The sequence below is a fragment of the Saccopteryx bilineata genome, chromosome 1 (genome assembly GCF_036850765.1).
Source record: "Saccopteryx bilineata isolate mSacBil1 chromosome 1, mSacBil1_pri_phased_curated, whole genome shotgun sequence".
Classification (NCBI taxonomy): domain Eukaryota; kingdom Metazoa; phylum Chordata; class Mammalia; order Chiroptera; family Emballonuridae; genus Saccopteryx; species Saccopteryx bilineata.
In genome coordinates this window covers 112,059,349-112,262,616 of record NC_089490.1, presented here as the reverse complement: position 1 = coordinate 112,262,616, position 203,268 = coordinate 112,059,349, and the positions used below count along the sequence as shown (strand labels likewise).

General features: G+C 39.3%; 1 protein-coding gene, 1 non-coding gene and 1 pseudogene across 3 annotated transcripts; 1 reads left to right on the top strand and 2 right to left on the bottom strand.

The window, feature by feature from the left end:
* The first annotated feature begins 45,103 nt into the window (after positions 1-45,103).
* LRP6 (LDL receptor related protein 6) lies at positions 45,104-201,128 on the top strand. Of its 2 annotated transcripts, XM_066264372.1 has the most exons (23): positions 45,104-45,437; positions 75,189-75,582; positions 116,542-116,739; positions 137,395-137,591; positions 139,337-139,468; positions 143,446-143,842; positions 144,920-145,091; positions 162,356-162,572; positions 163,286-163,575; positions 165,049-165,275; positions 167,221-167,405; positions 168,031-168,357; positions 175,961-176,163; positions 177,152-177,363; positions 178,632-178,822; positions 185,504-185,713; positions 188,227-188,352; positions 189,868-190,104; positions 190,564-190,674; positions 194,672-194,902; positions 196,117-196,253; positions 197,284-197,381; positions 200,506-201,128. In XM_066264372.1, the coding sequence occupies exons 1-23, from the start codon at positions 45,383-45,385 to the stop codon at positions 200,798-200,800; spliced, it is 4,842 nt and encodes a 1,613-aa protein (XP_066120469.1). In that variant the 5' UTR covers positions 45,104-45,382; the 3' UTR covers positions 200,801-201,128. The 2 variants fall into 2 exon arrangements, with proteins under 2 accessions (XP_066120469.1, XP_066120479.1); XM_066264382.1 differs by lacking the exon at positions 75,189-75,582.
* On the bottom strand, positions 133,697-134,425 carry LOC136320998 (small ribosomal subunit protein uS5 pseudogene; annotated as a pseudogene).
* TRNAG-ACC (transfer RNA glycine (anticodon ACC)) lies at positions 183,696-183,771 on the bottom strand. The gene has a single exon. It is a non-coding gene; the product is annotated as a tRNA-Gly (tRNA).
* Positions 201,129-203,268: the final 2,140 nt, after the last annotated feature.

The following is a 203,268-nucleotide window of genomic DNA, read 5'->3' as shown; positions in this document are numbered from 1 at the left end:
GCCAAATCTACTTTGGACCTAGTCTAGTTAACTTAAATAATAATAATAATAATATAGGCATTTTGTAAACTTTACTAAGTTTAAAATGTAACCATATTATTTATAAATCCTTATCTAAACTTAGCCAACCCTCATTTTTTGGTTTTATTTGGAATAATATTAGAAATAATATGTAGATTGCACTTAAAATTCTTATCCAGTGATGATTAGCGTGTTATAACTTTCATTGATTAGTTATTGAACTGTCTGAGAAATGCTTTTAATATACAGAGTTTGCCAGACAAGTTATAGTGGGTAACTAAGAAGCCAGGAGGCCACCTAGGTTAGTTTGTCACCTTACCTATCTGGACTTCCAAGTTGCTTATCTGCAAAACAAGAGGTTTTGGTCCCTTCCTGGTGCTAAAATGGAATTCAGGTGAGCACTTTATACAACACTAGAGGGCAGTAGATGGTTAATAAGTATAACAAGGGGGACAAATGCAGGAGAAGACTGAAAGAGGCTTTTCTCCTCTTTCCTCCTCACTTCTTCCTTCTCCCATCCCCTCTTCTGGGGCCCCTCCCTCTTCCCTCTGGGTTATACTAAAGCTCATAAAGCTCATTAGGAGGAAATCTGGTCTATTGAACATGTTACTTTTCATAATTTTCCAACTTAACAGCTTGACATAAATCTCCAAGGGGTTTTACATAAGCTTTAAATAGGTTGAATAAATAAAACCTTGAATCAGTTTAATTTAACAAGTATTTCTTGAATAGCCACCTGTAGGCCAGTATCAGATTAGTAACTAAATACCTCAGAATTTTAAAACATCTCCCCTTTTTGTCAGCGGAATTGAACTGTGGAAAGTAGGTTTTCTGTGGATATTTGTAATTGCTTTCTTCTGTTCCTCTTGGAGCTCCCTGTCCACCTTGCTGCATGCAGTTTTTCTCGAGACGGAAACTCAATGGGGAGCCCAGACTGGAGGTTGGAGTGGTAGTCCGGATAAGAGGTGCATGGGCCCAATCTCTGGCAGTGACTGTGGGGAGGGATGTGGACTGCAGGTGAAACATTGGACATAAGTCCAGCTTCTAAGAGGTGGAGTAGCTGTTCTCACATTGCTGTCTCTGCTGCAAGCGGGGATCAGAGGGGAAGGAAGCTTGCATTTGCTTTCTTTTAAATAACTAACTGTGACTAGCCTAGCCAACCTTTTAGACAAAGGTGCTCTGATTTAGGAGCTCTCTGCTTTGGTTGGTGGGCAAGGAAGACGACAGCTTAGTACAAGTGAGAAGATTACAGTGGTTCCCTGCTCAAAAATATCCTCCCATATTTCACTTGAAGAACAGAGCCTATGGCTCATGCCCTCTGGATGAATACTGCTACATTCTTGTTTCTTCATTATCCATGGCCTGAGTGAGGCCTCCTCGAAACTCTTTGGTTCCCAGATTGTGGTGGGCGCTGCAGGGTAGCCACGCATCAGCCACCCCCAGCACCACTTTTGCCTTATTTGTTCTAGGTGGGAAGTGTCAGACTCCTTCCCAGGCCCTCTTATATAAATAGCTAGGGGTGGGCCTGTGACCCGTTTCTAGCTGAAAGGAAACCTACTGGGGGCTTCTAGGAAAGATTCTCCTCCTTAATTAGTGAGGGTTACACAAGTAAGAAAGCCCTTTTTTCTGCCAACCCCTTCCTGCTTGGAATGCTGGTCATGTAAGGTGTAAAGACTTGATCGCATGGGGCCTTTCTGCCACCATGAGGGGAGAAGTCACTAACAAGCTAAGCATGGCAAGGTGGGATACGAGAAGAATCTGGTCATTGATGACTTAGTTAAGCAACATCACCAACATAGTAACTGCCTGGTTGCAATCTTGCTCCGTGATAATAAATCTCTAAGTGGTTTTGTACCACAGTTAGTCAAATATTCTATTCTATTGATAATGATAGCACACACCTACAAGGTACTTATGCTATGTGCCATGCACACTTCCACTTTACGTATACAAACTCATTTCTACAACAACCTCATGAAGAATTCTTATACTTATTTTGCAGATGAGCAAACTGAGAGGCACAGAGATGTTTAAGTGACTTGCTTGAGGCCACATGCCCAGATAATCTGGCTCCAGAGTTCCCATTCTTTGCATTCTTGTAACTGGAATGATACACAGTATAGCAAAACAAACAAACAAACAAAAAAACCAAAAAAAAAAAAAGAGGTTTGCAGTAGATCAGACATATTCTAGCCAACAACTTTTAAATTTGGTTGAATTGAACATGATACCTTGAGTCCAAAGCATGGAAATTAAGAGACCAATGGTCTCTTTATGGGGTAGGCTTCCTATACTTTTTCAGCTTCTGACATCCTGTCTTTTTGTTTGGTCACTGACCACCTGTGCCAAAGTTAATGGCCACTCATTAGTCAAAGGCACACCATCCTCTCCTCCTTTCTCCCTCAGCCTCCACATGCAGTGTTTACCAAATATTATTGATTCCCTTTCAAAAATGCCTTTCAAAGTCAACCCTCCCCACTGTCACCTCCTGTTTAGTCTCCCTACCCTGTTTGTCCTTACTCCCAAGTTACACATTCCCCCCTGCATGCCACCTCCAGTTGCTTTAAAAGCATAACACACAATGCACCATGCATGACACCTCTGTGCCCCATTACCTGCAAGGACAATTATCCATTGAGTGTTACTCCCCACGCCAGAGCCCCAACCCAACTGTCCTCCCATCTACCTTTCCTCCCACAAAACCTGGGCTCTAGCTCTACACCTCTATTTTCCGTTTCTTGAATGTGCCAGGTACCTTCATAAGCTGTTCTATTCCCTCCGCTTGTAAATGCCCTTCTTCTTGTTCACCTGGCCAATTTCCACTCACCTTTCAAGACTCAGCTCAAACATCACCTCTACCACTGTCTTCCCAGAGTGTCCCAGGAGAGGTATAATTCCTCCTGGATTTCTGGCATGGCTCTTGATTTGCACCATTAGCAAGATACTTCCATGGTATCTTCCAACATATCAGCTTATGTGTTACAGCGCCAGACAGTGATATGTTAGAAAGCAATGTTTCTCTGATTCTCTCATACTTGATAGTGTGCCTGGCACATAGTAGACACTCCGTAAGTGATCACAAGTGAATTTTAAAACCTGTTTCTTGAAGTTCATTCCTTTCAGCAATGAGCAGTAACATGATCGCCTGTACATGCAACAGCTTCTATATCATGAAGAGAAAATCCACTTAAGACCCCCACTTATATGCAATTTTTAAGAGAATGGGATCCAATCCAAGAGCACAGTGATGAAGTATATATACTTAACTAAGTCCATGTGCTGAGGAACCAGTGATAAGTATTTTGATTTTGTTTATTTCTCTCCTTAGAGTTGAGGTAGCACAGTTTACTTAGCTTATAGAGAGGGTGAAGCTAACAGAATGTTTTTTGCTTGTGTTCTTGTTTTAGGTTATTTTTTAAGATAATGTTTAGAGCACTCTTATAGCCTAAGTAAGGCTCAGGTTCTAAATTGTCCCTGAAACATGATGTTGGTTAGCCAGGGTCAAAACTGAAACCTAGAGCTCCATCCTTTTGATTCCGTGTTCTTCCTACCACACTGTGCTGCTCTGAGCAGGGTTTGTGTCTGTGGAAATAGTGTACCTGGTAACACACACATTTAGACATTGGTAGTGGGGGGGTTGTCCAGTTTTGATTTTCAATTTCATTGTATGTAATGTAATTTATAATGTTTTTTTTTTTTTTTTTCATTTTTCTGAAGCTGGAAACAGGGAGAGACAGTCAGACAGACTCCCGCATGCGCCCAACCGGGATCCACCCGGCACGCCCACCAGGGGCGACGCTCTGCCCACCAGGGGGCGATGCTCTGCCCCTCCGGGGCGTCGCCATGTTGCGACCAGAGCCACTCTAGCGCCTGAGGCAGCGGCCACAGAGCCATCCCCAGCGCCCGGGCCATCTTTGCTCCAATGGAGCCTTGGCTGCAGGAGGGGAAGAGAGAGACAGAGAGGAAGGCGCGGCGGAGGGGTGGAGAAGCAAATGGGTGCTTCTCCTGTGTGCCCTGGCCGGGAATCGAACCCGGGTCCTCCGCACGCTAGGCCGACGCTCTACCGCTGAGCCAACCGGCCAGGGCCTATAATGTATTTTTAAAAATATTTTCTATTGATTTTAGAAAGAGGAAGAGTGAAACATCCATCTGTTCTACTTCTTTTTTTTTTTTTTACAGAAACAAGAGAGTCAGAGAGAGGGATAGACAGGAACGGAGAGATGAGAAGCATCAATCATTAGTTTTTCATTGCTCATTGCAACACCTTAATTGTTCATTGATTGCCTTCTCATATGTGCTTTGACCACAGACCTTCAGCAGACTGAGTAACCCCTTGCTTGAGCCAGCGACCTTGGGCTCAAGCTGGTGAGCTTTTGCTCAAACCAGATGAGCCCTCGGTCAAGCTGGCGACCTCGGGGTCTTGAACCTGGGTCTTCCACATCCCAGTCCAACGCTCTATCCACTGCGCCACCGCCCAGTCAGGCTGTTCTACTTCTTTATGCATTCACTGGGGTTAACTTAAAAAAATTTTTTTTTTTTTTTTTACAGAAATGGGGGGGGGACAGATAGGGACAGAGAGGAAGGGAGAGAGATGAGAAGCATCAATTCTAGGTTGCAGCACTTTAGTTGTTCACTAATTGCTTTCTCATATGTGCCTTGACTGGGGGCTACAGCAGAGTGAGTGACCTTTTGCTCAAGCCAGTAACCTTGGGCTCAAGCCAGCGACCTTGAGCTTCAAGCCAGCAACCTTTGGGCTCAAGCTAGTGACCGTGGGGTCATGTCTATTATCCCACACTCAAGCCAGCAACCCCACACTCAAGCTGGTGAACCCGTTTTCAAGCTGGATGAGCCTGCTCTCACACCAGCATCCTTGGGGTCTCGAACCTGGGTCCTCCGCATCCCAGTCTGACGCTCTGTCCACTACACCACTGCCTGGTCAGGCTGGGGTTGACTCTTGTATGTGCCCTGACAAGGCAACTGTGGCATATCAGGACAACGCTCTAACCAACTGAGATATCTGACCAAGGTATAGTGTCTTTAGTAAATGTTTGTTTTTCATATATTTAAATGAGAAACATCCATTTACATTTATTTTATTTTATTTTTTTTTAAATTTTTTATTTATTCATTTTAGAGAGGAAAGGGAAAGACAGAGAGAGAGAGAGGAGAGAGACAGAGAGAGAGAGAAGGGGGGAGGAGCTGGAAGCATCAACTCCCATATGTGCCTTGACCAGGCAAGCCCAGGGTTTCGAACCGGCAACCTCAGCATTTCCAGGTCGACGCTTTATCCACTGCGCCACCACAGGTCAGGCCCATTTACATTTAAATAATAGAAAATGAGGACATAAGACTTATCAATGACTAAATTCTGTTTTAATGATCATATGCAAATACTGTTCTTATCAAGGGCCACCAGAATTATCTATGCAACTGTGTACTTGTCATCTTTTCATGTAGATAGTTTGTCAGCAATAATGAAAGTGCCTGGAAGAGTAGTAGCAATTCGTCTTTTATTTTTTTTTAAGTTTTCTATCCCCATCATTTCCTTTATTTTATTTATTTATTTTTAAATTTTTTATTGATTTGAGAGAGAAAGAGGAAGGGGAGGGAGAGAAACAAAGAGAAGTATCAAACGTTGTTGCACTTAGTTGGGCACTCACTGATTTCTTCTTGTACATATCTTAAGGATCAAAACCGTGACCTTGGTGTGCTGGGATGATGCTTTATCCACTGATCACCCGGCCAGGGACACTTTTATATTTCCTTTAAATAGCTAGTATCATTTATTGTTTGCCACCTGTAGCTAACATGCAAGAAAGAATAAGAAAAATACAGCTCCGGGAATTGAAGGACTTGCCCAACCTTGTCCCTGCCTCTCCATCCTTGCTTTTTCTGTGGTGACAGCTCCCCTGGCCCATGCATTGTGTAGATCAGCAGTAAACATCTGTTAGATTTAATATCTTCTAGACGGCTAAGCTCTAAGGTTTTGGACTTTCTTTCATGGGATGAAAAGAAGCCCAAATGCAGCTAGACAAGAATTATAAAAGGGAGGAGTGCTGGGCCCTTCATTGGTCTGGTCAATGCCATCCCACATTCTTTTCGTTCTTCCCTCTCTTCCCAAAACCACCCTCAGCATCTCAGACTCTGAGACTTGTTTTCCTCCAGCATCCCCTCTGCCTTCAGGGGCTTGGCTCCAGCAGGAAACGCGGAGACACAGGAAGGGGCACACTCAGAGACCTGGCTTGCTCTCACGGTCACTGGGAGCCACTCACTCGTACCATCAGAGGGAAAGAGGAAGCCCTGACCAGTTCTCACAGCACTTACCTGATTACACATGCTTACAGGTCTTTTTTGTGTGCATGTGCATAATAAGTTTTAAAAACAACCCAAAAGACAAAATGTTTGTTGTTGTTTCTTTTGGAATTTTTAAAATTCATTTTAGCGGGGGGGGGGGAGGGAGTGAGAGAGAGCAGGAGGAGCAGGAAGCATCAACTCCCATATGTGCCTTGACCAGGCAAGCCCAGGGTTTCAAACTGGCAACCTCAGCATTCCAGATCGATGTTTTATCCACTTTGCCACTACAGGTCAGGCCAAAAATGACAAAATCTAAAAGGAAAATATAGAAGAAATAGAATTTGGAGATTTTTTTTTTTTTTTTTTTTTTTGCGAGAGAGGGAGGGGGGAGGGAGAGAGAGGATAAGAAGTATCAACTCGTTGTTGCTTTCACTTTGTTGTGTGTTGATTGCTTTCACCTGTGCCTTGACCAGGGTGAGCCAGGGTTGCCTTGTTCAAGCCAGCGACCTTTGGGCTCAAGCTGGTGGACTTTGGGATCTTGTGGACAATCCTGTGCTCGAGCCAGTGACCCCGTGCTGACGAGCCCACGCTCACAGCCGGTGACCTTGGGGCTTCAAACCAGTGACCACAGCCTTCTGGATTGATGCTTTATCCACTGCACCACCCCAGGCTAATGCATAAATGTGTATAAGTGAGTGAGTGAGGGTGAGTAGGTAATGAGAGGGAACTGGGTAGATGAACCATCAGCCAGCAAATGGATGCTATTGTTTAATATTTGATGAACCTATATATGGTGCTAAATTAATTAGCCTTAGCCAGTGTCCCTTAACAAGCCACTAGGGTGTTCCATGCTGGGCTAATCAGGAACAGGGGCACACAGGCCAAGTGCTGCTATCATGCCGCGTGCTTTTTTTGGATGCCCAAGTTAGAGATGAATCTGGACAGCAGCAGTTTTGCAGACAGCAAGGAGCTACGAAGAATCATTCTATATTTTTAAAAGGTATTTTTTACTGATTGATCTAGAGAGACAGAGAGAGGAGGGAGTGAGAGAGAGGAATATTACTTTTTTTGTTGTTGTTGCTCCACTTAGTTGTGCATTCACTGGTTGCATCCTGTATGTGCCCTGACCCAACTGAGCCCGCAACCTTGGCATTTCGGGACAATGCTCCAAATGACTGAGCTAACCATCCAGGGCCGAGAAGAACTACTCTTCCCCACCTGCCCCTGCCTCCCAGACAGGCATTCCCATCCTCAGGTCAGGTTCTGCACGTCTCAGTTTTTCTTCACATCCCAGTCAACACCGTCAGCCATCTAAGGCTTGGCCTCTTATCTTTTTTTTTTTTTTTAAAGAAAAAGCTTTTACATTGGGAGGACTTTGTCCAGCATGGGCACTGGTGACATTCACCCTCCCCTCCCCCTACCCAGCCACAAAAACAGAACATACCTCTGGCTGGATTTCTGACCTCCCCTCCTCCCCTCTGCAGTGGAGAGGGAAAGGGAACAGCTCAGAGAAAAACAAGTATCAAGGGTGGATGGTGTGTGCTGAACTTTAAAATGTTAAATTACGGTGAAAAATATTTTGGAAAAGAAACCATCTTCAAAATTGTGCTACATAGTGAAGTTAATGGAGCCCATATGTCGTCTACTAAAACTTAGAAAAACAAACTAAAAACAATACTTTAGCGCCTGCCAGGCTGAAATGGGATCTACTCCTTAATATTCACTCAACCCAGAGTAAAATGCTTTAAAATGGTAATGGTTCCAGAGTGCAGCTGAGCTCAGTGGATAAACAACAGGCCCCGAACACAGGGGGCTTGTTCTGTTCCCAGCTCGGGGCAAATCACTTAATCTCCTTCTCAATTTTCTCAGCTCTGAAATGGGGATGTCGGGATTTCACAAGGTGTTTACAGGGCATACTGAAATGATTGTAAAACACTTTACAAATGTTTAGTAGCTGATGCTTTTTTCATCACTTGGCTCTATCCTCCATTATTCATTCAGTGGTGTGGAAATAAACGAAGACAAGTCAGAGAAGCACAGAGGCTGTTTATTCAGAGCTGGCTTTAGTAAGGGAGTCAGCCACTATCAGTTGCATTTGGCAGAGTCTCAAGCCAAGCAGAGGAGTTGGGAAGCTTTGGGGGGAAGGGTAGGCTTCAGGTACACCCTGATTGGAGGTTGCTGGCATGGATAAAGTGGAGGCGGGCTAACTAGAAGCTGGCATCTTGTATGGTTGTTTTGGGGAGCATATTTGGCTTTCTCAGGTCAGTCCTGGATGGAAAGGAGACGGAAGTCCTGAGTTGGGAGCCAAGTGGTTAGACTTCTTCAGCAGATTGTGGCAGAGGTTGTGGGTCAGAGTTCCCTTGTGATATATGGGTTGGCCATTGTCTGTTTGGGTATTCAGTCTCTTGTTGAAAACTAAAAGTGGGGATGAGTCCTGCCTAAGTTGTCTGGGGAGTAGCTTGTACTTTTTATACCTTTGAATCTCATTTACAAGCAGTGAATTTAGAAGACAGACTACTGAACCAAGAATTTTTACCCTCCAAAATCAATGGGCCTACTGCTGGACTAGCAATCAGGACATAACCCAACCCATTCCCCCACTGCCACCCCCTGCCCACCCCCCGTTTCAGTTTCCTCACAAATAGGTTGAGAATTCCTATCTGTCTAGGCTGAGAATTCCTACCTGTCTAGCTTACCTCATCCTTTGTTTTTGAGGATAAGTAGCTTAATGTTTAGAAAAGAACCCTGTAAAGCAGGTATTTTAGAAGTGTGAGAAGGGAGACAGTAGCATAAGCCTTTGAACTTCCTTCTGCCTAGTGAACCGGAGTTTTTAAAATGTTCTGAGTGTGTGGGGGAGGGGCTGGCTGGCTCCCCCCACCCCCACCCCTGCATTCTCCATCTTCCCACCTGTACTTCCATTAAGGCTGCCTTGTTCCCACGCCTCTGTTCCTCTATTTTCCATTTCAGTGAAAGGCACCACTAGAAACTTGACAATTTCTTTAGGCCCCTGCAGTAAAGTTGCAGACTTGACTTCCACCTCTCACTGATTGACCTGTTTATTCAAAAATAATGGGCTTCTTATTATTTTTTTTAATTTTTATTTTATTTATTCATTTTTAGAGAGGGGAGAGAGAGAGACAGAGAAGGAGAGAGAGACAGAGAGAGAGAGAGAGAAGGGGGGAGGAGCTGGAAGCATCAACTCCCATATGTGCCTTGACCAGGCAAGCCCAGGGTTTCGAACTGGCGACCTCAGCATTTCCAGGTCGACGCTTTATCCACTGCGCCACCACAGGTCAGGCTGTTATTTTTGAGTGAAGAAAGAAATACTTTTAAATTTCTCATTTTTAACTTCTAATGCAGTAAGTCATGATAGCTGTAATGCTATAAACAAATTCTCTTCAACAATAGTTAAGGATGCAAGGGGTCCTGAGACTAAAAACTCCATTAGCCACTTCTTTAGATAATCTTACCTTTTGTCCCAGTAATTCTACATCTATGATCCCATTCCAAGAACAATGAATTACAGAAAACTAAAGCAAGATATATCTACTGAAGCCCATTTATGAATAGGATCAACCTAAGTCTCTGAATAGGAGTCATTAAATAATTCACAGTACAGTCATAACGTAGACTATAATATAGTTAGTGAACATATTTCCAAAGAATTTTAATGACTATGGAAAACTAATTTTCAACAAATGTGCCACGAATACACAATGAGGAAAGGATGGCTCTTCAGTAAATGGTTTTGCAAAACTGGATATTTACATGCAAAGAAATAAAATTGGATCTTCATCTTACATCATACACAAAAATCAATTCAAAATGGATTAAACAATTAAATTTAAGAGTGAAAATCATAAAACTCCTAGAAGAAAAAACCACAAGGAAAAAAGTTCTTTGATGTTGATTTTTGCAATGATTTTTTTAGATATGATACCAAAAGCACAGTAAACAAAGCAAAAATAAATAAGTAGGACTACATCAAACTAAAAGCTCTGTGCAGCAAAAGAAATGATCAACAGAATGAAAAGGCAATGTATGAAATGGGAGAAAATATTTGTATTTCATGTTTGCAAAAATATTTGTCATTTGATAAGGAATTAAGATCTGAAATATATAAGAACTCTTACAACTCAAAAGCAAAAAGACCAAATAACCCAATTTAAAAACGGGCAAAGAGGGCCCTGGCCGGTTGGCTCAGTGGTAGAGCGTCGGCCTGGCGTGCAGGATTCCCGGGTTCGATTCCCAGCCAGGGCACACAGGAGAAGCGCCCATCTGCTTCTCCACCCCTCCCCCTCTCCTTCCTCTCTGTCTCTCTCTTCCCCTCCCACAGCCAAGGCTCCATTGGAGCAAAGTTTGCCCGGGCGCTGAGGATGGCTCTGTGGCCTCTGCTCTGGTTGCAACAGAGCAACGCCCCAGATGGGCAGAGCATCGCCCCCTGGTGGGCATGCCTGGTGGATCCCTGTCGAGTGCATGCGGGAGTCTGTCTGACTGCCTCCCCATTTACAACTTCAGAAAAATACAGGAAAAAAAAAGGCAAATGACCTGAATAGACAACTTTTGCGAAGAAGGCATATAAATGGCTAACAGTTACATTAACAGGTGCTCAACATCACTCATCATCACGGAACTAAAAATCAAAACCACAATGATCTATCAACTCATATCTGTTAGGGTGGTTATTAGCAAAAAGACAGGAGATAACAGATGCTGACAAGGAAGTAGAGAAAAGGAAACCCTTGTACATCGTTGTTGGAAATGTAAAATGGTACAGCCATTATGAAACCCAATATGGAGGCTCCTCAAAAAACTTAAAGTAGCCCTAGCTGGATAGCTCAGTTGGTTAGAGCATCGTCCTAAAGCACAGAAGTTGCTGGTTTGATCCCCGGTTAGAGCACATACAGGAACAGATTGATGTTCCTGTCTCTTTCTCACTCTCTCCCTTTCTCTAAAAAAATTTAAAAACGGAACTATCAGTCTACCAGTCCCACTTCTAGGTATCTATCAAAAGGTAAATGAAATCACTATCTTGAAGAGCTATCTGCATTCTCATGTTCATTGCGGCATTATTTACAGAAGCCAAGATTTGGAAACAGATGTAAGTGTCCATCCATAGATGAATGGATAAACAAAAGGCAGTCTCTCTCTCTCTCTCTCTAATAAAATATTGTATAGCTGTAAAAAGAAGGTAATCTTGCTATTTTCAAGCATATGGATGAAACTGGAAGGCCTTTCGCTAAGTAAAATAAGCCAGATAGAGAAAGACAAATACTGTATGGTATCACTTATATGTAAAAACTGAAAAAAAAGGTCAAACTCATAGAAACGGAAGAATGATTGTAGCCAGGAGCTGAAGGAGGGAGGGGGGAGATGTATTCAAAGGGTAAACTTTTGCCCTGGCCGGTTGGCTCAGCGGTAGAGCATCGGCCTGGTGTGCGGGAGACTCGGGTTCGATTCCCGGCCAGGGCACACAGGAGAAGCGCCAATCTGCTTCTCCAAACTCCCCCCCCTTCCTCTCTGTTTCTCTCTTCCCCTCCCGCAGCCAAGGCTCCATTGGAGCAAAGATGGCCCTGGCGCTGGGGATGGCTCCTTGGCCTCTGCCCCAGGCGCTAGAGTGGCTCTGGTCACGGCAGAGCGATGCCCCGGAGGGGCAGAGCATCGCCCCCTGGTGGGCAGAGCGTCGCCCCTGGTGGGCGTGCCGGGTGGATCCCGGTCGGGCGCATGCGGGAGTCTGTCTGACTGTCTCTCCCCGTTTCCAGCTTCAGAAAAATACAAAAAAAAAAAAAAAAGGGTAAACTTTTAGGTGTAAGATGAGTAAGTTCTGAAGCTCTAAAGTACAGGACAGTGAATATAATTAATAATACTGTATACTTGAAATTTGCTAAGAGTAAATTTTAGCATTCTCTCACATACACAAAGGTGATGGATGTGGTAATAAACTTGATTGTGGTAATCATTTCACAATGTATATGCAAAGCAAATTATCACATTCATCACATTGTACATTTTATTTTTATTTTATTTTATTTTTTACTTTTTTATTATTAATTTTTAGAGAGGAGAGAGAGAGAGAGAGAAGGGGGAGGGAGGAGCAGGAAGCATCAATTCCCATATGTGCCTTGACCAGACAAGCCCAGGGTTTTGAACCGGCGACCTCAGCATTTCTAGGTCGACACTTTATACACTGCGCCACCACAGGTCAGGCCTGTATATTTTAAATATATTACAGTTTTATTTTTCAGTTATACCACAGTAAAGCTGGAAAAAAAGATTGTAATCATATGGGGAATAACTAGCAGGAGAATATTGAATAAAATATGAGACCATATTAAGTAGAATCACAATTTTGTATATATGCGTGTTTAGGTGTATGTAAAAGCTTAAAGAAAATTTATCAAGTACACCAAACTGTTCACAGTAACCATCCATATTTGTGTTTTTGGACTTTTGCTGATTTTGTTTCTATTTATCTGCATTTTACATGTTACCTATAAAAAACTCAAATGTCACTTTTATAATTAGAAAAACAACTTATTTTTTAAAACACATAACAGCACATTTATATTTTTTACACAACAGTCCAGCTCTCCCAAAGGACAAGAATCCAAAATTTACTTTTTTTTTTTTTTTTGAGAAGAATTTACTACAGCATGTGTGTGCAAACTTATATAACCACTGCTTAAATATTCAATCATGAGTCTGAAAATTCCTCTGCTTCATAAAACACAGAGCCCAAACTACAACCAGGTTAGGGCAGAAATCAGGCACACCTGTGGGAACAGTCAGAGGCTACTGGTCAGGACACAGGTACCTGGCTAAGGACATAAGCTTTGGCAAATATGCCAAGACTGAAAGGTAAATCTACGTGTGAAAAGGCAGATGGACTGTCATTGCTATAAAGCAACTCACAGTAGATTCCGAGGGCCAGCTCCAGCTGGAGTGGGGCGGGCAATCGGCAGGTGATTGGAAGAGGCCAAAGAGGGCTTCGGCAACAGGAAGACTCACCAGAAGGGCCTCAGGCTCCAATCCCAAGTTCTGGAATTGTGGATGAACTGAGGCAGTTAAGGAACCAGAACATTGTAATACAGTTCAGTTTGTCAATTCCAGAGCTCGTGGATTCTTATCCACACACCAAAAAGTGGGAAACCTGGGTTTCAGAGAAGCACCTGAAAAACCTACTTTGGTGCCTGACCAGGTAGTGGCGCAGTGGATAGAGTGTTGGCCTGGGATGCTGAGGACCTGGGTTTGAAACCCTGAGGTCACCGGTTTGAGCACAGGGTCACTGGCTTGAGCCTGGAATCATAGACATGACCCCATAGTCTCTGACTTGAGTCCAAATGTCATTGACTTGAAGTCCAAGGTCGCTGCTTTGAAGCCCAAGGTCGCTGATTTGAAGCCCAATATCATTGACTTAAACAAGGGGTCACTGGCTCATCTGGAGTCACTGGCTCCCCCAGGGTCAAGGCACAAATGAGAAAGTGATCAGTGAACAACTAAGGGTGCTGCAACTATGAGTTGATGCTTCTCATCTCTCTCCCTTTCTGTTTGTCTGTCCATGTCTGTTCTGTCCATCTCTCTCTCAATCTCTATCTCACACGTGTGCATTAAAAAACAAAAACCAAAACCAAAAAACCAAAAACCACACCAAAACAAAAAACCTAGCTCGCACATACTCAGGTCAGCCAAATGACTTGGTGCTAAGTTCTACCTCACAGAGTTAGGGTGGGAATTAAGTAAATTACCGGTAAAATATGGCAGATAAAGTATTCAGCACAGAGCCTACACAGTAGAAATAGATCGAAGTCACTATTTAGTATTGTTATTATTTTCTCTCATTAATAAGGAGTTGGGTATACATAGGTAAGAATCAATGTTCCTCAGGGACATTTTGGCTGATGAACCAAGTCTAAGAATTCCTCAGTCAAGACCCAGACACATCCCTCCAGACCTGCAGGAACCGAGGGCCAGGGGAACGCATAATGACATGCTGGTTATTTGATCTTCAGGTAAGGCTTTCTCACCCGGAGTGGCAACATCTTCTCTGTACCACACCTACATATGCAGCCTGTAAAAATGAGGCTTTACTGCTTTTATTGGTTTGTCTCTGATGGAGGAGGGAGCCAAAGAAGAGGTCACTTTCTTCTCTTACGCCTTAAATCATAATGTTAACAAACACCATACATTTTATTATTAAGAAACCATTACACACATGGATTATGAATCATCTCTTAATCCAATTGGCTATACATTACCTAATACATTTGAAACTTGCAGGGGGATTTTAAGTGTTTACCTTCAAATTTCCAATATTATAAGGTATTAACCTTAACAGAAAAAAAAAAGAGGGGGGGGAATTTCCTGCCCAATTTTTATGCCCTTTACTCAAAGCTAAGAAAATATGCCCACGCCTTCTGCTGCTATCTGTATTGGATCCTGTGTCCCAGCCTTGTTTACTTATAGGTTCAAGCAGCTCAACTCCACCCAGGTCCTGAACTAAAATAAGACTTAGGCAGCTAGTAATTGCTGTTTAGGCCCAGTGTATGAATGTAAGCCCTAGGCACAATTATACCAACTATAGTAATTATTTTTCATTTTTTCCTGCCCGGCATCCCTCCCTGCCTCTTCTCGTAACAGTATCCTATTTCTTCGGTGGGCGTGACAAAACACTCACGATGAGAATTTCACAGTGCTCTGCTTCCCTCACATGGGCCGGGCCCTGTGTTTCTGAACTGAAGACTTGTCAGACTCCCAACATATGATTGGATAGTTAAGCAGGGGCTGTACTGACCACTCCTTGAAATTCCAATTGAGTTGGAGCCAGGGCAACAGTATTTTTTTTAAAATGTCTATTTCCCTGGATAGCTCAGTTGGGAGAGCGTCGTCCCAAAGCACAGAGGTTGCCGGGTCAATTCCCGGTCTGGGCACATACAGAAACAGATCCATATTCCTGTCTCTCTTTTCCTTCCCTCTCTTGCTAAAATCAATCAATAAAAAATTTTTAAATGTATCTATTCATCTTTTCTCTTTTTCTTAAGTTAAATGTATTAGGGTAACTGGTTAATGACATTATACAAATTTCAGGTGTACAACTTGATACTTTTTAAAGTTCCCCTGGTGGTCCCCGTGCGCAGACAGGCTGACAACTGATGGAGCAAGTCTGAGAGCTCCTGCTCCTCACCGGCTCCAGGACTCTAGCCCCCTGAACTTTCTCCAGCTTCCCAGCTCTTGAACTTTTATCTGCCTGATCCATGTTATAAAGTGGATATTTGTGTGGTAACATGAATACAGAGTCGGTGGGTCATTTGTGACATTTTTATTATTCTCAGACCCAGCAGCAGGGTTTGTGTTATCCTAAGCAGACTCTACAGTTTCCAAGTGTGACACATTTGAGTCTACAGAAAGGTTATCCTGCCAGTCTTGTGAGAAAAAGACTAGTGATGAGCAGCAGCCAAGGCAGTTTGGAGGCTGTTTCTAGGGGGCAGTGGGCATACACTGGTAAAACTACTCTAAGTGAAGACAGACGTGTGGCCCAATGAGATGGAGACGAACCTTGTAATTCGGTGAAAGGACAATTTTGTGCTATCTGGGTACCAGAAGTTTGATTCTGATACTCACATAGAACTCATATAGTCCAAGTTATAGGTGTATCTATATCTCTAAGACATATGTTTAAAATTATTTAATCAATTTTTGCTACTCTTTGTCCATAATAAATTATACTTGCTCACACACACACACACACACACACACACAATTATTTAAATCAAGACTTTGCAGATAACAGACAAATGGATTTGTCTGAAAAGTCTGAGTCCACATACTGGAATGCAAAGTATGGGCAGTTGACCTTCACAGGGGGATGAGCCTAACAAACTATAATGTAATACTTTCTGTGGGACATCACTCAGTTGCTCCCTGGAAATTACTGCTTAAACACTTCATGCTCACTGTTGCATCAAGTACAGTGCTCTAAGTTCCATGGCCTGAAGTTAGTCTTGCACCTGCTTTCCAGGTTAGTGACAAAGACACCTGTTGTAAACCCAGTCTGAGTTAATATTAGCCAATGATCTCTGGCCAAGCTACAGTTTTTACTGGTGAAAGCTAAAGCTACTACTGTGACAGTTTTCCTCATTTCCCTCATCCATTTAACAAGCAGTGACTGGACAACTTCTGGGTGTAAGGCATTGTGTTAGGAGCAGAGATTTCAAAAGCAATTAATATACAAACAATTACAATAAATTGTGTCATGAATGACTCCAGAAGTACAGACAAAGAAGGGTGGAGAAACAAAGTTTTCTTGAGAAATTTAAGGTCTTTTTTTTTTTTAAATAGGGGAAGTTACATTTGAGTTGGGTCTTAAAGAGTATATGGGCATTTCCCTAAAGGAAAAGTGAAAAATGGTAGTCCAGATAGAAAGAATAGTATGTACAAAAGCATATGAGTAAAAAAGCATGGCAACTTTGAGAACAGTGGGAAACGCGGCATCACCAGGGTGACAGGTTCGTGGGACTAGCATTGTGCACGGGACTAGCATTGTGCATGGGACTGGCATTGTGCACGGGACTAGCATTGTGCATGGGACTAGCATTGTGCATGGGACTAGCATTGTGCACGGGATTAGCATTGTGCACGGTACTAGCATGGTGCACGGGACTAGCATTGTGCACAGGACTAGCATTGTGCACAGTACTAGCATTGTGCACGGGATTAGCATTGTGCATGGGACTAGCATTGTGCACGGGACTAGCATTGTGCATGGGACTAGCATGAGAAGGGCTTTTGTAAGCCTCTCTTGAGAGTCCAGATTTAACCCTTTGACTGCACAAAATAAAGTTATAGTTTCCATGCATGCCATATTTCTGTTTCAGAAGAAACTCTGCCCGTGGAGTGAGAAAAAGGCTAGAAGTGAGACAGGAGAGGTAGCTTCGCCGCTCCTTCTAGAACAGTTGGTTCTCAAAAAGGGGAGATTTTTGCCCCCAGGGGATGTTTGGCAGTGTCTGGAGACACGTTTTTACTTCATGGTGGGATAGGTGGTGGTGGTGGTAGTATCTAGTTTAGAGACCAAGGATGCTACCCACATCCTAAAGTGTACAGGACTACCCTCCCCAGCCCCAACAAAGAGTTATCCAGCCCCAAATGACCATACAGTTGGCCCTCTGTATCTGCAAGTTTTACACCCATGGATTCAACCAACCACAGATTGAAATTTTGTGTGTGTGTGTGTGTGTGTGTGTGTGTGACAGAAACAGAGAGAGAGACAGAGATAGGGACAGACAGACAGGAAGGGAGAGAGATGAGAAGCATCAATTCTTCGTTGTGTCACATTAGTTGTTCATTGATTGCTTCTCATATGTGCCTTGACCGGGGGGCTACAGCAGACCGAGTGACCCCTTGCTCAAGCCAGCAACCTTTGGGCTCAAGCCAGTGACCATGGGGTCATATCTATGATCTCACGCTTAAGCCAGCGACCCTGCGCTCAAGCTGGTGACCCTGTGCTCAAGCTGGATGAGCCCGCGCTGAAGCTGGCAAACTCCAGGTTTTGAACCTGGGCCCTCTGCGGCCCAGTCTAATGCTTTATCCACTGCACCACCTCCTGGTCAGGCTAAAAATATTGAGATAAAAAAGTAACATTCTTGCTTCCATGTACTATGTAGCAAGGCCTATGATGGTTGTGTCTGTTCTGAACATGTACATACTTTTTTTCCTGTCATTACTCCTTGAAACAATATACCTGTATCAGCTATCTACATAGCGTTTACATTTTCTTAGGTAGCATAAGTAATCTAGAGATGATTCACAGGGTACAGGACAGTGTGGGTAGTTTAAATGAGAATGCTATACCACTTTATATAAGGGACTTGAGTGTCTGTAGAATTTTTGTCATTCTGGGGGTCCTGGAACAAATATCTGTGGAAACTGAAGGATTACTGCAGTGCCAAAGTCAAGAAATCCTGTTCTGGGGTTTAGTGGACAGTTTCTGTTTTTGGTTGCTCAAAGTCCATCCCCTCTTCTTCTTTCTTCGAAGAAAAGCACCTTGATTTTTATTCAGATGTTCAACTTCCTCTCTAAAACCCATGTGCTTCAGAGGAAGCGGACCCCCCCCCCCCACCTCCTGAGGTGGGCTCTGATTGGTATGAACCAATCAGTTTATCCCATCTGTGTATTAACTTGGGTAGAGGCCAAGCCATGGCAATAAAGAATCCCCAAAACAGTGCTTTAAATAAGTTGGAAATTCACTTCTAACTCTCATGAAAGTCAGCACTCAGAGGTCCAGGGCCAGCTGGGTAGTTCTGCTCTACCCCCCATTAAGGAACACAGACTACTTTTATTTTGTTGTACCACCATCTCTTGAGGCACAGTCCTCACACGGTGGAGACTGGCTCAGCTCCGTGTCCACATTCCAGTCTGCAGGAATTGCAAAGAGAGAGTTTGCTGCTAGCAGTGTTTTGTCTTGAAGGGACCGATCTAGAAGTTACACGGATCCCTTTCCCTCCCATCCCATTGACCTGTACTTAGCCACATGGTCATGGCTGGTGGAAAGAGAAACTAGCGCGTGGCCATGTTCTCAGCTAAAACGAGGGGAAAGTGGTGGTTTTTGAGCTAAAAGGAAGTGGGAAGTGTGGAAACTGAAGAGTAATTAGCATCCCTGTCACACCAAAGTTGATTAAGTGTCTGGTCCATGATTTAATATAGGCCCATGAGATAGGATAAATAAATGAAAAAGACATTTTCTGTGAACTTCTGGGAAAGAAGCTAGTAACATTCAAATAAACCTAAAAATAACTGGCAGTGCCCTGATGCTTTTCCTTAACCTAATTAGATTTCTTTCTCCAGTTCAGTCTCTACACTGCCCTATTTCCATCAGTGGAAATCACTGTCTCAGACTTCTAATCATAATGAATTGAATACTTGACATTCTCTTTCTCTCCTTTGCCTTCCCGGCCCCTGTAACTACTCACTCATGAACTCCATGCTACCCTTTCTTAGGTATCTCCTTGTTCCCCACACATCTTACCACTGTTATTACCATGGCCTGCAACACCCCACCAGACCTGGTCTCTGTCTAACCCTCTGAGTGTTTTCCTATCACCTTCCCCTTCGCTTACTGTCCTCCATCGACACTGTCCTGGTGCTTGAACAGGCCAAACATGCTGCCCGCAGTGTTTGCACCAGCCTTTTCCTCAGCAGGGGTGCTGGCGCCCCAGGGGCTCCAGTGCTCTACCCTCCCTTCATTTGGCTCTCTGCACTGGTGTTACTTCCCCAAAAGGAACGTTTGTCATCGCTCTGTCTGAATTTTAAATATTATTCACCATCATTCTCTATCTCCTTCCTCTGCCTTTTTCCCTCTTCATAGCACTTATCACTAGACTTGTATTTGCTTCAGATCTTTTGAAAATAAAGGATACAGTTTAAGGCTCCATCTTCCATCTTCCCCAATATTTCGTTTCCCTCCTTTACCAGGAGAAGCTACTATCATCGTTTTCATCTCTCTAACTTCACGTATGCTATCATGTTTCTGTACTTCACCTACATATAGGTCTGTACAAACAATCGCTTTTCCCATTTTAAGTATTTCTATACAGTTATATTGTGTGGCTCTCTCTGTAACACATATACACATGCACCTACAACCATACACACTGCTCACAAAAATTAAGGGATGTTTTAAAATGAATATGAAGCGATTAAAAAAAGAAGCATTTGATTTTTTTTTAAACAAGAACATCAGAAAAGCAACGACAAGTCAAAGAAAGTTGTTTGATTATGCAAATGAGATGCAAAACCAACTCTTATTTCATTGGTGAAAATGCATTACACAAAAGACTGAAAGTGGAGTTATCTGTACATTCCCCGATCCCCTAATTTTTGTGAGCAGTGTATATCCAGTTTAATCATTTTAATGGCTACATCATATTCTAATAAATGAATATACTTCAGTTTATCTTGCCCCTTATTTTTTTTATTTTTATTTTTTCCATTTTTCTGAAGCTGGAAACAGGGAGAGACAGTCAGACAGACTCCCGCATGCGCCCGACCGGGATCCACCCGGCACGCCCACCAGGGGCGATGCTCTGCCCACCAGGGGGCGATGCTCTGCCCATCCTGGGCGTCACCATGTTGCGACCAGAGCCACTCTAGCGCCTGGGGCAGAGGCCACAGAGCCATCCCCAGCGCCCGGGCCATCTTTGCTCCAATGGAGCCTTGGCTGCGGGAGGGGAAGAGAGAGACAGAAAGGAAAGTGTGGCAGAGGGGTGGAGAAGCAAATGGGCGCTTCTCCTGTGTGCCCTGGCCGGGAATCGAACCCGGGTCCTCCGCACGCTAGGCCGACGCTCTACCGCTGAGCCAACCGGCCAGGGCTATCTTGCCCCTTATTGATGATCATTCAGGTTTCTCCCCAAGCAAGACACTATTTGTGCTGGTGCTTTTGTCCACATGTGGAAAAGTTTCAATTGTAAACCTAAAAGCAGACGTGTGGGTCCAGGGGTCTGAGGGACGTTCTCTATTTGGCCCTCAGATCCACTCTCTCCTCCACTCCGCTCTGGTGGGTAAACTTTCTGGACTGCATCACTGAATTCCTTTCTTTCTGGCTCTTGTAAGAATAAGCCAGTGAGAGGAGAGGGGTGGGGGTGGAGGAGAGAGAGATCAGCGCTGTTTGTGCTCTTGGCTTTCATCCTGCTGGGTCTCAGAGGGTTGGCTGCATTCCTCTCTCTCCCTAAGGCTGCTGCTCCCTGGATTCTGAGGATCTGGTAGCCACTTCTTTTTTTATCCTTGCAGAGGCAGCAATGATGTTCCCCAAGATCCCTTGCTATCGCTACCCTTGTTGCTTGTTTTCATGAACCCTACCTGTGTTTTTGTAAATAGCCCTTTTATTAAATTTTCCTCAATGACACAGGGTGGGAGCACTCTGTGCTTCTTGGAAGATTCTGACCAGTGCACATGACATGTACATTTTCAACTTCACTAAGTGCTCATCAGTCAAAATAGCCTTCCAATCTTGACTTCTCCCGGTGAACTTGTAGATGAAATCATAGATATTTTGTAATGCTCCTGAAGTAAGACTTCTTTACTTTCCACCATCTGAAATCGCTGCTCCAGTCAAATTGGCCTAGTCCCTGGTCCCTGGATATGCTTTTGCTAGGTCTTCCTTGAATAGAATATCATTCTCCTCTCCATTTCCCCCTTTTCATGTCGTGATCTTCTGAGCCCTTACACTTTCTCCTTCTCCAAACTTCCTATGAGTAACTTTTCCTTGCTTCATGAAATCAAACTGCTCAAGGAGCTAATGCCTATGAACTCCTAACAGTTACTGTTCCCACCTCTCATTTGGCATTCAGCTTCTCAAAAGTCTTTTGTGTAGTTATTTTCCACTATTAACTCATTTTTCATATGCCTATGTCTATAATGTCTTCAACAACACTACACTTCTCTTTTTTTTTTTACAGAGACAGAGAGAGAGTCAGAGAGAGGGATAGATAGGGACAGACAGGAACGGAGAGAGATGAGAAGCATCAATCATCAGTTTTTCGTTGTGGCAGTTTAGTTGTTCATTGATTGCTTTCTCATATGTGCCTTGACCGTGGACCTTCAGCAGACCGAGTAACCCCTTGCTGGAGCCAGCGACCTTTGGGCTCAAGCTGGTGAGCTTTTGCTCAAACTAGATGAGCCCGCACTCAAGCTGGCGACCTCGGGGTCTCGAATCTGGGTCTTCAACATCCCGGTCCTACGCTCTATCCACTGCGCCACTGCCTGGTCAGGCTAGTTAATATTTTTAATGAATCAATAAATGAGCCTTCGTCAGATAGCTCAGTTGGTTAGAGCATCATCCCAAAGAGCAGAGGTTGCTGGTTCAATCCCTGGTCAGAGCACATACAGGAACAGATCTATGTTTCTGCCTCTCCCTTCCGAAAATCAGTAAAATAAAAACATTTTAAAAAGGAAAAATAAAATTTAAAAATAAATAAATGGCCTGACCTGTGGTGGCGCAATGGATAAAGCGTCGACCTGGAAATGCTGAGGTTGCCGGTTCGAAACCCTGGGTTTGCCCGGTCAAGGCACATATGGGAGTTGATGCTTCCAGCTCCTCCCCCCTGTCTCTCTCTCCTCTCTCTCTCTCTCTCCCTCTCTCTCTCCTCTCTAAAATGAATAAATAAAAAAAATTAAAAAAAATAAATAAATGAATTTCTTGCTTTAATATCAATAATAAAAAATGATATGTAATAACATGTACTCTAATGACCTGACATCCTCTCAGCAGCTGTAAATAGTTGTCATTTTTTATGCCAGTTTCATCACTTTCTAGGTCAAATGTGTCCTGCTAAACGGCCTGTGTGTCTAAATTCTGAGATGTATACATTTTGGTAGTGAATTAATTAATGCCAATAAATTTACTGTAGATATAAAACTACATTAAAATAGAAATATCCACAGGCAAGTGAAATAAAAGACAGGATAAACAAATGGGACTATATCAAACTAAAAAGCTTCTGCACAGCTAAAGACAATAAAAAGAGAATAAAAAGACAAATTACACAATGGGAGAACATATTCGACAATACGTCTGATAAGGGGTTAATAACCAAAATTTATAAAGAACTTGTAAAACTCAATACCAGGAAGACAAACAATCCAATCAAAAAATGGGCGAAAGAAATGAATAGACACTTTTCCAAAGAGGACATACAGATGGCCAATAGGCATACGAAAAAATTCTCAACATCACTAATCATTAGAGAAATGCAAATTAAAACCACAATGAGATAACACCTCACACCAGTCAGAATGGCACTCATCAACAAAACAACACAGAATAAGTGCTGGTGAAGATATGGAGAAAAGGGAACCCTCCTGCACTGCTGGTGGGAATGCAGACTGGTGCAGCCTCTGTGGAAAATAGTAAGGAGATTCCTCAAGAAATTAAAAATCAAACTGCCTTTTGACTCAGCTATACCAGTGTTAGGAATATACCCCAAGAACACCATAGCACTGTTTGAAAAGAAGAAATGCACCCCCATGTTTATGGCAGCATTGTTCACAATAGCGAAGATCTGGAAACAGCCCAACTGTCCGTCAGTGGACGAGTGGATTAAATAGCTTTGGTACATATATACTATGGAATACTACTCAGCCATAAGAAATGATGACATCGGTCTGGCCAGGTGGTGGTCCAGTGGATAGAGCGTCGGACTGGGATGCGGAAGGACCCGGGTTTGAGACCCCGAGTTTGCCAGCTTGAGCGCGGGCTTATCTGGTTTGAGCAAAAAAGCTCACCAGCTTGGACCCAAGGTCACTGGCTCGAGCAATGGGTTACTCAGTCTGCTGAAGGCCCAAGGTCAAGGCACATATGAGAAAGCAATCAATGAACGGTGTCGCAATGCGCAACGAAAAACTAATGATTGATGCTTCTTATCTCTCCATTCCTGTCTGTCTGTCCCTGTCTACCCCTCTGTCTCTGTAAAAAAAAAAAAAAGAAAAAAAAAGAAAAAAAAAAAAGAAATGATGACATCGGATCATTTACAACAACATGGATGGACCTTGATAACATTATACTGAGTGAAATAAGTAAATCAGAAAAAACTAAGAACTATATGATTCCATACATAGGTGGGACATAAAAATGAGACTCAGAGACATGGATAAGAGTGTGGGGGTTACAGGGTGGGGGGAGGAGAGGGAGGGGGTTGAGGGAGGGGAGGGGCACAAAGAAAACCAGTTAGAAGGTGATGGAAGACAATTGGACTTTGGGTGATGGGAATGCAGCATAATCAAATGTCAAAATAACCTAGAGATGTTTTCTTTTCTTTTTTTTTTTTTTTACAAAGACAGAGAGAGAGTCAGAGAGAGGGATAGATAGGGACAGACAGGTACGGAGAGAGATGAGAAGCATCAATCATCAGTTTTTCGTGGCAACACCTTAGTTGTTCATTGATTGCTTCTCATATGTGCCTTGACCGTGGGGCTACAGCAGACCAAGTAACCCTTTGCTTGAGCCAGCGACCTTGTGTCCAAGCTGGTGAGTTTTGCTCAAACCAGATGAGCCCGTGCTCAAGCTGGCAATCTTGGGGTCTCGAACCTGGGTCTTCCACATCCCAGTCCGATGCTCTATCCACTGCGCCACCGCCTGGTCAGGCTAGAGATGTTTTCTCTGAACATATGTACCCTGATTTATCAATGTCACCTCATTAAAATTAATAAAAAAACTAGTAAAAAAATAGAAATATTTATATTCCCATTAGTAAAATTTTTCTTAGCAGTGAAAACAACAATGATGATACTTAACCAAGTTAGTTTATAGGGATCAAGGGCCTGCCATTCTCCGCCCACTCCAATGTGAAAATCTGAGGTTCCTTTATCGACTTTGAAGTATCTGTTAACATCTGCAGACATCCTAAGGGGACTTGGCACTAAATAAATAGATCTACACTATTTTTGACTCCCCTGGGGAAAACAACCAAGAAGAAATTAGGTTTCTCTATATGAAAACAGAAAGAGAAATATTTTTTAGGAGTCAATCTAAACAAAAAAATTAGTTCCCAACCTCCTTCATGGCCACCCTAAACAGAACAATAACAACAGTCACCAATCTCTGTCTAATATATACCCAGAGTACAACATATCCTGGGTATGATGGCCTTCAACATTTTTTTCTTTAACATTTAAGCTTTTTTGAAAAATGAATATGTGAGCAGCACCTCAACTGCATTTGTAAGCAGACACTCAGAGTAGTATGTAGATACTAGAGGGGTGTTTGCAGCCAGGGTGCATTAAACTGCATGTAACAGATGCCTCACTAAAACAGCTTAGCTCCTTGCTACTCAAAGTATGGTCCTGGGGTCAATAACACAGGCATCACTGGGGAGTCTGACAGAAATGCAGAATCTAGGCTCACCACCGGCCTATGAGTCAGAACAGTGTGCTTTAACAAGACCCTTAGGTGACTCATACGCCCATGAAACTTTTAGAAGCATTAGCTTGGGCTAAATAGGGATTTATTACTCCACCTAGCAGCAAGTCTGAAGATAGGTAATTCTGAAGTTGGTTAATTCAGTTGCAAAATAATGTTGTTGATAACTTCTGTGCTCTCCAACTTTCTGCTTTGACATCTTCCATGGGCTGGCTTTGGGCCTCAGATGTAGCCCTTCATTGGAATAAAATTGTTGCCATAGCTCCAAATATCACATCGTCATGTAAACTTTATTCAAAGCAGGAAAAGTAATATCTCCTTGTGCTTCTTTTTTTCCAAAGAAGAAAAATAATTCCCAGGACAGGACCCCCCCCCAAACCTCTCCTTTTGTCTCATTGGTCAGAACAGAACCATAGACTTATTTTTATACTAATTACCTTTTGTGGGCAAATGGATTATGGTAGTCATACCTTGTCAGCAGTTTCAGTTACCCATGATCAACCTTGGTCTGAAAATATTAAATAGAAAATTCCAAAAATAAACAATTTATACGTTTTAAATTAGGTGCCATTCTGAAATCTTGCACCATCTTCTCTGTTCTGCCTTAGAGGTGAATCTTCCCTTTGTCCAGCATGTGTATGCTGTATACACTTCTCATCCATTAAAACACTTAGTAGCCTTCTCAGTTATCAGATTGACTGTTACAGTTTCATAGTGCTGATGTTGAAGTTACCCTTATTTTACTTAATAATGGCCCCACAGCTCAAGAGTAGTGAGGCTGGTGATTAAGACATGCCAAAAGAATTTGTAAAGTGCTTCCTTTCAGTGAAAAGGTGAAAGTTTTTTGTTGTTTTTTGTTTGTTTGTTTGTTTTTGGCAAGAGAGACAGAGACAGAGAGAGGGACAGACAGACAGGAAGGGAGAGAGATGAGAAGCATCAATTTCTCATTGTGGCACCTTAGTTCATTGATTGCTTTCTCATATGTGCCTTGACCAGGGGGCTATAGTAGAGCAAGTGACCCCTTGCTCAAGCCAGCGACCTTGGGCTCAAACCATGGGGTCATGCTCCAGCCAGAGACATCATGCTCAAGTTAGTGAGCCTGTGCTTAAACCGGATGAGCCTGTGCTCAAACCAGTGACCTCAGGGTTTCAAACCTGGGTCCTCTGTGTCCCAGTCCGACTCTCCATCCACTGTGCCACTGCCCAGGCAGGCTGAAAGTTTACATCTTTTTTTTTAAGTTTATTTTGATTTTAATTATTTTTATTTATTCATTCATTTTAGAGAAGAGAGAGAGACAGAGACACAGAGAGAGAGAAAGAATGTGGGAGGAGCAGGAAGCATCAACTCTCATATGTGCCCAGGGTTTTAAACCAGTAACCTCAGCGTTCCAGGTCAATGCTTGATCCACTGTGCCACCACAGGTCAGGCTGAAAGTTTTCATCTTAATAGGGCATTCTATCATCTCACACCATCACAAGGAGAGTGAATACAATACAATAAGATATTTTACTCATGAGAAAGACCACATTCACATAACTTTTATCACAGCATTTTGTTATAATCGTCTTATTTTATTGTTATTAGTTGTAGTTAATCTCTTACTGTGCATTTATAAATTCATAAATAAGTTAAATTCATCATGTGTATGTATGTATAGGAAAAAAGTATACATAGGGTTCAGTACTATCTGTGGTTTCAGGCATGCACGAGGGTTCCTAGAATGTATCCCACATGGATAAGAGGGAACTACTGTAATATGTTGGCTTACATCAATCATGGTTCACCTGGATGCCTGAGCCAAAATGAGGTTATGTTAGCAAGAAGTATTAATTTCCACTGGGTTAGTATTATTCAAGAATATTATAAGGGAAAGTAGTATTAGTAAGGAGAAGCAACATGAGTTAATGAAAGAATGAGGACATATGGAAAATGTTTTAAACATAGAGCTTTTTCTTGTAAATATTGAAAACAGGTGATCAAAAGTATCAAATCTGTGTCACAAAATAAGTTTGACAGACAGTGACTAGATCTGGTAGATCATAAAGTTACAAATACTCTTTATGGAGAGTAAAGTGTAGACAAAGGTAGAAGAAATATTACGGAATGTTAAAGAGACTAAAAGGAGCCCTGGCCAGGTGGCTCAGTTGGTTGGAGTGTTGTCTTGACACACTAAAGTTGCAGGTTCAGTCTCTGGTCAGGGCACATACAAAAATCAACTAATGATGGCATGAATAAGTGGAACAACAACTAGATGTTTCTTTCTCTCTCTCCCCCTTCCTCTCTCTAAAAATTAATCAATAAAAAAGAAAGAGCCTGAATAGGCGGTGGCGCAGTGGACAGAGCGTCAGACTGGGATTCGGAGGACTCAGGTTCGAGACCCCGAGGTCGCCAGCTTGAGCATGGGCTCATCTGGTTTGAGCAAAAAGCTCACCAGCTTGGACCCAAGGTTGCTGGCTTGAGCAAGGGGTTACTCGGTTTGCTGTAGCCCCATGGTCAAGGCACATATGAGAAAGCAATCAATGAACAACTAAAGTGCCACAAAGAAAAACTGATGATTGATGCTTCTCATCTTGCTCCGTTCCTGTCTGTCTGTCTCTATCTATCCCTCTTTCTGACTCTCTCTCTGTCTCTATAAAAAAAAAAGAGAGAGAGAGAGAATGACTGGTGAGGAAATGAAAGTAGTCAATATAAACAATTATAAAAAGTTTGCAAACGAAAGAGAGATATAGAGTAATGGTTAAGGATAGCTCTATCGAGGGAAAGTATTTTTTTTCTCCGCCCCATCCCTTGTCCCCCACAGCACAGATCTAAGAATGTCAAGAGGAGAATGAGGCAGTGAAGGAATGAAGGATGTTGTCAGAAAGGAGAGAGGTAAATTCTGGATCACAGGGAAACTTGCTTGTCTTGGTAAAGGACTAGCTGGTTCATCTGTTAAGGAGAAAAAATGTGGAGTGGATGTTAGGGGGGAGGCCCTGAAAGTGTTGTCCCCATGACCAGAAGCACCTGTTGGGAACTGTTAGATAAACAAATTTTCCGGCCACACATCACACACCTACTGCATCAGAACTCAGCAATCTGTATGTTGATGGACCCTGGAGGTGATCTGATGCATGCTCAAGTTTGAGGCACACCATGCCAGGGAATTGTGTATACAGTGCCTATATGCATGCATGTCTCTGCAGTTAAACTACTTGAGTTTTTCCTGTCAGACAGTGTTTCCTGCCTTGTTCTTCATTGCTCACTCTAGCCAGGTATACCTCTGGGCTCAGATAGACTCCCCTGTGGGCTCAGGTGGATTCAGCCTCTGAGGCACTTTGGGACCTGGGGAAGGTGTCTAGAACTCCTGGTAGACTAAGAGGCCTTTCATGTACCATCTTTGTTTCTATGCTGGCTGGCCTGGTTACCTATACTTCTTTGCCCAGGCTCTTTTTGAGTTTAGAGAAAAATTTCCATCAATGACTCTCCATCATTAAATTGTGAAAGTCTGTACTGCTTGGCATGGAAGGCCAAGCCTTCTATGACCTCACCTTTGCCCACTTCTTGAGCCTTCTAACATGCTTCCCTGATGGGACCTCCTTTCTCTGGCAAGAAGTCTATGGAAGAGAATTGAGAAAAATTCTTACAGAATTCTAGTTCACAGGACTTTATTACTTAACTACAATATGCTAGGAATTCTACTAGAGACTAGGATAAAAAAGATGGTTTACAAAAGAGTATAACATATTCTGAAAAAGACAGTGGAAAAAAATGATTTCAATAGAGTGATGTTAAATGCTATGACAAAGGTTTAATGGGGTGAGGGGAGCACAGAGAAAGGAAACTAACTCAGGGAAAGTTTGCAGGAATCAGAACCTGCACTTGAGAACAGTCTTGAAGAAAAGTAGAAAGTAGCTGGGAGAAAAAAAAAAGTAGAGGTATGTGCTTCATTTAAAAAAAAATTATTTACTGATTTTTAGAGAGAGAGAGGAAGAGTAAAAGAGAAGTATCAATTTGTTGTTTCACTTATTTATGCATTCATTGGTTGATTCTTTGTATGTGCCTTGAACAGAGTCAAACATACAAACTTAACATATCAGGATGATGCTCTAACCAACTGAGCCACCCAGCCAGGGCAATATGTGCTCCTGACAAAAGGAATAGTTTATCTAAAACAGCTAGTTGAAACAGCAATGCTAGGACACTGAGATACTCAGAAGTCAATGTTGGGGGATGGCAGATTAAGCAGCTGAAGAGGGAAATAGAAGATGACCAACTGTCTGGCTTTCTCCTCAGAACTGTGCTAGTTTTAGCATTGAAAGTCCTTTGTCCCACAGTTCTGTTTTCTTATGTGCCATGAAAAGAAGTACATACTGATCCTTCAGGGTATAAAACTCTTACTAAAAGCAACATGATATACAATAGCTCTTTCTTATCCACAGGGAATATGTTCCAAGAACCCCAGTGGATGCCTGAAACCACAGATAGAGCCGAACTCTACATATATTATGCCTTTCCTATACATACATACATACATACTATTACAAAGTTTAAATTTTTTTTTTCCTGAAGCTGGAAACGGGGAGGCAGTCAGACAGACTCCCGCATGCACCCGACCAGGATCCACCCAGCATGCCCACCAGGGGGTGATGCTCTGCCCATCTGGGGCTTCGCTCTGTTGCGACCAGAGCCAGTCTAGCGCCTGAGGCAGAGACCATGCAGCCATCCCCAGCGCCCGGGCCATCTTTGCTCCAATGGAGCCTTGGCTGCGGGAGGGGAAGAGAGAGACAGAGAGGAAGGAGAGGGGGAGGGGTGGAGAAGCAGATGGGCGCTTCTCCTGTGTGCCCTGGCCGGGAATTGAACCCTGGACTTCCGCACGCCAGGCTAACGCTCTACCACTGAGCCAACCGGCCAGGGCCGACAAAGTTTAATTTATAAATTAGGCACAGTAAGATATTAACAACAAAAACTAGTAACAATATACTACCATAAAAGTTATGTGACTATGGCCTGACCAGGTGGTGGCACAATGGATGGGGCGTCGGACTAGGATGCAGAGGACCCAGGTTCAAGACCCCGAGGTCACCAGCTTGAGTGCAGGCTCATCTGGTTTGAGCAAAAAACTCACCAGCTTGAGCCCAAGGTCACTGGCTTGAGCAAGGGGTTACTCGGTCTGCTGAAGGCCCGTGGTCAAGGCACATATGAGAAAGCAATCAATGAACAACTAAGGTGTAGCAACGAAAAACTGATGATTGATGCTTCTCATCTCTCTCCGTTCCTGTCTGTCCCTATCTATCTCTGTCTCTGTAAAAAAAAAAAAAAAGTTATGTGACTATGGCCTCTTCCTCTCAAAATATCTTACTCTATTGTCTTCATCCTTCTTCTTGTGATGATGTGAGACGCTACAATGCCTAGTGATGAGACAAAGTGAGGTGACTGAGACATTATTAAGTAAAATAAGGGTTATTTGAACATAAGCATGGTGACATGGCGACAGTTGATCTGCTAATCAAGACCGCTACTAAGTGACCAATGAGCAGGGAATGTATACAGCTTGGAGCTGCTGAACAAAGGGATAAATGGAGTCCTCAGCGGAACAGAGTAGGAAGAACTGTGAAATTTCATCACGTGATTCAGAACTGCGTGAAATTTAAAACTTACTTATTGTTTATTCCTGGAATTATTCATTTAATATTTTCAGACTGCAGTTGACCATAGCTAACTGATGCCACAGATCAGGGGGCACTGTTGTATTTGGGAAAATCTTACTGGGCTGCATTAACAAGTATAGGTGCCCATGTGGGCTCATCTTCCACAAGAGAAGAGAAGGCAGACTCAAGTCTCCTGGCTCTTGTTGTCCCACACAAATGGGAAAATTAAAACACATATAAAGAAACATTGTTAAAGAGGGAGGTAGGAAAAGCAAGAAGCCAAAGAGGGAGGCTAAGACTTGAAGTCTGGAGTTCTGTGTTCATTGTTTCCACTTACTCACACTCTCAGAAAGCTTCAGCTTCCACATCTGTGAAATAGGATAATACCTACCTCCTTGGTGTGTTTTGATGATCAAACAACAGGGTGCATGTGAAAAAGCTTGGTAAGCTATAAAGCACTAAATGAGTATTACTAATAGGACCACTGTCACACTCAAAATGTATGCAACCACATAGGTCTAAAGAGTGTAATTTTGGTTGCAATTGCATCACCTTGCTTCCTGCTTTTCACCAGCACTGTCATCATGAACAACTCCTGTATGTCAGCTGGCTTGAGTGCATTTGGGTGTTGCTGGGGTGAATTGCTAAGGGAGGGGCAGTCCAGCGTTGTTGGCTTCTTCCCCCACACTGTAAACATCTAAACCAGTTAAAGTGAGATTGAAATGAAGAGGGCAGGGTGGGGGGACTGAAAGGAATGGAAGAGATTTGTTCTAGATCCCCACATACTATTCTAAAAGTTGATATCAAGTCAGATCATGCCCTGCTTATAGCCTTTTAACAATTCCCTTTTGAATATGGGACAAAGCTCATACTGTGTGTGTGTGTGTGTGTGTGTGTGTGTGTGTGTGTGTGTGTGTGTCTGACAGAGAGAAAGACAGAGAGAGGGACAGATAGGGACACAGAGACAGGAAGGGAGAGAGATGAGAAGCATCAATTCTTCGTTGTTGATTGCTTAGTTGGCACCTTAGTTGTTGATTGCTTTCTCATATGTGACTTGACCAGGGGGGTACAGCAGACCTAGTGACCCCTTGCTTAAGCCAATGACCATGGGCTCAAGCCAGCGACCATGGGGTCATGTCTATGATCCCATGCTCAAGCCAGCAACCCCTTGCTCAAGCTGGTGAGCCCGTGCTCAAGCCTCAAGCCAGACGACTCCGCACTCAAGCCAGCAACCTCAGGGTTTTGAACCTGGGTCCTCTGTGTCCCAGTCTCACGCTCTATCCACTGTGCCACCTCCTGGTCAGGAAACTCACACTTCTTGACACTGGACTCTACTTACCTCTCCAGGTTCTCGTTAGTCCTTCCTCCACATACCACATACACTCCAACCACAACACACTTCCAGCCATAATGGAATTTGTCCTGTTCCCTTCTTGCCTGTGCTGTGCCTGCCCATGACTTTCCTTCTTAGACTTCCAATATGGGTTCAGCTGCTACCTTCAAAGTGAATTTTGTTTTGTCTTCCTTAAAGTCAGGTGTCAGTGGGCCTGTAGCACTCGGGCACTTTCCTGGTCCAAGGTAGAACATGCAATGCTATGTAGCAGATGAGAGCTTTGCATTTTCAAACACACTCTGGCTTTCACACACAGATCAGCTATTTCCTTTTATTTTTTTAATTTTATTTTTCAATCACAATTTACATTCAACACTATTTCATATTAGTTTCAGATGTATAGCATAGTGGTTAGACTAGTACATACTTTACACAGTGATCCCCCATATTTCTAGTACCCACCTGGCATCACACATAGTTATTACAACATTACTGACCATACTCCCTATGCTGTACTCCACATCCCTATGGCTGTAACTACACATTAGTACTTCTGGATCCCTTCACCTTTGTTCACCCAGCCCCCAAACCCCTCCCTTCTGGCCACCATCCGTCTGCTCTCCGTGTCTATGAGTCTGTTTCTATTTTGTTTGTTCATTTATTTTGTTCTCTAGATTCCACAGATAAGTGAAATCATATGGTATTTGTCTGACTTATTTCACTGAGCATAATACCCTTTAGGTCCATCCATACTGTCACAAATAGTAAGATTTCATTCCTTTTGAAACCGTTTCCTTCTTTAGGCAAGGCCTAAGAGAGGTGCTGATGTGGACAGTGAGAAGCATGGGCGCTGCAGCCCGGCAGCCTGGCTGTGGGACCTTGGGCTCTTGGTCCCTCAGAGTCCACGTAAAATGGGCGTGATGATATCAGTACTCACCTCACAGGGTGGTCGTGAGGATAAAATGACTTACAACAGGTAAACACACTGCGAATAGTACTGACACATACTTATTAGAGCTTCTTATTAATCTCACAGGTTCCTGTTTCGTGAAATGGGAATTATACAAAAGAAAGCTGATGAGAATTATTCAAGACAAGCAGAAGTGCTTGGATTAGAGAAGATCTGTGATGACTCTTATATATATATGTGTATATATATATATATGTGTGTGTGTGTATATATATATACTATTGATTTATATATATATATTATTTATTTGAGAGAGAGGAAGGGAGAGAGCAAAAGAGATACAGGAACATCAATCTGTTGCTGTATGTGCCTTGACCGGGGATCGAATTGGCAACCTCTGTGCTTTGGGAAGATGCTCCAACCATCCAAACTATCTGGCCAAGGCTGTGATAAAGCTTTTACCTGCCCTTTTAGCTCTTGCCCTTCGTATCATAATTCTTCCTATAAAGATATCTCCACTACTAAAAATTTAGCTCCTCTAGGAAAGAGATAGATTTATCCAACTTTGCGTCCTCAGTAGGTCATGGGAAAACTCCAAGTGGCCTTAATTGTCTCTCAGTAAATCCTAAAAGGCCATAAAATAGAAATTTAATTGCTAAAAATCTGTATCTTTATAAATCTTTGTGGAACTCATAGTTTGATAATTAGTTTTTTTAATTTTGTGTTTTGTGTTTGTGCTTCCTGGTATATTTTTTCCTCCCTATTTCCCTCTCTTCTGTTTTCATCTATGGCAGCGTTTCCAATCTGGCACTAACAATTGTTTGTTGTGGGGACTGTCCTGTGATTGTACGATGTTTAGCAACATTCCTTGCCTTCCTCATGAGATGCCAGTAGCATCTCCCACCCCTAGTTTTAACAACCTAAAATGTCTCTAGATATTGCCCAAAGTCTGGGAGAAGGGAAAAAGTCTGCCCCCAACTCCACCTTTGAAAAACATTAATCTAGGGTATCTGCCTAAACGTTTTCAGACAAAGTAAATTTTGTCAGGACTCATTTTTTTCTCCTTTGTCTCCAAGGCAAAAGTTTGGTTTATATGCCTCCAAACTGAATAGATTTTGACAACGGTGAAGTTTTGAAAAATAATTTCTTCTCCCCTGACAGCAGTATTCCTGTCTATCCTCTCAGAAGTGGCGAGGGGGTGGAGAAGATGAAGTTAGTTAGGACCATGTTTTATTTATCTGGACATATGCCTCCAAAATAGCAACTGTATATTTCTTTCATTTTATTTTGTGGGGAAACTGAAAGATTGCAGCGTTTTACAATTCAGATTAAAGCTAAAAACACATCAAGCTGTCGGATTTTTCTAAGAGTGAAAAGTGTGTGTGTGTGGGGGGCTCTATTACGGCATAGCTGCTTGCTAACTTTTCAACGTCAGAAAACTTTCACAGCCTGACCTGTGGTGGCGCAGTGGATAAAGCGTCAACCTGGAAATGCTGAGGTCGCTGGTTCGAAACCCTGGGCTTGCCTGGTCAAGGCACATATGAGAGTTGATGCTTCCAGCTCCTCCCCCCCTTCTCTCTCTCTGTCTCTCCTCTCTGTCTCTCCCTCTCCTCTCTAAAATGAATAAATAAATAAAAAATTTTAAAAAAAGAAAACTTTCACAGTATGAAAGAAAAATGTGTATGTCGAAAAGGAACAGGAAGGCTAAAAACATTGTTACTCTACATCCCGAGTCTGAGACACAATTTACAACACTGCTTTACTAATAGTTCAATTTTAGACCTATTTAAGCTGGGAAATTTGTTATCAGATGACTCACACATGTGGGGAAATCCAGTACATTTGTGCCAAAGATGAAATAAAGCGATTAGGTATTTCAATGTTAAGATTCCATTCAGTCTTGTGAATGAATTGTAATAATCTTGGATGGGGAGAAAAGAAAAAGGGTAGTCACTCATCAAGTTAAAAAAATGTTAAAAGGGTCTCTGGATTCAAATAATAAAACCTTATATTTATAACACATTTATCTTTAAATAGTGTAAGTAATTTTATTTTAATTCTGAAACATTCAAAAAGTTCAGAAAAAGTTGAGTACAGTACCAAGAACATTTTGTTCTTAACTGTTTGCAAGTAAGTGCGGATCCGCTGTTCTATCATGCCCCAATGCTTTTTAGTATTATTTCCTACAAACAAGGACTCTTACTTACACAATCCCAACTAAAAGCAGATAATTAACATTGATATATGACTGCTATCTAATTCTCAAACTCCACTCAAGTTCTGTCAATTGTTTCAATAACAGGTTTTGTAGCAGCAACAGGATCTAGTTCAGAATCATAATTGCATTGAGTTATGTCTCTCTAGTCTTCCTTAGCCTGGAACAAGCCCTTGGTCTTTCCTTGACTTTCATGACCTTGACACTTTGGAAGAAGACAGGTTATTTTGTAACTTGTCTCATAATTTGGGGTTTACTGTTTCCTTGTGATTAGATTCTAGTTGTACAACTTCAGTGGCAAGAATATCATAGAAGTGATGCTTCTTTCTTCTCATTATATCCTATCAGGTGGCTCATAATTTCAATTTGTCCCATTACTTATGATGATGTTCTGCCTGACCTGTGGTGATGCAGTGGATGAAGTGTTGACCTGGAATGCTGAGGTCACTAGTCCGAAGCCCTGGGTTTGCCTGGTCAAGGCACATACGGCAAGCAACTACTACGAGTTGATTCTTCCCATCCCCTGACCTTTCTCTCTCTCTTCTCTCTAAAATCAATAAAAAATAAATATTTTTAAAAAATCATCACTACTATTGGCCCTGGCCAGATAGCTTGGTTGGTTAAAGGGTCATCCTGAAGCACAGAGGTTGCCAGTTCAATCCCTGGTCAAGGCACATACAGGAATAGATCTATGTTCTCTCTCTCCCTCCCCCTCTCTCAAATGATCATTTAAAAAAATAATGATGTTCCATTTGATTCTTTGATTAAGGTGGCATATGCCAGGCATATCCTCTGAGGCCATACTCTTTTTCTTCCGAAGACCATGTTAACATCTCATTCCTCATCAAACTTTTGATGCTTTCATTTATTTATGTCTGTTTTGTAGTCATAATTTCCTATTTTGTTCAGTGGGTTATAGTATTTTGCTCTCATTTTTAATTTTGATGCTCAAATTGTTCCTGATTTGGCCATTGGAAGTCCCTTCAAGCTGGCTTCTATGTTCTTTTGACATATTCTCTTCATTCCTTGAGCCCTTCCTTGCTCTTGTGTCACAACAAAGTGTTCCAGGCTCATCTAATACTTTCCCTCCCCCTGATGTGGTATGAGCCGTTTTTCTAAGGAGCCATAGTTCCTTTCAAAGGGAAATGTATTTTGAAGCCAAGATCTGACACTAGCTGTGCTCCTTACTACTAGACTGTCCTATTGTCAGACCTGTGGTGGTAGCTATAAAAATGTGTCACTCAGATCTTCTGCTAGAGAGCATAATTGACTGACAGTGTCAAGAACTTCTCCCTGCATCTACTGCCCTGTTGCACTGAAGCTATGCTTTCCAAGGGTTAACTCCAGTCAATGGCGGAGCACAGAAGGAAGACTAAAGTAGGCCTATTCTGGCAAGACATAGGAATTCTTTTTTTTTTTTTTTTTGTATTTTTCTGAAGCTGGAAACGGGGAGAGACAGTCAGACAGACTCCCGCATGTGCCCGACCGGGATCCACCCGGCACGCCCACCAGGGGCGAAGCTCTGCCCACCAGGAGGCAATGCTCTGCCCCTCCTGGGCGGGCGTCGCTCTGCCACGTCCAAAGCCACTCTAGCGCCTGGGACAGAGGCCAAGGAGCCATCCCCAGCGCCCGGGCCATCTTTGCTCCAATGGAGCTTTGGCTGCGGGAGGGGAAGAGAGAGACAGAGAGGAAGGGGGGGGGGTGTGGAGAAGCAAATGGGCGCTTCTCCTATGTGCCCTGGCCGGGAATCTAACACGGGTCCCCTGCACGCCAGGCCGACGCTCTACCGCTGAGCCAACCGGCCAGGGCTGACATAGGAATTCTTGAATGGAGAACTCTGGCTTTGGAACTCCTCATCCACCTGGTAAGTTCATTCTTGGAATTGGCTGCCCGAGAGCTTTTCTACTCCAATGCTTCCTTCCTTGTCTCCTTTTGCAAGGGCAGACTTCATCTCAGCATGAAGGATCACTCTCCCTTCCCATGTTACCTATCACTGTATGGCAATTACCCCCAGAATGGAGTGGCTCAGAACAAAATAAATATTTATTCTCTCACAGTTTCTGTGGGTCAGGAATTTGGGAGCAGGGGAGCTGGTCTGGAATCTGTCGTGATGTTGCTGTCAAGATGCGAGCCACAGCGCAGTCACCTGATGGCCTGACTTGATCCTGGCGGATCTGCCTCCAAGACGGTCACCTTGGCTGTTGGCAGGTTCAGTTCTCCCCACATGGACCACTTCATAGAGCTACTTGAGTGGCCTTGACCCATAGCGGGTGATTTTCCCCTATAGAAAGTGCTCCAAGAGAAGGAGTCAGAGGTCACTGTGTCTCATTGTCTAACCCCAAAGTCACACTCTATCATTGCAGCAATAGGTTCAACTCTACCCTGTATGAGAGAGAATTGAACAGGGGTGTGACTACCATGAGGTGAGAATCACTGAGGGCTATCACCGTGGTGACTCTCATACTCCCCCAATAAATCTCTTGCACATCTAATATGACCTTGTTAGATCATTGCCAGGGGGCCTCCTCAGCCTCTGGAAGAAGCCTGTGAAACTGGGGGTGGGAGGAAGGGAGCTGAAGCTTCAGCAGCAGCCTTTGCTAGGCACACCGCTTCTCCTTCACCCAGAGCGGCAGTGTGCTCCCCCCCCTCCTCCCCCCAGGGCCGGGCTGTCCTGCTGGGCTCCAGAGCCCCTGGGAAGGCTCAGATTCACTTTTTGTTCCTCATTCATTATTAGATCACTCACTTTAGGTTATAAAACGGATTATGTTCCTTTTAAACTTCAAAACAAAGTAACCAATCAACCTTGACCAAGTCAACCTCAATTTCTCCACCATTAAATTCCTCTCCAGCCACCCAATTGCTCTCTTGCCTTTAACAATAAAATTCTGGAAAAACCACCCTTCTCCCTCCCTATTTCCCATTAATCTCTCAATTCCTGCATTCTTTTTTAAAAAATATTTTATTGATTGATTTTACAGAGAGAGGAGGTAGGGGAATTGAGAAGTATCAACTCATAGTTGCTTCACTTTAGTTGTTCGTTGCTTGGTTGTTGCTTCTCGTATGTGCCTTGACCCAGCAAGCCCAGGGTTTTGAACCGGTGACCTCAGCGTTCCAGGTCAACGCTCTATCCACTGCGCCACCACAGGTCAGGCAATTCCTGCATTCTTGCTCATTCTTATAACTAGACTGAAATTACTTTGTCTTAAGTTACTAATGACTATTTTGTTCACTTTAATTTTATTAGCAAATTTTATAAAATTCAATCATTTCCATTAAAAAATAATGGTCATCACAGTATCTAAAAAATTAAGTGTCTAAATTAGAATTAAATTTTCTTCTACCTCCTATAATTAGACTCCTGAGTGTCCACTTTGAACACTTTCATGTTTACTAGAGATACTTTTATGGTTTGTCCATCCAAATCTAAAACAGACATGTATGAAACTACATAAGATTTCTCTCTTTTTCTCTTCTTCTTTTCCTTTCTCCCTCCCTTTATTCCTTATTTTCTTCTAAATAAAAATCCCATCTTGCCTGACCTGTGGTGGCGCAGTGGATAAAGTATCGACCTAGAATGCTGAGGTTGTCAGTTCAAAACCTTGGGCTTGCCCAGTCAAGGCACATATAAGAGTTGGTGCTTCCTGCTCCTCCCCTCTTCTCTCCCTCTTTCTCTCTCTCCTCTAAAATAAATAAATAAAATCTAAAAATCCCATCATACCATACATATTATTCTCTAACTTACTCTTCAGTTAACAATATGTTGTCTATACTTCTAAATCAGTAATATAAATATATATAGTTATTTCTAACAGCTATAGAGTATTTCATATTAAGTATATACCATTGTTCATTCAACGATTCCCTATTGAAGTGTGCTCAGGTTCCACTGATTAGGTTGAACCATATAAAACTGTCATATTTGTATGCTTTTTTTGCTATGTTCATTTTATATTACAAACAATATTATAATAAATATTCATGTACACATATCTCTATAAACTTTTCTTTTTGTGGCTAAGAAGATGAGAGATTCTTATTTGAAAGGTGTTTATATTCTACTCATTGAAAGTAGATCGTGCCTGACAAGGAGGTGGTACAGTGGATAGAGTGATGGCCTGGGATGGTGAAGACCCAGCCTCCAATCCTGAGGTCACTGGCTTGAGCGTGGGATCATAGACATGACCCCATGGTCACTGGCTTGAAGCCCAGGGTCGCTGGCTTGAGCCCAAGGTTGTTGGCTTGAGCAAGGGGTTACTGGCTCAGCAAAAGAAAGTAGGTTACTTTCCTAAAATATTGGTATAAAGTATGGTCCCATCAACAATCTTTTGGGAACTTATGCCACAGTAGCCTTTTTTCAGTTCTCCTCTTAGCAGACTTCTTCACAGTCCATTGTATTTGTCATTACTGACCACATCTTCTTGAATGGCACCACTTTAAGCCAGTTTTCCACCTACCTCTTTTTGGTTTCTTTCCCTAGCTTCTCTTCTCCTGTTTTTCCTAGATACTTGTATACCACGTGGGTCTTCTCTAGATCACTTTTCTAGTTGCACTAAATGCTCTGTACTCTTGTGATGTAGTTTTATGGTTTCAACTACACTATCTACCCTCAGCCCACCAATGAGGTGGCTCAAAAGTAACTTCACCTGAATTAGAAATAAGGGTTTCCCTTCCTGACGATGTCTTACTGTCATTGTCCAGAAAACTGTAGTAATTACTATTCAATCACTATTCATTATTCTACAATATGTCCCCTGGATTATGTGGTATATAAGCTCACCACCATCATCAGTAGCTGCATTTTTCATTTTTCTCCTGAGTTCAAATTTCTGTATCAAAACTGTCTAGTAAATATCTCCAGCTGAATGTTTTATAGGCACTGCCAATATAAAAGACCCATTGTTGCCTGGTCTGTTGGCTCATTGGTAGAGCTTCAGCGTCAGCCAGGTGTGTGGATGTCCTGTGTTCCATTCCCGGCCAGGGCACACAGGAGAAGCGCCTGTCTGCTTCTCCACCCCTCCCCCTCTTGCTTCTCTTTCTATCTGTATCTCTCTCTCTTCTCCTCCTCTCCTGCAGCCATGGCTCAACTGGAGCGAGTTGGCCCCAGGCAGTTGCAGCAGAGCAATGGCCCCAGATGGGCAGAGTATCGCCCCTAGTGGGCTTGCTGGGTGGATCTGGGTCGGGACGCATGCGGGAGCCTGTCTCTGCCTCCCCTCCTCTCACTAAAAAAAAAAGAAAAAAAGAAAAAAGAAAAAAGAAAAAGACCCATTGTTTAACTTATCATCACCCCATCTTGAAGTACTCTGTATGCATTTTTTTCCTTAGTAAATGAGACTCCCATTCATTTGAGTGCATAATTCATTAAGACTTCTCTCTCTCTCTCAATACACATCTGATAGGTGACCAAATCCTGCTGTTTTGATTTTATATTCTTGAAATCTATTATTTCTTTCTTTTTAGTCCCCAGTTCTGCTGTCCTGACCATTCTTTTCACAGACTAAAAATAACTTCGCACTGGTGATCCTACTTTTTGTCTTGCCTCCCTTCTATTATCCACACCGCTGCCAGATAATTTATTTAACACGCCAATCAAGGAGGAAAACTTTTAATATCCACATTGTTAAGAGCAGTGGTAGTCAACCTGGTCTCTACCGCCCACTAGTGGGCATTCCAGCTTTCATGGTGGGCGGTAGCAGAGCAACCAAAGTATAAATAAAAAGATAGATTTAACTATAGTAAGTTGTTTTATAAAAATTTATTCTGCCAAACTTAGCAAAAATCTGACATAAAATACTTGGTAAGTAATTATTATTATATGCTTTAACTTGCTGTAACTCTGCTTTATAAATTTTATAAAGTAAAGTTACTTCCCTACCTTATAAATCACCATTACTGTGGAACCAGTGGGCGGTTAGAAAATTTTACTACTAACAGAGATACAAAAGTGGGCAGTAGGTATAAAAAGGTTGCCTACCCCTGGTTAAGAGGCTAAAAATCTAAACTTCTTTGCATAACTTTAAAAAGCTCTTTACTATCCAATACCTACTTAATGGTCTTGACTCATTTCCTGACAGTCTTTAAAAGCAACCTATACATCCTCTATATGGGTCTACTTTCAAATCCCCAATATGCTGAGAGCTCTTTAACAATTCAGTGCCTTTGCACGTGCTATGCTTCTGCTTGGAATCCTTTGTCAGTCTAGTTAGGCTGACAAACTCTTACCTATATTTCAAGCCTCAGCTGCAGGGTTATTATCCTTCTGTAAATTCTTTAGGCAGATTTATGCTTAAGTACTTCAAAAATTGTAAAACTTAAGAACAGAAAAGTAAATATGTTATTTTGCCACCTTATTGTCTGTTTTATTGCATTTACTTTCAATCTTTGCTCAAATATGTGACACATATAGATTTATATATCTATATATGTGAGATATATATGTATAATGTTTGTTTATATAAGTATATGCATTTATATTTTACATAGCTGTAAATAAAATATACATGTACTTTTACATGCTTTTATGTTTAGCTAACTATTGATATAAACATTTCCCAACACTGTTGCATCATCCTCCAAAGCATCATTTTTCAGCATTGTATATCTCATTTTATTAATTGATTAGCCTAGAGAAATTTAGGTTGTACTCAGTTTTCTATTATAAATAGGAACCGATACATGTTTTGTGAAATGTGAAATTAACATAATTTTGAGATATGTTTGAAAAAAATACAGAATTATCTTACTTTTGCGAATAGAACCATGCAATCGTATTGTTAGGGTCCCTTCTGGGTGCCGGGAGGGGCTTGGGAAAGTGAGAGGTCCTAAAGATTAAGTTTCACTGGCTTCACAGTTATCTACCTTCAATGATAAATAATAATTCTGCAGTAAACATTTTGAGCATGTCCTTTTTTTTTTTTTTTTTTCAGAGACAGAGAGAGAGTCAGAGAGAGGAATAGATAGGGATAGACAGACAGGAACAGAAGAGATGTGAAGCATCAATCATTAGTTTTTGTAGCAACACCTTAGTTGTTCATTGATTGCTTTCTAGTATGTGCCTTGACCATGGGGCTACAGCAGACTGAGTAACCCCTTGCTTGAGTCAGCAACCTTGGGTCCAAGCTGGTGAGCTTTTTTTTTTGCTCAAGCCAGATGAGCCCACGTTCAAGTTGGCGACCTCGGGGTCTCGGACCTGGGTCCTCCGCATCCCAGTCCAATGCTCTATCCACTGCACCACTGCCTGGTCAGGCGAGCATGTACTTTTTGTCTCTCTTCCATTATTCCCCAAGATTTCAAGTTACTGTAACATCATTCATCTTAAAGGAGTTGAGGAAGAAAGGAAATTATTATATATTGAGTAGTTTACATATTTCATTTAATCTCTCTTACAAGTCTGAAAGAGGCATTATTCCCATTTCACAGAGGAGAAAACTGAGGTGCAGTGCATTTAAATATCATGTCCAAAGTCACACAGTAGTAACTGGTAGGGTTTGGATCATCACCCATGTCTCATTCCAAAGCTCGAGTCCTCATCACTGACATCATGGTGTTGCCACAGCCTCAGTAGCTTTACTGTAATACATCCCCTATGTCAGTGGTCCCCAAACTTTTTTGAGCCACGGACTGGTTTAATGTCAGAAAATATTTTCACGGACTGGCCTTTAGGGTGGGACGAATAAATGTATCACGTGACCGAGACAAGCGTCAAGAGTGAGTCTTAGATGGATGTAACAGAGGGAATCTGGTCATTTAAAAAAAATAAAACATCCTTCAGACTTAAATACAAATAAAATGGCAATAATGTAAGTTATTTATTCTTTCTCTGCGGACCAGTACCAAATGGCCCACGGACCGGTACCAGTCCGCAGCCCCGAGGTTGGGGACCACTGCCGTAGGTGGCTATTGCTGAAAAATCTGGTTCTCAGTTATATGTATTGAGGAGGCCAGAATATAAAACTTGCTGAGTGCTGACATGGTTTTTGGAAGAAGGAAATTTAAACCAATGGTGGCTAGACTTTCATAGGTGAATTTAGGAGGAAAGTGAGTAGTCTGTTTCTGCCTTCCCGTCTGAGGTTTGCATTGCTCTGGTTCAGGGTCCATTTCTTGGAAGGAGGAGAGTGACGTCAGAAGTCCTGGCTTGGGTTTGGGTTCTGCTATGCAGTATTTGAGTGGCCTTGGATAAGTCATTGAACTCCTCAGGTTTTCATTTTCCTCCTTTTTGCAACAAGGACAGTAAGTAACAAAACCTACTTTACCCCAGGTAAGGTGACCAACTTTTTTACAATGAAAAGGAAGACAAAAATAAATGGAAGAAAACAATATTGTTAATAAAAGAAACATTTCATTCATTGCAACAATAATACACTATAATATGATAAATGCATAATAAAACATTTGCAATATTTTATATTATAATTATGCTTACATGCCTATTAATTTTTAATAATAATTGTAAGAAAAAAGTACTCATTTAGATACAAATACGTCACATCACACTCAATGGATCAACTCTGCATTGATCGAATATGGACATTTACAGATTAATCTTCCAATATCAAAAAGGAGGACATGTAGGAGGACACTTTTGGAGGGAGGATGGAACTTACAAAAGAAGGATTGTCCTCCCTAAAGGAGGACGATTGGTCACCTTACCCCAGGGTAGTTTTGTGTCAAATATATATGATGTGTGTGTTAGCACTTGGTGAAATTCAGTGTCAACGACATACTAGTAACATTGCTGGAGTATCTTTTCCTGGCCCTTGTGTCCCCAGGTAAGGGTTTGTGACAGTTGGGCAAAATGGACCTGATGGCTCCATTATAGTGAACTCTGGTTTAGAGTGTCCTCCTAGACTGCAGCAGCCACGTAATTTCAGGGGGTATCTGGATCGCTACTCTTTAAATGCCCAGTGCAGCAGGAGCAGCTGACTGTGCAAAATAAGTCTGAGATTCTGGGGAATCCTTTCCTCCTCAAGCTGAGAACTAATCATCCAAATATGCCAGTCATTGTAAACGCAACGTGTCAAGTCCCAAATACAGTCCTGTCCAATTGTCCCATTGCTGTGTCTTAGGTGCTGACACATTTATCTCGGAATTTTATCTGCCGGTTTAGAAGTCTGACTTAATTCTGGGGGCAATCTGTAGTTCTGGGAAGCCAGGAGAAAAAAAAAAATCTCAGTTTGAGTCGTCGTTTGAACAGCCTTCACCAGATCCACGTTTAAAGCTGGTGTAAGTAGCATTGGATTTTATTTTTTTTTCAAATGCTTACACTAATTTCCAACTCTAAAGACTGAGCTCATTGCCTCATGTGGGGGACATGTGTGGCTCCAAGCGTGGACCCGCAGCTCAGCCGCCTGCGGCCCGCTGTCCCCGGTAACCCGGGCCCAGGTGGCAGCCGGCGTGAACCCGAAGACCCACCTGGCCCGGCCGGCGGCAGCCGCACAAAGAGCGAAGCAGGCGGCAGGCCGGCCAAGCCGCAGAAAGTAGTCCCGACCACGCCGGCACCAATGTTGTTCGACGTCGTTTCACGCCCTCCGCGGGGAGGATCGAAGCCGCCGGACCGGGAAAGAATCCCACTGGAATGCGGCCGCCGGGCGGCCTTTCCCTTCAGCTCTCTTCTGCATGTGGAGCTGATCTCCCGGGGTCTCCAAGCAGAAGGTCGTGCGCGCACCGCCCCCACTGCTTTTCGGAACCGCACAGGAGGCGGCGCCGAGGGAGGGGGTTCGGCCGCGCGCAGGGAGACCTTCGCGGGGATCCGTGGCAGCGGTGGGTGGACCGTATCCCTGCGCCGCTGCGTGAGAGGAAGAGGCTGAATGAGGAACTGCGCGGGGGAAGCGGGGCGCCGGGGGAGGAGGCGGCGGGATGGAAGCAGACGCTGGCGTCGCGCGAGCCCCGGCCAGAGCGGCGCGGTAGAGAGGGCGGCGGAGGCGCACGCTGAGCCCTGACGTGCCCCTTTCTTTCTTCTCTCCCCGGAAAGCTGGGCAGCATGAGCGTGCAGACCTGCCGCTGCGGCGGCCGTCCGGGCTCCTCGCCTCCCCCTCTTCGGGCTGCCCCTCGCCGGTGAGAGAAGAGAACGCGAGAAGGGAAGATGGGGGCCGTCCTGAGGAGCCTCCTGGCCTGCAGTTTCTGTGTGCTCTTGAGAGGTGGGAAGAGGGGAGGGGGACGGGAAAGTTGGTGGGATTTGGGGGGGAGGTGGCCTTGTTTTGTGTGTGTCGGGGGGGAGGGGAGAGAGGGAGAAAAGGGAACCAGGAGCGAGGAGAGGCCTGGTCGTGGGGAAGGAGAGAGAAGGGGGCCCGGGAGAAGGGGCTGTGCTCTCCGCCCGGCCACAGTGCAGACCCCTGCGTAGCTTCCCGGACCTTTCTGGGCATGTAGGAGCCTCGATCCGGGCTCCTGGTCCGGGGGAACCCCTGCAGCCCCGTGCTGTCGGAATGACTGACGGTCTGCGTGTGTCCCTTTTTGCCCGGGGTCCTCAGGGAGAAGTGTCTTTGTATATATGTTGGCTTTTAGAGTATTTGAACCCAAGATGCTGCAACGTTGGAAGCCCCCACTTGCCTGTGTCTCTTATGTGAACTTTTAGAGTCCTCTTACTATTTTTTCCAGGCCTTGTTACAACTAATAATTGGCTTCCGTTGGGGATATAATGATCCTGGGGGAGAGCACAGTTGGAAAGTGACTCCGAGGTTATAGGTCAAGCGATTCAGCATTGGGACTCTTCTGAGCGTCAGCCCATAACAAAATGGAAAACGTTGCCCTTGTAATCCGTGGTGTTCAGGACTTGCCCCTATTTTCGGAGCATGCAAGTGTACAGTTGGCACTGACTGGGAAAGTCATCCTTGTGTGAAAAGGAGCCTGTCTTTGGGACCTAGGTTATCATTTGCTGCACTCCCCAGGCGACTGCTTGGCACTTGGGTGAATAACCTAGCCTGTTCTGGAGAATTTGTTCCAAGAATCTCATGCATTCGATGGTCCTGTGGTTTTGTTTTTTTTTAATTGGCCTGGAAAGCTGTCATATAGGCTGTGATTTTTACTTTGTGACAGTTCACTAAGGTTTTCTTGTCCCGCAAAATTTCAACAGCTTTTCTCAAACTTAGCAGTGTTGAAGTAAGTGGCAATGAGTCTGATGCTGTTGAGCATTTTCCAGCAGATGCGATGGCTTGTAGCTTTGATTTTAGTAAGTTTCTCAGTTGTGTTCATGCTCACTTCTTTTCAGGTATGGGACCTCTTGAGTCAGTGGAGATTGTTGGCTTATTAACAAGCTAACTTCCTTAAGCCTCAGACTTACTGAAGTTCACAGAACACGATAGTAACTAACGATTTTGTGATATAAATGAGCTAGGTGTGCCTTTCTGGGTGTATATATTTATTTTAGATGAGTGTGAGTGACTTTTTTTTTTTTCCTTTGGAGGAAGAATTTTTTTCTTGACTCTTCTGTAGGATTACTATGTTCCCATGTTATATCTACTTACACTTAATAATTAGGACTCACTAAGCATATTCCAGTCTGTTTCTACATGTAAACCCCAGAAAGATAATGCTCATTTAATTTTCTTGGCAGAGGATTTAATGCAGTGTTATATACTTGAGAGGTTTAATAAGTATATGTTTATTTTAGTGTAGTCTACTCGCTGTTGAAAGGGGATTTTGCCATAGCTGTGAGAAACAATTACATTTGGTATTGTGTATGTATATATTTTAAGATAGAAAGTTAATAACTTTAACAAATGTGGGTTAAAGCCTTGGGGAAATTTAAATCCATAACCCAGGATGCTTCTGGTTGCCCAGTTGTATTTCTTGCAGGGCAAGGGTGATGTAGATGCCATTTGTTTAGATTAACACCAAGGTTGAGCCTAGAGTTGGGTTTGTTTACCACTGAAATTAAGAGAAGTTGCAGTTGAAGTAATGTTTTGAAGTATGGTAGTATTGTAACAAGACCTAAGAGTTAATGGTTTAAATGGCCTCATTTCCACTAGCAAAGTTTCCGAAAGTGGAGTTTTCATTTTAAATGTAGCATAATAATGGTGTAAGGTGTTTGAATTTAGTAGGATCTGAGAGTACATACTATTTGAACTAAAATTGCCTTTTTATTTTTTTCAGAGACAGAGAGTCAGAGAGAGAGGGATAGACAGGGACAGACAGACAGGAACGGAGAAATGAGAAGCATCAATCATTAGTTTTTCGTTGTGCATTGCGACACCTTAGTTGTTCATTGATTGCTTTCTCATATGTGCCTTGACCGTGGGCCTTCAGCAGACCGAGTAACCCCTTGCTCAAGCCAGCGACCTTGGGTCCAAGCTGATGAGCTTTGCCCAAACCAGATGAGCCCGCACTCAAACTGGCGACCTCGGGGTCTCGAACCTGGGTCCTCCTCATCCCAGTCCGATGCTCTATCCACTGCGCGACCGCCTGGTCAGGCTAAAATTGTCGTTTGATGCAAAAGATTTTTATTCATAATTTAGAGTCTTTTCATTCTTTGATAATGTCATCTGCTGTTATAGTAGTGATATTAGTTAACCTTAGGCTCTAAGGAGAAAAATATGATTAATTTGTTGCATTAAGGTCATTTTTATTTACAGAAGAGTTGAAGCTTTAACATTGGGAAGATGGGAGAATGGGAGTTTGGTAGACCTTTTGTCCTGTAGCCCGGTTAAGTCAACAGCTGAAATTGGGAATGATGTTGTCACTGTCTAGGCTATTTCCGTCCCTATCATTGGAGGTGTATGGAAAGAATGGGAAATTTCAATCCTAAAATCTTGGGTTTAAATTCCGCATTTCACTACTTAATAACTTTGTGTTTCTGGTTTAGTCAGTCAGTTTCTCTGGGTAGAAATATCTTTCTAATTTGCAGGTTCGTTGGGCATATTAAATGAAATAATGACTATGAAGTGATCTGCAAATGTTATTTTTTTAATTATAATTTTTGATTGTGGACGTATCCTTAGATGCTGGGGATTTGAGATTTAATTTGTGTAAGATTAATGAATTCTTAAAGGTAGAAGAGATCTTGATGATTTTGGTCTAACCACTTTATTTGCAAATGGAGAAACCCAGATTCGGAGAGATTATAGCTTGATCAATATCCTACAGCTAATTGTAGAGCAGGGATTTATCATTCATTCTTTCAGCAAACACACCCATAGGTATGGAATGCCTACTGTCTATCAGGCTCTGGTATATTACTAAACAAAATAAACATGGTCACTGCTTAGATGTACCTCACAATCTAGGTTGTCATTTATTCCATTCTCTTAGTTCCATCCAGGTACCGATTAGAAAAGATTCTATCTCTGATTTTCTAGAGGAAATATTTCTATAAGAATATATGTTTTGGGCCCTGGCCGGTTGGCTCCGGTAGAGCGTCGGCCTGGCGTGCGGGGGACCCGGGTTCGATTCCCGGCCAGGGCACACAGGAGAAGCGCCCATTTGCTTCTCCACCCCCCACCCCCCTTCCTCTCTGTCTCTCTCTTCCCCTCCCGCAGCCGGGGCTCCATTGGAGCAAAGATGGCCCGGGCGCTGGGGATGGCTCCTTGGCCTCTGCCCCAGGCGCTAGAGTGGCTCTGGTCGCGGCAGAGCGACGCCCCAGAGGGGCAGAGCATCGCCCCCTGGTGGGCAGAGCGTCGCCCCTGGTGGGCATGCGGGGTGGATCCCGGTCGGGCGCATGCGGGAGTCTGTCTGACTGTCTCTCCCCGTTTCCAGCTTCAGAAAAATACAAAAAAAAAAAAAAAAAAAAAAAAAAAAAAGAAAGAATATATGTTTTGGAGTACCATCAGTGTGTATAATCTGTAAATACAATGTCCCACCTTACTTTGAGGAGGCTTTTGTTGTTTTATAAAAAAAAATCTTTGCTACTAGTCATTTTTTATTTGTTTTGGTGGGGTGGTGGTAAATACTATCAGGACAAGCCACTTTTGTTTCCCATCTTATATTTTTATAGAAGTGACTCTTGGAAAAGCTTTTTGTTTTTTGTCTTTTTTTTAAAAAAAATCAGGTATGATGAAGTCTTGGGAGGTAGAATGAATTTTGGAGTGGGAATCAAGAGAATTAGGTTCTTATTCTAAGTTTGCCATTAGCTAGCTTTGTGACCTTGGATAAGTCACTTAATCTTTGTACACCTTATTTTCTTCATTAGGATAATGAATCTATCTTTTGGAGATTCATAGTTTCATATTTACATATTAAGGGCTCAGACATCCCCCCCCCATAGAAAGACCAATTTTAATTTTATTTAATCCAGTATTTCCCAGATTTGACAATTAAATTTTTTTCTTTCAATCCTTTTAACTTTTTTTTTTTTTTTAATTTTTCTGAAGTTGAAGACGGGGAGGCAGCCAGACAGACTCCCGCATGCGCCTGACCAGGATCCACCCGGCATGCCCACCAGGGGGCGATGCTCTGCCCATCTGGGGCGTTGCTCTGTTGCAACCAGAGCCATTCTAGCGTCTGAGGCAGAGGCCATGGAGCCATCCTCAGCACCCGGGCCAACTTTGCTCCAATGGAGCCCTGGCTGCGGGAGGGGAAGAGAGAGACAGAGAGGGGGAGGGGTGGAGAAACAGATGGGCACTTCTCCTGTGTGTCCTGGCCGGGAATCGAACCCGGGACCCCTGCACGCCAGGCTGATGCTCTACCACTGAGCCAACCGGCCAGGGCCTCCTTTTAACATTTCATTGAACCTTTGTTCCAGGCAACACATCTGAAGGGAACCTGGACGAGATAATTCCCTTTTTTTTAAAAAAAAGTTTTATTTATTCATTTTAGAGAGGAAAGAGAGAGAGAGAGAGAAGGTGGGGAGGAACAGGAAGCATCAGCTCCCTTATGTGCCTTGACCAGGCAAGCCTAGGGTTTGGAACCAGCGACCTCAGTGTTCCAGGTCAATGCTTTATCCATTGTACCACCACAGGTCAGGCCTAGATTACTCTTCAAGGATTGGGTTGATCCATATGAAGTGATATTTCATGACAGTATCATATACAGTAGTTTAATCTGACACTGTCATCACTGCTTACTTACTTGATTTCTATAGGTTTGGTCATCTGGGAATAAACTTAAGGTTTGCTCATAGGGAATAATTTAACTGATTTTGAAATTTAAGGTTTCAGCTCACTATTACAACAAGGTATAACTCATTTCCTGTGGTTCAGTTTTTTTCTCATTTTTAATTTATTTTTTTGCTTTAATTGGAGGTTTTTTTCATTTGCTGAACTGAAATAGTGTTTTTGTATAGTTCTTCATGCTTTGGCCATCAGAAATGACTGTCATTTTTTGAATATCAAAAAAGACTAAAGAGGTTTATAAATGGAAAATATTTTATGCGAACTTAAATTTGAACATAATGGAAAAATAATACAGGTTATAGTTCTGTTCAGGTCATGGGTAACTGAAAATATTCATTTTCATCATAGAAATTTTATTGAAAATTTATATTGAGATTATTAATGTGGGTACTATGGTAGAAAGCTATGGGTTTTGTTGACAAACTAAGTTCAAATCATCTACCACTTTATGTAGCGTTAGACAAGTTACTTAGCTTTAGTTTCCTCTCCTGTTAGATGGGAATACCTTATAAGATCACTGTGGGAACTGATCAAATAATGTTTGTAAATGGATAGTACAGTTCTCAGTCAGTAGTACATTTTGAATAATTCGTCGCTATAATTTAACATGACTAAATATAAAAGAAGTAACACTCAGGAAAACATTTAATGCCAGCCACTGTGTTAGATAGTCAATAGTTTTAGGTCAGTGGTTTTTAACCTTTTTGACTCTTGATATTTTCTGTTTTGTTTTAGTCCAAATGATGGCTACTACCTATTATTTTACCTCCTTCAGAAGAGTTGCAACTTGAACACCGTTTTAGGTTAAAATTACTGGTACTTCAGTGCTGTGATCCTTCAGCTATAAATTGACTTGCTAATTTTTGTTTCTGTGAAACCTTGCTTAGAATGGCCAGGATATTGGGGAAGGAAAGGGAAATTATATTTTCAGGCAAAAAAAATTAAGTGAACTTTTAAGTTATTAATTGATACCAGGTCTAAAGTTACTGATTAGATTCTTGGTAATAATAAAAAATGCAGAGATGAACCTGGTCAGCAATAGTCATTTTTCAAGAAAATAGTCACCCAGATATTGGTAAACTGTACCTTTATCAAATAATGTGTGTATGACCACGAAGGCATTTTCTTTGCTGGCCTTGGTTTGTCACTGTATCACTCTTGGACTAAAACCACATCAATTAAAGTATTTAGGGATATGAGTCTTCCTCATTATTGGCCAGCTTTATGGAAGGTGTAATTTATGTATGTCTATATATCATTTAGATACTTTATTTTATAAGTGGGAGAAAGTTAACAGCTGAACTTCATTAGCATGAACTTGCTACACGTTATATATTTATTTATAACAGTTTCTTGATTTATGCCAGTGAAGACAACAGACCTTTGTTAGATAAGGTATTTTAAGAATATAGACTTTTTTTCTTTCATATACCATGATGTACCAGAGCTTTGCACATATTAGGCATTCTAAATTATATATTTTAGCGAGAGACAGAGACAGAGAGAGGGACAGACAGGCTGAAAGGGAGAGAGATGAGAAGCATCAGTTCTTTGTTGCAGCACCTTAGTTGTTCACTGATTGCTTTCTCATATGTACTTTTACTGGGGGGCTGCAGCCAAGCCAGTGACCCCTTGCTCAAGCCAGCGACCCTGCACTCAATCTGGTGAGCTCTTGCTCAAGCCAGATGATGAGCACATGCTTAAGTTGGTGACCTTAAGGTTTCAAACCTGGTTCCTCTATGTCACAGGCTCTGTGACATCCACTGCACCGCCACCTAGTCAGGCTAAATTTTATATTTAAAACAATATAAAAAGCTGTGAATTTTCGTAATATTTATACAGTTTTATTTGGAGTTTCAGTTTGTGTTTTGTCTCAAATCATTTATTAGACATGGTTAAGTTGTAAATTTCTAACTATAAAGTTTTTTTTTTTTTAAAGTACAAATTAGGAAAAACTATACTAATCAGGATTAATAAACCAGCATGTTTATAACTGGTTGAATTTGAAATGTGGATTATGTAATGTTTTCTGGTTTTAGGATATAACTATTGCATTGATAATAGAATTAATGTGCTCAAGTACTTTTTTTAACCCAGTTTTTAAAAAAGATATAATTCGCATACCATAAAGTTTTTAAAGTGCCCAGTTTAGTCGTTTTTAATATTTTCACAAAGTTTACACCATCACCACTATCTAATTGCAGAGTATTTTATCACCTCAAAAAGAAACCCCATTCCCCTTAGCAGTTACTTCCCATTTCCCCTTTCCCCCCAATCTCTGATAAGCACTAATCTACTTTCTGTTCCTATAGATTTGCCTATTCTGAACATTTCATGTAAATGGAATCATGCCATATGTGGCTTTCTGTATCTGGCTTCTTTTACTTAGCATAATGTTTTCAAGGTTCATCTAAGTTGTAGCATGTATCAATACTTCATTCACTTTTATGGTTGAATAATATTTCATTGTATGGATAAATGAAGTACTTTTAAATGAGTGTAGGTTTGATCATTGGAATTTTTATCTTGAGAAATTACTTCTAAAATCTGTTTCTGGAGTTACAGAAATAGATTTAAAAAATCTATGTTCCCGTTTTTCTGCTGGGGAAGCACTCCGTAGTTCACCAGCGTATCATTTCTGTGTATTGATTTGTGAATAGCTCTGTCCCAGTTAAACCTTCTTACCAAATTTATATCTAGGACAGAAGGGATATTAGAAATTACCTAGCTCAATTTTTTTGTTTTATAAATTAGGAAGATAATTGGCTAACCTAAAGCCAGATTGCTGGTCTGGACAGAAATTTTATATGCAGTATTTTCTGTATGCTCCTAATTTTGTAAATGGTGCCAATCACTTTTGATAGAGGAAAATAAATGTTAGTGTAATTTTGGAGTTTGCAAAATTTGTCAAAGTACTGTTAAATAAAAACAAATCTGGATTTAGGTAAATACTTTTGTTCAGAAGGATTATTGCAATAGGGAAAATGCTCTGACCAGCAGATCTCAAAATCAAACACAAAAATACTTCTTTTATAGAGAAGGGTAAACAGGGATAGCTGGAGTTTTGTAGGAGTGTGGGCCAAGTGGGTGGGGGTGAACAGATTGCATGATCAGGGTAAACTGGAATTTTTTATTTTCTGTGGTCAGCTGATGCTTGGAATGAACTGTTAAGGGAAAAAGTTCTACATGTACTTGCTTAAACATAGGGCAAGCCAAAGTTTAGGGGATTGTGAGAGAGAAGAAAAGTCTGAATAAAGTTTGGTCAAGTCAAGTCAGTGGATAAGTAATAGGCAATTGGGAGCACTTGGTCAATCTCCCTGTTGCTTAAAACAAAGTTTGTCATTATTAGGGATATAATTTATTCATTTTAAGATGCTGTAATAGTATAGACTGGGTGGCTTATAAACAACAAATTTATTTCTTACATCTGGAGTCCAAGACCTGGGTGCCAGAATGGTCAGGATCTGGTGAGAATCCACTTCTGTGTTGAAAACTGCTGAGCTCTGTGTCCTCACAAGGAGGAGAGCAGAGAGAGGAAGCAAGCTTTTTTTTTTTTTGTATTTTTGTAAAGTGAGAAGGAGGGTGCAGAGAGACATACTCCCACATGTGCCCTACCAGGATCTACCCGGCATGCCCACTAGGGACTGATGCTCTGCCCATCTGGGGCGTTGCTTCGTTGCAACCAGAGCCATTCTAGGGCCTGAGGTGGAGGCCATGGAGCCGTCCTCAGCGCCTGGGCCAACTTGCTCCAATAGAGCCTTGGCTGTGGGAGGGGAAGAGAGAGATAGAGAGAAAGGAGAGGAGGAAGGGTGGAGAAGCAGATGGGTGCTTCTCCTGTGTGCCCTGGCCGGGAACCAAACCCGGGACTTCCACATGTCGGGCTGAGGCTGTACCACTGAGCCAATCAGCCAGGGCCCCAAACTCTTTCTTGACTCTTATGAGGGTGCTAATCAGTCTCATTCATGAGGACTACACCCTTATGACCTTACCTAAATTCTGATTACCTCTTAAATGTGCCACCTTCGAACACTATCACACGGGGAGGTAACGTTTCGTTTCAAATGAATTTTGGAGGACTACACAAACATTTAGTTCATAATGGGATAAAATAAGAGTCGTTGTGGAGTTGGTCTCATTACATTTGTCCTGATTATCTAAGTAGATGTAGGCCTTTTATTTACATTTGCTTTGCTGGAAGTTTTTATAAGAAATTTTAGATTGGACTTTTAAAAGCTTGTTGAGGCTGGAAAGCCAAACTAAGAAATCACCATCAGGTTTCACTTGTCGTACCTATTGATTTGGGTGAATTCCTTAGGTTTCCATAATACTTTAGGATTTCTGGGCCCAGAAGTCCAGAAGTGACCTTACTTCAGCTCTGTGGCTGGGAACTCAGTAAGCCAGGTATAGTCCAGTTTTACCAAAGGGCTATAAGAAAGCACTGGCTTCATAAAGTCAACCATAGCTCCTTAAAAGTGTCTGGTCATACCTGATTAAATGAGCACCACTTTCAAATGTGACATTCTATTCAAAGGCTTTGTTGCATAGCCAGTGTTTCCAACTAGGAGGACAGACTCTTACTGAACCTATGCAAATATTGTATGCCAGGACATTGTGAATACTCAATAAGAATCTTTGAGTTATGGAGGAGTTGGGCAGGAAGAGAAAGATAAATGTTTTATTTTTGTTTACAAAAGCAAAGTTAACTGAAATTGTAAATGAGTTATTGATAGCTTAAGAGAAAAGAGACAAGGGTTCCTTGTATCCCCAAAACAGGACATTAAAGCATCAGCAATATTTTAAATAAAACCCATAATCATCCTTCATCATTTTATTCAGTCCTATGTAATTAATTCTTGTTCTGCTAGATCTTGAGTTAGCAGTCTCATGAATCCTTCTGCTTCTCCACCAGTATTTTGGATTCCTGGCTCAGTTGACTGGGATAGCCTCCAAGTTATTTATTTAAGTGATGCCATCAGAAGCTTGTGCTCAAGAGTACCTGGTATAGTTATTTTTCAACAGCCCTTTTTTTTTTGTTGAAGACCGGGACCCTGCCTGTAGGTCATATTTAGCACTGCACTTTCAGGGAATCATCAGAACAAACCAAAAAACTTATCTGTAGGTGACAAAAGACTTTAAAATTGTGGCATTTAACTTACTACTTGTAATGTTAAAAGTGCAATATCTGATGAGAATTTTTTATAATAAAATAATACAGTTGACAAGGAAATTTGTTTTTTTTTTGTGACTTACAAACCAAAATAAGTCAATCCAAAGCAGTTTGAAACAAAATACGATGATTAATGTTGTTTTAAAGAAGAGTATGTCTGAAGTAAGTCCTCAACATTTGTATAACATTCCATAAAGTAAATGATGTGAACCCCCAGTTGAGAATCATTAAAGAAGTCAAATTGTGACCATGTGAACATAAAAATATGAAATATATAACTGAAATTATGACTTGTGATATTATATTGTTGTCTAATATTAGGCAAAGCAGCACTGGAACTCTTGATAAATAGAAACATCATAGACAGAGTATTGATACATTTTTAGGAACTACATACAATTTCTGTAATAATCATATTAATATTTTACCCATACTGATTTAGCCGAGGGGAGGCTAAGCATTTTTTCTGATATGTCAGTGCTTTCCATGCAAATCATAACATTGATCAAATAAACCTAATTATTTTTAATGCCTTTTTACCAAGTGAAGGAATAAATTCTTTTTTTTTTTTTTTTTTTATTTTTTTATTTTTTTTTATTTATTTTTATTTTTTTTTTTTTTTGGGGGGGGGGTGACATCAATAAACCAGGGTACATACATTTAAAGAAAACATTTCCAGGTTATCTTGTCGTTTAGTTATGTTGCATACCCATCACCCAAAGAGAGATCGTCCTCTGCCACCCTCCTTCCAGTTCTCTCTGTACCCCTCCCCCTCCCCTCCCCCTCTCCCTCCTTCCCTCCCCCCACCCCCCTTAGCCACCACACTCCTGTTCATGCCTCTCAGTCTCGCTTTTATGTCCCACTAATGTATGGAATCCTGCAGTTCCTGTTTTTTTCTGATTCGCTTATTTCACTCCGCACAATGCTACCAAGACTCCACCATTCCGCTATAAGTGATCCATTGTCACCATTTCTCCTAGCTGAATAATATACCATGGTGTATATGTGTCCCGTCTTCTTCATCTAGTCCTCTATTTTTTTTACAGTGATTAAAAGCCTTTAAGCAAACTCTTGGCCAATACAGCAAGAATCCATAAATGAGTAGTGTCCTTAACATGTTCCCCAAGTCCAAGTTGGCCCCCTCACCATGCCAAATCCCTGAAAAATGCAACCCAACCACAGTTCAGTCTGTTAGGAGCTGTCACAGGGAGCAGGAGTCCAGGAAAGTTCCCCACAGGAAAAGTCCGTATGGCACTGGAATTGTTGTCACCATTCTGTACTTTGCAGCTCATGTCCAAGTCCCAATGACCGCTGCTTCTAGCTGGTAATGATTCAGGTAGACTGGAAAAAGCCATTTGCAGCATGCGTGGATATGGAGCTTCTGTTCTCCTCTGCCTGGAGAGTTGAGACCAGGTTGCTTTTCCCTGGAGCTCTGTGACTGTGGCCTGGTAAAGAGAACCTTGGGATACACTAAGCTGGGTGGCAAAGGTAAATTCATAATACAAGTTGGCAAAAGGAGGAAAGAGAGCTCTAAATTAAGAGTAGGTCCCAGCCTGAAATATGAGTGGGGCATTGAGGTAGGAGGAATAAATGAATCACTATATATTAAGCAAAGCAGCAGAAAATAGGACTATCAACACCCACAACAGAGATCTTTGAGGGAAGAATAAAGAACCTGACTATTCAGGCAAAACATAGTTAAGTGGCCCTTGTGCAAATGAGATCAGTTTACCTGCTTCTTGGAAGAAATACCCTAGGCTCGTCCACAGTGTCGTAGATGGGGTCGACGGCCCTGGGCACCTTCAGCCTTCAGTGGCAAACCCCAGCATTCTGGGCAAGGTTAGGTCATAGGTGGCTGGAGCAGGCCTGGAAGAGACTGAACCCTCCCTTAGAGGAGCGAGGGGGAAGCCTACCTTCCAGTGTCCCTGTTTCCTCACAGCAGAGGTGTGTAAGCCTGGCAGGCTTTAGCTCAATGACCTTCCTTTCCACTATTGAAGCAGGACCCAGATGGCATCCTATGAGACCCCTTTGGGGTGCTGGAGCCTTTAAGGGTGTATCCTAAAAGCTGGTAGTTCCCCCTGATCTCTATTGGGCTTTTTCTGCCTCTAGGTATCTTAAAAGCCATTCTCAGAAGATCTCGCTGAGGGGTTTGAGGATCCCCATCCGCCTATATGAATCTTTTCCATATATCTGGAGCTATTTGGAAAAAAGACAGAACAGTGTTATTAGCTAGATCTAAAAAGAAGGTAGATTTGGTGTCTCCTGTTCATCAGCTTTCAAAAGAAATGTAATTTTTTTTTTTTTTAAGTTAAAAGCATGATATGGTAGACCCGTCGGAGTCATTGGCCTGGTGTGCAGAATTCCCGGGTTCGATTCCCGGCCAGAGCACACAGGAGAAACGCCCATCTACCTCTCCACCCCTCCCCCTCTCCCCCCTCCTGGTCCCTCTCCTCCCGCCCACAGCCAAGGCTCCACCGGAGCAAATCCACCCTGGGCACTAAGGATGGCCCCATGGCCTCCGCCCCAGTTGCTAGAATGACTCCGGTTGTAACAGAGCAACATCCCAGATGGGCTGAGCATTCCCCCCCGGTAGGCATGCCAGGTGGATCCCAGTCAGGCGCATGCAGGAGTCTGTTTGCTTGCCTCCCCATCCCCATCCTCAGAAATATACAAAAAATAAATAAATAAAAGAAAAAATACAAAAAAAAAATAAAAAAAAAATACAAAAAAAAAAATAAAAAAGGGGGGGAGGTCATTCCCTTGTGCTAAAGCACCAGGGAGCATGGAGTGAGCTTGAGTATGTCCTATGAAACATGGAGCTCTATGTTTACATATAAGACTTTGAAGAAGGAGGAACTGCTGAAATAGTTTGTCAGCATTTGTCCCTAAGACAGCAGTCTTTATAGGGGGAACACCATATGTAAATATTTGCTGTCTGTCTATAGATTAAGGGGGGAATATGGCAAATGCTGAAAAGCCATGATCTTTGTGCCCCTCCCCTCCCCCAACCCCCTCCCTCTCCTCCCCCCACCCTGTAACCCCAACACTGTTGTTCATGTCTCTGAGTCTCATCTTTATGTCCCACCTATGTGTGGAAACATATAGTTCTTAGTTTTTTCTGATTTACTTCTTTCACTCAGTATAATGTTATCAAGGCCCATCCATGTTGTTGTAAAAGATCCTATGTCATCATTTCTTATGGCTGAGTAGTATTCCATAGTATATATATACCAAAGCTTTTTAATCCACTCATCCTCTGATGGACACTTGGGCTGTTTCCAAATCTTTGCTATTGTGAACAATGCTGCCATAAACATGGGGGTGCATTTCTTCTTTTCAAACAGTGCTATGGTGTTCTTGGGGTATATTCCTACCAGTGGTATAGCTGGGTCAAAAGGCAGTTCGATTTTTAATTTCTTCAGGAATCTCCATACTGTTTTCCACAGTGGCTGCACCAGTCTGCATTCCCACCAGCAGTGCAGGAGGGTTCCCTTTTCTCCACATCCTCGCCAGCACTTATTCTGTGTTGTTTTATTGATGAGCGCCATTTTGACTGGTGTGAGGTGATATCTCATTGTGGTTTTAATTTGCATTTCTCTAATCATTAATGATGTTGAACATTTTTTCATATGCCTATTGGCCATCTGTGTGTCCTCTTTGGAGAAATGTCTATTCATTTCTTTTGCCCATTTTTGGATTGGATTGTTTGTCTTCCTGGTATTAAGTTTTACAAGTTCTTTATAAATTTTGGTTATTAACCCCTTATCAGATGCTATGTCAAATATATTCTCCCATTGTGTAGTTTGTCTTTTTATTCTGTTCTTATTGTCTTTAGCTGTGCAGAAGCTTTTTAGTTTGATAAAGTCCCATTTGTTTATCCTGTCTTTTATTTCACTTGCCTGTGGAGACAAATCAGCAAATATATTGCTGCGAGAGATGTCAGAGAGCTTACTGCCTATGTTTTCTTCTAAAATGCTTATGGTTTCACGGCTTACATTCAAGTCTTTTATCCATTTTGAGTTTATTTTTGTGAGTGGTGTAAGTTGGTGGTCTAGTTTCATTTTTTTGCAGGTAGCTGTCCAGTTTTCCCAACACCATTTGTTGAAGAGGCTGTCTTTACTCCATTGTATTGTCTTACCTCCTTTGTCAAATATCAGTTGTCCATAGAGCTGTGGGTTTATTTCTGAGTTCTCTGTTCTGTTCCATTGATCTATGTGCCTGTTCTTATGCCAGTACCATGCTGTTTTGAGTACAATGGCCTTATAATATAACTTGATATCTGGAAGTGTGATACCTCCCGCTTTTTTCTTCCTTTTCAGGATTGCTGAGGCTATTCGTGTTCTTTTTTGGTTCCATATAAATTTTTGGAATATGTGTTCTATGTCTTTGAAGTAAGTCATTGGTATTTTCATTGGTATTGCATTGAATTTATAAATTGCTTTGGGTAATATAGACATTTTAATGATGTTTATTCTTCCTAACCATGAGCACGGTATATGCCTCCACTTATTCGTATCTTCCCTGATTTCTTTTATCAATGTTTTATAATTTTCTGAGTACAAGTCTTTAATCTCCTTGGTTAGATTTATTCCTAGGTACTTTATTTTTTTGGTTGCAATGGTAAAGGGGATTGATTCCCTGATTTCTCTTTCTGACAGTTCATTATTAGTGTATAAAAATGCCTCTGATTTCTGAGTATTGATTTTATATCCTGCCACCTTGCCAAATTCTTTTATCAGGTCTAGTAGTTTTTTGACTGAAACTTTAGGGTTTTCTATATACAATATCATGTCATCTGCAAATAATGATAGTTTTACTTCCTCTTTTCCAATTTGGATGCCTTTTATTTCTTTTTCTTGTCTGATTGCTGTGGCGAGGACTTCCAGAACTATGTTGAATAAGAGTGGTGAAAGGGGGCAACCCTGCCTTGTTCCTGATCTTAAGGGGATAGCTTTTAATTTTTGCCCATTGAGTATTATGTTGGCTGTGGGTTTGTCATAGATGGCCTTTATCATGTTGAGGTATGTTCCCTGTATTCCCACTTTGCTGAGAGTTTTGATCATGAATGGGTGCTGGACTTTATCAAATGCTTTTTCTGCATCTATTGAAATTATCATGTGGTTTTTCTCCTTTCTTTTGTTTATGTGATGAATCACATTGATTGATTTGCGAATATTGTACCAGCCTTGCCTCCCAAGAATAAATCCTACTTGATCATGGTGTATGATTTTTTCCATATATTGCTGGATCCGGTTTGCTAATATTTTATTGAGGATTTTTGCATCTAAGTTCATCAGGGATATTGGCCTATAATTTTCTTTTTTTGTGTTGTCTTTGCCTGGTTTTGGAATCAGAATTATGCTCGCCTCATAAAAGGAGTTTGGAAGTCTTCCTTCCTCTTGAATTTTTTGAAATAGCTTGAGAAGAATAGGAGTTAGTTCTTCTTTGAATATTTGGTAGAATTCACTTGTGAAGCCATCAGGCCCAGGACTTTTCTTTTTTGGGAGTTTTTTGATAGCTGTTTCAATCTCATTTGTTGTAATTGGTCTGTTTAGGTTTTCTGATTCTTCCAAATTGATTTTTGGAAGATTATATGATTCAAGGAATTTGTCCATTTCATCTAGGTTGTCTAGTTTTTTGGCGTACAGTTCTTCATAGTATTTTCTTACAATATTTTGTATTTCTGTTGTGTCAGTTGTTATTTCTCCACTCTCGTTTCTAATTTTATTTATTTGAGTCCTCTCTCTTTTTTTCTTGGTGAGTCTTGTTAAGGGTTCATCGATCTTGTTTACCTTTTCAAAGAACCAGCTCCTGGTTTCATTGATCCTCTGTATTGTTTCTTTAGCCTCTATGTCACTTATTTCTGCTCTGATCTTTATTATTTCCTTCCTTCTACTAGCTCTGGGCTTTACTTGCTGTTCTTTTTCTAGTTCTTTTAGATGCAGGGTTAAGTTGTTAATTTGAGCTTTTTCTAGCTTCTTGAGGTATGCCTGTAATGCTATAAACTTCCCTCTCAGGACTGCTTTTGCTGTGTCCCATAAATTTTGAGTTGATGTATGCTCATTATCGTTTGTTTCTAGGAATTTTTTAATTTCTTCTTTGATCTCAATGTTAACCCATTCATTGTTTAATAACGTGCTATTTAGTTTCCAAGTGTTTGAATGTTTTTCAATTTTTCTATTGTGGTTGATTTCTAGTTTAATGCCATTGTGATCAGAGAAAGTGTTCGATATGATTTCAATCTTCTTAAATTTGTTGAGCCCGCTTTTGTGCCCTAACATGTGGTCTATTCTAGAGAATGTCCCATGAGCGCTTGAAAAGAATGTATATTCTCTTCTTTTAGGGTGAAAGGTTCTGAAGATATCTATTAAATCGAGTTCATCTAATATGTCCTTTAAGTCTGCTGTTTCTTTGTTAATTTTCTTTCTTGAGGACCTATCTAATGATGTTAATGGGGTATTGAAATCTCCTACTATTATAGTATTGCTGTTGATCTCGCCCTTTAAGTCCATCAAAGTCTGCTTTATATATTTAGGTGCTCCTATATTAGGTGCATAGATATTTATAATGGTTATATCTTCCTTTTGTATTGCTCCCTTTATCATTATGTAGTGACCTTCTTTATCTCTAACTATGGTCTTTGTTCTAAAGTCCATTTTGTCTGATATAAGTATTGCTACCCCAGCTTTTTTTTCATTTCCATTTGCGTGAAATATTTTTTTCCATCCTTTCATCTTCAGTCTGTGTGCATCTTTTGATTTAAGGTGTGTCTCTTGTAGACAGCATATGTATGGGTCCTGTTTTCTTATCCACGCAGCTACCCTATGTCTCTTGATCGGATCATTTAATCCATTAACATTTAAGGTTATTACTGATATGTAATGGTTTATTGCCATTTTTTTCTTTAAAACTGTTTTTCTCTTTTGCTATATTCTTTTTTTTCCTTTGATCTGTTTACCACAGGTCCCTTAGCATTTCTTGCAGCCTTGGTTTGGTTGTAGTGAAATCCTTTAGTTTTTTTTTGTCTGTAAAGCTTTTTATTTCTCCTTCAATTTTAAATGATAGCCTTGCTGGATAAAGTAGTCTTGGTTGTAGGTTCTTATTCTGCATTACTTTGAATATTTCTTGCCATTCCCTTCTGGCCTCAAGTGTTTCTGTTGAGAAGTCAGAAGTCATCCTTATGGGGGCTCCTTTGTAGGTGATTGTCTTTTTTTCTCTAGCAGCTTTTAATATTTTCTCTTTATCATTTAGCTTTGGTAATTTAATTATGATGTGTCTTGGTGTTGGTTTCTTTGGATTTCTCCTTAATGGAGTTCTCTGTGCTTCCTGAACATGTGAAATATTTTCCTGCCTTAATTGGGGGAAGTTTTCCGCTATAATATGTTTGAACAAAGTCTCTATCCCTTGTTCTTTCTCTTCTTCTTCAGGAACCCCTATGATGCGGATGTTATTTCTCTTCATGTTGTCACAGAGCTCTCTTAGAGTTTCCTCAGACTTTTTGAGTCTCTTTTCTTTTTTCTGCTCTGCTTCCATGCCTTTATTTATTGTGTCCTCTAACTCACTGATTCGATTCTCTGCTTCATCCATCCTGCTTTTAATTCCTTCCATTGTATTCTTTATTTCAGATATTGTATTTGTCATTTCTGTCTGATTCTTTTTTATTATTTCAATGTCCTTTTTTATATTTGTTATCTCTTTATTTAGGTTTTCGTAATGGCCATCTATGGTGGTTCTAATATCTTTGAGCATCCTAACAATCGTTATTTTAAACTCTGCCTCTGGTAATTTGGTTATATCTGATTCACTTAGGTCCTTTTCTGGGGATTTCTCTTGGTTTATTTGTGTTGTATTTCTCTGCCTCCGCATTTTCTCTTCACGAGAGTGGCTGTGATCACGTGCTCGGGTGCACAAGGGTTGGTGGCCTTGGCCTTTGCCCCGCCCCCGTGTGTGATGTTATGCTCGGTCCTGAGGGCACTGGCGAGCACCTTTGCTCAGCTGCGGGTCTCCGCCAGTTTCCGAGCTTTCGCCCTGCCTTTGCAGGATGATCCCACTCAAGGAACAGCTGCTAGCCTTGGCTCTACCACCAGGAAAGGCTGCGTGCCCAAGCTCAGCTTCGTAGCGGAACTCCGCCTCTTCTGGGCTTTTGGCTCCACCCCCGCGGGAGGAGCCTGCTACCAAGTCAGACCGCAAGCCTGGGTTGCACAGGCGGGGCAGGGATGTGCCCCTCTGCCCTTGCTCCGGGGCTGGTTTCTACCCTTTCTGGGTTTCCCGCCCTTCTCCCGGAGGCTGGATTACAGGCTGCCGGCAGCTGAGCTTAGCCGCTTTTGCACGCCCCCTTCTCCCTAGCCGGGCAAGATTGAGCTCACACCTGAGCCCACTGGTGGCCAGCCGGCTTCCGCCCCTGCCAGCAGAACCGCGCTTTTGTCTCCCGCTGCCGCCCGCTCTCTGGTGTGCCCTCAGCCGCGTGGGTGGGGGCGTTGCAGCTCGGACCCTAAGACTCACTACCGTAGACCCGAAAGCTCCCTCCTTCTATGCGACTCTGTTCTGAGTGCCGCGGGGGAGCTTGTTTGGCTGCTCTCCTGCTTCCCTTTGCTGGTATTGCTGTTTCCGGGGGAAATATTCACTTCAGCTTTGGGGAGTGACTCGTCCCAGGGGTTAGAGTGGCTATCTCCCAAAAATGTTTCTCCCTATGCCTCCTAGGTTGCACTCTCTTCCTGTTACTGTGGTTCTCTCCCCTCTCCCTCCGTCTCCAGGAGCCCCGGGTGAGTGTTTGTGAGAGAGATGTTCTGCGTGGTCCCTTTAAGAAGGATCCTGGGTCTGAGAAATCAGACTCTCTCACAAACAGTATCCTGACTTGTTTCCAGCTAAATACTGTCCTTATGCTTCTTCTGGGCTCTGGGGCTGCAGGCTGGGGCTTTGTTCCTGGGGCTCAGGGCCCTTTCCCCTCTGCTAAACTCACTTCCCGCCACGCGAGTCTCTCCCTGCTGCCGTTCGCTCCGAGAAGCTGGGCAGCCCTCTCCGCGTTTCCGCATTGCCTACCAGTCTCTGGGTGGCTTCTTCAGCGTTCCTGGGTTGAAGAGTCCTTTTAGTTTAGTCCAAAGTTGGTTTTTCCAGTTGATAGTTCATAAAATTAGTTTGTAATCCACATTGGTTCTGGGAGGTAGATGCTGGTACGTTCGCCTACTCCAGCGCCATCTTGTCTCCCTCAGGAATAAATTCTTTATAAACCTCAAGGGACTCTTTGGGAAATTTCAAAGATAGTTGTAGGTGCAAAAGACATTGCTTAGGATTTGCTTTTGAAAAGACAAAATGTAAGTTTGATTAAGATCAATGAGAAAAAATGCTTGGCTACCTATATAATCAAAGTGTCAAAATGTTTTTAAAAAATTTACATAGGGAGGAACATTATAGTAGTGAACCTTACTTAGCTCTTTCAAAAGTGAGACTTTAAGCGTAGTTATGCTCTGCTAACAATGAGGGTATGTTCTGAGAAGTGCATTATTAGTCATTGTATGAACATCATAGATTGTACTTACACAAACCTAGATGGTATAGCCTAGTACACACCCTAAGCTAAATGGTGTAGCCCAGCAATTTTCAACTAGTGTGCCGCAAGCATTTTTAAAATACGCAAAAGCTGACTGTTTAGGCAGGGGCATGGAACTCTTTTCCGTTGGATAAATAAAAAAATGACAGCCAAGGTCCTGGCAGGGTGCTCAGTGGATAGAGCTTCTTGGCGCAAGGAGGTCATGGGTTCTATCTCTGGTTAGGGCACATACAGGAAGTGACTGATGAGTGTACAGCTAAATGGTACAACTGAGTGGAACAATCAGTGGATGCCTCTCTCTTTCCCTCTCTCTCTCAAATCAATGGGGAAAAAATGACAGCCAACACAAAGCCATCCAGTATGAATGAATTGAAATTACACCTTTATTTATTTATTTATTCAGATGACAAAATATGTATTTTTTGGTGTGCTGCAGAATTTTAGTAGTTAGTTTATGGGTGCCATGAGACGTTGATAATCACTGGTATAGGCTGTTAGCATATAAGCCTATATGGGCGTTACTGTACAAAACATGAGATTAAATCAAGCACAAGAGAAATGATGCAATCAAGACAAGTAGTAAACATGTATGAGGCTGCTGCTGGTGTAACAGCATATTGTTTTGTAGCAAACTTTTTTTTTATAATTAGAGAATACAGTCTAAAATAATGATAAAAATATAGTATAGTAAATATGTAAGCTAGTAACAGTCATTTATTATCATTATGTAGTATTATGTACTATACATAATTGTATGTGATATACTTTTATATGACTAGCAGTGCAGTAGGTTTGTTTACACCAGCATCACCACAGACGTGTAAGCAGTGCATTGTACCATGACGTTATGATGGCTCTGTGCTTTTTGAAAATCTTACAAATAAGCTCATCAAATCTTCGCTGGCTGTTACCACAACAAACAAAATTCATTTTTCATGAACTCTTTATGACTTTCTATATCCATTCAGGTTTTGTCCTACATTTTCCTTTCTCATTCTGGAAGAATTAAGTCATTTTACTTTAGGACTGTTTGCTTTTTCCTGTTTAAAAACACATCCTACGTACCTTGCATACAGTGTTGTTCTTTTCTGTCGCTATTTCTCATAGTCGAGTCTCATTAACGGGTGATATTATAACATAATTACAATATATACTAGTTTACAGAGAAAAAACTATGAGGTGGACAGTTGTGAACTGTTATACACCAGTATTAGACTGGCACAGCTTAGGAATGTACATCACACAAGTTTTTATTGCCATATATTTCCTGATACTACAACTTCTCACGGTAGCAAAAATGAGTACAGGTATGTTCATTCATTAGCTTAAATATATACAGAATTTTGCTACCATAAATGTAAGAGGCAAAAAACTATATGAAATTGAAATGCTTATGTTTCAGTGTTCTGTCTTACTTTGAAATGACCTAGATATTTTGTGAATATCTATGAATTCACTTAGCACAAATTAAGGTTTTTTTTTTTTTTTTTTTTTTTTTACAGAGGCAGAGATAGACAGGGACAGACAGAAACGGAGAGAGATGAGAAGCATCAATCATCAGTTTCTTGTTGCGCGTTGCGACTTCTTAGTTGTTCATTGATTGCTTTCTCACATGTGCCTTAACCATGGGCCTTCAGCAGACCGAGTAACCCCCTGCTGGAGCCAGCGACCTTGGGTCCAAGCTGGTGAGCTCTTTGCTCAAGCCAGATGAGCCCGCGCTCAAGCTGGCAACCTCGGGGTCTCGAACCTGGGTCCTTCCGCATCCCAGTCCGACGCTCCATCCACTGCGCCACCACCTGGTCAGGCCAAATTAAGGTTTTAAGTTACTAAAATATTTTGGAAACTATCTTCAAGTTTGCTTATAAACACAATTACTGTTGAAGTAAAGTTTGTCAGAATGATTCAACTTGGCTAAATACAAATGTAGATTTAATGCTAGTTTATTCTATCATTAAACCCTGTAAAAGTTTAGAAAGAACATATTCAAGTATAAAAATATATGCTTGTGTTATACTTAATGCTGCTAACTCAAAAGACATAACTTTTTATTAAACAGTGATATCAGATAGTTTCATTTGCCAAAGATTTACTTAAATGTATGTTAACTTGGATTCTTAGATCATTTGGGTTAGTTTCTATAAAGATGATTTTGAAAGCATAAGATGTTTAATTTACTTAAATGTATGTTAACTTGGATTCTTAGATCATTTGGGTTAGTTTCTATAAAGATAATTTTGAAAGCATAAGATGTTTAATTTCCTTAATTTTCTAGAAATCCTAGCAATGTTTAATTTATGTGAGGTTTCATTTATCTTCAAGTCAATCAGAACTCCTTTAAGGGATTTTATAATCTTAAATTATAATTGGTAATACTTTCTGGTGATAGTAAAATATTTTATGTACATAACATGTACACATAACATGAAAATGTACAAATAGACAGGTAGAGAGCTTACAGCTTCAGTTTGAACTTTACAACTTGTTGATGGTTTATATAAAAGAGCTAGTTTTTATTTCATATATTAGTTTTAGAGAGAGACATCAATTTGCTGTTCTACTTATTTATGCATTCATTGGTTGATTCTTGTATGTGCCCTGAATAGGGATGGAATCCTCAACCTTGGCATGTTAGGAGGATGCTCTAACCATCTGAGCTATCTGGCCAGAGTTCTTTTCTTTACCTTTACTTTTTTTACTATAGTTGTGTTTCCTGCTCAGTCAATATGAAGGCTGAAGTGTCTTCAACAATATTTGTGGAGGAGACCTTTAAGTTTTTCTTGTTTTTTTTTTTGTATTTTTCTGAAGTTGGAAACAGGGAGGCAGTCAGACAGACTCCCGCATGCGCCCGACTGGTATCCACCTGGCACGCCCACCAGGGGGCGATGCTCTGCCCATCTGGGGAGTCGCGCTCTCTTGCAACCAGAGCCATTCTTGCACCTGAGGCAGAGGCCACAGAGCCATCCTCAGTGCCCGGGCCAACTTTGCTCCGATCGAGCCTTGGCTGCGGGAGGGGAAGAGAGAGACAGAGAGGAAGGGAGAGGGGGAGGGGTGGAGAAGCAGATGGGCGCGTCTCCTGTGTGCCCTGGCCGGGAATCGAACCCGGGACTCCTGCACGCCAGGCCCATGCTCTACCACTGAGCCAACCGGCCAGGGCTAAGTTTTTCTTTGTCCTGAACTGATGTGTAGTCTTATAGAGGTTGTGGACTAAATTTTGAGTGAGGGAATGAAGAGAGACCAACGGTTATCTGTGTCTCTTTAATGCTTATCTGAATGGATAAAAGATCCAGCCTGTTTCCAGTTAGTTTTTTGACTTCAGGTTCCAGAGTTCCTTACAAGTCCCTAGCGGGGAAAAGGGAACCTTAAAACTTGAATGACTACACTTGACCGGTGCGCGCAGTGGATAGAGCGTCAGACTGGGATGCAGAGGACCCAGGTTCGAGACCCCGAGGTTGCCAGCTTGAGCACGGGCTCATCTGGTTTGAGCAAAAGCTCACCAGCTTGGACCCAAGGTCGCTGGCCCGAGCAAGGGGTTACTTGGTTTACTGAAGGCCCACGGTCAAGGCACATATGAGAAAGCAATCAATGAACAACTAAGGTGTCGCAACGAAAAACTAATGATTGATGCTTCTCATCTCTCCCCGTTCCTGTCTGTCCCTATCTATCCCTCTCTCTGACTCTCTCTGTCTCTGTAAAAAACAAAAAAACAGCCTGACCTGTGGTGGTGCCGTGGGTAAAAGCATCGACCTGGAAAGCTGAGGTCGCTGGTTTGAAACCCTCGGCTCGCCTGGTCAAGGCACATACAGGAGTTGATGCTTCCTGCTCCTCCCTCTGTTCTTTCTGTCTCTTTCCTCTCTCTGTCTCTTTCTCTCTCTGTGTCTCCTCTCTCTAAAAAAATGAATAAATAAAATGTAAAAAATAAATAAATTAAAACAAAAGCAAAAACAAAAAAACTTGAGTGACTACAGGAAAATGAAGGGTTGGAATGAGAACGAAAAGGTTTGACGGGTAGAGGAATGGTAGAGACAGGGATATTAAAGGAGGATAGATTAGGGATTCAAGGGAGCTGAAGGGGATGTCACTAGGGTGGAAAAAAAGGAGGAAGAAAGGGCAGAGTGTGATGGGAAAGGAGAGGTTTTAGGTAAGCTGGTTTGGGGTGCTCCTAAGTTTCCCAAGGAAGACACTGAAGTTCTACATTATCTTTAGAAGCATTCTGCCATTTTTGTAGATACTGAACTTGAAGTAGTTCCTTAATGGCAAAGTGTGCAGTCAGTGGAAGAAGAAGAGGGAGGGTACCCAAGAGAGTGAGAATTACCTATGGGATTAGAAATATACGACTTTTAAAGGGCTGGGACAAAGTATTCCCCTGTGAGGAGGAGACAAGGGAAAATAGAAAAGTCCTCACAGAAGAACTAGGAATATTCTCACTCGAGTCAGGGTGTTCTCTTAGAGAGCCAAAGAAACATTTTCTTTGCTTGAAAATACCAAAGTAAGCCCTTACCATGAAGCTATAGACAAGCTGGAACACTGTTTTTTTTTTTTTTTTTACAGAGGCAGAGATAGACAGGGACAGACAGACAGGAATGGAGAGAGATGAGAAGCATCAATCATCAGTTTCTCTTTGCGCGTTGCGACTTCTTAGTTGTTCATTGATTGCTTTCTCACATGTGCCTTGACCGTGGGCCTTCAGCAGACCAAGTAACCCCCTGCTGGAGCCAGCGACCTTGGGTCCAAGCTGGTGAGCTCTTTGCTCAAGCCAGATGAGCCCGCACTCAAGCTGGCGACCTCGGGGTCTCGAACCTGGGTCCTTCCGCATCCCAGTCGGATGCTCTATCCACTGCACCACCACCTGGTCAGGCTGGAACACTGTTTTAAGAGTTGAACTCGCCTGACCAGGTGGTGGCGCAGTGGATAGAGCGTCGGACTGGGATATGGAGGACCCAGGTTTGAGACCCCGAGGTCGCCAGCTTGAGCACGGGCTCATCTGGTTTGAGCAAGAGCTCACCAGCTTGGACCCAAGGTCCCTGGCCTGAGCAAGGGGTTACTCGGTCTGCTGAAGGCCCATGGTCAAGGCACATGTGAGAAAGCAATCAATGAACAACTAAGGTGTCGTAACAAAAAACTAATGATTGATGCTTCTCATCTCTCTCTATTCCTCTCTGTACCTATATATCCCTCTCTCTGACTCTCTCTGTAACTGTAAAAAAAAAAAAAAGAGTTGAACTCAAGGAAAGATCCCTCCTCTGAACAGGAGAAGAGTTTCAGTGACTTACAAAGTGACATTATTGAGGTGGGAGGGTACTGGTCTATTCAGTCCCAGTCCAAGTCATGTCACCATGCAGATATCAAAAAATAAATACTTACTTAGAGAAAGGCTTTATTCGAAAATACTACTGCTCTCGGGAGATTGCTCTGATCCCAAGATATGCAGGTATTTAAAAATTAAACACAAAAAAGGGCTTTTGTTTTAGAGTAGAAGTGAATAGTGCCAGCAGGATCTATGTGGGAGAATAGAGCAAGAGGTGAGAGTTAGCAGCAGATGACAACGACAAAGCCAGTTTAACAGGAAACGTATTATTCTGTGGTCAGCTGATGTTCATAATGAGTTCTTAGGAGAAGGTTAAGAGGAGGATAAAACTTAGAGCTAGCCCAAGTTTGAGGGTCTTTGAGGAAAAGAAACCTGACTAACTTTGGTCAAGCCAATTCAGTGGGTAAGAAATGGACATAATGTGAGTACTTGGCTAGTACTTAAAATCCTTTGTGTTTATGACAAATATATTTTTAGATTAGGTTCTGGAAATTTTAAGTATTAATATGTTTATCATATTAACTGTGCTAGGGATTGGTGATAAAATTAGTTATAAGGTATTGTTCTTGTTTTCCAGGAGTGGAGATCCTAGTTGAAATAGAAAATACACTTAAGAAATTGCTAATATCAGAAATGTGGTAAAGCTGGTTGGTGGTAGTGCAGTGGACCAAGTGTCGGCCTGGGATGCTGAGAGGCCTAGTTCGAAACCCCAAGGTTGCTGGCTAGAGCATGGGCTCATAGGCTTGAGCACAGGCTTGCCAGCTTGAGGATGAGGTCACTGGCTTGAGTACAGGATCAGTGACTTGAGCACAAAGTTGCTGGTGTGAACAAGGGGTCACTGGCTTGGCTTGAGCCCCCTGGTCAGGTACATATGAGAAGCAATCAATAAACAACTGAAGTGAAGGAACTATGAGTTGGTGCTTCTCATCCCCCCCCCCCCCCCCAAAGAAAAAACAAGTAAAGATCTTAAGGGCTCAATGAAGGGAAGCTGAGCAATTGGAAAGATTCAAGGGATAGAGAAGATTTGAATCTGGCCTTGAAGGACTTGCTTGCTGGGATAATGACAGAAAAGTATGGAGTGGGCAGGAAAATGAATACACTGTGGTGATGGAGTATGATATGCTTACAATTGATATATTCGAAACCAGTTTGTATGATGCAGGCTATAACAGTAAGGTAGAGTCATAGGTACAGTCACCTGATGGAAGCCTAATAAGGCCTTGAGTCTTTTTATTTAGGCAAAGGAAATCAAAGTTTTTTTGAGTCGGGTAAGGTTGAAGTGTTAGAAGTAGCAAAGGGAAGGGAGAGTGTTGATTTTACTTACTGTTAGGGTAGTTTAGGTGTAAGGTCATGAAGATCAAGAGTAGGATAGTGGTTCTAGAAGTGGGAAAAGGAGGCAGATTTTTTTTTTAAGGTGAGAGAAAGGGAAATAGTGAGGCAGACTCCTGCATGTGTCCTGACCAGGATCCACCCAGCATGCTTGAGTACCCAGCTATTTTTAGTGCTTGAGGTGGATATGGTCCAAATGAAACTATCTATCCTCAGTGCATGGTGTGACGCTCAAACCAATTGAGCCGCTGGCTGCAGGAGGAGAAGAGGGAGAAAAGGGGGAGAGGGAAGGGAAGAGAAGCAGATGGTCGCTTGTCCTGTGGGCTTGACCAGGGATAGAACCAGAGATCAAACCCGGGATGTCTACATGTAGGGCCGACACTCTATCTACTGAACCAATGAGCCCTGGCTGATTTTAGAAATGTTTACTATGTTGAGGATAAAAGACATTTATCTTCCTGCTTCACTGAGATTATGTTATGAGATGATCTGAGAATGAGTGATTCAAAGCATGTAAATTGTCTTTGAATGAAATGTAGAAAAAGTTTAGAAAGGCTACTAGTTAAAGTTTGGTGGGAAGTTAATAAAAGAAAAGAAGGATTCTTACACATTTAGGTAGGTTCCACTAAAGAAAGATAGTTCCTATTTGAGTTATCTGACTATTAGGAAGTCAGAAGGTAACTTGTTTGCAATGGAACATAGTGCATATATGCTATAACTAGAGGCAAGTATGTGTGGGTCCAGTGTATTTCTTTAGTAGATTAAAACAGTATTGCAGGTCAAATTGTACATTTTTAGATGTCCCATTAATATATTTCTGCATAGATATTGGTGACAATATTGTAGAAATTATTCAAGTATCAGAAGGATATTTAGGATGAACTCTGTGATTTCCTTTTAATATGTGTAGGTTTACATAGAGTCCTTTAGAAATCCTTAATTATCACTGGTACTGATAACTTACACACACACACACTTTTTTTTTTCTTGTGCTATTAAGGAGGACTTAAATGACTAGAAAAGTTTCTTTAAATTTTGTGGACAGTGTTAGGTAGAAATGTTAATGTTTGACTTGAAAGTTGTAAAAGACATTTAGCTGCCACCTAATGCTTGCTATATGCTGATTTGGCACACAGCTTTCCAAGAATAGTGCCATAAAGAAAGGTGCCCAGTAAATATTAGATTATTACTACCTTTTGATTTTAATTTGTAAGTGCACTGGGCTGTTTCTTAGCCCTATACAGCATTTAGGATTCTACCTTTAACTAGTATAGACTTTTTTTCTCATTTTATAATTGGCCCATATTTTGAAGGGCTGTTGTAAGATAATGCGGTGGCTACAGTAGGCCATTGTGTGATGTATGACAATCTAATTGAGTTAACAGTGAATCTCTGAGGAAAATTTATTAATTTGCCAATAGTAGTAGTAAATATTCTGAATAAGCAAGAAGGATCAGTCACTTTTTTAAAAAGCTATCTGCTCATTTGTTTTTGACGAAGAACTTTGGATTTAAGCTTAGAAGGGAAGTTCATGTTTGTTGTCCTTGCAGATGAAAATAGTGGACTTCATAACTCCATTTGGCAGATAGACCATAATTGGCTTAAATAGCACTTTTTGAGCACCTTAATTTTTTTAAATTAGCCTGACCTGTGGTGGCGCAGTGGATAAAGCATTGACAAGTAGTGCTGAGGTCACTGGTTCGAATCCCCAGACTTGCCTGGTCAAGGCACATATGGGAGTTGATGTTTCCTGCTCTCTCTCTCTCTCTCCTCTCTAAAATGAATAAATAAAAAAACAATCTAAATATTTTTTAATTAAAATTTTTTTTCTCAGATTTTATTTATTCATTTTTAGAGAGAGATGTGACCCATTGCCACATGTGCCCAGTGGCTACTGCATAGCATAGTGAAGAGAATATTTCAGTCTTCACAGAAAGTTCTGTTGGGTAGTGGTGCTCTGAGATCTTTAATTACTATTGATACCAGGAAAGTAAATGGCTGAAGCTTGGAACAACTACTTGAAAAAAATCAAAACCTAATTGTAGCTTCAGTTTTAGCTCAAAGTTAAATATTATATAGGATAGACTTTATATGTATTTAGTTTAGGTATTAGGTCTTATTCAGAGGTCATTCTAATAATATAAAAGAATAAAATAGTAGTACTAAGAACTATTTCTGCCAGACTATTTAACAGTTTTATTGAGGTATAATTGGTATACAATAAATTGCACATATGTAAAGCATAAAATGTAATAAGTTTTGACATAAGTATATATCTCTGGAACCATCATCTCATAGTCAGTTTGTGGTACATAGTAAGTACATTTATGGGTAATGTAGCCATTACCCACAAAAGTTTGCTCATGCCTCTTGATAATCCCTGCCTCCTGTTCTTTTTGGCCTTCTCCCACCTCCACACAACCACTGATCTGCTTTCTGTCACAATAATTTGAATTTTCTAAAATTTTCAATAAATGGAATCGTAATATACAAGGGGTTCTTGGGTTATGACAATTTCGTTCCTATGACAGTGACATAACCCAAATTTTGGTGTAAGTCGAAATACACCCTAGCCTAACACAAACAGAACACTTGCGCTTTTAACAGTCCAAAGTAGTGGAGGTAAGTGTGTGTGGGGGGACGCCAACTCCCCCACTCATATGCCGTGTTACAGCGTATTCTTCTGCCTTGCACAACCAAACTAGTTTGCACATGTAGTCCATAAGCACGATGCTAACAGCGTAAGCTGAAACACTCACATGTGAATATTTTGAAGTTTTTACTGGCAAGAATGTCATAAACTCAAAACATATGTCGAGACTGTTGTAACCTAAAGACCCCCTGTACATTTTTTGTCTGACTTCTTTCACTGTACATAATTGAAATTTACTCATTAGATGTGCAAACGCTTCATTACTTTTTACTGTATGACTATCACAATTTATTCATCCATTTATTTGTTGATATTTGGGTCGATTCCTGTTTGGGTTATTACAAATAAGCTGCAATGAACATTTATGTACAGGTCTTGGTATTGAGATACGCTTTTATTCCTCTTGAGTAAATACCTAGGCGTGGTATGGCTGGATCACATGGTAGGTGTATGGCTAACCTTCTAAGAAACTGCCAAACTTTTCCAAGGTAGTGCACCATTCCCCCCTTTCCCCCGGCCTAGTAGAGTATGAGTGTTTTGCTGGCTCCAAATTCTTGCCAATTCTTGGTATGGCCAAATTTTAAAACTTTATCTGACAGACTATTTTAATAACAAAAGACTGTCCTGGTAGAATTAATTCCCTCTCTTGCAAATTTTTGTATTTAACATGCTGCAAAAATAGTATTTCATTTGTGAAAAGATTTTAAGACCATCTTCTATAGATTTACTTACTCTTTTTTTTTTTTGGTAGTATTTGTTCACTGATACAGATTTGAAACTCGGTTTGTAAGAACCAATACATTTCCTTCCATTTATTTACATATTTTTCTTTTTTTTTGTTCTAGCGGCCCCTTTGTTGCTTTATGCAAACAGACGGGACTTACGATTGGTTGATGCTACAAATGGCAAAGAGAATGCTACGATTGTAGTTGGAGGCTTGGAGGATGCAGCTGCGGTGGACTTTGTATTTGGTCATGGCTTGATATACTGGAGTGATGTCAGCGAAGAAGCCATTAAACGAACAGAGTTTAACAAAACTGAGAGTGTACAGAATGTTGTCGTTTCTGGATTATTGTCTCCTGATGGGCTGGCATGCGATTGGCTTGGAGAAAAATTATACTGGACAGATTCTGAAACTAATCGAATTGAAGTTTCTAATCTAGATGGATCTTTACGAAAAGTTTTATTTTGGCAAGAGTTAGATCAACCTAGAGCTATTGCCTTAGATCCTTCAAGTGGGTAAGTTTTGTGTAATATACAAAGGGTACTGCGTTTCCTGGTTTCTCTCCACTAGTATGAACTCCTCTGATCCCCAAGAGAAAAAACAAGAGTAAAAACTAAATTTTAGATTCTTTGGGCTTCTTTGCCGTGTAAACTTGAATGTGAGAATTTTTGTTGTGCTCTTTTTTATTTTTTTAAAAAGAGAGAGAAAGTGGGAAGAGTTGAAAGGAGGGGAGGAGAGTGGGAAGCATCACCTTGTAGTAGTTGATTCAAGTATGAGCCTTTACTGGCAAGCCCAGGGATTTGAACCAGCGACCTTAGCATTCCAGGTTGATAATATTTTATCCACTGTGCCATATGTTCTTTAAGGTGTGTCTGTAAGTAGTTAGCGTTTCTAATATTGCTTATGATATAGCCATATTTATAGTTCTTAGTTCTTCTCCACTTATTTTTTATAATCATGAGAGGATAATTAGAAGGCAGAAAAGAAGGAAATGAAGACTTAAGAGTGGAATTTTATAGTTTAAGATGATAGAAAAAAACCTGCATGTTATAACTTTTAATATACATGATCATTTTGTAATACTAGTGTCTTTTATATTAAACTGAAGTATTATTTAATGTCAGTGTTGAATGAAAAATAAAAATTAAGTTGTTAATTCATTTCTAGTTAAACATACATTTGCTATAAAGGTTCATGAGAAGGGAAACTTAAAGCTATGAGTAAATCCCATTAGAAAATGTGAACTGTATCTCCACATGCTTCTTTATTATACTATGCTTCAATCCTGCCATATATCTTTCCTTGATATTTCTCTGTTGAATACATTATTGTACTGGAGTCTGTCGTGGCAAAATATAGAGAAGTATCTGAACATAAACCTGAAATGAATTACTCATAAGTTATTAAAATCTAAAGATAAATAACCTGTAAATAACTATTTTAATATTTTGTTTTCCTTGACTTTCAAGTCTGTGGAAATACCGTAAAACTTATTTATAAAAGGAGTGTATTAGTATTAGGTAATAAAGTAAGACTTGGAGAAAATGACAGAAAGGTTTATTTATTGATTTTTTTAAAGAGGAAGGGAAATAGTGACATGGATCTGTTTCTATATGCCCTGACCAGGAATCGAACCAGTAACCTCTGTATATCAGGATGACGGCCTTAACCAACTAAACTATCTGGCCAGGGCCAGAAAGGTTTATATGTGCTCCTTTGTCTTGATATCAGGGCTTATTTGGTGACAAAGATTAAAGATAATACCATGTTGTAGGAAAATGAAAAGATTTATTTGACTATAAAAGAAAACATGGATAATAGTGGAGTGAAATTTTAGGATAAGGAGTTCTGGAAAACACAAATACATATGCTTTATATAACAAAAATTATATAGTTTTTAGAGGGGCATTAAGGATGTCTGCTAAAGTCAGATAGTTGCTTAATAATGCGTATGAAAATATGATAGTGGCTCTTATGTTAGGAGAAAGAATTGAGTGTCCCAAGGAGGAGGTCACAGCTGTTGTGTGTGTAGTAAATTGTACTGATTGACAATTATGGTTGTTGAGAACTTGCAAGATATTTTTCAGAAATGGAATCTGTGTTTTGCCAACAAAGTTTGTAAATGCAAAGTGTGCCAGTGTTTCTGAAGTTACTGCTTCGTAGAACACACAGGTTTTTGGTGGTCACTGGAGAGTTTTATTTTGATGAAAGGGTAAATAGTTGTTTTTTCTTTTTGACAAATTCAATCTTATAACTGTAAGGGTGATGATGGAAATTCACCCAGATATCTCTTAAATGGTTAGTATGTCCAGAGTTCTGCTTTTGTACTCTTGTTGGAGAGTACAAAAGTACTCTGTTTAAAGAGAGAAAACTTTTCCTTCTTCAGAATGTTTATTTTCATTATGTAGTATGTATATCCGGGGGGGGGGGGGGAAGAATGTTAAAGGAATTAGAGGAGCCACCTGAGCTCTGAAGGAAGATGGGTGAAAAAATAGCTTGATTACCACAACTCTGGAGCAGCATTTGATAATTTCTATATGTGATAATGATTATGTGATAGTACATATTCAAGGGAGCTGAATTTATAGGCAACTCTTGACTATTCAGAATCTAGTAATTTAATTAGTAAATGAGATTATCCTTTGTTCTTTAAAATAATGAGCTTTACTCCTGGATGTGAGGTCCGATAAGTGTCTTAGGAAGCAAGTTTACTATGTGATTAAAAAGCATGTTAGCGTTTCTGTGGCTTTAATTTATCCATGCTGTTTCCCAAAATTGAAGGTAGGAACTTGCCAGAGACTCAGCTGATGAAGAATTGGATGAATCAGTAACAATGTGCTTTGAGGGTAGAAAATAGTAGTATTTAATCTTTTAAGGAATGTTCAGTGAAGAATATGTTTTTGATGTCTGTGGTTAGTGTTGAGTGTGTGTGTGTGTGTGTATAAATTCACTCCCCCTAAAAGTTCTCTCTCTCTAATTTTTGGGAAGTTACTTTGTGTCATAAAGCAATTTGTAAAATTATGCAACTGGAAACAGAATGCAGTCAAATGATATACATTTGATAATTAGCATGATGGAGTATGTTTAAATTATATTTTAAACTCATGCATTTAGAAATATGTTCTATCAAACAGTACTTCATGTTGATCTTAGGTTTGTGTTACGGATTGTGGTTTTAATGGAAAAGTAATTTTAGATTGAGTATATTCTTATCTAAAAGAAGAAATGATTTCCAGATTTACATTTTGGGAAAAGGAAGTTTTCTTTCCAGAGAAATTACGTGAAAACAGTGCTGAGGGAAAATGTAGGCTTTATTAGAGTTCCAGAATCCTGGGTTATGAGGTTCAGAAGAGCTGACTGAGCTTTCTCACATCAGCTTATGTAAAAGGAAAGCTATTGAATGACTAGTATTGTTTGAGCCTTGGGAACTAGTGCAGACATCTGTGTGCTTTTGGATGTATGGAATTCTTTGTATAATCAGTCCATTTAGCCTAGACTGAAGGATGATTTTTATTTCCCTCCCTATATTTGACCTCTAATAGTCCGAGGTTTTATTTTTCTTTTGAGTGATTGGCAGTATACAGTTCACTAAGGAAAATGTGTATAGAAATTGTTCCAGAAATGAAAAACCATAGTTACAGAAAACAGTATCTTTATTCTGACTACATGGCCACTTCTAATGGTGGAGTTCCGTAATCTCTTCCACAATAATTACTAATCTTAGTGATGTTGAGGACCTGCTGTTCAGGTACAAATAAAGAGACCTAAGGGGTTTTTGTTTTTCAAGGATCTGTTCATATTCCAAATCATTTTGGATATTTTTTAAAGAGTTAAACTTTAGTGATTCAGTCAGAAGTGAATTCCTACTGAATAGCTTTGAATATATACAGTTGACACTTGAACAACGCAGTGGTTAGTGGCGCCAACCCATCCCACCGCAGTCAAATACTCATATATAACTTTTGACTCCCCTAAAACCTAACTATTAATAGCCTACTATTAACGGGAAGCCTTACTGATAAGGTACATAGTTTATTACTTTTTGTATGTTCTGTATTCTTACAATAAAGTAAGCTATAGAAAAGAAAATGTTACTAAAATCATAAAGGATAATAATTTACATTATTTATTGGAAAAACAATCCTTGTGTAAGTAGACTCATGCAGTTCAAACTCATTATTCAAGGGTCAACTGTATATTTTAAAAATATATTTTTTGCATCATTAAGAATAATATTAACAAAACTAGAAGTTCTACTTTAAAAATCCTTGCAGACCGAACTTAATGGGAAAGAATGATTCATAATTTCCCTATCAGTTATATACATATACATAAAATTGTCATATCTTGAGTATGTTTAAAAGTATTTTCTACACTGGTATATCCCAGATGACTAAAATAGTTCCTGGCACATAGTATGTGTTAAATATTCTTTTTGAGTGACTGGACTTTATATTTTCTTTTATAATCCTATTATTTTTCATTGTTGGGGAGAAATCAATTTTTAGCATCGACACTTATGAATTTTAAACCAATATGGCTTTGATAACAGTCTTTATTTAAAACATAATTTAGATTTTTACTTTTTCCAACAGGTTATTAAGATCATATTTTATAAAAATATACTCACTAGCTTGTTTTATGTCACATCTAGTTCTGTTTTGAAAGCTTTCACGATAATTGAGGAACCCTATTTTCTATCCATAAAATTTAGACCTGGTTCAGAATGTTACAGATCTTCTAGGTAAATGTTTTCACTTTCTGGCTGAAGAAACCAAGACCTTTGGCCAAGGTAAGAGAAAGCCAGATTCTTAGTTGAGATATTCTGATTCCATGGGTGGTGCCTTTTGTTCTTCATGAAAACTACTTGCTGAAGCTGTGTTTTTGCTGTTGTGTTATTTTTGTGAATGAATCATTTAAAAAATAAAACATAGTAAGCTTTATTTAATGGAGGGTTTTATAAATTGTGTTTTTAGATTTGTTCACTGTACCAATTTTTTTTACTTTGTCATTAGTTTTGCACTTAATCCATTTGGGTTCAGCTTCTTTCTGCTTGAGGTATATATATATTTTTTTCAGAGACAAATTTAGAGGGACAGATAGGGACAGACAGGAAGAGAGATGAGAAGTATCAATTCTTTGTTGCAGCTCCTTAGTTGTTCATTGATTGTGTTCTCTTATGTGCCTTGACAGGTGGGAGGGGGGCTACAGTAGAGCAAGTGACCTTGGCTCAAGCCAACAACCTTGGGTTTAAGCCAGCGACCTCGTGCTCAAGCTGATGAGCCTGCCGTTCAAGCTAGTTGAGCCTGTGCTCAAGCTGGTGACCTCGGGGTTTTGAACCTGAGTCCTCTGCATCCCAGTCCAACGCTCTATCCACTGCGCCACCACCTGGTCAGGCTGAAATATATTCTTTAATATTTTTTTCAGCAAAGTTCTGTTAATGGCAAACCCTTGGTCTTCAACTGAAAATGTATTTATTTTGCTCTTACTCTTGAAATGATAAATTAGTTATAGAATTATAGGTGACAGTTACTGCTACTCAGTTCTTAAAAGGTATCATATTATGACCTTTAATTGTTGGTTTAATAAGTCTGGTATTTCTTTTTTTTTATTTTTATTTTTTTTTTATAATTTTATTTTTTTAATGGGGTGACATCAATAAATCAGGATACATATATTCAAAGATAACAAGTCCAGGTTATCTTGTCGTTCAATTATATTGCATACCCACCACCCAAAGTCAGATTGTCCTCTGTCACCTTCTATCTTGTTTTCTTTGTGCCCCTCCCCACCCCCTATCCCTCTCCCATTCCCCCTTCTCCCCCGTAACCACCACACTCTTATCAATGTCTCTTAGTTTCATTATTATGTCCCACCTACGTATGGAATAATACAGTTCCTGTTTTTTTCTGATTTACTTATTTCGCTTCGTATCATGTTATCAAGATCCCACCATTTTGCTGTAAATGTTCCGATGTCATCATTTCTTATGGCTGAGTAGTATTCCATAGTGTATATGTGCCACATCTTCTTTATCCAGTCATCTATTGATGGGCTTTTTGGTTGTTTCCATGTCCTGCCACTGTGAACAATGCTGCAATAAACATGGGGCTGCATGTGTCTTTACGTATCAATGTTTCTGAGTTTTGGGGATATATACCCAGTAGAGGGATTGCTGGGTCATAAGGTAGTTCTATTTTCAGTTTTTTGAGGAACCACCATACTTTCTTCCATAATGGTTGTACTACTTTACATTCCCACCAACAGTGTATGAGGGTTCCTTTTTCTCCACAGCCTCTCCAACATTTGCTATTACCTGACTTGCTAATAACAGCTAATCGAACAGGTGTGAGGTGGTATCTCATTGCCGTTTTGATTTGCATTTCTCTAATAGCTAAAGAAGATGAGCATCTTTTCATATATCTGTTGGCCATTTGTATTTCTTCCTGGGAGAAGTGTCTATTCATATCCTCTTCCCATTTTTTTATTGGATTGTTTGTTTGTTTGTTGTTGAGTTTTATGAGTTCTTTGTATATTTTGGATATTAGGCCCTTATCTGAGCTGTTGTTTGAAAATATCATTTCCCATTTAGTTGGCTTTCTGTTTATTTTGTTATCAGTTTCTCTTGCTGAGCAAAAACTTCTTAGTCTGATGTAGTCCCATTCATTAATTTTTGCCTTCACTTCTCTTGCCATTGGAGTCAAATTCATAAAATGCTCTTTAAAACCCAGGTCCATGAGTTGAGTACCTATGTCTTCTTCTATGTACTTAATTGTTTCAGGTCTTATGTTTAGATCTTTGATCCATTTTGAGTTAATTTTTGTACAGGGGGAGAGACTGTAGTCCAGTTTCATTCTTTTGCATGTGGCTTTCCAGTTTTCCCAGCACCATTTATTGAAGAGGCTTTCTTTTCTCCATTGTGTGTTGTTGGCCCCTTTATCAAAAATTATTTGACTATATATATGTGGTTTTATTTCTGGACTTTCTATTCTGTTCCATTGGTCTGAGTGTCTATTTTTCTGCCAATGCCATGCTGTTTTGATTGTCGTGGCCCTATAATAGAGTTTGAAGTCAGGTATTGTTATGCCCCCAGCTTCATTCTTTTTCTTTAGGATTGCTTTGGCTATTCGGGGTTTTTTATAGTTCCATATAAATCTGATGATTTTTTGCTCTATTTCTTTAAAAAATGTCATTGGAAGTTTGATGGGAATTGCATTAAATTTGTATATTGCTTTGGGTAATATAGCCATCTTGATTATATTTATTCTTCCTAGCCAAGAACAAGGTATATTCTTCCATCTCATTATATCTTTTTCGATTTCCCTTAACAATGGTTTATAGTTTTCATTATATAAGTCCTTTACATTCTTTGTTATGTTTATTCCTAAGTATTTTATTTTTTTTGTTGCAATCATGAAGGGGATTATTCTTTTGAGTTCGTTCTCAGTTGTTTCATTGTTGGCATATAGAAAGGCTATATTGACTTCTGTATGTTAATTTTGTATCCTGCGACCTTACTGTATTGGCTTATTGTTTCTAGTAGTCTTTTTGTGGATTCTTTGGGGTTTTCGATGTATAGGATCATATCATCTGCAAAAAGTGATACCTTTACTTCTTCTTTTCCGATATGGATGCCTTTTATTTCTTTGTCTTGTCTGATTGCTGTGGCAAGAACCTCTAGTACCACATTAAATAAGAGTGGAGAGAGTGGACAACCCTGTCTTGTTCCTGATTTAAGGGGGAAAGCCTTCAGTTTAGTGCCATTTAATATGATGTTAGCTGATGGTTTATCATATATGGCCTTTATCATGTTGAGATATTTTCCTTCTATACCCATTTTGTTGAGAGTCTTAAACATAAAATTGTGTTGTATTTTATCGAAAGCCTTTTCTGCGTCTATTGATAAGATCATGTGGCTTTTGTTCTTTGTTTTATTGATATGGTGTATTACGTTAACCGTTTTACGTATGTTGAACCATCCTTGAGATTCTGGAATGAATCCCACTTGATCATGATGTATTATTTTTTTAATATGTTGTTGTATTCGATTTGCTAGTATTTTGTTTAGTATTTTAGCATCTGTATTCATTAGAGATATTGGTCTGTAGTTTTCTTTTTTTGTGCCATCCTTGCCTGGTTTTGGTATGAGGGTTATGTTGGCCTCATAAAATGTGTTTGGAAGTATTGCTTCTTCTTCAATTTTTTGGAAGACTTTGAGTAGAATAGGAACCAAGTCTTCTTTGAATGTTTGATAAAATTCGCTGGTATAGCCGTCAGGGCCTGGACTTTTATTTTTGGGGAGGTTTTTAATGGTTTTTTCTATTTCTTCTCTACTGATAGGTCTGTTTAGGCTTTCTGCTTCTTCTTGACTCAGTTTAGGAAGGTTGTATTTTTCTAGGAATTTATCCATTTCTTCTAGGTTGTTGAATTTAGTGGCATAAAGTTTTTCATAGTATTCTACAATAATTCTTTGTATATCTACGGTGTCTGGTGATTTCTCCTCTTTCATTTTGGATTTTGTTTATATGAGTTCTTTCTCTTTTTTCCTTGGTAAGTCTTGCCAAGGGTTTGTCAATTTTGTTCATCTTTTCAAAGAACCAGCTCCTTGTTCTATTAATTTTTTCTATAGTTTTTCTGTTCTCTAATTCATTTATTTCTGCTCTGATTTTTATTATCTCCTTTCTTCGGCTAGTTTTGGGTTGTCTTTGTTCTTCTTTTTCTAGTTCCTTAAGGTGGGAAGTTAAGTGGTTCACTTGGGCTCTCTCTTGTTTGTTCATATATGCCTGAAGCGATATGAACTTCCCTCTTATCACTGCTTTTGCTGCATCCCATAGATTCTGATATGTCGTATTGTCATTTTCATTAGTCTGTATATATCTTTTGATCTCTGCACTTATTTCTTCTTTGACTCATTCATTTTTTAAAAGTATGTTGTTTAGTTTCCACATTTTTGTGGGATTTTTTTCCTCGTTTTGCAGTTGAATTCTAGTTTCAAGGCTTTATGATCAGAAAATATGCTTGGTACAACTTCAATTTTTCTGAATTTGCTGATGTTGTTTTTGTGGCCCAACATATGGTCAATTCTTGAGAATGATCCATGTACACTGGAGAAAAATGTATACTCAGTCACTTTGGGATGAAATGTCCTGTAGATGTCTATCATATCCAGGTGCTCTAGTGTTTTGTTTAAGGCCACTATGTCTTTGTTGATTCTCTGTTTGGATGACCGATCTAGAGCCGTCAGCGGTGTATTGAGGTCTCCAAGTATGATTGTATTTTTGTCAGTTTTTGTTTTAAGATCAATAAGTAGCTGTCTTATATATTTTGGTGCTCCTTGGTTTGGTGCATATATATTAAGAATTGTTATGTCTTCTTGATTCAGTGTCCCCTTAGCCATTATGAAATGGCCATTTTTGTCTCTGAGTACTTTTCCTGTCTTGTAGTCAGCATTATCCGATATAAGTATTGCTACACCTGCTTTTTTTTGGATGTTATTTGCTTGGAGTATTGTTTTCCAGCCTTTCACTTTGAATTTGTTTTTATCCTTGTTACTTAGATGAGTTTCCTGTAGGCAGCATACAGTTGGATTTTCTTTTTTAATCCATTCTGCTACTCTGTGCCTTTTTATTGGTGAGTTTAATCCGTTTACATTTAGTGTAATTATTGATACTTGTGAGTTCCCTATTGCCATTTTATATCTTGCTTTCTGTTAGTTTTGTGTCTTGTGTGATCCTTCTCTTTCGTTTTTCTATCTTTTGTTTTTATTTGGTTGTATTCCATACATCTTTCCTCTGTTGCTATCTTTTTTATCTCATGTGCTTCTGTGGTGGTTTTTTCAATGGTGGTTACCTTTGAGTAATGAAAAGGGTCCCTACCCTGTTCATTGTAGCGAACTATTTTGTGAGTACTTTTGCACTCCATCGTCCTTTGCTACTGTTAATCTCCATCTTCTCCCCCTCTTTCTTTTTGTTGTTGTCACAGTTTAAATTTGGTTTTATTGTCTTCTTCTTGGAGCTTTTACTTGTGGCTCTGTTTTTTTTTTGTTCTTTGTATCTGATTGGAGAACCCCCTTTAGTAATTCCTGGAGTGGGGGTTTTCTGATGATAAATTCCCTCATCTTTTCTGTATCTGTGAATGTTTTTATTTCTCCTTCATATTTGAAGGATAGCTTTGATGGGTATAGTATTCGTGGCTGAAAGTTCCTCTCTTTCAGGGCTTTAAATATTGGGGTCCACTCTCTTCTAGCTTGTAGAGTTTCTGCTGAGAAATCTGATGATAATCTAATGGGCCTTCCTTTATATGTTGTATTCTTCTTTTCCCTGGCTGCCTTGAGAATTTTTTCTTTGCTGTTGGTTTGTGTCAATTTCATTATGATATGCCTTGGAGTAGGTTTGTTGGGGTTAAGAAAACTCAGAGTTTTGTTTGCTTCTTGAACTTGAGGCTTTAGTTCTTTCCACAGGCTTGGGAAGTTCTCATCTATTATTTGTTTGAGTATGTTCTCCATTCCATTTTCTCTCTCTTCTCCCTCTGATATACCTATTATTCTTATGTTATTCTTTTTGATGGAGTCAGATAATTCTTGTAGGGCTATCTCATTTTTTTTAATTTTTGAGTCTCTTTCTTCTTCTCTCTGTTGTGCCTCAAGTTGCTTGTCTTCTATTTCACTAATCCTCTCTTCTATCTGACCTGTTCTATTAGCTAAGCTTGTTACTTCGTTTTTCAGCTCGTGAATTGAGTTTTTCATCTCTGTTTGATTTGTTTTTATAGTTTCAATTTCCTTGGACATATATTCTTTGTGTTCATTGAGTTGTTTTCTGAGCTCCCTAAATTTCTGTGTTTTCTTGTATATCTCGGAGGATTTTTAGGATTTCTATCTTGAATTCTCTGTCGTTTAGCTCCAAGGTTTCCAATATATTAAATTTTTTCTCCATAGATTTTTCCTCATCTAGCTGTGTTACCTCTCTTTCTTTTGTATCCATGATATTCGATTTTCTCTTCCTTAATGGCATCTGAGGGTGGTTTTGTTGATAGTATTAATGAGATTTAATAAAGAATAAAAAGTTAAAAAAAATAATAAAAAATCGAAGTTTTTTTTTTTAAAAATTAATAATGAAATAAAGAAAAATAAAATAAAATAAAAATTAAAAAAAAAAAGGAAATTATTCCCCCCCTCCTTTTTTCTTCTCCTCTCCTCTCCTCTCCCCTCTTTCTTGAGAAAATCTTGTGGTGGACTGTGAATTATAACAAACAATGCCTGTGATGGAGGGCCTGAATTGGGGAAAAGTAATAAAGGGGCAAAAAAAAAAAAAGAAAAAAAAGGAAAAAAAAAAAAGAAAAAAGAAAAAAAAAGAGCGTATGGACCCACAAAAAGCAAATAAGGAAAAAATTTGGGTCAAGAATAAAATAATTTGCTTTTAGGTGTTGGTTGTCTAAGAGTTATGATGAGAGGAATAAGAGAAAAACGGAAAAATGGGGGGACAAATTAAAAAATTACTATTGTATTTAATGGAACAAGAACTAGATAATATGGAGAGCCAGGGATGGGAGCACTGCTAGTGAGTTAAAAAGGTGAAGTAAAAACTCCCCAAAATGCCACAAACATAGGTTTGAGTCCCAGATAAGATAATTTGTTTGTTATTGAGGTTTGAATGAGAGGAGATGTAAAGGAGAAAGGAAGAAACTAATATAGAGGGAGAAAAGAAAGAGAGAGAGAGAAAAAAAGAGGGAACCACTAAAAGAAGAAAAAAGAAAGGAGAGAGAGAGAGAGAGAGTTAAGGGTTTTGGAGTGCAACCCTCATAGAGAGAAAGGAAGAGAAGAGAAAAGATAATGGGAGATGTAACACTTATGGGTAGTGTAGTTCAAGGAGAGGAGAGAGTAAGACCGGTAGAGAGTTAATCGGCCAAATTGGAGGAGGAAAAAAAAGTATCAAGAATGAAGATAAGAGAAACAAACGAACAAATATAATAAAATGGGATAGGTTATAAAGTCTGCAGATTATTCTTGATTTTGAGAGGTTATCTTCTTGCTTTTTCTTTTCTCTCCCTCTTCCTGGTCGGTGACTCTGTACCCTGGGTTCTGCCCCTTTGGCACGCTCAGGTAGAGGTTAGCAGTTGATAAGTCTCTATGGCAATGTCATGTATTGTGCTTTAGTCTTGTTGGCAGTCGAAGCTCATTAGCATTTATAGGCTCCGACAGTGAGAGAGCCCGTGTTCCTGGAGCCTTTCTCCTAGTCTTTCCTTCCTCAATTAGTAGCCTGATAATCCAGCTATGGGGTTGCTGCTGCCTCTGCCTGGATAGTAAGAGGCTCAAAGAGCTGGCAACTCCCCACTCTATTTCCACTGAGCACAGGGCTCTGGGTAAGGCTCAGTCAGTCAGAGCTGCTAGCATAATCAGGCGGGCTTTCCGCCCACTCCAAGACCTCTGGCTCTGCCACTCTGTCCGGTAACACAAGCGGGCGCCCACTTCCGGGGCGCTTGGAGGAAACTCTCACTCACTGTCTGCGACCAGGATATCCGGCCAGCAGTCTCACGCTGAGTGAAACCCCCAACCGCAGGGAAAAGTTGCAGCGTTGGAATTGAGTCTCGCTCTGTCCCCGTGCGCAGCTTTTGCAAGGCGCTGGGGCGGCTCGAGATTCTGCTTTGGCCCTCACAAAGGCCCCTGACTCTGCCCCTCTGTGCGATAACACGGGCGCGCACTGCCGAGGCACTCGGAGGAATTGCTCACTCCTTATCTGCGCGCGCAAAACAGGATATGAGGCCGGCTGCATTTCCCTCTGAGTGAAACACCCTCCAGCATGGAAAATCTCCACCGTTGGAATTAGTTCTCACTCCCTCCCGTGCGTGGTCTTCCCAGGGCGCTGGGGCTGCCCGGAGACTCTGCCCTCGGCCCACAGAAAGGCCTCTGACCTTGCCTCTCTGTGGGGCAACACGGGCACCCACTCATGGGGCCTAGGAAGAAATTCTCGCCCACTAACTGCGCACCGACCAGGAGACCGGGTAAAATGGCCGCTCCGCTTGTCTTTCTTTGTTGTGGTTTGGCGCGATTGTTAGCTTGTATTGCCCGGGTTGCCACAGGATCAGATTTTCCTCGGCTTGGATATCCGTGCCACAGCCTGGTTCGGCCGTTTGTGCCGCGGCGGCCTGGATCTATTCACCCCCTTTGCCCGCCTCAGTTTCTATATTCACAGTTACCAGAGAAAGCTGCCCTGTTTAGGTTAGTGAGGAAGGCGGAGCATTTCTTACTCCCTATTTCCTTCGGGGTTTGGTTATATATTTAGCCAATTTTTCACTCAATCATACCTTTGGGTGTATTGCGAAGCATCTGGAAGCTCCAAGTATAGGTTTTTCTGTTTCTGGTTGAAGATCTTGTTGAGTTTTGGGGGAGATTTATCGGTATCGCTTCCTACCCCGCCATTACTCTGAAGTCTGGTATTTCTAATTATCGTTGCTTTGTAAGGCTTTTTTCTTTTCCTGGTTGCTTAAAAGTAGTCCTTAAGCATCCCTTAACTTTTGATATTTTTTAGCTTTGCCTACCAGGGGTCCCCAAACTTTTTACACAGGGGGCCAGTTCACTGTCCCTCAGACCGTTGGAGGGCCACCACATACAGTGCTCCTCTCACTGACCACCAATGAAAGAGGTGCCCCTTCCGGAAGTGTGGCGGGGGGGGGGGGGCGGATAAATGGCCTCAGGGAGCCGCAGTTTGGGGATGCCTGGGCCCTAGACTGTGTCTAGATGTGCCTTTATTTTTATTTACTCTGCTTATAACTCTTGTTTCTAAAAATCTAATCATTATTACTAATTCTAGAAAATTATCCGTTGTTTTTACTTTTCCTTATTTTTTTTAAGTCTCCTTTGGAACTCTTCTTTGATGTATGATGGATTGTCTGATTTTCTGCTCCATACCTCTTAATCTTGCTTTCATCTCTTTTTATATCTCTGAGTTATCAATACTTTCTGGTTAATTTTTGTATCTGTCTTCCATATAACTAATTCTTCCGTGCCTAGTTTTATAATTGATAATGAATCAATTGAGCTTTTAATAATCATTGATTATAATTTCATTTCTAGAGGTTTTTTATGCTCCTCATTTAAAAGACTTATGAGAATTCCTGGCTGGGTAGCTCAGTTGGTTAGAGTGTCATCCCAAAAGTCAAGGTTGTGGGTTTGATTCTGAGTCAGGGCACATAGGGGAAGCAACCAGTGAATGTGCAACTGAAATAGAACAACGAGTGTTTTTCTCCCTTTTTCTAGCTGTCTCTGTAAAAGCAATTAAAAAGAAATAAAAGACGAGAAAATGTCAACCTACATAAAAGTAGAGAAATAGTGTATTAATAATTTTAGACTTATAAAAGAGTTTCAACAGTAACTTCTCATTTTATTAACATTTTATATAACCATAGAACAATTATTTAGATCCTGAAATTAATATTGATACAATCCTAGTAACTATTCTTTGACCGTATTTGGATTTCTCCAGTTTTCCCACTAGTGTCTTTTTTCTCGTTTAGAATTCCATATTGCATTTTGTTATCTCCTTAGTCTTTCTAACTGAGGATATTTTAGCAGACTTTATCTTCATAACCTTGACCTTTTAAAAATTACTGGCCAGTCACTTTATAGACTATCCCCCAATTCAGATTTGTCTGATGTTTTCTTATGATTAGATTAAGGGTTAGGCATTTTTGGCAAGACTAGCATGAAACTGATGTTTTACACTTTTCAGGGCATATCAGCAGGTATATGATGTGGATACTGGTGATGTTACATTTGATCACTTGCTTATGGTGTTGTTTGCCAGGTTTTTTTAAAACCAGATTTTATTTATTGATTAGTGGGGGGATAAATGGGAAGCTTCAACTCGTAGTAGTTGCTTCTCATATGTACCTTGATGGGACAAGTCCCAGGTGCCTAACCAGCTATCCCAGCCTTTCAGGTCAATGCTTCATTCACTGCACCACCATAGGTCAGGCCAGAATTTTTTTTTTTTTTGTATTTTTCTGAAGTTGGAAACGGGGAGGCGGTCAGACAGACTCCCACATGTGCCTGACCAGGATCCACCCGGCACGCCCACCAGAGGGCGATGCTCTGCCTATCTGGGGAGTCGCTCTGTTGCAACCAGAGCCATTCTACTAGTGCCTGAGGCAGAGGCCACAGAGCTATCCTCAGTGCCTTGGCCAACCTTGCTCCAATGGAGCCTTGGCTGCGGGAGGGGAAGAGAGAGAGAGGAAGGAGAGGGGGAGGGGTGGAGAAGCAAATGGGTGCTTCTCCTGTGTGCCCTGGCCGGGAATCGAACCTGGGACTCCTGCACACCAGGCCGACGTTCTACCAGTGAGGCAACTGGCCAGGGCCCAGAATTTTTTTTTTAACTGCATTTCCTATTTTTTTTCTCCTTGTAATAAGTATTCAAAGCTATGCAATGATCTTGTTTCTCATCATGCTTTTATCCACTAATGTCCGCATTCTTTGATGGTTTTGGCCTACAACAGTTATTATTACTCTGATGTTTATTAAATGGGAATTTTTCTAGTTTCATTCTTCCCTTCTATATATATTATTAGTTAAAATTCTGCCTTAAGAAAGCTGTCCTATATCTCCTACATATTTATTTATTCAGTTAATTATATTCATATGCACTATGTACGTTTATTTTCTATAGGTTATTATTCATTACTCTTTCTGTCTTTTTATTTTTTTAACGAAAGATAGGAAGACAGGAAAGGAGATGAGAAACATCAACTTGTAGTTGTGTCACTTTTAGTTGTAGTTGTTCAGTGATGTTTCTCATACGTGCCTTGAGAGGGGGGCTTCAGCTGAGCCGGTGACTCCCTTGCTCAAGCCAGCAACCTTGGGCTCAAGCTGATGAGCCTGGGCTCAAGCCACCCAAGCTGGTGACCTTGGGTTTTCTAGCCCGGGTCCTCAGCATCTTAGGTTGATGCTCTAGTCACTGTGCCACCACCGGTCAGGCTCCATTACTATTTTTTGCTCATACTTTTCCAGATTTCGCCTTCAGATTTGTTCCTGTGTCTCATCATGGTTTAAGTACTTTTTTACTGTCTGGCAGCACAAGATATCCAGACTTATATTGTCTTTTTATTGCCTTACCCTCAGAAATCAAAGGATATTTAGAAACAGATCTAGAAGCTAGGTGTGTTCATTGCTGAATTTTCTTTGCTTTAAACTCTCTCAGTGGGAGGAGTTACGAAATACACATATATAAACATATAGTTACATGTGTTTCTGTTGGTATATACGTATTTTAAAAAGCATGAGTTCATGTCGATATCTCCAGTTTCAATCCACCACCACAAAATGCCATTTATAGTCTTCTCCCTTTTTTATTATTCCATTCTAGGATAGTGAGAAACTGGTTCTTATTATCCATAAAATATTTTCTTATTTGCTTGATCCTAGTGTAAAAGGATTTGAGAATTGCTAACTTATAGTCTTGTCAGAAACAAATGTACTGTTCAGAATTGAATACTATGGAAGTACTGCCAGGAGTCAAAATTTATTTAGGTAATTTCTTTCCCACTCATTGAAGTATGGCTGTTACTCTTGAGTAACGCATTAATTATCAATACATAGGTATTCCATTTTAAAATTTTTATTTATTTATTTTTTACAGAGATAGAAGGATAGACAGGGACAGACAGACAGGAACGGAGAGAGATGAGAAGCATCAATCATGAGTTCTTCACTGCGCGTTGCAACACCTTAGTTGTTCATTGATTGCCTTCTCATATGTGCCTTGACCGCGGGCCTTCAGCAGACCGAGTAACCCCTTGCTTGAGCCAGCGACCTTGGGTCCAAGCTGGTGAGCTTTGCTCAAACCAGATGAGTCTGCACTCAAGCTGGCGACCTCGGGGTCTCAAACCTGGGTCCTTCCGCATCCCAGTCCGACACTCTATCCACTGCGCCACCTCCTGGTCAGGCATAGGTATTCCATTTTAAATATTCTCCCCCACCATCCTGGTTAATTTTAATTATCAGTTTATTTTGTGGTTATGTGAAACAATTGCCATGTTTGTAAGAGCTAGAAATAAAAAAAAGTTAAACTCAGCACATTCTTCTTTCCCATTCCTTCTGTCCTGGTCCCATTTTACTTTCTTTCCAGCCTTTTCCCACTTATCTTCTATATCAATAGATATCTTAATTTCACGTTTTCTTTTATTTTTTTTTCTTTTCCCAAGTGAGAAGCGGGGGGGGGGGCAGACAGACCAACTCCTCAGGGGGTGATGCTTTACCCATCTGGGGCATTGCTCCACCACAGCTGAGCTATTCTAGCACCTGAAGTGAGGCCATGGAGCCATCCTCAGCACCCAGGCCAACTTTGCTCCCATGGAGCCTTGGCTGCAGGAGGGAAAGGGAAAGATAGAGAGAAAGGAGAGGGGGAGGGGTGGTGAAGCAGATGGGCACTTCTCCTGTGTGCCCTGGCCGAGAATCAAACCCTGGACTTCCATATGCCAGACCGACGCTCTACCACTGAGCCAACTGACTAGGGCCTGTTTTTATTTTCTTGAATTCCTTTTTACACAAATAACTCATACATACACATACATACATATATATATATGATTTTTTTTTTTTAACAGAGACAGAGAGAGAGAGTCAGAGATAGGGACAGACAGACAGGAACGGAGAGAGATGAGAAGCATCAGTCAGTTTTTCGTTGCAACACCTTAGTTGTTCATTGATTGCTTTCTCATATGTGCCTTGACCACAGGCCTTCAGCAGACCGAGTAATCCCTTGCTCGAGCCAGCGACCTTGGGTCCAAGCTGGTGAGCTTTTTGCTCAAGCCAGATGAGCCCGCGAACAAGCTGGCGACCTCGGGGTCTCGAACTTGGGTCCTTTGCATCCCAGTCCAATGCTCTATCCACTGCGCCACCGCCTGGTCAGGCTATATATTTTTTATATTCTCTTTTTGTCTTACATGAAAGTAACATAACAAAGATGCTCTTTTGCCATCCATATCAGTTCAGAGATCTTCATTCTTTTTTATTGTGATTTCAAAATATTCCATTGTGTGGATATATTTTAGTTTCTTCAGCCACTCTCCTATGTTTAGACATTTAGGCTCTTTTATTAGCTAAGGTATTTTAAAACCAACTACACACAGACATTTCACTTAAGAATACATCATTTTGCATCTCTAAAAAATAGGCATTTTCTTTCATAACCATAGTACCATTGTCTTCCATACACTCTCCCAAATGAATAATTTTTAATAAAAAAAAAATTAGTCCATATTCAGATATCTGCAATAGTCTCAGAAATGACCTTTTATAGGTGGTATGTTTGAATCAGCATTTAAAACAAGGTTTATAAGTTGCATTTGGTTATATCTTAAGTTTTTGTAGGACTTTTCCCACCCCCAACTTTTTTTCTCTGCTCTGTTGACTTACTGAAGAGAATCTACTTATCCTGTAGAACAGGGGTCCCCAAACTATGGCCCGCGGGCCGAATGCAGCCCCCTGAGGCCATTTATCCGGCCCCCCGCCGCACTTCTGGAAGGGGCACCTCTTTCATTGGTGGTCAATGAGAGGAGTACTGTATGTGGCGGCGCTGCAAAGCGTGGCATCGCTCACGTACAATACTACTTCCCAGTGACGCAGGACACACGTGTCACAGCTCCAGAAGCGCGTCATATCACTTGTTATGGCTAGCAGTGACAAATATGGAACCAGACATTGACCATCTCATTAGCCAAAAACAGGCCCATAGTTCCCATTGAAATACTGGTCAGTTTGTTGATTTAAATTTACTTGTTCTTTATTTTAAATATTGTATTTGTTCCCATTTTGTTTTTTTACTTTAAAATAAGATATGTACAGTGTGCATAGGGATTTGTTCATAGTTTTTTTATAGTCCGGCCCTCCAACAGTCTTGAGGGACAGTGAACTGGCCCCCTGTGTAAAAAGTTTGGGGACTCCTGCTGTAGAATGTTCTGAATTTTGAATTTTCTGAGTTATCTGTGTGATGTTTGACTTATTTTTATCTGTTTGTTTCTTGTTAAATGAAATTTAAATTAGAAGATTTGGTTAGCAATAAATTCAATATTTTGTTATGAATGCTTCATAAGTAGTACTGAGTACTTTGTATTCATCACATCAGGAAGTACATAATGTATTCTTGTAGTGATGCTAAGATTGCTCATTAGGTTCAGGTGGTGAAAGTTAATAACTATTATAAAATTGAGCTTTTCCACATACATCTTTCAGGTAATTTGTGGATGACCCTTTTGTATTATGATAATAATTATGACAATAAATTATGACATTTATTGATTGTTTTAGCATCCACCAAGGGTCATTTCTTATATTATTCATTAAGGATGTCTGTTATTGTCTGATGTTATCTCGTATATTTTATTTCATCTTCTATGTGTTTTAATCATTTTAGGATTTACACTGTCTATTAGATTGTTCAGTTTTCTGAAGGTCTTAGAAATCCACTTCTGTTCTTTGTTATATTTGCTGATTCTTGTTTAAGGCAAACTATTTTCGTAGGTGTTTCTAGTTTTGGATTATAAGCTGATCTACTGGGTTGTCTGTGAGAATCCTGAGTGGCTTCATAGGGGGAAATATTGCTCCAGAGAGATTTTGGCTTGCTTTTGTCATGCATCCTAGAGGTATTTCCAAGGACCACGTTATTTTTTATTTTTAAGTTGAAGTATAATTTATATATAGTAAAATGTGCAGACCTCTAAAGTGTGCAGTTGTGACAAATGCGTACACTTATGTTATCACCCTGTTCAAGCTGAAATCAATCACTTTTTGTATTTATTTTGGAATTAGGCGTTCTTATACTATGTAGATAGAATAAATTTAAACTATACTTAGGTGATTATAAATTCTTTGGTGATTTTTTCTCCCACCTTTTCAGAACCTAGACCAAAGCAGAAAAACATCTTTGCCTCCCTCTGCCAGTGGCAGATTTTTCTCTCTCCTTGTTCCTTGAGGGTCTGTGCTTTGTGCAAGAATCTTACTTATAACAGTGCTTGTTAGGTGTCAAGGCCTTATCTTCTTCCCTGCTTTGCCATTGAAATGGAAGTCCCTCAATTTCTGAGATGAGAAAATCCTACAGGGTTGCTGTAGCCTAAGCATGTACTGCTTACTTCGTGAGGATTCCTCTACTTTCATGATACCTTAGCTCTACATTTAAAGGAGCATTTATATATTTTCATTTTGTGTATGTGTATGTGTACATCTTAGGCCATTTGGACTGCTATAACAAAATACCATAGCCTGAGTAGCTTGTAACAGAAATTTATTGCTCACAGTTCTGGAAGCTGGTAAGTCTAAGATTATCAGCTTCCAGATCTATAGATTTCTATAGATTTGGTTCACTTCATTTTTATGAGTCAATTCTAAATGTTGTCTTAATTAGCCACTTTTGTGTCTAATTACATCTTTTTGTGACAGACAGAGAGAAGAACAGATAGGGACAGACAGACAGGATGGGAGAGAGATGAGAAGCATCAATTCTTTGTTGTGGCACCTTAGTTGTTCAATGATTGCTTTCTCATATATGCCTTGACAGGGGGCTACAGCAGACCGAGAGACCCCTTGCTCAAGCAAGTGACCTTGGGCTCAAGCTGGTAAGCCTTGCTCAAACCAGATGAGCCCACACTCAAGCTGGTGACCTCAGGGTTTCAAAGCTGGGTCCTCCATGTCCCAGTCTGATGCTTTATTCACTGCGCCACCGCCTGGTCAGGCTAATTACATCTTGTCAGGCTAATTACATTTATCCTTTCAGTTTAGATTTACTGAAACTGAATATTTCTGAATATTTTTGTGAGGGGAAATTGGATTCAGATTGAGTTCACATATTAGATTAGGGATTTCTGATTATTTTTGGAAAAATGTGTTATTTTTATTCTTACCTAATTGTAGAAATTACAGACTTTGGTTTGTAATAATTTGCATAAAATGGCTGGTATCTAACCTGATTGTCCGTTGAGATATTTTTACTTTCTTGGCATAAGAAATTTTGACATCTTGAAAACTTAATTTTTTGAGAGAGAGAGGAAGGGACAGAGAGAGAGAGAGAGAGATGCATCAACTCTTTGCTGCACTTAGTTGTATACCCATTGATTTCTTCTCATACATGCCCTGACTGGGGCTTGAACCGGCAACCTCAGGGTCTGAGCTGGTACCCTAGGAATCTAGTTGGTGACCCTGGTGCTGTGGGATGACACTGTATTCACAGTGCCACTGGCCAAGGCCCTTAATGTTTTCTTTACTTTGATTCCTAGTTAAAATGAAGCCTATTTTTTACTCTTCATTTAAAAATTTTCCATAAAGCATTGCAAATGGATATCAGACCAGATACAGCATTAAAATTATATGTATGAAAATTAGTGAACAGCATATAACAATCTGGTACTGGTTTTCATGATTTTTGATGAAGAGCAGATGTGCATACTATTGCAAAGTGGAGCTGTAATCACATTTAATTTTTCAGTATCAAGTAAATATGTTTATCTTTGCAATTCAAAGTCAAAATAGAATCCATTGAAGTCAAAGTAAATTAGGGGCCAAATAGACTACATAATTGGAAAGTTAGTAATAATTGTTGCTGAAAAGAGATTTCTTCTATATGAATCTGTGTTCTGGTTTTTGAGAAGCCATGGGAGTTATTTATCAAACACTTGCATTTCCTAAAGGATACTAAAATTGGCTTTTAAATATGATGCTGATAAAACAACAAGAACAACAACAAAAAAAACCTCGCAGAATATATTACACATACATAGTTGAATTTAGTAATGTTATTAAGTACTTTTAGATAACCAAAGTTTCTAAGCTAGGTTAACCGCCTAAACAAAAACAAAACAGCTAAACCAAACCAAACCTACTCCTTAATATGTGTATGTGTGTCCCAGTTGTTATTATAATTTTTTTTTTGGAAAAAGTCCAAAATAAAATGATATAGTCAAGGAGTTTACCTTAGTCTAAATTTTAGGTAGCTGGGTCATTGCTGGGGCAGAGGTTCAAGTGCTATTGTTTAATAATAGGAAATGTTTATGTCATATCATCTAACAGAGAATCCAGAAAATGTTTTTTAAGATTTTTTTCCCCATATTCTGAAATCTCTGTTCTGCTAGCAATCTGTTGTTTTCTTTTTCTTTTTTTTCCCTTTTCTTTTCCAAGTGAGAGGAGGGGAGATAAAGAGACTCCTGGCAACCCCGTCTGGGGTCGATGCTCTGCCCATTTGGGGCCATACTGGCAACTGAGCTGTTTTTAGCTCCTGAGGCAGAGACTTCAGGGAGCCATCCCAAGTGCCTCAAACCAATCAAGCCATGGCTGCAGGAGGTGAAGAGAGAGAGAGAGAGGTAAAGAGAAGGGGGAAGGGGAGGGATAGAGAAGCAGGTGGTCACTTTCTCCTGTTTGTCCAGGCCAGGAATCGGACCCAGGACATCCACATGCTGGGCCTATGCTTTACCAGTGAGTCAACTGGCCAGGGCCCAGTCTAATGTTTTCTATTGTGCTAGTTGATCTTTTTAAAAAATAGTTTATACCTTTCTCTTATTGGCTGGTGCACATAGTTTCTTTAAAGGTTAACTGTCTTAAAAGTAGCAGCTCCTAACTATTGCTCCTTACTAAATTTGACACTTTTTCATGTTATTCAAGCTCTTTTCTTTTTTAAAGCAGGTGCCTTTTATTGTATCAACTTGATTTTTTCAGATTCTCCTTTGCAGCTTAACAGGGTCTCTATATCTGTATGCGTATATATATTTTAGTGATGAAAATGACCTTTCTTCACCTCTCCAATGCAGGTATACTCGATTTATTTGACACTCCTTGATGCCATGATGCTTCTGCTGGCAGCTTAACTCTAGTTTTGTCAAGTTTCTAGAAAATTTGAAGTCACAGAATAATTTTGAAAAATGTCAAAGAACCCATCCCTAAAAGATCTAATTAAAAAAATTATAAATAATAGATTGATGTGAAAAATTGGAAAGTTAAAAATGTTTCCTGGGAATTTTAAGAGTTCTTTTGTAAACTTTACTTGAAAATTTTCTAGTTTGCATAATCTTTATCTGATACATAGAGTGAACCTTTAATTTTTTTTGGTACCCAGAATAGTAGAGTCTGTTCTATTTATAGAGATTGTATATTTGTGCCATGTCTGGATTACACATATTTGAGGACAGAGTATGCTAGTTTTGTCTTGCCCTGTACTAAGGGATATAAATTGGTATTCATATGACAGTGTTAAAATATTGTAACTTAACTCTGTCCCCTCACCTGGCCTAAATAACTCCTGGGATAATGGTAGCCCAAGATACAGAATAAATTCTATGTATCTAATGTGGATACAGAGGATACTGTGTCTGATTTTTGGAGGACAAATTCTAGTGGATGTTTTCTTTCCTTTTTCCAGGGTTTTTTTTTCTCCTTTCATGTTGAATTATGAGTTTAGCTTTGCAAAATGGAATTCCCAGTGGGATCACCTGCCATAGTTCTCCGACATCACTTCACTGGTCAGCTTCAGTGCTGCATCCCTGAATGACGTGAATACTTCTCTCTTGACTTTCTAGGACCCACTGCCATTTTTCTTCACTCTCTGGAGAAGGACAAAGTTTATAAAAAAGCAGATTCTGAGTCTTAATCCTAGGGAAAAATATATTGTGTTGGCTTCAGAGAAGAGCCAAACAGAGCTCCCTTCTGCTGTCAGGCTAATGCACTGACTGAGACACCCACTTGTAATGTTTTAGGAATATCATTCATCTCTTTCAGGCCCTGTTTCTCATTCCCTTTTTTTTTTTTGATACATGATTTAGCTGCCTTTTAGGGAAATGTGCCAAGTGAGGGTTTTGGTACCAATATTATTAACCACCTAAAACGAGTGCCAAGCTTTATAGAATAACCAACTGAAGCAAAAAAGGCTTTTTTATTTTTTAAAGACTTTATTTTTTAGAGCAGTTTTAGGTTTGCAGCAAAATTGATTTGGGAAAAATATTCCTAATTTTTCCCTCCTGTCTCTTTATCATTGCTGTCATTCGTTCCACTCATATATAAGCAGTTATGGAATACAGTGCTGCTGTTGTTATTTTAAGCAAACGTTTTTTTGTAATATCAATTAAGAATAAGAAAAATAAAAGTTTTTTATTTTACATTCACTACTCCTTCTTTAATACTCTTCTTTTCTTCTATGTATATCTGGGTATCTGTGTCTCATTCCTTCACTCTGAATAACTTCTTCTTGAATGGCAGGTTTATAGGCGATACCTTTACTCAGTTTTTGTTTATCTGAGATTCTTCTTCACTTTTGGCAGATAATTTTGCTGGGTGCAGAATTCTAGGTTGGTAGGTTTTTGTCCTTACCACTGTTTAAGTATTTCACTCCCATCTCTTCTTGTTTGCATGGTTTCCGAGGAGACATATGTAATTTTTAAAAAATATTTTATTTATTGACACTAGAGAGAGGGGAGAGAGAGAAAATCTTGGGAGAGGAGTGGGAAGCATCAACTTGTAGTATTGCTTCTCGTATGTGCCTTGACCAGGCAAGCCCAGAGTTCCAAACCAGCAGCCTTAGCATTCCAGGTCAACGATTTATCCACTGCACCACCACAGGTCAGGCAGTTGTAATTCTTATCTTAGCTTCTAAGGTGGTATTTTTCTTCTGTAGACTTTCCCCAAGATTTATTTCCTTACTTTTCTGATTTTCTGGAGTTTGAATATGATATACCTCACTGTAGAGCCCCCCCCCTTTTTTTTGATATTTATGTTGCTTGCTTACTGTTCTCTGGGTTGGTATCTGTGGTTTGGTGTCAGACATTATTTTGGGGTAAATTCTAAGACATTATTGCTCCAAATACTGTTTTTTATTTTCTGTCTGGTGTTCCCATTGTATCCTACTACACTTTTTGTAGGTCCATAATTCTTGGATATTCTGATACGCCCCCCCCCCAGTTGTCTTCTCTTTGCTTTTATTTATTTATTTAAAATTTTTTATTAATTTTAATGTATTGTGTTTACATGGATTCAAGTATCCCACTGAATATAACTCCCTCACCCCTTCACCCCTGTGTCCCCTTTTATACCCCTTCTGCTCCCTCCTCCACCTCTAGGATTTACTGTCCTATTATCTATAGTTTTGTGTTATGTATATATAATTTCACTAACCCCTTTACCTTCTCTGATCCTATCCCCTCATCCCCCTTCCCTCTGACAGCTGCCCCTCTGGTCCCTGTGACCCCACCTCTGCCTCTATTCCGTTCTTCAGTTCACTTTGTTCAGTACATTCCACATATAAGTGAGATTATATTTTTGTTGTTCTGCCTGGCTTATTTCAATTAGCATAATAATCTCCAGGTCTATTCATGCTGTCACAAAAGGTAAGATTTTCTTCTGTTTCATGGCCACGTAGTGTTTCATTGTGTGTATATACCACTGATTTTTAATCTACTCGTCCACTGACAGACACTTGGGCTGTTTCTAGATCTTGGCTATTGTAAACAATGCTGCAATGAACATGGGGGTGCATATCTTTTTTTGAACCAGTGATTTGCTATTCTTAGGATATATTCCTAAAAGTGGGATAACTGGGTCAAAAGGCTGTTCCATTTTTAATTTTGTGAGGAAACCCCTTATAGTTCTCCACAGAGGCTGCACAACTCTGCATTCCTACCAGCAGTGCAGGAGGGTTCCTTTTTCTCCGCACCCTTGCCAGCACTTATTGTGTGTTGTTTTGTTAATGAGTGCCATTCTGACAGGTGTGAGGTGGTATCTCCTTGTGGTTTTAATTTGCATTTCTCTGAAAATTCCTGACCTTGAACATTTTTTCATATGCCTATTGGCCATTTGTATGTCCTCTTTGGAGAAGTGTCTGTTCAGTCCTTTTGCCCATTTTTTAATTGGATTGTTTACCTTCCTGGTGTTGAGTTTTAGAAGTTCTTTATAAATTTTGGTTATTAACTCCTTATCCGGACATATTGGCGAATATGTTCTCCCATTGTGTGGGTTGTCTTTTTATTTTGTTCATGGTGTCTTTTTCTGTGCAAAAGTTTTTTAGTTTAATATAGTCCCATTTGTTCATCCTGTCCTTTATTTCACTCGCCCATGGAGATAAATCAGCAAAAATATTGCTACGAGAGATAACAGAGAGTTTACTGCCTACATTTTCTTCCAAGATGTTTATGGTTTCATGACGTACACTTAAGTCTTTTATCCATTTTGAGTTTATTTTTGTGAATGGTGTAAGTTGGTGTTCTAGTTTTATTTTTTTGCATTTACCTAATTTTCTCAACACCATTTATTAAATAGAATCTCTATGTTCCTATATCTTATCATTTAGAGAGGAAAGGTGAGAGAAAAAGAAAGGAAGAAAGAAAAAAAGAAAGAAAGAATTAATTTGTTGCTCCACTTAGTTGTGCATCCCATTGATTGTTTCTCATTTGTGCCTTGATCAAACCAGTAACCTTGGTTATATCCCCAGTCTTAATCTGGTTCCCTGAACTAGTGGTATTGGATCTAATAATACTGTTATTTATTTTAATAAACTACTTACATTACAGTAAACATACTGTTTAGCTAGACTGATTTTGTTTAAAAATTCTTACAGTGAAACTGAGCTAAGTGAGCCTATATTTCAGTTTACATAAGGGAAGGCCATAGTTGGGGTAAGAGCTGTAAAATAAATCCATAACTTTTTAAAAGCTTCTGTTAGTTTATTAATGATAGAAGCATAAGTAAAACTCTTAGAACTTGGTAGTATAATAAAATAAGGTATTAAATCTCTTTTCTTACATAATTCTGTAACATTTTTCCCTTTGAAGCCTAATCATGAGAAAATTTAGTAATCTGAAAGCAAAGTTTTCTGAAGTGCGTCTCATGAGACATTGTGAAGAAAGTGATCTGTATGGGGAGATAAGCTTACAAACATGTAGAGTTCTGTACTATGTTCAGTAGAATTGAAGGAGATGTTGGAAATATATACTGCTCACAAAAATTAGGGGATATTTCAAAATGAATGTCAAGCGATTAAAAAAAGTATTTGATTTTTATTTTGGTATGTTTTTCCAAAGTGAGAAGAGGGAGTGGCAGACAGACGGACTCCCGCATACGCCCAACCAGGATCCACCCATCATTCTCACCAGGGGGTGATGCTCGGCCCATATGGGGCATTGCTCCGCTGTAACCAGAGCCATTCTAGTGCCTGAGGTGGAGGCCATGAAGCCGTCCTCAGTGCCCGGGCCAACTTTGCTCCAGTGGAGTCTTGGCTGTGGGAGGGGAAGAGAGAGATAAAGAGAAAGAAGAGGGGAAAGGGTGAAGAAGCAAATGGGTGCTTCTCTTGTGTGCCCTGGCTAGGAATGGAACCTGGGACTTCCATACGCCAGGCCAATGCTCTGCCACTGAGCCAGCTGGCCAGGGCCCTTGATTTCTTTTTTATTAAACAAGAACATCAGAAGAGCAAATGACAAGTCAAAGAAAGTTGTTTAATTATGCAAATGAGATGCAAAACCAATTTGTATTTCATTGACAAAAAATGCACTGTACAAAAGGCTGAAAGTACTAGAGTATCTGCATGTTCCCCAGTCCCCTAGTTTTTGTGAGCAGTGTATATTTTCCTGAAGAATGAGTGGTAAAATTGTTTGTAAGATAGTTTTATATATAGAAGATGAGAGGCATCATAAGAAAATGTGTCCATTTGTCAGAACCAGTTAATACAACTTTACAGCAGGAAGTGAACCTTACTGTATGCAAGTTAAAAAAAAATTAGGAGGTTGGAGAACTAATCCCAAGATGAAGTGCAGACCAGGACAGGCAGAAAAAGTTAATTCTATAAGAAATGTATGAAAAAAATCTCAGTGAAGAGGGTGGGGAATGAAAGGTGCTGACCTAAGTAGCTTTGGAAATGTACAGAGCCTATAAGACTAAAGGAAAAGCAGCGGTACCTAAGCCTGTACTCGCTAACAGTGTTGCTTTCCATAAGACACACAGTTAAAAATTCTGTTGAATTACAAATCCCTTGATCACAGTTATGATTGTAATGATTTTGTTATTTGTAATTTTATTTAAATTATTAAGTATATTCCCTTGTCCTTCCTCATTCCCAAGGGGAGTCATTACAATAGAATTTCAGCATGGCTAATATTTGTATCTAATTTTCAGTTAAACAGTTTGTTGCAGGATTTTAGAATAGCCATTTCCAAGTCATTCTGGGAGGCTGAGATTATGACTGTAACACGCATATAAAGGTTATGAATGTAACACGCATATAAAGGTTGGGGAAATTCACATCCAATTTTTTTCTTTTGATGAAATGAAGAGTTTGGATGAAATAATTAGGGAAATATTCTTAAAACCTTAAAGCACCTTTATAATTTTTATTGTGTTTAGTGAATAGCATAAGTGCTAACTAACCACGTTCTCTGGGAGAATAATTTAAAGTATTTTATCTTGGTGTTGGACTGTGTCAGCTATAATTTTGGGATCAGCGAATAGTCACAGTATAATTGAAATTTAATTGATGGTTCTGAATTGATCTAGGAACAATTTGCCAACTACATTATAGATTTATCCTAGAAATACTGTTCAGTGTTTTCTAGAGTTATGTATACTACTTCTATTACTATATATTAAAGGAGCATTTTCTGATGTTACAAAGACACATCTGTCATGGAAAGATAATGGTTTGATTTATTCTCTTGTTACAATGCAGATTCTGATTTAGTAGTTCTAGGTGGAGCCCAAGATTTTGCTGAGGCTGTTGTTGATCCATGGACTGCATTTTGAGTATAAGGTTTTAGAGCAAGGGGTGGGTAGATGTTTCTGTAAAGGCCCAGACAGTATTTTAGTTTTTGCGGGCCACATACAGTCTCTGTTGAATATTACATTTTTTCCCCTACAGTCTTTAAAAATGTAAACACTATTTTTAGCTCCTGGAGCTATACATAAACAAGGGACAGGTCAGACTTGACCTCCTGGCCATAATTTGCGTATTCCTGTTAGAGAAAGGGTGTATGCATTTAGTTGTTGATAGAAACAAAATTTTAGAATTGATATCTTGATTTTTCAGCATTTCAGATGATCATGTTTTTGTTTTTTGAGCTATTAATGAGGTAAATTATTGCTCATAGTTCAGAAGCTTTTTGTTATTGTTTACAAAAGTTTGTTTTTCTTATTTTAATTGAGGTGTAATTTTACATACAGTAAAATTTACCCTTTTTAACCCTTTGAGTAGTGAGTCTTTTTTCATGCTCACTGACCCCGAGTTTTTTTTTCCAGAAAATGAAATTAGTTCCAGTTTCAGTTTATTTTTATTTATTTATTTATTTTTTTTACAGGGACAGAGAGAGAGTCAGAGAGAGAGATAGATAGGATCAAACAGGCAGGAACGGAGAGATGAGAAGCATCAATCATCAGTTTTTCGTTGCAACACCTTAGTTGTTCATTGACTGCCCTCTCATATGTGCCTTGACCGCGGGCTTTCAGCAGACCAAGTAACCCCTTGCTCGAGCCAGCGACCTTGGGTCCAAGCTGGTGAGCTTTTTGCTCTAACCAGATGAGCCCGTGCTCAAGCTGGCAACCTCAGGGGTCTTGAACCTGGGTCCTCCGCATCCCAGTCCAATGCTCTATCCACTGCACCACCGCCTGGTCAGGCTCCAGTTTCAGTTTTATTAACTTAAAATCATGTTTGATAACCAATTTATGGAAACAAGAAGAACATACATTTGCCTTTTTTTAATGTTGCCTTACACAGTTTTAAAATAAAAATTTTTGTTACGATTGTACTCTAAATGGTCAGGAGGCATGAGGATGTACATGAACGTGTTCATACTACTCAAAGGGTTAATGTGTGGCGTTAATGAATTTTGACAAATACTGGACCGGTTTAAATGGTGAGGGCAGATTTTAATCAGTAATATACTGCTCACAAAAATTATGGGATATTTCAAAATGAATATAAAGTGATAAAGCAGCATTTTATTTTTTTTTATTAAATAAGAACATCAGAAAAGCAAATGACAAGTCAAAGAAAATTGATAATGCAAATGAGATGCAAAACCAACTTTCATTTCATTGGTGAAAATGCACTATACAAAAAGCTGAAAGTATTGGAATACCTGCACGTTCCCTGATCCCCTAATTTTTTTGAGCAGTGTTTATTATTGCAACATGGAAAAGAGTCCAGCATGAATGGAACTCAAATTTGATTTGTATAGGGATGACTCAGTGTTCTAGAAGAATTAGGGAATAGGAGGGTAAGTGGAGGTTCAGTAGAGAGTCAGAGGAGTGATGAATTACAGAAAGCTGGAAGGGGAGATTGGTTCATGTACAATTATCTGGGTTGGTTAATTGGTGCTTATCAAAGGTTCCAACCCTCCCATGGAACCTGGCAAACAGGGAGCCCTATGTTCAGGTGTTGGTGGAACGAACAGTACATTCCTTTGCAACTTTGAGTTTTCTTAGGCAGGCACGTTAAGAGGGGTTAGAGTTGTCCTTTGGATGAAGCTGTAAACTGTTAGAAACTGCGATATGTTACTGTTCTCTTCACGTCTCTGTAGGCCAAGGTTGAGGCCTAGTTGAGAAAGGACTCAGGAGCCTGGCTATAGTTTAGTCAAAGAGAAAACCTTTGTCAGTATCACTATACCAATCCAGATATAGAACTGTTCATCACCTTCCCCCCACCCCAGATTACCTTGTGCTCCTTTGTATTTACCTTTTGCTCCACCCCCAGTTCCTGGCAGTTGCTGATTTGTTTTCTGTCCCTATAGTTTTGCCTTTTCCAGAGTTTGTACAAATGGAATCATACAGTGTGTAGCCTTTTGAGACTGGCTTCTTTGACACAGCATAGTACATTTGAGATTCATACATGTATGTGAATCAGTTTGTTTTCTATTGTTCTGGCTAGGTAGTATTCCATTGTATGGATCTATTACAGTTTGTTGATCCATTAATCAGTTCAAGAACATTTGAGTTGTTTCCAGTTGTGGTGATTACAAATAAAGCTACTGTAAATTCTTGTGCAGATTTTTGTGTGAAGTAAGTTTTTATTTCTTTTTCATTACTCTTGGATAAATACCCAGATTGCTGGATCATCATAAAGATCTTCATCCCTGTTTTTGTTGAGCAGACTGAGGGGTCTGAGGAAGAAGAGGGCTGGTATTGCTGTCACAGGGCTAGAAGAGGTGAGACAGAAAGGGAGACAGGAGAGGCACACACACTTGGTGTAACCTGATGGAAATACATCATAATTTCTGTCTGACTTGTTTGCTTTTTCATGTCTCTAAAAGTGTTCCTGTATGGTACCAGTCCTTCCACCGTTTGCTTTAGTTTCAGTGCTCATAGTTTAGAAGGGTCTATGTCAGAAAAGAAGTCGAAAGAAGCAGTCTTGAATAATCAGAACCATTTTACCAGGTTATCTATTGTCAGTTTGTTTTCTGGCACTGATTCTTCTAAGTTATTGTCTTAATCTGGCACTGGTTTGGAAGCACTCATCTTCATCAAATCATCTTCTGTAATTCCTCTGGTGTGTCAGCTCTTGAATTTCTCCAAGATTCATATTCTGAACCTCTACCGCCTTTTTTTTTTTTTTTTTTTTTTGCCAGCTCCACAATCTCTTTCATGATTTCCTTGATGGGCTCTGTTGTGAATCCTGTGAAGTCATGAGCAACATCTGGATACAGTTTTCTCCAGCAGGAATTTATTGTTTCAGGCTTGATGTCTTTCACAACTTTTTCTAGAATAATGGTGGCATCTTCAGTGGTGTGATCCTTCCAGACTTTCATGATGTTCTCTATATCTGGGTTCTCTTCCATAGTTTGGGCAATCCTTTTTCATAGACTACCATGTGTAGTGAGCCCTAGAGACTGAATTAGAGTTGTTTTTGTGGGCAAGTAGAGCATTTTGATGGCTTTGGTGTTGAACTCACAGGGTTCTAGATGGCCAGGGGCATTGTCCAATACGAAAAGAACTTTAAAAAGCAATCTCTTACTGGTAAAGTACTTTTTTACTTCAGGGACAAAGCATTGATAGAACCAGTTCAGAAAAGAGTTTTTCTGCATCCAGAAGACTGGCAGCTGGTGTTTAAAAACCTGTTCAAGGACCAGGTCAGTTAGCTCAGTCAGTTGCGGGTTTTATCCCCAGTCTGGGTATGTATGGGAAGCAACCAATGTATGAATAACTATGTGGAAGAACAAATAAATGCTCCTCTCTCTCTCCCTGTCTCCCTTTCTTCTTCTCTTCCTTTCTCTCTCCTTCTCTCCCTCCTGCCCTTCCTCCCTTCCCCTCTCTGTCTCTCTAAAATCACCAAAAAACAAAGCAAAACAAAGCAAAACAAAAAAAAAACCAAGAACAACCTGTTCAGGCAAATATCCTTTCTCCTCAGTGATATTCTTTTTTTTTCTTTTTAATGTTTAAAAAAAATTTATTCATTTAGAGAGGAGAGAGAGTGAAAGAGAGAAAGAGAGAGAGAGAGATTGAGAGAAAGGGGGGAGGAGCAGGAAGTATCAACTCCCATATGATGCTTGACCGGGCAAGTGCAGGGTTTTGAACAGGCGACCTCAGCGTTCCAGGTCGACGCTTTATCCACTGCGCCACCACAGGTCAGGTCTCAGTGATATTCTTAATGGCATCTGGGAATTTGTCTGTTGTCTCTTGAATGACAGAAGTTGCTTCTCCTGTTATCTTGACATTTTTTAAGCCAAACCTCTTTCTAAAATTATCAACCCCCTCAAAAAATTATCAGGCCATCCTTTGCTGGCATTAAATTCTCCAGTTTTAGATCCTTTTTATCTTCATTTTGCTTTAAGTAGCCATATGATTTCACTTTTTCTCCAGTCATATAATTTTATATGTATCCCCCCCACCATTTTTTTTTTTTTGTGGCAGAGGCAGAGAGAGTCAGAGAGAGGGACAGACAGACAAGAAGGGAGAGAGATGAGAAACATCAATTTTTCGTTGCTGTTCCTTAGTTTGTTCATTGATTGATTTCTCATATGTGCCTTGATGGGGGGTGCTACAGCAGACCGAGTGACCCCTTGCTTGAGCCAGCGACTTTGGGCTCAAGCTAGTGAGCCTTGCTTAAACCCGATGAGCTTGTGCTCAAGCTGGCGACCTCGGGGTCTCTAACCTGGGTCCTCTGTGTCCCAGTTCGATGCTCTATTCACTGCGCCACCACCTGGTCAGCAGGTATGCCTTTCTTATAGCAATCCTGTGCCCAAATAAAAGCTGCATTTTCAGTGTGAAATAAAAAGGTATTTGACAAAATGTGCAAGGTTTTCATGGCTGATGGCATACCGGTAGCAATGGCTTCATGTATTCTTTCTTTCTTTCTTTTTTTGTTTCACCACAGTTTTTATGCTGTGTTCATCTTGAAACAGCAGGCAACTTGACTGTAGACCTTAATCTACAGTACACATCAAGCAATTCAAATTTTTCTTGTGATGTCATGACTTTTTTTTCTGCTTCTTGGGAGCAATTTCAGTATAACTAGTGGCTTTTTCAAATTGTCACAAACCTCTAAAAATTTATCCTATATATTTTTTGGAAAAAATTTGCATTCAAATGAAACTCATTTCAAACCCATGTTGTTCAAGGGTCAATTGTATACTATTTGAATAGTATACATATATTTTTTATTTTAGTGAGAGGAGGGGAGGCAGAGACAGACACCCGCAGGCCCACTAGGGGGTGATGCTCTGCCCATCTGGGACCCTTGCTTTGTTGCAACCAGAGCCATTTTAGAACCTGAGCAGAGGTGGTGGAGCTGTCCTCAGCGCCCTTGGCCAACTTGCTCTAATTGAGCTTTGGCTGCAAGAGGGGAGGAGATGAGGGGGGAGGGGTGGAGAAGCAGATTGGTGCTTCTCCTTTGTGCCCTGACCGGAAACTGAACCCGTGACTTCCATACGCTGGGCTGATGCTCTACCACTGAGCAAACCAGCCAAGGCCTGAATTTTATACATTTTGATGAAAGTTCCTAGGTAATCTAACATAATCCCTCTTTTACCATTTTTGGCAACATTTTCTAAACTGCAGACAAAAGATTTTAAAGGATGTATGTTGTAATGCTCTTGTTCATATCTTATAAGTAAAATGAGACATTTGTGCAATATATTAAATGAATTAACAAAATAAAATCTTAATTGAAGGTTGCCTCTGTATAAAGAATTTGTTATCAAAAGCTTGAAAAGTTGTAGAAGAAATTTGATTATCCATTTTTATTCTCACAGATCTTTGTATATTTCCATTTAGTAAAAGTTAAGCAGTAATTGAACTTTTAAAATCCCATTTGTCAAACTAGTAAATGTTTGAAGACTATGTGGAAGATTGTTAGGCAGATGGAATTTCTTTGGTCCTTTACTTCCTTACATGGTTTTCCACAGCTTCATAAGAACTGTCACCTGGTTAATTATTAGTTAATATTTAGGGTCAGCTGGTTAATGAATTAAACACATTAACATCACTTGTACAGAAACCAAGTGCTATGGATAAACAGGTGTTTGAGAAAGTCAGATTTATTTTTATTGGTTCTAAACCCTGTCTGAGTGCATTAGAATTCTTTGGGGGAGCTTTTAGACAATATCGACGCCTGAGTCCCAGCCCAGAGCAATATAATGAGAATCTCTGATGGAAGAACACATTTTATTTATATTTTTAATGAGTTTCCCAGGTCATTCTCAAATGTTGCCAAGGTTAAAAATGTAGATATTTCACGCTGCTGTTGTTGATGGTATTATTATTATGAGTAGTAGTTTATTTGTGTGAGGAGGGATGTGGACAAACTAGAAAAATTATGCTAAACATAACTCATTTTAGTCTCTAGATTTCTCTAACAAACTATCATAGCAACAAAATTTTATTTCTCACAGTTCTGGAGTTTGGGAAGTTCAACATCAAGGTATTGCCAGATTTGCTGTTTGGTTAGGGCCTGCTTCCTTGATTGCTGTGTTGTTTTTTTCAGTGTAATCTCACATGGAGAAAAGGGCTATGAAGCTTTCTTGGGCCTTTTTTATTAAGACACTAATCCCATTCATGAGAGCTCCATCCTCCTGACCTAATCACCCTAGAGGTCACATCTGCTAATACCATCACCTCAGGAGTTAGGATTTTAACATAGGAGTTTCGTTTTGTGGTTTTTTTTGGTTGTTTTTTTTTGTGACAAACAGAGAGAGACAGAGAGAGCGATAGATAGGGATAGGCAGACAGGAACGGAGAGAGATGAGAAGTAGCAGTTCTTCATTGTGGTACCTTAGTTAATTGATTGCTTTCTCATATGTGCCTTGACCAGGGAGCTACAGCAGATGGAGTGACCCCTTGCTCAAGCCAGCGACTTTGGGCTCAAGCTGGTGAGCCTTGCTCAAACCAGATGACCCTGTGCTCAAACTGGTGACGTCGGGATTTCGAACCTGGGTCCTCTACATCCCAGTCTGACGCTCTATCCACTGCTGTATTCACTGTAAGCCTGGTCAGGCTTAACATATGAGTTTTTGAGAGATAAACATTCAGACCATAGTATAACTGTTAAGTACTGTACAAGTACAATTCCAGTTTCTCTATTCAAGAGTTGGTTATCTCATGATTATTATGTATTGATGATTATTGGGTTTTGAAGTTATAAAGGTGTGGATAAAGCAAACAGTTTGCTTGGTTTTTCTTTTACACCTCGTTTTATTCTTTATGGTGATGTAAATATCAGATCTCATGAATTGTTCCCTTATGTAATTTTTCATCAAGATACTATTTCAGATAAGTGTACAGTTGAAGTATTCAGGATATGATTTCCCTGACAGTTTTCTGTCAGTCACAGTAGATTGAGGGAAGAGCTGTGGGACTTTTGAACCATGCCATTTGTAAGATGGTGGGGGAGAGAGGCTATGAGTCCTTGTTGGTGTAAGAGTGGAAGTGACTTTGTTTAAACATTTGAAGTAATGCTTTGGGATACTGTTTGGATCTAAAATGTGCTAGTGTTCATAGTTTTAAGCAATAAATACGTCTAAACAGAAAACATAATTTTAAAGCAGTTATTGGGTTACTTATAGAATTTCCTAAATTATAGAAGAACCAGGCTTGGAATCTGGCCAGGAACAACACTCCAAAACCATATCACAGACCTGGGACAGTGATGGCACCACTGTAAAGTGGTGTGTTCACTACAACTTATACTCTCTTAATGACTTGAAGCAGCAGATACTCATAAAACTGCTGCCAGTGCTTTCTTGTAAAACTGGCTGGATTAAAGAAGGATGAACTAATTCAGATTGGATTTGCTTAGCCACTGCTGTTTGCCCCCAACCTCACCAGAATGGATTGCTTGCGGTCATTGCTGCAGCTGCCATCTTTGCTTTCTTTTCTTCCATCTTTTTTTTACCTCCTCCTTTCCTTGGTTTGTCAGAGAGGCAAAACCCAGATCTAAATGCTCTTGTCCTAGTTGTCACAGTAGTTTTGAAGGTAAATACCACGTGTTTTCAATTTCTTTAGTTTCAGAATGTGGTTCTGCCTTATAAAGTGAAGGTTTCTTCAAACATAGAAAGGTAGTTTCTATGCTAGATAGTCATCCCTAAATGCCAAATATCCATCACACTCTGAGACTGAATGGCCAAAGGATTTGTTTGTATCTTTGCCTTGATTTGAATGTTGTTTGCATTTCCCCCTTTTTCATGTTGAAAGATTGAGGTGAATGGTTGCTATAAAAGATGACAGTTAATATAAATACAAATTTTGTAACTGAACTGAACCCTAGAAATAATCTAAGCCAATCTAAAATATACCAATTATAAGAGCTAATATTCCTTTAGAAAATGCCATTTGCTGAGAAATCTTCTTTACTCCTGATAATGAAACCAGTTTCTATCCCTGTTAGTCTTCATAAAGAAGATGCTACATAATGTAATGAACAACACCCTTATAATATCCAAAGGGACAAATTTCTTTGGTATTTGTCCTTACAGCATCAGGGCAAAATGCAGTTCAGTAAAAGCAGATAAGGTGAGCTGGGGAAGTGAGCTGAGAGAATACTCAAGGGCAAAATTCTTCTTAGAAACTAATTTGGGAATTCCTATAATGTATGAGATAGGTAATTGACGTCCTTATAACATATATGGATCCTGAGCACTTCCTGGCCTGTTGCTTCGCTATTGTTTTTATTTGTTTAATGACTTGCTCAACTAATTCTTTAGAATGTGTTTCCTTCTCAGTGCCTGCTTCTGAGGTCACTGCTCACTCAATATTTTTATTTTTCACTCTAAAATTTATTAAAAAAGTAGGCTATAGGCCTTGGCTGGTTGGCTCAGTGGTAGAGCATTGGCCTGGCTGTGGAAGTCCCGGGTTCGATTCCTGGCCAGGGCACACAATAGAAGCGCCCATCTGCTTCTCCACCCCTCCCCCTCTCCTTTTTCTCTGTTTCTCTCTTCCCCTCCCGCATCCAAGGTTCCATTGGAGCAAAATTGGCCCGGACGCTGAGGTTGGCTCCGTGGCTTCCGCCTCAGGAGCTAGAATGGCTCTGGTTGCAGTGGAACAACTCCCGGGATGGGCAAAGCATCCTCCCCTAGTGCAGTGGTCCCCAACCCCCAGGCCGCGGACCTGTACCCATTTGGTACTGGTCCGCAGAGAAAGAATAAATAACTTACATTATTTCCATTTTATTTATATTTAAGTCTGAACGATGTTTTATTTTTAAAAAATGACCAAATTCCCTCTGTTACATCTGTCTAAGACCCACTCTTGACGCTTCTCTGGGTCATGTGATACATTTATCCAGCCTACCCTAAAGGCCGTCCGTGAAAATATTTTCTGACATTATACCGGTCCGTGGTCCAAAAAAGGTTGGGGACCACTATCCTAGTGGGCACGCCAGTTGAATCCTGGTCGGGCACGTGCAGGGGTCTGTCTCTGCCTCCTCACTTTTCACTTCAGAAAAGAAAAAATAGGCTACAATTTGGAATTTCTAAAGAAAATATTTGAAGAAAAATTTTCTCTTCCTGGAAGGCTACTACTTTTTTTCCTTAAAATTTTTTTTTTATGCCTGGCTTTCAGCAAAAAATGGGTTGCCCCTGAGTCACTATATTTTGTGTCTGGTAATTGATTCGTGGTTGTTCTTAAATGCCTTGAGCCAGTGTTTCATCATTTTTCCTAGAATCTGTTTGTGGTTTGGGGAATCTTTTCAAATTTTAGGAAGTACAGTATACAGATGGTATGCTATAGAATTGTACACCTGAAACCTTTATAAATTTGTTAATCAGTGTCATGCCAATAAATTTATTTAAAAGGAAAAAAATTTATAGAGTTTAAAAGTTTGTCTCACATTTAACCAGAGACTAGTGTTCAAGGGTTCACTCTGGTGTCTCTTGAGCAGGAGCAGCCTTATGCATGCACACAACCTTACTGACCACCAAGGGCGAATGTATACTTACTTAACAGGGCCCTCTTCAGTTTCTCTCCCAGGATCTCCCTATTAAATTTCTGTCTAGTATGCCACTTTGTTGCCTTCTACAACAAGTATTACTGGGATTGTATGCCACTGAGAGAGATCACTCTTGTTTTTGAAAATACTCCTAGGCAGAGATTTTTCCTTTAAGTACTCCGAATAAAAGCAGCCCCCTCTTTCAGGGCCAGTTAGTTGCCAATCTTGATGGCCTGCCATGTCTGCTCGGGGTAGAACTTCTCTGCTGCAAACCCAGCAGTGCTGTGGATAGTGTTGCTCTAGGGAACCTCTAGCTGAAATACTACTTTCCTTACTGAGATTTGGTAAACTTTCTTAAATAAATATTTCTCATTTTATTGTATGTCCTTTGATCAATTTTAGAGACTTTAGTTCTTTTTGACAATCTTTTCTTGCTTTTTTTAAAAATTGGTTTTAGGGGAGATGATTTGCTGAGCTTCTCATAGAGCCATTTTGAGCACACTGCCCCTTTGTTCTTTCGCTTTCCTCCCGCCTTTCTTCACACCCAAGCTCGTCAATTCACCTCCAATTTTAAAAGTCTTCAAGTATCTTTATATTGCTCTAAGATTAAAAAACAAATTCTGACATGGGCCAAAATTTCCTTCTTGTCGTTTTATCTTACATCAATCTAATCATTCACCTTTTCCTCATTGTGGACATTATCCAATCTTTATCATTAGTAATTTAGGGAGCATTTTGCCTTTTACTGTTTACAAACCAAGGCCCTCACCAGTGGCATAAGTGTTGGAATCTGAGGAATATGGGTTTGATTTTCTGTTCTGCATTTATTAGCTGTGTGACTTTGAGCAGTGTGCTAACATTTCTGAGTTTTCTAAGTCTGAAATAATGGTGATGGAGATAATATTTTATAACATTGCTATAAGTCTTAAGTAAGGTAATGTGTGGAAAAGCTGCTAGTTAGCACAATGCCTTGTAACAAGAGAATATGTTTATTCCCCACATGATATTCTCTTCCTATCACTTAAATAAATAATTTATATGAAATATCAATATGCATAAGTGGAATCATTCCAGTACCACCATTCCACCAGTTTTTCGAGTGAAAGTGGTACCTGCATTTCAATTGTATTTAAACATAGTGAGTACTTTATATTTATTTCATAGTACCCATTTAAGTTTTTAAAAAGTGCTTTTAATTGAAATACGACATATTAAGAGTTTTATCTTTAAATTAAGGAAAATTTTCTTTTTCCTTCTGGAATGAGACTTAAGATTTTCTTTTCTTTTTCTTTTTTTTAAGTGAGAGGAGGGGAGATAGAGAGACAGACTCTCGCATGCACCTGGACCAGGATCCACCTGGCAATCCTGTCTGGACCCGATGTTTAAATCAACTGAGCTGTCCTATCCTCAGTGCCTAGGGCCAATGCTCGAACCAACCGAGACACTGGCTATGAGAGAGGAAGAGAGAGGAGGAGGAGCGGAGGGGTGGAGAAGCAGATGATCACTTCTCATGTGTGCCTTGATTGGGAATTGAACCCAGGATGACCCTATGCGAGGCTAACGCTCTGTCTGCGAGCCAACTGGCCAGGGCCTCTGTTTTTTAATTCTGAAAAAATTTCAGTTATGTAGAAGCAAAAATAGTACAATGAAATTCTTTATACTCTAAACATAGTACAATGATCATATTTAGGAAATTACCTTTAGTACATTTCTGTTATGTAATTTGACAGTCCATTAAATACAGGTTTCCCAATAGTGTCTTTAAAGTATTTTTCTAATTGATTAGTATATAAATTAAGTGCATGCACGTAATTTAGTTACCATGGTTCTTTATTTTTCTCTAATCTCTTTGAGTGGTTCCTCAGCCTTTATTTGACTTTTAGGACATTGTTTTTTTTTTTTTTGTATTTTCCTGAAGTTAGAAATGGGGAGGCAGTCAGACAGACTCCCGCATGCAACCGACCGGGATCCACCCGGCATGCCCACCAGGGGGCGATGCTCCGCCCATCTGGGGTGTTGCTCTGTTGCAACCAGAGCCATTCTAGCACCTGAGGCAGAGGCCATGGAGCCATCCTCAGCACCCGGGCCAACTTTGCTCCAATGGAGCCTTGGCTGAGGGAGGGGAAGAGAGAGAGACAGAGAGGAAGGAGAAGGGGAGAGGTGGAGAAGCAGATGGGCACTTTTCCTGTGTGCCCTGGCCGAGAATCGAACCCTAGAATCCCGCACGCCAGGCCAATGCTTTACCACTGAGCTAACCGGCCAGGGCCCTTTTTTTTTTTTTAATATAACAGAGACAGAGAGAGAGAGTCAGAGAGAGGGATAGATAGGGACAGACAGGAATGGAGAGAGATGAGAAGCATCAATCATCAGTTTTTCGTTGCGACACCTTAGTTGTTCATTGATTGCTTTCTCATATGTGCCTTGACTGTGGGCCTACAGCAGACTGAGTAACCCCTTGCTTGAGCCAGCGACCTTAGGTCGAAGCTGATGAGCTTTGCTCAAACCAGATGAGTCCACACTCAAGCTGGCGACCTCGGGGTCTCGAACCTGGGTCCTCCACATCCCAGTCTGACGCTCTATCCACTGCGCCACCGCCTGGTCAGGCAGGACATTGATATTTTCAAAGGCCAGTTGTTTTTCAGAATGTTCCTCAATTTGGTTCTATTTCTTTATAAATTTATTCAAGTTATATATTTTTTAGTAGAAATATTGTGTAAGAGATCTGTGTTAAAGATAGTATATCTTTTCCATTTCATCACCTATATATGATGCTAGTTTGTTCCCTTATTAATGATACTAATTTGAGGTGGTTAAGGTGGTGTCCACCAAGCTAATTTTCTTTAAAGTTATCATTTTCCCCTTTGTCATTAATAAGTAATATGAGGGAGATACATTGAGATAGGGTAAAAACCCTTTTCCTAATGAACTTTCATAAAATGTTTTTTGCATCCTTTATGATGCTTGCCTCAATCAGTTAATACCAGGTAGATTATTAAAATTTTGGTAATTTCTATTGTTTTAATTGTAGTGTTCCTGAGTTTTCTTTATATAATAGTGGCAATTATGAAATACTTTGCTGTTAACCTGCTTATGTCATGGATTTATTGTTTATGTGTTTTTTAGATTCATATATTGGACAGACTGGGGAGAAGTACCAAAGATAGAACGTGCTGGAATGGATGGTTCAAGTCGTTTCATTATAATAAACACTGAAATTTACTGGCCAAATGGACTGACTTTGGATTATGAGGAACGGAAGCTTTATTGGGCAGATGCAAAACTTAATTTCATACACAAGTCAAATCTGGATGGAACAAATCGGTAAGGTTGCCTTATAAATTTGATTTTTAAAGTTCAAACACTATGATGTTTTGATATGTTAATCAAATTATAAAGCCTAATTTTATTAAGAAGAAATTAGTGTTATTTTTTTGCTAAGTGTTAAGAGGGAAGAAGAATACACTTTTTTTTAAAATAATAATTTTATTTTTTTAATGGGGCGACATCAATAAATCAGGATACATATATTCAAAGATAACAAGTCCAGGTTATCTTGTCTTTCAGTTATGTTGCATACCCATCACCCAAAGTCAGATTGTCCTCTGTCATCTTCTATCTAGTTTTCAAGAGTACACTTTTAAGAGTTTCTCTTAAAAGGTAACTATATTTCTCATCTATTTTTATAGCATTTAGAACTTATGACCTATATTTTTTCCTTTACTCTGAATTAATTTACTTCTTCAGTTAGGCTCAATCAGAGGTAGTACTTCTAGTCTTTCCAAGAATGTTTAGAAATGTGTGAGGAATTTTGGTTAACATGAGGACTGGGAGTGCTACTAGCATTTTAGTTTCTAGGGGGTCAGGGATGCTGAACATTGTGCAGTGTGCTGGACACCCAATACAGGGGCTATTTGGGTTACAACACAGTTCTGTTCCTATGACAGTGATGTAACCCAAATTTTGGTGTAAGTCGAAACACATGCTAGCCTAACACAAACGGAACACTTGCGCTTTTAACAGTCCAAAATGGCGTAGGTAGGCAAACTGAGGGACACCAACTCCCTCACTCGTATGCCACATTCGTTCACCCACATAGTCCGTAAGTACAATGCTAATGACGAAAGTTGAAATACATCTGAATTTTTAAAAGTTTTTTGGGAGTTAGCATCATAAACTTGAAAAACTTGAAACATCGTACGTTGAGACTGTTGTAACCCAAGGATCCCCTGTACAGTGAAGAGTCATCCTACTCAGAATTACCCATAGGGCACCTTGGTGCTGCTTATGGAAGCTCATTTAGCAAATATCTAGATTAGGACAGTGGTTGACACATTTTTTCTGTAAAGAGCCAGATAGTAAATGTCTAAGGCTTTGTGGGTCATATACGACTTCTTGTTGCAACTGCTCACAAAAATTAGGGGATATTTCAAAGTGAATTTAAAGCAATAAAATATCTCCTAATCTTTGTGAGCAGTATACCATTTTTACCTTTGGTATTGTGGTGTGAAGACAGCTATAGATAATTACATAAGGGAATGGGTATGGCTGTATTCCAGTAAGACTTTGTTTATAACATAATATAGTGAGCCAGTGGGCTGACTCCTGGACTAGGAGAAAACCTACTGTTTGCATATTCTATATACCCCAGTATTCAAGGATGACAGTTAAATACATAAACATGAGATTTCTACTGAGATCATATTCCTATTTTTAAAGACACTATTTATGTTCTTGTGTTTGAATGATTATTTGGGTTTCTAGTGGTCTCATTTTAAGACTACAGCAGAAATCTAAAGAGCCTTAGGTAGAATTAAAGGAATTTTTCAAAGGGAAAGCATTTGTCAGTTATCTGAGTGATGAATCATGAAGCATTTAACAGTATTGAAAACCAGGAAAGATTTAAAAGAAAGTATTAAACTTTTGTAGTCATGGAATTGTAATATTTTTTTGCCTTGTTTCAAAAATGAATGAAATTACTTTCACCAAGGTTGTTTAAAAACAGGAAAAAAGTGATGATGAATATAAAAAACATAATGTTGTATTTGAACTTCAAATTTGGCTTTGAGAGGGATACTAGGAATTCAATATGCCATGTCATAGTTATCTTGACACCCTTGGAATACCCACACAAAAACCAATGAAACTAGATAACAAATCTAAAAATACATTATAAAACTAATCTCAGGCATCCAGAAATAAAAACATGACCTCCGTAGCACTACCATATGCGAGAGTAAAGAGAGAGAAAAAGAAGAAGAAAGAAAATGAATGAATATGGGGTGTTTCATTGAACTTAAATGCAGGAGACCTCCAAAATAGCCTCAGCTATTTACTAGACAATGTGGTGGACTATATTAAGAGCAGCAGCTGAAATGAGACAGAGGGGTTATCCACTCCAATATCAGGCAAGTATAGTGTGACCATGGTAAAGACAGAAGAAGATAGAGCAGTCTGGCTCCAAAGAATTCTCCAAGGAATCCTGTTAAACAGGTATCACACTGAGTAGAAACAAAATTGAATAGAATGGTGTCATCAAAATTTGAGAAGAATAGGGACAATTAAAGAGGCATGAAAAGTGAAGGAAAGAAAGTTCATATAAAGATGGAGGAACAGCTATAAGATCTCAGAAAGGAAACTATAATTTTTAATATTACATGAAAACAACAGAAGACTAAATTCTGTAAAGTCAGAAAAACTATCTTGACAACCACTTTCTTATAAAAGTTTAGGAAACTTGGTAAAATCCCATTTAACAGGATCTTATTTATAGCAGTATTTTAAACTAATAACAATTTAACTTTGAATGCATACTTAAGCTCTGCATTTTTACTCTTCCCCACATTGTTTCAGATATCAAATTTATATCTTTTTTCCTTGTATATTTATTAACACATTGTAGTTATTTTTTTTAATTTTTTTAATTTTTTTTTTTTTTACAGAGACAGCGAGAGAGTCAGAGAGAGGGATAGATAGGGACAGACAGGAACAGAGAGAGATGAGAAGCATCAATCATTAGTTTTTCATTGCGCATTGCGACACCTTAGTTGTTCATTGATTGCTTTCTCATATGTGCCCTGACCATGTGCCTTCAGCAGACCAAGTAACCCCTTGCTCAAGCCAGCGACCTTGGGTCCAAACTGGTGAGCTTTTTGCTCAAACCAGATGAGTCCACACTCAAGCTGGGGACCTCGGGGTCTCGAACCTGGGTCCTCTGCATCCCAGTCCGATGCTCTATCCACTGCGCCACCACTCGGTCAGGCACATTGTAGTCATTTTTACTATTTTGCCTTTTAACCTTGTAGTTATTTTTTATTTTTTTTTACTTGTAGTTATTTTTAATCCCTAGCTTAATAAGTGATTAACCCACCACTATTACAACATTAGAGTATTCTGAATTTAACCATATATTTGTTTTTACTAGCAGAATTTAAACTTTCATATGTTTTCCTGTTACTAATTATCATTATTTTGTTTCAGCCTGAAGAAGTTCTTCTAATGTTTCTTGTAAGGCCAGTTGAGTTAGTGGTGATGCTCTTGCTTGTCTGTAAAACTCTATCTTTCCTTCCATTCTGAAGTACAGATTTGCTGGGTAGATTAGAGCAGGTCCATGAATGAAATTTTGTTCAATGTGGTTTCATTGTAATATTGATGAGATGCTATAGGAACTTAACTCTTGTTTATATTGATTAGCCTATGGTAAAATTGGTTTCATTATATGTCATTTCACTTAAAATCACAGAACCTATCAATGATGTTAAATAACAACTTACGGTATTCTTGCTTGGCAGTTTTTATCTTTTAGTTTTTGTCTTTGAATATACGGTGCTACTCCCTCCTGGTCTACAACTAAAAAAATCTGCCTCTAGTCTTGTGGGGGTTCCCTTGTGTGAAACAAGGTATTTTTCTCTTGCTGATTTCAAGATTCTTTCTTTAACTTTTGACAATGTAATTGTAATGTTTCTTGATGTGTGTACTTTTGAATTCATCATTTTTGGAACTTTCTGGATTCTGGATGTCTCTCTCTCTCTCTCTCTCCTTCTCCTCCCCACCACCACCCAGGTTAGGGAAATTTTCAGCCATTTTCTTCCAGTAATTTTTCTGCCCCCTTCTCTCTATTTTGTCTTTCTGGGACCCTTATCATGCAAGTTATAGTCCACTTTATGGTATCCCGAAGACCCTAAAGCTGTCTTCACTTTTTCTTTATTTCTTTTTTTTTGTGTGTGTATTTTTCTGAAGCTGGAAACGGAAAGAGACAGTCAGACAGACTCCCGCATGCACCTGACCGGGATCCACCCGGCACGCCCACCAGGGGGCGAAGCTCTGCCCACCAGGGGGCGATGCTCTGCCCCTCCGGGGCATCGCTCTGCCGCGACCAGAGCCACTCTAGCACCTGGGGCAGAGGCCAAGGAGCCATCCCCAGCGCCCGGGCCATCTTTGCTCCAATGGAGCCTTGGCTGCGGGAGGGGAAGAGAGAGACAGAGAGGAAGGGGGGGGGGGTGGAGAAGCAAATGGGCGCTTCTCCTATGTGCCCTGGCCGGGAATCAAACCCGGGTCCCCGGCACGCCAGGCCGACGCTCTACTGCTGAGCCAACCGGCCAGGGCCAAGTCTTCACTTTTTCTTACCTCTCTGATTGGGTATGGATGCCTTGTCTTTGAGTTTGCTGATCCTTTCTTCTATTTGATTGAGTGTGCTTTTGTACCCTTCTGTTGAAATTTTCAGCTCAGTTATTGTATTCTGCAGCTCTGTGATCTTCTTATGGTACTTACATTTTTTGTTTCTGTTGAGATTTTTACTTTGTTAATGCATCATTTTGAACTCTATCAAGTAAATGATGTGTCTCTGTTTCATTAAGGTGTATTTCTGGACTTTTATTTTGTTCTGTTTGGAACATATTTCCTTGTTTCTTCATTTTTCTTGACTCTCTGTTGGTTTCTGTGCGTTAGGTAAAACTGCCACCTCTCTCGGTCTTGATTAAGTGATCCTATGTAGGAGATGGACATTCCAAATCATCCGGACCTGAGCTCTTGGTTGTCTCTCAGACTTTTGTGGTTGTCTAAACTTTGTTTTTAGTGACTGGCTCCCAGTAGTTGAGGTTGTGCGAATATTTGTTGTATATTTGAAAGTGGAGGACCACAGTCAATACCTAGATGAAGGCTGATTAGAAACTGAACTCCCAGGCAGCAGCTGGGAAAGTATTTATTAGGACCCTCCCAGGGAGAAATTCCAAGATGCGCTTTTTACTTGCTCGATCTGTGTTGGACCTGGGTATATAGCTGCAGAAGATGTTGCTCTTGCCCATTAAGAACTGCTTCATTATTTGCTACAGTCCTATGGGACTTGTGATTATAAGCCTGTTGGCTTTCAGAGACAAGCTATCCAGGGGCCCATCCCTTGGGTGGCAAAGACAAAATCTGGGACACTAGACAAGCTGAATCTGTGGAGATACTGGAGGTTTGGGCTTCCTTGGTCTCCTGGAAAGATCTGCTAAACTGGAAGCCTGACCATTGGACAGCAGATTTTAAAAAATTGATTGTTTTAAGAGAAAGAGGAAGGGGGTAAGGGAGGGGAAGAGAGAGAGAAAAGCATTCATTTATTGTTCTACTTACTTGTACATTCAATGGTCATTTCCTGTTGTGTACCCTGACCAGGAATCAAACCTGCAGCCTTGGTGTTTCAGGGCAACACTAACTAACTGAGCTAACTGGCCAGGGCCTAGACAGCAACTTTTAAAGTGTGCAAATAGACTTCTTTCAGGGTGGTGGGTGATTCTAACTGCTCTGTCTGTGCTCAACTCTGCTGGGATAAAATTTTCATTTCTGTAAGCCTCATGGTAACCAAAAACAAACCTAATGAAATTCCAATGATATTTTTCACAGAAGTAGAACAAAGAATTCTAAAATTTGTATGAGCCACAAAATACCCTGAAGAGTCTAAGTAGTCTTGATAAAGAAGAACAAAGCTGGAGGCACCGTATTTCCTGATTTCAAACTGTTATAAATCCAAGCTGTTATAACTGTTATATTCCAAAACTGTTATAATCAAAACAGTATGGTATTGGCATAAAAACAGATACATAGACCAGTAAAAGGTCTGAGCATTTAATAGACCAGTCTATTGGCATAGACAGAATAGAGAGCCTAGAAATAAACCCATGCATATATGGTAAATTAATTTACAAAAATACAGAGTAGGGAAAGCATAGTGCCTTTTATAAATGATGTTTGGGAAATTGACAGCCACACACAAAAGAATGAAACAGGACCATTTTTGATACCATATACAAAATCAACTTAAAATGGGTTATATTCTTAAATTTAAGACTTGAAACCTTGAAACTCCTAGATGAAAACAGGGGAAAAGCTCTCGATACTAGTATTGGCAATAATTTTTTAGATTTGACATTAAAAGCAAGGCAATCAAAGCAAAAGTAAACAAGTGGGACTATCAAACTAAAAAGCTTTAGCACAGCAAAGGAAACCAACAGAATGAAAAGGCAACTTGTGGGATGGGGGAAAATATATTTGTAAATTGTATGTTTGGTAAGATGCTAATATCCAGAATATATAAAGAAGTCATAAACTCAATAGTAAAAATACAAACTATGTCATTAAAAGAAATGGGCAGCGGAAGAAATTAGACTTTTTTTTTTAAAGGAAGACTTATGTTTGGCCAAAGGTAAGTGAAAAAGTGTTTAACATCACTTATAATCAGGGAAATGCAAATCAAAACCACAGTGAGTGAGCTCACTCCTGTCGGAATTTCCATCATCAAAAAGAGAAGAGATAAATATTGGTGAGGATGTGGTGAAAAGGGAAACCTTTTGCCCTGTTGGAGGGATTGTATATTGGTATATTCAGTATACAAAACAGTGTGGAGGCTCCTTTGAAAATGAAAACTATTTCTACCACAGATCCAGTATTCCCTCTTTTGGGTATATATCTAAAGGAAGTGAGAACAGGGTCTTGAGGAAATATCTACTCTCCTTTGGTCATAACAGTGTTATTCACAGTTAAGTTAGCAGTACTACATAGAAACAACCTAAGCGTCTGTCAGTGGATGAATGCATAAAGATGTGGTGTATATATACATTAATGGAATATTATTCAGCCATTAGAAGGAAGGACATCCTACTGTCCTTGACAACATGAATGGATCTTGAGGGCATTATGCTCAGTGAAATGAGTCAGACAGAGAAAGACAGATACTATATGGCAGGGGTCCCCAACCTACGGCCCGCGGGCTGCATGTGGCCCCCTGAGGCCATTTATCCGGCCCTGCCGTACTTCCGGAAGGGGCACCTCTTTCATTGGTGGTCAGTGAGAGGAGCATAGTTCCTATCGAAATATTGGTCAGTTTGTTGATTTAAATTTACTTGTTCTTTATTTTAAATATTGTATTCCTGTTTTTTTTTTTTACTTTAAAATAAGATACGTGCAATGTGCATAGGGATTTGGTCATAGTTTTTTTTATAGTCCGGGCCTCCAATGGTCTGAGGGACAGTGAACTGGCCCCCCTATGTAAAAAGTTTGGGGACCTCTGCTATATGGTATCAAGTATACATGGAATCCTAACACAAAGAGAAAGGTCAGACTCAAAAACAAAGAGAACTAGTTAGTTGTCAAAGGCTAGGGTGTGGAGGAAATAGAGAGGGGTTGATAAAAAGATTTTAACTTTTAGCTATAAGATGTAAAAGGTCTGAAGATTTAATATACAGGAGTGGGCAAATAATACAGGAAACAGTGTATTATTTATTATTAATCCTGTTTTTCTCACCCCATATAAACATTGTGACTATAGCTGATAACTGCATTATATAACTGGAGTTTGTTAAGAGAGTTGAATTAAATGTTCTTATCAAAAGAAAACAAAACAAAGTTTCATGAGGTGTGATGTTTAACTAGATAGGGGAATCCTTTAACAATTTTTATGTATATCTTATCACTATATACACCTCAGTATCTTTCAATTTTATTTGTGACTTATACCTCAGTAGAGCTGAAGAAAAAAATGTTATAAAATAAAAAAATAAAAAGAGAACAAAATAATGCCTTACATAGGAAACCCCCTAGAAAGATATGATCATAAAACAGATCAAACTCTATTTTAAATTGCACTATTAGTAACTGAGACACCATTATTACCTGTCAGAAATCAATATAAATTAAAATTAAAAAGCTCAGAAATGAGATGACAGAATCCAGGAAAGTATAAATAAAAGAAAAAAAATCATTTCAGAAAAGATAGCTAGGCCCTGACTGGTAGGCTCAGTGGTAGAGTGTCAGCCTGGTATGTCGAAGTACTGGGTTTGATTCCTGGTTAGGGTACACAGGAGAATAGACCATCTGCTTCTACCCCTCTTCCCCCCCCCTTCCTCTTCCTCTCCTGCAGCCATGGTTTGATTGATTCGAGCACATTGGCCCCAGGCACTGAGAATGGCTCCATGGAGACTCTGCCTTAGGCACTAAAAATAGCTCGGTTGGCAGAGCATAGCCCTAGATGTGCAGAGCAGTGGTCCCTGATGGTGGTCACTGGGTGGATCCTGGTCGGGACACATGCAGGAGTCTATCACCCCTCCTCTTATTTAAAAAAAAAAAGGATAGCTAAACCCGAAGGGGCAGAAAATAATAAAGCTCAGAGAAGATCTTTAAAGTAGAAGTTGAAAAGGAGGAAAAGTTTAAAGACCAAAAGGAATGTGAAAAGATAAAAAAAATAGAAAAGAAAATAGCTCAATTGATTTTGTAAGATTACAAATTGTATGCCAACTTTTTACTTTATTTCAAGACATACCATAAAGCTGGAATAATTAAAACAATGAGGTACTAAGGGTAAGGATGATAGAGCTCAGGAGAATAGAATAGAGTTCACAAACAGATGCACAGGTATATGGTGAATTGATTTTAACGTAGGTATCAACGATGTAATTATACTTTTTTAACCTGTCTTGACAGACACTGAAGAAAAAGAATAAACTTTAAAAACTAGTAGGAATATAAAAGTTCTCTCTGGAAAATTTTAATTCCTAATTATTAAAATCAGGTTTTCAGTTAAGGTTATTAAAGAACACTTGTTCAGTGTAATTCAGCAGCAATAGGAAATGTGGCAGAATAGTTGGAGGCAAATGTAGAGAGATGGATAGAGCCAGATCATGCAAGGTCTAATATTCTAAGGTAAGGCATTTGAATTTTATCCTGAGAACATCAGTAGTCATTTCAAGCAGTAAAATGACACGGTTGAATTTGTCTTTTACAAAGACCATTTTGGTAGTTGTGTAGGTAGTTTAAAGACTAGTTATTTTACTTTTTAAAATCATCATTGTTCTCAGGAAAAAGTACAAACTTTTTATTGTGATTTAAACGCTTAACCTCATTTTATACAAATCTCCCTTTGCACACTATGCCCCAATCCTAATAAACCACTCATGGATCTTTGAAGGCATCTGTGATATTTCCTAGGTTTCTGCTTTGAATGGTTGGATGGTTAGATGGAAGTGCCATTTGTTGCAGTAAGATACTCAGGAAAGGGGAATAGAGCCATCTACTTTTTTTACTATAGAGAATTAGAGCCTGACCTGTGGTGGTGCAGTGGATAAAGCGTCGACCTGGAAATGCTGAGGTCGCCGGTTCAAAACCCTGGGCTTGCCTGGTCAAGGCACATATGGGAGTTGATGCTTCCTACTCCTCCCCCCTTCTCTCTCTCTGCCTCTCTCTCTCTCTCTCCTTTCTAAAATGAATAAAAAAAAAAAAAAAGAATTAGTTTGAGTTCAGTTTTGGACATGTTTGCATTTGAGTTGCTTGCTGAAAACTAGGGTGATAAAGTCTAGAGAGCTTTGGATATATGAGTCTGCAGCCCAGCAGAGCAGTTTTAAGAAGGTATATAAATGTCTAGTTATTATCAGGGTAATGGTTATTGAAACCATGCACTATAAATGGGGATTTTACATTCATACTAGAGACTTAGGATGAGATAATATCCACATACCAGGAACCTTGAAGAATTTCTCCAGGATTTGAGATAGAAGGATATCCCAATCCGACTAAGCTGTTTGTGTCTTCATCCATCCTTGTTTGCCTGGGTTCCAGGAAACCCTTTAGACCCAGGCAGAATGACAAATGGTCACCTACTGAAGTTGTGAAGAATCTGCTTTCCAAAGAAGCAAGTTGAAGAGATTTACCCAAATCAACAGCAATAACCACAGCTCCAGGTATGATGGCAGGATGTCATGAGGAGATGGGATGGGGTGGAAGGTAGGCCTCATCTGGATTCTGTTAGCACCTCTGGGAAATATACCAGACACTGAAGGACACATACATTATGGCAACCATAGTTGACGTGACTGTGCATGTTAGGCACAGGTCAGAGGTATAGTTAAAGCTGGTTATGCCTGAGCGCAACAGTGCCAGAGAGTAAGTAGGATCACTGTCTATCTCAGCTGACTCCTAGGCGCTACCAGCAGTGTGCAAAAGAAACACATGAATATGCTGTTGTTATCACTACCTTCAGATCATCCCCCTCCCCCAGGTGATTTGATTTCCAAATTAAAGTGAAGCTGTAATAAATTGAAAATTTATTTATCTTCTTCCTTCTTCTGGATCTGAAGACTTGGACCTGGAATTTGCAGGATGTAAGAGAATTGATCTCAACTTCAATAAAGTGCAAACCTCCCCCTAAAATTTGCATAAGATGATAGGAAAAAATAACAGGGCACATGAGAAGATACTACAATTCAGAGGAATAATCCGTATTAAGGAATCAGAACAGGTATCTTTCTGTAATTTCTTATAAAATGCAGGAGAAAAAAATTATCAAAGTGCAAGAGGACACATGTAAAAATAAAGTAATATGAAAGAATACATTCAAGATCAATAAAAACAATGTAATAAAGAGCATGATTGTTCAATTTAAAACAATGTAAGCACTGACAACCAGATAGATGACCAAAAAAACCGAAAACAACAACAACAACAACAAAAAAACATTTCAAGTCAGGGAAACGGAAGTTAACCTTGAAATTATCCCACAGTTTGAAGAAGCAGGGATGAAAACAATGGAAGAAAGATTGTGGACATGAAGATTGATCCAGGAGTTGTTTGTGTGTAATAATGAAGACATTATTAATACACAAGGAGTCAAGATAATAGTATATACATTGCTCTTTCTTAAAAACTTATTTGCTATACTTCAGAAGACTGATAGAGATGAATTAGAGTATAAAGCTTAAGCATGGGGAAGTCCAAAAGAAAGTGGGGAGTCAAAAAAATTAAGTAATTGTGAAGGATGAAATCAGTTAAAGCTAGTAATTGTTGTTAACATGCTTTTAAAACTTAATGCAACCATGAAATATTTTGGAATAGAACGTAAAAATGGAGCACATAATATCTAAAATCCCAGGTTTTATCAAAAAATGAGAAATGGTAGTAGGATGGTTACATGAAGAAGGACAGGCAGGAATAAAACCATATTAACTTCTTACCTTACACATGGGATATCAGCAGTGATACTGTCTTAATCTTGACATTGATAATTACCTAAAATAAGATGAAATAGGATTTTAAAATGTAAAGGAAATTAAAATGTAACAAAACAGTTTGTATAGCCTCTAATCCATACAGACATAAAAAGAGGATATAAATTCAGTCTAGTAGGAAAGTCCATGGAAAAGGGTAGAGGTGAAGTGTAAGGAAGAAAAAGAAAAAGGAAAATTAAGAAAAGTATAAGATCAAACAGTCATGCTATTAAATATAAATGAAAGAAATCTGAATGTTGAACAATAGCGTGTTGTTTTTTAACATACCTGTCCTATTGTGAAACATTTTTTTAAGTTGTAATTTTTTTTTTTTTTAAACTAAGTGAGAGGCAGAGGAGGCAGAGAGACAGGCTCCTATATGTATCCCTACTGGGATCTACCCAGCAAGCCTCCTACCAGGCCATGCTCTACCTATCTGGGGCTGCTGCTCTGTTGCTCAGCAACTGAGCAATTTTAGCACCTGAGGTGAGTCCATGGAACCATCCTCAGTGGCCAGAGCCAACTTGCTCAAACCATTCAAGCTGTGGCTGTGGGGAATCAAACCTAGGACTTCCACACACCAGGCTGATGCTCTACTGCTAAACCAACTGACCAGGGCTGTGATTTTTTACTTATATAAATATTGTTGGAATAGAGGAGCCTGTATGAATACATCTTTGATTACATCTTTAGAATTAATAACTAGAAGTATGATTTATATATCAAGGTGCATAGAGATTTTAAGACCATCTTTTTGTTTTATGGAATGATTTTACTAATTTTCTACTGTCACAGTATCTGTATAATCTTATCTACCATTTTTTTTTTTGTATTTTTCTGAAGTTGAAAATGGGGAGGCAGTCAGACAGACTCCCACATGCACCTGACCGGGATCTACCTGGCATGGTAGAACCAGGGGGCGATGCTCTGCCCATCTGGGGCGTCGCTCTGTTGTGACCAGAGTCATTCTAGCACCTGAGGCAGAGGCCACAAGGCCATCCTCAGTGCCTGGGCCAACTTTGCTCCAGTGGAGTCTTGGCTGCGGGAGGGGAAGAGAGAGACAGAGAGGAAGGAGAGGGGGAGAGGTGGAGAAGCAGATGGGCGCTTCTCCTGTGTGCCCTGATGGGGAATCGAACCCAGGACTCATGCGCACCAGGCTGATGCTCTACCATTGAGCCAACCAGCCAGGGCCTTATCTACCATTTTTTAAATATTAAGTTTAATTAAGAAAAGATTATTTTATCTATTTTGAAATTTTAAAATGTATTTTTCTTATATTAATTGCACTTTTTTCTTTACTAGTGAGAGTATTTTCCATAGTTTATAGTAGATTCTCTTTATGGTAGTTAATTCTGTGAAGTCGAATACATTGAAATAGTGAAAACTGAACCATTGCTTTCAGGGAAAATAAAATATTAGGTTCCTGCCAACCTGTGGTCAAAACATTTTTATTAACTGATCATTGTATAAACTTTTAATGTGTTTCTGTTTAAAGATACCTTATATAATAGTGTTGAATGTTGAACAATATGGGTTTTTTAATTATAGCACAACAATGTAGTTCTATATAGCTATTAAAAATAATATTTAATAGCACAATGAAAATCTTTACTTTGTTAAATGGAAACAGGTCATTATGATGCGGTAAATACCATGAATTAACAAAATTCACTTGTAAAAAGTATGTATGTAAATATATAATATACACTACTCACGAAAAGTAGAGGATATTTCAAAATTAATATGAAGTGATAAAAAATCCCCTAATTTTTGTGAGCAGTATATATGAATTATATATATAGTAAAAAATATATTTAAAAAAAATATATATAGTCTGACCAGGTGGTGGCACAGTGGATAGAGCGTTGGACTGGGATGCGGAGGACCCAGGTTTGAAACCCCAAGGTCACCAGCTTGAGTGCAGGCTCATCTGGTTTGGGCAAAGCTCACCAGCTTGGGTCCCAAGGTTGCTGGCTTGAGCAAGGGGTTACTTGGTCTGCTGTAGCCCCATGGTCAAGGCACATATGAGAAAGCAATCAATGAATAACTAAGGTGTCACAACGAAAAACTGATGATTGATGCTTCTCATCTCTCTCCGTTCCTGTCTGTTCCTATCTCTCTCTCTCTCTCTCTCTCTCTCTGAGTCTCTCTCTGTCTCTGCAAAAAAATAAAAATACACACACACCGTGCGGACGTCCTGGCCAGGTGACTCTGGATAAAGTGTCCCATAGCACTGAAATCTCTGGTCAGGGCATATATCAGAACTGTGCACAAGTAATGGAACAAGTAAGTGGAACAACAAGTTGATGCCCCCCCCCCCCCAGTCACTGGACAAAAACTATAGTCACAGATATTTATTAATCAACATGAGAGAATGAGTTTGAGTCTTCCATTTTTTTTCTTAGTGCAAATTAACCATTGTTAAGGTGTAGCAGGTGGACCTTATATATTCCCAGGGAAGAAGCTCAGTATATAGGGATGGTAAATACTTTTTGTTCTTGGTTTAAGTACAAGTACCCCCATCATTTCTCAGTTTGGCTGTTTATTCTGTCCTATTGGGGGCTGTGATTTAGATCTAATTAATTATTACCAATTGTTAGTTCTAAACCCTGTTGGTTAGTTGGTTGTCTATTTGAAAAGCAGAAACCATATTTTCTACCCCTGATGTTTGGGAATTTCTTGTATTGGTCCTTTACGTATATACATAATAAAGGACTAGAAAGATAAGCTTTAAAATTTTTTCCCCCATTTGAGAGAGAGAGGCGGTGAAGGGTGAAATAGAGAGAGGGAAGCATCAACTTGTTCCACTTAATTGTTCCATTTAGTTGTACACTCATTGGTTGCTTCTTGTATGTGCCCTGACTGGATGAACCTGTGACCTTGGTGGTACATGCACCGGGATGACACTACCCACGGAATCACCCAGCCAGGGCTGAAAGATATACATACTTTCTATTTCCAAATTTTTGTAGTGAACATACCATTGTTCCTTATATGATCATGAGAAAACAGTTACTTGGAAAAAAGTAAATTCCAGATTTTGCTGAAGTGATTTAGGTCCGCTACTGTCTTGCTTCTACTCCAGATACATTATTAACTTCTGTCTGGCCTGCCTATAATCTTCTTAAACACAGGGTAGCTCAGCCTTTCTTCACTTGAGGCTCAGATGTTAAAGACATTATTCAAGTTGTTTGACCATTTTAAAAATGAGTTATTCATCTTCTTACTGAGTTGTAAGAGTTTATTTATTCTGGATACAGTTTTTTCATTGGATATGAGTTAGAAATATTTTCTGTCAATTTGTAGCTTGTGTTTTTATTTTCTTATTGATGTGTTTTAAAGCACAAAAGTTTTTGATTGTAATAAGGTTCAATCTGTCAGTTTTTTCTTTTGTTGAATGTACTTTGGATGTCCTAAGATAATCTTTACCTAATCCAAAATTATGAAGATTTGTGCCTGTTTTTCTTCTAAGGTTTTATTGTTTTAACGCTTATATTTATACTGCTCACAAAAATTAGGGGATATTTCAAAATGAATATGAAGCAACAAAATATCCCCTAATTGTTGTGAGCATTAGAGTTCTATGATCCATTTTGTCTATGGTCTCTTCTCTTTTAAATATATTCTCAAGTATTCAGTTATTTTTAAATGATGTTAATGAATTACTTAATTAAATTTAATATTTGTATTTAAAAAAAGTTCCACATAGAGGTGAGATCATATATTATTTGCCTTTCTCTCAAAAAATTAAAAAAAAATTATTGCTTGATTTTAGAGAGAGGGGAATGGGGAGAGAGAAGGAGAGAGAGAGAGAGAGAAACATTGATTTGTTGTTGTTCTACTTATTCATGCACCCATTGGTTGACTGTTAAGAGTATGTGCCCTGACCAGGGATTGAACCTACAACATTGGCTTCTCAGGATGACACTTTAACTGAGATACTCAGCCAGGGCTTGTCTCTCTCTTTTAGGCTTATTTCATTTAGCGTAATGCCTTTGAAGTCCATCCAAGTTGTTGCAAATGACAGGATTCCTTTCTTTTTTTATGGCTGACTAGCATTCCATCATGAATATATACCGTATATTTTCATTATCCATTCATTTCTCCATGGACACATAGGTTGCTTTCATCTCTTGGCTATTGTAAATAATGCTGTAATGAATAGGGTTGCAAATCTCTCTTTGACATAGTGATTTTCTTTTATACATGTATATATCCAGAAGTGGAATTGCTGGATTTTGATTTTTTTTTGGCATGTCCATACTGTTTTCAGTATTGGTTGTACCAATTTACATTCCTATCAACAGTATACAAGGGTTCTCTTTTCTTAGTAGCTTTTATTTCTTGTCTTTTTCATAATAGCCATTCTAGCAGGTAGGATTTGATATCTCACTGTGGTTTTGATTTGCATTTTTCTTGGGATTAGTGATGTTGAGCACTTTTTCATTGTGTCTGTTGGCGCTTGGAATATCTTCTTTGGAAGAATGTCTATTCAGGTACTTTGTCCATTTCTTAATTGGATCATTATTTTTGCTATTGATTTATGTGAGTTCTTTGTATATTTTGGATATTAACCCTTTATTAAATACACAATTTTAAAATATTTTTTCCCATTTTATAGGTTGGTTTTTTTTTTCATTTAAAAAATTATTTATTGATTTTAGAGAGGAGGGAGAGAGAGAGAGAAGTGGGGAGGAGCAGGAAGCATATCAACTTGTAGTAGTTGCTTCTTGTTTGTGCCTTGACCAGGGAAGCCCAGGGTTTTGAACTGGCGACCTCAGCATTCCAAGTCAACACTTTATCCACTGCACCACCACAGGTGAGGCATCTTGACATTTTTTTGATCATTTCTTCTGCTGTGCTGAAGCTTTTTAGTTTGCGATAGTCCTCCTTGTGTTGTGTTATTGTAGTTACTTGTGCTTTAGGTGTCATATCTAAAATCGTTTTCAAGACTTTTGTCAAGGAGCTTTTCCCCTGTGGTTTTCTTCTAGGAGTTTTTTAGTTTTAGGTCTTACATTTAAGTCTTCAGTCCATTTTGAGTTAATTTTTGTAAGTGGTATGAAATAGGTGTGCCTAGTGTTCATTTTTTTACATTTAAATAGCTATTATCAGCACCATTTATTCAAGAGACTGTTTTTTCTCCATTCTTGGTTCCCTTGTCAAATATTAGTTTACCATAGGAATTTTTGTGTTTTTTGTTGTTAGTATAGAAGTGCAATTTATTTCTGTATATTGACCTTGTATCCTGCAAACTTGCTGAATTAATTAGGTTGGGGAGGCATTTAAAACATTCTTGCCCTGGCCGGATGGCTCAGCGGTAGAGTGTCGGCCTAGCGTGCGGAGGACCCAGGTTCGATTCCCGGCCAGGGCACACAGGAGAAGCGCCCATTTGCTTCTCCACCCCTCTGCCGCACTTTCCTCTCTGTCTCTCTCTTCCCCTCCCGCAGCCAAGGCTCCATTGGAGCAAAGATGGCCCAGGTGCTGGGGATGGCTCTGTGGCCTCTGCCTCAGGCGCTAGAGTGGCTCTGGTCGCAACATGGCGACGCCCAGGATGGGCAGAGCATCGCCCCCTGGTGGGCAGAGCGTTGCCCCTGGTGGGCGTGCCGGGTGGATCCCGGTCGGGCGCATGTGGGAGTCTGTCTGACTGTCTCTCCCGTTTCCAGCTTCAGAAAAATGGGGAAAAAAACCCCATTCTTTAGTATTTTCTACATACATAATCATGCCATCTGTGAATAATGACAGTTTTTCTTCTTCAGTCTGGATTTTCTTCTTGTTCAATCTGTATTCCATTTATCTCTCTTTCTGTGTATCTCCTGATAGGGAGACTTGGTGAATATGGTCTCTTTCTAGAGGTCAGGAGTGAAATAGCTGTAGTTCTTGCAGATGACATCTGAGGTAGCCTTGGCAAAGTTTTCTAGGTTGCAGCTCCTGGCCAAAGTGTAGCAGTCATCAGTACCAGCCATTTCCAGCAGCTTTTTAGGTACAGAAGGCTATGAAAATGCCAGTTTCCCTGGGGGTGGAGATGAATTGCACAAACACAGAACTACAGGGGCCAGTAACATTGCAAGGGAGGTGTGGGGCTTGCTGGTCTTGTTGCCCTGGTAGCCTGGCTGCATGGATGGCAGTTTTTACCTCCTTGGAGCACTTAATACCCACAAAGAAAAGTCAGTTGTAATCCCCAGTAGTGACAGATGTCTTGAACCAGGTCCACTGGCCATGTGTGTCAGCTTTTGCACCAGACTAATCTGAGGTTCTAATCTTTAGAACCTCATCTTTGAGGGAAACCTCCAGGGGAAAAAAATCAGTGATATCAGATTCCTTGATGGTCAGGGGGAAGAGATAGACGTCCAGGGACTTGATTTTTATGTACTTAACAGGTCACCCAGCTTGGTGAGGGGGATCACTCACCTCAGCTTTGCCTTCACCAGCTTTGTGGCCCCTGTGGCTGCTGCCCAGGCATCTGTAAAAGCTGCCATGGCCTCCCGTTCTGGGCTTCCACGCATGTTCACAGCATCCGTGTCATTCACATTTAATGTTGTCTCAGAGAAGAAGCTAGATGTCTTCAACTAGATCCTTTGGTACAGTGTTAAGTGGAAGATATCCTTGACTTGTTGCTGATCTTTAGGGGAAAGAATTACATTTTTTTCTCATTGAGCATGATATTAGCTGTAGGATTCCCTAGAGACCTTTTATCAGGTTGAAGAAGTTCCCTTCTGTTTCTAGTTTCTTGACAGTTTTTACTGTAATTGAGTTTTGAGTTTTGTCTAATGCTTTTTCTTTATCTATTGAGACAATTCTGTAGTTTTGTTTTTTGTTTTATGAACATATCTATTGAAATAATTGGTTTTCATTTGTTAAACCAATCTTGTCTTTTTTATATAAGCCCCACTTGGTTATGGTTTAGAGTTCTTTTTAGATGTTCCTAGATTTGGTTTGATAATATTCCGTGAGGATTTTTATGTCTTTATTTGTGAGATATAGGTCTGTAGTTTACTTTTTTTGTTTTTTCTTTTTCTGGCTTTGTTATCAGTGTGATACTAGCCTCATAGAATGTGTTGAGACATATTCCTCTTCCTCTATTTTCTGGAAAAGTGTGTGATAGGTTGATATTTCTACTGTAAATATTTGGTTGAAGTTATCAGTGAAGTCATCTGGGCCTGGATATTTCTTTTTGGGCAGATTTTAAAATTATTAACTGCTTCTTTAGTTGTTCTGGGTCTTTAAAGTTTTGTTTTTTCTTGAGTCTTGGTAATATGTTTTTTTTCTAAGATTCATCTAAGTTGTATGTTTTGTTGACATAAAGTTGTTTGTGGTATCTCCTTATAATTCTTTTAATTTCTCTAAAGTTAATCTTCACAATAAAACAATGAGGTTAAATTATTATCTTCCCTGCCTGACTAGTGGTGGTGTAGTGGATAGAGTGTTGCCCTAGGATACTGAAGTCCCAGGTTCGAAGCCCCAAGGTTGCAGGCTTGAGAGTCTCCCCCCATTGGTGTGTACGTATGAGAAATAATCTGAACAACTACTAAAGTGATGCAGCTGCGAAATTGATGTTTCTCATTTCTCTCCCTTCCTGTCTCTGTCTCTCTAAAAAAAAATATTATCTTCCATTTACAGATGAGGAAAGCAAAGCTTGCTGAAATGATATAAGTAGTAATCACATTTGAACTCAGCTCTATTTGATTTCTTATCAATATATAAATGCTTTCAATCAGTATATGAGTGTATCTTTAAGGAAGAGATTTTGTTTTTCCGGTTTGTTTATTATTGTGTGTTTAGTTCTTTGTAGTAAATTTTAACTTTTTACATAATAGTATACAAAGGACTTACAAGGCCTTTCTCTTCCCAAAGTTTTTCAAAGGTCTGATTTATGTAATTGGCAGTTTTTAATGATTGTTAATGAAGTGCTGATTAAGTTAGTTTTTACTATTTATTTTTTGGTTGTGTTACATGCCTATCTTGGCTGCTTCTCAGAACTCTTTCATAATGAATTTTGGAAGACTTTACGGTGAAATATGCAGATCTACTTAAATTAGTACTTATACTGTGATGTCACTCCTGTAAATACCATTATCACTTTAGTGAACTTAATAAAGCTGTTCATTTCAGAAGTGGAAGAAACCACTTTAGGAATAGACATTGTAATAGTTCTTTTTGGGAAATGAGAAAGAAAATAATTTGTCAAAGACAAGAGAATTAATAAAAATGAGAGAAGAAAATTGTGGTAATGTGGGCAGCTGGCAGAGTTGGTATGGTTCTAAAATAGAAGGTTTGTTAAACTAATCATGCTAATCTTGTATTCAATCAAAAAAGTTTCCCCCAAATATAAAATACCTTATTCTAGGACCATTTCATGTGCAATAACAGATGCTAATTCTACTTAGATAAAAATTACTTTATTGCTCTCAGTTTATTTTGCTGGTAGTCTCTTAGATATTACAGATCATCAAATAACCTCAAGGAACTAAAATTGCATTATCTTCTCTAAAAGACATGATACTCTTTATTTTTTTTCAGTTGATTATATTCTCTCTTCCTCCCTCCCTCCTTCCAATATTCCTTCTCTCCCTGGGTTATTTATGAGAATATTATATTTGATATTGTGAAAATGTCAAAGCATTTATTTTCTTGAGTATTATAATATTTTGGCTAAAAAATTTTTTGTTCATTATTCAAGAGTATTTACTAATTATGAAACCCTCCGTGACCCTGCAAAGTTCTGTGCCTTTAGCACTGATCAGGCTCTCCACCTTTTCTTTCATAGAGAAGATTGCTTGTGAAAATTTTAGGTCTGTTTTGTCTCATGAACACATTCTGCCAGTGGCAGGACATCCTTTTTGCTACGTGACTTGTGGAGGTTAAGAAACCGTATAGCAGAAAGCCAGCTGAGATGATCTTTTGCTGGAGCTAGACTGGGATTTGCAGAGAAAACTCTACCAGAAATCCTTTTTAGCCTCATGCGTATGTTTTTACTTTCAGTTATCGAAACCATAAGTAGTGATGGAAGAGACGAGCTTATATTCTTTGTTCCTCCCCATCACCCTATTGCTGATTTAAAACTATATACTTCCCAGTGCCAGCTGTAAACTCTAGTATTTTTCTTTTTGCCCACCTTTCTGTTTCTAAGATGAACTATGTGGAAAGATGGAAGATGAGTCCAGAGATGTGGAATAGATAGTGCTGATGCTTGGGCCTTCTCTGTCTACCTGGTAGCTTCTAGTGAAGCTGGGGGCCTGCTACCCAAGGTTCATTAGAACTTCTCTGAAGTACTTGGTTTGGGGGTTTTGGATATCATTAAAATATATTTGAATTTACTATGTGACTTATTTTTCATAAGTGTAATTGACCTTAAGATATGTGCTACTCAGGATTTTTATGTGTCGATGTGGATTACAGAACCTTTTAATAGGAGAGATAAAGTTTTGATAAAAGAATAAAATGTAGAATTGAGTTTTTCTCTTTGTATTAATAGGCAGGCAGTAGTTAAAGGTTCTCTTCCACATCCTTTTGCCTTGACGTTATTTGAGGACACATTGTACTGGACTGACTGGAATACACACTCCATTTTGGCTTGCAACAAGTACACTGGAGAGGGTCTGCGTGAAATCCATTCTAACATCTTCTCTCCCATGGATATACATGCCTTCAGCCAACAGAGGCAGCCAAATGGTAAGTGATCTTGATTTTTAAATTGCAAGTTGGAATCACTGTCTAGCACTGTGATGTCTGGCATTCTTGAGAGGCAGGAGGCGGGAGGACATATCCAAAGGTAGCAGGAAGGAATAAAAAGTAGAGGAAACATCAAAATACAATTCGGGTGAACAATAGCCTAACCATTTGTAGCTTGATATCTATCCCTACAGATCCCCTCACCCCCTTCTTTTGAGTTTAGAGTTACGGAGGTAGAGAAGAGGGAAATGAAATAAGAACTTGAGAAAGCTCATGCACAAATGAATTTCTTGTTTATATTATGTCTCTCTAATGTGTTTGATGTTTCCTATGAGTATGTTTAAAAACAGACTCTACTTGAATGGAAACTTCTGTTAATCTAACTGGTAAATTTAAGTACCTCAGGTTGCTGAATAAAATACCCATTTAAACTTTTCTGTGCACACCCCCACCCCCTATTTTCTTAGTCTTACTTTAGTTTTTTTGGTCAGCCTTTACAATGACTCAGGCTGTGACTGCTGACATTACTTACGAAGAGGAATAGAATAAGGTTTAAAAGGAATTTGAGAATGTTAAGTGTTTGGCACTTGTGTGTAAATAAATGTTTGGCATGTGTCTGATTGTATTCCACAGCCAAAAATGAAAGGTTTTTGGATTATACGTTGTTTTGTATTAGCTGCCCTGTATTTAGGGAGACAGAGTCAAATGTTGAATTTGTTATATTGAAATCTTATGATTATGGGTTCATAAAAATGTTTTTTAAAAATGTGTTACTCTTTTCTACAAAGAAAAATATTTAGTCACATGTATGAATTTTTTATTCTTATGGTTAGCGTTCAGGAAATTATTTCCCTGTTTGTTTTTTAATGACACTGTTGGTCCTTTATGTTTTACTAGTTTGAGAATTTGCAGTTATCTGTGATATTTTTTTCTTTTATCTTTTATATATGGTTGGTCTCTTACACTAATTTTTTCTGTATTATTTAAATTCATTTTTTATAGTTTTTTAAAAATTTGCTAATTAATCTCTGCTTCTGAGTTTTCCCTTTTTAAATCCATATGCTTGTCTTTCCATGTTAATGTTTCCGAAGTGTGGTTTTTCAATGTTGGAATTACTTTTCTTGGCTTTCGGAGCCCTCTACCAGTCTGTTCTCATTCTCTGTGCTCATTCAACTTTAGTTTTTATTAGTCAACAGAAACCTTAATTTCCAGTTAGACTATTTACTTTATTATTCTCCCAGTGTACAGCCTCCATGCTTTTTTTCATATGGTTTCATCACACATGAAATGTCCTCTTATCTATTTTTCCTGTCCTTCAAGACTCCTGTCATGTTATACATCCTCCATGAAGCTTTTGTTTTTTAATCCCTACTGATTTATTTCCCATTTGACTCTATACTTATTTACGGAGTCTATAATATGTAAGATAGGATTCAGTTTTATGGTTTTATATTGTTTCCTAGTTTGTTAATTTTGGCATGCTGACTAGGTTGTAAGCTGCTTTAGGGCAGGTACCTCCTGCTTTATTTTTTGTGTATTCCTCTTGGATACTGAATGCTAAGTAAATTTTCACTGATTAGTTCCCTTCCTTGCAGATGGTGTAGTAGTCAAGCACCTGGATGACATTTGGTAATAATTTGGTTTATCACAGTTGTTCATGTTATGGTTGTTAACCTTTGTGTACCTAGAGTGAGCGAGGTCATCTATAATCATTGGTATTAATCAGTGTGATTTATATTTGACAGCTACAAATCCATGTGGAATTAATAACGGTGGTTGTTCCCACTTGTGTTTGATGTCTCCAGTCAAGCCTTTTTATCAGTGTGCTTGCCCAACTGGGGTCAAACTCCTGGAGAATGGAAAAACTTGCAAAGATGGTAAGAACATGGTCTCGAAGAAGAAAAAATTTTAAATAGCAATTGGATTTTTTATGATTTATTTCTCTATAATAAGCTCTATAGGTTATAGTGCTTTGAGAGACTTGTTACTTAATATTAGTCTGTATAATTGGTTATAATGGGTGTTTTGTGTTTTTTGGCTTCTGGAAAACAATTTTCTAAGTTATTGTAGTACTTTTTAACATGCTATTTTTTAAAAAAGATTAGGTGCTATTTTCTCTACCAACACTCGGTCATTTATATCACAATTGATTCCTGTGGAAATGTGTACTACTTCTCATAAAGAATACATTTTTAACAGTAGTTAGCACTTGTACATAAAGAACCTCTGCTCAAGGAAAAGATGTTTATTAGACTTTTAACTATAAAGACTGTCATGGTATAGATAATATTTTCTGAAAAATAATTGAACAATATTTTTAATTGCCTTTTAACAACAGAAGAAGAAAGAAATCCCAAATTGTACTGTTTAGAGCATCCTCTCTCTCTCTATACTTAGCAACTACATTGCCTCTTCTCCTTATTTTCTTAATTCTTTGTAGAGAGAGGGCATGTTGGAGAAGTATACTTAGGACATTTCAAGGAACTTCTGGTTTGGGAGAACACCAGGTCCTCTCTTTTCTTCTTAATGTTAGTCTTCATTCTTACTCCTGTGGACCACCATTTGGTTTTCTAACTACCAGCAAGACCTGGTAAGAAAATTGTTGTATTTCGCAATGGCTTCTTTATCTAACTCTGAAAAGCAGAAGCCTTTATTTTGGAGTCGGTTAGAGAGTTCCTGGCAAAGGGGGTCAGGGAGTCAGAGAGATGGAATTGAGCCGGTGTACAGAATATTTGTCATGACTTGGCATTGATAAATTATCCTCATAGTCAGAGGTGAAGTTGGCTGACTCTTGTCAGATGGTTTCCATGGCAAACAATAATTTGGTTTCAATTTTAAACAAAAGGTTTTTGTAATGTTGCTTTTTTGTTTAAAAATATGTAGCCTGACTTTAAAACAGGATTTATTTTAGCAATAGTGGTTTGTCTACTCCCTCATAGCATGCAGATGTACATGTTTACTATTTTGAAATTCAGATATTTATTTGACATGTAGTAGCCTTAAGTTAACTATTCTGTTTTGATCACCTTGCTCAAATTAACAGCTTCACTTTCTATGACTTTTTTGTTTGCAAAGTTTTGGGCTGGCACCTTTTGGTAGTTACAGCAGAGGCAGTGAATTTTACAGTTTTTCCTGCTTGATTCCTGCTCTGGCATTTTGGGCTATACTTTCTCCAGGACAGAGTTTATTTACAATTAATTGTAGACTGAAAAAGCTGATGTTGAAAGCTTTACTCTTCTCAGTTTTTTCAACTATAATTTCAGATTGATGCTTGCTGTTTTTTTGTTTGTTTTTGTCTTATTTTTTTGAAGTTTAATGCCAGCATTTTCCTGTGGATTCATTTCTTTGGTTGGAAATCTTTTTCACATGTCAGTTTTTTACTATCTTTTATTAACTTTTATAGTTAGGTAACTTTTTGCTAATGATTTACTTGAACATTACAAATAAAAGTTTGAGCTTAATATGCTCAGTCTCAGCTATATTTTTATTGAATACTAATTTTTTATTATTCATTTTAGAGAGGAAAGGGAGAGACAGAGAGAGAGAAGGGGGGAGGAGCTGGAAGCACCAACTCCCATATGTGCCTTGACCAGGCAAGCCCAGGGTTTCGAACCGGCAACCTCAGCATTTCCAGGTCAACGCTTTATCCACTGTTGAATACTAATTTGAGTTTAAAATATTTCATAAATAAATCTGCTTTAAAACTCAATGAAGTCCTGGCTCGGTAGCTTGGTTGGTTGGGACGTCGTCCTGATATGCAAGGGTTGTGGGTTTGATCCCTGGTCAGGACACATATGTTTCTGTCTCTCACACTCTCTCTCCCTTCCTCTCTCTCTAAAGTCAATAATTTTAAAAAAAGTAAAATAAAAATTTAAAAGTATTTTGTAATAATAATCATAATATGTTATTAGCTAATATTTATTGAGTACTTTTATGTTCAGTACATTCCTGAGTTCTTGCAGCAACCCTGTGAGATACAGACAAAGAAATTAGGTGTTTGCCTAAAAGTTTGTATAACTACTTGAATCCAGTTCTAGCAGATCCACCACTCTTTTTATTTTTTATTTTTCTGAAGTGAGAAGTTCAGAGGGAGAGAGACAGACTCTTTCATGTGCCCGACCGGGACCCACCCAGCATGCCCACTAAGGGGTGATGCTCTGCCCATCTGGGACATTGCTCTGTTGCAACCTGAGCCATTCTAGCACCTGAGGCGGAGGCCATGGATCTGTCCTCGGTGCCCAGGCTAACTTTGCTCCAGTGGGGCCTGAAGAGAGAGATAGAGAGAAAGCAGAGGGGGATGAGTGGAGAAGCAGATGGGCACTTCTCCTGTGTACCCTGGCCGGAATCAAATTCAGAACTTCCACAAGCCGGGCCGATGCTCTACCACTGAGACAACCTGCTAGGGCCAGTTCCACCACTCTTACTTTTAACTACTTACTGTGTTATGTTTATCTGATCCCCTCTCTCTGCTGCTGCTATTTCCTTCTCCATAGCCTTCTTTTGTGCTAATTCTGTCAGGCATTGCCTTATAGTTATCTTTGTCAACACAGTTTTTTGTTTGTTTGTTTGTTTGTTTTTGTTTTTTTTTTTGTTTTTTTTTTGCATTTTTCTGAAGCTGGAAACAGGGAGAGACAGTCAGACAGACTCCCGCATGCGCCCGACCGGGATCCACCCGGCACTCCCACCAGGGGCCACGCTCTGCCCACCAGGGGGCAATGCTCTGCCCATCCTGGGCGTCGCCATGCCGCGACCAGAGCCACTCTAGCGCCCGAGGCAGAGGCCACAGAGCCATCCCCAGCGCCCGGGCCATCCCGCTCCAATGGAGCCTTGGCTGTGGGAGGGGAAGAGAGAGACAGAGAGGAAGGCGCGGCTGAGGGGTGGAGAAGCAAATGGGCGCTTCCCCCGTGTGCCCTGGCCGGGAATCGAACCCGGGTCCTCCACATGCTAGGCCGACGCTCTACCGCTGAGCCAACCGGCCAGGGCCTGTTTTTTTTTTTTGTTTTTTTTTTACAGAAACAGAGTCAGAGAAAGGGATAGACAGGGACAGACAGACAGGAACGGAGAGATGAGAAGCATCAATCATTAGTTTTTCGTTGTGCATTGCGACACCTTAGTTGTTCATTGATTGCTTTCTCATACGTGCCTTGACCGCGGGCCTTCAGCAGACCAAGTAACCCCTTGCTCAAGCCAGCGACCTTGGGCTCAAGCTGGCGACCTTGGGGTCTCGAACCTGGGTCTTCCGCATCTTAGTCCAATGCTCTATCCACTGTGCCACTGCCCGTTCAGGCAACACAGTTTCACAGAGATATAATTTACATATCATAAAATTCAGCTATTTCAATTGTACAGTCAATGATTTTTAGTAAATTTACAGAGTTGTTCAACCCTCACAATCCAATTTTAGAACATCTTCATCAATCACAGATGATCTTTGTCCTAGATTTTCTTAACTTTTTAAAAACATACTTCTTGAACAAAGGATCTATATTCTGTCTCCTTCCTCCTCTCATAGCTACTTGTAGCTTCTTAGTCGTTACTTACTCACTAACTATTCATTATACTTATGAGTAGTGGTTTTAATTCCAGGGGCTACATAATGAATGAAACCAGAGAGGGAATTAAAACTGGATTTGTGGAGCTTAGTCATTAAAGAGCTTCCCCTCATAGTCAATTTATTCCTATTTCACTTCATTACTCTCCATTTTTATCTTAAGTAGACCCTAGTATTCTTTTATATTCATTTACTTTTCATTCCTGAAGAAGTTTTGCATCTTTTATTTAGAGTGGCTAAATTTTGCCTGTGGGTTTCAGTTCTTTTTTGAGGTTTTCTTTCATTTATTCCACTTTGTTCTAGGTGCCACTGAACTATTGCTTTTAGCACGAAGGACAGACTTGAGACGCATTTCTTTGGATACACCAGACTTCACAGACATTGTTCTACAGTTAGAAGATATCCGTCATGCCATTGCTATAGATTATGATCCTGTGGAAGGCTATATCTACTGGACTGATGATGAAGTGAAGGCCATACGCCGCTCATTCATAGATGGATCTGGAAGTCAGTTTGTGGTTACCGCTCAGATTGCACATCCTGACGGTATTGCTGTTGACTGGGTTGCCCGAAATCTTTATTGGACAGACACTGGCACTGATCGAATAGAAGTGACAAGGCTCAATGGGACCATGAGGAAGATCTTGATTTCAGAGGACTTAGAGGAACCTCGGGCTATTGTGTTAGATCCTATGGTTGGGTAAGAAACTGTTGACAGAAAATTTTACCTGGTGTTTCTGTTTTCTACAGGTCCATAAAGTATATTGACAAAAACAATATGAAGTATGTATGGTTTCCAATAAACAGCTCTTTAAGGCTTTCTATTTTTAGAATATAGTGATTGTAATAAAATCTCAAGTTAAAGAATTGCTAGCTTTTTTCCTTGAATGTTTTGAATACTTTTTCTTTCTAAATTAAGTCCATGCTTGCTGACTTTGGGTGTTGGCTGCAGATTTTGCCGAGGTTGCATCATGACCGTGAAAAATGTGGAAAGCGATTGTTTTCAGAACTCTTTTTCTTCCCTTAGAAAAGAAGACTTTATTTTATCCCATTTTCAGTACTTCTAGAATGATATGGTAAAACATGTATCTTATGTTATATATTTCCAAATGTATAATGACTTGATTTTCAAAATTTTGTGAGGCCATGCAGCTTGGCTCCCAGTCTTTTTTTTTTTTTTTTTTGGTTATAACACGCTGACCACAGTTCAGAGAAACAAAGCTTTCTGCATACTCACTGATGTTATTTGCCAACTAGGAGATTCATTTTGAGGGTAAACATAGTGCCAAATCATTATACCTCAAAGTATACCAGTGTCTTAGAGCCACTCAAACTCCCAGAAGCCAGAAGAATTCTTTAGCACTATAAGGAGAGTTAGTTATTTTCAGAATTCAGTTTGTAATCTGATTACTACTGGGATAACCTTTTTGTGTGAGAAATGACAAGCCAGTAAGAAAAGGAGAGGGCTGTTCATGGGAAGGAACAAAAAATACTTTCAAAAACATAACTAAAAACAGAATCTCATTTTTGGAAGGCATTTTTATTCTCAGGTCTAAAAAACACTGTTTGATCTGAAAATTCCCTACAAGCTTATGTGAGGCTATTATAAATGTTGTAAACATACTCTTGGTATGTTTAAGTGCTATGTTTTCATACCCCCTTCTATGGTATTAATTGATGATATCAGTCTCGTATGAGAGGTGGCTCTTACCTTTAGGATATCTGAAAATTGCAGTTTATTATCTGTTTTTAGCTCATTTTCTTTATACTTCTATAGGTACATGTATTGGACTGATTGGGGAGAAATCCCGAAAATTGAGCGAGCAGCTCTGGATGGTTCTGACCGAGTAGTGTTGGTTAACACTTCTCTTGGTTGGCCGAATGGTTTAGCCTTGGATTATGATGAAGGCAAAATATACTGGGGAGATGCCAAAACAGACAAAATTGAGGTTTGTTTCTTGCTTTTTCATTTTAAAGCCAGTTTTATAATGGTTTTGACTTGATGGTAATTTGATACAAATATTCTTGCCTCTTGTCTGGGGCTCTAAAGGTATCTTTTAGAGAAATTTTACTCTACCTTCAGAACTAGAATCACGTATTTTCTTGCACCTAACCCTAGGATTTCTGAGTTATACTGGCCTGAGAAATCAGTATTCATCTCTTTCTAGTTTTAAAAGCTTGCATAAATGATTTTCTTGATGATGGATAAAATCCACTGCCTTAATTTCCTAGGGGCAGTTTCTGCACAAAGCAGATATTGTATCTGTACTGGAAAAGCTGGTAGTTATGTCGGGAAAGCAAAGTCCATATGTGTATATACAGTGTCTTTCTTGTTGTTATTGGCATGGGGGGCAGGTGGTGGCATATATTAAGTATTAAGATGGTTACACTCGGTTTTTAAATTGATTATGAGCTGTGTGGGAGAAAAATTAACCAAAGCTTGGGGAAAAATACTTACAAATGGTAAAATTAAATTGTGGCAATCAGAATAGAATTATGGCGAAAACAACTAGTGGTGAATATTTTATCACAGTGTTTTGTCAATGATTTTTATCTTTGATATTGATCATGAAGTCTAAATCTCACAACTTTGAATTAAACTGTGGTAGAGGTCTTATGGATCACATATTGAAAACAATTTAAATCACAACTAGTACTTTGGCAGATGCATGGCTTTTCATATAAGGAATGACTTTGAATGGCTCTTCAGAGCCATAGTCGGTATATTTTGGTACATAGATAATTTGGGATCTAGAACAGTTATTTCAGAAAGGTATTCTTAGGAGTTCCAAGGAAAAATGAAGTAAAAGGTCTCCCTTTCAAAATGGAAACTTGGAACAGAAAAAGTCCCATCAGTATTCCCACCAGGCTCAAATCCTGAAAACTTCATCTCTCATTCTTGCAGCTGGTTTCCATTAATAGAAAATTTTGTATAGACTTGACTATATAAATTTTCTCCCTGTTGTTAGTGTTTTACTGCCCCTCAGCCTCCTTTAAATCCAAGTTAGTGTTTGAATCTTTAACAGCTGGAGTGCAGTGTTAATGAGACAAAGGTTATGGGTTCACTTTTTAGACAGGCTATTAGCTTCACTTGGGTTGGCTTGAATACAAATTGCACACCCATTCCCAATCAGTTGACAAATGTGTATTGTTGCTCTACTATGGGCTATCTATGAGTGTATAGGTATTACTACTCTTAGAAAAAGTTTAAAGCTTATATGTCCAGGAAGAATGTCTATATATAAGGAAAACATAATTTATATTAGGGAAGAACACTTGATTTCTTATTTTGTAGGGATTTTTACAATTCCATATTTGATCTTACTTTTTGATAGTTTACTGTGACTGATTAGATTGTAAATAAACCATTTGTGCCCTGGAATTTTTTATCTTATTTTTCTCACTTCAGGTACCTTTTAGCACTTTAGATATATAAATTTATTCACAAAAACAAGTTCAGGAGAGATTCATGTGGAGAAATGAGAATTTATTTACTGATATGGAGGAAAATGAATATACATTGCATAACAACATACAAGATTGGTTAAACAGGACTATTTTCTTAGTTTGCTGAGAGTTCAGTAGGTCTTAAAATTAATATTTGTTTTGGCCTCTTTGTCCTTTTTTTCTGTGCTATACATGTGTATAGAGTGTGTCATCCTCACTTCCTTGTTTCCTTCTCTGAGTGGTTCCAGCATTTAAAACCTGCCTTTCAGATTTGTTTCTTTTTTTCCAGGTATGCTGGAACACAGCTGCTGATTGTCTTTGTCCTCTTTCTGACAGATTTTTGGGGTTAGCAGTACATCTACTTCTACCAAATTATACACACACATACCTAACCCCTTATTCTTTTCCCTGGAGAGTCTGATGCTGTTTTCCTGATTATCAATGCTTTTGTCATTTGCTTTTTACAGACGCACCTGGGAAATAAAGATAGTTGGTACTGTATTATGTTTTATTTCCTTCGTAATTTATGGTGATGTTTAAAATTGCTACTATGTGGCCAACTGAAGAAAGAACACAGCTCTTTGTTAATTTTACATAATTGAGGGAGAAAAACCGTTTCCTTTTCTGAGTGATTATGGGAGCACCTGCCAACACCAGCTTTTCATTTTGCTTTACCTCATAGTAGGTGGATTATAATGAACTTGAAAACTTCTGGAAAGATATATAATTTTAAAAATGCTTCTTTTTCTAAGATTATTTGCTAGCTTTTTGTTACATAGCAGCTGATCCCAGGTAACCATCTGCCCTAGTGTAGGTCACATGCTCTTTTCTAGTCCCATCCTTTTTTTTTTTTTTTTTTGTATTTTTCTGAAGCTGGAAACTGGGAGAGACAGACAGACTCCCGCATGCGCCTGACCGGGATCCACCCGGCATGCCCACCAGGGGCGACGCTCTGCCCACCAGGGGGCGATGCTCTGCCCCTCCGGGGCGTCGCTCTGCTGCGACCAGAGCCACTCTAGCGCCTGGGGCAGAGGCCAAGGAGCCATCCCCAGCGCCCGGGCCATCTTTGCTCCAATGGAGCCTTGGCTGCGGGAGGGGAAGAGAGAGACAGAGAGGAAGGGCGGGGGGGTGGGGTGGAGAAGCAAATGGGCGCTTCTCCTATGTGCCCTGGCCAGGAATCAAACCCGGGACCCTGGCACGCCAGGCCGACGCTCTACCGCTGAGCCAACCGGCCAGGGCCTCTAGTCCCATCCTTTTAAGGCAGCGTCCCAGCTTTTATCATGCCCAAGAATGAAATCCTTTTTCCTGGGATTATAAGAAAATACCAAATTATGAATTTTAATAGCCTTGTTCTTTTCTGGAACTCTTAGAGCTTACTTGGGATCAAACTGCCCTATATGTGTTTATAGTACATTTGGAAAGAAAAGGTAGTTATTGGGTAAATTATCATGTAGCAATGTAAGGCATATAGTAAATTCCCGTATTGTGAGTGGTTCTTAGGGGGGGGAAGTTCAGAATGTTTGTTTACTATCTATCTGCCCTCTCAATGGAGAGTCCTTAGGTTCTCAACCACACCCTCGTTTTTTGTTTTGTAATGGGGATATAACCAAATGCTGGATATATTGGAGGTGAGTCTAAGGAAACTAGAGAAAAGTAATGGGAAGATCTGAGTTTCATATTTGATTTTTATTGTACAAAATTGCAGAAAAGAATTAGTAGGTTTACCTGAGGTTTATAACCATCTTCTGTAGAGAGGGATGGGACACAGGGAATTGCTAATGCTGAAAAAATTTTTGAAAGACAGTTGTAATATTGGCTTGTGCTTTAATATAAGAATGCATTTGTGATATGTCTGATCTTACCTGTCAGCTGACAGTGACCACTTATTTGTGTTAGTTATAAGGTAAGTGCTGATACTTGTTTTTATTGCTACTTTGTTATGCTGATATCACTTAATTGCCCTTTATGACCAAGCTTGTCTACACAGTACTTCTCTCACCTCCTGCCTTGCCCAAGTGTTAATACAGTGTTTTGTGGCTTCCTGATAATAAATACTCCAGCATTAGCAGAAAGGATCATTTCTATTTTACTGATAGGGGGAACATCAAATACGCCTTTATTTCTGCTTTGTAAGAACCTGCAGTAGGTAGAAACACATTGTGTTTTAATAACATTCTCATTCTTCTTGGTCAGGTTTCACTGCCAAAAACATCTGTTGCACTGAGGACCTGCAATACTGCTTACCAATAGTGAAGACATACCATTAATAATTTTTAAGTTTAAAGCATTTTCTTGCCATTATATAAAGTTAAGAATGTACTGTTAGCTTGTATTTTCTTCAGGATGCTTTTCTTATTACATCCCAATTTAACTGATTGACAAAATTAATGCATTTTGAATTACTGGTTTTACTGAAGATAATACCGTTATAGCTAAATTTTCTTACAATTTGTTTTCTCATTATACACTTTTTATTTCAATTCCCCCCAACCCCTGCCTTGTTTCTGAGCTTTTATTGACAAATGCAGCAACACTGAGTAAAGGTAAAAAAATTTTCTTTTCTACTTTAAGGGTATATAGATTTATTTTGATTCTCTTTTATTGTGAATTTTCCTAGTTTAAAGAATACAATGTCCACCTGACCAGGCGGTGGTGCAATGGATAGAGCGTCGGACTGGGATGTGGAGGATCCAGGTTCAAAACCCTGAGGTCGACAGCTTGAGCATGGGCTCATTTGGTTTGAGCAAAAGCTCACCTGCTTTGGACCCAAGGTCACTGGCTCGAGCAAGGGGTTACTCCGTCTGCTGTGGCCCCACTCAAGGCACATATGAGAAAGCGATCAGTGCACAACTAAGGTGTTGCAACAAAAAACTAATAATTGATGCTTCTCATCTCTCTCCGTTCCTGTCTGTCTGTCCCTATCTATCCCTCTCTCTGACTCTCTTTCTTAAAAAAAAAAAGAATACAACATCCATAAGTCGTTTTGTCCAAATCTAATTATACTTGACACAGCTTTGTGGGGAAACAGAAATGGAGATTATTAGAACCTTGAGTACCAAGACATTTTGAATAAAGGGGGTATTATTGTGTCGGATCAGTGTTGAAAACTTGGCATTTGGTGAATGTTCTATTTCATATTCTAAGGCTGAAATTGCAGGGCTACATTTTCCTCTCATGACAGCTTCCTCTATTTTATCACTACCCTAATAAGGAAATTTGTTTCCCAAGTGTTCATATTTCTTTTTAAAGTAGTTTCTTTGTCTGGCATCTTTAGCCTATGTATTGTGAAAGTCAGTTAAAACACACAAGGACCCATTTTGTGATGATTTTTCTATTGTTTGTGTCTAAGATTACTTCCTCCTTAAGAATTTGTAATAACATATTCTTATCTGTTGTTGAGATAAAGCTCTTCTGACTATATGACAGGTACCAACAAGTTCTTTCTTTTGAATCTTTGCTAATTTATAACATTCAGTGTTCCTTAAAACACTTTCAGGTAGATATTATACTTTCAGTTTTAGATACTCCAGTTAATGAACTTAAATGCCCGAATCTCTGCCTGTTCCTACTACATCACCACACTAGATGTATGTGAATATATATTTCCCCCCACATTCTTGACATACAACAACAGAGGAATGATACTGATACACTCCATCATCAGATTCCTCAGCTTAACAGAATTCTTGGATTTTGGGCCTTTATTTATTGAGTTATAAACATGGTTCTGCCCTATTATATCATCTTGTATCTGTTTTGAGTGTATCTTATGATAATATATTTTTAAACTTCTATTTGAAAGTTACCTGCTCATGTACTGTTCTTGCAACATTGTTTAAATTATTATAATCTACAGCAGCCAGAGTAACACATCATCCAATTAAATGTTCTGTTGTCTCATTATCCACTTGATTTTGGCTCTGAAAAAAATGACGACATGTGTATAATGAGAGAACCGTCCTTGATGATAGATGTAATCATGCTTTCCTGAACCGCCGCAACAAACCCTAGAGCCTCTCCAATCAAGGTGCTTGTCCCACTTAGGAGTTAGTGTAGTTTTATCTATTTAAATTAGGATAAACTGATGCATGTTGGTACTTAGAAAGCATTTTTAGTGACCAAGTTTGAACTTGCTCTTGGGTCATTTTTTAAATGTTCTGCTTCTTATGTTTTAGTATAAAACCATTTAATATGTGTGCAGGTATTTTTAGTTTCAGTCTGAAATGTTTATAGCTGTTGTTTAAAGCTTGCCAAACTTGTAAATGTTTTTTATTAATGGAGCCCATGTAAAATATTTTTCAGGAGGTTCTTTCTTTATCAGTGGGAAACTATTATACTTTTAAAGTGGTCACAGAGGTTTAATTTATATTGTTTTTAGAAGGTTTGGAAAGGGTAAGCAGTCAGGTAATGGCAAGGACCACAGTTTTCATGGAAATGAATTGGAAAAGCATTGAGCAGTTTGTTAATTTTTTGTTTTAAAGTTATCACTGGCTATTTCAAGATTCTGTATAATAATTCCTATAGTTATCTGTAATGAAATAAAGGATTCTTTTTTATTGTTTTTTCCATTTTAAATATAGTTTACAATTTAAAAATTGAGACCTTCTGAGAACCTTATCTTGTAGGCCCTGTCATTTGTGTGTGTGTGTATGTGTGTGTAAACTTTTAGATTTTCTAAACTCTTCATTCATTTCTACTAGAATTTTTTTTGCTGATTTTAATCTGAAATAACTAAATCTCAGATGATTTAGAATACCCTTTATTGTATTGAGGATTTACCTTTTAATACTAAAGAGTTACAATTGATTTTTTTCCTCTCAGAGTCCAAATAGGATTTATTTTATTTTATTTTTTAAATTTTATTTATTTATTTATTTTTTACAGAGACAGAGAGTGAGTCAGAGAGAGAGATAGACAGGGACAGACAGACGGGAACGGAGAGAGATGAGAAGCATCAATCATTAGTTTTTCATTGCGCGTTGCAACACCTTAGTTCATTGATTGCTTTCTCATATGTGCCTTGACTGCGGGCCTTCAGCAGACTGAGTAACTCCTTGCTGGAGCCAGCGACCTTGGGCTCAAGCTAGTGGGATTTTGCTCAAACCAAATGAGCTCAAGCTGGCGACCTCAGGGTCTCGAACCTGGGTCCTCTGCATCCCAGTCCAGGGCTCTATCCACTGCGCCACTGCCTGGTCAGGCCAAATAGGATTTATTTTAGTTATACTTGAAAAGAATGAGAGGAAAGGGGCTAGTTTTCCCTTGTTAACATGCCCATGCTTTCCTATTAGATTTTATCGAAGACTGCAGGACAATGGGGCTCTCAGAAATGTGTTGTGAAGCAATTCAGTATAAATGACTAAGGTGGTATTGCTGTTTATTATAATGATGCCATCTTCTGAAAACCTGTTCTTAATTTTATAGTTTTCCTGAGTTATTCAAGTTTTAGAAAGGTTTGGTCACAGTAGCAGTTCTTAGCTCAACCTGTAAAAGAATATAGTAACTGCAAATGTTTAATAATCTAAGCATGACTTCTTGAAAAAAATATAAAACTACCTAGTGAAACTATGATACCTTCCCTTCATATTAAAAATTACTTGTATTTAGCCTGACCAGGCGGTGGCGCAGTGGATGGAGCATCGGACTGGGATGTGGAGGATCCAGGTTCTAGGCCCCTTTGTTGCTGGCTTGAGCATAGACTTAACCATCTTGAGTGGGGGCTCACTAGCTTGAGTACAGGGTCCCTGGCTTGAGTGTGTGATCATGGACATGATCCCATCGTCACTGGCTTGAGTCCAAGGTTGCTGGCTTGAGCAAGGGGTCATTCATTCTGCTATAGCCCTCTGGTCAGGGCACATATGAGAGAGCAACCAGTGAACAACTAAGGAGCTGCAATGAAAAATGGATGCTTTTCATCTCTTCCCTGCTGCCTGTCAGTCTCTCTCTCTCTCTCTCTCTCTCTCTCATACACACACACACACACACACACACACACACACACACACACACAAATCACTTGTATTTACTCAGGCATCACATGGCTTGAACCAGGTTAAAAGACTTTAAATGCGGCAATGTAATGCCCTTGCTGCTCCCTCTTAAACAGGTACATGACATGCTTTATTCCCCTACTGAGTCCAAAGCATTTCTTTTGACCTGTCTTCTCAGTGAGATTCTGTATGACTGAATGTTACTTTTATGGATGTATATTCTTCCCTTCCCATCCAGTCCCGTACCAGTGCTTGCAACCAAGCTATTTTTAGCATCTAAGGCTGACACACTCAACCAACCAAGCTGTCTTTAGTGCTGAGCCCATGCTCAAACCATTGAGCCACTGGCTGTGGGAGGGGGGAGGGGAAGAGAAGCAGATGGTAGCTTCTCCTGTGTGCCCTGACTAGGAATTGAACATGGGATGTCCATATATGAGGCTGATGCTCTAGCCACTGGCCAAGGCCACGATATTCTATTTTTTAAGTACCATTTCTGTGAAATTGTATTTTATGTACTAGGACGTATATTACTCAGCCCCCAATGATATTTGACAGACTTCTCACTCACTACTTGTTTTGGATATTGCCTGGAATATTAGAAGACGAATGGTTCCTTGTGAGCATGATTTTAGTTTCTGTTTTAGAACTGCATTGCATTCCCACTCCAGTTCACTTTATGATGGGTGCCTTGTTGTCCTATTGTCATCTGTTTCTTGAACGTGTCTAGTCAAGTAAAGGTTGCATAGCAGCAGCTTTGGTAGTAGACTGGCTGCATTCCAAGATTTCATGGGTAATCCTGTCTTGACATTTAATGAACTGATGAAACTGCTCCAGAAACCGGATGTGATGTTTATAGAAGGTTTGCTATTACCTCCTTTCTGGAGATAATGTTCTGGTTAACCCACATCTGTTTCCTGTTGTAGCCCACATTCTCAGTGTGGTTTGGGAATATTTGAGAATGCCTCAGAATGTTAAATCTATACCGCAGTGTGGTTGAAGCAGCTGAAACCACTGGAGACTCTGGTACAGATTTGGAGGAAGATTTTAGAGGTGTCAGAGCCTAATTTCAGTTTAACTAATTAAACCACTCTGAGGTAATACAGTGAAGCACACCCTCAAGAGTTGCCAGCAGATTTTAAGGAGTGTTGGCTCAACTATTAAAGCATAAGGGTAATCTTTTGGAATCGCCTAAAATGGTTCATTTGTTATGGGTTCAGAATATACAAGCAAGGTTTTACCAGGAATTGTGATATTGTAAACATAAGGGGCTTAAAACCTTATTCACAAACCTAGTAACCTGTTCAAAACTGTTACTGGTTGGGTATGGAAATGTAACAGTGATTTTCTTTGAGACAAAGCAGCATGTTCTTGTACTACCATGTTGCTTCTCTGCTAAGCAGAAACAGATTATGTGTTTGGTAGAAGAGAAATACTTAGGGGAGAAGCCACTTTTCTAATAAAAGTATGAATTCTGCACAGCTAATTAAAGATCTTTCAGAAAGTAAGCATTGGACTCTGTAAAGGGAAATACATGGTTCTTTAGATGGAAGTTCCCACAATCAGCTTTTATTTAAGCTGTTTTATCCCTAAATCTCTTCAGAGGATTCTTATAATTACTTTTCCACATCATATCAATGGCAAAAATAATAGCATTTGTTAGTAACAGCTCTTCTCTTCTCTTCTCCTTTCCTGACCCCTCCATCCTTGGACTTGCTCTTTATTTCCTCCATTCATTTTTTTTTAATTATGGAAAATTTCAGACATATAGTAAAACAGTAAAGAGTCTCATGAACCACCCATCTGCAGCCATTATCTGTACATGGTCAATCTAGAATGCTCTGGAGGGGAGAACCAAGGAGATGACAGATAAGAGTTCTCTTATTAGTGTAACTGTGGTTTTAATACTTCTGTTTTGAGATAACCTAAAAGAAATGAAAGAATCAGGCATTTGTCCTTGCTCGAATAAATCTCAGCTAGTGCTTTGAAGATTAAACTTGCAAATTTGATAAAAGATAAAAATTTGAGTTTTATTAGTTTTTTTTCATCAGACTGTTTTTTTCCCCATTGTTTTTTGAAGTAATTTTAACCCCCATTAGAAGTAAGTACAGTATAGCTGAGGAGAAAGGAAAAGACCAAGTGAAAGACATTTGTGGCTCTACTAAAGCCTGATGGGTCTTTGGCAACCCGGAAAGGAGCAGGTGTGACAGGGGACAGATACCTAATCTAAAAAGAGTAAGTTAATTTTGTTGTGGGCTGTACAGTCACCACATGAAATTCTAACCCTGCATAGTCCATTTTGGTCGCCAGCAGCCACACATGGCTGTGGAACATGTGAACTGTGGCTGCTCTGAACTGAGATGCCTGAAGTGTAAAATAAATACATACTAGGAAGACTTACTGTGAATAAAAACCCCCATAAAATCACATGAATAAAATTTAAAATCAAAATATGTTGAAATAAAAATATTTTTGATATATTTTATTTGATGAAATAAATGATTGAAGTTAATTTTTCCTGTTTTAACTTTAAAATCTGGCTACTAGAAAATTTAAAATTATGCGCGCGCGCACACCCCCCCCCTCACATTTGTGGCTTGTATTATATTTCTCTTGGACAGCACTGTTCTAGACTCAACCCTGTTATAAAAACTACTACAAGAATAGGAAGATAATTAAGGGAAACATTGTGCTTAAAAAATTCCATTTAAAATTCTTTAGTGCATCTTAATTGCATTTTTTAATTTGAAATAGATGTCATATATCTAACTTTAGTATGCAATTTACTTATGCCCCTATCCCCTACTCCCTTCATCCCTCCCACCTAAAGACATGTTCGCCTTTAAAGTGAGAGAACAGGAATAGCTGGAAGGGACTAATGCTCTAGGGAGTAAAGCTATAAAATCTTTAGTTGTGGCTTTTAGGGAAGTGTATTTAAGTTCCTGCCCATGGTGTTAAAGATCGTAAGACCTTCATTACCATTTGCTATTTCTCTTCCAGATGTTGCTAAAAACCTGACTAGGTCCTTTGCCCTTTTCTTCTTCCCAGAGACCCTTGCATACACTGAGCACAGCATTGACAGTGATCCAAACCCCAGTTTTGTCAAGGGACTGGAGTGAAGATCAGCTAAGCATTTCTGATTTACAGTTTTTTATGTGCAATTTCAAAATCCAAAAAACCTTCAAAACCAAAAGTTATTTTTATTAATTCAGTTGGTGGAGAACCTGACCTGAAAAAATGTAAGGTTATTTGTACTCTTTATTTATCTTCCTTTGTAGGAATAATTGTGTTGTTGGCAATGAAATGCTGCCGTAGACCCAAGTAGAGGTAATATGCTATGCGCATTGTGTTAACCCTTCTAAATACATGCCTATGTGTATAGGTGTGTAGTGTGTAGTATGTGTGTGAACATCTCTTACCATGTCACAGGAATTTTATTAACCATAAGTCCATATTTAAGATATTTCTCTTTAGCAACAGTGAAGACAGTGACAGAGGTAAATGAGGTCTTCTGAAATACAGCTTTGTTATGTCACTCTCCTTACACTGCTTTCAGAAATTTCTTTTTTTCTGTAATTCTCCTTATCCTGTAATTTCCTACGTGCCATAGTGTGGTAACTGTCTGGTGCTGTCTTCTTTAACCACCATTTCTCTTCTTTCTGCCTCAAAGAGAGTTGTTCAAAGTCAGTCAAACAAAGCATCCTTAACTTTGTGCGGTGAGGCAGGGAGACAGACTCCCGCATATGCCCATACTGTCAAGCCCCCTATGGAGTGATGCTCTGCCCATCTGGAGTGTTGCTCTGATACTTGGCAACCAAGCTATTTTAGTGCCTGAGGTGAGGCCATGGAGCCATCCTCAGTACCCAGGGCCAACTTTGCTTGAACTATTCCTGCATTGGCTGCAAGAAGGGGGGAGATAAGAGGGGGGAGGGATGGAGAAGCAGATGGACACTTCTCCTGTGTGCTCTGACTGGGAATTGAACTCAGGACTTCCACACACCAGGCCGACGCTCTACTGCTGAGGCCAATCTTCCAGGGCTCTTAACTCTGTCTTAACGTGTTATTTCTATTATTATATATAATCCTTTTCTCTTTCTCTTTGTCAAAATTCTTCTAATTCTTCAATATGGTTTCGAACTACTATTTCTTGAAGTTTCTTCTGATTAGCTATATAGGCCAGAGAAGGGTATATGTATGTGCATGGTTTTAATGTAAATATAATTTACCTCTTCAACTAGATTGCAGTTCCTAAGCTAGAAGAAGTCCTATTATAAATTTCTTAGCATTCATTATAATGTCTTTCATGGTGATTTGCATTTATTAGATATGTTTATTAATATTGTTTGACTTTGGTGGGAAGTATGGTAGAGCAGCCCAAGTGTGCTCTGATCAAATTGTCACACTATTGTTCCTTTTTGCTTACTGTTTTAGTTACTGTACACTTAAGTAGCATAAGTAAACAGTAAAAATGAGTATTGGAAATGGGAAAAAGGACCTGTAGTTTTCTCCTAGTCGCCCGAATGTAGAAAGGTCTGTATCACTTTTATTTAGTTTAACAATATGCAGTTGTTTTTGGCATTGTATTTCCATGTAGTCTTTATATGCATGTGTTATTTTAAATTTTAAAGCACTACATTTTAATAAGTTACTTAAATATAGCCATTTAAGTATAGCTGTTTACTATTAAGGACTGAAGCATTTTTTAAAAATAATTTTAAAGGGCAAGAACCAGCATTTACTGAGCATCTACTATACATCTGATACTGTGCCATATATTTCTTTAAATAATTCAATTCTGTTTACATGTGAGAAACTGGCTAAAGGTACCCAGTGAGTGATAGAGCGTGTGTTTAAAATCCAAATCTGTCTAATTCTGCCAGAATACTGTTTGCTAATCATGAGAGAGTTTTTTAGAACAGAAGACCGAAGGATAACTGCTAAATAGAAGATACTTAATTATGTCAACTAAAAGAATTTTTTGGAATTGAGCTTTTGTTATTCTTACTGTGATTTTCATTTTTATTTTTGCTCATCAAATTCATGCTTAATAAGTTGTCTTTTGTTTAAGTTGTTCATTTATCAAAATGAACCAGCAGGCCCTGGCCGGTTGGCTCAGTGGTAGAGCATTGGCCTGTATTGCAGGAGTCCCGGGTTCGATTCCCAGCCAGGGCACACAGGAGAAGCGTCCGTCTGGTTCTCCCCCTCTCCCCCTCTCCTTCCTCTCTGTCTCTCTCTTCCCCTCCCGCAGCCAAGGCTCCATTGGAGCAAAGATGGCCCAGGTGCTGAGGATGGCTCTGTGGCCTCTGCCTCAGGCACTAGAATGGCTCTGATTGCGGCAGAGCGACGCCCCAAGATGGGCAGAGCATCGCCGCCTGGTGGGCATGCTGGGTGGATCCCGGTCGGGCACATGCGGGAGTCTGTCTGACTGCTTCCCCATTTCCATCTTCGGAAAAATACAAAAAAAAAAAAATACAAAAAAAAATGAACCAGCAGAAATGTTGCAGGATAACATAGCTAAAAGAGAAGAATTGGTTGATCCTGTAATCTTTTTGAAGCAGAGATTTAAATTTTATTTTTAAAAAGAAGTTCAGTATTAGGCGTCTAATTTAGTATTAGGCATTTACATCAGCAAATTTTAATAGAAAGGCCAATATTTGGGCATAGTAATCAGCAAAATTAGGATTAATTTGTTAGATGTAAGTTAATGCATAATAGTTGACTTCAGATAATACTGAATGAAACTAGGAATAAAGTGAAATCAGTCTTGTTTTATATACCATAAGCTTGTAAGAAAGTAGTATTTTAAGGTTTGTAGTATGGAGAATTTAACACTTGGTGTTGGATGTTCTCTGATAGGATAATGGGCTCCCCCAATGGAGAACATAAGCCCACTGTTCAGTTGGTGGCATTTGAGATGGGGTAGCAGCATATTTTCTACAAGATGAGAATTCTGCCGTAGAAACTGAGGAGACCTTAGATTAGAACTTTACATATTTATAATTTTTTTTACATAAGATAATAGCAGAAGCCATAAGACTTGCTGGGCTTTTTGAAGGGTGTTTACAAACAGAGATGAACTCTGGCAATTTTAGGAATATCCACCCAGATTTTCAAAAGGAAGGGGGGAACTGATGAAATGAAGAAATAAAAAGCAGTCCTGGCTGTAGAAAAATAAGATCATATTATTATGCCATGAAAACGAAGTAGAGTGTTTTAGTGGGTGGTTAAGACCGTCAAATGTTAAAAAGAGGTAAAAGAACAAGAACTGAGAAAATCAAGAAAGTAGTGATTGTCTTCAGTAGAGTTATTTAATCTGAGGCACAGATTGGAAGCCATTTGTAGGGAGTATAGGGAATAAATGGTAAGAGGTAGAAGCAGCTGTTAGAGATCACATTCAAAGAATGTGGCAGTTAAAACAATCATTCAGCTTTTAAACAGCGTCTTCATAAAATGGGGGAAATTGTGTTGTGTTAAAGCAGAAAAGAAGGACCTTTTGGAAGAGACATTGAAGATCCTGGAAAGGAAGGAAATTGTATTGGGAGAAAGCTCTTATAATGGGAGGTAGAAGAAGAGTCTAGAGTCAAGAGATGGTCTCCATATTAGGGCAGAGGGGCAAAAAGTATATAGAGCTTTTAAAATTAGCTTTCCCTACTAAAATTGACTTTTCTAAATTATATGTCTAATGAAGGAAAGGTTTTTTTTACCCTAATCAAAGTTTCCAGGCAGTAATAGAATGGGGCCAGAAATTATTTTTCGGAGCATTGCCATGAGAAGGGATCAGGAATGTATTCCTTCTCCAAAAGTATAATAGTTGGCAGAATGCATTTTACATGGATTAAAAATTTGAGCAAGAATTCTTTCATTCATTCAGATGGCTAGGCTGTAAAAACATTGATCTGTCCTGTATGTGCCCTGATGTTCTAACCAACTAAGCTGTCCAGCCAGGGATTTTTTATTACTATTATTTTTATTTTTTTTAGATTTTATTTATTGATTTCAGAGAAAGGGGACAGAGAGAGAGAAAGGAGGGAAGAGCAGGAAGCTCCAACTCATAGTAGTTGCTTCTCATATGTGCCTTGACCAGGCAAGCCCAGGATTTTTTTTTTTTTTTACAGAGAGAGAGAGAGGAATAGATAGGGACAGCAACGGAAAGAGGTGAGAAGCATCAATTACCAGTTTTTCGTTGCGACATCTTAGTTGTTCATTGATTGCTTTCTCATATGTGCCTTGACTGTGGGCCTTCAGCAGACTGAGTAACCCCTTGCTCGAGCCAGTGACCTTGGGTTCCAGCTGGTGAGCTTTGCTCAAACCAGATGAGCCCGTGCTCAGGCTGGTGACTTCGGGGTCTCGAACCTGGGTCCTCCGCATCCCAGTCCAACGCTCTCTACACTGCACCACTGCCTGGTGAGGCTACCTCAGGGTTTTGAACCAGCAACCTCAGCATTCCAGGTCAAAGCTCTATCCACTGTGCCACCACAGGTCAGGCTACAGAAATTTTTGTTTTCATTTTTAGGAAGGTTTCTTGAGTGTCTTAGGAAGTCTGTCTTCATTTAACAATACTTAACGAATATTGAGTTCTTTGCCAGGCTCTTTTATAGCTGTGGAAGGTACATAAATGGATAAATTAAGGTTCCTGCTATTCTGGAGCTCACATTTTAGTTAGATATGTAAATTAATTTTCTACCTCTTTTCTCTGCTTAGTCCTTTTACTCTTAAACACCAAATTAATTTTAAGATATAACATGGACATCATAAAATATGTCCAGGAATGATCTATATCAGGGTTGGGAACCTTTTTGGCTGAGAGAGCCATGAACGCCACATATTTTAAAATGTAATTCTGTGAGAGCCATACAACAACCCATGCACTTTACGCATTGTCCAATAAAAATTTGGTGTTGTCCCGGAGGACATCTGTGATTGGCTCCAGCCACCCGCAACCATGAACATGAGCGGTAGGAAATGAATGGATTGTAATACCTGAGAATGTTTTATATTTTTAACGTTACTTTTTTTTTATTAAAGATTTTTCTGTGAGCCATCAAAAGAGCCACATCTGGCTCGTGAGCTATAGGTTCCCGACCCCTTATCTATATGTAGCAAGAAAATATAAATGTAAAAAAATTTAAGCTCATGTCTCAAATTAAAGAGAAATTATTAACTTGAAACAGTATTTAATGCAGGAACTGCGTTAGTGCTTTTTTTTTATTATAACTTGAGAACATTTTATTTAAATACAGATTTATACACTTGGTTTAATGGAAGTTCTGTTGTATCTGATATGAATAGATAAACATTCAACTAATGTGATTTCTCTTTCATCAGATATTTATTGATATTTGTAAGTGGAAATACAAATATATAGAGCATAGTTTTGCTTGCTCAGTTTTTAAGTACTTCATCTATTTCTAAGGTTTGACTGTTCTTGGAAAGTCAGCAGATGTTTTAAAACCTTTAGAGAGGAGAGATAAAATCTGGTTGTCATTCCATATTGGGAATCACAGTATTGGCTTACCTGAAATATTTCTTACTAATTTTTATGAATAAAATTGCATATAAGATTGTATCTGATATTTTTTGTAGATAGGTTGGGGGCAGATATTGATTACATGTACATATATTTAGTACCATAACAGCATTTTTGAAGACTAATTTGCCTGGCAGAAGATCCCTTTAACTAGTATAAATGGTCTCAGGGACTGCAAATTGGTGCTTTAGAAGACTTCATCTTTTAGAACAGAAGATGCTGCTGTAAGTTGTAAGTCAGAGACAGGAAAGGCACCTTGATCACTTTTAGGGAAAATGCTGATGCTTATGAAAGCTTCAGAATGAATTTAATGATGTTGATTTTAAGTAAAAACAATGAAATAAAAAATGCACTATGGCCGGTTGGCTCAGTGGTAGAGCATTGGCCTGGCGTGCAGAAGTCCTGGGTTCGATTCCTGGCCAGGGCACACAGGAGAAGCGCCCATCTGCTTCTCCACCCCTCCCCCTCTCCTTCCTCTCTGTCTCTCTCTCCCCCTCCCGCAGCCAAGGCTCCACTGGAGCAAAGATGGTCTGGGCGCTGGGGATGGCTCCTCGGCCTCTGCCCCAAGCGCTGGAGTGGCTCTGGTCGCAACAGAGCGACGTCCTGGAGGGGCAGAGCGTTGCCCCCTGGTGGGCGTGCCTGGTGGATCTCGGTCTGGCGCATGCGGGAGTCTGTCTGACTGTCTCTCCCCGTTTCTGGCTTCAGAAAAATACAGAAGAAAAAAAAAAAAGAAAGAAAGAAAAAAAATGCACTAAGTGAAAGAGTCCTAAAAAATACTTCAGTGCCAACTTGGTTTACAAACTGTGTGACCTTATATGATATCTGTTTCCTTAGATGTAAAAAAGACAAAACTCTCCGGATAAAATATGTGATAAAACAAATATGCAATAAAATAATGTATGTTAAATTATAATTTGAAAACAAATGTACTAGCAAACAAGGTGATAAGTGTATTTTTAATATTTACATAGTAATTTAATAGAAGCGATACATACTAAAGCTAATATTGCCAAAAGTTTTAGAAGGAATGGTAATAAGAGATTGGAGAAATAGAGGTAAAATATGAGCTTATTGAATATTTGCAATCATCCTCATTAAATCAGCATTTTGTGATTATATGGAAGTATTGTAGGAGGGATAAATAAGGTGATACTTTGGATTTTGATGTAACAGGCACTTTGTATTTTTTAGTTTTGCATATATTTGAAGAATAAGTATACATCTTTTTCTCTTCTCTTTAAATCTAAACTTTAAGGTTATGAATACCGATGGCACTGGGAGACGAGTCCTAGTGGAAGACAAAATTCCTCACATATTTGGGTTTACTTTGTTGGGTGACTATGTATACTGGACTGACTGGCAGAGGCGGAGCATTGAGAGAGTGCACAAACGCAGTGCAGAGAGGGAAATCATCATCGACCAGCTCCCCGACCTCATGGGTCTGAAGGCCACAAATGTTCATCGAGTCATTGGTAAATAATTCCAAATTCTCTTAGATGTGGAAGCCAGGAATGAGCAGAGATGGAGATTGGCAGCCGTTTGTAAAGCAGCATTGCAAATTGTTGATGTTTTGAGGGAATATGGAAACCATGTTAAACCTTTTTATACCAGGAATGAGTCTTAAAAGATGGCTTACTATTCTGGGTGTATAGTTTGAATTAAAAGGACACACACACACATACACACACACACACCTTCATTAAAGAATTCAGTCCTGTTATATGAATAATATAGCTTATTTTAAAGCTTACTGTGGGCACCAAGGAAAGTATTTTGCCATACTTGAATTCCCAGTTGATCAGCAGGGGTTTTGAACTGCTCCATTTCCAACCTGGGCAAGGTCAGCCTTCCTTAAGCCATTGCTCCTGGGAGGTCAGCATATTGATGCCATCTTAGTGCAGACATCTGATCGGCATAGCGTACTACAGCTCAGAACCTGGTCTCCAGCGACTACTGGCTTTTCCTACTGAGGAGCAGGGGCCACAGCTTGCAGCCCTATACCCAGTCTTTCATCCCCTGTCACTGCTCTTAGTGCTTATTTGTGAGATTAGAATTAAAACTCTAGATTTTGGAGAAGATATAATTTTAGGTCTCTATGAACCAAATGCTTAGTGATTTTAAAATAAGAATATGCTAATTATGTCAGTGTGATTCCTTCTGTGCCCTTTTATAATTTGTCTTTTAGGTTCCAATCCCTGCACCGACGAAAATGGAGGATGTAGCCATCTTTGCCTCTATAGACCTCAGGGCCTTCGCTGTGCCTGCCCCATTGGCTTTGAACTCATCAGTGACATGAAGACCTGCATTGTCCCAGAGGCTTTCCTTTTGTTTTCTCGGAGAGCAGATATCAGACGAATTTCTTTGGAAACTAACAATAATAATGTGGCCATTCCGCTCACTGGTGTCAAAGAAGCTTCTGCTTTGGATTTTGATGTGACAGACAACCGAATTTACTGGACTGATATATCACTCAAGGTGAGCAACAGAATTGGAATATTAAAATTGGGGACTGAAAAGGAGCACTTCTAGAATTTCTGAGTCTTCATGTTATGATCAGTCTCCCTCACTGCTTAATAGGCAAAGTTCAACAAAAACCTTCAACTTTTAAAAGGAAGTCAAGGGAAAGGCCCATTCAGAATTTAATCAAGTCTGACCTGTGGTGGTACAGTGGATAAAGTGTTGACCTGGAATGCTGAGGTCACCAGTTCAAAACCCTGGGCTTGCCTGGTCAAGGCACACATGGAAGTTGATGCTTCCTGCTCCTCCCCCTCCTCTCTCCCTTCTCTTTCCCTTCTCTCTCTCTCTCTCTCTCTCTCTCTTTCTCTCTCCTTTCTAAAATAAATAAATAAAAACTTAAAAAAAATTTAATCAAGTGTCTTTTAATATGAGATACTTCACTTGATGTCTAATCAAGAAGACTATCTCTACTTTTTTCCATTTGAAGATAATGACATTTTCTGCAATTAGAGAGTCAGCAATTGTGTGCTTTTACATAAATGACTTCTAAAGACTTGACTCCGTATGGACGTTTGACAAAATATTGGAGCTTGACTGAGATAGAAATGTCAACTATGAGTTATAGCACTTTTCTTTTTCCTAGAATAAATATTGAAAAACAGAGTCAAAAAGGAATTCTCAGAAAATCTGGAGAATAATGTTTTCTTCTTCCAGATTGTTTTGTGCTTGTTTCACATAACTTGCATAAAATTTTGTCCAACATGCAAAAATCATAGGGTAATGAAGTCAGAGTAGGACTCTGATAATGTTTTTAGTAAAATCGATTAAATGAAATAAATAAATAAATCTTGGCCTTTACTGTGGCCTTCTAAGTGTCCTCATCTTAAAAATAGAGGTGATTTCTATCTTGCAGGGTTATTGTGAAGATTAAGTGGGAAAATATATGACACAAAGTACTTAGGATAGTGCTTGACAGGAAGTAGCAGCTGTTATTCATAACTTGAATTATGATTTACATTTTAGGGAATTCAAAGCTGCAGTAGGAATAATATAATGGTATTACGCATTTTATAAGATATAACTTGGTTGAAATCTTCTCAGACTGATACAGTGACATGCCATACTCTCCAGCACCTTCAGAAAGCTGACTACCACTTAAGAGTCTATAACATTCTGGTCACATCTTTTTCACTTGATTACTAATAAATTTAAAAGAAAAGTCATTCAAGGGTCTTACTAGAATAAATTTTTGGTCTTTAAGAATCTCTAAATTTTCTCCCTGAATTGGCAATAAAACTTGAGGTCACAGTTGCATTTATTAGAACTTGATAGTCATTTTTTCCTCATGCTCGTAAACTATATGAATTGTATTAAGAAACTATGCCTCTGGCTTTTCTGGATCCTCCCAACCAACCAAACCCAAATAAGACTTTTTTTCTCAGTAGTGTTTTGAACTTAAGTCATTTGACTTTGTTAATTCTATTTTTGCAGACCATCAGCAGAGCCTTTATGAATGGCAGTGCCCTGGAACATGTGGTAGAATTCGGCTTAGATTATCCAGAAGGCATGGCAGTAGACTGGCTTGGGAAGAACTTGTACTGGGCAGACACGGGAACGAATCGAATTGAGGCGTCAAAGTTGGATGGGCAGCACCGACAGGTTTTGGTGTGGAAAGACCTAGACAGTCCCAGAGCCCTTGCGTTGGACCCTGCTGAAGGGTAAACAGCTTTATGTATGCATTCTTTGCAACTACATTGTGCATGGCCTAGTTATGGGCTATATTCTTGATGTCTTAATTCTTATTAGGAATTTGACAAACTATAGATAGGCTTTATTTTGAAATTGTTAGCTGACATTTTCTGATTTATCATTAATAATTAAGGTTTCACTTTTGTCATTATGAAGATTGGGTAAATAAAGATTAGTGAAATGGATTAATAATTAATATTACTGCTTGTATTTATATACTAAGTAAACAGCCTTTGTAAAGGTATCATTTTATCTATATTTGCTTGCACCATATCCCATTACACCAAATTCCAAACCTATTAAATTCTCTGAAGTGATGATGTGTGCAAAGAAATAACTGCATTTAAAAAAGCTCCATTTTAGAATACTCATTTATTCAAGAGGACAGCTATTTTCATCATTATTATAAGCTTGGAGGAACTTTGGTATTTCACAATAAACTGTTTTTGATAAACAGTAAACTGTTAATTTACGAAATAATCTTTTCTAAGAGTAGATAATCCTTTTGCATGATTCAGAAAGTTTTAAAAAGCCAGTAGCTAAGATCTGACATTTGAAGAGTAATTCCACTTTTCAAAGCAGAAGTTAACAATGGGAACATACAAGCATATTTTGCCATATCTATAATTAAAAATAGTTTTCCTGAAATTACACTAATTTCATGATTAGGTAGTTAGCCACCTAATTAGAATGCTATCCCAAAGACAGCTTCTCTGTGCTAACATGTTATGGTTGGATTATGATGATCTTTTACTTTAAGCTTCAGTTACAAGATAGATAAATTTAGTAGTTGGAGCTAAGGACTCTAGTTAGTGAGGCTGCTGGCAGCTGTGAAGTTTATCTCACAGTTGTTTCTCTTTGGCTCTTGCAGGGTGCACGTGCCTGTCAGCTGACAAGCAAACAAAGCCCGAGACTAACTTTTCAGAAAAGCGTTGCTACCAAGTTAGCCTTCAGCTGACAGGCTGAGGAGTGAATGTCTCTTCTTAGGTATTTGATGAGAGTTGGCACGTGGAGAGTCTTCCTAGTCCCACTATTCAGTGTTTCGAAACTAGCACCTGGCTGGTTTTAGTTGAAAGGGCATTTGGCTAATGAATAGGTTCTGGTTCTAGCTCTGTCATGTGACTGGCTTGAGGACGTTAGACAAATTTCATATTTCTTTTAGAGCTTTGGCCTCCACGAGTAAAACGCCTGTGGTACTACTGTAGGGCTGTTCTAAGGGTAATGTGAAAAACTTGAAAAAGTAAAATAAAAGCAGGAAAGTATTCTAAAATTTCACAAGGGTTATAGTAGTAGTGTTTAATGCCCAGATGACATGTTAAGGGGTGATTCATTGCTCTTATACACTCTTATACATACAGTATGTTCCCTTGAAGCATGTGACGGAATATATTTTCAAACTCTTTTTTAACTACTGTTAAAGGCTGTTAATTTGTACTTTTGAGATACTTCTGCAGCTTGTTTTTGGGGAGAGTTGATTATACAAGTCAAAAAGTAAATTTAAACATTTAAAAACTCAAATTACTTGTATTCAGAAATACATAAAGATACTTCGTTCTGAAGTGAAACAGATTTGGAGACCAGAGCTTTAATCTTTTCCTATCTTCTTAAATATTAGTTTTATAAATGCAAGTATTGCTAAAAGGAAGTCATTGGTTTGTTTCCAGTTCCTAGGTTTTGGATGGAACGGATTTGTTGGAAAAACTAAGGAAAGCTGACTCACTTCCTTTTATAAGAAAAAATCTTTAGTTGAGGGTGCCAAAGTAATAGAAAATTATAGCCATAATTTTGTTTTACCAGTTTCCTTGATTTAATGTATATTTTCTTTCAAGTTGTTTAGTTAACTATGCATGAATATGGCACTTTCTGCCAAATAATCAAAAGTGAAATGTTAAATACCCATTGTTTTGAATTTAGATTTATGTATTGGACCGAATGGGGTGGAAAACCTAAGATAGACAGAGCGGCCATGGATGGAAGTGAACGTACTACATTAGTTCCAAACGTGGGGCGTGCAAATGGTCTCACTATTGATTATGCTAAAAGGAGGCTCTACTGGACAGACCTGGACACCAACTTAATAGAATCTTCAAATATGCTGGGTAAGTTCTGCTTCTTTTTATTCAGACAGATAGTAGTATATTGTTCCTTCTAGGCAAAAATCAGAAAGGTTGCTATTACCATTGGTTAGGTTCTGTTAATAAAAGTTGCCATGAATGTCTAGATTATTCCTCTTTCTGGCATTGTATTCTGTTTATTGTTACTAATAGTGGACTAGGTACTTGAATTCATATCTCTTTACTATATGGAAATTTCATTGTAGTGTTGCTTGTAATGAATTTATTACTCCCTAGCTATTCCTAAAGTGACTTTTATACCAGTAAAACACAAGATATGCATTTCCATCTTGTTATGGAAAGAAGAAAAATTGAACTATAGACAAGAGAAAATAAGACCACAATCAAAATAGACCATTTGCAGGAGTTTAAACATACTCAGTGATTTATAGCAAGAATATAAGTTTGAGGCATGGGGTCAGACTGCATATGGGTTGATTTCAGAGGACTGGTCTGGTTTCAGAATTGCTTTTAAATGAATTGTTCTATTTTAAATTGCTTACAAATGTTTCTTTTATATGTTACTTTTGGGGTTAGGGGCAGTAAGACTCATGTTCTCACATATTTCATTCCTCTGCTTTTCCCCTTTCTACTGCCTTTCTGAAAATAGGACTCAATCGTGAAGTTATAGCAGATGACTTGCCTCATCCTTTTGGCTTAACTCAGTACCAAGATTACATCTACTGGACGGACTGGAGCCGACGCAGCATTGAGCGTGCCAACAAAACGAGTGGCCAAAACCGTACCATCATTCAGGGCCATTTGGATTACGTGATGGACATCCTGGTCTTTCACTCCTCTCGGCAGGCAGGGTGGAACGAGTGTGCTTCCAGCAATGGGCACTGCTCCCACCTCTGCCTGGCTGTGCCGGTCGGAGGTTTTGTTTGTGGATGCCCTGCCCACTACTCTCTTAATGCTGACAACAGGACTTGTAGTGGTAAGTTGCATTTCCCCTGAAGAAAACTAGAGTTAGAGGAGAAAGCAGGACTTTTAAAACATGGTGGTTCATGTTCTTTCAAGAGTAAAAAGTTGTAGAAGTCCAGAGTTGATCATTTGTTTAATAAAAGAGAAGGACTAGAGATGGAAAAATGCATGTTCTTTTTACTTTTTATTTGATGAGAGTTGACATGGAATAATTGATAATTATAGAAAAATTAAATCTTTTAATTACCCTTGAACATTAAAATATGCAAAATTTGCATAGACTCATTGAGAGAGACAGTTATTCATACATCTGTACTAAACATAATTCATATTCATTGCAAATGAATACAAACAGTACAACAAAGAGAATCTCCAAAATTTAACCACCTTGTCCTTTGAAGATCCTAGAATTGGGCTAAAGATTAAGAAAGTAAATGTATAAAAGGCCAGGTAGAAAATGCATCTGAGTAAATTGAGTCCAGTATGAAGCAATGTAGTCAAGAGATGGGGAATCAAACCCTTACCGGTTGGCTCAGTGGTAGAGCATTGGCCTGGTGTGTGGATGTCCCAGGTTCAATTCTTGGTCAGGGCACACAGAAGAAGCAACCATCTGCTTCTCCACCCTTCCCCTTCTTCCTCTGTCTATCTCTCTCTTCCCCTCCCACAGGCAACGGTCCACTGGAGCAATTTGCCCGGGTGCTGAGGATGGCATCATGGCCTCGCTTCAGGTGCTAAAATGGCTCTGGTTGCAATGGAGCAGCAGCCCCAGATGGGCAGAACATTGTCCCCTAGTGGCCTTGCTGGGTGGATCAGGTGGGAGCATGCAGAGTCTGTCTCTCTGCCTCCCCACTTCTCACTTAAGAAAAATACAAAAAAAGAGAAAGAGATAGGAAATCAGAGAGCACATGGTTGTTACTTAATTCCAACTGTTATTACCAGATCTTCTTTCTTTCTTAGTAATGAATCCAGATTTTTTTTTTGGGGGGGGACTACAGTGTTTCCTGGTTTTAAGTGCTAATAGGTAATGCATATTAAACACACACACATGTGCACATACATACTGCTAACAACAAAACACAGTACATAACAAAACATTGGCTTAGGGAAACTTAGTTATGACTCAAGTATTCATGAAAGCTCATGTCAGTGAATAGACAGGAGTAAATTGGTAGATATGATATAGAAATAGAGAATTCGATCAGAAAGAGTAGATTCATGGGATAGAAGTATAGGTAGGATATAGTTTACTAGGATGGAAGGTACAAAACTGCTGTAGGATATTGGATATTAATTATCAAAATTACTTTATTCTGTGCCTGAAAGTGTAAGAAATTACATAAGAAAGGATTTAGTCTCTTCTGACCCAAGGCTTCAGTTTTGACCAAAGGGACATAAGTTTATAGTTTAATAATTTGGAGTGTCTGCTACATTAGTTTTGTGTTTTACTAAAACAAGACACAAGTTTTTAAACTTTAATTTTTCTCATTTGTAAAATGAGAAATAGAACCTAATTTATAGGTGTGGTGAAAATTAAGTAAGCTATAACATGATTGATTGCTGTGGAGAATGGATCTGAAAAGAAATTAGGAAGTAAATTAGACTAGTGTAGTGATGCCAATAGACCTGGACTAGGTGGTGGCAGTGAAGAAGGAGAGAAGCTGGTAGAGTCAACGTATATTTTGAAACTAGAATAAATAGAACTTGTTAATGGATTGAATGTGCGGAAGAAGAAGAGAGAGAAAGCTACTGTGACTGCTAGATTCTTGTTTGATCAGTTAAGTAGATAGTAGATGATGAATTATGGACAGGAAGGTTAGTTTTCAGGATGAAATACAAATTTAATTTTAGGCAGGTTTATATTGTTATTTCTATGGGGCATTGTAATATAAATAAGTTGGATAGAAGATCTCAGAGCTCAGGAGAGAGATGAGATTGGAGATAGAGATTTTATAATTGCCAGCATGTATTTAAAATAGGGGAGATTACTTAGGGAGAAGATACAGAGCTGGGAACAACACACTTTTTCTTTCTTTTTTTTTATGTTTTACTTTATTGATTTTAGAGAAAGAAAGGGAGAGAGCAAGAGAGAGACAGGAACATCTGTTCCTGTATGTGCCTTGACCTGGGATTGAACCGGCAACCTCTATACTTTGGGACAATGTTCTAACCAACTGAGCTATCTGGCCAAGGCCAGCACACCTTTTCTGTAAAGGGCTGGAGAGAGTAAGGATTTAGCCTTTGTGAGTTGTATAGTTTCGCACATACTCAGCCCTGTCCACTGTAGCAAGAAAGCTGTCAGACAGTACATTTAAAAAATGTGACTGTATTCTGATAAACTTGATTACAAAATTAGGCAGCAGGCCATATTTAGTTTGTGGGCCATAGTTTGCCAACTCTTGGTACAGAAGAAGGCATCTGGTAACTTGAGCTCTGGGTGAGGAGGGAAAGCTCGCAGTGGACACTGAAGAGCAGCAACCAGGGAGGAAAGGAGAAAACCAGTATGGAAGAGGGAGGGACACAGAAGACGAGAGAGAAGATTGTTTCAAGAAAGAGCTGTGTTGGATGCTGCTGAGAGGTTGAGTAAGATGAGTCCTAAAATAATACCCACTGGATTTTTGGATAAAGTCATTTTAGTAACCCTGAAGAGAATAATTTCAGGGAAGTAATGGTGAAAGATTGCAATAGATCAAAAAGTGAATGGAGAGGAAGAACAGAAGGTATTGTACATAGGTGTCTTTTTCAAGAAGTTTGACTTTGAATGGAAGGAGAAAATGGACTAATTATTGCTTGAGGAAAGAGGCGAGAAGAATATGGAAAGGCATCTTGACATCGTTATCACAAGTTCCTGTTAGTTGATTAGTGAAGGCCATGAGCAATCACTGCTGAGTGTCCCTGACACTGTGTTGGCTACCTTTCCTACACAGATCAGCAGTGCTTCAAGAAGCCTCCTCTGGGCCCTGGCCGGTTGGCTCAGCGGTAGAGCGTCGGCCTGGTGTGCAGAAGTCCCGGGTTCGATTCCCGGCCAGGGCACACAGGAGAAGCGCCCATTTGCTTCTCCACCCTCCCTCCTTCCTCTCTGTCTCTCTCTTCCCCTCCCGCAGCCAAGGCTCCATTGGAGCAAAGATGGCCCGGGCGCTGGGGATGGCTCCTTAGCCTCTGCCCCAGGCGCTAGAGTGGCTCTGGTCTCGGCAGAGTGACGCCCCGGAGGGGCAGAGCATCGCCCCCTGGTGGGCGTGCCGGGTGGGTCCCGGTCGGGCGCATGCAGGAGTCTGTCTGACTGTCTCTCCCCGTTTCCAGCTTCAGAAAAATACAAAAAAAAAAAAAAAAAGCCTCCTCTGTGTGCTCCTTTTATAATGAGTACTATGTAATATTTACATGGAGATACATGTGTTAGTTTTTAAGGCACATGACAAGGAAAGTTTAACACAAAGTACTTGCTCTTAAAAAGTTTTCTAACATTGTGCAGTTTACTCCTTGACCTGTGTTTCAGAAGCTAAATCAGATCATGTTGTTTCTGTGTTCAAAACCTGTAGTGGTTCCCCATTTCACACAGAGTAAACACCTAGTCTTATAATGGCCTACAAGATCCTACATGATCTGTAACCCACATTTGGCCTCTATCTCTTTTGCTTCTCTAACCTCAGCTTTTACTATTCTCTTCCTTGCTCTCTCCATGACAGCCATCCTAGCCTCATTGCAGTTTTCAAATATTCCAATTACTCCTACCTCAGGACTGTTGTACTGCTTATTTCCTCTGCTTGGAGTGTTCTTCCTGCAGATATTTGCATGGATATGTCACATCCCAGTCTTTGCTTGTTGTGTCCTCCACCAGGAGGCCTAGTTTACCCTATTTAAAATTTGCAAATTATCCTTCCGCCCTATCGAGCATTGCCAGTGCCCCATAAATCTGTACTTTTTCTTTCCCTATAACACTTACCACTCTTTGATACACTATATAATGAATGCACTCTAGTATTTATATGCTATAACTTTATTATGTTTTTCTTTTTGTCTATCTGTTGGAATATAAACTCCACAAAGCAGCATTTTTTCTCTGTTTTTTCACTGATTTATCTTAGGCGCGTAGACTTGTGCTTGGTAAATAGTAGTCATTCAAGAAATTGTTGCTAAATAAAAGAATGAAGAAAACAGCACAAGACTTGGAAAAACACATGTGCTCTCCCATTCAACAGCTTTGTGACCTTTGGAAAATTACTTAACCTTCTGAGGCTTCCTTTAAAAATGACTTCACTTTTCTAAGTTTGCTCACCTCTGAAATGGAGATGATAATTTCAGCGATTAAATAATACCTAGCATGATGTGTGACATGTTGGAGGTTCTAAATAAATGTTTGTTTTCCTTCCCAAATCTGAAGTAATTTTATTATAAAATCATGGTTACATAATCTCCCTCGTTGCCATCATCTAATGCTTGTTTCTTTGTTTATTCTTTCAGTGAATATTTATTGAACACAACTACATACTAGGTATTCTTTAAGCCAGTGGAGAATGTAGCAGTGAATAAAATAGACATCATTCTGTGCTCTTGTGGAGTTATACTCCAGTGGGACAGATAACAAATCAATGAAGTAAAATATGTCATGGGTTAGATGGAGAAATAGTAAGTGCAAGAAAGGGAGAGGAGGAGGACTGCATCATTAAAATAGGGTGATTAGAGAAATCACTGCTGAAAACGTGACATTATGTCAAGACCTGAAAGAGGTGAGGAAATGAGCTCTGTGAGTATCTGGGGAGGACCTATCAAGCAAAAGGGGGCAGCAAATTCAAAAACCTAGGGAGGACATGTCTGGCACGATAGAGGAACACCTAGGTGGCCAGTGTTGTTGGAACAGAGTGAATAAATAGATTAAGTCAGAGAGGAAACAAGAAACCAAATTGTGTAATCCCTTGTTCAGTACCGAAGTGGCTGGCCTCTATGGCACCTTTGTGCAAATTGGGAAAAGACGTTTCCTCTGGGCAGATGCAGCTGCACAGGTGCATGGCTTGGGTAATAAAGTATGGATTGGACTTCAGTCCCAACTCAGTGCCAGTGGCACTGTGCACAAATGGCACAGTCAGACGTGGCACAGGCTGGCCCTGTGGATCATGCTGTTCTTACACAGAGCAGCGCCTCCCTTTACATTACAGGTGGACACTTGTACCTTCAACAGAGAGTTCACAGCTCCCTCCTACTTACACCTCAGCCTCCAATTTCTGCATGTGGCTCTTTTCATTGTGGGAATGTAAAACTCAGCCTGATGGATTTAAGCTTACAAAATTGTGTAGTTTTTGTTACTTTAAGCACTGAATGACCTGTAAATAAGTCATAGCATCAGCTTCCTTTAGAAATATTAAGCCAATTAACTAATTGCTAATGTTATCCGTAGACTTTTTGTAACAATAGATATTTGGAGCCATATTTGGCTTTGTCTTAATTCACATTTCTAGGACATCTAATTAAAATAATTATTGAAAATTATAACTTAAAACTTGATTAAAAAAATAGTGCTCAATAAAACATACTAGGAGATAAATATATATTTGAAATTGTTTTCCAGTCCGGAAAAGTTGGCAGTTAAAAATCTGGGGTCTTCCTTGTAAGTCTCATTGTATGTCTTAATGTAGGTAGTACTTATTCTGCTGGAAACTTATAATTTAGAGCCTTTTTTTCTTTTTTCTTGCTTTACAAGAAAGTAGTACTGCCCAAAAAAACAATTAAAAAAAAAAAGATAGGCCTGACCAGGTGGTGGTGCAGTGGATAGAGCATCAGCCTGGGATGCTGAGGTCCCAGGCTCGAAATCTCAAGGTTACCAGCTTGAGCGCAGGCTCGCCAGCTTGAGTGCAGGATCCTGGATATGATCCAATGGTTACTGGCTTGAGTCTAAAGTGTGCTGGCTTCAAGCCTAAGGTCATTGGCTCAAGGTTGCTCACTGGCTTGATCAAGTGGTCACTGGCTCGGCTGGAACACCCCCCCAGTCAAGGAATATATAAGAAGCCATCAATGAACGACTTAGGTGCTGCAATTGATGCTTCTCATCTCTCTCTCCCTTCCTGTCTGTCTCTGTCTGCATAAAAAAAAATGATGGGAGACTTGTGAGCTACTCTGTTGTGACATGTGTTCTTACTACTTAAGACTTGGGTTCTACTAAAATTGCTAAAAGTTTTAAAATCAATATGTGAAGGACTCCAGATAATAGAGAGCTCCAGTAGGATCGTTGGAATATGTTCTAAATCTTTCAGGCTAAGTGTGGGCTTTTAGCCAGTGAAGATCTTAAAGCAGAATTTCAGTGTTGTGAATACTCAGTTTCCTTGTGAGTACCAGTGAGTTTCTTTGGGATTTAAGCCAGTACACATTTGGGTGTAAAAGTCAAGTAAATAAACCAAGGAGCCATAATGGAGCTGTGAAGAATGGGGCTTAGGGGAAAATGAAGGAGTTATGGCTTGGCCATTTATGTCTATATCCCTGAGAAGGGTGAAATTTTATTACTGGATTTAGGTGATCACTGACCCCCAAGAGAATAAAATATGTTATGGAATTTTATATATATTTTACAGTAGATTAAAAAAATGCTGTTAAACTTTGAAGTTGTTGGTAGCACTGTTAAGTGCTGTTATTTCCTAGATGTTTTCCTGCATTAAAGAGGATTACATAGCAATCAGAGGCCTGGACCCTAGGAAAGGGTAATGTTGTCTCTGCTGCATTCCCCCATTTTATAAATTTAGGGCATCAACTTAGAATCAGAGCAGAATATATTTTATTGAAAATAAGATGTGAGGTTTGTTATGAGAATTAGAGGTAATGAGTATAAAGCATTTATTATTAGTTTAGGGAGATGAGTGAGATTTTTATCAATCAGCTCACGGCAAAAATTACATATATTCAATGCACAATAAAGCCTCTATCTGCAATCAATGAGGGTTTGTTTGATTCCTATTAATACTAAGTTTAATGTTGCTACTAATAATAAGCAATAGTTCTTTTTACTTTACATTTATATGATGTCTTACAATTTTTATTACGTTATAATTGACATAATGCCTTATAATTTCTAAGTATTTTTATGTGTGTTAAAAAATTCTTATAGCAACTGAAGGAACAGGACAACATAGCTGTAAGCTTATTTTAGAGTTGAGTAAATTTTGATATAGAGAGGTTCAGTGACTTGGTTAAGATCAAGATATCTAGATAGTAAGAGAGCTGAGACTAAAACCAGTCTTGAAGTTTCTTCTTTGACCTGTGGAGGCCCAGGCTTCCTGCCACTCACAAGAGGAGATTGTGGAGGATTATTCACTTCATAAATGGGGAGAATTTTGTATATCTTTGTCAAATGCTTCGTTGACCGCAAGTCTATGATACCACTGTGGACAAGGTAGAAAAATATAGGCTAGGTGTCTGTGTCATTGAGTAAATTCATAACTGGTTTGATAACCAGAGTGCAGATTAGTCACTTTGAAGAGAGTTTCTGGGGACATGCCGGAGGGTTTTGTCCTCAGTTTCGCATCTTTACCTCTTCAACATCTGTGTGTGTTTTGAATGAGATATAGCTATAGGCTGATCAAATCTGAGTGATATAGGACTTAATCTGTGTTTCAGATTTGCTCTTTTCTTTCTTTAAGCTCCAACTACTTTCCTGCTCTTCAGTCAAAAGAGTGCCATCAACCGCATGGTAATTGATGAACAGCAGAGCCCTGACATCATCCTTCCTATCCACAGCCTTCGGAATGTCCGGGCCATCGACTATGACCCACTGGACAAGCAACTATATTGGATTGATTCACGACAAAACATGATCCGAAAAGCACAAGAAGATGGCAGCCAGGTAATTGTGGGATGGAAATGAAAACATTGTCATCAAAATGTCTTACCTCACACAAAAGAGCAAGGGGGTAATGTATTGAGGACTGCGGAGGGGCTGTTTGAGGGAGTAGTTGCAGTGCTGTATGTATGGCAGCTGCCCTTACTCTGTGTGGGCCCGGACTAACAGCTTGACAACTAGCAGAGAGAAATTATAACGTGATTATACAGCCAAGGACATGGCAAATAAATGAGATAGCCTCATTAAGGAATATGTTACCTAGAGATGCCAAGTAAATAAAATATAATTTATTCAGCTAGAACAGGTGAACAAAGGCTCTCTTTTTGTTTGGCTTTGTTAAAAAAAAATTTTTGGGGGGGGGTGAATTTAAAGATTAGAGACAGGATTGATAGATGTGGTTTATAGCTTTAATGGCTGTAGTCTCTAGAGCAGAATTTGTCCTCCAGCACTGTTGACATTTGGGCACTGAATCATTCTTTGTGCAGAGGACTGACCTGTACATTGTAGGCTATTTAGCAACATCCCTGGCCCCTACCATCTAGATGCCAGTTATACCTCCCATAGGTATGAAAATCAAAAAAGTCTTCAAACATTGCCAAATGTCCCTTGTTTAGGCATTTGTGAATGCAGAATTGCCCTTTGGTTGAGAACCACTGCTTTAGAGATATTTCTAGTATGGTTCTAGCCAGGGCTGTCTATAAGAGACAGCTGACACCTTCTCATGCTTGTTTCTAATCAACGTACTGTCAGGTCCATAGAGCAACTAATATGGCCTTAGCTTGCTCTGCTGCCCCATGTCATAATAACCGAAGGGAGCATTTGAAATGTATGTTAACAAGCACATTACTCATAAAAAAATGTATCAGTAAGAAATGTCACTTGGAACTTCCTTCTCCGATTAGTGACCACGTAAATACAAGCATTGTGAGTGAACACCTCAGAGCTATCTGGTTTGGAGTAATTTTCTATTTGTGTCTTTTTCTTTCCCTAGGGCTTTACTGTAGTTGTGAGCTCAGTTCCAAATCAGAACCTAGAAATACAGCCCTATGACCTCAGCATTGATATTTACAGCCGCTACATCTACTGGACTTGTGAGGCCACTAATGTCATTAATGTAACAAGATTAGATGGGAGACCAATTGGAGTGGTGCTTAAAGGCGAGCAAGACAGACCTCGAGCCATTGTCGTAAACCCAGAGAAAGGGTATGTTACTCAAGTACCATTCAGTTGTCTTGGCGTGAGACCCTCATCAACCATTCTTTTCAGCCCTTAGTTATTTACCTTTAAGTGTCCTGTGTTCTAATGAAAATCTTGATATTCTCCATTCACCTCTACCTGCATGTTCTTGCTTTCTAAGATTTTACTGCCTAGAATTTCCTTTTTTAGTCACTATTGCTTTAGTTTTCTACCCATACTTTCAGGACTGTGAATTGCAGCAACCTCCATGAAGTTTTCCCTGATGTACCCCACTCTGGCCAGAAAGGATTTTTCTCTCTCCCAGATGTGCAGTACTCTGTTACAGCTTTGCCTCTCTAGTCATACCTAGTCCCTTCCAATCGATCTTACAACTTTGTTTTCAGTCTTAGACTTCCTACTAGAACTTATCCTAAGAGCTAATATGTCGTCTTTCATTTAACACAGAGCTTTGCATTTAATAGATAGTATGTATTTGTATCTAAATGAATGATAAGGAATTCATCAGGGAAAGTAGCATACTTCAAAAGAGTTATAGGAAAAAGATGAACTTTAGAAGTTAAATATAAAATATAAGAAGTGATTCTTATGACTTATTTTTAGTTATGAAAGGCACTAATTAGGGAAGGGATTTAAAATTTTATGTCCAGATTATTGATTGCTGCTCTTTTATTTTATTGTAGTATCTCAAAAGTGGAGGTGTACCTGTGTCTAACACTTTGTTTTATTAATTTATGAAAGCTCCCTCAAATTCTGTGTAGCCTTTGCTACTGTTACTGAAAGTACTAAAACTATATCATGGCCTTTTTTCTTATCTTTTTTTTACAGAGACACAGAGAGAGAATCAGAGAGAGGGATAGATAGGGACAGACAGACAGGAACAAAGAGAGATGAGAAGCATCAGTCATCAGTTTTTCGTTGGGACATCTTATGTCATTGATTGCTTTCTCATATGTGCCTTGACCGCGGGCCTTCAGCAGACTGAGTAACCCCTTGCTCGAGCCAGCGACCTTGGGTCCAAGCTGGTGAGCTTTTTGCTCAAGCCAGATGAGCCCGTGCTCAAGCTGGTGACCTCAGGGTCTCGAACCTGGGTCCTCGGCATCCCAGTCCAACGCTCTATCCACTGCACCACCACCTGGTCAGGCTATCTCATGGCCTTTTAAAAAAATACTCTGAAACATTTCAAAATAAGTATTTTAAGAATTCTACCTTTTTTATTTTAATCAATAAGAATATTCTCATTTTGTATTATTTACTGTTTTCTCTTTTCTCTTCAGGTATATGTATTTTACCAATCTTCAGGAAAGATCTCCGAAAATTGAACGAGCTGCTTTGGATGGAACAGAACGGGAGGTCCTCTTTTTCAGTGGCTTAAGTAAACCAGTTGCTTTAGCCCTTGATAGCAGACTGGGCAAGCTCTTTTGGGCTGATTCAGATCTCCGGCGAATTGAAAGCAGTGATCTCTCAGGTACCCAAGAAATGTTTTAATATTTTGATTTGAATTATTAAGATGATTAATCAGTAGCATTTGTATTTTTTTCCATTGTATTATTTTTGTACATATTTCTTTACAGTTGTGCTTACTAAAAGTAGTCAGCATTGAGTTGCTTAGGAAGCACTTTTCTCCATCAATGATTTCTCCCTGTTATCTAATAACTTGCCAATATTTTTCATTTTGGCTCTGTAAATAATATATATATAATATTTTTTATATTTTATATATATATATATATATTTTTGTATTTTTCTGAAGCTGGAAATGGGGACGTAGTCAGACAGACTCCCGCATGCGCCCGACCGGGATCCTCCTGGCATGCCCAACAGGGGGTGATGCTCTGCCCATCCAGGGGGTCGCTCTGTCATGACCAGAGCCACTCTAGCGCCTAGAGCAGGGGCCAAGGAGCCATCCCCAGCACCCGGGCCATCTTTTGCTCCAATGGAGCCTTGGCTGCGGGAGGGGAAGAGAGAGACAGAGAGGAAGGAGAGGGGGAGGGGTGGAGAAGCAGATGGGCGCCTCTCCTGTGTGCCCTGGCCGGGAATCGAACCTGGGACTTCTGCATGCCAGGCCGACGCTCTACCACTGAGCCAACTGGCCAGGGCCGATAATATGTTTTTAATGCATATCTTTTTGCCTTTTCTAATTCTTCTGCTGTAGTTTATGTCTCATCATCTCTGTCCTGAATTCTAACCTAGATTTAGTCTCCCTGCTGATCCCCCCCACCCCCAAACATTTACACACTATTCCTAGATTAAGTTTCTGAAGTATGCTTTCTAATCATATCACTGCTGTACTAAAAACAATTTTCAGGCAGAGTGGTCTCATAACCTAAGGAAGAAAGTCTAATTGTACACTTAAATTGGTACTCATCCACCTTCGCAAACTCATCAGCAAACTTACTTAACATTCTTGGTGTTTTGAGGCCAAATCAAATCATTTTCAGTCTTCAGATTTACTTTTACTTTCTCATTTATTTTCAGTCCTTTGTCTATAATCATAGTTACTTTTCCTCCCCACAATTTCTGATGTCCAGATAGCCTGGCCTCACTAGTGATCATGAAAATGAAATTAAAATAATCCACTACTCATGTCTGTCAGAGCGGTAAAAATATGTTCAAGTTGAATATACCTAACATTGGTGAAAATAGCAGAAAATGACATGCTTTCATGAACTTTGATAGAAGTGGAAATTGATAGAACCTTTTTGGAGGGCAATTTGCCAATAAATTTGCCTTTTAGATAGCTATCTTACAGAAATATTGACCCAGTTGTACAGGATATTTGCTAAGCATTTTTTGTAATAGCCTCTTACAGAGAAATAATGTACATTCTACTATATCAAGTGTATGGAATATTACAATCATTCCAACAAATGAGTTGATCTGTGTACAGTGACATGGAAGGATGCTTTTTAAAAATTAGGTTGTTTATTAAGATTAATTTTGTTTAAAATGTTTTATATGCATACTAGATTTATTGGCAGATCGCCCTCCAAAAATACTTATACTATATATATGATATAAGAAACATGAAGTATATGTATTTGTACATTCCTAGAAAAACACACAACTAAATATATCTTGAAAAAGGTCTGAAAGGTTAGAATACTAATATGTTGAGTATTTATTTCTGTTATCATTTGAAGTTTTATGTTTGAATACATTGTAATTCTTAAAAAATTAAAAAAAAAATTGTCTTTTCAGGTTCAAATGCTTCTTTTTCATTTGCCTTCTTTGATTTCAGTCATGCACATACTTTTGCGTGTGTGTACACATTCACCCAACATGATATATTCTTTTTTTTTTTTTTTTAATTTTTTATTTATTCATTTTAGAGAGGAGAGGGAGAGAGAGAGAGAGAGAGAGAGAGAGAAGGGGGGGGAGGAGCTGGAAGCATCAACTCCCATATGTGCCTTGACCAGGCAAGCCCAGGGTTTCGAACCGGCGACCTCAGCATTTCCAGGTCGAGGCTTTATCCACTGCGCCACCACAGGTCAGGCCACCAACATGATATATTCTTTCCCTCATTTGATCACCTGTATCTCTTATATCAACTTTAATTTATATAATTGCTATTTATATCCATGTTTTAACTTTTATGAGTATTGAAGAGTTTTCCCCCCTTCTTTTCTCTATTTCTCTTCATTTATGATGCTTATTTTTTGTTTAAGAGTAATATGTGTTCATTAAAGACAGTTTAGAGATTTTTCTTGGGGGGGGGGGTGACAGAGACAGAGGGACAGACAGACCAGAAGGGAGAGAGATGAGAAGCATCAATTCTTCATTGCGACCCCTTAGTTTCTCATTGATTGCTTTCTCATATGTGCCATGACCGGGGGCTACAGCAGACCGAGCGACCTTGGGCTCAAGCTGATAGCCTTTCTCAAATCAGGTGATCCCACACTCAAGTTGGTGACCTCGGGGTTTTGAACCTGAGTCCTATGTGCCCCAGTACGACGCTCTATCCACTACGCCAATGCCCAGTCAGGCATTTTAGAGACTATTAAAAAAGGAAAAACCTGTAACATTATTTAACATTTAAATGAATTAACTTTCATTTTTTAAATACATTTTTTTTCATCCCAAATTATGAAATGGTTTCAGCATAGAGAAAGCGCAGAGTTCCTACCACTCAACTTTGTCAAAATCAATCTTCCAAAGCAGGACCATTTTTTTTTTTTAATTAAGTGAGAGGGAGGGAAGCAGAGAGAGGCTCCCACATGCACCCTGACTGGGATCCACCTGGCATCCCCCTTCTGGGGCTGATGCTCTGCCCATCTGGGGCCACTGCTCTGTTGCTTGGCAGCTGAGCTATTTTAGTGCCTGAGGCAAGGCCATGGATCCATCGTCAGCGCCCAGGGCCACCTTGCTCATTAGAGCCATGGGGAGGGGGAGGAGTGGAGAAGCAGATGGTCACTTCTCTTGTGTGCCCCGACCAGGAGGCGAACCTGGGACTTCCACATGCTGGTCGATGCCCTACCCATGAGCCAACCTGCCAGGGCCGGAACATTTCTGAATTTAGCTGGACTATACAAATACAGTTTCCTCTACCCCCTATCTCGGTATATTGAGCTTGTTTCCAGACTTGTTGCTATATTTTCTGTAGGATTTTCTACATTACAGAATCATACAAATAATGAGTTTTCTTTCTTCTTGGTGCCTTGTTAACACTTGCTGAGACTCTCAATACAATATTGATTGTAATAATAGAAGCCTTGGGGTTTTTGTTTTGTTTTGTTTCTTGATTTTGGGGAAAGCATTTAATACTTCATGATTAGGTATTATGTTTGCTAAGGTTTTTCTGTAGATAATATATTTTTTTAATCAGATTAGGAAAGTTCCCTTCTCTTGTACTTTGCAGTAGTACACCAAACTTGGCATGATACAGTACCCTTTTTATACATATTGCTAGAGTTGATATGCTAATGTTCTGTTTAAGATGTTTGCATCTGTGTTCATATGAAAGATTATAATTTACCTTTCTTATAATGTACTTGGATTTTTGCCATCAAAGTTACATTGCCTCATAAAAATGTTTCTCCTTTTTCTGTTTTCTGAAAAAAGTTAGTGTAATATTGGCAGTTTCTTCTCCCTTTATGTAGTCACCTATAATCATATACTTTTATCATGGGATCTCTTTCTACTTCATATTTTTAGCCTCCCACAGAACCTTTTATACTGGATTGCATTTAATACTGGCTTTGTTGAGTAAATAAGCATGTCTTTTCATTCTTGGTTCCAGTGTTTTATTTGTACTGCTTTTATCCCTGCCATCAAAGAGTATCAGGTACTTAGCATTGTCTTGGGTCTGCACTGACGCAGTTACATGTCTGTTTCTCCAACTGTCCACTTGAGACCATCCTTTTACCACCACCAAACTCATCTTTCTTCATAGCTCTTATTTTTGCTCTTTTAAATTTAATTTTAATTTTTATCAAAGTAACACACGTAAATATTTATGAAAATTAAATTGTTCTACTTGGCGTATTAGAAAAAACAGGCTCTACAACTCTGTTCTTCCTTGTTCTCATTCTCACTCTCAGAGACATCCACTTTCAGTTATCTTAAAGTAACTTACTTAACACTGCTATTTCTTGGTTTTTCATGTTTATACATTGCAAGTTGACTTTCTTAATGGAAGATAAAGATTATGCTATTTTAGCCATATATCCCCAAAATACACGTGAACTCTCCTCCCATCTGTCCTGCATGGTTGTATCATAATTTTTAAGTTTATACCTAATTATTTGTTATTTATGGCATTTTTCCTCCCTGAAGTTAATCTTGTGTAATGTAAAATTGTTTCAAAACATACAGATGCATCAAGCAGTCCTTTATTATTTTTTTAATTGAAAGCATACTCCTGAATTTCTTTATCAGCTTGCTCCAGCCTGGATTTGCTTGCTTTCTAGGCCACCCTTTCCCTGTTATCCTGAGAATGCACTTGCCAGAGTCTCCTTGGTGCTGAACCTACTATTTCTTGGATCACATTTCTCTGGTGAACTTCTTTTTCTTTTTTTTTTTATTACTATTTTTTTTTTCCATTTTTCTGAAGCTGGAAACAGGGAGAGACAGACAGACTCCCGCATGCGCCCGACCGGGATCCACCCGGCACGCCCACCAGGGGCGACGCTCTGCCCACCAGGGGGCGATGCTCTGCCCATCCTGGGCGTCGCCATGTTGCGGCCAGAGCCACTCTAGCGCCTGGGGCAGAGGCCACAGAGCCATCCCCAGCGCCCGGGCCATCCCCGCTCCAATGGAGCCTCGGCTGCGGGAGGGGACGAGAGAGACAGAGAGGAAAGCGCGGCGGAGGGGTGGAGAAGCAAATGGGCGCCTCTCCTGTGTGCCCTGGCCGGGAATCGAACCCGGGTCCTCCGCACGGTAGGCCGACGCTCTACCGCTGAGCCAACCGGCCAGGGCTGAACTTCTTTTTCTTGATAGAGCATATCCTCTCTCAGCTTCTTGAAAAGAGGTTTATAGCAGTTTAAAATTCTTGGTTATTTGTCTGAGGTTTTTTTCTCCTTATACTTGGTTGATAATTTGTGTGTAAAATTCATGTGTCATTGAAGACAGTACTCCAAAATTGTCCTCAAGCATCTCATGTCATTGGGAAATTTGATATCATTGTGATTCCTGACTTTTTGTATGTGATTCTTTATTTTCCCCTTCAGAAGCTTTTAACTTTCTTCTCCCTCAGTGTTTTAGAACCTGATAACTGTGCCTTTCTGTGATCCTTCCCCTGCTCCCATTTTTGTTTCTTTTTTTTTTCTTTTCCTTTTCCTTTCCTTTTCTTTTTTCTTTTTTCTTTTCTTTCTCTCTCTCTTTCTCTCCTTTCTTTCTTTCTTTCTTTCTTTCTTTCTTTCTTTCTTTCTTTCTTTCTTTCTTTCTTTCTTTCTTTTTTCATCTCTCTTTTCTTCTCTCTCTTTCCCTCCTTCCCTCCTTCCCTCCCTTCCTCCCTTCCTTCTTTTCTTCCTTTCCCTGGTGAGTCCTTTCTATCTGGAAATTTACATCTTGAGTTCTGGAGAGTTTTTTATGTGGTTTCTTTGATGACTTATTTGCTGTTTTTTCATTCTGAAAGTGTTAATAAAATGTTGGACCTTCTTCACTACAACTGTATTTTTCTCTCCTATTATCTATATCTTTGTCTTTTTGTTCTGCTTTTGGTGAGTTTTGAAAATTATTTTCCAGCCCTCTTGTTGGATTTTTTCCTTTCCAAGGGCACTTGTGATCTTTGACTGTCTTGCCTCCACTGAAAGCATCTTGTTCTTTAAGGGTTTTTGTTGCTGTTGATTTTTCTTCACTTTTATTGTGTCTTTTCTCTAAGTTTGTTATGTAATACATCATCTGTTAGTGTATTGTGTGTTTACCACCCCAAGTCAAGTCTCCCTTCATCACCATTTATCCTCTCCTTTACCCTCTTCAACCTCACCCCACCCCTCCTTGCCCTCTGGTAGTTAGCATACTGTTGTCTTGTGTCTATGAGTTTTATTCTTTTTTCGTTATGCTTAATCCCCTCACGGTTTTCACTCAGCCCTGAAACCCCCTCCTCTGGGGGAAGCTATAGGGAGTGGGGGCGCATGTTCAGCACACTGTGGCAGAGCTTGCTCACAGTTCCTGTAATAGAATCATTTGCTTCTTCAGAGTCTGGATAACTCTGTTTGTAATGTTGTTGAAAGAATTTTACTTTGAGATGAGGCCTGAACCAGGTAAGTTTTGAGTCTTTTTTTTGTGTTCTGAGTGGGGTGAGGGTGAAGGGGTGCCTCACAGATGCCGCAGGTGTGAGTGGGGGACCAAGAGCAGAGAGCTCAGGCTCACCGCCACCTCTGCTTCATCTGGCCAGGGACCACTTTGATCTGTGTTTATATGTTAGAGCTTTTCATAAAATTTAACTTGAAAAATAGACATTTAAAAACTGCTGGAAGTTCTCTTTTACATTTCTGTTAATGAGAATATGTACTGGGTATGGGGCACACACTTGCTGTTGATTGCACTTGAATGTCTAGTCTGTTATCTGTTTTCTAGTATGTATATATCTGGTTTTCTAAGAATGATTCTGAAGTTTTGTAGTAGAGAGTTCTGATTTTTCCATAAATAATTGTTTAATATATAACTTGACGCTCATGAATTATTTCTGGTGAATGTTCTTTCCAAGGTGCTAACCGGATAGTATTAGAAGACTCCAATATCTTGCAGCCTGTAGGACTGACTGTGTTTGAAAATTGGCTGTATTGGATTGATAAGCAGCAGCAGATGATTGAGAAAATTGACATGACAGGTCGAGAGGGTAGAACCAAAGTCCAGGCTCGAATTGCCCAGCTTAGTGACATTCATGCAGTAAAGGAGCTGAACCTTCAGGAATATAGTAAGTGTTGATGGTATACTGCTAATTGTAGGATTTGTGTCTGTTGTAAGAAGTTAAGATAAAATTAAGATGTTATGACAAGATAACCTGGACTTGTTATCTTTGAATATATGTATCCTGATTTATTGATGTCACCTCATTAAAAAAATAAAATTATTAAAAAAAAAAAAAGAAAAAAAAATTAAGATGTTATTTTGTGTCTTTTTACCGCTTTATCTTGAAGATTTTCATGTACTTTTAGTTTTCCCATGTTTTTAAACTCTGACTTTTTAAAGCCTTATATTAAACTCCTCTGGGAGTTTTTTCAAATTAAATATCTTTTTCACATAAAACAGGAGTGGGGAAAAGGAATAGTCTTGCTCATTTTAAAAAATTTCCCCAGATACAGTGAAGGCTCTGCATGTCGTGGCTTCTCTTTTTCTCCTTCAGTCCCTTTAAGAATACTGACATAAAGCAAATATATATATTTATATCTATAGATGTACATACATATATTTGTTCACTGTACACCTCATAGTTCAGACAAAAGCAAAAATTATATTTCTGTAATGATGAACATAGTTATCATGGAATCCCTTTATGTTTGAGCAAAAGCAAAACAAACTAAAAATTAGTGTGTAAACTTGGAGAGTACTGTGCTTTAATAAGTGATTGTTCTTTTTCCCTCCTAGATAAAAGTTATACAATTCTCAGCTTAGAAAAGAAACCGTAAATATTACTTTATCTTAATTGAAAAATTGAAAGTGGCCTAATCAGATGGTGGTGCAGTGGACAGAGTGTAGGCCTAGGACATTGAGGACCCATGTTCAAAACCCCGAGGTTGCTGGCTTGAGTTTGGGGTCACTTGCTTGAGTGTGGGATCATAGACATGTCCCACATGGTCACTGGCTTGAAGCCCAGGGTGGCTGGCTTGAGCAAGGGGTCACTGGCTCGGTGTAGCACCCCCCCCACACACCAGTCAAGGAACATATGAGAAAGCAATGAATAACTGAGGTGCCACAAGTATGAGTTTTTGCTTCTCATCGCTCTTCCTTCCTGTCTGTCTGCCCCCCAAAAAAGAATAAAAAATTAAAAAAAGAAAAATTGAAAATGGCTGATTATGTTGGCCTAGTTGCCTATTAATAGGTGTCTGTAAACAGAAGTACCCTCATAGCAATAACTACTATAGGTCTTCCATGTTTGTACCAGGAATGCTAATGTTAAATGGAGGACTAAAGAGAGGACTATTGAAACTCTTGAACTTCTCAGCACAATGCTTTCAAATCAAATAGGAATATGAAAGGAAAATAGAGGAATAAGATCACCATTGCTTGTTCAAGTCTTTATTATGTTGCCACTATTTATGAACTTTAGAAGTTAATAGGTATTTAAGAATTCAAAAATTAATATTGTTGCCATTCTGTGTTATGACATTTAACTCATGCTAAACTTTTGATAGAAGTAAGGAAATAATGACAACAGTAACTAAGTTATTTCTTAGTTGGATCTCAGTTGTCATTTTCTGAATTTCTGGAAGGCAGTGATATCTTTTTAAGAAATAATTCAGCATTTAAATATGGTTTTATATTTGGGAAAACATTTTTTCAAATTTCTAATAACATTAAAGAGAAAGATTTTTGTTTAAGGTATCATGGAATTAAAGGTTGAGAAATGCTGCTGTATAGTTAGTGTAACCTAATCTAATGACTAATGTCTGTTCTGGGACATCTCTACATTAGAACAGTCTCAGCACACACTGAGCAGCACTGATGTGTCAGTGAAAAGAAAGGTAATAAATGGGCATCTACATTAGGTGTTGGTATTCGGTGATGACAAATGTCAAGTTGCTTTTAACACAAGGAAATAGCAATGATTTCATTAAATACAACCTATGAGACAGACTTTGAAAAGTTATCAGATGGTGTATTTATTTAATTTAACCCAAGTGTGAAGAAGTTAGAAACATTTGTAACATTGCAAGTTATCTTTTGCAGTTGACCAAGCAAATAATTGTGATTGTTTCTGGACGGTTATGTTCCATGTGAACTTAATCTTTTTCTTATAACAATTCTAACTTTCAGTGGATTTTTTATTAAAATATACTTTTTGAGTATAATCACCTTACCATTTAGAAAGGTAGAATTTCTGAGTTAAAAATATATAATTTGGAAGAGTTTTTATATGTTAAATAGAACAATATCCAGGTCTCAGCATTATCCCTACAAATTTTTTAGTTTCAATAATCATTTTCTTACAAAATTAACATGAGCTGTACCATAACCTTTCTTAAAATACTTGTAAATATTTGTATATGTAGATATTTTAAATATGTAAAAACAGTGTTTTGTGGTTTTAAATTGTCCTCATTTTCTTATAGATTGTGTAGGTATGGATGGAACAGGAATTATAGATGTATGAAAATGAAGTCCAATGTGATTTTACATTTGGTTTTCTTAATAATTTATAAATGATTGATTTTAACTGGGCTTTTCTCCCTCCCTCCATTTCTTTCTTCCTTTTCCTTTTTTTTGCAGGACAGCACCCATGTGCTCAGGATAATGGTGGCTGTTCACATATTTGTCTTGTAAAAGGAGACGGCACCACAAGATGCTCTTGCCCCATGCACTTGGTTCTGCTTCAAGATGAGCTGTCATGTGGGGGTAAACATGTTATTGTTTTTTTGTGCAAGTCTGAGTGCCAGTTAACATGTTTTAGAACTTATTAATTTAAATGAAAAAGAAAAAGACTTCTCCGCAGTGGCAAAAATTTAAAAGTAATCTGATTTCTAATGATAGGAAAATTATTAGGTAACTGAGGTTATATAGCTATGAAACCTTATGATCATAAGCTGATGTAAAAATGTAGCCCCCCCAAATCAGTGTTTTTTGCTATAAAATCTACATAGAATACATATGTCTATGAACAAAAATTGAAAGGACTTATACACTCAAGAAAAAAATGGAGAAGATGGTGTTATAAGAGTATTTAATTCTAACTTTTCTAAGGTTATTTATTTATTTATTTTTACGGAGACAGAGAGAGGGATAGACAGGGACAGACAGGAATGGAGAGATGAGAAGCATCAATCATTAGTTTTTCGTTGCGCATTGTGACACCTTAGTTGTTCATTGTTTGCTTTCTCATATGTGCCTTGACTGTGGGGCTATAGCAGACCGAGTAATCCCTTGCTCGAGCCAGTGACCTTGGTCCAAGCTGGTGAACTTTTGCTCAAACCAGATGAGCCCACGCTTAAGCTGGTGACCTCAGGGTCTCGAACCTGGGTCCTCGGCATCCCAGTCCTATGCTCTATCCACTGCACCACTGCCTGGTCAGGCTCTAAGTTTTTAAAAAAAATAAAATGTATTGAGTAGCCACTGTTAGGCGTTATGTTTAGGCTGCAGGAAATTTGAGGATCTTTTAGATGGTGCAGTTTAGTTGCGTAGATCAAATATATGCATGGTGAGAGTTAAACCCTGGAACTTGAAGTGACCCCCCCCATATCCCCCAGTAGCAAGTGTTGCACAACCATGTGAATGTACTTGATACTCTTTTAAATGGTGAACTTTTTATGTATCTTATATGCAATATTTTAAAAAACAAGTGTTTCCATATCAGAGTGTGTTAACTCTAATAAGGCAGATCTTAGAAAAATTTGCCTTTATGTAGTGATAACATAGATAAAACTGAATCAAGGATATCACCTTCCTTTTAGAAGTCTTTTAAAAGACCTTTGATGATTTTTCTTTACATTTAGTGATTTTGTATTATATGAATAGCAAGTTTTAGCTAATGTACTCAACTATGTTACCAACGCCCAAATCAAGACATACACCATTGTCATTAAGAAAAATACTTGTGTCGATTAGCAGCCATTTCTCCTCTTCTAGAAGTAACCACTATTGTGATTTCTATCCCCACAGTTTAGATATGCCTGTTATTGAACTTTACATAAGGAATCGTGATGCATGTACTCTTCTAATGTCTGGATTCTCTTGCTTGATAAAATATTCTTAAGCTACATGTGTACAGTGGATTGTATCAGTTTCTTTCTTTGTAATCTAGTTTAAAGTGTTTTGTATATGTTGATTATTAAATGAGCTTCAGTCAGGTGTGTTTGTACCTCTGTGTGACAGTTACTTTGTTTTTGTCACTCCCCTCCCCCTTGTTCATTGAAGAACCCCCAACATGTTCTCCTCAGCAGTTTACTTGTTTCACGGGAGAAATTGACTGTATCCCTGTGGCTTGGCGGTGCGATGGGTTTACAGAATGTGAAGACCACAGTGATGAGCTCAATTGTCCTGTATGCTCAGAGTCCCAGTTCCAGTGTGCCAGTGGGCAGTGTATTGATGGTGCTCTCAGATGCAATGGGGATGCCAATTGCCAGGACAAATCAGATGAGAAGAACTGTGAAGGTATCTAAAAATTTTAAGACCTGGTTATATAGTCCTTTTTCCATTAAGTTATTTGCAGTTCAGAATGTCGCTTTGGTTCAATAATAGAGTTGTTTCCAATGAACTCTTAATTAGTGAATTTATTTCAATGTAAAATAATTTCATTATTTTCTTTTCTCTTCCACTAACCCTTAATATGGTTAAAACACAAACAAACAAATTCTTTGGAATTTTTTAGTGTCTAGAAATGCATATAAAATTTTTTAATTCTTAACAGAATTATTAGTGAATGATGAAATTTAACATAAATAACAAAATAAATATCCTGCTGGATTGCCTTTTCCCTTGATAATGCCAATCCTCCAAGAATAAAAGTCTAATTTGTTTTCATTTGTACCCACAAAGTACTTTTTGACTCTTGCTACTATTTGGCTTTACAATATAGTAAAAATAAGAGAGCTATTTGCATTTCCCCCCCAGTACTTTGTTTAATCGATCAGTTCCGCTGTGCCAATGGTCAGTGCATTGGGAAACATAAGAAATGTGACCATAGTGTGGATTGCAGCGACAAATCAGATGAACTGGATTGCTGTAAGTAGGACTAATACCTATATATTACTCTTCAGGGAGAATTTTTAAAATGTGTTTTCTTGTTCTTTATGTGTGAGATTCACTTGTAACCTCTCTTTCCTTATTAAGAAACAAATATTAATGTATTAAACTAGTTATTTGTACCAGGGATTTTTTTTGTTTTCTTCTTAATAATTCCTTAGAAGATAGCAGTTTTCTTATGCACAAAAATTTTCACAGAAACGTTTAATAAACAGAACAAAATAAACATTATTTTGTCAACTAAAGTTAAGAAAATTTGAAACAATGCAGAGATTTACCTTGGAGATACTACGGGTTCAGTTCCAGACAACCACAATAAAGTGAATATTACAGTAAAGCGAGTCAAACTAACTTTTTGGTTTCCCAGTTCATATAAAAGTTATTTTGCGTTATATTGTAGTCTGTTAAGTGTGCAATAGCATTGTCTTAACAAATATTGTACAAACATTAATTTTAAAATGTTTTATTGCTAAAAAATGCGAACTGTCATCTGAGCCTGTTTGCAAATTGTGCTAATATTCAATGTAGGGTTGCTGCAGACCTTTAATTTGTAAAAATCCCCACAAAATCTGTGATGTACAATAAAGTAAAGTGTACAGTGTACTAAAATGAGGTGTGCTTATAGATATGTGGAACTCGGTCAGTTGCAAACTTAAGACTTTTTGAACATTAGTTTGTCTTTAACATCTCCCATATTTTTCTTGACTTGTTTCCACTAATCTCTCAGTGACTTTAAGAGCTTTCTTAAAATGAAGGCTGAGAATTCTTGTACCAACATATTCCCATAGGTAACAACATATTTCTATAGGCCTAGAGACTAGGCTGAATAGCCTGTAGTTTTTTCGGGGTTGACCATGAAGAACTATTGACCAGTACCCTAACATGTAATATATCCAGAATTGATAAACTTAGCTCTGAATGGAATTGAGCATAAGCCAGGTCAATGCTGTTAAAACTGGTTTAATGGAATTTAAGAAGAACTCATTTAAAAACTAATCTTAGTAAAGATTTTAAGCTGACAGTTTTATAAATTCAAATGGGATACTTACTAAGACTTATAGAATCTATTCAGTTATTCATTAAGCATTTACTGGATATCTGCTATGTGCTGAGGATATAGGATACCTGTACCAAGTTTCTCAAAGTCCTCTGTGGTTGAGGTAGTAATAATATTAGGGCTTTTAAAGCTAGGCAGATGGAATTGAATTCTAGTACCACCTCTTCCCACCAAATTTTTCATGTTAAACCTTAGTTTCTTCATCTTTGGAATGAAGATAATATTTAGCTGGGGGAAAATGAAATGATGTAATGTATATAAAACAGCTTGACTCATAGAAGGTACTATTGGTAACGAGTGTGATAAGTGATATCACATGTGCTATAACAGAGATCTCTACAAGTAGTAGCATAGAGAAGAGAGTGGTCAAATTTGTAGGAATCAAGATATGACTCATCAGTGAACACTTTAGAAAAATGGTGTAGATTTTTTATCATGCAGATAAGTGGAGAGATTAAATTGCAGGCAGAGGAAATATCCTATTCAAAAGCAGAGTGAAATAGGCACCTTTGGGAAACTACATGGGAAAATGGGACTGCCAAAATACATGCTACGTTATGAGGGGTGTCAGCAAGACATATGTAAAGGTAAGATCACAGAGGACTTTGCTTTCTTTTGAAAAGCCTAGACAGTATAAAGTAGAGCCATTGAACAACATAAGGACTGACATGGCTATGTGATTGTGAAAGTTGTGAGGCAGAGGATTGGAGGTAATAAGATTATAGTCAGAGAAATCTGTTAGACTGGTTGCTTTCATACTTCTTTAACCAAATCAAGAGGACACAAAGACATGGGTGCACACATAAATATGTCATACAACAGTATTTCTCTGTATTAGGTAGGATGCATTCTTATCTCTTCTGATTTAAAATGCTAGTTGCAATCCACCAAGTTGTTTTTACCATCCAATGACTTGCGGCCTATAATTTAAAAATACTTGGGGAGACTATTATAGTTTAGGTAGAAGATGATGAAGATATAACTCAAACAGTGGTGGTAAAGATAGGTTTAAGCGTTATTTAGGAAATAAAATAGGAAAGCTTTAGTAACCATTTAGATGTAGTTGGTAAGTTTAGGTTAATGCACAGATATCTCATTGAGTAACTGGAGTCATTAACTAGAATATATGGCAGGGACTGAAAAGGGAAAGTATCATTCCGTATCTTGGCTGCAGATGTAATGTTTGGCTGATGAATTTATTTTTGTTTTTAATTTAATTGAGATGTCTTTAATTTGCCAGATGCATCTCATTTATTTATAATTTGCTTTAACCCTGGAATCTAGGAAGCCTGACAGATATATGATGGTGATGAGTTGAGTTTGAATATGTTGCATTAAAAGTTGCCCATGGGATATCCCCCGAAGCTCTTTAGGAAGTTGTTGACCATGCGGGTCTGTAGCTCGAGAGAAAGATTTGGGCATTCCTTTAGTGGTAATTAAAGCTGAAGCAGGGGATAAAATCTCCTATGAGACTTAAGTAAAGGAGGAAGGTAGTAGGGGGTAGACAGAACTCTGGGAAGCACCCGTACTTAGGAGGCAGACAGAAGAGAATGAAGCTGACAGAAGGAAACAGAAAGAATAATCAAAGATAGTGAAACTAAAAGGGTGGTATCTTAGAAGAATATTGATTAAACATTTTTAAGGAAAACAAGAGCCAGCAGTATTGAAAGTATAGAGAGGCCAGTGAGATGAAGGGGTCATTGGATATGGTAAAGGAGAGAATGTTGACCTTTGCCAGACTAGTTTCAGCATAGTGGTGAGTATAGAAGTCTGATTTCAGTGAGTTAAGATGTGACCCAGAGACTATTGGAGATAATGAGTGTAAACTATTCTTTCTTGAAGCTTGGCATTAGAAAGGAATGTCAGGTCACCAAGAAGGAATAAAAAGAAATGGTTGCTTGCTTATAGGATCAAGGAGAGTCAGTGCCTCAGATACCGTAGATGAAATATGTAACTGGCAGCACCTGTGTACTGTGTAAGTTAGTGATGTTATTTTTCTCATTTGTTTAATCTATAAGAAGGTGGGTTTAGTTATGTAGATGGGAGATTTGAGGTAAAATGAGGCAGAAGGAAGGTTTTTAAAGGATCTGCTGTTGTGAGTTTAGTCTGACTATTCTAAATGGAAGTATTTTCCTTGTATATCATAGAGTAATGCTCTACATGGATGAACTCTTTTGCTCTTTCCTTTAATATTGATGCCTCTGCTTCTGAAGCCTCAGATAGCTGAGGGGTTCCTTGAAGGTGGAGGCAATGGGCAGGGTCCTTCTCTAGCGCCCTCAAGCTCTTGGCCTTCTGAGTCCTTAAGTATCAAAGCCCTGTTCCTTTCCCTCAGGCAGCTAGACTAGCCAGGAAGTCGACAGCATACTGGGCTTGAGAGCTAATGCTCATCTTTAGTTTCTAATTTCCTTCCACTAGGCCCAAATGTCACTTTGCAAACCTGAAATCAAGCTCAGAGTTGCTTTTGGCTTCACCATTCCAGATAAAACATTTAATGACTTTTCTAGGTTCATCCCTTCTGGCCCTAAATTTACTCTGAGATTCCAAAATAAGTTTGTTGATTTTTATGATATACAGAATGAAGTAGGATAGATTTTATAGGTATATGCGTTGAAAACTTCTTAATGGAGTTTAACTCTATAATTCACTCAACATCTTTGTTTTCGTCATTTACGATATGCTTCCTGGTGCGTTGTTTTAATTTATTTCTGTCTTTTCTTTACCGATAGTTCTTTTGTTTCCTAATGATAACATTTATCCATAATCCGTGGGGCATGTGTGTATATATATTCATAAAAAAGAAAATGTTTATAAGTTGTCTTCATTAGCTTCACACTCTGCTCGCAAGCCCTCTTTTTGATTACTACTTTGAATCTACAGTGGCTTTTTTCATTATATAACTGTACTGTATTCATATTTTAGACCCAACTGAAGAGCCAGCACCACAAGCCACCAATACAGTTGGTTCAGTTATTGGAGTAATTGTCACTATTTTTGTGTCTGGAACCATATACTTTATCTGCCAGAGGATGTTGTGTCCACGTATGAAGGGAGATGGAGAAACCATGACTAATGACTACGTGGTTCATGGACCAGCCTCTGTGCCCCTTGGTTACGTGCCACACCCAAGCTCTTTGTCTGGGTCTCTTCCAGGTGAGTTCAAACTGATCTATTGAAAATCAAATCTTGGGTCCTGGCAAGTTTCCGAATTTTGCATAATTGTAACAGCATAATGTCCAAAGTCTATTTCAAACCAGACCATGTTAGATTTTAAAAATAATAAGAACAAATGCTCTGTACACAAAAGACCTGAGGTATAGTTGGTGGAAACTGTCAAAGGATATAAAGTAAATACATATGCAAACATTTGTATATACTGCATATACCACATTTCTGGACATATGCTACTAAAAGTAACTCGGCTACTCTTTTGGTGAAAAGGCATAAACTACAGTTCTTTAGGTTCACTACCCAGTGCCTTCAGGACTACTGAACCCAGAAATTAAAGGAGGCCAAAAAATAGACTAAGAGTTTTTTTAGCAAACAAATATTTGGAAATAGCTGGGTGAATGCAAGGAGGAATATAGTGTCTTATGTTTTCTTCTAGCTTTAAGTGAGGACAGTTGGACTAGGATTTATCCGAGCATAGCCAAGTAGCCAGAGGTGCTATGCTTGGGTAGACCATGTTGTTCTAGAGAAATCCAACTTATCACTGCTTTCTGGTGCCCTTCGTGCAAAGAAGCCTCTTTGTTTTAATGAATATGGAGGAGATTCTGAGAATAAGAATTTATTCTGGGTATAACTAAGTAAACAAACTTGATTTTTAAACTATTAATGATAACTATTCTGTGTAGCTATATACCTATTTGCAGTTTGTGGAATTTAGGAAGTCATTTAATAAAAATAGAGTTTTTCTTTAGCGTTGGTGGTTGTGATGACAATATTTGCATCCAGTAACTAAAGAAATAGTATTCTATACTTTGTATTTATGCCCTTAAAAGTGGATTTAGTTTCCTTGTGAGCAAATCTATATAGTCTATGCTATTTCACAACCTTCACTTTCCATAGCCCTCAAATCCTCTTAAGAGGTTGAAAACCTCCCATTTCATCTCATTTTGAAGAGCTCTGCTTCCATCCTAGGGCAGATTGGGGGGCAGGGTGGGGAGAATGGGAGCTGTTCACTTTCAGAGAACATTCGTTTCCCTTCTCCAGTAAGTGTTTTCAATTATTATTAGAAAAGGGGCATAAATTGCTTAAAAGTCAAACTCTCTGACTGTTGGTATTTATAATCCTAATATTGAATAAAATGGTGTCATGTATTTTTATAGATCTTATTCATCTTCAGTATTTGCCCTCCTCCATTTTAGGAATGTCTCGAGGTAAATCAATGATCAGCTCCCTCAGCATCATGGGGGGAAGCAGTGGACCCCCTTATGACCGAGCACATGTCACAGGAGCGTCATCAAGTAGTTCTTCAAGCACCAAAGGCACTTACTTCCCTGCAGTAAGCAGCCTGTTTCCCTTTGTTTCACTCTGAATGCTAAGATACATAGGACCTTAAATTTTAAATTCATTGAAATGTGGGGGGTACTCAGTGATGGTAGTGTGAGAAGTTTTTTAGTATAGAATTTAGGCAAATAAGGTTCAAAGAAGGCTTTTCCATCACCATATGAGTACTTATAAATCTTTATTTTTACTGTGTAGTAACCAGCATATTTGAAAGCACTGAACATGGATTCCTATTTGGTAAAAGTAGAACTATTGAATAGTACCTCCTGAGAGGCTTCATTCCATGACCTCCCAAAAGAGGAAGCACATGGTGTTTCTCCTGAGTCAGTAATTTATTTTTAAATGATTATAATTTAAAAAAAAAATCAAAATCCAGCTATACTGAAGTTAAACCAATGATTTATAGAGTATCTTCTCATCACCTTGAGCTGTTTAGCGATGGTGAAGTTGTGTCTTAAAGAGTAGAGAGCCAGAGGCCCTGGCTGGTTGACTCAGTGATAGAGTGTTGGCCCGGTGTGTGGAAGTCCCGGGTTTGATTCCCGGCCAGGGCACACAGGAGAAGTGCCCATCTGCTTCTCCACCCTCCTCCCTCTCCTTTCTCTCTCTCTCTCTCCTTTCTCTCTCTCTCTCTCTCTTCCCCTCCCTCAGTCAAGGCTCCATTGGGACAAAGTTGGCCTGAGCACTGAGGACGGCTCCATGGCCTCCACCTCAGGCACTAGAATGGCTCTGGTTGCAATGGAGCAACAGCCCAGAGGGGCAGAGCATCACCCCCTGGTGGGCATGCCGGGTGGATCCCGGTCAGGTGCATGTGGTAATCTGTCTCAGCCTCCCCGCTTCTCACTTAAGGGAAGAAAAAAAAAGAGTAGAGAGCCAGAAACCTAAAGTCAATTATTTGGAAAGGAAAGATTGTCCTAGTAGTGTAAAGGGAAGGAATATGAACAGAAAGGAAAGAAGTTGAAAGTCTGATAGTATCTGTCTGGGATAGAACATTGTTATTTTAATAATTTCATTATTTTCCCTTTTAGATTTTGAACCCTCCGCCATCCCCAGCCACAGAGCGATCACATTACACTATGGAATTTGGTTATTCTTCAAACAGTCCTTCCACTCATAGGTCCTACAGGTAATACACGTCCTCCTCTAATATAAATTGAAGTATTTAGTAGAAGGACAGAAAATTCCAGTTGTGGGCTTGATATAGCCCCAAGTGAGTAGATGATGGTCACTGAGAGAAAACAGGCTTGTCTTGGTAATGTTGACATTGCCCCTACCACAAATTCTTTTCTTTCATGGCATTATACATTTTTGAAAAGAGAGTCACAAATGCTGGTTTTTTGAATAATAGAGTTTTCAGTGCTTTGGCAATATTCTAAGGAAAAGTTATCCATCAAAATGACTGATTTCAAAATGGGTTACTGCTCAGGTTAGGTTTGATTGATAATCTGAGGATTAAGTATTGGGATAAGACCATGTGTGCTTCAGAGAGTTGAGAGAGTTCTAAAACAGCTGAGATATTAAGAGTACAATTTGAGAGAAACTCAAGTCCAGCCCTTGGTTACATGTTATGATGACCTGAGTTATTTCTCATATAGTTGTGTGGACTAGATCACTGCTCACTAAAATAAACAAAATGTATCTGTAAGTTAAAAAGGGGGACTATGTGGGCTCGCCCTCCAGGGAACACACCATACATGTCCCTTCTTCCCCATCCCCTCTGCCCTTCTCCCCTTTTCCCCCCTCTCCTCCCTCCCACTCCCTGCCACCGGGTGTGTATTTCCTAAACTTAAAGGATCCCCAGTGAGACTTGCAGCCAGGGGAGCAATGGGCAGCTGCAGCTCATTCCAGGCTAACCCCGAGCCTGTGTCCAAGGCCTCCTTTTCTCCTGACTTCCCAGGGTAGGCTCATTTCCTTTCTCATTTCCTATTCTAGGCCCTTCTTGTTTCACTGTCCCCAGCTTTTAAAAACTTTAAAAATTAAAAAAAAAAAGGGTGGGGAATAAATAGGCCCTTGTGCTGGTTTGTGACTCTGTAGAGCATAGTGAGCAGGTGAACACTAGTACTAGTGTGTTGCCCATACTTTCCCCTCTTACTTGAAAGGCCAGCAGTACAAGAGTTTGATATGATATTCTCTGTCTAAACCCTTAGTGCCCAGTATTTATCGGCATTCCTCAGGTACCTTTTGTCTTCTAGATAAGGTGTTTCCTAGCATTGCAGTCAGATTCCCCTATGTAAAATGTGGATGTATAGAAATCAAGTGGAAACTGTTTATAGCACCTCTTTTAGAATTCTCATTTCAGTTCATAGATAAGACTATTTGAGATAGGTTTGACTCTAAACTGATTTTTACATTTTATTGTAAGTGTTGCTTTCCCTGAAACAAGTTTGTTCTAAAAGCCAAAATAGAGACAGAAATCTGAAAAATGAAAGAGGAAAGACCTAAAATTTTAAATTTCTTTAAATTGAATAAAACACTGATTAAAATGAACGTAATTATCTCAAAAATAATCATTTAATCATTTCTAACATCTCAAGCCAGTTGGTTTCTTTTGAATGGAACATTTTATAATTTGTTGAGATTTTTGTCTAAACTGGAACTTAATTTTGTTAATTCTGGTTTGTTTTTTCCATTTCTTCGTGTTTTTTCCTCATGAAAATGGAAATGTTGGGCCTTTTAAGTGTTGAACCAGTCTGACCTTTGGTGACGCAGTGGGATAAAGTGTTGACCTGGAACCCTGAGGTCGCCAGTTCGAAACCCTGGGCTTGCCTGGTCAAGGCACATATGGGAGTTGATGCTTCCTGCTCCTCCCCCCCTTCTTTGTCTCTGTCTCTCTCTGTCTGTCTGTCTCTCTCTCTCCTAAAAATTGAATAAAGTCTTTAAAAAATTTTTTTAAAAAATGTTGAGCCAAGGAATTTTTACCAAGGATTGAAATTTGATTGGATAGAGAGATAAGACCTAAAAAATACTATAACATCATGTCAATATTGGTAGTAAACAAACAAAATAAAAACCTGCACCGCAGGTTACGTAAGTTTTGGTCTTTTGGCAGCCTTTTCTTTTGAGGCAAGTCCTACTAATACCAAATGATTATTATTACCTCTGCACTCTACCCCTGGGTCGTCTGGGTTGTTCCTGCAGTTTTGCAGTTGCTCTTGCCCCTCTCTTGCAATTACTTTGATGACAAAGCATTATGAGATTTACTTTACTATATTTAGAATATAAAGGGTGTAAGAAGTTGCAGGCAGAAGTAGAAATGTTAGAAAAACCAGCACGTCAAGTCAGCTCTTATTTTCACAGGTATAAATCTTCTCTTTTGAATGCCTTTTTCTTTAGTTAGCCATGTACAAACTTTATTAATTGCTATAGATTACTTGAAAAGGCAGATCAACAAATGTAAGAAATGAGTTAGGCCAAACACATATTAGAGAATTCACTGGTCCTATGTGGATATTTAGAATTTATTTTGATGTTTGGTTAATGTTGCTTTTTGAACAATATGCCTGTCTATACACAAAGAGTCAAACTGTCTCTGAAACAGCCATTTCCTTTTGCTGATGATAACAGTAAGGGATAGTTAGTCCCCTTAGGCTGTTTGTAGTGCTCAGTCTGACTTGTATTGATGGTATTTGATTTTTAAAGAGAGAATGAAGTGTTCAGACGTTGTTAAATTATTCAGGTAAATTATAGAGCAGATAAAGAATGTTGAGGGAATGTTAACATGTTTGAGTAGTGTAAAACTGTGAGGACCCATTCTTAGGACACGAAGTGACAGAAATTGGTGAGGCTCACTATATATAATACAGTATAGTATAATGTAGTATAGTATAATTATAATATATAATATAATATAATATGATATAATATAATATAAAATATAAATGCTGAATGTGTAATTGAGAGATTTTCCAAAGATAACCATTAAGCACAAATTTGACTAGTTCTTTCTTATTTCATGATACAGTTTAACTTAAAGCTATAAGAGCACATCCAGGGTCTAGATTGAGTTCCCTTCTACATTTGGACAAATCCTGTCTATTTTTATTTGCCTCTAATCACATTTTATTTGCAAGTATAAAATACGTGCTATCTTCCACTTCTAATCTGCCATTGAAAATTGCCTCTCAGTCTGTGCAAATGTAAAGTAGCTTATTATCTTCAAGGTAAAGCTTACATCTGATACCTCTGTATTTTGATAGGGAAAATCCCTTTTCTCAAAAACTAATTCTCCTTTTGATCTCCTCCCTTACCAGCTACAGGCCATACAGTTACCGGCACTTTGCACCCCCCACCACACCCTGCAGCACAGATGTCTGTGACAGTGACTATGCTCCCAGCCGGAGAATGACCTCAGTGGCAACAGCCAAGGGCTACACTAGTGACTTGAACTATGACTCAGAGCCTGTGCCCCCACCTCCCACACCCCGAAGCCAGTACTTGTCTGCAGAAGAGAACTATGAAAGCTGCCCACCTTCTCCATACACAGAGAGGAGCTACTCTCATCACCTCTACCCTCCGCCCCCATCTCCCTGCACAGACTCCTCCTGAGGGGGGGCCCTCCTCCTCTGACTGCCTCCACCAGAAATGTATGGATTTGGTTGAGATCTGGAGGGGGGGAGGGAGATACTAGAGAAGGATGAGGCAGACCATGTACAGTTAAAAATTATAAATGGGTTAGGGAATACTGGAGATATTTGTACAGAGGAAAAGGATATTTATATATTTTCTTAAAACAGCAAATTTGCTGCTTGTGCCATAAAAATTTGTATAAAAATAAATTTGTACTAAAAGTTTTATTTTTGCAAAATACACAAAGCATGCCTTAAACCCAGTGAAGTGACTGAGTACAAAGAAAACAGGAATAATAAAGGCATCAGTGACCAGGAATGTCTGGGCTTTATTGATACCAAAAAAAAAAAAAAAAAAAAAAAAGAAGAAGAAGAAGAGAAGAAGAAGGAAAAGAAATTTAAGTCCATGTCAGAGCAGCAAACCATAGATACTTGGAAGTAGCCAAATAGCCTTCATGTTAACTAACATTTGAGGGCCAACAAATTTAAGAAATCGTGGAAGAAATACAAGGAATTAGTACTAATTTGGGGCATAGGGCTTTGTTTTTTCTAGAAATCCACAATTTTAATGACGAAAATAGATATTTATAGAAGTCCATTGTAGGTGTTGCTGTTGCAGGTGACACACACGGCTTTCTACGGGAGGCGTCCCTGCGTGGAGCTGCAGCAGCTCTTTCAAACACTCTTTTCTCTGGTTGTTCTCACCTTGCGTGCCCTCCAGCAGCTCTGTAGGCCATTCTGCCAAGATATGATTTATTCAGAGCTTTTTATCTGAGGATTAATTAAATGGAATTTTCTAAGTTAAGGTTTCATTTCAATATTTATACTGGCTCCGTTCCCCTTATAGGCTTAGCTCTTCAATTTGACTGCTGTTTTCGCATAATGATCAAAGTAAGACATATCATTGCTCCTCTTCTAAGATTGTTTTAATGCTCATTAAACTGTCTTTTTACAACACATATAGACAATGTTTAAGAATTACAAATTTAATCATTATGTTTTTGTTGTAAATTAATCATATATCCTTGCAGTACTTTCAGCATATAATATCACAATATGAAATAATTTTTATATATATTTTTTTCTTCTAAAAATATTTAAGTATGTTCCGGTTAGAGACAATCTGTGTAAAAGGAGAATTTTTTGTTACTAGATTTCCCTTTATTAACTGTTTGTGACACTTTAATGTTCTTTAGGCCTATTTTTCTCAGAATGATGTCTACATATATACCTCTCCTAATGTGTGACATGAGTTTAATATCTTTGTTACTTAATGTGAATGTTAGATTTTTTTCAAATTATCCGCAAATTATCCTTATAATCACCTCTTATATATCTTTATGTGTGTTCTCTCTTATCACACTATGGATTTAGATGATTTAACAAATTTAATGCTCCAGATAAAATGAGACGGCAAACTGTTAGCTTCTCAGCTGTCAGAGCTCGGGTTGAGGGGGCTGATGGAAGGCTCCCAGGTACTCGGCGGCTGCGTGGTCCTGGAGCAGCTGCACCTTCCGCACGAGGGCTGACTTGTGGGACGATTCTAGTGCTGCTCCACTACCTTGCCAGAAGTTTGTTTCCTGCTTTTCACATGTTTTCAGCATTTTTCTGCTAACATTGAATGTGTTTTTAAGCTAATGTATTTTTTTAACCTTAATAGATGTTGGTCAGTTAGTTATTGAATGGTTTTTTTAAAAAAAAATTCTGTCTTGCTGAGGCCTTTCTGAATTACAGGGCCCAAGAGAAAACAATGGAAGAAAGGGTTCAGAATACAGGCAAGGGTGAAGTAATTCTTTAAGCAATTAAAAAATACCTAACCTTTTTAGAGAGAGAAAAAAAAAATGTGGTTTCAGAATAATGCTTAGATTGTTGGAAACACCTTAGAAGAATCAGGTGCACTTGACTTTGCATATAAGTAAATGGTGACCCACCAGCACCTTGCACTTCAGTCAGACAAGCGTCCACTCTTCCTGTTAACAGAGTACTCACAACCTAACAGAATGGACATGGATGTTGCATTCTGTGACACACGGGGCACTTGATGCTTAAATGAAGATGGAAAGGTTAGCAATAACTGGGTGTCAGAATTTGCGAATTCTATATGTTTACATTTTTAATGTGCATCTTTATCTGGTGGGCTTCCCATGTGGAAACTTGCACTATAATGAACTAAGAAGAATATTGCCTTGTTTTATCTCAGTCCAAGTGCTTGTGCTGCGATGGCAATGGCCTCTTCTTGCAAAATGCTCATTTGTGTGCCAATTTGAAATTATTTGAAGGCAGTTCAGCTTAATCTCAGAATCCTCTTTCTGGGGTAGTTGAGATGGATTTTTAATATTTTGGGGAGTACCTTTAAAATGAGAGAATTGTCAGAATTCAGGAAAGATTGATTGGCCTCAGGTTATATGGACAGTTAAGCTTAAGTAAACTCTTGATTTTTAAACACAA

Bases quoted from the DNA above. Each gene is read 5' to 3' on its own strand.
- LRP6 (XM_066264372.1), top strand. From the start codon at position 45,383: ATGGGGGCCGTCCTGAGGAGCCTCCTGGCCTGCAGTTTCTGTGTGCTC. The intron at 165,276-167,220 runs GTAAACAGCTTT...TTTTGAATTTAG, and splicing joins GCGTTGGACCCTGCTGAAGG to ATTTATGTATTGGACCGAAT. The intron at 197,382-200,505 runs GTAATACACGTC...CTCCCTTACCAG, and splicing joins TCCACTCATAGGTCCTACAG to CTACAGGCCATACAGTTACC.